Source organism: Neolamprologus multifasciatus, chromosome 6 (genome assembly GCF_963576455.1).
Source record: "Neolamprologus multifasciatus chromosome 6, fNeoMul1.2, whole genome shotgun sequence".
In the NCBI taxonomy this organism is placed as follows: Eukaryota; Metazoa; Chordata; class Actinopteri; order Cichliformes; family Cichlidae; genus Neolamprologus; species Neolamprologus multifasciatus.
In genome coordinates this window covers 27891358-28178173 of record NC_140444.1, presented here as the reverse complement: position 1 = coordinate 28178173, position 286816 = coordinate 27891358, and the positions used below count along the sequence as shown (strand labels likewise).

Sequence of the window (286816 nt, the reverse complement as noted above, 5' to 3'; positions counted from 1 at the left end):
TTATAGTCACAGTTATATGAAATGTCAAACAATCACAGAGTGATGCTGAACTAAACAATCAATGCAATTTGAGTTGTTCTAGTTTGTTTCTTATATTGGATTTATTGTAAGCAGCGGGACTAAAAAATAGTAAAAATATGAATGAATCTCTGCTCTCACAGCTTTTATTGTGCCATAATGTCTCCTTTGAAACTGTGCTCTTGCTCGTCTTTTGGATGCTCACCTCTTCTTCACCTTTCCTGTTGCTTTCACCAAACTGCTGCACTCTTGTTCTCTGCTCTCGCCTCCTGTTCTGGTTATAATTAGAATGCAGTCAGCATGTGCCAAACAAACTCCCCCCAAATCTATCATGTTTGATATGATGAGGAGGTTTTTAGCATCTTATTTATACACTTATTCAACAAACTGTATCAATCAATTATTAAACAAATATCAGACTGTAGAAAAGCAAATAATAATGCACTGAGCAAGTTCATGCCCTAAGAGCTAAATGGCCATCAAAAGAATATCCTGAATGCCTAATACAGGACAGGCCAACATTTAATGCAGCCACAGATCAACATCAGTCAGCTTTCTGCACTTTCCACCTGATCACATCTGTCTTCAAAGTCATGTCACTTCCTCTTTGGTTCATTTATGTTTACTTTTAAATTTGCAGTGACAATAACTTTAGTGACATAGTGCACAAATTATTTCCTATGGATAGCTGGGTTATCTTGGTTTATTTAAGTTAGTATTTTTAAAGGTGCAGTCAGTCATTTTTTAGGTTACTTGATAGAAAAAACGGATCTTGTACTCATAAACATCCATAGAAAAGTGGATAACAATGACACATTGTTAAATGTGTCATTGGTCACTGCTTAATTCCTCATTCTTTAAGCATTATTCATCCTTAGTATGTCATTTATAAATAGAGATATACAGTCTTAGAAAGAATCAATTCTGAGCCTGTTCTTCTTACTCCAAGGACCTTTTCTGAGTTATCATTGTACCAGAGGAGGAGAGCATCCACTACTTGTTTCATTTCACCTGAGTTCACCTGTGGGAAAGCACAGCCCCTGAATATTTCTTTGAATTCAGGAGGACTTGGGAATTAATCTTGAGTGGTTACTGACTTATCTGACTAAAGCTAATGAACCAGAGAAATTCTAAATTCTATTCTAAAACATCCCAGGTCTGAATTTGTGTCTGCACCTTCACACTCCAGATATGAAGGATCATACCTGTTTTACCTCCAGTGTTGTGCCAAAAAGTCATTGTTTACCAAAAACTGATTTCCAGTGTTTCCGTGTGTTTTTTATGTGTAATGTTTTTACTTATATTGATAAATAGTCTTTAGTGAACATGATTTATAAAAGGGTTATATGTCAAATTTAATAATGACCCGTTTTTTCAAGTATCTTTATAACTCTGTGTTATTTTAACTACATTAAAACCAATCCAGTCCTTTTGGGCCACTTCAAAGCTCTCAAACCAGAAACACTAGCCGCTAGGCAAGGCTAAAGCTGTGACCTGGCACATTTAAAAGCACACAGCTGAGACACCAAAAGACACTTGGGAATGTTCACGTTCATGTGTTGATAATAGTGATCAGAAAATAAATTAAGAAAGACTGAAGGTGCTGCCACACTGGGGAATCGATCCCGGCCCTACAGGTCCCGAAACTGAAACACTAGCTGATAGGCTAGGCCAGGGGTCAGCAACCTTTCACACCCAAAGAGCCATTTGGACCCACTTTCCACGCAAACGAAAACACTGGGAGCCGCAAATATTTTTTGATATCTAAAATGAAGATAACACTGTATATACTGTTTTTTACCTTTATGCTTTGTGTGAACAACTAAGGTGTGTTGCTTATGAAATCCATGAAGTGCTACAGAGAAAGTTCCATGTTATTTATGTAATGAACATATTTTGAACTCTTAAAGTTCAATAACAAATAACAAATAACAAAATAACAAAAATAACAAATAACAAAAGGAAAGCTGAACTAAAATGATCCAGCAAACAAAAACTGTTGTGAGCCGCCACCCTTATATCGCCTTTGGGCTTTTGGAGCCTTGACCTGACTTTTAAAAAATAAAAGCACTATGCTGCTAAAAAATTTAAAAATGGATATTTGCAAAATTCTGCCTGAATATGTATTTTACCTGGTTAATGTGTGTGGCAAGGCGTGGTCTGTAGGGGAGGCGGACCACCTGAGCGGCACCCGCAATCATGCCTTGCCACCTTAACGTCTGTGCCATCTATGCTGTTTGTTGGTATGTGTCGGGCTGTGAGCTGAAAAGCTACAGCCGGCTGTATGCGAACAGAAACCGTGTGTGAAAAGTGGTCAATAAAGAGATGCTGAAAAGCATGTTCATGCAAACATTGTTGGGTCTGCAGTGGTACGTTTACAATGGGACTTCTGCTCCTGAACCTCTGCGCATATCCCATATGCCAACAGCGTCTGTAAATCGGGGCTGTACGAAGTCACTTTCATCTTTACACGGGACTGTAAGCTGTCATCTGTGAGGCGTGAGCGGTGTTTGTTTTTTAACATAGTTCACAGTGGAGAATAGCTGCTGACATAATGTGGATCCGAAGATCCATAATTGACCTAGGGTTGAAAGTCTTGATAAATGCAAGGCGTTTCGGCGGGTACACCGGCTTCCGCGAGTGTGACGCTTATTTTGAGCTAAAAAAAAAAAAAAAAAAAAAAAAAAATAAAAATATATATATATATATATATATATATATATATATAATTGTATTTTTATATTTCAATATCACAATAGTCTTCCAATTTAGAACTACACGTTAAAAAGAACTAACATAAATAAAATACACTTCAACTAAATACTTATAATTTATTTTCCCAAACCATGCGGGGGCTCCGGAGCCGCAGGTTGCAGACCCCTGGGCTAGGCTAAAGCTTAAGCTGCAGCCAGGCAGTGGGAGTTTTAAAACACATGGCTGAGACACCAAAACACACTTGAGAATGTTCACATGTGTACAATATGTGATTAGAAAGTTAATTAAAGAAAAAAGAAAAGAAAAGTGCTGCCACACCAGGGAATTGATCAAGGCCCTACAGCTCCCGTAAAGGAAACACTAGCCAGAAGGCTAGGCTAAAGCTGTGACCTGGCCCGCTTGCCAAGTGGGAGTTTAAAAGCACATGGCTGAGACTCCAAAACACACTTGGGAATATTCACGTGTTGACAGTATGTGATTAGAAAATCAATTAAGAACAACTGAAAGTGCTGACACACCGGGGAATCGATCCAGGCCCTCTAGACACTAGCCGGCAGGCTAGGCTAAAGCTAAAGGTGCGATTTGGCAGGCTCCGTTCATATAGTTCTATCACGTGCAGGTGCACATGCATGTTGGCAACCGTAACCATGGCCTGCCGAGGGTATATAAATGCTGCACAAGGTTCCATTCCTCCCTTTACACTTGCTATTGGACTTGTTTTGACCTGCTCCAACGTCAGCCTGTGGAAAGTTACGTTTTGGAAAATATTTTTCTGAAAGCGATTTTACTTACAAGCGACAACAAGTACTTCATCTTTGGATTGTTTGTGCTTGTTTTTCATCTTAACAGCAAAGATGGCTCTTCGTCGACCCCGACTCCTCGACAGTCCCCTGGACTTCGCTGCAGGTACTTTTAACATTTCTTCAGTTATTTTAAGAGTCACTAAATGATTGTTCCAGTGTGAATATCAAGTTTTAATGTTATCAAAATATGTGTATTCCAAGATTTTTCCCCGTAAATTGTTTGTATGCTTTAAATTTTCCGGGAGAGGTGTAGAAATTATTAACGACTGGTGTATGAATTTGAAAAAAAAGAAGAGGTGTTACTTTGATTTGAAGACTTTGACCCTTTTTTAATGAAATGGTTAAAAATAGCTTAATGGACTAAAATTTGTAAAATGCCCCAAAATCTGTCTCTGTGGTAACGGCATCTTCAAGATGTCATGGCGTCAGAACACAGGTGTAAACACACCAGATCCCGGTCCCCTCCTAACATCCTGTTCTTCTCCTGTTCAAATGCTTTATTGGAATTAACTATAACTTTTTCCCAGCTACAAAACGTGATGATAAAAAACAAAAATAATATAATATAAAAAAACCTGAAAACAGTAATCATAGTACAGTAGTAATAATGGTATTAAGACCTATCTTATGTTATGCTAATATTTTTAATAATATATCTTATTATATAGCAAACAGATACACAGGGATAGCATGTGGTAAAAAGATTTCACGTATCTGTCCTTAAAATATCGCGTTACATCTGACCTCAGTACAACCGCTTTTGTACAAACAAACAGGTTTAGAGCTCTTCTATTAAAAATGGTGCTTCACTTAATGATGTGAACTTAGTTGACTTAGTTGTTTTTTTTCTTGCATGAACAGGTAGAAGTGTCATTCAGTCTGACATAAATGTAGCCTACAATGCTTTTCTCTCATCATCTGCTCAAACTAACAGATGTAGGTCTGTTGCTTTAGCATTTGGTGTTTATTACATTCCTAATGTTATTTTAAACTTGTTTCCTCACAGGTCGTCTTGACTACGTGGTTGAGCGTCCTGCAGAAGAAGGCCTTCCAGAAGTCATCAGGATCCTGGATGACACTGACGGTGAAGGTGAGTATGGTGAGTATCTCCCTGTCTCACCCTCCCCCTCTTCTCATGAAGCACAACATCCTGATGACAGTGAAGAGGAAGGTGAGTACCCTCCCTACCTACCTGAGGACGTTGAAGAGGTGAGTGAACAGACTGACAATTCATCTGACTGGAACGACTCACAAGAGTGGGGCGATTGGCCTAGCGATGACTCGGGGTATGACACCATGGATGAGAGAGATGCTTCTCCTCTCATCCGGGAGCTTTCTCCAGAGCCGTTTTGGCACGATTGGCAACGTCCTATTTCTCCAGGTGATGCCCCATTCGCCATGCCGCCTTTCGGCCACGCCAACGACCCACTCTTCCCTCTAGTCGTTGCCCCAGTCGGTGATCCGTCAGCTGCTCCTCCTTCAGCTGCTCCTTCTTCACCTACTCTCTTATCTACTGCCTCAGCTGCTTCCTCTCCTGCTCCGTCACCTCCGCCCTCAGCTGCTCTTTCTTCTTCACCTGCTCTCTTATCTTTTCCCTCAGCTGCTTCCTCTGCTGATCCTACAGCTTCTCCTTCTCCTTCAACCTCAGCAAAGAGAAAGAGAGAAGACGTCTGCAGTGAAGAGGTAAGTGCAAAGGTAAGCAAGGTAAGTGATGACACGTTCTATGGCCCTTCAACATCATCGGGTTCTTTTGGTGTCAGACGCTTCTGGGAAAGGCCTTTTAACCTTTCACATGATGACAGCGACTCTGACTAGATTATGTTAGAACTTGTTTTTAAACTTGTAAATATCTTTTAATTTTTAATTAACTTTGTAATATTTAAGTTAAGCCTTTGTGTCTTGTGATGTTTGTAAGACAGCTAACTAAGAATATCTGACTTTTAAAAAATATTAACTAACACATGTGAAATGTATTGTTTTTTTCTTAATATGTGACATTGCCTGTGTGACTGTAAGGTAGTGTTTTAGGTATTGTTACTTCTATTTCTGTTGATATCACAGGTAACTATTTAAATGACTTACATATTTTTTCTCAAGCTCTAGCTCAGCATGCAGGACAAAGGTAAGTCCGTACTTAATGTCAACACAAATAATTAGATTGTGTTTACATAAGGTATAGCCTGTGGCTAAGGGATCAGAGGTAAGGTAAAAACACATAACAGAATAAAAGTAAATTGAACAACTCAGTGATCTGTGAATTCATGCTTTTCTCTTTGTCTTTTTGTCTCCGGGTGCTTTACACTCGTCCTCTCCCAGCATTCAGCACTTCAGACACTCAACGTCCAAGACGGAGCTAACACAGAGAGATACTCCACCCAGAAGACAGCCTTACCCCAACCTGATGAGAAGGATGGATGACCAAATGACAAACTGGAGAGTGGTGCTGTGTTCCAGCTATGTAAGTTATCACCTCACATTGGCTACAAACTGTTTTGAAGACTAAATCCTTCCAATAGCTGGTATAAATCATCGTCCTACAGTACTGTAGGTCTAAGTTTATTTATAGTTTTTGTGTCTAGATGTTGAGTTTAAAATTGCATTTTAACAACATGCTGCAGCTGCCTACTATGGAAATGCTGTTTAGTGTTAAAATGACATCTTTCTTGTGTTGTTGCTTTGCAGGGCAGCTGAGAGTGGACAGAGCTGCACAGAGGACCAAAGATCCACTCTCAGCACTTCATACCTGACTGGCCACAGCACCACCCCTCTTCACCCAGGGTGAGGAGGGTCCTGACCCCGCCTGCACAGAGGGAGTTGTGAACATGCACTTCTGTGTCGGTGGGTTTAGGAGCCTCCTCACACACACACGGATGAAGACTGTCACTGGAAGATGTCTCCATTGCATCAGCGGGATGTAGCAGGATGCATTTGTAAAATATTACAGTTTGTGATGTTTTATACATGTTTTTATTGCTTCATTTCAAACTAGGAGATATAAAATAAACCAGTTTTCATAATATTTTCTGTGTATTTAGTTGTTTTCTTAATAAGTTATTTGGAACATCATTGCAACCTGTCAGCTTTTTATTGAGGATTTAGAAAGTTGCTGGTGGCCCGAGGCTGTACAGTGGGGTGTTGTTTTTGTCACATGATGAAAGTGACCTCAGGGGGAGCAAAAAGAACAACTGAACAATTTGGGGATTCACAGACTTTGGTAATCGTTAAAAAAATGAAGAAAAACAGTTCTGTGTGAACAAGAAGCTCAAATATAAACCATCCTGACACACTGACACAAATGATCTGCTATCAGTGTTTTCATGAACCTGGGTGAAGGTAATCTGCATGAGTTTAACCTCCCTGTCAAAAACCTGCATGTTAAGTTTCCAAATCACATTTTATCCCGATGGTCCAAGGCTTACATCTTTAAGCTCACAAACGTACTTCTGTAATTAATCAGTAACCAATTTATTACTTTAAGTTACAGTGTGAGGGGCATTAATGAACATAAATTAGATTCAACTGGATTATGTGTTTAGGTTAAGAGACACAGACCTTCATCTTTAAGAGGCTCTTCTTAAATGTCGGATCACGATGTTTGTGTTTGTTTGCAGCATCACTGCAGCAGAGAGGGTATAACACAAGGCCACAGTCATCATGTGGTATCCTGTCCTGCTATTAAGTGAATAAAATACTGAAAAAAACATCTAGACATTAAATACAGTCACTGGCCACTTCATTAGTTACACCTATATATATATATATATATATATATATATATATATATATATATATATATATATATATATATATATATATATATATATAGTATCTGATATTTTCCTACAGTTAAATTTCTTTACGTGTGGACGGTGATCTGTTATTTTGTCAAACTCTTTAGCTGTATGCACATACTATGTCTTCTTTCAGTATTCAACCTTTTCCATTTAAAGTTTCATTAAATATCAAAAATGATGTTTTGAGACTTTAATGCAGAATCAAAAAAAGAAAAAGTATTTTTTTTTATCATTTTATACACACACACACACACACACACACAGAGTCATGTCTTTGTTGTTGTATTAAAGCTCATCTTTAGTGTTGTTGGCTTTTTTTGCCTCCTCAGCTTTCATGGCCTCGGTGTACTTCCTCCTGTCTTCATCCTCCTGGATACACAAAGGAGAAAAGTATATTTTTAACTGAAAGAAAAAGGCAGCTCTCAAACACACAGACAGCTATAAAAACACACAAAGGCACAAGTGTAAGGAAGATCATTCACCTTAGCTCTGTATTTTTTGGCTTTCTCCATCTCCTTCTCTACAAACTTAATCAGGGGTTTCAGCTTCTTTTTTCCAGTGTAAACCACCACCTACGACACAGACCACACAGAGATCTCACTGTAATGAACCTGGTTTCCTCTAAAGAGCAAATAATTCCTTTTTTAAAATCAGTTTTTCGTGATGATATCATGGGCTTTAATAAAAACGATTAATCGCCTCATAATTGCCTCATACCCTTTCAGCATACAGAGCAGGAAACAAGCAGAGTGATGGGTACGTGCCCTGCACTGACAAGTTGATATCATTGGCTGAAGCATCGATACGAGCGATGACCACGTCCTCGCGCTCCTCAAAGGCCTCAGCTAGTTCCTCCCACAGCGGAAACACAGCGCGGGACTCTTTACTGTAGGGCAGATCTTAAATACAAACACATACGATTACTTTAGGAAGCTCTCTATGTTTGCACTTTTAATCACAACATAAATTTGAACTTTCCTTGTATCAAATGCCCTAAATAAGGGCATCATTTTTTTTAATCTGTCAAATTTCATCACATTGTTTGGGATGCATCTCTGCAGTCTGTCTATGGATCTTAAATAGAATTTGAGTGATGGTTTTAGCTGAACTACATAAAGGATTGGCACAGACTTGGTTGTTTGTGTTGGTTTGCTCATTTTCTGAAAGGTTAACTGATCATTGCATTGAAGGGGACTTCTTCAAGTGTTTGTATTGCCTGGCCGATCTGTTCAAACACTTTTTGACTCATCATGTTAGAGAATCTTTTTCCTTATACTCTCAGGGCCCTTTAAATACACTCTGAACAACTCAAATCATGTGCGTTTTCAATCTAAAGGCTTGAAGGTGCTGTTTAGCTTATGGGATTCAGAGGGTGGTCGCCAATTTTAGTCACCAATGACTCCCAGTATAACTTAGGGCCCTCTTTAAAAAGAAAAACAAATTAAAGCATGACATTCAAATGAACAGTGTTTACATACAAAACAGGACAAAAACAGTCTTGTCTGGGTTAAAGGCAACATTCTCCAGATTCATCCCCACCAGCTCCTTCACTGGTTTTTGGTCCCATCCTTCAGGTATCGGCTCGCTCTGCATCTTAGGCTGTTAGAAATACACAAGTCCATTAAACACATAAAGACGAGCTGCCTCCCGGGTTCTGTCTCTGTGCCACACAGCAGAGGTGAGTGGGACTTACCTTAGCTTTGCCCTCGAGGTAGTCCTGGCAGAACCTTTCTATGATCTCTACGCTCAGGGCGTCAGAGGGCAGATGGTAGGTCACGTGATTTGACAGGTTAACCAGTCGGATTAGGGGAGCCTCAAAGTCCCGCACCCGGAAGTACTCCATCATCCTGCCATTGCGAAGCTCAGCCACGTTCACCAACACAAACAAAACCTGACACACAAACATATACAGCCCTGAGACGCTCCTGTACATCACAACAAGGCCAACGTGCTCTGCAGGGATACTTAAGAGTCTGCAAAGAAAAATGTAAATGGCCTGCATTTGTATAGCGCTTTACTTAGTCCCTAAGGACCCCAAAGCATTTTACACTACATTCAGTCATTCACCCATTCACACACGCATGGTGGCAAGCTACATTGTAGCCACAGCTGCCCTGGGGCGCACTGACAGACACTGGTGCCACTGGGCCCTCTGACCACCACCAGCAGGCAAACATGGGGCTAGTATCTTACATAGAGCCTGGGATCGAACCACCGACCTTCTGATTAGTGGCTGACCTGCTCTGCCACCTGAGCTACAGCCACCCCGTAAGAATGCACTAAACAGTATGGTCAAAAACAAAGGAAAAATTAAACTAAATCTATGTGCTGTATTCATTCTTATCTCACTCTGGGAATAGAGTAAGGGTCAGATAGGGTTATTTGTTTATGATTTGCTGTTCTGCAGCCAAACTGCTCACAAGACCTTAGTAAAGAACTGGTTCGGGTAAAAAGTAGGTTTATGGTGAGGATTAATGTTATTTATGCAATAGAGTCAAGGTCAGGGGCTGAAAATACATTATTATTGACCTCAAAAGCACAGACATATGTTAGGTACCTTCATCCTGAATGTCTCTGCAGCGATGCTGAAGGCAGAAAAAATCTCATCAAAGTCTGCTGAACTTTTGTTGACAAAGAGAAGAGCGTGGTTTAACACAGGCGACGATAAGATCTGAGAGGCTGTCTGCAAAAGGAGACAAAGCAGTTCAAACACTTAAGCAGTGAAGCTGGATTTCAGCTGGCGCTAATGTTAAGGCAATTCAGCACATTTTTAAGTTCAATGGACAGAGCCCTCTACTGGCTGAGATAATCATAACAGGTGCAAATGAGGACATTAAGTTGTAATTGAGCCGCTAACTGCAAAGGCAGGAGGTCAGGGTGGATAAAGAGGACAACAAACTCCAGCTCTGTGTGCCAAAGCTCCAGTGCATCCATCAGAGTGTGAATGCATGTGATAAAAAGCACTTAAACTTCAGTTAAAGTGCTGTGCAAACTAGCTTGATTGCTCTTTCAGAGTATAAAAACACCTTTTAATATGGCGTCATGTATGCCAAAGAGGTGGATAAATATTAAAATTGATTTTCAACATAATGCGATCCAGTACCACCACCACCCACTACGGCCTCAGTGAGAAAGATAAAGTAGAATAATCACCTTTCGGGCAATGTCAACAATAACCTCATAAACATTTATGGCAGAAGAGCTGCGTTACACTGCAAGGTGCAAGGTGCTCGGTGGGTGTAGCCTACATGAAAACAGCAATTAGATTTCAGTCAGCAGAGATTTTCCCTGAAAACCATCCCAGTGGATTCAGACCAAACCGTTCCTACCCTAGCCGTTGTATATGTGTGAAAATACACCATGGACACAACACTGTACCTGCCCGGTGTACTCAGTGACTGGGTCCATCTGGTAGATGGTGATAAAGACGATCAGGTCCCCTTTAGATGTCTCGGTTGTCATTTTGTAAGCCTTGATGAGCTTAGACTGCAGTGGGCACACACAGACACACAAACATACATGGTATCACAGGTAAGACTATAACGAACAAGTCTGCTTTATATATTTACGCTTCTTTTGTAAAACTCTGGATGCAACATCAAGATTTCTTTCAGTTATGCGTGTCTTTTTGAAGGCTCACAGTGAGGTTTATGTTTAAAATCTCACTCATGTTTTATGGCATTCACCCACAGCTAATTTCTCTTAACTAAACAGAACTAAAAACTAACTAAAGAACTAAAACCTCTCTTCGCATAGAGCAATGTCACAACTAGTATTGTTTTTGTGAACCGGTGTGTTTGTATATGTTGTGCGTGAAGAACCTTTTTGAGCATCAGAACAACATCATGTGTGAGGCCGTATTTGGCGATGACACCATCGTCCTGCGTCACCACAAACCTGACGTCAGGAAGCTCGACCGCTGTGGCATAGAACACCTGGACGTACTCGTGGTTCAGCTCCTGCTCACACACAAACGCATAGAAACTGTCGGAGTGCGGTAGATGCACAACATAATAGAGAAGGGAAATCGAGCGAGGCTTTTGCTTTACCTTAAAGAATCCAACCACTGTCACCTCTTCTGAGGCCTCTGATTGGCTGAGATCAGCGACGAGGTCAGCAGCTGACCCTGCCCTCCGTTTCAGCCAGGTCAAGATGGAAGCCGAGCTCTGAGGAACTTCAGGACAATCCAAGATCACAAATCACTTTACCGTTAATATTTTACCCAAAACAATTAAGATTCAACAGCTGAGGGGATCCTAATAACTCCTGGTGCTCTGCAGGAAATATGAAACAACAGCCAGTAAACTCTAACCACTGGTGTTTCACAACAAATGGCAGGCTAGTTAACTCAAAGAGACACATATCTGAAAAGTTCAAGGCAAAATTTAATGACAGGGTGTCAGCATGTGCCTCTTTCATCCTGATCTTTTCGCATGTTTCCAGAATAAGAGCAAACTTTCATACAAAAAATGCAATTAAAATTTGTGCTGGATAACTTTAGAGATATATGGTTCATATGAAAACATGACGACTCCAGCCAGGGCTTTCACTGCTGTTTTTATTACCCAGCATCTAGCCATCAGTGGTGCCAGCGAACATCATAATGAAGTCAGAGCACTAGAGGACAAAGCCCTCGAACAGAGGTAGAGGAAGACAGATTCAAACCAAAGCATCTCTTTGTTTCTCTATTGTTTCCTAATAATCAGAACCCTGATTTTTCATTCGCTTTGTCACATGATAAAATAAGTGTGGATCATTTATTTTTCAGCAGTATGCCATAGCTGGAGCTACTTCTCTAGGTCATGTCATATGATATACATTGTTCTTGTTAAAAGAATAAATGAGATGAATGAAACTCTTCTGCACGTACCAGGGCAGGCTACTGGGTTGTGTTTATCTCCGGAAAGGTACAGTCTGATTACCGGGTGGCCTGTCGCGTTCAGTTCTTTAGCCAGGTCCTTCTCTTTTGACACATCGACCACTGCCAACTTGACCTTTGACCCCTTGAGCTCTGCTGCAGCTCCTTGGAAAGCTGTAGACACACGCTGGCTTTCTCCCAACAGAGGTGCAACTGACAGACACGCAGAGGAAATGAGGATTTGATTTCTTACACACCTTGCAGTCGCCTGTTTCTGCGCTTACCATATGAAAGTATGAAGGTCAAAGGTCATGCTGTATGAGGCTTGATGTTTAACTTACAGAAGTGCACCAGGAGTTGGTCATGCTTTCTCAGCGCCCTTTTGAAATTCCCCTTCTTCAGCTGTAACACTCCGTCTTTCTCTGGGAACTGTTTGTCTTCCTTCGTGTCGGCGGCGACGCGTACGCCAAGACAGAAGGCCGTCACGCACAGCAGCAAAAGCCTCTTCATGGCGGTTCAGTCTCACACTGACAAGCTTGGCAAGATGGTACGGAGGGAGTGGTGAAAGGGAGGTCTGATGTGTGTATCAGTGCCGAGGAGGTATAACTGTGAATCCTTGCGTTATCTGCCGCCTGGACCCTGCAGCCTATAGTTGATTAACTTTCCTATCTGAGCACTGCTGCATGTCTGCTATTGGCTACTGTTCATATCAGGCTCTAATATCTAAACGCTAAACCCTAACGTTGTTGCCTGTACAAGGTCACACAGCAGACATAAAAGAGGAAGTTACTCACACATTTGTTGTTTGTGTTCATATGCAAAATGCACCCATTTGCCCTCGAAAATACATAAATGCATGTTTTGTTTTTGGTGCAGTAACGAAACATGACCTCAACTTGGCAGAAATACTAAACATTCACTACAGCAGTAAAGGCAGGGAAAGAAAGCCCATTTATCACTTTATTTAACAGCCTTTTCATTCTTGATCCCACACTGTCATATCACTTCATCACACTGTTTTTATACTGGACTTAACAGAGGGTTAGATAACAAGAAAAATGTCCGTACAACAATTGCATGGTATGGTTAGCTTAGCATTAAAGAATAGAAACAGCACCAGGATCACTTAAGCTGGCAAATTATGTTCTATAAAAACTGTTTAATCATAATGAGGTAAGTAAGAACGTTTTATCTGGTGATATAAACAGCAAAATACCAGAAAACTGCTTAAAAGAGATGAGTACCCCCATTACCTGCAGCTAGCTTGAAGTTTGAGTTTGTTTTCATCTGCAAGAGTAGCTAATTTCGGCTGGTTAGTAAATGTTAAGTACCACACAGGTTTTCCTGTTGTTCATATTCTGAGAGATTCATATCAAAGCTCCCATGTGCTCGATTGTTTCTTGGTCAGGCTTGCTGGTCTCCAGTGAAGTGACTGATAGCTATCTAGCTGCAAAATCTTTTCAAACGTGCCAAAGCCAGGTAAGATATACAAGTTGTGTTTGTCTACTCCACATTTACAGTCCAGCTAAGATACCTACAAGTGTGCTGAATCAAAATTGAAAAGGGTAACTGCTAATACACACCTCCTTTATTCTTTAATAGACCTCATTTTAAAATCTAACATTGGTGCAGAGTCAAAGGTAATGGGATTAAAAATAAAATCACTACTGAAATCAAACAAACTACTACAGTGACAGAAGTTACACATACAGTCACTATAAGGAAGCAAATAGTACACCTGTCAGCTCGAAGGTTTTGCATATCAGGATTTAACAACAACAAGTACATCCCATGATTCAGTAGCTTGTAGAACCACCTTTAGCAGCCGCAAATTATTAAAAGTAATCACTTTCTGTATCACTTTCCCTTTCCTTCTCTCCATTGTGGAGGAATTTTATTCCACTCCACTCTACAAGCTCACAAGTCATACTTGATCAGTCTTTTTCTAACACTCCCATGAAGTGTAACATTTAACCAAGGCCTGTAGAGTATGAGATGCAGCTCTTGCAGTTTCTCTGATTATTGGATCTTCTGTATGTTGGGGTGAATTTGCTGGGGTGTTCATTCCTGGGATGACTGGCAGCTGTCTTGAATGTTTACCTACAGTGTCTACCTCACTGTAAAGTGAAGGACTTTAAATTGTTGGTAAATGACCTTGCGACCCTTTCCAGATTGATGGAAAATAAAAACTGTTTCTCTAAGATCACTGTCTGTCATCTTTGTTGTGTGCTAACACACACCTGAATGCTTCAGAGTAGCAAACACCAAAAACCTCTATAGGTCTGCTTGTCAGAGAGTAAACATTGCTGGTGTAAACAAACCTTTTATATGTTGCTAAGTAAATAGAAGTCCTGTAAATCAGTTCAGGAACAGGTTTCAATCAGGAGTGGCTGGCATTTGGCCACACGACAGAATGAGTCAGTCCCACTGACTGATTACAGCTGCTTAGAAAGCAGTGCAGCAGAGTTAGGTCACCATTCTCACATGGAATAATAACAAATGTAATAAATATAATAATTTAAACCACATAACCTTTTTTCTGACTATCACTAAGAGTAAAATAGTGCAGTTAGGCAGTTAAAGGTACTTTAAAAACTTCAGTTGTACCTGCAGTAAAGCTGAAAAACATCAAAGTTTTGTTTTTTTCGTTTTCAGATATAGAAATCACAGTCAGTTTGATTAAAAAGCAATGAAAGCTTAATTATAAGTGATAAAATAATTTAGTGCAGAGCTGTAAAACTCTTTTCATGTTAGAATTTGGACAAATGTGGTTAAACATGGCTGCATCCCATTGTCTCCTCCCATTGTCTGCAATGAAGAAGGACTGTCCTGCACTTGCACGTCAAACTGTCTTTAGGCGAGTGTAAAGTGTTATTGCTGTGTGTCATTTAATCATAATGATCTCACACTGTAATACATTTGTACAAAATTAGAAAGTGCAAAAAGTGTTTTTGTGTAATTTCTTTTTCATATTTACGTCCTAGAAATGCTTTTCTGCTTGTGAGCCTTAAAGTGTGGTAGTGTGTGTGGTGACCTCGAGGTCCTCGGTAACAGTCTGGGAGAGTTTGTACAAAAGTCTCCACATGACTCCGGGCCTCTCCTCAGCCATCATTTGTGTAAAGTATTCGTTTGCCATAGATGTCACACTAGCATCACAAGTTCATTAGTTCATTTGTCCACACTTCGATGTGTAAGGTTAATTAATCCTCACAGGGTCATCTTTTGTGCACGTGTAGAGGGTTTCCACACTGTGGGCAGGAGTGATGTGTGTCTTGCATTCCCCGTACCATTAATGGAATGAGACAGAAACCGCAGATGAGCCTGAAACACAAGCACAGAAAACACCAATGAAGCTCTGCTCAAGCTCTTTTAGCACCGGTGCACATGCAATACTCCTCCTGTGTGAGTGTTTTGGGCTCTTACCCCGCCATTGCAAGAATGACACACCAGCACCAAGCAGCTGTCCCAGGTACATGTGTGACTTTACTGGTTACAAGATGACTGCAGTGTGGGCAGCGTACCAAACCAGGGGCGCCTCTCAGATATTCCACCGCTATGGGAACAGGCTGCGGCTGGCTCACTACTGCTATCGGCTGAGTTTGTCTGCTATTGACCCGCGGTGCAGCACCAACTGCCATTCAGGAGACAGATGAAGTTATTAGAAGGAGAGAAGAACAAGTAAGGCGGAGGCTTATACACCCACTGGACACTTTGTTAGGTACACCTTGCTAGTACTAGGTTGGACGTCCTTTTCCCTTTCAAAACTGCCTTTACAGCTTCGTGGCAAGATTCCAACAAGGTGCCAGAAACATTCCTCAGAGATTTTCCTCCACATTGACATGATGACATCACACAGCTGCTGCACATCCATGATGCAAATCTTCTGTTCCACCACATCATGAAGATGTTGAATTGAAATCTGATGACTATGGAGGCCATATGGTCAGGAAAACCAGTCTGAGATGATTTGAGCTTTGTATATGTGGTGTTTATGCTGCGTGCATATCGTTAGGGTCTGCTTCTCTGTTACTCCTGATAATCCCTGCAGTCAAAGCTTATTTTAAAAGCAGCTTGTGTCCTTGCTGTTGCTGCAAAACTCTTAAATGACCTCCCAGATGACCTCATGCAAGCATCAGTGAAGACTGTTTTTAAATCTGAGCTGCCTTTTCTGTTAAACTTGTGAAACAGTTGAATTGTTGAGCTGTGATTGGAGGATTGGCTGCTGTTAGCTGCTGTTTTTTTATAGGAACCTGTTTATTTTATTTTATTTTGTGTAACACATTTTGGTTTTAAATATCCTATAGAAATAAAATGTATTTACTTACTTAGACCAAATGATTGACTCTCTTGTTTAATTTTGTTGAGCCAGTTTAAACTGTAGCCTCAGTTTCCTGTTCGTAGCTGACAGGAGAGACACTCAGTGTGGTCTTCTGCCTCGAGGATCAACATGTTGTGTGTTCAGAAATGCTCTTCTGCCTGTCTTGTTTCCTGATGCCTTTCTATGAGCTAGAAACAGTTTGGCTATTCTCCTCTGACCTCTGGCATCAACAAGGTATTTTGATCCAGAGAACTGCTGTTCACTGGATATTTTTGGCCCATTTCATGTAAACCCTAGAGATGGTTGTGTGGAAAAATCCCAGGAGATCAGCTTTTTCTGAAATACTCAGACCAGCCTGTCTGACGAGAACAACCGTGTCACATTCAAAGCCACGAATGCCACCTTCCTTCCCCATTCTGATGCTCCTTTTCAATTTCAGCATGTTATCTTGACCATATCTGCATACCTAAATGCATTTAGTTACCTCCCTGTGATTTTCCAATGAGATACTTGCATTGACAGTCAGATGAAAAGGTGTACTTAACAAAGTGGCCAGTAAGTGTAAATAGCATGCTTATAGTAAAGATGTAGTCTTGATACTTGCCTTGTCGGGAACGCGAGGACGCAGCAGCTGGAGCAGAAGCTGCAGCGCGAGCACGAGAAGCATGCAGATTAACTGTAACACAGAAAAACCTTTTTAAGTACTTACACTTTGACCCTTTAAAGCCTGAACCATGAAATAATTGCCAGAAAGTTCAAGATTTTTGAAAATATTGTGAACCTTCTGAGAAAAAACATTCATTTGCATACATGAGTTTACTTTGAAATTATATTTGTTACATTTGTTTCTCTCTCCCTAGTGCTGTTTAAACAGGCTTTTCACGGGGATCACGGTGATGATGTAGAAGTCTCAAAAACTCACAAAAACTCATAAATTAAATATGATACGATAGGCACTCTGGGGTTAAAATACAAACATTTGGTAAGTAGACTACAGACAGCATATGGACTGAGGCTCTTACATTGCAGCGTGCAGCACACAGAGACTGAACTGAACTTGCTGAGCATGCCTACATGCCTAAACGCCTTGGTTTGCTGCCATGTGATTGGCTTATTTGATATTTCCGTTAATGAGCAGTTGAACAGGTCTACATAACAAAGTCAATATTAAAAGTGCAATCTTTATACTTTGAGTAATGGGATGGACTATGACTCCAGTGCTTTGGTGGGGAGGCGAGGACACGGCAGTTGGCACAGACAGGACAGGAAAAGGATCTGGCTGAACTGTAACTGTGATTTAAAAAAAGAAAAAGAAATGTTTACATGTTATTTTGCAGTCACACTAGGGGTTCCTTCCACACTCAAACCCTTAACAACTTAAAGGGTACTTTTAGGTAATACTTTAAATATATATATTTTTAATTTACTTCAGAATGGACTGAAGTGGCTGTCTGGCAGAGTAAAAGCATAAATACACTTAATGATGACATTTCTACAAATCAGCCTGGTAAAACTGGTATTTCATGTAAACAGTATGCCAAAAAATAAATAGAAAAGGACACATGTTGATATGTAATCTGCCTAGTGTGTACATCCTGTCAGCAATATCTCACAAGCTGACTCAAGAAATGGGGTTAAAGGAAGCAGAAAGATTTGATCTCACCTGCTTCTCTGTAGGCAGGTGGAGGTGTCGGTGGGGATGAGAGAGAGGCGTCATAGGCAGGCGGGGGAGCGTTAAAAGCTGCAATGGGCAGAGCAGGAGGTTGGCGACTGGCCTCCTCATATGAAGGGGGGTCCATCCAAAAGGTCAAACAGGATTCTGTCATAAAGATGAAAACAGAAATGTAGATAAGAGCAAGTTCGAAATGTGTGTTTTCATCACAGATAGTTAATTACATAAAAATGATGTAAGTCTACACCCAGATATCTTTGTATGTTTGACTTGGTACAGTCTTGCTTTCTAGATAAAACCCCAAAAGGGCATTAATGTAAGACTCTTCTTCACAATTATCGAGTCACGTAGCTCCTGCTGTTGATAACATCTGTGCTTTTCCTTCAGGGACAAATGAAATTGTTGACAACAATGAAGTTGTTTACCTGGTCATACAGGATCCAAAGGACATTATGTGTGTGAAAAAACTATTGAATTAAGCAAAATTACTTTATTTCCAAGTAATTTTTGCTGGATTACTCATCATTTAGCTCACTAACAAAAACTGAAGTTCACACATACTGGTGCCCACTCCTTTCCCTCATATTTCCACTCTATTCTCACTGTGCTATCCAGTCAGAGTCAGACTTATTTTTGTTAGGCTTCTCTCTCTGCAGTAGCAAAATATAGAAAACTGAAAAATAGACCATGTGAAAGTGTACATTATATACAAAAAGGACATTTTTTTATTGACAAGACAACATGTATTATATACAGTCTCAGTAAACGTGCCAGTAACCTAATTAATCAATACATGGTTACGAAAGGCTATTGTTTAAAAAAATAACATTAAATCATGTGTAAGCCTAAACATCTCAAAAGTCGAAGCAGTACTTGTACTTTTTGTACTTTGTTACTGAAGAAATGTTTTTTTGGTACAGCTGACATACGGCAGTGATAATAATGAATGACCATATCAAACTATGATCCACAGTCACAGACTCTCTGTCTCTGTTTAGGACTGAATCAGAGAAACTGGGAAAAAAAATGGGAATGAATAAAACCAACATATAAGGTTTTAAGAATGAAAAAATAACATTTTATACTTAATTTATTTTATATACCCTGGGCTTTTCCAGCATAAATTGCAAATGAAATGTGCTGTGTGTACACTAGCTTCTTTCAGTTTATCCTGGTGTTAATGTGGGCTCACTGGAAAGAGTCAATTGTAAAGTAGTTTATGTGGCGGTTTGGCTCTTTGTATGCCAGGCTCTGTGATGCTGAGTCTCATATTACTGCTTTTAAGTCTGAAGCTCTGATTCTGTTGTAATAGCTACTTGCATTATCTCTCCTCCTGACTGCTGAACAATGAAAGGCGCTACATATCCAGTCTTTCATTGTTTAGCACTGCTGGTTTAAAGTGACAGCATCAGAACAGTACACACAGTGTAACATGTGATGGCGTAAATCAGTCTTTTACTCATACTTCACATACTTTAGTGTTTTTAATAGTGAAGCACAGATTAATCTTAGTTGTGTTTTAATGTAACTATAGAAGCCATATATATATATCAGCAGCTTCATCCCTTTTATGGATTATAAAAATAGAAACAAATGTCAAATCTAGACTGTTAGTCTATATAGTTGCACTGTTTTTAAACTGGTGTGACATATTCACCCTTTTAAACGTGTATTACTCATCGTCCACCTTTTTATCAAGATGACACAGAATTATTACAGCATGTAAACACAACTCTGACTGGCAAAGATGTATTTTTCAACCCCTATATCAGCGAAAACCGAGTGTATCAGCCATGAAATGCACCCGCTGAATGCAGTCAAGTCACTCGAGCTCACATGAGACTTCGCTCTTATGTAAACAAGACACATCCAAGTCCCGATACCTGATCCAGATCCCCTGCCACATAGACATTTCCAATAACACCTGCCAACAACCTTATAGCTCATTACCCGCTAATTAAATAGTGTAATGTGAGATATATCGGAGCAGTGATCTTACCTTGGGCAAATGAGGAAGAACAACTGGCAGGAGGAAACACGTACCATTGCTGATCATGGTCATCACAGCCTGTTAAACCTGTTTTCCCCTGGAATTGGAAACATTTTACGTCTCACAGTGAAAACCAACCTGTTTGTCTTATTAGTCACCTGTGCCTATTCAGAGGTTTTCCCTGCAGGAAGAAAAGATTATTCAACTTAATGGCACCCTCATAACACAGGGCATTTAAATTATTAATGCAATTCTTTTTAATCAGTCTATACCTGCTTACTAGGTGGAATCACTATATTTAGACTACTAGATCTACAGCAATAAAACAATATTTTATAGTATGATTTATTGTTAGATACCCAACACAAAGACTAATCATTCTTTATGAGGCAATTATGGAAAGTTTTTTAATAATTGGCAATCATTTCTAATATCTTTTTTATAAATGTCACCACTCCTCCTCTCCTTTTTTTACCTTATTTTTTCCTTCTCTCTACGTACACCCCCGCATTTAATCATTAGCTATTATTAATCTCCAACTCTCTTACACAGTGTGCCTTTTGTCCTGTCTTCCTCTCCTCACTCCCTCGCTCGCAGCAGACGGCTGCCCCTCCCTGAGTCTGGTTCTGCTGCAGGTTTCTTCCTGTTAAAAGGGAGTTTTTATATATGCTCTAAGACAACCGGTGCTTTTTTGGTTTTCTTTTCCTTCTTTCTTTTTTCTTCATTTTCCCCCCAAAGCTTTGGAAAGATAGTAACTGGACTGGTTCTTATAAAGCGCTTTTCTACTCCACTGGAGTACTCAAAGTTTTATACAACTGCCTCATTCAGCCAGGCAGCCAAGCATATTTGGCAGTTACACATCCACCAGCAGCCTGAACTGTTGGTACTTGGCAGAATGGATCCATTTTTCTCATCCTATCGTCTGAAAGTTGTAACAGAAATTGAGACCCATCAGACCAGGAAATGTTTTTTCTAATCTTTTATTGTCCACTTTTAAAGAATGTATCGTCAGTTTCCTGTTCTTAGCAGACAGGAGTGATGTTCTGCTGCATTTAGAGATGCTCTTCTGTGTACCTTGGTGTATGTAGTGGTTATCTGAGTTACTGTTGCTTCTGTTCATCTCAGAGTAGTCTGGCCATTCTCCTCTGACCTCTGACATCAACATGCATTTTCACCCAGAGAGCTGCAGCTCACTGGATATTCTCTCTTTTTCTGACCACTCTCTGCAAACCCTACAGATGGTTGTGGTGCATAATCTCTGTAGATGACCATTTTCTGAAATTCTCAGACCACCCTGTCTTGCACTATGACAATAAGTGCCACATTAAATAACTTAAATCACCTCTCGTCCCCATTCTGATGGTCACTTTGAACCTCAGCTGGATACTCTGCACACCTAAATGCATGTGAACAGTGAATGGATGTGCATTATTATTATCATTAGGCAGGTTAAAGCATATTATTATTGTATTAGTTTTAAGCCTAGAGCCATTTCAACTACTTCTCAATCAGCTCAAACACAAACGTTTTCTCTCCAGTTTGTCACACATTGTGTCTGTGAGCGCTACAGCTGCTGCAGCGTTAAAGTGACGCAAGAGAAGAAGATGAGGGGTTATTTGCAAAGGTAAGGACTGCTCAGCAAGTGAAGTTTTAGAAAATCAAATTTAGATCTGCAATTAATGTTGATTCACTTTAGAGTTTTTTAACCAAATGTTGGATCAAAATTGCAAAATTATGTCTGTAAAATGTCTTCCAAAACAAATTAAATATACGAATTTTGTCTTATTGAGAGCTTGCATGAAAACAGCTGGCAGTTTAGTTCAGGCTGCACCGGTTAGTTTGCTGTATCGTGATAACGTTTACAATGATGCACTATTTGGGCTGTCCCAAAGTCCAAATTAAAGCACAGAGGAGATCGGGCCTTTGCCGTGACTGCTCCTAAACTGTGAAACAAACTGCCGCTTCACATCAGGACTTTTTATTCCTTGGCTTTTAAATGAGAATAAGTTCATACTACTTTTATTTGTCTTATTTCTTACTTCTCACTTAATGCTTCTTAAATTTTGTCATGTCTTCCTATGTTTTTATTTCTTTTGATTATTTAAATGTACAACTTTGCTCAACAGTTGTTGTTTTAAATGTACTATATAAATAAATTCAAGCTCGTTGGCTGTAACCTGTTTGTATTTTGATCTTTTGAGTCTGTAAAATTTAGTTATCTTCATCTCTGGCCCTGCTCATGCTTCTGTGTCCACTCTCACTGTGCCCTGTCCCTATGGTTGGTCACCTGTCTGAGGTCAGTCATGTCTCTGTGTTTATTTAGTCTTTACCTGCATCTAGTTTGTCTCGAGTCCGGGTCTCTGTCTCTGTGTTTGTTTATTTCTGGTCTTATTTTGATCGTCTCTTATGTGTGCATTGTGTTTTTGCTTCTTCTGTCTTGTTAGCCTGATTTAGTTCAGCTGTGCTCCCTGGTGCACTCCATCTCCCTCATTACTTCCTGTGTCTGTTTAAGCCCTTGTTTGTCTTTCCCTCAAGCTGTGTGTCCTGTCTGTTTGGAGTTCCTGTGTAGTTTCCTAGCTTGTATTCCCACATGTCTGCTTAGTCTTTCTATTCAGTCTCATGTAAGTTCAGCAATAAAGCTGCTTTTGAGTTCAGTTCTATGCCTGAGTCCTCCATATTGTACAACAAATACGTCCCACACAGTGATAAAGGGTAGCAGACATTAATTTATATTTGAGGTGATGCTGATTAGATAGACGCACTGGTTTCTACTTTTTACACTAGATTTATCATATTAAGGGGGTTAGAAATAAGCCACATAGCTCACAACACATACAGTTATGTCTTGTTGAATTCAAGATAAAGAGCAGTGAATATCAGAGCAGCAGCACAAGTCAGCTGATCACAGTTTGTACACAAAGAAACTCACAGAACAAATCATTATGTGACTCGTTTCCAAGAAATCTCTAAGAAATTCTTTTCACTGCACTGCTACGTCCAACCTTGATCCTGGTCCATCGTGTCCTCGTAATCCTGCTGAAGCTCAATTTTATGACACATTTGGAGAGTCTCTATAAATATTACCGTCTGTGTTGAACCTGTCAAATTCAGCCATGTGAAGCACTCAACAGACATATAAAGAAGCAAGCATCAAGACAAAAAGTTTAAAGGTTTTTCACAACAAAGGCAACACTTTAAACCTGTATCACTTTTATTAAGAAAATTCAAAGTTGCTAGGTTGATCCTGATTGGCCAAAAAGTGACATTACAGCTCATCTTTGGATGTTTTATTGGTCTTTTCCTCTGCGGACTCATCGGGCTCCTGAAAAAGAGGAAAACGTGTGAACTGTGGATTATTTTTAAAAGAAAAACAGCATAAATCTGCAGCGGTAACACAAACCTTGCTATCGCCAGCAGCCTTGTTGCCTTCCTTCTTCTCATCCACCTCATCCTCATCATCATCATCATCATCATCGTCGTCATCCTCATCCTTTTCCTCTTTAGGTAAAACTCCTCCACCATCCAGGAATTTAGAAAATGTCTCCAGGTCCCTTTCTCCAGTGTATTCGATCACCTGAGAGAAAAGGAAAGAATGCAGTGTGTCGAGGTGTGTGTGTGTGCGTGTGTGTGTGCGTATGTGTGTGTGCGCGCGTGTGTGTGTACCTCTTTGTCACCAGCTGGGAAGTATTTGAGTGTTGGGAAACTCTTAATATCAAGAGACTCCACTTCATTGGCTGTGGCGTCTATTTTGGCTATGATGATGTCATCATGGTCGGCATATTTCTCACCAAGCTGATCCCAGATGGGAGCCAACTCCTTGCAGTGTCCACACCATGGAGCATCTACACTCAGACACACAGAGATACACATACAAGAAACCTCATTCTAATGTTGGTGAAGATGAATTAATGAAAGGTGGATTATTTCAGCTGTATGTTACAGTAAACACAGAGGAATAACCATTTTAGAGATCTGCTTCGTTGCTTAAAGGAAATGTGGAAGGATAGGAGGTTCTTACCATGTTTGAACAAACCTTAAGTTCAGCTAAATAAACGTTAACTTCCTTAATGCCAACTCCCTGTTTGGTGCATACTAATCTACACACATTATATGGACCAAAGAACTTGGCCAGCTCCATGTTCCACCAACAGGAGCTGCTCGAGCTCCATGTTCCACCAACAGGAGCTGCTCGAGCTCCTGGTGCACAGTTTCTGTGCTGATGTTAATGACAGAGGTTTGGAGCTCTGCAGCACTATTTTATTAGACATTTTGTGGCTGTAGTCTTGATTGCATTGGTTTTTGGCCAGCAAATTCTAATCAGCTGTTCAGTGTGTGCAAGAGAACGTTTAAGCAAATTTTGACAGGATTAAAAGATTAAAAGACAGCCACAGCATAATTATGCCTCGAACATATAAAAAGAACAGGTGTGAATTTATACTACTTTTTCTCCAGGCTAAGCCTTTTTCAGAGAGTTTTTTCCCAAATCCGGATCTTTCTCCACATGCCCTGCTTTGATTACAGGAGTGGAATCAGTTGCTTGGTGGCTTGAGTTTCCAGCTGCCAATCATCTGCAATCATCTTTGCCTCAAATACCGGTCCTCAGCTCCAGCATGCTTCCCAATCACATAATCAGCCGTTCAGTTTCTCGGGCCACTCACTAAACCTCTTGCTAATTCCTTGCTGATCCACTCCTCGAGTGGACCTCCTCTGGTCTCCAGCTTGCACAGATTACTTGTGTCTGAGTGTCCCTCTCTGCTCTCACTGGCTCGGATTAGCCTTCGCTCATCTGCATCAGGAGTCTGCGTGCACGCTGCCAGCTCCGACCCTTTTACCAGCTCATTCTGCTTCTCTGTCTCAAACACTTCATGATGTTCTTTGGTAAACTGTAAATAAATATTGCTTGACCATGCTTCTGCTTCCTGTCACTTCACTTTGAGTTCTCTCCAGCTTTAACACAACACTTGAATGATAATGTTATCATATATTAGATGCTGCATCTAATATCAGTACCTCCTTCACTCAGTAGCTTAATCTACTTCTGTTAGTGCTTGTTTTGTGTCCTCTTCTGTAGTTTCTGTAACATTAAAATCGTTCAGTATGCTATAGACTCTACAGCCTTTGCTCCATGCTCTCTTGAGAGGATGTTTTGTTCAGAAGTAGTAAATTCAAGGAGTTTTCCCTCCTTGAATCCACTGTTGGTGGATATGCAAATATTTTTCTTGTCAAAGGTTTAAAGACTGCATTGGAAATGTCTATCCTCAGTGTTTGTGCAGGGTTCCAGCTGCCAAATTTCCTGTTAGACCAGGACATTAAAGTAAGATGAGACACCGGAGCAACTCTGAGCAAATTAGTGCCGGACTCTAAAAATCATTTAGTGAAGCAGCTTGAATCAAGTTACTAATGAATTTGAAGTCAGAGAAATGTGATGATCAAAGTGATGTTGGCAAACTTCACTGCAAATTTGATTGAGTTGAATGATAAACGAACGCTCTGATTTCACAAGATCTCTGTCCAGGATTTTAAAGTGACTTACAAAACTCCACAAACACATTTTTGGTCGGGTCCAGAGCGACGGAGTCAAAGTTCTTTCCCACCAGGATTTTAACTGGTCCTTTATCCCAGTCCTCTGGGATATCCTCTGACCGATAGTAAGGCTGCAGAAGAACAAAGGACGAGTTAGAAGAACTCGTACTTCTACAGTACTTTCCTACTCATTACATTACTTCACTCCAAGTGCTTTTAACCTAACATTCACAGTCACATACAGACTTGAGAAGGCGGGGACTATGTGCGTTTGTAGTACCTTTGCAGTACCATCCACAACCTCTTGGCACAGCTGTCGTAGTGAGTCTATGGTCAGTTCCTCTGGGTCACTGGCGTACTTCTTTCCTGTGTCCATATTAATGATGCGCATCGTGGGGGCGTCGTCCTTGGACACGGCAAAGTAGCTCAGCACGTGTGACAGGGGATCTGACACGTCTATCAGAATGAACAGCAGCTGTATGACACACACACACACACACACACACACACACACACACACACACACACACACACACACACACACACACACACACACACACAGTCACATTTCCAACAGTTTAGAGGACAAAGCACTGATGAAACAAAGTCTTCACCTTACATTGTAATGATCCACATGACACACACACACACACACACACACACACACACACACACACACACACACACACACACACACACACAGAGCAGGACAGTTACCTTTCCCTTGAACTCCTTGGCAACAGCCTTGAATTTTTCCAGGAGCCTCATCTGACTCTCCACTGTGGAGTTCATGAACAGAAGGCAGTGCACGTTGATGCCAGAGTTGAAGACTTTGTCTGCTACCTGAAAATACACACACACACACACACACACACACACACGCACAGTATTATGCTATCATTTTTTAAATTTAATTGCAGTTTTCTCTTCGTGTCTGCTCACTGGTGTGTGTGCGTTACCTCCTGGCTGAATCGGATGATCAGCTGCAGGCTGTTTTGCTTGATGAAGGTGGTCATGTTGTTTTTGTCCAACTTCCCTTCATCTGACAACACAAAGTCTGCTCTGCCATCATCAAACTAGCAAACACACACACACACACACACACACACACACACACACACACACACACACACACACACACACACACACACACACATTTACATTTTACATACTTGAAATATTACACCTGCAAGATTAAGGATCATAATTCGGTGCGTTCTTTCTCCACATTTATAACACAGTAGTTACTGTATAATCTACCCTCTCAAATCCATAAATGTTGTAGTAATTAATGTGTTTTGGTCTTTAATTCAGTTTTAGTGGTTTTAATGTTTGATTTGTTACCTCATATGTGTACGTTTTTTCTTTTACATACAGTATGTTTAAATGGTTTTCTATGTTTGTTTTTTCTTAATTATCTATAAATAATATCAACCTACCAGGTTGCATTTTCCCCCTTTTAAATAAATACAAATATTATTACAACTATTTTGTCATATTCTCACTGATTCATCAAAATCTGTTTTATAGTGAAGTTATTCAAAGAAATGACTCATAGACTCAAAGAAGTTGATTCTGTTATATGTCACAGTCTCTTTTTCTGATGTTTTTTTCTCTTCATGGTCAATAGGCTTAATAATTTATTTTATCATCAGCTACATGGACATGGATATCATAAAGTTATCGAAGCATATATGTAACATTTAATTTTAATGATCTTTGATTATTTTTGCATAAACTGATCAGAATATCTTCGAGGACGTTTGGCCTTTAACAGAAACATGCACTCACCATCTCCGGACACTAGATGGCAGCAAAGCAAAGTCTCTGCAAAAATATTTGTACCTTTTTGAAGAGCACCACGGAGCTGCCTTTCACCTCATACTTCTGTAAAACCTCTGGAGTGGCTGTGACTCCAAACTCTGTGTCAGGCGTGTCCATAGCAACTTCCTTAAACACCTGAGCAGCTTCACTATCCAAACTCTGCAGGGGAGGGCGAGAGCATGGAGTTACGAGCACTCATAGATGACTGCATGATTTAATGTTAGCACTGGACAGAAGGACAGACCTCGAAGAATCCCACTACAGTGATGTTATGGGCGTCTATGAACTGAGCTGCAGAATCTGCAGACTCCAGGGCTTCAGCACCGGCGCCAGTGCGTCGCTTCATCCACTGGATTATCCCCGTCGTCGTCCTCTTACCTGCAGAGAAAAGGTCGACATGAAGCGGCTGTTTCAGGTGCTTTGAAGCAAAGAGTCCCCAACATCAGCTTGTAGCTCAGCTTTGAGCAGAAATGATAACAAGAGAGTAGAAACAGGCAGTCAATGAATTCAATTAAGGAACAGTCAGAAAGGTAATGAGTATTTGTAATGGCTGCTAAAAGTCTGGCTTAATTAATAAATGTTGGAATTGCTAGCTAGCTTTTATTTTTAGTACTAGCTAAAAAGTTATGGGTAAATATTTGAAACAGCTAGTCAAAGTCATTTTATATCGAGCGGCACATACCGCCAACCCAGATTTGACCTTAAGTAATCGGTCAATGGTTTAACTGCATATTGCTAAATGTGTAGTTAAATGGATAGAAATTTTGCTGTAGTAAATGAAACAAATCTGTCAGAATGACTTAAATTGTAAGAAATAAATGTGTAAAAGTACAGAAAAAGTTGTGGTAGCTTATCGTGCAGACTGTCCTGTAATTATAAAGCACACAGGTTTCATTAATTCACAAAAAATACCTTTTTAAAAAAACTTTGGACCCATTTATTTCTACAGTCGATAGTGAAAAAACAAGAACTTTACTGGTGTTTGTTTGTTTATCTGTCACTTAATTACACGTGAAGTGCAAATGGCCTTGGGGAAGGTTTATAGCAGAAAAAAAATTAAAAGCCCCAAATTGTCATCTAAAAAACATTTCCAAACCTGTCCAGTGGCTGGATTGGACTCTTTGCTGGAAAAATGAATTTACAGTAATTATTTTAATTTTAAAAAGGGTAGAATGAGTTCAAATCAACATGTTTTAATATGAGAAGTGATGCTGATGAAGGGCTACTTTTTGAAAATATATTTTTTGGTCACATTAGATTCTTATTGTAATAAAGTTGAGCGAAAGACCAGTAAAGACCTCTAGGCAGATTCCAACCCTTATTGCATACGGGTCAGCTTTACTCAGTAAAGCAGTACCCATCCCACAGGCCTTTGTGGGAACCGCAGCTTTGACACACAAAGAAAAAAATTAAAATAATTAAAAAAGATCTAACACCAACTGGGTTATACAGTAGGTTAAACACACACATTTGGTTCAGTGTGCAAACTGATAGATGATAACCCTCGAAGGTGCTGGGAGGTGGAAAAATGCAAACTATACACAATCAGGTGATGATGTTCACTGATGATGCATAAAGAGCTGCTTGTGTTTGTGTATAAGTGTGTGTGTTCACCGGTGTATTCGACAGGCTCTTTGCGGTCTCCATTGATGAAGAGTTTCAGAGTGGGGTAGCTTCCGACGTCGAACTCTTCGGCCAGCTCTTTCTCCTCCGTGGCGTCCACTTTGGCCAAGCGCAGCTCCGGCTCCTCCTTCTTCAGCTTCTCGGCAGCCTCGGCGTAAATTGGCTCCAGCTGTTTACAGTGACCGCACCAAGGAGCATCTACAGTACATATAAAAACACATGAACACACACAGTTCAATGGAAGTTACAGAGAGAGTGAGAGACAGAGGGAGACACTACAGGGGTTTGTCCACAGCAGGCCTCTGCTGCTATCAGCAGCTCCTGTCCAGATACTCATGGAAATGAGCAGCTGATAGAAAAGTGGCAGTTGGGCTCCGTCTTTCTCCCCCATGTCTCATTTCCTTGTCCTGGCCTCTCCGATTCAGTTCATCTGTGGGAGAGTTGAACCCGCACAACACCTGGTTAGGACGTGTCACGTGTGCGATAATGCCTCGGCGCTGTTAAAGGCTGGGAAAGAAAACTTAGATTTTCTCTCTTTTATAAATTGATCAAATTTTAAATTCCTTGCCAGCAAAATGAGATAATCTTTTCACTTCCTGCCATATTTTCTAACCTTCTTTGATCAGTTTAGATTAGATTATGTTCCCAGGATGAACAAGGAGCATTAATGCTTATTTTACATTTTAGTTTTCATGTTATTACATAAAATCTGCACAACTTCTTCTTTATGTGGCACCTTATGCCAACCTTTGCTGTCACTGATGTTATTTGTGCATAAAAGCAACTCAAATTTAATAACAATTGTGTTGAAGACAGAACAAAGCGATAAGGGAAAATTCATCACAAGTTATTAATGGCATCTAAAGAAGGAGAAAGAGCTAATTTATCATAATAATCAGGATTTTGTTCCAGAATATAAGACATCCCACTTACAGAATTCAACCAGTAAATACTGATTCTCGCTGAGGGCTCTTTCAAAGTTGTTGATGTGAAGGATCATGACGTTATTCTCCTCCTCTATCTCAGTTGTTTTCTCTTTCTTTGGTGCCTCTGCCTCCTCCTCCGCCTCCTCGGTTGTCTCCTCCGATGCCTCCTCAGACGTCTCCTCTTGCGACTCTGTCTGGCTGTCAGTGCTGTCCTCGGCCTGCGTGCAGGAGGCCCACAGCAGCAGGCCCAGCAGCGCTATGAACAAAAGCTTGTGAGTCTTCATGTCTGCGTCTCTGTCTGAGCTGCTCTGGTACCTGTGCTTAGGTGTAGGTGACCGTCAATGCAAGTGTCTTTTACTCTTTGTACGATTATTTATCTAAGATGAAGCGTGTGTGTCAGAATGTTACTGGCCTTCCCTGTCATCCAATCAGGCGTCACGCCTGCAGGGGAAACTTTCCAGTCTCGGCCAATCAAACGATGCCTTGTAGATTCAGAATTGGGTAAACTGGATGATCGACTGCTGTGTTTGATCACACGTACACCTACTCGTATGTTTGTGTTTCTTTTGTTTATAGCGTTTAAATAGACCTCCCCATACACCACATGGTAACATTAAAACGCTCCTTTTAACTTTAACTCCTCTTTCTGCTCCTTATCAAACCCTCATTTACCTAAAAACTCCCACAGTGATACTAACAAGTGGATTAACAACATTTATCACACCCTTTATGTTTACTCAAACTACAGAGACCACTTTCCACAGTTGCCCCTGTCATGACCTCCGATTTAAATCCACAGCACCATTAATCAAGAAAGATAGCAAGTTTCTCTGTTTTCTCTTCAAGCTAGCAACATGAAATATCACTGAAGCTGAGTGCTGTCAACATAGTGCTGTCTTTGTCATGCAGATGCTTTGCGTTTTACTGTGCGTGTCGATGTGCGCTTCAGTTAATCTAAAACCAGTGCATGTAACACTGACATACGCACAGCTCACAGCGCTGAGTCTTTCTCCACAGGCAGAGGTTGTCCAGCTGTTTTCAGGATTTTAAAACTTGCTTCAAAAGTTGAGATTGAAGTTTGAGAAAGTCTTATTTATTTTGCTGAATTCAGTTTTTTTATATAGCGCCAAATGAGAACAACAGTCATCTCAAGGTTTATATTGTAAGGTAAAGTTTTTATGAGCAAGCACTTGGCAACAGTGGGAAAGAAAAACTCCCTTTTAACAGGAAGAAACCTCTGGCAGCACCAGGCTCAGGGAGCTGTGGCCGGTTGGGGTTGATGAGAGGGAGACGGGACAAAAGACGTGCTGTGGAAGGGAGCCACATGTGTTTCTGTTTATAACTTTAAAACTCAATGAATATCTTTGAACTTTATTGAACTACGTCCAGGTTTCTCAATGTTGCTCTGAGATTCAAAGAAGCAGGTCATTGCTTCCAGCATCCTCTCTGTCTCCATTTTTAGTTTCCTGTCGTCTCTCTAATACCGATTCATAGATAAAGGTAAATTGCGCATTAATGTGAAGGGTTTCACTCCAGGAAACAGCTGCAAAAGAAAAGTTTGTTTTGCTGCCCGTCTGTTTAACTTGGACAGCATCTATGTACAGTAGAGATACCGTGAGATAAACGATGGGTGTGGTGAGTAGTGTTTTCTTTACACCTGTAACCCAATGCTGTAGCCACACACAGCAGGGATGTTACAGCGTCCTGGAGTGCACCTGTGCATCCGTGCAGCAAAACAAGAAGTTCAACTTCTTTTTTTAACAGCTCCACGACTATAAGACCAAAACGATGATGGGTTTATTCAGAAAAATTTTATTTTTCGACCCAACACAGCCATATTTGACAAAATCCAAACTGTGAACTAGGGAGTAAATAACAGGAACAAAGAGTCAACACTCATGTTAATGAATCTATTTTATAAAATATCAACAGCAGCTCTACAAAATATTATGCAACAGAAATAAAGCGTAACAGTTTCACATCCGACTATGTTGCAGTAGTAGAGGACACGGTGGGTCCTGGTACATTTTTTTATTAAACTAAATCTCACTCTGCTCAGATGGCAGGTTCTTTGTCCCGACCCTTTCAAACTGCAGAAAACTGTATTTGTAAAAGGATCATAAGTGGAGTCTTTTCAGTCCGAGGCTGAGGCTGGCGTGATCAGTGCTGCATGTTTGTGTTCTCCGTCAGCGTGTGAGTGAGCTCCGGGTTTGGATCCCAGTTTGCCAACAGGTCGCTGAAGTCTGGCTGAGTGCTGTCGAGGGTGTGCATGTTGTGCTGCGCTGGGACGTTATAGTGCATGTGCGCGTTCTCGTCCGTGCGTGTGAGGTCCTGCGAAGGCGAGGCGCCGGTCCCGTGTGCGATGTCAAGCGTGTTACTCAGAGTGACCAGAGGGCAGCTGGGGATCGGCTCGGTCCAGAAACTGAGAGGCAGGTGTCGTTTGATCATCGGTTGGCCTCGGCCCTTGCTCGGGGCCCTGAGGTCAAACAGTTCAGCCAGGGGCCCCAGCCCACTGCTGTTGCCTTTAGCAGCCGCGGCTCTCTGCTCTTCAGGACAGGCCCTGAAGCTGTTCTCCTGCATCTCAGGACTTCCTCTCGCTATTCTCATCAGGTCGTCATAGTAACGCAGACGCCCGCCGGTGGTGATGGAGATGGAGTCGCTGTAGATGTCGCACGCCTCTCGGTCACCGGAGCAGCGACCGAAATAGCGCTGCACATCGCGACTGATGGCATCGGCGAACCTCAGCAGCTGCTTGGTCACATCCAGAGCATGGTGAGCGGGGTTTAAGAAAACCTCCTCCAAACCTTCTTCCTCTTCCTCCTGAGCCTCAGATTCTTCATCCTCCTCGTCTTCATCTGCTTGTCTCTCTTCTTCGTCTTCTCTCTCCTCTGGCTTCTGTTGCAGCGTCTTCTCGTAGGCACCGTCCTTACACGGAGAATGCTGAAAAATCATGGGGAAGTAGGCCGGAGTCGGAGCCTGGATGAGAAAGTTCCTGATGACACCTGCAGCCATGTCGGCTTCTAATCCTGGTGAGATGAATGCAGAAAGAGGGACAGTAAGAACTTGATTGGGAATAACAAAAAAAGGAAAAAAAACGCTTATATTGAGTTTCCTTACCTTACCTAGCTGCCAGGTTTAGTGTCTGTCCAAGAATAAAGGTCTGGCCTGGGTCACTGATGGATTCACTCGATGTGCCCTCCAGGACTGGCCCTATATATACCTCCGCACACGCCAGTAGGCGTGTGTGTGACTGGCGTCGGATGAGGCAGCTTCCAGGACAAATATTTGCGCGCGGGATTGGTCAAACACACATTGTTTACTTTATCACTGGGCAACCAGGGAGGGGGGCCGAAGCTAATGGACCCTCTGCTAGGGGATGATGGAGATTTGTTATCCAGACGCGGACACAAACACATCATTGCCTTTTTCCGTCCCTGTTATCAGGCTAGTTAAAGGATAAAAGAGCATGAAATCAAATCACATGCTGTTTTGACTTTTAAAGGGGAACACTTTGAACCCACATCAGCCCACCACATGCCCCCTACGACAGCAGGCTGGCCAGACACACTCTCCCTAACGAACGACACAGTGTAATATTCTTTAAAGCACCCAAGTAACGCGCCATCGGCCGCTGGTTGACTTGGAGAGTAAAACAGAGAAAATCAGAGTGCCCTCAAGGAATAAACTGATAAGCAGGTGAGCTGTTAGCATCTCATTGTATAAAACCACTCAACCAATTAAAGCTGACAGGGAGGAGATACTTTATCATTTATTGTCAATATACAAAAAGACCAAAACTACAAACTCTACGGTGTTGCACCATCTTTCTATGATTTACAACTTCCCTGGTTTGTGTCGGGATTCGGCCTCCTGAGCTTATTCATTCAAAAAGATTTTAAAATAGATATTCAGATACCAGATGTCCTATCACATAGTTTTAAAGTAAAGTTTTAAAGACCTGCACCACCAATTGTGAAGTCCATAAAATGCCGTTCAGCCTCTCGGTTTGATGTAGACCTAAAATAATGGCCACAAAGACAAAAGTAGGTTTGTTTTCAGTGCTGTTTTTCCAAAAAGCTACCAACATAAACCCATGTGCTTTTCTAACTTAAAACTTAACTCATGCATCATTAGTTCCCCAGACATGGATTAAGGCTAGTCTTGGACTAAAGGCTTTAATCAGTGGAGATTGTTACTGATTATTGACTTAGGCTTAGTCTGTGTCTATGAACCAGGCTGGTAGTGCTTCAGAACAAGACTCCTTTAAAAACACAAAGAGAAAAACAAAGACAACAGAAATAACAGATTTCATCTGTAAATTAAGTTTTGCAATATGCTCTATCTAAGTTGGTATTTACAGATAAAGTTTAAATAAAAAAGGAAATACACTCTTCACAGAAAACTGCACAATAATTGCAGTTGTCTCACAGATTAAGGCCAATTTGACCTGGTTTGTACTGTAACATTGTATACACGTGTCTTGCTTCTGTTTATATGTGCATGTAGAGCATTATTTAATGTGTGTGTGTGTGTGTGTTATCAGGACACCCTGACTCCCCTGGTCTGCCTGTCATCAGTATCCAGGCTTCTGTGTTGATTTTAGGGCTAAAGATCAATAGCAGCAATATGTCAGCTCTCAAGAGGCTGACAAAGAATTACACACGCTTTTAGGCACACAAGCACAAAGACACGCAAAACAAACACAGTAACTTTGTGATTTGTCTAACATGTTATATTCATTATAAAAAGCACACATGCAAACTAAAGATTTTAGACCATTTTCTATGACAAAATACAATAATTTAGATGTTTGTACAAGGTAAATGGCAATTATTGACATTGTCAGTTGTCATTCTTTAATATTTAGTTATGATAAATAAAAATTAAGTCATCATAAAATCTTTACTTACTTATACGTATGGCCTTTGGTAACAAACTCAAAAGCTACAGGTGTTCATGTAAAAAGGAAATTTAAAGAAGTTCAGTAGTAATGTTTTTAAAAAGTTATTATTTTTTCATTTTTAATTAATAGATGTTAGAAACATGCAAACCTTTGATAAAATGGTGAATTAAGAATGACTGGGCGTGATGTCATATCCTGTCCACTGTTTCTCCTCTGTGCACCCCGTTTTACCTGTGTTATTTTAAAATTAACTAAATAAAATAAAACAATATTATACATATCTTTGCTGTTAATTGAAGGGAGAAAATTAACAGAATGGAATAATTTAAAAAAAAATGTGACTACATTTTAATAAAAGCTCTTTTTAATCTCAAAGACATGAATTAAAATTACATCAAATTTCAAAATAAATCTTTTTCTTTGAAAATACTTGTTTGTTATCACACTGAAAACTATATTTGAGCAAAGTCAGGGACCTTTTTTCCTTTCATATTTACAAAAATATAAGACTGACTGTACATTGAACACAAAGAGATGAGATTGTCCTATAACAGGGAGGAGAATTTGGGCAAAATTGTTATAGAATAATGTTCTGGGCTTTGTGAGTTTATTTTTGTAATAGTTTAATAAATCGTCTTTCAGATAAAATCATAAAATCATGGAAAATTTGCCTCTTTTTGTTTTTAAAACTTTACTACCTTCAAACTGAATAGTAGGAATGACCTGTATAAAACAATTATGACCAGTAAAAGACTACTGACTATCTCACTTTACTTATTATGTAAACCTACATGAGTATATGCATGTACATGGTTTGTGTGCATACGTTCATATAGAAAATAAATCTACTGTTATAAAATATAGAGAAAAGCATATTTGCAGGCAGAATTTACATTTCATTTCAAACACAATTGGCACAATAACTGGATGAAATTAAATCAGAGGATTTCAGAAATGCAAAAGCAGGTATTTTTTAAACCGCAACATTATAAGTATACATCCTCCTGTCCTGTAAATTAAAAGAATTGAATTGAAGTGAGTCAGCTGAGAAAATGGAATTATTTAAAAAAATGTACTAAATTACATTCTACTTAAAAGAAAATTAGATCATAACTTTTCATATTAATTTTGTTAAAATAAAGTACTAAAAGATAAAAGTATTATGTTACGCTATATTCATAGCATACATCACTGACATTGTAACACTTAGAAAACATAATTTGAATGTACACTCATTTTAATATTTCTATCTATAAATGCTTTTATAGATTGTTTGTTTCGTCAGTTTCAGGTGTTTTGATCGCTGTTCTCAGACTTTGCCAGAACGCTGGTATCTGATCTTCATCATTAGGCCACTCCAGGTACGTCCTGGAGTTCATCACTTTCCGCAGCCTGATGAACTTTTTGGGGATGTTATTTTTGTCAATGGGCTCCAGTAGAATCAGCACAACTGCGTCATCGTTTTGATCAAACAATCTAAAATGGGTGTAGTCAAGCTCGTACTTGCACCACTCGCTTCTGACAAAGTTCTGGGAGAGGACGAAGAGCGTTCTGTGACTCTTCTCTATAGCGTCCATGATGTTGTCTACGATCCATCCTCCGGGAACAAAGTCTCTCTTGTGGAGGCAGAGGCGGAGGGGCGGTTCCGACTGCTCCAGGGCCGGGATCAGATGCGCCTCCACCCAGCCAGAGTCCATTTCACTGTAGGACACAAAGGCATCGTACTGGAGCACTCCCTTCTTCAACTTTGGCTTTCTCTTTGCTTTTAGCCATGCCCAGGTCATCTTCATGTACCACACAACGCTGAACTTATAACACAGACCTGCAATGAGCACACACAGCAGCAGGATGCCTAAGCAGAGCAAAGACATCGATAAAACTGTGTGGCACTCAAACATTGACAGCTTCACGTCTGACACTCTCTCCCCCCTCACTGCATCGGGAGAGTCACAGATGTAAGACTTTAAGTCATGTCTAACTACAGTTTTGTGGTTCATCAAGGCATTTGTCACGAAACCTACAAAGTCACATGAACAGACGTAGGGGTTGCCAGCAGCTTCCAGGACGCTCAGGCTCTGGTAATCATGCAGGTTTTTACTGCTGAATTTGGCCAAGTTGTTGTCTTGAATGGAGAGAACTGCGAGGTTGACATATAGATGGCCGTCAGGGAGATTTCCAAGCTTGTTGCCAGAGATGTACAGCTCTTTGAGAAGTGGCAACTCAATGTTAAAGACAGTCAGTTTATTTCTGGATAAATCAAGGATCTGTAGGCTCTGTGGTAGGCAGGATGTCACCTCAGGAAGAGAAGTTGACGAAAGGTTTAAGAACTTGAGACTTGCTGGCCAGGAACAAGTCGAAGGCATGCTGTCAAATGAGTTTCTACTCATGTCGAGGTTTTCCAGCTTTTCTAGTCTAGTGAAGAGTTTGCTGTTGATTGAAGACAAACGATTTCTGCTGATGTTGAGTGTGTGGAGATTTAGAAGGACACCCATGCCATAACACATCATTTCCATAAGTGTCAAATCTCCGATTATGTTGTCACTGATGTCCAAAACCTCCAGGTTTGTGAAATGAATAATGGATTTACAAGGAATGGCAAACAACATAGTGTTTATCATAGACGCCCTTCTTACTAGTTTCATCATACTGTTTAGGAAATTCAGGGCAGGGAAACTGTAGAATGACTGAATATCAATGTTTTTGAAGACGATGACATCCAAGCTGTTTAGGTTTATGTGATACAGAAAGACTTCCTCTTCATTTTTGAAGATTTGAGAATCTTCAATGGCAAAAAAAGTCAGATCAGAGCCTGATAAAATATTCATAAGTTGTACACAAGCTGACACAGACATGTTCACATTTTTGAAACTAAGACCTGTAGCACCACGCTCGATGGCCACATGAAGTGGGAACATTTGCAAACTTTTGTTGAACTGTGTGTCAGTGAATGTCACTGTTGTGTTTGGATGAACAACGTCTAACAATATAGTTTGTACTACTGCTAAACCTCTCTGAAATACTCCATTGAGACTAAGTGTTACATGGCTAATGGGTCCAATTTGTCTCAGACTCCCTCTGTTATACACTTGCAGATGATTTCCTTCAAAAACAAGTTCCTCAAGACCAAAAAGGCCAGAAAAATCCCTTTTACTGACAGACTGAAGGAAAGGTCCTCCAAAATGGAGGGTCTTCAAGCTCCTCAGTGGCAGGAAAAGGTTTCCCTGACCAAGTGTTGAATATTTGTTTCCCAAAAGATTCAAGTGGTGGAGAGTAGTCAGGTTCTGAAACCAACCAGAAGACAAAGTCTCCAACTGGTTTGAGGACAAGTCCAGTTTCTCCAAATGAATCAGTGGGTAAAATGCGTCTTCATGGATGGTTTTGATCCTGTTGTTATTCAGGAACAAAGCCCTCAAAGCAGCATATGAAAGAAAGTCATCTTTCACTATCGTCTCCAGTGCGTTTAAAGAGCGATCGAGCTCAGTGATGAGTTTTGAAGCGGCTGCAGGGACTTCTCGAAGGTTTTGGCTGGAGCAGTCGCAGGATGTTTGTTCACAGTGGTGACACTGTTGACTGGAGAGTGACGAGCACTGAGATACTAACAGGACAAACACGAGAAACTTCATGACTTATTCTCCCGAGTGCCTGCAAAACACAAAATCAAAATGATCAGAGCTTTTCTTTTAGGTGCTGCTGTGACACAATCTAATAATGAAACAGCCATGCTAACAGCTTTGGAGCACAGCTGGAGGCTTCGTGCTAATGTCATAAAGTAACGTGGTGGGGAAAGTACAGTTTGACCCACTGGCAGCAATCGAGTGGTCATTAATACAGACGCGTCTGCAGAAAAGACATCAGGGACCACAAACGTCTGAACCAAATTCACACAAACACAAATTCTTACTTTTCAGAGGAATAAAAGAACAGTATTATATACGCGTATGTCAGTAAATCATCACAATAACACAATGTACACAATATAATCTAAATTTAAACAATTTAAATAATTGTCTAATAGTTGACACTTGACTTGCTTTTCCTAGTGTGGAATTTGTCTTGATTGTTACAGAGTTCAGAATGTGTCACTGAAGTAGGAAAATCATGTATGTCTTTAATTGCATATAAACAAAGAATTTAAAAATGGAATTGGAAAATGTTCTTGAAAATGCATTCAAATTTAATGTTACTGATGTTATAATTAGTTTTTCAACATTTCATTAAAACATAATAAATTCTCTGGTCATAAAAACAAGCTTAACAGCTTTAGGCCTGCACAGAACAAAATAATGAGAAAATACCTTCATAAATGTCCCGTCTTGGTCACAGTTGAAATGTCTCACCCTTCTTCTGAACATTCAGAACAACTTCTGAAGTGTCATGTGCCACTTCTATTGGTTGTGGCTTAACTATTTCCCCATGTCTGGCATACATCCTGCCATATTAGGAAGTGGTGATACAGAAACAGAGTGGAAGTTTGTCTGCAGGGCTTTGGGATAAGAATAGGATAAATGGTTTCTCTGGTTTTACTGTTCAGTTGTCTGTAGAAAGCTTCCTCTATATGTTATTTGAATAAAATACATGTGCCTTCAAACGCCCAACAAAAATGTTTTTTGTTAAATATTCAAAAAGTTAAGCAAAAATAAAGAAAAGGTGCATTTAAGTTTAAATCATAAAAGATTAATTCCATGCCGTGTGAGAATGGGTGTGTACGCTATTGAAGAGTGTGGCTGTACTTGTCTGCATTTGTTTTGTCCGACTGGAGGAAAAAACAAAACAAGAAACTCCCTCCGTTGAACGGTTACAATATTTGACGGTTGCATTTGTACGGTGGCCCCTAGAGACAAAGCACGTACAAACTCCAAAACACTTGCAAACTCCAAAACACTTGCAAACTCCAAAACACTTGCAAACTCCAAAACACATGCAAACTCCAAAACACTTGCAAACTCCAAAACACATGCAAACTCCAAAACACTTGTAAACCCCAAAGCACATGCAAATTCCAAAACACAACGGAAGTGCTCCAGGACGCTAGGGGCAGTGTTGAGCTTTTGTTACCTAGTAACTACACAAGCCAGGATGTACCAATGACCGGATTTGGGGTCTGCAGCCTTAAAGTCCGCATTTTAAGGCCGATTACGTCACAGCGACACGACGAAGGCTGTCCCAATTCAAAGGCTGCTCGAAATGTGGCCCTCAAATGCGTCCTTAATTTCCCTGAATTTTAAGAATGGGTCGCTGTAGCCTTCATGGCCCAACATATCCCAGATTTCATAGCTCGCCTGTGGTGTGGATAATTTTGCCGAAAAAAACGGCTGAAGCGGAGCCGCCGAAGAGTAAACTTTCAGAAGTAAGTACTGAATATTATGTCACTTATTTATGCGCAAATGTTTTTTATAATGAAGAACATTAAAACATTACTGTTGGCCACATGTCGGGAAAGTTATGTGACATTAGCGATGTTTGTACTAACTTGGTTTTAAAGCCTTTACTCCAAAATATACGCCGTTCAATAGTTGACTTTAATCTTACAGAGAATGTGATGATTTTATGGATAATTAAAGTCAGTCATATATCCACAAACACAACAGGCTGAAAGTCAGTGATGCTGCTCGGTTTGCAGTCCTGAATATCACGGCACAAGCAGGATTCACTGCACTGTTAATGTTAGCTATGTTATATTGCTGCCACTGTTCGGTGGTGTAGAGCCAAACGGACTTTAACGTGTGTTTGAACGAGCTGACGGTTCACTCGTTAAGCTGAAAGAAAGGTGCTTTAATCACAGGAGTCACACACGTGTCCACTGTACCATCTGGGAACTCTTCTTGTTTCGTAATAACACAGTCCTCCTTCTTTTGTGCTGTTTTGTAGCAGTGTATACACCTGAGGCTGTCACCTGTCTGTCTGTCCTGCACTCTCTCTCTTTTTCTTTCTCTCTGATTGTGTAATAAAAGTATGAACATGTATTTATAAGTTACATTTGTGTTTGAATCCTGCAGCTTATCACGCATTTGATTTCCATGTGTGACAACTGCAAGTGTCCAGAGTGAGGACAGACTGAGGGACTCACTGCTGCACATCATCTGTGAGGCTTTGCACCCCTGATGATCCACCAGGACTCAGCAGTGTGTGAGGAAGAGGAGGAGGAAGAGCCAGCAGCAGCTGACAGATGGAGAGAATAGACAGACTGTTCCCTGTTTGTGAAGGACTGCTAGGAAAGTTTAACATAACTAATTGTCTGTCCTGAATCAGTCTTATTAGGTAATGTTCAAATAATTTTATCATTCCAGTGTTTGCAGTGTGGGAGAAAGTACTCAGGGCCTTCAAGTTACACACTATGAAAGGAAGAAACAAGTTTAATATTCAGAAACCTAAAGTATGTATCAGCAGCTGAATGGAGCTAAAAATAAATGTTTGTTTCAGTTCTATGAAGCTTTGAGTATTTTGGATTAGTAGCAGTGCTGTGTTTGTTGCATCATATTGCTGTAATTGTTTATATGCTTTATATATTCTGAGGTAAGTTGATCTATAGTGTTACATCATATTCTATAATGATGCTATGTGTTTGTATACTTTCTGCCCAGTTTGACCCATTTAGCAGAAGTCAGCCTGTTTAAGGCTCTGATATCTATTCTGTATGACTTAAAGCAGTTATGACATGGTCTGATTTTCTCACCCAATAAAGGAATATTCAATATATCAGTCTACTCTTCATTTTATCAGAAACAGTTATCACAGCTCATATAATTTCTTTTTACACACGTATGTAAGCAATGAGCCAAATTTAGTAATGCCAACATACTGAAGGAACAACATTTCTCTCTTATATATGATACACCTATATATGCACTGTCAAAGATACTTGTCTTTGAGTGAAGATTTAAGGTGATAAGACCTATAAATAACTGCAACTTGAATCTGTACTGTGGCTCAGTATTTGACACAGAGTTCATGTTCACTGCTGTAATAGCTAATAATGATTAATATAATAACTATAATATTGGCCATATTATATTTACATTACCAAAGTGATATGACTTTAGTCTCATGAACAACATTAGCTAATTGTTATTTACTAACTAATCTTAAATGACTGTTCAGTACAGAAATGAAGCCCAAAAATCATGTTTTACTGTCCTGTGGTCTCAACCTCAGATACTTATCAAATCACACAAAGCTCTTGTAGAAACAAACAAACAAATGAACAAAATATGTTTTCCTTCATTTCTGTCAAACAAAGTTGTATGACACGTTTCCAGCGGTTAGTATCATGGTTGCTAGGCAACCTGGGAAGCGCGACAGAGACTAGACCGTCCCATACAGACAAACTTGCCGTTTATTTTGCAAATCGAGCTCAACACTGCCCCTAGCGTCCTGGAGCACTTCCGTTGTGTTTTGGAATTTGCATGTGCTTTGGGGTTTGCATGTGTTTTGGAGTTTGCAAGTGTTTTGGAGTTTGCATGTGTTTTGGAGTTTGCATGTGTTTTGGAGTTTGCATGTGTTTTGGAGTTTGCAAGTGTTTTGGCGTTTGCATGTGTTTTGGAGTTTGCAAGTGTTTTGGAGTTTGCATGTGTTTTGGAGTTTGCAAGTGTTTTGGCGTTTGCATGTGTTTTGGAGTTTGCAAGTGTTTTGGAGTTTGCATGTGTTTTGGAGTTTGCAAGTGTTTTGGAGTTTGTACGTGCTTTGTCTCTAGGGGCCACCGTACATTTGTGCTACAATTAGCTGATTTCAGTTTGTGACGTTAGCTGAGTGAATGCTGACCCCAGCCTAGCAGTCGAGCCTTGCACTTCAACAGGTAGCAAAAGCAGGGATGAGCAGTCACACTGCAGGCTCCTTTTCTGCCTGTTTGTGTTTCTAAAGTAGAATCACTCAAAAGTCTCTTTGTGCTGGTTTTCATCTTTTCTTTGTGCTGTGAGCTTTGTTTTCACACCTAAATACTCAGAGAAAGATCATATGTTTGCCATCATTAGCGCAGGGATTTGTGTTGGTGTGTAGGACTGCAACCTCAAGATTTATATTGTTAAATGCTAATTATGAGACAGTGTGGTTGAGGTTATTTTACAGAGTAACATGAAAGTAATTTAATGAGTAGAATAACTAATTACTTTCTCCTGGGAGTTATTAAGCAATGTACTTTATTACTCTGGCGGAGGTGTGGTCTATGGCTTCGCTGCAGGGGAAACCAAATATCAACTCTGTTAATTATAATAAAAAGCTTTGTACGAGCATGCTGTGTCATGATAGGCTGTGTGGCAGGCAGGAAAAAAGGACCTGAAATGCAGGACTCTCAAAGACGGGACTGGAACTCAAAATGCAGTTTTACTGCTGGAAAAATCTCCTCATAAATAAAACTCATATTAAAACTAAGGTGCTGCCGCCATTTATTTGGCGGCAGCACCTTAGTTTTAATATTACTCTTATTTCTCTTTCTGGGTCGCAAAAAAACTTTTAACATATTTTCAGGTGAGAATGTAGCTGTGTAAACTTCAAATATCTGAGCCAATCGACACATCGTCTTCAAACCCCCGCGGTCTTTCGCTACTCGGGTTAAACATGATATATAAGTCACTTTGATAACTTAAAAATGTTATTGTTTGGCTTTTTCAGTGTTTTATTTGTTCGTGATTAAATTGGTTTGGCTGAGATTAAAGTTATTAGATTAGATTAAATTTAACTTAATTAATCCATCGGGAGGGTTCCTCTGGGGTTTTCACACAGCTGAATAAACGTCAAACAGAAAATGATTAAACAGAAGAGTTTACGCCAGTGCCCGGTTATATTTTAGATAGCAAGGAGCAGACGGCTGAGTTTCACTCCACTGAGGGAGCTCGTGACGTACTACCCGGCTTTCTTTCGACCGCGAAGGCCGGGTCCTCAGGACCCGCTGTTTCCGGGCCGGCCAATAATAACGGTGATATTTAATGTATTTTATCCGATAAATAAACCCTGTAAAATTTATTTATCACCCCCTCCCCTTCCCCAAAACAGTCCTTTTGAATGTCTCCCTAGTATGGCCACAACACCTCACTCTTGGAGCACTTTTTTGCCACATGTATCGCAAACCACGTCTCAGCTGTTTGTGGAGGTAAAATACGTCCGCACAATTACGCTCAGCCATTGTGAGTGCGCGCGCCAAGGGGCTGCGAGACATTTATACAGCCGTATTTTGCACATGACTATGAAAGGCGGAAGAGGAAGTAATTCCTTTGAATGTAGACAATCCGAATATTATAGTTTCTTTCCACTGTGTTCCTGTTAATGATAAACTACACATTTACCCTAAATTACTAAAATATCGATATTTTAATGTGAGAATCGATTCTAGAACATAAATGATTGGTATCGGAGGAATCCATATTTCAGGATCGATCTGCACATCACTAGTGTCACTGCGACGGGGCAGCTCCGTTTAGAAATGCATGCGTTTTTCCTTGAGGACAATGCCGTCTCAGGGTGGACGGGAGGCCAAAACGGAGAGAAAACGATGTGTTTTCAAATGAAAACGCATTAGTGTGGACGTAGCCTAAGCAAGTTCACAAAAGTTTTTCACCTAGTCTATTTTTTTTGGTGTTTTTTTTTTTTAGTTTTGATTATTTATAACACCCCTGCCTCTAACCCCTGGCATCAGCTGTCAAGACATTTTCATCCAGAGAACTGAACTGAGTAGTTTCTGTTTTTCGGACCCTTCTCTAAATCCTAGAGATTTTTTCCTCCAGTCTGATGCACACTGTCAACCTGAGTCTTGTCCATGTCTGTATGTGTAAATGCATTTAGTTGTTGCCATATGATTGGCTGCATTGAGCTAACATGTATGTGAACAGAAAAGGAATGTGTATCATTACCGTGATAATATAAACGTTATATTCATTATACTTTAGGCTGCCTTTGTCAGCTTGTGCGTGCCACATTATAACCAGCGTATGAATTTATGTGTGTGATGGTCAGCGCCACAATGCTGAGTTTAGAGTATCATACATTTCCACGTAGGTCTAAATGGAAGATTGGATACAAATTGGGCTGTTTTTCATAAAAAAACACCTGATAAAGTTAAATAAAGCACAGGTAATCCACCTGAAATGGGGTAAATCTATGTCATCTATGTCTTTTAACCAACCCCGGACAGGTTTCAGGCCTCCTGTGATAAAATAAAGAAACTGAATTTTATAATCACACTAACAAACAGCATTGTTGTTTGGCGAAAGGTGATATTGGCTATGATAAAAGAATTAAATAAAATGTAATTTAAGTATCACCAAATATAAATGGGGACATACAATATTTGTGTATTTGGCAATGACTTACTGAAGTTTTAAAAATAGTTATGAGAGAGTTAGAGAGCGGGAAGTCCCGTTCCTTGTTTTTTATGTTGACTTCCACAAAAAAGTTGTGCTCAGTAAGATTACAGCAGCAAAGATGCCGTTCTCCAGGCCCACTGAAGTTACTCGAACTGTATTACATGTTTGTGCATGTCCATGTTTGGTGTTAGATTGTTTATTTTGTTTAGTTTTGTTAATATTTCTAGTATAGTGGATTAAACATCTCCCTAACATCTGTATAAATTATATTTAGAAATTTTACAATGCACTTTTTCAGATTTAAGGTATATACACACACACACACACACACACAGGCACACGACTTTAGATCCTCCTAATATCCATGTAGTCTGAGGGATCTCAGATGTCTGCATACACCTAGCAGTTGGATCATATCGAGGTCGAATCATAAATCATAAAATGGGTCAAACACATTTTTGATTTGATTTTTCCTGGGTCTTTTTAGTTTCACAAAAACCTGACTTTTGACCTTGAGGATCAAAATCACCAATACACAAACTCATCCTCGATATTTGGTAGAAGAATCTGTGGTAAGGTTTGAAAATCCTACATCACCTCATTTGAGTTCACAAAGTTGGGTGCCTGTGCTGACCAACATCCACTGGCCAGGTGGGTCGATGACAATTCCACCCCACACCCACAAATCTGCCCAAGCTAACGTGGAGCTGCCTGCTATGGTGACTTGCTGTGAAAAAAGGAAGCAGCCAAAAGTAGGTTTTAGTTAAAATATTTTCTGCGTTTAAGAATCAAAACGGCTCAGCTGAGTAAAACTCATTATTTGTAGTCAGGGGCAGAAAAGTGATTCAAATGATTGAAAGTAGGGCTGGGTATCGTCACCGATTTCTAGAATCAATTCGATCCCCAATTCACAAGGTCTCGAATTGATTCGATCCACGATTCAATTCAATTCGATTTGAATCGGGGAAATTTTGCCTCAGACAGTCAGAAATATAATTCAGATCATGTATCAGTACATTTTCATATTTTTATATCTATAAAAAGGAAGCTGACACTGGCAAGACTTTATCAAAGGTGTGAGCATCACAGCAGATGCCTTTGTGTCAAAGTAGCTGAGGATAAAACACAGAAAAACATGAAGGCGATTTTCCTGGCCTGGGATTTTATAAAAATATTCTGCAGTAGATCAAAAACTAAATAAAGTCATTAATCAACATATGAACATTATCTGATGCTGCTGAAGTGAAGCAGAGCAAAGTTACAGAGGTTTTATTAGAAACACACCTAAGCGTTTTGCAATTTTGCATAATTTTAAGTTTAAATTTGTTCAGTATTGAACAGCAGAAATGAGGTTTTCTTTTCGGAAGCAAGTAAAAGGAAAAAAAAAAAAAACAGCATTCGACAGCGCTGTAAACAACGGTAGACTTGTGAGTAGCAAGCGAATAATGCAGAAAAGATTTTTAGACAGGAAACTGTTCTTGAAGTATACAGAGAGAGAGAGAGAGAGAGAGCTGTGCATGAAGTGTGGTTTTTATTGTGGTGGAAGCAAAACAGCAAAAGTCAGAGGGAATTCATTACGATGTTTATGTGAAGCGTAGTTGGATCTTCTTTTGCTGCTGGTTCGGTCAATATTGTTTGGAGAGAGATCAAACTAACAGCTTCAGAATCAGCGCTTTCAGCCCCGACCGTGTCGTCAGGTGAGAAAGGCGACATCTCACTGATCCTGATCCGCGGGTCCGCGCTTTGTGTTTACGTCTTATTGCAGAATCCGTGTACCTGCTCTCATTTACTGTTTTAGCTGTTCGGTGGTTGTTGAAATTTTGTGAGGTTAAACCTGAGATTCTGGCATTTCGGGCAAAATAAATTTATATATATATATAAAAAAAAAAAATCGATTCAGGATTTTAATGAATCGATATCACGTTATCCAAGCCAGAATCAATTTTAATAGATAAATCGATCATCAAAACCCACCCCTAATTGAAAGTCACAGGAAAGATAAAAATAAATAAATAAGTAAAATCAAGTAAACGAGTCAATCAAAAAACAAGTCGCATGAAGTTAAAGTACAAAACTTTTTTTTTAATTTTCTATGATCAAAACTGCAAAACAGCTAGAAAAATATACAACAAATGCTTAACCTTTCACAACATATAACATCTGAAAATGGGAACATAAAAGAAAAACAATATTCACATTTTCCCCATCAATGATAAAAGAACATTCTTTTTTTTTTTTTTATTTCCTTTTCTTGACTTATAAGTTTCCAATTATAGTTAAGCTCTGCTGTATTTACTTGTTTTAAACATCTCCACAGTAGCCGGAGTCGTTGGAGAGCTGCGAGTTGGAGCTGCGGTTGGATGAAGAGTTCCATATGTCCAAGTTCATGTGCGGGCCGAAAGGGTTGAAGCTGGAGTACTGCAGCGGTCCGCAGGCCCCCACTGGCTCCCGAGTAAAGGGGGAGTGAGGCGGGGTGATGGGGGACACCGGGGCCGATCGCTCGGGTTGGAAGTGGCTCGGGTAGGGCTCGATCTGGGGTGTCCAGATGGATCCAAACAGGCTGGACATGGGGGAGAGACTGCGGGTACCCGAGAAGTATGGCTGTGGGGGCGGAAGAGAGGAAAAACGTTGTCAGGAGGGGTCGACAGTTTCTGACCTCACCTTTCACTGCACTCTGATACCATCTGTTCCCCACAGTGACGACCTGGCTGCCGTTTGTCTCTCCTTTTCAGCAAAAACAAAATGACCTTTCCAGTTCAGCAAAGACGGCAACACTTCCCCTCACCTTTATGAGTTATGTGATAATCCTCTTCTCTTCTACACTGTCTTACAAAAATACCTCAAAGAATTTGAGTAAGTTTCTCAGATCTAGCTGAAGTGTTACTGAACCAAAGTGAGTCACACAAGGGTCACAGAAATGCTCAGATGTATACAACACTGTTAACATCTGTATAAACTTATTTGTCATTGATGCAGCAGATGTTTACGCGCTGACGCTTCAGTATATATCAATAAAGATGTGGTTTAACGACCATTAGAATCGTATCTGGATTTTTCCAAGGGTAGCTGCATAGGCAGAGGCCACCCAGTTATTTCGATCTATAAGCAGCCTGAAATATGAGTCACCACTCAGTTCAGGAAAGTGCTTTGAGGGTTACTTCTGATAGGTTTTCAAGGGGTATAGAATTAATGTTTCCTTTTCTTTTTGTAGCCAACTCTTCCCAACCTGCTTCACAGGCCAGGCCTGACAAATAAATGGCTGTGCAGGATTAAAAGAAACAACAACAAAAGACCAAAAGACTTCGTGTTAATCGTGTTGCTCATTTCTGCCACATAGACTGGACTGGTGGAAATAAACCAGCTGCTGTAGCAGCATGCCTCTTTTTCTTCTTTTAACTCTCTGGTGCCCTATCCGGGGTATTTGACTCCACACATCTATATGACAGAGCAATACCCCCGCCCTCTGTACTCTTCTGTCTTCAAGATGAACTTCCCTTTCTCTTATCCAGCCTGTTAGCTTGCATGTGAGCCTGTCTGTTTAGACTGGTTTATGGGAAACATGTATGTTCCTCTGTAGAACACAACTATGACTAAAACTTAACAAGAACCAAAGGAAAGATGTGAACTGGGTTTTAATTTGAAAGTAGCTAAATTTGTCGTCTGTCACTGTGTGTTCTTTTATGTCAGGATTAAATCAAAGCGTCACCCCCTCCGTGTTAGTGTAGCTACACGAAACGGAGAGACTACAAACAGAAGAGAAGCTGATTCTATCCTAAATACAGTAACATACTCCTTAACCAAGATTCCCTGCTTCCTTATTTCTGCACAGAGCTGATTACTTTCTGAAAATGATCAGAAGTCAGAACACAGACGTCAGAGGTGTAATTATACTGATCCAATCGACACACATCCAGCTTACATCTCGAACAGGGACATCGAACTCGTTTTACACTGTAGGCCACATGTAGTGTGGATCTTTATCAATAGGGAAAGCTGTAAAATGTCAGAAAATACAGTTAAAAGCTCAAAATCTTTGCACTTTTCTAAAGCTGTCCAGTCGGCCGGCTTGAAGTCTTTGCTGGGTCGATTCTGATCCCCACGGTTTATGTTTGACACCACTGATCTAAGGTTCGAAGTTTAAACTGGAACCGCAACTGGGTTTTATCACCCATCACACATTTATTTAAAGAATAATCTTGACAGATGTATCAGCATCTTAACCATCTCCAGCCTATCAGAGATAAAACAGTGTGTTTGTTTATACCTACAGTGCGACGATGTCTCTGGAGTACTGTAAGGCTAACTACACCACCCAGTTGTGCTAGAAAACTGTGTTGCTTTATGTATCCAATTTACAGAAGTGCAACTGTGTATTTGCTTTAGGGGAGTGAAACCCCTCATGTGTCATCTTTACATGGTTTATTTTTAGGCCTCACGGCAGGTTTAGTTGCTGCAGTTCAGTTATTGCTGTAGTTGCAGTGGCTGCTCTGGTTGCAGAAGCTGCCATATCATCTTTACTGTGTGCTCTGTTAGTATAACACTTCGAGTCACTCGCTCCCCTTATAAACATGTAATCAGAATAATGTAAATATGAAAATATGATAATGAGTAAACAAAAAGTAACTTTACAAGGTGCAGAAAAAAAAGATAAATACTCTTTCTTCTTTTTTTTTTTTTTTTAAAGAAAAAACTTCCAATCTGTTCCCCTTGGCTGACTGCAGCTGAAGTCATTGATTTCAGGGAATTTTACTGTCATTTGTTTGCACCACCACGATGAATCATGAAGTAGTGGTTTGACTCTGGTTATTGAAACTAAAGAAATGTATTTAGAGAACCTGGGTGCTATAAAAATATCAATATTTTTCCCCAGTGTATAGAAAATATATCACAAAAGGAATCATTAAGACAAACTGCTGTAATATATAACATAATGGACATAAAATAATATCTCCAAGTACAATTAGTGTGAGTAATTGAAACAGCCACTGGAAGTGGTACAAAAATATAATTACCGATAAAAACCACTGTTTTTTGAAGCAAAAGATGTAAAACCACGAATTCATAGTAACATCTGCACTTTGAAACAGAATATCTGCAAATGAACTGATTACTGCCTCTCAGCCTACCACAGGCATGATGGAAAATAAAAGCCCTACAGTGCTACTATTAAACTAAAAACAAAACTTTGTGGTGTAATTGGTGCATCTTTCCTTTTCCGCCCTCAACCAGATGCTTTCTCCCTAAATTGGCACCGACTCATGAAAACTTTGAGAACCCTGCGTTAACCATCTGACTCAAGTATTATGAGGCGTCACCTTGCTGCCCACACAGGCTGCTGTGTCCCAGGTTGAGGGCGATTCCTGAGGCTGCTCGTCACTCCAGATGGTCTGATTGCTGTGCATGTTCTGGCCCTCCTGACTGTGAAAACCACTAGTAAAAGTTCCATTACCTGCAAAATGATAACAAACACCAACTCAGACTTGAACCAGCAGTGACGTTTAGCCTTTGCATTATTTGTTGGTTACAGTATTATATAGCTGATCTTCTACAAAGCAATGGCAACACATAACCGGTTCAAAGTGCTTATCATGAGCTCGTACCTATGTAGCCATTTTCCGGATAGTAGTTATAGGAACTGTTACAGTGGCTGCTGGCACTATTCCAACGTAACCTGCAGGAGAGGAGGAAATTTTTAACAGAGTCAAAGAAGCTGAAACACTAATCTACAGAAAAGCAAATACGCAGCGCAGCAGCAGAGGAAAGATATTCAAGCATGTGCTTACTCAGTTAGGGATGCTGTTTACAGAGACGGTCTGAGTAACACCAAACTTTTGAGATGAATATGCAGATTATCCACAGGTGAAAAGCCGCTTTATGCTCACATTTGTAAAGTTATTTCCATTTCTACTAAAGATTTTCAATCTGGATTATCGTTTTTAATCACTTTATGAATCTACGAGTCTGTTACGGACACTAGATTTGTTTTAGACTGCACTAACTCCAGCCCTTTCTTTGGTGCCGTCATAAAGACCCACGCAGACAGTTCATTTACTGGAACTGAGTGAAGCACCACTAACCAAGTGTTTCCTTAACATCTTCAAATACTCACCCGCGGTATGACGCGGTGGTTGGTGGTATGTAGCGCATTGCTTCGGTGGTGTTGTATCTGAACTCACTGGTGAGGGGGATGGGTGGAGCTGACCATGTATCTTCAGGCAGATACTGACCTGTCACATCTGTGAGGAGAGGACATGATAATGATTACGAAAACGGACGAGACGCACAACCGTTGTAGAAGACGAGTTTACTGCACATTTTACCTTTTCAAAAAGTGTGCCTTTGCTATAAATGATTAAGCCTTTACCCGTGTTCTGCTCCATTCCTGCAGCAACAGCAGCAGCAAAGCTTGAGGTCAAGCTGGGCCTGGTGGACTCTTGGCTTTGGCATTGGTCTTTATGGTACAGGCTGTTCATGCTGAACAGAGGAAAGGCAAAAGTTACGACTTACACTGCGTCTGAATAAACCACAAGATAACCTAAATCCAGCTCTAAGCATTACAAACTGTACAAATCCTATGAAAGCACAGTAAAAAACACATGAATGACCACCTATGACCACCTCTGACAAAGTCACTGGAATACAAATTACAGACTGATACATTAGTATTTGTTTATGTTGGCAAACAAAAGATTAAAAAAAGAAAGAAAGAAATGTTATATTGATACTAATCAGAACCAGTTCTTGTGGTACCTTTTAGTCTTATAGTTGGCATTAATGGGCTGGTAGCTGTCAACCTCTTTTGGGTACACACTGTACTGCATGGAGTCCCCTGGAAAAACAAACAAACTGACTAATGTTAAAAAGTGGCAAACTACAGTTCTCATCTATTATAAGAAGACTTTTACTGACTAGTTTCCTACATTACACGCATTCACTCAACGGCTGAGAAAGTGTGAGGCTGGCTGCAGAGACAGCACAACTATAAACCCAAAAAAAGCAGCACTGCAACAAAACAATTTGAGTTGGGTTTCTTTTCAAGAGAAGGTAAGCACCCCATACTTTTTCTAGATGAGGTAGTGGAGCAGTGTGTCCGGGCACTGGCGTCCTTGTCTCCCTCCATGCTGCTGGTGCTGCTACAGCTGCCCCAGCTCCCTCTGCTGGCCCTCACGCTGCCCGATGAGCTGCCTGAGTCTGAGCCTGATTCACAGACGCTGCCCACGCGCCACTCCGGAGTACACTTCTTCCGAGTGCGAGCAGGACACACACCTGGCAGGAACAAAGCCCAGCGAAATGAGAATCGACTTTCCTCACCAAAGTAGCTTCATTTAAGGGAAGCTCGGTAATGGCCGAGTCAGTTATTTGTGCCCACCGTTCTGTTTAAGTGGGCTCTCAGCAGTCTGCACAGGCTTCGGTGCTTCTGTCTTGAAGCTGTTGGTGGAGCGGTTCCTGCTGCGGGGTCCACTGACAAAGTCCACAGCTTTCCAAACAGGTTCCTTCTCCCTCTCTGGTGTTACTTGCATGTTGTGCTCGGGAGCGCTACAACAGTAATTAGGAGACAAATTAACAACAAAAAAACCCCCAAAACAACACATTATATATATTTATGTTACTGGGTTAACTGAGAGTCTCTGCTTGTTTTTACATTAAACATCAAAGATACGTCTTAAGGTATCTTTCATCATGAGTTTTAAAAACATTAAGTGTTGCTTTGGTTAAGTACGTGTGTATTACCTGGAGACATTTTCAGTCTTCCTGCGGCTCCTCTTTCCCTTATTATTCCCTGCTGCAGTGCCAGACTCTGTGCTCTGTGCTTTCTTTTTCTGTCCTTTGCAGTCGTCTCTCAGCTAGACGGGGTAAACAAACAGGGATGACAGTTGGTTTTTTTTTTCTATAGAAATCTCTTTGATGATAAAAGTCAAAGGAGAAATGAATTTGTTATTGTAATTAAACAGAAATGCAGCAGTCTAACAAAAACTCCTCCTTTACCTCTACTTCAGAACTGTCCCTTTTCTCAGACTCCATCTTCTCTGCATAGTGCTCAGTGCAGCTCTTTTCTATGGGACTGCACACTAACAGGCCCGGTCTGGGTCCTGGACCCAGTGTGACATTATCTGGGAAACCAGCAGGTATTTCCATGGGAAACATAACCGCTGCTGGCATTGTATCTTCTACGACTTCTTTAAAGTCTGGGGCTGTCATCTTCTCCATCTCATTGATGAAAGCTGGTTCGTTGTTGTTGTTGCAGACGTCGGTGTCGGGAGTGAGGGGAGGGTCTGGTCTCAAGTCTTCCAGCTCTTCATCCACTGCCACAGCACCAGCTGATGCTGTGGATGAGCTGGGTTTATATTTGGAGTAATAGAGTGAAACCTTGCATTTCTTCTGTTGTTGGGAGGGTGTGGTTGAGGAGCCCTTCTTTGAGGACTGAGGTCGAGGGGCGGGGCTGTTGGCTAAGGCTGGAGACCCGCGGCCTTTACCTTTGTCGGATGTGTGGCAGGTGTCCACGTAGGTCTTACAACTGCCTTTTGTTTTACTGCACAGACAGACATTTGACTATTTAGAGTGTTTTAACACCAAAAAGTTTTCCTGCTATGTTTACGATTGGTCTACATAAATAAATGAGGAAGAAAAATCTACATACTGTACTCCATTAGGTGTGATATTATTGACTGAACCATTTTCCCGGGACAAGACAGAGTTGTGGTTGCTCCTGCTGCTCGGTGCAGAGAACTCATGCAGGATAAACTGTGCTTGATAAAAGGCCATCAGGCACACACCAAACAAGGAGAAACTGCAACAAAAACAGAGATCCGAAAAAATTTACAAGTTAATCAAAAACTAAACCCCAATCAATAAACTTTCCCCGATGCATCCGCTTCTCCTCACAAATTACTGTTACTGACCATGTGAAGATGAGGGTGACCACCCAGAAAGTTTCCTCCCAGCTGGGGCCAGGAACCACCTGGGCACAGAGGGGCAACATGTGATGGGGAAGCGTCACGTTGAGGGTAAAAGGGAAAGAAGTGCCACGTGATGTCACAAGGGTGAGGTCCCGAATGACCCAGGATGAGGTGAAGTCTGGGGTAAACCTGAAGTCGCGGACAGGTAGAGGCAGAGAGAGAAACAAACAGCAAAATGATTAAAAAAAAGAGCCAAAACAATGAGATTTTTTAAAAAAGGAGAGGAAGACATATTCAGGACATATTGTGCAAGAATATAAAAAAGGAAGAGAAATAGCAAAAAATAAATACATAACAAGAGAAGTAGGATATTGGGCAACTAATATATTGCGCAACCAGCAAAGTAAATCACATTATGGCTTAAAATGAAACCCAAAAAGTTAAATGAAGGGACGTCATGAAGGAAAGGGGTCTGAAATTCCACTCACGCTATGGTGAGCTCAGAGGAGCTGTTGTGATCGAGGCTGAAGGAATGACACTGCAGCACCTCGAAGCCAAATCCCTGACACTTGTAACCATTTATATTCATTGACATGACTGTCAGGGGAAGCTCGCCAGCATTCTCCACCTTGAAGCTCTTTCTGATGGCAAAAAGGGGCTTATTGCTGCGCAGACCTGTAAGCGTCAGAAATAATGCCCATTAGCCTGATTTTGATCATACATTTAGCTTAAAATTTACATTAATATGACAGCTGATAAACTTCACTCTCACCATCACGACACTCCATTAGCGTTGATTGAGGAACATTAAAGCGTAAAGAGGCCCCAGGACCGGGCAGTTTCCCCCCGACTTTTAGCAGCTCTTTAGCCCCGTGGCCCTGCACCATCACCATGTCAAACACCGTCAGGTTGTTCCTGAAAAAGAAAGAAAGAAAAAAAGATTAAAAACACACAAACTCAGACGTCAAAACTTAAAATAGGAAATCAAGAGACGCTTAAATCATGCCGCATTTAGTCTTCAGTGTTATAAACAGACAACTTACCAACTTTTTAAAAACTGGCTACAAAACATGTTCCACTACACTTTTGTACCACAAAAATGGCAGAAAACGGATTTGTGAAATGTCTATAGAACACAAAAAACTCAGCACACATGGACCCAGAAAACACAATCAAAACCATTAACACTATTATCAATGAATACCTGATGATAAGAATGGTGGTGGTGGGTTTGTGTTCAGAGGGAGTAAAAACCACAGCAACCTCTCTGGACTCCCAGGGCTGCAGCAGCAGACGTAAGACTCTGTTTTTTTCTTCCATATTCTTACCCACCTGTACAGATGCACACAGGAGGGAAGAAACGGAAAGGATTAGTCAAAGAAAGGAACATGAGACAGTGGCACAGCTTTATTTTGAGGAGTTTTTCCGAGGCTTACCTTGGAGGAAGAAGCCAACAGAGAGAACTCTGTTGTGCTGATGTTAACAGAGAGAGGGCTGATATTAAACCTGCCAATCCAAACAAAGAAAACACCTTCAGAAGTGGAGTAGAAGGAGATGCTGCGGCATCAAAACTCAAAACAGCCGTGTACTAAACTGCAACAATAACTTGACAATGTACCATTTGGTTAGAAGGTCCAGAGCCTCCAGGGGAGCAGGGTACAGAGAGAGGACCCGAATCTCTACAGAAACCACTGAAGACGAAGGGTTCTTCAGCATGAATGTCTTAACCTGGAACAAAAAAAAAAAATTCCTTTATAAGACAAATGCTTGTTAAGAATAAATGTTTCCTAAATTTAAAAAAAATTCTTAAAATGTAAACTAACAAAAAATAAATGCTGTATTTTCAGTAAACAAACATCACCCACCTTGCTCTCATTGACAGGAGTAGCACCAAAGTCCAGGAGAGACGATGCCTCCACTGGGAGTCTCGGCCACCTGACAAGACGAATATATTTACATGAATAATTACGCTAATGCTGACCGCTGATGGAATATAAAAGCACACAATGCAGGAGTATGTGTTTCTGTGTGTGTGTGTTAAATTCAAGAATAACCTGCAAGGCAGCTTGTCTTTGCGGCTCTGCCATCGAGAGCAGAGTTCAGCTGCTAGTTTGCTGTCCACAGCCCAAGACGAGTGGGAAAAATCTGGAAGAAGAGAGCGTTGCCACTCTGAGCGACCTAATAAAACACACCAGAAGATTACTTGGATCATAACATCTTCCATCACAGGAAGAAAGAAAGAAAGAAGTTTTACCTGTTTCAGATAGTCTAAGAGGACAAGGACGTCCACACTCTCTTTCCGCCTCAAACACCACCTCTCCCTGATGGCAAACATACAACTTTTAATTTCTACACAAATGCCTGACCCAAACACACTACCTACTCACCACTGAAACTGCTATTTTACCTTGGAAGGATTAGGATGGAAGTACAGTGGAACTTGCAGTGCTGTGCCCAGGCTGGTATTCAGACTCAGGGTGGAGACCTGGTTAACAGGCAGGGCCCTGCTGAGCAGCTGGAGGGACAGGACGTGCCAGCAGCCCTGAGGAACTGTCAGTGGAGTGTTGAAGTTCATCACCTGACAGACAGGGGGCAGAAGAGATAATCTGTTAAATCTTCAACTTTGTTTAGAATCAATATGATGAATGAATAACTTGTTACAGGTCAAAATCTATGCACCATAACCTAGCGCAAATTTGATCATCGTGTGATAAAAACTGCATCCTATCATCACATGTTGCATAGTAGTGCATGCCTACCTTCATTACCCCCTGCAGCTTCTCTGAGAGGCTTGCATTCAACACAATGAGAGGCACAGGGAAGGGGTTGCTGAGCCACAAGTCCACCTGGTTAGCAGCTCTTTGTTTCATCTGAAACAGGCTGAACAAATCCCCAACAGGCCATCTGGAGAAAGAAATAAAAACATTAGTATAAAAATGACCCCAGAAGGAAAATATAGATGATATACTTGTCTGTGTTTATTAGTACCTTAAAAACACTTTTAAATGAACTATTTCTGGGGCTACGCTGTTTCAGATCAGAAATACGTTTATTGTGATGATTACAAAATTCCTCCATGTTACCTGTGTGGAACATGTAGTCCAGGGAAGCTGTAGGCCGTCCTGTTTCCCATAATTTTCAAACTGATATGACTTATACATTTCTGGTCGAGGCCAGGCAACGAGCCTGATAGAAAATACAAATACAATTTCACTCAGAAGAATCGGTACGGGCTTAGAGCAAACGATTGCAACTTAAATAGGTAGTCACCTCTGCAGGCCAGTGTAGCCACTTCAGTGAAGTTTTTTGCTTCTGGTGTCAGAAGAACCTGATTAAAGTCCAAGCTAGCCTCTACTTTTGATAGCACCTGCATGTCCTGGAGACATAAAACAATGTTTTAGAGCTGCAATAATTCTACTCGCTGACTGTTGTACAACAAGGCAGAACTCTCACCTTTATATACAGCTTCTTCCCTCCAGAATTTAACATATAAACTCTTATTTTTGATTCCCCTGTTGGAAGAAGCAAAGAGGAATGAGAATAATGTATACAAATGTGATCCATGTGTAATACAACAGAATGACGATGACAGCTCAAACAAAGCGACATCAGAAAACAGGTAAGTACAATAAAATACTTCAGAAAGCGGTTCTGAAAAACAATAATGGTTCAAACTAATCACAGGAACTGTACACTGATGCTGTGTACACAACTGTGGCCAAAATAATTTGAACCTTCGCCCTTGATTTGGTGCAAAAACCAGAGAAAGAAAACAAAATCAGGACTGATGTCATATTTCCCATGCCTTTCATTATTAAACGGTTCTTTCAAAACGGGAAAATAATCAAAGTCTTTTAATTGTATTCCTTCTCTAGTTAAACTAATACGTTTAAAAAAATGGAAGCGACTCCACAGGAAATATAGAAGCTCTGTTATGGTTAAATCTGTTAAAAAGTAAGTATTATTTTGCTTTGATAGAGCTTCACCACACAAACATTCAATGATGTCATTCATGTGTAGGCTGAAATAAATAAATAAAATACCAGTGCATGTTTCTCTTTTCATACTGAAATACTGTTTTATGAACGACAGTCAGAGTCAGGTCGTGCAGCGTGGCACGCTTGCGGTGTGAATTGCCTTCAGGGCATGAATCAGAAAGGTCGCAGACACCCACCGAATGCATCCTGTTCAGCAGCAGGAGCCACCAGTAGGACCAAAATGTGCTCAATGACATAGGGCTTGAGCTTGTCCAGGTCAGCAGGCTGGTCACCGCGCGCCGACAGATTAATCTGCAGACTGAGACGCTCCTCGCTTTGGAGGCAGGACCCCTGGGACAGAACAGGAAAAGCATACAGTCATGCACCAAACACAAGGACAAAATAAGGAGCACATGAACAATGACGAGTAATCTGAGAATTTAAAACAAAATCCAACAAGCGGGAACAGAGACTAAATACATACCCTGACTTAGCTGCCCACTTTTGCCTGTCTGTTAACTGCTACCACCCTCCCTGTTACTAACACCCTCTTAAAGTTGACAGATCAGTAGTGGGATAGTGCAAATCTCACTACAAACCAGGGATCGTCTCAGTGGGTGAATCACCACTTGACGAACTGCAGACAGATACTATGGCTTGGTGCCACTGGGGGATCAAGGCCTGCAAAAGCAAAACTAATCCCGTGAAACCAAGACTGCTGCTAACTTTCTGTTGGGCTCATTTGATCTGAACGCAGCCGCGACTCCGACCCAAAGCCCATTTTGTTCAAGTGCACTTGAAAAAGAACTGAGCAGCAGGTGTTGGTCCTGAATACGAGCCAAAAGTTACAGCCGGGGCACTCACGCCAAAGCACATGAGGAAGATTTCAGTTTGTATTAATATGACAGCGTAGTTGTCTGTGTCTGCAGCCGTCTTCTCTCACTTCATGTGCACTTCTTCGATTATAAGGTCTCTTGAGAAAGCAATTAAAAGCCTGGCAAGAGATCTCCCTCTCCTCAGGGCTTCTGTAGAAAACAGAAGGCGCTCAGATGACGAGCCCGGCTGTCTGTTAGAAGTTTAAGACTGGCAGGCCTTCTGCTCAAGAGGAGTGAAGCTCAGCTCCGATTTTGCTAAGTAGGGGAGAACTAAAAATGGTGCAAGATCACACATCGTAAAAAAATCAAGTACGCGGCTAACTGCCTTTCTATTTATTTCTCCTTATTTCCACAAAGTTTCCCCTAAGCTTCTTTTCATAGCATCGTGCTTTTCTTTTGATATTTTCAAATGCAGAAATCAAGAATATCTAGGATTTTAAAATCAACAACAGTGCTTGAAAGAAGCTGCTGAATTTTCAGGTGTGTTTAAAACCATTCTGAGCTGGAGTAACGTGCCAAGATCTTCCCAGATCCTCTAAATTCAGAGGTCTAAAATCCAGGCACGCGAATCCCTGTACTTGTAAAACATGATTCTCCAGAGCAGCGTGTCAGCTGAAAAGGCTCGACAACTACTGAAACAGATGGAGACAAATTACCTGTGGACTGTTCCAACTCTTCGGTAAGCTGCACTCCAGGAGTAGACCCAGTATAGTGATGTTGGAGGCATCTTCCTGCAAGAGCAACAGCAATCATCACAGGTTAAACAGCCTTTTTCTTTTACTTGCTGTAAAAGCATTTGCATTGCAGTACTGTAATCCCAACAGGTGCACAACAGAATACAAAGTTTAGAGCAGCTTTCTTGAAGTTGCACTCTGATATTTTAAAGTACAACAATTTGGTGTATAAAGACCACACTTTTTCAAGGTAAATAAACAAACGATGGCCAATCCACTTTGTTTACACTGATTTTAGAGCTGCTGATTTGGGAAAGGTGTGACAAAAGAACATCAAGTAAAAGTAAGCATACATGCATGTACCTAATTACAGATCTGAGCTGAACTTCAAGCAACAGAACAGAACAGAACAAAACTGAAAGTCCTGGCACTGAAGTGCTTAAGCAATTATGTGTAAAGTGGGAATGAGCTCAGATGGGGAAGTCACTACAAAGTTGCAAGACAGAGTGAAAAACACCTTTTCAACCTCATATGCACATAACATGGAATAAGAACCTAAACGGCACTAAAAAGACTTAAACATCGGCTACAACATGAAGCATAACACCACAAAGAAAAAAAAATGTTGCAAAAAATTGTAAAGTTGGTGCAAATGTTACAATTTGTGTGCGATAAGAAGAAATACACATATACATGAACGCTGTGGGGGAGAGATAGAAAGAAAAAAATCGTGCATGTAGCTTTAGCAGCCGTTTGTGTGACTGAGTGAACACAAGTCTCTGCACTTCGCTCAGCTGACATTTTGCAACTGCCACCCCACTTCCTGTTGTGGAGGCGGACACGCCTTTCAGATGCCTCTTACACACAGACAAAGACAGACACACACTTTCACTGCCTCAGCTTCTTTCAAAAACTATACAGAAGTTGTTCATTGGTTTTCGGTTTTGCGTCGCTGTGAAGCGTGTACGAATGAATGCTTCTGTGTGGCTAATTTGATTTGAAATCAAGTGTCTGTTACATTGGAAGCAAACATTAACATTTTTAATTAAAAATGTTAAAAAAAGAAGCTTTTTTTTCTCTATCAAGTTTTATGCTGACGCCAAACACATTCATAATTTAATAAGACCCAGCTCATGCCAGTGTGAATAACAAAGCTCCTGTTTGTATCTTTGCAATTGCCAATTTTGTTTATCAGCGTTGGCAGGAAAGTGGAAAATCAGCTGTTTCCAATGATGAGCTCTTATTCAATACTCTGTGTGTCCTCCACAGAAAAACACAGAGACATTCAAGAGTACCTGAGTTTGGGTCAGCTTAATGCTCTGGATGTGAGGGAATATTAGCAGACTATCCTTAATTTGGACAGATTTTAACGATCCCTGGTCTTCTCCCACACCAAATACCTGAAAAACAAGCAGTTAACATTTATACATTTATACTGAGAAACATCGTCAGCAAGTACACAAACAAGTGTCATCAACACATACGAGTGTTTGGGATGATTTATTCCAGTCTGAATGCACACGGAAGAACTCAAAAACAATAAAGGCAAACTGACTGAATATAGCTCCACTACATGTTTAAACTATGAAGAAAATTATACAAAACTATCAAGTGCAAACATTACTGTATTAAAGACAGTGGCATGTTATTGGCTCGTGTTTACTTCTTTGTTGTGGCACTGTTGCAAACTTTAATTTCACATAGAAGTTTTTATGGTATCTTTTTTAAAATCACAGGTGTGACCGCTTGATCCTGATTATATCCTGAAATAAAGTCAAACTCTGATATTGCTGCTGTGATAATAATAGCAGCCTGTGAACACCCTTACTCCCAAAGCCACTCCTTAATAATAATCGAACCAGGAAACTCTGAGTTTTGTTGGTGATAAATAAATGCCAGAGGAGTTGCCAAGATGGCTGTCGAGTGTCGAGACTTGCCTATGACAACCGTCATTACAGACTTAAGACTTTTGGATTCCTGTGGGCAGTCTCTGCATGCTTTGGTTTCAGTGTAGAGCCCAATTATGTCTGACATCCAACTTACAACTTAACTGATCCCGCTTCAAATACAGCAAGCATTGCAAGTGACACAATTTTCAGTTAAGCTGAGCCTTGAAAGGCAAACATCTCTGACAAAGCTAACCAAAGGCTACAGTATTTAAGCAAGCTGAGGTTAGATAAACCCTAAAGTGGTCTCACAACCAGACTTTATTTTTCTTTTCCTTGTAGCAATCTACTTTAACTCGAGCTTGCAGAGTTGCAGTAAAAAGCAAAAGCATTTTCAGTGAAATAATTAAAGCCTCAAATACACAAACAAAAAAACTTATGAAACCAGCATGCTTTCTACCTCAAGGTAACAGCGGAGCCCTGAATAAATAAGCGCTTTCTCCTACCAGCATTATTTCTCTTTATTTCTTTAGCCTCAGCCATGCTTTGCAAACAATTTTTGAATAAAACATCATTTGCATGCTCAACTTTCTAATGGCACAAAGATCAGCATTTTGACTTGCGTATGAGTGTGTGCACGTGGGACGAAGCAAGCATGAAACCAGCAGTCTGGTCAGCTTCTATTTTGGATAACACTTTCTTAGAGAATAACAAAAGCTGACATGACCGAGATGGTTTGTAAGCTCATACAAGGACTGCGATACTGCGATAAAACAATAGCATGCAAACAGTAAGCAAATGCTATCGTGGAGACACAAAGTGAGGGTAAAAAAAAACATGTCTGCAACTCACCTGGTATGACAGCAGCCCATGGGCCGATGTGTTTATAAATAATGTGTTTTCTATATTGCCCTCCTCAGACGGGAGGAAAATTAGTTTAAAAGATGCCTTCCCCCTAGGAGGGATCACCTGGACACAGAGAAAACACGAAGCAATAAGTTATTTGAACAAGATACACATTTTACTTCAATTGCAATTATTTCTAAGCATCATTAGTTGTTAAGAATCTTCTACGGACTTACTCTTCTGTGAAAGGAAGGTATGTAAAAATGCCTGCTGGATGTAAACATTGACAGCAGTGTGACAGGAACTTCCTGACTGGGGTTGTGTATATATATGGTTTCAGCTCTTGGCAGCCCCAGCGGCCTGTAAAGACACACACGAGAACGTTAGGATTCCCCAGTGAGTTACAGGAGTGCCATGGCTAGCTGAATAAATGGAGGTACACATCATTATAGTTCACTACATACACATCTATAAGAATATTCAAACATGCCTGCATACCTTAGATCCCCCTGCTGCTCCCTGAGAAAGTGGGGTGTGCATGAACGTTTATTTAAAAATGCATAGTTTTGAACGCGTACCCTGGGAGATTCTTTACATGATGTTTAATTATGTAAACCACATTTCTCTATCCCAAATAATAACAAGTTTAAAGCTATAATATGAAGCTGAGCAAGACCAGTGGAGCTGAGCAAAGACGGTCACACTCAAGCCTTTGCACTTATATGAAAGTTAATCCTTTGTCCACTGTTAAGTCTATGTTTACAAATTCTTCCATAATAATTTAGATAAGCCTCATAGTTCTGATCCTCTGCAGTAGATGAGTAGCATTTTGCATTCTGTCAATACAGGGAAGCTGTAAGAGGAAACTCAAACGATTTGCATGGAAAAGATGAGTAACATGTATGAGCTCTTTTATTGTATCCAAACAAGCTGCCACTGTGAGAATTAAAACCACATACATACACAAATAAGCAAATAAGGAAGGCTATGAAAAGCTGGCTGTTATATCAAACAAACTCTCTCAGTCTGGCCACTTTTAATCTATTACAGTCACATGACGCTTCCTAGGGTTTTGTGTTAGGTGAATACCTCCTACCCTGCCCTTCGCACAAGCACTTTAGGGCACTTCAGAGTTACACACATCTGTATAACACCTTCTGTCATGAAGGATGTTAATGTTATTTTATCTGTGTATAATTGAAGTGGGACAACTTAAAAGCTGACAGTCTCACAGGTAAAGAGAGCTAGGTCCCATTTCTAGGCAGATCAATACTCACATGACTTTTTTCCCCTCATTTAAAAAAGAAAAAAAGGGGGGGGGGGGCTTTTGAGAACATGTTTTACATAATGTTCAGCCTGTTGGGCCAGAAAGCATTTGTTTAACATACATTACAATGTGATAATATGATAAGGACAAAAGGTTTCACAGTGCATCTCTTTCCTTCATTGGCTTCACTTGACAGCGGTTTTATTCTTTGATATGTGGTAGCAGAAATCATTGAGCAAACAGCACTTGACCCCACTCTGCTCCAAGTACTACTGGTTTTGTTTTTCCGCCACAGTCTTTCCGTTTGATCAGAGCAGTGCAGCTGTGCATGTACAGATCAAGTTAAGAGCAGCTTAAACAGTTTGTAATATAACCCATTTGCACTGACAACATATAGTGGCGTAAAGTCATTCTCAGCAGAGAACAAAGTCACGCTTCCGTTTTGTGAACTGTAATCTGAGCCTTTCTATTAAATGTTTGGTAGCCGGACCAACTGCATGTGCGGGTAAGTGCATTTGAACCTATCCCTTTAAAGCTGTTTGCAAAGTGCAGTCTCAGTGTAGTAGGATTTACTGACATTTTGCCACTCGTTTCATCTTGTGTGTCTCTTCTGCTCAACGTCGCAGGAAGAACAAAGTATACAACGGCTTCTTCCTTCTCTGCGGGGGAAGCTCAGGAACACAGGGGTCTTATTTTTACTGATTTAAAATTAGAAGTGCAAGTTATGCACTGACATAAAGTGAATTACTACACAAGGCTTATTTTAAAAAATTGTAAGAAGAGTAAGATATGGCTCTGTTACTTAGCTCATACTTGTCTACACATCTGAATGGCAAATTGAGTAAGTGGGGTAATTTAAGTCGCTTTAGCCTCTGTACAGCTGCTGCTGCCACCTCTGCAAGCTCGTTTGAACTCCACCTCCAACCCAGCTCCTCCTTTCCATGCTGGGTTTAAAATAATCCACGTCATGTCTGCTGCTCTCTTCTGTATATGCATGAGTATGAATGCTCCTGTCTCACAACAAATGAATGCAGAGAGAAAAGCTGTTTTACTCGCCTGTAGTTGTCCTGAGTGAAATGCACACAAACAGAGGCACCTCAGCTCTGAACAATTATGAAAAAGTTTAATTTAGAGATCTATATAAAGAACTACACAATATGGCATTACAGTATATAATTTGAGACAATTTTAAAAACGGGCTGGGGAAGAAAAAAAAAGACAATTTGCAGCAGAAAATCATGAAACTCTTCATATTACCAGACTCTTCATTTGAGACATTTCCCAAGCCTCAAATGAAGCATCTTTTGCTTTCTGTTTGTCAGTCAGAGCGACTTTACTTTCATTTTAGGCAAATGAACTGCATGTACAGCAGAATTTAAATCAAGCGAGACTGTGGTCAAAATAAATCGTTTCTACTACTACTACCACCATCAGCCTGATCAAACATGTATGGACTACATGTAATGCCAAATTATCACCAAGAGGCACAAAAATACTCTTGATATTGGCAAACATGATCTTCTTAACCACATCAAAATGCCACGCTCTATTAAGATTGTTTGAAATGCCAAACTAGGCACCCCAGCATGCTTAAGATAAAACACAGTGCTTGGTGCGGTTTGCATCACTTGTCGTTCCCCTGCTCAAATGTACTTTGTTGTTCTTATGAGCATGTTCATTTTTGTTCTCTTTGGCCACATATATCAACCGATTTGAGTCAGTGTTACTGTTAGAACCACAACGTTATCCCACAACTCATGTACAAAAAAACCCCCCACAAAATGGTGAGTGGATGGGGAGTCTTAGAGTACCATTATAAAAAACTCCCAGAAGCAATTTCATTCTAGTGTCCAAATATGTATCTAATACTGGGATATCTTTTTCCTTCTGCATTCCAAATCTATGACATAAAATATGAACTAATAAAAGCTGCTTGTGACTGTTTACTTTTAAGCAGAAGCAATGGGGACTGCTGTGCAACCACAGTATTGTGCCTAATAGACCGTGTGTTTTGGGAGTATCAAGGCAAACAAGTTCTTAACCCCATCTGGCGGGGTTCAACCCTCTGCAGTCTGTCTGGATGCTGGAAAACCAAACTGACTGACATACTTGGCTATTCTAACAATGAAGGGCCCTCAGTTTATGAAATGCTCCCTTCTATAGTATTCATCACAGTGACAGATGACACCACTGGCTTGCTTTAGCTCTACATTAAAATAACTCAGTTGGGTTTTCCACATCATTCATTTGACATTGCAAAATCAAATCACATTTTCCCCTTGTCTTATGCTGCTGACTATATAGTTAAAGCTGTCATCCTCTTCAGTACAATATTAACAACAGCAATGCTTGGATAGAAATATTAAAGCAGAAAGTGAGAGCAGCACTTACTGGGTCCCAAACTCTAACACTGGAGGCTGAAAATGCAAAGCCTTCCCATTCTCCTGCATATACGGGGAGGAGCTGTTGATCAAAAGAAAAACAAGCAAAAACAAACTGTTACCATTTGTGCATTTGACTGAACACAGAAAAGTTGCAAAGTTCATAAACAATCGTTTAGGATCTTCAAAAACTGTAGATCAAAGAAACAAAGACTGTATTTTAAATGAATAACTGTGAGCGTTTGTCAGATTTAGTGACAAGTGAAAGATGTGATGAGTAAGCAATCAATACTTCTAAAAATACGTCTGCAGATGCAGAAGTCATTGTTGCTTCTGTAAAGTGCCAATACAAATATACTTTTTCTAAACAAAGACATTTATTGCACTCGTCCTCATGGACATTATTCATTTTATTTTTATTTATACCCCATAATATAAATATCTTTGACTATTTTCTTATTGACAGTACGGAGCTTGAGTACCACCAAATTATTACATCTGAGTTTTGGAAAACAAGCATTTTTTTTTGGTTGTCATTTGGTCACAAACTGTTTTTTCCAAAACCTGGGCTCATGCTGAACTCTGAACGTTATCATATCTGAAGACAAAGTTCATCCCTGACAGCAGAACAACAAAGTATTTATACACATAAAAACCGCGACTCTAAAGCTCTGCTACAAGGACCAAAGTTAAACACCAAAAAAGTAAGGAAGGGAGAGTGACACTGCTATTTTACAGCCATCTTATCAGTAAAGCCAACGCCCTCAAAATAATGGCAACAGTGCCCGTGAGCAATGAATTTCATGTCCACAAGATACATCGCACATCCCGCTGTATGCTGAAAAACAAAACAGCATAGTTCAGATCATATACATCTTTAATTTACCTCAGTTTACTATACTTCTGTAGCTCTATCCTGAGCTAGGAAACATGTTTTCATTCTGATGTGCATTGTTTGCTCTCCAGACTAAATGACTGAGTCATTTTGTCAACAGAAAAAAGCATCCAGCTTATATTAGTAAATATATGGAAGCTAAATCTTTTATAGCCCCAAATAATGACTGTAACACCAACAAAATACACTGCCAAGTGTACGTACAGTAAACAATGCAGGAGAGTAATACTGAAAATGGTCAATTCATACAACAACTACTGTCCTTCAGCGATACTTCCTTATATGCACACACACCAACTGGGCAAGCTAGATTTTGTTAGAGATACACAAAAGGGGTGGCATCTTCTGCTGGCCATTGTAGCTGGAGAGAATATCTCACAAACTGCTGGTTATGTTAGTACCAGTTCCTCATATCAGTCACAGATGGCCATCTACCACAACTACTTATAGTATTATGGGGTCTGCTATCACAGCACGCAAGCATGGGTGCAGGAGAGGAAGTGACTGAGCTGCTGGTGTGGCCACATTCTAAGTCTCATGACACAGCTAGAGGTGGAAGACGCTCACTTCTATATAAGGGCAACATATGTGCTAATACACAACAGACCAAATGAAAACCACTTTGTAAGCAGCGCAGAGCTGTGTTGTGTATCTGATGTCGGAAAATGGACCATCACTAAAAACACCACAAGGATAACAAAGAATTTTTAAGACACGCGTTTATTTTCTCTTTAAAAGTAACAAGTACTTTGACTGAGTCTGAGTCTGCTCTTTTTCTGATGTCAAGCCTCTTCTCACAGATCTGACTCAGTGTTAGCATAATTTTTGTTTGTCCTTGGCTGCTCTTTTTAAAGGTGAACAGATTAATAACTCTTAAAGCTATTTTTTTAAAGAAAAAAATGATGATGAAGCAACAGGTCTACTGGGACACCAAGATATCCACAAGGCATTTCTCTCTCCCGGAAATCATGGGATTTTAGGGGTTACTGACTGACTACTGAATACTTCCCCAAGTCCAAAATCAAGCAAAGTTCAGAACAATTGGCGCACAGTCAAAGCAAGAGGACCCTGTGCAAAAATGATCACACACTGAAGATGGCCACGGTTTACAGGAAGGTCTGTACCTTTGGTTTTGGTGTTTGGTGAACAGTGTTTACTGCTGAGTGGAAAAATTACAAACTTAACATGCTGTGTTGTTGAAAAAAGCCATGATTGATTTTACACTCAGGTCCACAACACTTTTATACACAGGTAGCTGAAGAGAAACGGGTGAAATAACAAATCTGCTCTTAAGGAACTGTTTATCTTTTCTACTCTACCCTCTGGCCAATCAGTAGGTGCAAAGAGAAGGATATGTAAACAACAACAGTTTATTTCAGACTAAACTAAACAACGCCCATTATTCATAACGCGTGTTGGAGTTTGCAAAAGGTCACAAATATAAATATAAAAAGGCACCAACTCTGTCGAACACCATTTTCATTGGCAGATACAAATGTTGTGATCATACAAGTATTTGACAGTAAAATGGAGAATCAGGAAATCTGATGCTGTACTTGTTAAAACAGAAGATGCAAAAACATCCCAAGTGTGAAAAAAATTCTCCCCCCAACTTGACTAAACCGGCAATGATGCAACTATCAACCAGTGTGAATAAATAGATGGACATACAATTTCATAATTACCAGCAATGTTCTGCATGAATGTATTAAACGAGTAAACGGGAGAGAAAATAAAATTATTGGTTCTGCTGGGTCCAGTCCTCTTAAAAACCACATTCAGACCCCATAAAATTAGCTCTTTATGGCTATCAACGTATCAGCAGAGCACAGTAATTGTGATAACTGCAGAATTCAGATGCTACACCTTCTCTTGAAGGTGGTGTAGCAATACAGTGACACTTCTGAAAACGTTTCACAGAGAAACACGTGTAAATGGATGTCAAGTAAATGCTGAGTTAAAGAAAGAATGAAGGCACAAATATAATACAAAAAACCACAGATGAACTGGCTGTGGCTTGTTCAGAGGAACAATGCCTATTGCATCACATAATAAGGGCTTCCCTCTCACGTTCAGTATAGCTCTAATTGTTTATTAATTTCTAGCCTGTTAAACAGTATCATTTCAGTCTTACTCAAAGTGGAAAAACAGTGTGTGGGTGAGTGTATGAGGGGTCAAATGTGAAAGGGAAATGAGGTTGTGTGCTTGTACAGAGGAGTGCCGTGCCATGGCTAGCATTGTTGTTTCAAGGTCAACAGTTTCACCTCATAGCTATTCATATAATTAAAAGCACACTTCTCTACTGACTCGGACTAAAAGACCACCTGCAGAACAATGTTAACTTCTGCAAAAATTCTGAACAAATGTTAAAATGCAAAGTGAAACACACTCCTCTCTCTGTAGTGGTGAGTAGTGTCAGGCTTCGTTCAGATCTTCAAAGGTTAGCTGGGGGCTTTTACCTTGTCATGTGCATTAGGAACTTGGAATTTGTTGTAAATTCAAAAGCAGCTGCCCATGAAGAAAAACCAGCCTCTTAACAAGCACACCACTGAGCTGTAGTCTGAGGGTTCTGTCCACTGCCACAGTACAAAAATAACAGGTTATGTTTGGTGCTATTTGAGCTCTTGGATCTAACTCAAATAAAGTCAGTGTTAGCAGTGACCTGAGCCACGCTCCAGGGAAAGGGTTAGGACTAGACAAGGGTTTAGATCAACTTTATTCACAGACGTGTGAACTGACAATGACGTTAAATCCACATGCCACAGTATTAACACTATACCTTGATAAAGCAGTATCATAAATGATCCTGGTGGAGAAAAAAGTAAAAAGGCCTAAAAAGAGAAGGATGTGGGACTAAGATATTTTGACGCGCAAGAGCACAGACAGAGATATCATTAACCTCTGCATATGCTGCCTGCTTTGCTCTTTAGGCTGGGAGAGGGTGACGGCAGGCCTGGCAAGTGCCTGATAACCCAGGCACGAGAGGCCTCACGGCTCAGGAGGTCTTGAGGTCAACCAGAACTGCAAAGCCTCTTTTGCTTCTCACCTCTCAAGATTTAAAAATAGTCATATTCCCACACTGTTCACCCACTGCTGTCTACATGCAAATCACATTAAACTCAAGATGCTTGTCAATTTAAAACAGCTACAGATTTAGTCTTTCACGTTTATGAAAGCTGGCATTGGCTAAAAGCTATTTATTTTAACAAAAGGTTTTAGTGATAATTTTTTTAATAATCAACACTGACTGCATGATATAAAAATACATTTATTCTGATATTACTAAATTAATTAAGTTGCCTGCTAAACTCCATATGTGGTCTATTCAGACACTTTCTATTGCAAATATTAAATGAATTTACTAAACTACTGCATGCTGATGCTGACGAGTGCACTGAAATATTTCTGTGGTAAGGTAGCATCAAAATCAACCCAATATTAAAATGGTACAGAGAATTGAGAATTTCTTCAACCTGACAACCAATTACAAACAATTTGATCAAGTACCTTGCATATTCCACAAACATTTTTCCTGGTGTTTGGATCTTTCAAATAAATATGATGATTCCCATTTAGAAGCAATCTGTCATTCTGAAACAGGAAGACTATGTTTATGTGACCAAAGTAGCTCTAGTATCTTTTAAATTTGTGTCCTATTGATATCCAATAATATGCAGCATGCATGTATCTTTTCTTTCTTTGCAAACCTTTTTGCAAAACTTTTCTCCATTTTATCTCCTTACTCCCAAACTCATATCAGGGACCTTGCTTTAGGTTCCAAGAAAACGAAAAATGCTTCTAGTTGTGCCAGTAAAATAATCACTTTGAGTAAAGACAGGAAGAAAACACCTTTCTGGGAACATTGGACTGCCATGTATCTGACTCTCTTTGCATGAGTGCAAACCAAAGAATGTGCAGGACAGAGGCCAGATATGCTATGTCATAAACGCATTAGCTCCACAAAGCAGCCTTCTTTTTTTTGAGAGAAAAACAGAAAGTACTTTCTCATTTGATTCATTCAAACTAAACTGCTACAATGAGCTCACCATCCACAGTGAGTTTGACTAGACCGTCAGCTCCCAGCAAACAAAACCCATTCAGAGACCGTGACAGAGAAAACATGTACGCCTTTTTCAAAACACGCAGATAATTCAAGAAATCAGGGATCATGAGACTTGATTAGGAACACACTGATAAGCAGAACAAATAATTGAACAGTTATCAAAAAAATCTTATATTTAAGGCAGGAAACACTGCCTTAAAGATAATCAGTACAGTCTCAGAGATTGTACTGAACCAGCATAGGCACTAGAGATTTTACTGACATTTATTCTGCTCAACAATTATTTTTGGAAAGATAACCAAGAAGGCTAAGGCAAGAAAATATTTACAAGTGCAATTGTAACACGCCTCAAGATTGCTTCCGTTTCTGAGCAGCCATCAACACCACTAGCCTGATAGTGAGCAACACTATGAACTGTTGAGATTCTGAAGAAAACGTCTATTTTTCCAACCAGTTTTAAGCAGGAACAGAAACAGATGGGAAAGACAGAGCTCCCCTCCTTTTTCTTTCAAGGAGTTCTAAAATTAGGCAGGAATTTGGTTCTGTGCCTCTGTAACGCACGCCCCCAAACTCTCTCCATCACACCCCCTCACTCACCAAAATAAACAACACAGCCTGCATGCAGGCAAAGACTTCAAGCTAGTTACACTGAAACCACACTGCATCATTTGTCTGTGTGAAGAGAAAAAACACGTCACCCAGCAGCTACAGTTTAACGCTGCATATTACACAAATCCCTTGACGCAACATCTTTAAATGTACAGCGTACAGTAGAATTTTAATTTGCACCCTGCTAAAGAAACCCTTATGTATGACAAGATCTCTATGTAGGTTTGTTATTTGTTGGCCATCATGCATCTTGTTGGCAAGTCTCTACCTAGGTATTCAGTTTTAACTGATAAGCTTACCTGTCCTCGAGTGGAAGACCCTCTTTTCTTCGCTCCTTCTCCACCTGAAATTTGATGAAAAAACAAAACAAAACAGATAAACCAATTTGCATCAAATTTGATTTTACTGTGAACCTGGAACAGTCAGTGGAAACTTAAAATGGCATTAGAGCTTGTGCATCCTGGCTCTAACCTCATGTCTGCCAATGTTGGTGGACTGTCATGCAGTTCTTAGAACAGGGCAATAAGAATCTGGTTTATGGATGACTACATCTTCTCTCTACTAAAAAAGGGCGTTTTCAGCATTTTATGTCTGAACTCATCTTTACAATGGACCCCCCTCAATCTACACACAATACTTCATCCACAGTGACAATGCAAAAATGATGTCTTTGCACAGAAATATCCCATTTAAGTAGGTATTCACACTTGAGCTTATGTGTATCCTAAGATCGCCCTGAAGATGTGCTTCAACTTGTTAAGACCTCATGTGACCCTAATTCAATTCACTGAATAATCTGGGAAGGACACTGTTTGCCTATAAGGTCTCAAAGCTGATAAAGTAAGTAATAGTGAAAACTAAGCCATGACCCAGCCTTGAAATATTTACACAGACCTGTGAAACAGGACTGTTTCCAAAGACTTTTGAGGAATGCTACAATGTCAGCACCATTATAAGTTTCCAGATCATGTTAGCCTCCATCATTCTCACAGGGTATGATGTTTGTAAGCAGAGTCTTCATAGACTTGAGCACACAACCAAACTGATTAATTGGAATTGAGAATGATGAACTTCAGTTTGACAATGAAGATCATCTAGATTTCCTTTGTAATGCTGGGAGGACCTTATAGAAAGACAAACAATGGTGCAGCACTCACCAATCAGATGGTAAAAGAAACTATACATAACTAAGTCACAAAACAACCCACAGGGGGCTCATCTCAAGACACCTGAATAAATCAGATCATGAAAAGCAAAATCCTCCGGCAGCCATGGCTAAATAGTCTGAATAGTAAACCTTTACTACTAGTACTGGAGCCTCGAAGAGGTTTGCCCACAGGAAGCGAAGATAAGAGTTACTGTGGCGACTGTGGCTCAGGGGGTTGGGAAGCGTATCTGTAACCGGAAGGTCACCGGTTCGATTCCCGGGCTCTCTGTCCTGGTCGTTGTGTCCTTGGGCAAGACCTTGGGCAAGACACCAGTAGGCGTTGGTGTCTGGCCAACGCCTACTGGTGTTGGCCAGACGGGCCGATGGCGCGATATGGCAGCCTCGCTTCTGTCAGTCTGCCCCAGGGCAGCTGTGGCTACAACCGTAGCTTGCCTCCACCAGTGTCTGAATGTGAGATTGAATGAATAGTGGCATTGTAAAGCGCTTTGGGTGCCTTGAAAAGCGCTATATAAATCCAATCCATTATTATTATTATTATTACTGAGATATTATTGATAACTGAGATACAATCCATTATTATTATTATTACTGAGATAATCCTTGACTAATCAAAGAAAAATTGGCAGATAAGTCGACGACTAAACTGATCTTTAGTTGCAGCCCTAATATACACATAAAAATTATTTTGGTGTATTCCAATTTCTGCGAACTTATACTGTCAGCATTAACAATAATCTTTTAAAGTTTTTTTTGTTTTTTTGTTTTTTAAATTAAACTGATCCATGTTCATGATAAAACACTGACTGTTTATATAACTTTCAAAATCTGCACACATTTTTAGGATCATCTATGCCCACCCAGTTAAATTAATAGAGTACCGCAGACTACATCAGTTCAAATCATTTCCGTTTGCAGCTAATAAACATCACACACAAATAACGGGAACCAAACGTGGACAACACAAAAACGCAGGAATATCTCTGAACAACTGAGTTCATACATGGATCATCAGGGCAATGAAAATGAAGGATAAGTGGATGCCTGCAGTGACTATTACTCACTACTACATTAGTATTATGTGGCAGCAAGATAAAAATAACAAGATATAAATAACAGTCCATCACAACTTTTGTTATGTAATAAATACTTTGCACATATTCATTTAGGTGCAATGTATTTACATCTCAGTTTCATAATTTCATTTTCAAATAAACTGTAAGTTACTGCATGTTTTGGTGGCGTTTGATTGCGTTACCAATGAGGAAGTATATCGACGTGCGGGAGTAGAGCCGCTCCATGTCCAAGTCACCAAGCGTCGGTTCAAATTTGTCGCATCCTTCGGCTACCGGACCCGAGACCTGCCCGTGTCGCGGTTCTGTGGAACCCGAAAAATGGAAAGAGACGGCGAGGAAGACCCAAAATAACATGGAGGAGGAGTTTCCTTGAAGATTTACGCTCAGCCAAACTGTCATGGGATGAAGCAACAACTGCCGCGATGGACCGAGTTCAATGGCGCTCTCTTGTCGCCCGATGCGCCGAGGCGCGGGAGGATCTAAGTCTAAGTAAGTTGGTGGCATTTAACAAAACGTCACTTTTTCTTTTTTTTTTTTTTTAAGAAGTAGGAAATGCATTAGCAGATTTAGAATTGAACTGTAGAAGACCTGACCATTACAGCTGATTGTAAAATAACATAGGACAACTTGAATGGCGTTATACAAGAAATTTTTGAAGGATCCTTTAACAGATTTAAAAATGTCTTATCTGCACAAAAACTGGTTCCTATTTGTATCATATTGGCAACCAAAAACCCATAAGTGAAATTTAAATGCTTTACAAGCAATGGATATAGAACACTATTAATCACCATGAAAAACAACTATGCTCTTTAATTCTTCTTTTTCTGATGCACACATAGGTTTCCTGCAGAATAAAAAGCATGCTACCAGTCATTCCTTCCAGTATTACATTTGTGTGAAGTAGGAATCTAGTTACTAGGGGTGGGGGGAAAAAATCGATACTGTGTAGTATCGTGATATTTTGTTTGCTAATAATGTATCGATACAGGGACAGCAAAAATCGATATTTTGTTACAAAAAACGTTTTTGTGGACTGGTACATGCTCTGACTTAAGAGCATGTTGATCAGCTCCTTTAGAATCCTGACATTCCTTCACTGTCCAAATGTGTTTAACTTGTTTTTTGGCAGCTATAAACATGACAGTTTACTTATTTTAATTTAAGACATGTTTTATTTTAATTAAGTTTAAAACTTTTTTATTTAATGTAAAATTATATTTTGTTTTAATTTACTTTCAAATTCTTCAGTTGCTGAATGGGCTGCATAGTTTTCATAAATTTCATAGTTTAGAATAGCTATAATTGTACCAGATGGTTGCATTCAGTTAAGTTGGACTAGACTGTAATACAAACCGTTCAGTTTGTCAACAATAAAACTGACTGAAATGAGAGAAAGACTGAGTGTGAGACTTTGATATTAGATAAAATGAATATTGATAAAGTTTACCTTTATGTACAGAATCTGAATATTGCAAAATATTTTTTAAAATTGCAATAATATTGTATCATGCGTTAAGTATTGTGATAATATCGTATCGTGGGATGTATGGTGATTCCTACCTCTACTAGTTACCCAAAACATTTCCCGTGTACTAAGCACTGTTTTATGGTAACAGTAGTCATGGGAATATTTAACTGAAAGCTGTTACTTCTATAACAGATCTAACCCCGATTTCTGTAATAAAGGTGTGTAATATGCTCGGCATGCTCAGGGTAAAAAAGGCCTGTTTCACCATAACATGAGGAAATCCTTACAAGTGCAACACTTCCTTGGTCCTATTTTGAAAGTTCACTTGCTGATAAGGGAGTACCCTAGGTCTTCCTACCTCATATTTTACTGTCCTACTGGCTCAGTAGCTAGGCTTCTTTTCTGGCAGGTTCACGGTATAATTTAGGTGGCGATGGGAGTCTTTGTCTTTACATTCTAAAGTAAGCTGGAGGGCCACTCTAACCAGAACCTGCAGCAGATGGAGAAGTGGTTCATGTGCTGCTAAGCAGAGCTCACCAAGGACGCAAAGCACAACAAAGACTACTCTCAGCAGCTGCAGTCTGAGACAGTGGATTGGAGTTAACGTGCTGGATGAGAGGCTAACCGAACGACAGCTGATTCATTTCTTAGATATCCCCCCCCCCCCCCCCCCTCTTCTGCTATTCGCAGAAGATGAACGTACACACTGAATTATTTAATAACTGTGAAACTGCATGAGTCTTCTTTCAAGACAGATATGTACATAAACATATTGCCACTGCAAAAACAGCCCTGGGCAATTGACATTGACGCTAAAATTAGTCACAATGGAAGTTAGACCCACAGCTGTTATTGTGCAAGTGTGGAAGTTTCTGGTGTTCCTCCAAATAGGCAATTTTTAAAGCAATTGATGTTTCATGCATAGTGCTCAAGCATAGTATAAATTTGTGTAAAAAAATAAAATAAAATTCAGCCATAAGAGAAAAATGCAGAAATTTCCATTAAATGATGTAAAGCAGACTTATTGCCTTCGCTGCACTCGGACCAGTGAAGCCACAAAAAGCCCTGGGGGGGGTGTGAGTGGGTGAACGAGAAACACTGTAAATTGCTTTGTAGAACTGCTAAGGGTAAAAACGCTTCATAACAGCCGACCATTTAACCACATAAACCTTTCCCCAGCATAGCAGAAACTATAGGCCTCAGCATGAAAAGCTCCAGCTGATGTAAATTTCTTTCAAGAACTCCAACACCTTTAATAGTTCAACTAAATGAAACAAAAATAATTTCACTAGAGTGTGCACAACAATAAAATACAAGCTTATGCTGCTCACTGCAGCAGCTGAGCTGATAACGCATGAAAAGGAATATTCACAAGCACAGCAGCAGTGTTTGTAAACGATGAGTGCAGAAATGACAAAACCCAAACAGGAAGATGAAGCAGATAAAACGGCAATTTATTTAAAATTACCAGGGAACTTCAACCAATATCATTAGACCAGAGGCCAATCTAAACACGTGACCCATAACGCATGTTAATGGTTACAAAAAGCACAATGTGGTCACAAAGGAAACGTGCAGCAGTCACTGCAAGTATTACAGGAATGTATTTACAGCCCAGATTTGATTCTGACGATATATCTGCACATATGACACTGCATCTCGAGCATCACTACTTCAGTGAGCCCACAGCACTGGGGTAGAAGATAGACATGCATGTTATGCTCTGTTTCACATAGCTCATGTAACTGAGACAATCGCTCCATCCAATACTACATATGACACTCAACAATGTCAACAAGCCACCTGCTAACTGATCTGCAAGGTAGGGGTAAGTGTGGAAAAACAAAACACAAAAGAAACATCAAATTCGTCCCCTCAGCATATGAATTATTTATCAGCGTATACAACTCACACTAAGAACTATCTGCAATGCTGAATCAACTGCTTCGGTGTTATCTCTGGTCTCTGGCAATTACCGTAGGGTGCACACCACAAAGCAAGCTTGGAAAAACTATACTATACAGTGGCAAAAATAAACTCTCTGCAAATGTTTCTGTGCAAAGGAGGCCGGCTTTTAATCTTTTAGTTGGACACAAAAGAATAATATTGAACTCTTTAAAAAAAAAATTAAAAAAAGGTATGCAAATCGTTTAGTTTGCATCTAGTTTTTCACCTAAAGCAGCCAAACTCTCAACACTGTCTCCTTGCAGAGTTGTTCAGGAAAAATGCCACACACCCCTTTCAGGTAACCTGACAAGCCAGCTGGTGACTTCATGATAGGTTTATCAGTAAACACCGGACTTGTGCTGTTTACCCTTGCTCTTGCCTCACAATTACATAATAATCACAAACACCCACTTTTTAAATGACTGGAAGTACTTAAAAAAAACCCAACAACAACAAAAAAGAACTGCATAACCCAGACTAAAATGTGTGAACCACAAAGCCGGAAGCAACTGCGAAGAAGTCTTCAGGCTGTCAGTGTGTGTTACTAACTGAACTCCACAATGGATAGCACGTACAAAAGAAAATAAGGAGGAGCCACATGGCAGGTGACCTCCCGCTCTGCCTTCACTTTGGACTTGTTTAATGAACTGTGACTACTAGCAAGATAACTTTTCTCGATAACTATGTTGACAAAATCGTGGCGGGGTATTGACGAGTTTTTCCCTCTCAAACAGACCCAAATCAGTCTGCAAACTGAGTCCAAAAACATCGGTGATGCTTTAACTCACACGTGTTCACTCTGTTTAACTCATGCTTTTTTTTTTTTTGGAAGTGTGCACATAAAGAGCCAAATACAAACACAGCCATTAGAAGTAGGGGTGGGTTTTTATAATCGATTTATCGATTAAAATCGATTCTGGCTTGGATAACGTAAAATCGATTCATTAAAATCCTGAATCGATTTTTTAATATAAATTTATTTTGCCCGAAATGCCAGAATCTCTGGTGAAATCTCACAAAATTTCAACAACCACCAAACAGCTAAGACAGTAAATGAGAGCAGGAACATGGATTCTGCACAAAGACTTAAACACACAGCCCAACCGCGGATCAGAATCAGTGAGATGTCGCCTTTCTCACAGTCGGGGCTGAAAGCCGACAGCGCGCTGATTCTGATCTGTCGGCGGTCCGCGCTTTGTGTTCACGCCCTTTATGCGCTGATTCTAAAGCTGTTAGTTTTATCTCTCTCCAAACAATATTGACCGAACCAGCAGCAAAAGAAGATCCAAACTAGGCTTCACATAAACAAAGTCATGAATTCACTCTGACTTTTATTGTTTTGCTTCGACCACGATGCACAGCTCTCTCTCGCATGCTCGCTCTCTTGCACGCTCTCTCCCCTCTCTCTCTCTGTACTGTTTTCTGCATTATTCGCTTGCTTGTTACGCAAAAGTCTACCGTTGTTTACAGCGCTGTCGGCCGACGTTTTTTTTTTTCGTTTTATATACTTCCGAAAATAAAACCTAATTTCTGCCGTTCAATACCGAACAAATTTAACTTTTTAAAATTATGCAAAATGCAAAACGCTCAGCCGTGTCTCTAATAAAACCGCTGTAACTTCAGAGGTAATGTTCATGTGTTGATTAATGGTTTTCTTTCGTTTTTGATCTACTGCAGAAAATTTTTATAAAATCCCAGAACAGGAAAATCACCTTCATGTTTTTCTGTGTTTTATCCTCAGCTACTTTGACACAAAGGCCTCTGCTGTGATGCTCACACCTTTGATAAAGTCTTGGTGTGTCAGCTTCCTTTTTATAGATACAAAAATATGTAAATGTACTGATCTGAATTATAATATTTCTGACTGTCAAAATTTCCCAGATTCAAATCAAAGTGAATCGAATCGAATTAAATCGAATCGAATCGAATTAAATCGAATCGTGGATCAAATCGATTCGGGACCCTGTGAATCGGGATTGAATCGATTCTAGAAATCAGTGACGATACCCAGCCCTAATTAGAAGGCACCTACCTGAAGCGGGACTAATGGCTCTGCATCCTCTGGTTGCCAGACCTCGACCACGCTGGGTGACATCTGACTCAGAGCTTTGTAGGGAACAAGAAATTAAATTAACAGTTAGGTGCTGCCCTGGGAAACTGGGCAACATGGAAAACAACACACTCTGGTGGAAAGGCATCCAAAGCACCCGAAAAGATAATTATATATTATAATTATAACATAAGTAATTAAACCTGCCAAGCCACAGTAGCATCATCTCTTATTACGAATGAATCAAGGGAAACGGAGTGGACGAGAATGACAGGCAAGTGAGGAAATGAAGCCTCACAAAGGCTGTTTGCTAGCTGCTTGTTTAGCAGGGGGTTAGCTCGGTGGCTAACGAACTTGGGGAAACATCTCCCCTGCTGCTGCAGTAAACACGACTGTATGGTCATGTAAAGGGAAGCTTACAACACCGCGTAGATTTATTACAGTAACAGCCGCTAAGTGGACGTTCAAAGTCTCGACAACCCGCTACTTCCATGTCTGAGCAACTCAGTTTCGTTAAATCAAACAGCAGAGGGGAATTGGAAGCTAGCAAGAACTAACATTAGCGGGGTGATAAAGCACTAGCTACAAACCTCTCCCGAGTAAAAACAAAAGAAAAATAAAAACACCACTTTAACTTTTATTTTCATTATTTTTCATACACTTAGACTGGCTGTGGACATTTAAACTAGTTTCTCGTCTTCCACAGTAACAGCCTAGCAAAATTAAAGCACATTTCTTCTCTTTTTTTTTCTGCAACGGTCGCGTAAACGTACCAGCCCCCCAAAGCGGAAAATAAAGACGAGAATAACAAACCTTGGAGCTGAGCACCTCCGTGCTGGACGCAGGGTAAAAGTAACTGTAGTATTCCTAGTAGTATATTGATCCACGTTTTCCTGTGACAGTGGCTGCCTTGGTGGAAGTCTTGTAGCCCCGCCATGCTGCCCTCTCTGCTAGCAGCCTGCCTTGTGTTTCGCTGCGTTGGTCTTTCTTTCTCTCAGCAAGCAGAAGCAGCAGCAGTTCCCTCCCTCTCTCCCTCCCCGCCTGCTCAAGCAGGCTACAGGCACTGCAGCGAGGCACGAGGTAGAAAGCCAACAAATACCATTAAAAAATAATAACAAGTCTTTATGCAACCCTACATAAAACTGTAAAGTAGCCGAATACTCGAGGTGAAACAACTGATCAAACGCTGTATTGAATCAAATGCTGATATTTCTGACTCGCTTTAGTTAAGAGCTGCTATTTGATATTAGAAATTAAAACATAGTTAAACTTATCTGCACTTCAACCCTGCTAGAACATCCCCAGAGGGTACAGCTCCCCTCCCCACTGAATGGCTTTGTACAGAAAAAATAACACAAAAATTACAATTAAAATGCACTGCTATTAATGGCAATACACCAGGAGATCTCAAGCTGAGTGGCTTATAAAGCATTTAAATGCTATTGTAGATCAGCCGTGATCTGTCAATTTAATATACACGTACTAACAGTAGGTGGAAAAATTGAGATTCTGGAAATACTATCTGTAAATAAGATCTGCTTGGGCTTTATGCGATAGAACATAAAAGTATGACTTACACATGGAGTCAGGGTTCATGTTATACCATATACAACTAAACTAATAAAAATATTAGTGTCCGGTACAGAGAGCCTTTCACTCTGATTCCTTTTAATCCATATTCTGCTAATGTGTTTGACATTTTTACTACAGATGTATTCTCCAGTCCTGCTACTTTTACTTAGTGTCAGTAAGTAAATACGTCTAAAACTGCTGGTTGCACAGTATTTCCAAGTGGGAAGTGACTAAATACATTAAACTCTACTTAATTTTAAGATAAATGTTTCATTTCAGGCCAAGATATTTAAAGGAAACTTTGTGTCTTAATCTAATAAGCATACACAGCACTTTAGTAATAATAGGCTAGTAATAATATAATAATGCATAAGCTTTCAAGTTGAGTATTATTAAGATTTTACAGTGTAAAAATAGTCTTCTAATATATTTGCCCCCCGTCCAGATTAATCCTGTGTGGCCTTGGCAGGCAGTTGTATATCAAACAGTAACTTCCCACACCTTGATCTTCTTCAGCAGTAAAAAGCAACCCACACTTTGATTCGTAATATAATCGCTTAGTCACAGGGGATATTTCACTTCATTTGTGTGCGATTCTTTTTACTGAGGTGAGATTTGAATGCAGGAATTTTACACTGTTGTACTGGTAGTGTCAGCATGTAAATCGAGAGTTGAAGAAGGTACTGAGGAGCATTTGGAAATGTGTAATAAAATAGAAATTGGCTGGGTTTCAAACCTTCTTTTCAGAAACATAGGCAAATGCATGTAATAAAAGTCCTTTACACTCCAGTTACACCACTCTGGTTTCATATGTTCATATGGGGAGAGGGCTAAGTCCTTGTGTCAGTACTGCTCTGTTGGTCTCTTTTCAGGGCCAGGCATGTTTTAACGGGAGAAACTGCAAGCTGCGATTACCAATAACTGTGCATAGTGTTCTCAGAGTTGTGACAGCCAACAGGCCCGTGAATCACAGTACAGGTTGGGCAGGTACACACATGAATACATTCAGGTTATTCTTGTGTGGGTGTGTCAGCTCCCTCAAACAAACTGCTGCTAGGCATTTCGACTATTTATTTTGTTCCAGCCTTGCTGTAGTCATCAGTTCATGGATAGAGACTGGATTAGATGAGTCTTTATCATGCCACTAACTAAATTTACAGTAGTAAAACAGTGTCCTTTAAATTAGTAACTAACATCTGTCTCACATTCATTAATGCAGAAAAACCTTAGAAGAAGAGGCGAAAGATCAGATATTACATTTGCATGTCATTCATTTACTGGAATATAAATGAAACTGATGAGCAAAGCAAAATGAGCACAGAGCTCATTTGAAATTTAAATCAAAGAACCCAGACACATTGGCCTTCTCAACTAGGTCACAGAGTAAACAAGACACACAACTGCCTATTTTGCATCTGGTTTGACAGAAAAAAGGAGCAAAAAAAGAAGGTCAATAGTCATTCTAGACATGTTGCGACAGCAATGATCTTTTTTGATCATCCAGCAAGTGAGTCCTGAAAAAAAAGAAAAAAAAAACAAAACAAAAAAACCCTAAAATTTCAGGGCCGCTTTTGTAAAATTCCAGTGACGATTATAAAAGAAACAAAAACATCAAAGATAACTTGACACTGACCTTTGTAATTATAATACAACTAGGAAAGCATGCCCTGTAATACTCCTGGGAGGGAGAGAGAAAAGGAACATATCTAAGAAAAAGTGCACAAGCATTTGATTCCAAACCATCTGTTTAAACCATACAAACGCGACCACTGGCAACACAAATGCAGTAAGTGTCGATTCCTTTCCATCATCTACTCGGAGCTCTCAGTTTTCATGCAAACAGGTGTCCCAAAACTTTGGCTGCTAGCTTGTGCTCATCACAGGACCCTGTCAGCCCTCACAGCCACTAATGGCGTTTCAGACTCTTCTCTGGTTGCACCAAAGTAACATATCCACTGATGAAGTCCATCTGCCACCGCAAAGTCACTGACATCTGTCCTTATTCAAAATCCACCCGAGGGCGTGAGTGGAGCGTCTGGTGCTTTTATTTTCACTGAAACCCACAGCACAGGAATTAGAAATGCAGAGACCAGGTAGGTAGGTGTCAGAGGCCGAAACACATTACTCCATCGCTGCGTCCGTGACATGCTGGCAGTCAGTCCATGTAGTCGAAATCCTCTGGGATACCAAAGGCTTTATCAATGCGGCTGTTATCAAAGGCAAACTTCTTCTTTGTCCATGACTTTATGGCGAAAACATTGTCTGAGAACAAGAGTAAAATAGAAACATTAAACGCATGAAATATAAATGAAATCTCAATTTACAAATATATACTGTACATTTACAGCAAAAGGAATCTGGACTGCTCATTCAGAAGCAAAGAGAAAGCCGGGTTACTATGACTGGTTAGTGCGGCAGATTTAGATGATCTGTTTTCCCAGTTTTGTGAATATCATGTAAATTTAGGAAACACAAACTGCCCTTAACTGTTATTTGACATTTCACATCCAGCATTAACAATTTCAAATTCTTTAATGATGTATGTGTATAATCTATATATATAATATAATATATAATAATCCATTTAACTAACTCAAATTAAATACATCTTGATGTTTTATGGTGGTAAATTCACCCTAAAAGCCTCATGTGAAAAAAAAAAGAAAACATTTTATAGATACCTGTGTCCTATTCTTAAATAATAGCAATAAAAATAACAGTTTCACTAAAAACAAAATGTCTCTTTCAGGAAAACATTTTAGCAGCTGAAGCTCCGAAGTCTCCAGTTTCAAAAGCAGAACAACTTCCTGCAGACTAACAACTGATCAGGAGCTTAAGCCAATGAACGTTGGCTTGCACTTTTAGTGATGCCTTTCACTTCACTTCTGGAGGATTAGTTTTTACTGTTCTCCAGTTTTGATATGACAAGCGATTAAATGTGTCGAGGCTTGTGTGGGCAGCCGCAGACAATTCATGAACAGACCAACGTACAGCAGCAGTGTTTTAAAAACAAACAAGGTGCGCAAAGTTGCAGCTACTTTTTCCACGAAACCTTCAAAATTTGGCTTTGCTGTGTTGATTTGAGTGTTTAGCCACAAACCCTGACCAGACCTGGTAAAATAGTAGCATTCGCTCTAACGGCATAACATGAGAACTTTATAGCTCGTAGTAAAAGATGTTACTGTGCAAATTCAACAGCTGCACTGCGAGGAAACACTTATGCATGTTTGTTTCATACTGTCCAGCTCAGAAAAGAGAAGTACTAATCGTGAATGAGGCAGAAATGACTCACTTTTTTTTTTTTTTTTTTTTAAACTGAGCTTCCTTCCATGAAAGCAAAGCAAAATCTCTCCAACCAAAACTGACAACACCACTCTGTTGACCTGCAGCAGGCAATGTTGATCTAAAGAGTCAAAAGACCGCAGGCATCGATGGCTACCATGATCCCTAAAGGTCAGCTGTGTCCAAGGTTACCACTCAAGTCAACAAACGTACACACAGAGCATAAGCGCGGACTACTTAGAGCGACAGCTAGACTAGAAAGCGCCTTCACAGATTTCACTTTAATGCACTTTTACGTGCATTAAACAGTAATCAGAGATAAAGTCTGACCACTGTCATCCAGCTTTTTTTTTTTTTTTTGACTAACCAGAAATTTCAAATAGAAAAGAGTAAACCAAGGTCAACCAACAGTCAGCAGTCCAAAATCCACAAATAGTGACTACAAAATAAAACAACTCTTACTTTATAAACAAGCGCTACAACCAGATATTGGGCATTTTATGTTCTTGCAGCTTAAGTCCAGACCATTACATGTCTATATATATTTAAAAAGAAGAAAGAAAATAAATTAGCAGACTCACCTGTCCATCTGGAAACAGCTTCTTTTGCTATAACATTTGATTTTTCTGCAAAATAAAATTTTGGATTAGTATGTGCATCCAACTAGTCAGTAACCACTTATATAGAGATACAAATTAAGCGAGCCCCGGTGCAAAAGCACACAGGTTTGCAGCTGGAAAGCATTTAAACGTTTTTTTCAATGCATCTAATGAACACCCAACGAAGTCATTACAATGACATCACTCCAAGTTTTGCTTCAGCATGTCATTAAAAGTGTCATGTTTGCACTGTTGCTGCAGCTGCTGTTGAGGTGTGTTGTTTGCGCTCAGTACATTTAATAACCTTTGTAACATGTTTTGAATGCTATTTCCTATGATTTGTTTCTTATGACCTTTGGTGTTTGCAAGCAAGGCTCACACACTGTGCAACAAAATGCTTAATGTGAAAACGTCAGCTGACACGGAGGAAGTCTAGTTGATTATATAAAACTGGGAAAAACGCTGGGAAAAAAAAGAAAAAAATAAGAGGAAAATAAGCTTGCAACACAAGCACAAATGAAGGCTGGCAACAAACCATCCCCTCTGAGGAGGAAGTGGTGGTCAGGGATGTGATGGTTGCATGGCCACAGCTGTGCTGTATGACTAAGTGGCGGTATCCTATTAAATTAAAGTGGACACTGACCTACTCATCCCCTACAGCTACAGCGGCGCTTGAAAGAGCGCTTTATACTGTAAAAAAGTAGAACGGAGCTGAACAATATGTTCCCACTGGACAGCACTCAGAGAGAAGTTCAGATTAAGCATAAAAACACAGTTAACATCAAGTTTCCACTCCCCTGGAATAATCACATCATATTCAAGTAGTACAAAAAATAATGATAACCTTTTTCACAGACATTAATCTGGCTGCTGTATGAGTGTGAATTGTTCTACAACAGGCTTGAATCCAGCACAAATTATTTCAGTCCAACAGCTCTGGATAGTTTCTCTCCGATCTGAGTTTCTCTTCCTTCTGGAAGCTTGAAAATGTTCAGCACCAGTAAAATATCCGTTTGGATCACCAGAACAAACACTGCTCGTGAGGACCATTTCAACACTTAACTGATATTGCGTAAAAATAAAATTGAATTTCTCCAGAAACAAATCTGAGTAGGAAGTGAATTAATTCAACAATTGCTGACTCAAAGTTGGAGAACCTGATTTCACTTTATGGGTAAAAGTGTGTAGCTAAAGGAAACATAGCTGCTGGGTGCAAGGTAGAAATGTTTCACGCATCGACTGACAAGGCTCACAGACGCACCACTTTTTATTTTCTTAAATACTTAACTTATTTTTCTTTATCTGGCAGGACCCCTGCTCACTAATCAACAGAAAACGGTTAACTGTAGATAAACAAGGTAAAGTAATAGAATTTTTTATCACCCTTGTCTGGATATTAAGATGGGACCTAATGCCAAATAATATATAAAATGTTTAACATAATTAAAAGTTCTGCACTTTGCTTTATATGCAACAAAGCAACATAGGAACCTTTATTACAATACATAGAAGAAACAGAAAAGATGATTCCCCCCCAAAAATCTTCTTTGTTAAAAATAAATAAAAATCATAGTTGTAATTACCTATAAGCCCACTAATAAATCTGTACTTGTCTGACTTCCTGTTACTGTGATTACATATAAAAATGCTGATTTCTTTGCCTTTACTCTGTCTTGTGGTTTGCAAAGCAGGTTACTTGCAAACTGAACAAAATGAACACACCGATTAAATCCACCCCCACGTCTGGTTAGCTGTGGTGCGTCCTCTGCTGTATGTGGTGCAGACACTGGTGGAGGATTATAAACGATGGAGCTGGAGCTGCTAGCACACCGATACCCTAAATATCTGTTAGGCTGACATTAATTATTAATATTGGCCTATTTAAATACAGTCTGGGCTCAATTACACTGGAATGGTTTCTGTTGGGCTATTTAATGGTTTCATTCAAAACTTATTGGTATCTATGGGTGTGGGAACCATTGTTTAACATGCAGAGACAAGAAGGCACGAAAGCTTTGTTTTTAGCCAAGTTGCATTTATTGTTAGTACCTAGTGTTTGTTAGTGTTTCTGTCACTTGGCTGCTAGCTTGGTAAATATGTGGAAAGGCATGTTGTGTTTAGGTAATTGGGGCAAACTTACTTCTGGTACTTCAGCATTCTTGCACGTCGCCCGACTTCCTTTATAATATCTAACTTGGTAATTTCTCTTTTCTAATTTTCCTTATTCCTACAACTACTTTACTACAAATCAAAAAAAGAAAGAAAGAAAGAAAAAAGGCAAATAATGGTTCACAGGTGAATAATAATCCTGTCAATAACAGCATGGGCAACGCCCTTGAAGATATCTAATGAGCCTACATGTGCACAGCTATCACATATGCAGGAACAAGTCTGAGCTCATTCTGCAAGTTCAGTCTGATCCTCTTGAGCAGCAGACATTACATAATATCATACAGCTGGATACTGCTCTCGCGCTTTGCTGATGGTCATCTGTTAACAAAGCTCTCTGTGTGGTAAACTTGACAGTAAAAGACACAAATAAGATCTGTAGACATGTGGCAACAGTAAAAGTAGAAAAAAGAATTTAACTGTAATGGCGAGCTAGTTTGCTCTCAGTCTGCCTGCTGAACTGTTTTGTGTCAACATCACTACGATCTATGTGAGATGTACTCATAATGATCCATCTACAAAGATTTAAGATAACTGGCCTTACTCCATCCTCCTTCAAATGCACCACTGATGGTATAACTATTGTTTTACATATTAAAATATAAATAATATTTATTGCTCCTGAAGCAGGTAAAATATAATTTAAGGAGGAACTATGTGCTAAAACCTGTGTTGTAAACACAATCCTAGTCATTTATGATCAAAGTGACTTTCTCAGAAACATTTAAACTGCTTGTTTTATCCTGATTAACTTTGTCTTTCTGCTCAGATTTGAAAGTTTGACTCAGCTTCAGTTCAAATCATTTGGCCATTGTAACGCACCATACCAGGGGTGAAACCGTGGTCCATTTCATACACTACCCAAAATAAGGTTTCTAAACCAGCATGTGAAGGCGAGCAAGCCCACAACGTGGTTGTGTTGCCTCTTTACAAACAACTCCAGACTCCCTGTGCTTTAAAGAGAGTCTGAGAATTCATGAAGTTCAATTTTACTGGTTTTGAGATGTGAAAGTAACTGTACAACCATTTTCAAGCACCGACTGCAGTGCTGCTGATCTGAGTAAAATCAAACAGGGAGGTGTTTTTGTCCTTTAAATAAGACAAGGACAAGATTTTTAAAAGCTGCCTAGTTTAAAACAATCCTTCATTAAATTTATTAAACATTATGGCCTCTATGATAGCAAGATTTACCATCTAATAAACAGAGACAACACAAGAAGCCCACAACATTTGGTGACTTCAAGCAACTATGAGGGGGACGACACACACACACACACACACAAAAAAAGACAAAAAAATGAAACCAGTGATAACACGAAGTGGGCGGGCCATTAGATAAACGTGTCTTAACTTGAAGCAGGACGAAGGTGACAAATACATTTGAAGGTTACCTAGGCAACTGAAGGCCAGAATGCAGCTAGCTACAAACTGTCAGCTTCAAAGCGACGTGCGGTGAGCGAATTGCTGCATGTGTGGACTCACCTTTAACATTTGACTGTACTCTGTCAATAACACTATCAATTCAATCAATAATTTTTTTATAAGCACATTTAAAAACATTTTAAAACACAGATTGACCAAAGTGTTGTCTACTTACACAACAAGTACTATAAAAGGGATTTAACACTGATTCATTTTCTCATCAATCAGTATCCTGGCCAATGAAATGTCAGAGACTTTTCCATCATTATTTTTTTCAATAAAATAATTAATTTGTATTAGCATCATCCTTCTAGATTACACAAAAATTGTTTTAGTTAAGGATAATTTATACTAGAGATGTAAGACAGAAAGAGGTACTATTTTACAGGCCGATGGTTAAAGTGGTGTCCTACCACACCTGAATACTAGGGGTGCAACGATACTCGTATCGATATTGAACCGTTCGATACAGTGCTTTCGGTTCGGTACGCATATGTATCGAACAATACAAAATTTTTAATTTATTTTATCAACTTTCCTTCTGACGATGCTGTCTGTGTTGAGCGCTCAGTGGGTCTGTGCTCGACAGTGCAGCCTAGGCGGAGTAGTCGAACGCAGATTCACTGAGCGCAGGGCAAGCTAGCGAGACAGAAGTTAAGCTCATTGCAACATGGCAAATTGAACCTCCCCTACCCTCATTCAGATCTGGCGTTTGGAACTATTTTGGTTTTCATGTGACGTGTGACCCTGAAGGTAAGCGCGTCATGGACAAAAGTAAAACAGTATGTTGGATGTGCCACGCAATGCTCAATTACATTGGTGGGAACTAGTGTGTTAGCAGGTTAGCTCGTTAACGTGTTGGCCGTCCAGCCCTATGCACGGGGCGATCCATGGTAGCTCGCTAACAGAGATTTGCCGTGTTGTGGCGTTATCGTCATTTCAGATTAATGCTGACAGCACTAGTGGGAACACAACGAATATGACTGCACATTTACTCCGACATCATCCTAGTGCAGAGACAAGTGGAAGCAGACAAAAACAACAAGCACGCATGCTACAAACTTTACCCGGGTCATTTAGACAGCCGTTAGCACATGATTCTCCTTATGGGGACCTGATATGTTTAATATGCTGCTGAGAATATAGCCCAGAAGAAGCGTATAGTATAGCTTTTATTTTGGAAAGAGCCATTTCTCTGTAATAAACTCTCTTTTCCAAAGATGAGTGATTCCTCCATCAGATATTAATTTTTTTTATTACTTTGTTGTTTCAGCAACATTAAATTAAAAAAACTGTACTTTTGAGTTAAAATATATATTTATAATTTTAATAAATGACAAATTAAAAAGGCATGAACATTTTTTTTTGTATCGAAAAAATATCGAACCGTGACACCAAAGTATCGAACCGAACCGTGAATTTTGTGTATCGTTGCACCCCTACTGAATACGTATGTAATGGCGATACTGCCAGTCGGTTTAGTGACTTGTGCCAAAGTAATTTGTAAGTTTTGGAAAACACCTCAAACTCAGATACTGAAAATGTGGACTGAACAAATGATGCAACACTGTTGCCTGTCAGTGTCAGTAACACTGAGATTATCATAGAGCAATGGGACAGTAACGGTGAGTTCATATCCAAAGACAAAATGAAAACATAACTTGATATGAAGCGGACAGCGTGTACTGGACATCTGGCAAATGAATATTACCCAATAATAAAGTACAAATTGCCTCATATACCTCAGTCTATATCAGCGCCTTTGACCTGCCCTGTTTTGATGTTTTTAAAAATAACTCAATAAAAATTGTCAATTATAAGCAAAACAAAGAATTGTTACTTTTCAAACACACTCCTATTTAAAAAGCCAGAATTTTTTTTATAAAATTTTGCTTCAACATTGACCATAGTTTGGCTCGACTGTAAAACGGCTGCAAATTCGACATTTTAGGTTACATGCAACGGCAGCAATGATGCCTCTCCATCTCATTTCAGGTAGACTGGTCATAAGTAATGTGCACGGTCATGTGGCCATCAGTACATCACAGTGTTGTCACGGTGGAGTGGAAAAAAACTGGTAAGCTGGGAGGTGCAGGTAAATAGCCCAGATATTTGTCTGACACCACCACCAGTCACATGAGCAGATAAAGGAACACACCTCCCATATTGCTGGTCAGATGTAGCATGAAAACAAAGCACTGTCAGATTTTTGCAATACTATCAATAGCTGTGTCTGTTTGTGGTTCCCTTATGTAAGGGGTGTGTAACAGCCAGCAAAAGACTCCAAGGCCTTCATATTTTAAAAGCTTTTTAATACCAGCCCTGTGAGCTGAGGTAATAAGGTTCATTTGGCTGCAATAAAAACTTTCAAACTTCTGCGTCTGCAAGAAGAGTTACACTTTTCAAACTTACCTAACTGCAACAACTTAACCAGTCTGAGGTTTATATCTAAGAAAGTATATCCTGAAAGCAAGGTGAGTGGCCACTTGTGACCATTTTTCACTTCCTGAGTCTCTTAATTTGAACCGTGAGAATGTTTGACCCTGCAGCTTGACATGTTTGCTCTCAGCAGTACACTCACTGGTGTCTCGCGCAGCAGGTACACACCCAACAACCTTGTTTAAGCTATTTGGCACAGTAAGATTAGGTGAATACAACCGTGGTAGCTGCTAAAGAACGTCCTTTGCAAACAATAGAAAGTTGGTTAGTAATAATGCGGGTGTTTTTCCTTCTACATGTGTTAACTTAGCATCTAGTGATGTAGCAGTTTGTAATCCCACAGATTAGAAAAATCAAACTTAATTTATGATGTAAAAGAATCCAACAGCTATAAAGCTTGTGATAAAATATTTAAAGACAAATAGAGAACAAAGTACAGCAGCAGCCTATTATGACTCTAACATCAAATATGACTTCACCAGCATAGGTCAGTTTCACATTTGGATATTTAAAGCTTCACACGGGGCTCCATGCCTCCCATGAGTAACTGTAGGTGATACGATTGATGCAATAATTTAAAAGTGACCTTTTTTGAGAAACCAGTAGGTCTGCAGCTGTACTCACTCATCTCCTCGACGACCTCAGGGTCACACTCTCTGTACTTCTCCAGCTCGGCCTGCAGCTGTGTGCGCTCCTCTCTCAGAGCCTGCAGCTCCTTCAGCAGAGAACTTCTTTCCTTCTGCAAAGACAAACAGCGATTTCACATGCTCAGTGCATTAAAGGGATGATATTCATTTTATTTCACTGGTTTAAGTTTGAATTTTGTATACTTACTGTATCCTGGCGCCCCACTTTTGCCTTTTCGACCGCTTTCTCTAGGGATGCTTTCCGCTGCTTTGCTTCAGAAATCTTTAAAGTACAACAGCATCACGTTAAAGCTTTTCTTACAGTACTAATCAGCAGATAACTGAGATTTTCCTGAATTGTGATATAAATAAACAGTAAAGCCACTTCTGCTGTTAACAACATTGATGTTTCTACTGATAAGTGCTGCAATAATTACTGAGACCGCCCAATAATATGTTGAAACAACTCAACACTGGAGCCCTTGTAAGCGATTAATACAATAAATACAATCACAAAATCTTAATGGTACACAAATGCTTACCCGTACTAAACTCTTAGCCAATTACAGTGTTGTTAACTTTACAGTTCAATCATACGATATGATTAATGTGGCTGCAAAAGGGAGCTGGCTTTTATTCTAACTTTAAATTGCACCTCATCATTTTACACACAGTCGACACTTTACTCTCGTCCTTCCACTTAAAACATCAAGCATTGCTGCAAAATCTGTCTGATGATCTCAGTGACCAAATGCTGTGATATCGCATAAACAGCGCTATATTGTCACCACATGCGGTACAACCAAACATCGTCATTATTTAGTGAGCGCTTGCTGCTTAAGATCTGTCCCAGAAATCTGGTGGCTAATGTTCTCTGAGGAGCCGCCACCCTCACACCATCTGTCAGCCGCGAAACAGTCGAGGGAAGTGGGTCATCAAAGAGGACGACACGGTGGTGAACACAAATCTCACATAAATGAATACCATGATTTTTATTATTAGCTACAACTGGGGATCATTTTTAAATGTGGATTTTTTTTTTTAAATGACATAGCTGACAAAAGAAAACATACATAATACTGATACTAACTATAAAAGGCATTTTTATTGCCATTTCTTACCATCTAAATGAACCAGGATTGGTGATATGGGACAGATACATCAAAAAATGTCTGAGTTAAAATTTCAGACTTTAATTGGTTTTGAGATATTCGTGTCCAAAAATTGCCTCAGATTTCAATGTGCAAAGAAAATTGCCTGAAAGTGGGTCAATGGACCATTAAAAAAAACAAAACACCTATATCTTGAAATGTATAAGATATATAAAGCTACAATCATTATACATGTGCAAATATATTTGGACCATAAGATTTGTATTCAAGCCAGAGACAGTCGAGCAGAAAAAGTTCTAAAAACGTAGCTGATTTGAGATGGAATGACCTACAACTAAGATATAAAACAAACTCTGACAAGCTTCCTGTTTAATCAGCAGCTCATTTGCATTTTATTCCCATTTCTTTTTTGACCCTCTATTAGCAGAAGTGTCTTCCAGGCACTGTTGACCTCATTTGTTGACCTTATTACTGTAAACTGCGAGGCAGAAGTACCCAAGTATCAACCTGTGAAACCAAAATCACCCCTTCTCATTTTTTGCTGTGGCGCTTATGCTTGATGCGACCTTTAATTGGAAATCAGACTAGAAGGGACTGAGCTCACCTGTTTTTGCAGCTCCTCCAGTTTGTGGTTGCGAGCGTGTAAGGCTTTACTGGGAAAGGCCCAGTAATAGTTGGATGTACCTACTCTCTCACAGTCCACCATGTTGTCATCGACAAGGCTCTGCAGCACTTCCTTCACAGTCATGGGAGCTGAAATCAGCAGAGCACAAACATTAAAATGGTGTTTATTTCTCCAGCGCTCAACTGCACGCCCGTGGAGTTGATGCCATTTGAGTACGGTGCTTTCTCCTGATTTAAAACTGAGTTACGGCCCGTACAAGCTAGGCAGTCTGTAGCCTTTATATCTGTAAATATAAAACGCATCTGATGCTGGAATTGACAGTGCACTCTGCAGAGGACTTACAAGTAAGGTCTCACTTTTTACTGCTGGAAATGTATGCTGCTCAAATTACAAAACTCAAACCCACACATCTGCAGCCTATCTGGCTGTTTCATACAGATCTGAGTGAACGCTGCATGAGAGGATGTAACAGAGCACAAGCTACATCTTGAACAGTGTCAGCGGTGAAATGTGCTCCTCCTACACGCTTTGCTCCACTGTTTAACTGAAAGAGCTTATCTGCTGAGAGGATGTGGACCCAGCAGCAGAAAGAATTGGATGGAAAATGGGGAACACTGTGTATGGATTAACCAAAGTCCATAAGTGCTCGTTTCTCTTTTTTTATCTATAAGATTCAAGCAGCTTCATCCTATTCTGACTCCTATGTATGTTATTACCACTCCCCCCCTCCTATTCAACTAGCCCCTTTTGTCACATTTCCAACCCTTCTACAGGAAAGCGTCCCCCACAATGTAAATCTCTTATTGCCCCTTCCCCCATGACGCAATAACAGGGGTCAGAAACATGTGCTTTTAATCATGGCAACGAGATCCAGTTTCTTTAGATTAATGTTGTGTCCATTTCAAAACAGAATCTCTCCTTTGTTCAGTCGAACACGCTCAAGAATTTCATTCTTCAAGACGATTTAGCACCTAAAAAATCTAATTTTGTATTATTGGAAATTTTGCCTCAACCATCAGAAAGTCAGGCTGCAGAACCAAAAGCTTCCAAAAGCCTCTGAACTAAATGATTTCTGCTACTGATAGGTTTGGTTCTGCTTACACACACTAAAGTTGGCAATAGCTCCGTCCTGGTTGCCATGGCAATTCTGTAAGCATGTCACCACAATGTTTTTAAGAATTCATAAATGTGCAGTGCACGCTGATGCTGTTTGTCCTTATGGTATTTAATTATCTCCATCTATTTGTCATTTTTCTGTCATACTCTAATTCTTCCTTCCCATTAATCATGCCTGGACGAACACACTGGTCAGTTTTCTATCATTTCGGATATCAGTCTTGCACTAATAACATTTACGGGTCACTTACAAGACTCAATTTAATTCAATTTTATTCATATAGCACTAAATCACAACAATGGTCACCTCAAGGTAAGGTAAAGACTACAATAATACAGAGAAAACACAAGTGGAAGCATTTGGTGACAGTGGGAAGGAAAAACTCCCTTTCGATAGGAAGAAACAGGACAAAAGACACACTGTGGAATAGAGACAGATAATAATAATAACTTCTGACTGGTGTGTAAACGCAATGAAGGAAAAAAAGATCAGTGAAGAAGAAACACAAATTGCATCATGGAGAGCCTAAGCCTACTGCAGCGTAACTAAGGGAGGATTCTGGGTCACCTGATCCAACCCAATCTATACACTTTATTAAAAAGGAAACTTTTAAGCAGAATGATTATGAAGTAACATTAATGCAGAGACAGGCACAAGATCTGATTGTGCATGCCTCTTGTGCATCATTGTGAGTTGTGAGTTGCTCAGCTCACTTTAAAAAAAAAAAAGAGAAGAAGAAGAAGAGCCCGCTAACTCTAACACTTTGGTGTGAGGCACCCGCTTTCGACCCATCTCACTCTGCCTAAACTAACCACACACGCATTAAGAAGAAGTCTCAAAGTGAGACCTTCATGGGGAAATAAATATGATACAAACTGGCAAAAGTCAGGCTTTGTCTACATTCAACACACAGATTGTGCTGCTTTAGTTGAAGAAGGTGCACACAGATCATATATATATATATATATATATATATATATATATATATATATATATATATATTATAAAGTACAGCTGGATAGTCAAATGTTTTCTTAACAAGACTCATCAGAAATGACAAGAACCTACATTTTGATAAAACAGTGACTGAAGATTTGTTTGTTGCATCCAGCTGTTTCCTTTTCCTCTGAGTTTATTACAAACAAATATCACAGCAGCAAGATCACCTCACGAGCCATCTGGCTGAATGAAATATGAGGCAATTCTGGTAAGGGGATATATACACAAACAAAATCAGAAGAAAGTCTGGTCTAGGAAAAATAAGTGTCTTCTAAAAATAGAGTGAAGTCTGAACCAACCTTTAAACTGAACTACTATAACAGAGGACTTCACCCAGTCACACACACACAGTTTTTTTCTAAGCCTGAGCACTTTGACTAATATTCACACACAGAAGCTTCAAATTTTTCACTCACACTCCAATCAGCTAACACTTTGACATCCAGACTAGTGGAGTCAGGGATCGAACCACTGACCTTCCGATTGGAGCTGTTGTTCTTTACTCACCTATGCCTTTTGACTTGGGGGCAATCTTCTCAATGTCTTTCAGCTGAAACACATCTTTCTGGGAAGAGAGCACAAGAACATGTTCCAGGATTTAAAAAACAAACAAACAAAATAAAAACTACAATATCACAGAGAAAGAAATTATTTAAAAACTATTACATCTCAAAGAACTGCTTCTGGATGGTAACATAAATAACATTTGCATAAACAGAAAATAAATTGATTTTCTGGATATTTTAGTTTGTGGTTTATCCATGTTAAGGACTGCTTAAGTATCTCATTTTCTGCACTTTTTTTTATTGCCGATTTAAATGTTGAAAACCAAGTTTCTAACTCTATATTATGGTGCATGAATTTAAACATTTAATCAAACACGTCATCTGCTGCCTGGGGGTGGGGGTATGTTTAGTCAAGGGATGTATTACATCACGCATGTACAATGGTTGAAAATAATCACAAAACAGCAATGACCAGTATGAATAATAGGACACACAGTAGGACAGAGCAGTGGGGATATGGAGGCTGGGTCACCTGCGATGGTAAAACTCACAGAGTCAAAGAAAATCTCCATCATGCGAGTTCTCTTCTCCTCCAAACTTAGTCCTTTCTTCTTTGACTGTAACAGGGGGTTAATGTTATTAATCTATATCTGAGGCACTGAGTTACTAACACTTATTATTTACGAGTAACAAGGAGCCAAAGGTAATAGAGATTAGAAGAATGACCTCTTGAAATATTTCATCTAAACAAGTTGCTTATATATTCAGTGGTTCACTGTGAAGTAACTAAATGAAATAGACAGCTAGCAGGGGTATGACTGGTCCAATGACAGGTAATGTAAAGTTTGTAGCCGTTTACCAAATGTATGATGTGAAATAATAAATGCTGCTTTGTGAAAGTATCGTTAGCGATAGGGTATAAGCTTTTACTCTTTAACATGCTGCTGTAACACAATCATTTCCCTTGTGGGATCAATAAAGTAACTGTCTATTTATCTAAGCTATAAGCTAGCTTACAAATGATAGCAAACAACTACGTAAACGCCGGTGGTCTTTACAGGAGGTATAGCAGGTTAAGGTGCGCTTCTGCTTACCATTTTTGATGTAGAGCTCACCAACAACGACCACTAAGATGAACGTTTTAGCCACCTGAGGGTAACACAGGGCTGTTGTTTTTAATGTAAAGAGGAAAGATTAGGCGTCGTATAAGCAGAGCGGGGACGCAGCATTAGCGAATTTCCCGCGGAAGGCTGTGACGTACCAATGTTGCGTTTACGGAACTTCAAAACTCACCAAGTCACCAGATTTTTTTTGTGTGCTTAGAGTTACTGTCTGTTTGATAGAGATACAGCATCAATAATAATTCCAAAATTCTGAATGCATTAAAAATATTTACTGTTAAATTGAAGCACTACTTTTACACTCCCCTAACTCTCTCAATCCTGATTTACCAATAAAAAACTAACAGTATCCGGATTATGAGTGCTTATGAAGGCAGTATTGGGGAGGAGCACTCTTTTTTGGCTTCCGCTTATGGCTTTATAGCGCCCCCTGTCGTCTGATGAAATAAAAGGCCAAAGCAGACAGCCCTGATCAACAAAAACCTTCTATGGTCAGAAATATCCACACCCTGGCTTTCTTTGGGCGGTTCCTCTAAAAGGGGCGTTTGTTGAGTAGACTTAAAGGCTTTATCTGCAGCCAAAGACTAAAAACTGTTTGGGGCCATAAGATTAAAGTGATGTGCAAACATTTTTGAAATTACTAGTGTCATTCTTTATTTATCATATCTATCTAAATTCAGCTTATTGCAGCACATGTATTACACACAAAAGCACTATCATTCATTTCTATGGGCACTTTAATTCCATTTGGCGTTACAAATATAAACAGGACAATGGAAAACAAACAATTTACAAGATCGTGTAGAAAATCGATGACCCGATTCTGGATAACAAATAATGACAGTTGTGTGCTTGAAGACAAACAAGGCTTTCTAATAGGAACACAGTGCATTATCACTTAACGTGCACCTCGACTGCCAAACATTCTATTGCTGATTGTGAAGGTAGACAAATTATGTGTTGCTAAAACACAATCTGGTAGTCAATCTATAGATTTATCTGAAGTTATAAGAGCACATGGAGGAGTGACGGTGATCGCAGTTCTGCACCTCTACTTTCAGCGTGATGAAGAAACCTTTCAATCGAAACTTAATAGGATGCATCCTGCCGAGTTCATTCCAAGTATTTAACTTTTCATTCAAATTCTGCAACTCGAGGGGTCTGCACACGATCACAGCAGAAATGTTAAGAGGCATCATACACAGCAGAAGCATATCAGGTGGCTTATGTTTGGTACTCTTAATTCATACAGTCACACTTGTCAGCATACTGGGTTTTTTTTGTTTGTTTTTTTTAATTCAAAGTGATGACACAGCTCACTGAAGAGCTTTCACATTCAAATAGAAGTGAAACAGCATCTCTGTTAGAAGGTGTTCAGCTGGAAACTGTTTCATACGCACAGTTTAAGGTGTTTAAGTAAAAACCGCATGCACAAAAACATCTTAATCATGCTCTTAAATACCCTGCTATACCTACAGAGGGTGGAACACTTTTATAGTGAAGAGGCAAAATGTAAAAACCCTTGAGAGCATTTAGCAGGAAGCTGTAGTAACTGCTGCTATAGATGGAATTTCATTATTTCTCAGGTGACTAAGGTACCTTTTACTTTAATTATGACTTTATTTAATACAGCCAGTGATTTGAGGAACAAGTGCAAAAGTATTTATTTATTTATTTTCAGTTTCTGCCATGTGGCAGTTCAAAGCTCTACCATGTGGACTGCGTTAAAGCCTTTTCAAATACTCCACATTAAGATGGAAGGTGAACGAGGTCTCAAGTGAGCACCAATCAGCAGCAGCCATTTGTGTAGGTCAGAGGTCATCTCGCTTCCCTCGCACCACTAATAAAGTCTCTCGTGTTAGTTTGGGGAGGGAGAAAGGTCAAACAGATGGCACAATGACAGCAAGATTCAAGAGTGAACAGGTGAGGGGGGGAAGTGCAAAAAACTTCCAGTTGCTCCGTACTACTGCGTGTTTGTACATATGTACACTGTACATGCTTTGTGTCGAGTGGCTACTGCAGGTAGCGGTAGACTTTGAAGCAGTGGTTGCCAGAATCGGCGACCACGACGTGTCCGTCTGAAGTGAGCGCCAGTCCCTGCGGGCCGTAGAGGGGGTCCGCTGACGTGTTGATGTAAGAGAGGAATGAACCGCTGCCATCAAACACCTGAGAGAGAGAGAGAAATATCATCACTGCTGGAAATCAGTGTTTCGTTCATTCTTTTTGTGGAAAATACAACACACCTAGTTATAAAGTTGAAAGAAAAAAAAGAATGATTTCATGAATATGGATGATGTATAGTGACCAAAATAGTTTTTAGGAAGCAACAATTGTTGCCTTCTATTGTTTTAACCCTTCTGAGACTCAAGCTTTTGTATGGGATAGATGTGATGCAAGAGGTCTGTGAAATACAAGGTGCAGAAAAGCTAAATGGAAGATCTCCATCTGAGGACGCAGGGTCTCAGGAGGTTCAAAAACATGTATTTTAGACACCAGCGTGCAGTGATCAGGCCTAACATTATGCCTAATATTGTGTCGGTCCCCCTTGTACTGCCAAAACAAGTCTGACCTGCCGAGCCATAGACTCCATTACACCCTTGAAGGTGTGCTGTGGATTCTGGCACCACAATATGAGCAACAGATCCTGTAAGTCGTGAGGTGAGGCATCGATATATTGGACTTCTTTGCACATCCCGCAGATGCTCGATTGAGATCTGGGGAATTTGGAAGTCAAGTGAACACCTTTGAACTCTTCGATGTGCACCTCAAACCCTCCCTAAACCATTTTTGCTTTGCTAAAAGAGACCACATCGATCTGTAAATGCAGTTTCCATGAAAAGGTTTACGTGGTCTGCAACAATGCTTAGGTAGGTTGTACGTGTCAAGGTAACATCCACATGGATGTCAGGACACAAGGTTTCCCAGCAGAACATTGTCCAGAGCATCACACTGCCTCAGCCAGCTTGAATTCTTCCCACAGTGCATCCTGGTGCCAGTTGTTCCTCAGATAAGTGATACGGACACCGGCCATCCATATGATGTAAAAGAAAACCTGATTCAGACCAGATCATTGCTTTGGGGCCCAGCCCAGTGTTGGTGTTGGGGGTCAGCATGGGCAGCCTGACTGATCTGCAGTTATGCAGCCTCATACACAATAAACTGATGCACAGTGTTTTCTGACACCTTTCTGTCAGAACCAGGGTGAACTTTTTCAGAACTTCAGTAGTTTGTCTGTTGGATCGGACTTCACGAACCAGCCTTCGCTCCTCACATGCATCAGTGAGCCTTGGCCGCCCATGAGCCTGTCGCTGCTTCACCACTGTTCCCTCCTTGGACCACTTTTAAAGGATACCGGCCACTGCAGACGGGGAACACACCACAAGAGCTGCGGTTTTGGAAACCCAGTCGTCTAGTCATCAAAATTTGTCTCCTTATCAAACTCACTTAAATCCTTACACTAGCCCATTTTCCTTCTAACAGATTAACTTTCAGAACACTTCCCCCATAATATATCCCGCTAACAGTTGCCATGATGAAGAGATAATCAGCGTTATTCACTTCACCTGTCAGTGCTCATAATGTTATACCTGATCAGTGTATAAATATACTATTAATGGTGTTTTGGTAACATTTCATAAGCCATTACGAGGCAAGTTTGTAATGTTTGATGCCACTTAATAAAAAAAAGAAACAGAAGTTTGTATTAACCGATTCTTCAAGGAGTAGAAATGATTCATTCTGCGTACCTGTATCCTGCTGTTGCCCCAGTCGGCTACTATGATGTTTCCATTGACGTCCACCGCCACTCCTGTGGGGGCGTTGAACTGGCCATTGCCTTCACCATTGGAGCCAAATTTCAGCAAGAATTCTCCTTCTGTGTTGAACACCTGCAGTATGGTTTCAGAGAAGCAACAGCAGAGAGAGAACACTTCTTTAAAAAAATAAAAATAAATGAAAAATGCACTGTTCTAAGTGTAGTTAGTGAAATACACATGTACTACGTCACTTCATCCTCCCTGCAGAGCTGTTCATTTAAAAAGTTCCACGTCGCTGTTATGTCACTCTGAGAAGCTATCAGTGAACATCTGATGACTTCTGCCTCTAGGGGCAAAAACCAGTTAGTCTGAGGCTTCCGGTGCAACCAGCACCAGATAAATGCAGTGAGATACATTTAAATAAATAAGAAGCAGATGCTGATGGATTTGAGACCGTATTCTTAGCCGATGGTTTCCTCTTTTGCTCTTTGCACAGACTGTCTGCTCGGACATGATTGGTCAATACTACACTGACTATAAATGGACTCCGAACTTGTTGGAATGTCATAAAATCCTCGTCCACATGACAAATTTCCCACCTTCGACTGATGAATGTGACAATAGCCTTTTAATGTGAATGATACGAGTAGAAAACACTTTGTAAATCACGTTCTGGTGGCAGCTGCTAACATCTGTATTCCTGTAACACACAGACTGCTCTGGGAGTTTACTTGCCTTGACTGAGTGGTTGTGGAAATCTGTCACAATGATCTCGTTGTTGTTGTTGACAGCAGCAAAGTGAGGGCCTGGATTAGAGAGAAATATGAAGAAGAAGATTTCAGATATCATTTGTACAGTTTTGCTTGACTACGACAAAACAAAAAGTCAGAAAACTCCTACATGACAGGTAGAATAGAATAGAACTCAACTTTATTTTCATTGCACATGTCACAAGTACATATTTGTGGAGGACATGCAGCTTCAAAAACGAATTCAGCAACAGACAAAAAAAAATTAAAATAAAAGTATATACTGATTTTTAATGCTTTAATGTTAGAGCATGACCAAAATATTGGTCAATAAAGTTGGATTGGATTGGAAAATATTGATATATCAGTCAGGCAATTGGCCATTTTCTGATATATTGCTATCAACATTTATAATAGCCATAAATCCAACTTTAAAAAGTAAAGAAGACAGAAGCACCCTTTAATCATGCTTTGAGTGTTGCTGTTGCATAGTTTATCCACCAGAGGGCACTCTGCAACTTCCTTGTTAGCCACAAGCAACCAGCTGATTTGAGGAGAGTCGGGCAGAGCATGAACAACATTTTTTAAAACAATAAAACAAAATTATTTTAAACTGAATTGCCATATAATCATAGTAATAAGTCAAATAACTACACGTAATACATGTTAGGGAAATCTGTTTATGTTTCATGTGTCAGAAAAGAAAAGCTATCAGACGACATATTAGACAAAATATCCGTATCAGTGTCAGTCTTAAAACTCCTACATCTGTCGCTTAGATTAAATGTATGACAAAAAACAAACATACAACCAACTCATAGCATGATTAACGAGACACCATGCTGTTTTAGGGACACTTTTGTTTATAATAATGGTCGAATGTGATGGACTAAAGTTGCTTTTTCCATATTAATGACCCTCATGAGGTCAGTGCGGCTCCTCTTCATTCAGCATGCAGGTTGGAGAAAGACTGAATTGTGTTATATTGGAGCAGTGCACTGTATTACCATTGAGTGTACCTGCAAACTGCCTGTCACCGTTGCCACGGTTACCAAACTTGGTGACCAGCTTGCCGTTGACCTGGAAGATGAAGACGCAGCAGGACTTGTTGTCGACCACGATGATGTGGCCGTTTCTGTCCACCGACACGCCTTTAGGACCCATCAGCTTCCCCGAGCCGATCTTGTTCTGGAGAGATTTTATTTCACGAAGCCACGCGTGAGGAAATGAGTACTTACAATCACAAAAATACAAGTAATGGTCAGTATTACTGTTTGCATTAACACATAAAACCCCCGAAGCTGCCTTCTATGTGTTTGCACGTAGACTGAGAGCACACCCTAAGCCCTATTAGGGTGATCCCACTCAGGAAACCAGTGCTTTTAACCTGAAAATCTGCACTTTTAACAGAAGATAAGCAGGCTGAAAAGGGGAAGTCAAAACCAGCATGAGTGAGTCTCTTAACGCGTGAGAAATTTGCAAATGAGGTGTGAGAAAGTGTAACCATCTGACTTGAGGACAAACATCAGTGTGACCTTCTGCACAGCTGCAGTGGCACTGGAGCCCACCCGGGAACATGCCGACTATTGCCGTTCTGAGGAAAAATCTACTGAATGACCCAGTCCCAGAGATAAATAAAACTCACCTTAAACTTGCCCTCGCTCGAAAAGATGCTGACCCATTTGTTGTCGTAGTCCGCGATGATGATGTCGCCGTTGGGGTGCACGGCCACACCTGTCGGCCGCTGCAGCTGACCCGGAGTCCTGCCCCGGATGCCGAAACGACTTCTGAACTGGCCGTCGTTGGAGAAAATCTGGATTTGGTTAAAAAATAAAATAACACACTATGTTAAATATTAGATAGTTTTCATGTATTATCTCAGAGAACAGGCGCAGATGCTTCAGGGAATTCGTTCTCACCTGCACACACTGGTTGTTGCTGTCTGCTATCAGCACCTTCCCCTGAGAGGAGGCAGCCACTCCCTGCAGGTTCGTGAACTCCCCTTTGTTTCTTCCCTTTGTGCCTGTGAGACACGAAACATGACCACGTTCACCATGATGATGACAACACGTACGTTTTCTACATGTAAAGTCTATTGGTTACATAGTAAAGGTAACCTGATGCTCAATTTTCACTCCAGCAGTAATAAGCTCTCTGTTGTGTAAACATTTATACTTCACATAACCGTGAAACAGACGTCTCCAAACCATATTTACTAGTATTATCTTACTTACATTGTTTTTTTGGTCTGTTTTAGGGTAGAAAAAGTAACAATTGCAAATGGACAACTGTTTATTGAACCTTATACAATTTTTTTGTATTAAAATAATATTTAATACAAGTATTAGTTATTATTTCTTGCTAAATCTGGGTTTTTGTGGGGAAAACGACAAAAACGATCACACTGATGATGTAGACGTCACAAAAACTCAAGCATGTGACATGTCAAGGTTAAAATCATATGAACACAAGACTGAAAATCCTCATGTTCAAGAAGCCGAACTAATCATAATTATTGAGCTTTTGTCACTTTTTAAATTGCTCGTAAATACTTGTTAATCAGCTATTTAACCTCTTAAGCCCCAAGCCTAACTGATCTCCTGCCTTTTGCCCCCGTATCAGGGGGCGTTGGGGCTTAAGAGGTTAACTAATTTTCCCTAGTGCACAGATTCCCAAATTGTGGGTCACGGCCCCCGACAGGCCGTGAAGATACTGCAGGTGGGCCACAATAATAAAAGAGGATAATGGTAATGGGAGGGCTTAGTTTGGGATATTGGTCATTACTCTGACCTAAATTTACCTCTCTTGTATTGAATTTTGTGTCTCAGTGGCAGGTGGGTCACACATTCGCCTTAACACTTTATACATGACTGGGTAGCATTAGCAATTTATAGCCAGCAGCTTGTGTTGTTTATGCATTTTGAATAAAGTTTTTTTTCCCCACTGATAGCTCCTCACAGTGCAGACTACACTTTACATCCTCCTTTGCGGTTTAAAGAAAGTGCTAAGGTTTGATGTTCAGCCCCCCGGCTGGGAGCCGGTCTTACCGATTCTGAAGATGAGGTCATCCTCAATGGGATTCTCTTTCCTCCTCCCCGTGCTGTACATACTGGCCGGCCTCTTGATGGCCTTCTGCTTGACGTGTCCGCTGCCTGGAGACTTGAGCCTCTTCTTAACGCCGTCTGAAGTCGGTGACACATCAATGGATTTGGTGGCCTTTATCTTAAAGGGGCTCCCTTTGATGTGTTGGTCATATAAGCGCAGAGATAAAGTGCACGTGCCCTCTTTAGGAACTGTGAACAGGTACTCATAAGTGCCGTTCTTGTTGTCGAGCACGTCTCCGTCACACTTGCTGCCGTCAGGCAAAAACATTTCAGCGGCGATGACTGCGTTGCCCATCTTGCACAGCTCTCCATCTTTGTCCTTAGTAGTGATGGTGATGGAGGTGGGCACGCCTACCACACAATGCCGCAGCCCCTCGCCTGTCGCCACAGTCTCGGAGGCCACGGCGTTGGTGGTCACAATAGTGCCCAGGTTGTGGATGGACTTTTTTAGTCCTTCCGTTTCCACGAGGAAGTCCAGCTGGTTGTTCTCTCCGGGCTGCAGCGGAAGCTCCTGGCTGGCCAGCTCGACGAGACGCTCGCCCATCTGCTTCTTCACCAGCAGCACCTCGGCCTCGGTGCCCTGGCTCAAGGCCTGCTCCGTGAAGTTGCAGCTACTGGTGATGCCCTCTTGGCCCTGCAGCAGGGTGTCCAGCTGGGCTTGGAGCACCTACACATGCATGCATCAGGGGGCAGCAGAGAGACACTGAGCTTAGATAAAACTTTATGAAGCTTTCAAAATTATTATTTTTCTTGCAGTTATTCTGTCGATTACATTATACTAACAAAAAGAATATTAGCTTTGCCTTTCTGTCCGTTTTTAATATCAGATCAGGTTATTAGTACTTGGCAATCCTCAGCTTGGGAGCAAATATATGGTATTAATTAAGCATTACAGGGATGTTAGTTTATTAAGCTGCTGGTAAATCTCAGAATATAATGCAATAAAAATGTGATGTCTTATATTACCTAATTTTAATTTGTAAATTAGTCACTTTACTACGACCACACTGCTGTTCTTTAATTGCAATCTTCTTTCAGGCACTCTGATAATTAAATAAGGGCTGCTTTGATTGTAATGCTGGATATTCAGATACGCCTCCCATGTGGAAGCTGCCACAGCTTTGCTGGTTTCCTTCAGCTTTTTTCAAACCCACCACCAAAAAAGTAATTGGGACTCAAAAAGCTTACCACCGCTTGCTTGTACAGGTGGTAGAAGCAACGTGCAGAAAACTGTAGGTATCTGATAACCAGATATAAAACACCTCCATACAGAAATGACCTTTTCACTGCAACTGAACTGCAGATAATGTGTGGGTGTGTCTAAATGCAGGTGTTTAAACTGGTCTGGTTACCTGGTAACTGAGGATAAGGAACTGATCAAATATCCAGAATTAATCAAATCTTTAAGTCATCCTATTATCTCATTTTACAGACGAACCCTCCTGAGCAATAACGCGCTAACCTAAGCCACATTTAACCGCTAATAACCAGCTTTACTAACTAGTTGCTACTGTCGGTGTTTACTAAGAGCGCTGTGACAAGCTGAACTCGGGTTTTTGCGGCTGACCCTGCTGCTGATGTGTTTTTGGAGTTCTCAAGGCGAAAAAAAAAGTGATTTACTAACATGCTTGACACGCACTTTCCTGCGCCGATGTTTAACGCCGCAAAACGAAAACAAAAACAAAAAGCAGCACATCTTACTTTTTTTGCGCTTGATAATGAAACGAACAGACTGCGCATGTGTTTAGAAAGCAGCGCAACTTCTGTAAATCCCCCGTGAAACCGAGCACACCTGTGAGCGCTGTATGGGGGATTCCGCTCACCTGTTAAGTTAATCTGGCGCTAAAAAAGTGCGCCATTACCGCAGGCTGCACTCGTTAAAGCACCGAGACAAACTCACCGGCGTTCGGCCGTCATCACACTCCTCTTCTACTCCCAGAGACGCCATAGCGTCCAGTGTTTCACCCACACAGCTCATCCGCGCAGTAAAACTAAGACTCTTTGTAACATTGTAGGACGAGAAATTCACGGTGAAGTGACAAAGTGTTTGCGGCCCGGACTGTACTCCCTCCCCACGCGCGGCACGCCCAAATCAAGAGCGCACGCGGGACACCGGCTTCATGTAGCAGCAGCACAGCTTCCCCGTGGGCTGCAGTGTTGCGACCGATCATCAGCCACTCAGTTGTAAATCATTAGCTGTGCCCATGTGATGCTGCTCCCTGAGGGAGTCAGCAGGCTTTTAACCCAACCGGCTGATTGGCTCATGGGTCAATGCAGCGCACCAGCCCCCGCTCCGGCACCTCCTTCCTGTGGAGGGGCAGTCTGTGCCATACTGCAAATTTATTTTACTTTCTATCGGATCGATACCAAATACAGGACCAGTCTGGCCGATACCAATACTGATATCGATACTTTTTAGACAGTTTATGCCGGGAGAAGCATGACTCATCATACATTTGCAAACTCTGAACAATTTTAATGACCACTAAATCACATGATTTTTACTTTGTACAATACTTCCTTAACACAACCAAATACACCTTTTAGCTTTTCATTCATATTTTGAAACTGTTTTTATTATTATTATTATTGTGGTCTCTAAAGCACTTTGGGTCACCTTCTGTTGTTTAAATGTGCTGCATAAACTAAATAAACTCTACATTCAACACAAAAAGCTTATCACATGCAGCCATTTTTTAAAAATACAATTAATCTTTAAGGTATATATTTTTCCCTTTCCAATAGAATGATCTATTTTAATAATTAAAACAATTATGTGGGCTGAATATATATTTTTGAATGTTTGTATATAGTCTGGAGGTAATCAGACTGCTGAAGTAACAACTGTGATGAACACTTTGGTGTGGCATCAGTCTTGACTGGCACATTACCTTCACCACGACATGATCTGCCTGGTTATTCTTTGGCTCGCTGAATGGCAGTTTCAGTGGGCTCTGTCTCTGTCTACCTTCATTTGGCAACTAAGTCACATGACCACAAGAAAACAACAAACACGTTGAACAAACATGTGCCTGCATGAGAGGAGCAGTGTTTGCGCCGACGTGTCTGCTGCCTGATAAACGAGAATAATCTACTGAGCTTACAGCAGAGAAACAAACAGACGCATCAATCCTCTCGTGTCAGTATTGGGCCAGTAAGAATACCAGTGTTGGTACTGATACTATCTATATTATTTGGATAGCCCTGACCTGTTGAAGAATCTGTGACGGGGGAAAAGATTACTTTAGTCTGTGCTCCAAAATTTCCAGATCAGGCTCATTTAAGTGTGTCACATTTGTCCTATTTGGTTGTTACATTTTAGCCAAAGTCCCAGCTGTGCTTCACTCTGCACTCACCTTTTGCTTGAGGCCATAGTTGACCTCCAGCTCCATGAGTAGAACGCTCTTGCGGACATTGAGGGTCTTCTGCAGCTCATCGAAGGTTGCGTGGATGTCGTCCTCGATGGCGCTCTTCTGATTGGTCAGCTGCTGAAGAATCTCTGACAGCGTCTGCAGGGCTGAGTCGATCTCTGGTAACCTGGAGGCAGTCGAGTAAAATGTCAAGGTCGTGTGACAGAGCTGGAAAATCATCACTGCAGTGCAATATGACAGTATTTACATAATAATATTGCTGCTGCTGCCTACCTCTTCTTGACAGCATCTAGCTGGTGGTGCAATGAGGCCTTGTGCTGTTCCACTACGTCTTTAAGAGGCACGGTAGGGTGCTCTCCGTGTTCGCCGCTCGTGCACTCCTGACACATGGCTGTCTCACACGGAGGACAGTAAAACTCCATCACCTACAAATCAGGAAAAAACAGGGATCTTAATTTATAATAATCTCGAGTCATAGACCCATTTATCCACATTAATGCTGAGGAAATAAACCATCTTCCTGATCCTGCATGCTTACACACTCCTTCGATGTCTCCATCTCGCATCTGCCAACTCTGCATCTCCAGACTCAGGAGTCCTGTCCTATTTCCTGCTTTTGTTGGTGACACTGCTCTGCTGCGTCACTTTATCAGTCTACTGCACAAACTCTTGCCCATCAATAAATAATGTTCTTTGCTTTAAAATAATCTCGACCTCTTGAATCACGGCGTCAGCTGGTTTGATATTCTGCTCCACGCTGAAATACCCAGACAGATGTGGAAGAGACTGCTATGAAATTATTGTGTTCAGGCATGACAGCCGCTCAGATTATGAAACATAATGACTTGGTGATCTCCTGACTTCACCCTCAGCTCCACTCTGAACATCTATAACTATAACATCTATATCCCTAACTAAATGTTAAAGCTGACTTTGCTGTCAGGTGTCAGTGCGAGGAGCTCTTACGCTGCCTCCATGGTTTGGGCAGGAGAGTAGTTGGCCTGTAGCCACAGTGGTGATGTTGTTGAGAGCGGCGGCCTCTTGGCTGCAGCTGCCCGGCGCCCGCTGCAGCACGTCCATCAGGTTGGTGATGAAGAAGTTATTCTGCAACGCCGCCACACCCTTCTCCGGCAGGATTGAGGTCTGGCGGCACACGGGGCACGACAGTGTGAGGCTGTGGGCCGGGATATAATTCTGCAGGCACCTGCAGGAGGACGACAGGTGTATTAAAAAGGTTGTAGTTTCAAGATGTGGTGCTTTATCGCCTGACATAAAAAAAAACTCTTAAAGCTTTCATCTAGCAGTCCATTAACAGCTTATTTGTCCTTCAGGTAAAAGAAGAACAGAGCAGGTCAAAATCCTGTCTTTGAGACCATCTAGTGGTTGGAACGATTATACTCTGACAGTGATTTGCAGCAGCACTTATCAACGACATCTGTGCAATGTAGTGTATTCAAATGCAATGACCGTGCCATAAATCCTGTCATTGTGAAGCTTTTAATGTGCGCTTTATGACACTGACACCATGTCAGAGAAGGTGTTGATTAAGTTGCAGCAGAGTTATAAGAAGCACCCATCATGTAGCACTGCCATGTTACCCAATTATCTCTCCTAATGTGTGTTAGAGGAGATAAAATCATATTTATCAAATCTATTTATTCATCTCAGGGATTTCCCGGTAGTCACTGGCCAGGAAGCAGGATGCAATGTGAACCAATCACAAACTCAAACTCAAACTCAAACTCAAAATAAAAATAAAAATAAAAATAAAAATAAAAATAAAAATAAAAATAAAAATAAAAATAAAAATAAAAATAAAAATAAAATCTCTTTCATTAATGACTAAGGAAAATGTGATTGGCATAAAATATGTATATACTGAGATTCCATTAAATGTAGTGTTTTATATTATACTAGTCAAATTATTTAAAGTCAGTATATATATTTATATTTTTAATGCAGTAACACCTGCACGAGTAAACAAGCACAGCTAGAAACTACACAGAGAGGCTACAGTGCTACTCACTGCGCTGCCACCATAAAAACGCCAGCTTCCTGCTCGCTACCACAATGAGTATGTAACTTTATCCAAAGTTATATAAAAATACAATAACAAATAAAGCACAAGAAAAAACAAACATGGCAGAGAATACTTTAAAATCCTGCCACGCACACAAAACTAGTCTACCAAAAAAACAACAAAAAAAACAAAAAACAGCCACAACTACTTTTTTTTTTTTTTAACAAATTAGTTTGAAACTGTGTTTGCAGTCAGAAAGAGACACATGCAGGCAAACTTTACCAAAAACATGACCTCCTTGGTGAAGGTAATCATCATTGTGTTATACGAAATTTGTTCGCTCACATCCCTCTCCACATCAGTACTTAATAAATTCAGTCCAACAAGAAAATAAACGACAGCACAAGTCTTTTAAAAAAACATATGTGAAACTATATTGTTTATGCATGTAGCTGTTGTGCTTTTCATTCAGCTCATCTTAATTCTCCTTTATTGAACTACATTTACTGATATCATCAATGACACATATATGTTGTCCACTGTGCAGCAGTCTTATTTTTACATGAAATAAATAAGCTTGAGGTAAATAAGTGTTTTGTCACAGCTTGTCTAGCCTCCAACAGACTCTTTGTCGGTTTGCTGAGGACGTAATAAACAGTGACCCAAAGATGATCATCAAATCACATGTAAATATAGTACATGACAGCTCATATCAGCTTTAATCTAGTCAAACAAAGGTAAGTGGTGGAGCTTAATATTTTAATGTTCATCCCAGCGTCTATGTGTGAAACACAGTAGTTATGCACCACAGAAACAGTTAGAAATGACTGTATATTGTTCAGCTGCACACTGATGCTCCAGAAACAACCAGAGCAAAGAGGCAGCCGCACACTGTGAACAGTTTGTCTTTTGTGACAGAAACAAAGGCTGCTTAACAGCGAGGATGACACCAACACACCAGAGTCAACAGCAGCGATGCAGACCTGTCTCCTAAAATAACGCACAAGTTTAAAGCAATGAGATATTCATTTAAAAATCTGTTATTATTATTATTACTGTACCGTTATAGGCTGCATCATGTGTCTGAAATCATAAAACAGTACAACACTTACAGCACTTTGGAAACTCCACTCACCGCTCACAGAAGGTGTGCAGGCAGGGCAGGACTTTGGGGTTCTCGTAGCGGTCCAGACATATACTGCAGATCAAGAACTGCTTGTCAATTTGGCGGACGACAGGACTGGGGATAGTGGAGCCTTCACTGGCCATCCTAAAGCTCTGGCATAGAAGTCCCTCTTCCTCTTACCCTGCACCCTGCGGAGCGACACGGAGGGAGAACAAAACCGGTGAGGACGTAAACACAGTGGCATCACATAGGATCAAACGCACAATGAAGATCTTGTGGTGGTGAGCGGGACTCTGTGGGGCTGCAGAGATCAGAGTTTGAGGCCGAAGGCAAAGACAAAGTACTTTCTTCCTTCCACAGAGGAAATGCAAAAATACACAAAGAAACACATCAATCAGCGCCTGTGACCAGGCAACTGCAAACAGCCACTCAAACAGGACATGAAACCGTGTTGTTGTTGTTTTTTTAATGCATACACACACACACACACACACACACACACACACACACACACACACACACACACACACACACACACACACACATATATATATATATATAATTGACTTTACCACATTTTTATTATTTAAAATATTTATTTAAAATAAGCAGACCGACAATAACACTGACTTTGTGTGATGAGCTGCCAGATTTATGGCAACAGCTAGATGTGTAAAATATATATATATATATCCTGCAAGTAATGCAATGTTTGCAATTTCCCCAAACCATGAGCTGGATAAATATCAAGGCAAAACAGTGCATGTGGCGTTTCCTTTTGATGTTGCTTGACTTAAATAGCTTAAAGGCAAATCCCGCTCTGCCACGCTGGTACTGGCACAGACGCTGACATTTATATGTCAGATGCAGTATGTCTGCTCCACATAACATAGATTTCGTAAATGTCATTATGAAGATCTTTAATGTGCCTCCACAAAGTCTCGATCGCGTGCAGCACACTTCCTAATTACTTTCACAAAGTTATGTGCAGATTTTTATATATTTATTTATTTATTTTTTAAGATTACCGGAGTGCTGATATCGTTAAAAATAGTCTGATTCAGGGGTGTCAAACATAGGGCCCGGGAACCAAAAACAACCCGGCAGAGTTTCCAATCTGGTCTACTGGACAGCTTTGGAAAATGTGAAGAAAGGGATAGATTTTGGACTTTTTAATGTATTTTTAGGAGTTTTACAGCTTTTCCTTTTCATAAAGTCTTCCCTCATTTCCATTCATAATACACCAAAGTAACAGAAGAAACAATTCAGTGACAGAACCTGCCACTTTATTCACTACTATAGAAATTTCTGGGTTATTTTGATATATTAATCTTTTTTATATAGTACTTTAAAAAAAAAAATACATTTTCTGTGAAAAAAGTTGCTCTTTTTTAAATTACAGGTTAGCCTGGGGAGTGAGCTACAAGAAATCTTACAGTTTACAGATTTATTTTTTACATTTTAAGTCCAAAAAGTCATGAAGACAAGGTTTCTTTCATTTAATAGAGCAGTATTTCTCTGTTATGCACTGTGAAAATTGCACTCCTTTTTGTATTAGATATTTCAGTTAAACATCTCTACACTGACAGAAAGGAGAGCTTCACTGGTCTGGCCCACTCAAGACTAATGTGGGCAGTAAGTGGCCCACAGTATAAAATGAGTTTGGCATCCAAGCTACAATATAACACATATTTATCCTGTGACCCCTGTGGTGGGTCTCAACCCTTATGTTGGTAACCGCTGCAGTAGCAGAGCAGCACCTGAGCCGCAGATGTGTTTGTCATGAAAAGGCACTTTAAGCACTAAATATTTGATGATGAAGTGAAAGCAAGGCACTCAGTGTTCAGCACACATTAGTCAAACTACCAAGACAGCCGAGCAAAACTATTTCCAACTCGGCCCTCTGCTTATTCCCAAACAGTTTCTCCTGGCATCATTTCGTCCCTGCGATATTCCTGTTACATTATCCGGCAGCTAACTTAGACACGGAAAGTGTGTCAGTGCTTTTATTGTCTCATCACATTCAAGTTGGCCACAGAAACAGGCCACCTCTGCTGCTGGGAGGAAACCCCGAGGGACTGCACTCCTTTCTACAGTGCACGCTCTTTCTCCTCATCCCGTTTCCACTTAATCTCTCTCCTTTAGATACACATCTTCTCTCATATTCCTCTCTGGAAGCAGACGTGGGAGCCTGTAATGTTTTAAAGAAGCTCTCAGGCAAACTTCTCAGTATGCTAGGTGAATGGAAGAAAGCTCAGTGTTACTGCAACCGAAATAAAAGCAGCAAGTTATCAACTGAGACTCATCACCAAGCTAATCTATCACTAAGAGGATGAGCTACAGCAATACGTATGTTCAGAACATAAATGAAAAGACAGAAAAAAAAGCATCTGACAGTATTCCAGCACAGACGTGCACGAACACAAGAGCTCAGATCTCTCTTAATAACTCACCAGCTCCACGGAGCAGATTAAGCAGATGCTCACAGCATCAAATATGGGACTGCTTATAAAAAAATAAATAGATATGTAAATCCCGCAGAAAGCCACAGCAGGAAAACAGAAGCAGCGCCGCACTGACGGTGCACAAGGTCGCAGCAGTCCCACAGCGCTTCACTCTTACATAATCAGATCCGCACCAGCTAAGCGGAATAATTCCTGCTGGATTGAGCCGTCATCCCACGCACAGAAGAGGGCGCACATGACAAAAAGGGGGGCGTCGCAGCAGGAATTTATACCAAATCAAAGCATCTTCTGTCATAGAAAGACTGTGAGAAACACTCATGCACAACAAAAGTGATTCCAGGGCAACAGCAGCTATTCCAGAGAGTTTCCTATAATCATAAGAGGATTATTAAAAACTTACAGTGCTGCATTCACGGAATGATCAACAGGCGTCATCCACACAAGTGCACTTCAAATGAATGAAACACAGACAGCCTTCATCTTCTGAATCGTCCTTCAACTCATATCGGCTCTGACAGGAAATGATGCTTCCCTCCAGGTTGCAACAGAGAGCCAAACACGAGACGCCAGTGTGTGTGTGTGTGTGTGTGTGTGTGTGTGTGTGTGTGTGAGAGAGAGCCAGCCAGTGTTTATGGGCGTGCACACACGTGAGCAAAGTTAAGGAGGAGCAGTTCAGCCGGATTGTATTTCAATTTTCTACATCATGTCCCCCCGCCCTCCCTCCCTCCCTGCGTTACTTTCTCTCCTCCCATCACTTGCATTCCCTGCTCGGTCTGTCTCATCCATTCATCTCCCTCTTTCCTCTCTGTCTGAAGTAAATGCTGCTTCACTGCAGCGCGTGAGTAAGAAAGCGCAGCATCCGGAGCATGTGAGCGAGCACTGGCTGACGCCTGGTTACCTAACAAATGGGAAAAAAGGGACAGCACTTAAGGGTCTCCGTCACAGCCAATAGAGATGAAGCCACAGGGATGTTTCTGCGTGCGAGTGTGCGTGCGTGCAGGCTGCTGACTCACTGTACATGCAGAGACTGAAAATGAGCACAAGGAAAAGTCACACACTGTATATGAAGAGAGGGAGGAGAGATGACAGAGAGTAAACATTGCAGAGAGAAAGGAAGTACGGTGAGACGTGTGCTTGAAATGTGGACACAAAAGACACACTGCCTCTCCAGTTTAAGAGACAGAAATAGAGAGAGGTGATAAAACGCTGAGGTGAAACGCATTTTCTGCCTGTTTTTTCTCACTGCACTGCAGCTCTGTCGCAGCTCTTTGGTCACTGCTTTCTGCATACGCAAGAATGGATGACTTAAACAATGACACAAAGCTTTAACCTTCAGACAACCTCAAACACCGACCACTCTGTGGACGTCATCTGGGGGTTTTCTACCAAGAAAACTGGAGGCAATTTGAGTATTTGGTCAGTAAGAGGACAGATTTAAAGGCCTAATGGTGGGTGACACCAGCAGGTCCGTCACCGTATACTCTCTGAAAACTGTTCAATGGTTAGAGAGTGAGACAGAGAGAAACCACCAGCTTTCCAATTAGTGGATGGCCTGCTCTACCTCCAGTCCATCACAGGTCCAGCACATAGAGCACATTTAGAATCACCAATTAATTCATCTATCAGTCTTGTCTCTAGACTGTGGGAGGAAGCTGGAGTATCTGGACCGATAGCAGTTATTTTGCTTCCTTGGCACTAACAATTCTGAGGGATACTGTGTTGAATACACATAAAAAAAAACTGGCTGCAAGTACGATGTTACATGATACTTGCAGCACCCCCCCTTCAGTTCTTAAATTTTCTTATTTCAGTTCCACGTCAAACACAGTTGTGTCGATGGAGTTTTTTCACAGAGTTAAGCATGCCTGGCAGCTCCACAGCTGTTCCAGTGATCTCATCTCAGCCTCTGCCAAACTCAGTGAGCTCAGTCAATCAGAGGAGTGGGACACAGAACAAGAAAACATAATGCGGGAAAAAGAATGAAATGCTGTGTGGGTGCAAACCAGTGACAACAATCAGTCTCTAAAGCTTCATCTTAGATTCAGCACTATGAAGGATAAGAGGCCGTGTGATGTTATATGTTCTGTTCTGACTTGCAGCTCAGTGGCACTCGGACCCAAACCTATTCCTTTATTTCTGGCATTAGATTCATAACTAGTGCTCATTCTAATTCAATTCAATTCAATTCAATTTTATTTATATAGCGCCAAATCACAACAAATGTCGCCTCAAGGCGCTTCATAGATACAGAGAAAAGCCCAACAATCATATGACCCCCTATGAGCAAGCACTTTGGCGACAGTGGGAAGGAAAAACTCCCTTTTAACAGGAAGAAACCTCCGGCAGAACCAGGCTCAGGGAGGGGCGGCCATCTGCTGTGACCGGTTGGGGTGAGAGAAGGAAGACAGGATAAAGACATGCTGTGGAAGAGAGACAGAGATTAATAACAGATACGATTCAATACAGAGAGGTCTGTTAATACATAGTGAGTGAGAAAGGTGACTGGAAAGGAAAAACTCAATGCATCATGGGAATCCCCCGGCAGCCTACATCTATTGCAGCATAACTAAGGGAGGATTCAGGGTCACCTGGTCCAGCCCTAACTATATGCTTTAGCAAAAAGGAAGGTTTTAAGCCTAATCTTAAAAGTAGAGATAGTGTCTGTCTCCTGAATCCAAACTGGAAGCTGGTTCCACAGAAGAGGGGCCTGAAAACTGAAGGCTCTCCCTCCCATTCTACTTTTAAATACTCTAGGAACAACAAGTAGGCCTGCAGAGCGAGAGCGAAGTGCTCTAATAGGGTGATATGGTACTACAAGGTCATTAAGATAAGATGGGGCCTGATTATTTAAGACCTTGTATGTGAGGAGCAGGATTTTGAATTCAATTCTGGATTTAACAGGAAGCCAATGAAGGGAAGCCAAAACAGGAGAAATATGCTCTCTCTTTCTAGTCCCTGTCAGTACTCTTGCTGCAGCATTTTGGATTAGCTGAAGGCTTTTCAGTGAGTTTTTTGGACATCCTGATAATAATGAATTGCAGTAGTCTAGCCTGGAAGTAATAAATGCATGAACTAGTTTTTCAGCGTCACTCTGAGACAGGACATTTCTAATTTTAGAGATGTTGCGCAAATGGAAGAACGCAGTCTTACATATTTGTTTAATATGTGCGTTGAAGGACATATCCTGGTCAAAAATGACTCCAAGGTTCCTCACAGTGTTACTGGAGGCCAAGGTAATGCCATCCAGAGTAAGAATCTGGTTAGATACCATATTTCTAAGCTTTTCAGCGCCGAGTACAATGACCTCAGTTTTATCTGAGTTAAGAAGCAGAAAGTTAGTGGCCATCCAAGTCTTTATGTCTTTAAGACATTCCTGCAGTTTAACTAATTTGTGTGTGTTATCTGGCTTCATGGACAGATAGAGCTGGGTGTCATCTGCATAGCAGTGAAAATGTATGCTATGTCTTCTAATGATGCTGCCTAGGGGAAGCATGTATAATGTAAACAGAATTGGTCCTAGCACCGAACCCTGTGGAACTCCATAATTAACCTCAGTGTGTGAAGAGGACTCTCCATTTACATGCACAAATTGGAGTCTATTAGATAGATATGATACAAACCACTGCAGTGCAATACCTGTAATACCTACAGCATGTTCTAATCGCTCTAATAGAATATTATGGTCAACAGTATCGAATGCTGCACTAAGGTCAAGAAGGACAAGCACAGAGATGAGTCCACTGTCAGAGGCCATAAGAAGATCATTTGTAACCTTCAATAAAGCTGTTTCTGTGCTGTGATGAACTCTGAAACCTGACTGAAACTCTTCAAATAAACCATTCCTCTGCAGATGATCTGTTAGCTGTTTGACAACTACTCTTTCAAGGATTTTTGATATGAAAGGAAGGTTGGAGATTGGCCTATAATTAGCTAAGACTGCTGGGTCTAGAGATGGCTTTTTGAGTAAAGGTTTAACTGCAGCCACCTTGAAGGCCTGTGGTACATAGCCGATTATTAGAGATAGGTTGATCATATATAAGATCGAAGAATTAATCAATGGCAGGACTTCTTTGAGCAGTTTTGTAGGAATGGGGTCTAAAAGACACGTTGATGGTTTGGAGGAAGTAATTATTGAAGTTAACTCAGAAAGATCGATTGGAAAAAAAGAGTCTAACTTAACATCAATGGAACTAAGAGTAGCTGTAGATAATATTACATTCTTTATCGATACTGAAGTTTATAAAGTTTGGTTGTTTCTGTGTTTAATGTTTTGCTCCTTGACTGTACTTAGCTGCTGTATGGATTTGCTGTCCTTCTTGGCCAGGACACTGTTGTAAAAGAGATTTTTAATCTCAACACTTTATTTTCTACTGGTTACAAAGATACATTTACTAAATCAGTCTTCGGCTGAATGGACAGTATGCTATATGGCAATTTTTTTTTGCTGAATTTGGCATAATTTCTATTAAAGAAAATTTTACAATATTACCACACATATCATTTAAAGAAATCCAGGCATATAATAATAAAAAGAGTTCTCCACGATCCTAGTAGTGTTTAAAATCTATTCACTGAGTGGTTATAGAGGCTGCCTTCGATTTGGATAATGCAAATCACAGCCAGCGAACATGCCTTAAAGGCACAGACTGAAATCAAACCTGACTTTTAAATGTTCAAACTGATGATGTATTTTTGATGCTCTTAAAGGCTCGACTATATCAATAGTGTTTGTAAACACAGCAGAAAAATGCAGATATTTTCAGTTATGGTGAGCAGTTTAACAGGTCACGTGACTTACTATTTTTAATAATCCATGTAAATCTCTGCAATGATGCCTTTAAACACACTGTGCAAACTGAAAGACTGCAGCATTACATTGCTAAGATTTAAGGAAGGCAACATCAGGTTACATCAGGCCTGACTTGAAGCCAACACACAGGAGTAAATATGTCAGATAACCTGTTTCAGCTGCTCTAACATTCACGTTCACCATTATCCCTCACAAACAAATAGCAGCAAAGCGACTCAAACTCAATAACATTTCAAACTTCTACAGGAGAGATTAATAGAGAAAATAAAGTTGTAGTTTTGAACCATTTCCACTCACTCACCATGACGAAGTAGAAACACACACTTGTGTTTACTGCATTTTACTTTATAAGCTGCTTTCTGTGTTACCCTGCCGTCTAACCCACAGTTCTTTCCAGAGCACCGACCTGAGCTGTTTCCACCGCTTCTCTCGGTTTCTAAACACACAAAACGCTGCACAGTGACGACACTGCACAGGCTGACTGATCGCTTTCAGATTGTAAACAACAAGTATGAAGACGAGAAAGATGGTTCCTCGATTTTCAGTAAGTATGACCACAGTGTTTTTGGTTTGACACACTTCACCTGCCCATTACTGAGCTATTAATATCATTTTTATGATGGAAAACTCATTAGTTTGTCAGGTCCAAGAGTCCAGTCACAGGTGGGTTCACTGTTGTGTCGGCTGGTTATGAAATCAACTTGGGGGGGGGGGGGGGGGGGGGGGGAGAGAGAGAGAGAGAGAGAGAGAGAGTCCACAGAGCTACTTTACTTCTCCTTTATCCAAGATCAGTAAATTGAAGTAAATTTGGAGTTCAACACTCGTAAAAAGAAGACACATTTTGAAAGAGGTTGTGTGAATTCAAACTTGGTTAATACTCAGTGTGATGTTAGGTGCAAGATAAGCCATGACACAGTCAGCATATCAAGCACATTTCTCTGCATTACGTACAAGTCAGAAAAAAAAGGAAGCGAGTCCAGCTCTGTCTGACGTGGTTCAGAGGTGGGCCTGCTATCGCTTTCCAAGCTTTTATGCTATATGGTAATATATAGAGTTATGCAGGGATTTCACTGAATTCTGGAAATGTTAAATGTGATTTGGGACAGACATCCTCTCTGCTTTTACGATTAGCCTTCCTTTTTGATAACGCGTTAGTTAGGGCTCAGTCAGGTGACCCTGAACCCTCCCTTAGTTATGCTACAATAAGTTTGGACTGCTGGGAGGGGTTCGCATGATGCACTGAGTGTTTCTTCTTCACTCTCTGTGTGTTTTCTACATTTAATTATTAGTTATTATTAATCTCTGGCTCTCTTCCACAGCATGTCTTTGCCCTGTCTTCCTGTCCTCACCTCAGCCGGTCGAAGCACATGGCCTCCCTGAGCCTGATTCTGCCGAAGGTTTCTTCCCGTTAAAAGGGAGTTTTTCCTTCCCACTGTCACCAAAGTGCTTGCCTCACAGGGGGTTTCCAAATTGTTGGGGTTTTCTCAGTATTATTGCAGGATCTTTACCTTCAGTATAAAGCAGCTTGAGATGACTGTTGTTGTGATTTAATGTAAATTAAATTGAAGTGAATTGAATTGAAGGGTCATCAGGATTCATTTTGTGGAAAAGCATGAATGTTTCTGTAACTTTTTCCACACATGTCCTGCAGCTGTGAACTTTTCTAGTCATTACCCAGCAACACTAACAAGTACAACGTCTCTGTGTTGATGTGATTTGAAACAGCACTGAAGCATGCTGTGTGCTGCATATAAGAAAAGGTTTGGACAATGATTCTCCTCACTCTGTCTGAAGTTCATGTGTGAAAACAGCTTACGTGTGTGAAGACTTCCAGCCATTCAGACCCTATTATAGAAAAGTACCAAAACAAAGGTCACTGGTCTTGCTCGAGTTATTTGAAGCAAACGATCTATAGCCCTTTTCATTACAGATCGACTCAACGCAGTTTTTACGATTTTCCATTAAGTGGTATTATCTGGCAGCGGGGATTCCCAGACAGATATGAAATGGTATTGCTCGTCAACTCAGGTGACCATGATGGCTCACATGTGACCTCAACAGCTATACTTTATGTAAAAAATACCATCAGATTCAATGAGTTGTGGGGGTAAATAAAAAAATAACATTTTCCCATCACTTCAAGCCCTCATGTTTTTATGAGCAAAGCTACTTGCCTCCCAGCAAGTATAAAGTGCTTTTATGTTCTGTTTTTCTGAAGTACACTGACGACATTTTGCCATTAATGCAAAAGACACTGAGTTTATGAGCAAAAATGCACCATGCTAAGGCTTCACATTTACTGCACAAACATGACAGTGATGTGTAAGTACAGAAAAGGCTGTCCTTGCTTGTCTGTCTGCCATCCATCCATTCTGGGGACATGTGGGATGACTTTAAATTTCAAAGAGACATTTAAATGCTGGATCATTAAAGTCGAACAAGCACACAAAAAAAGACCTGGCAGTTTGGACTGGCTGCAGAATGACATCATCCCATTTATGGTCTGGTCTGTAAATGGTCTGTATTTGTATAGCGCTTTATCATGGCCTGCATGACCATAATGACTACTTATAGTAAAGTGACAAATGGCCTCCCACTTAGCTGCCTGGCAACTGTCTTCATTATGCCTGAAATCACTGTGATCACATTCAGGAGCAGACAACATGGACAAAGCCTAAGCTGACTGTGCTGCCTATAAAGTACGGACTCCACGTTTGATTATTATACCTTTTACTGCTTATGTGTTCAACTTTGTTCCCTCTCTTCCACTTATTGTATTTTAAGCCATGTTTGCATGCAAAGCCCGGAGGCTCCGTTTGCTCCGTTTGAGAGGAATTTGGGGCTTTCCGTGCTTTTAATGCTGAAAAGGGTCAATTATGAAAAGTCTCTCATGTTTTCACCCATAATCTAAAGCATCCACTGGGGGCAGGATGATGAGAGATTACAGAGGCAAACGCACGTCTTCAGGGTGAATGTCCTCTTATCCAGTTCCACATCCACCAACGCCACCACAAATTTGAAAACACAGACGGTTAAAGTTTCTAAACCTTCTGTTTGGGCAGATTAAAGACATTTTTCAGCGTGGGCAAAGTGTCATTTGGAGAATTGTGGATTAATCCTTTTGAGAGTTAAGTTTATGTTTGTTTTTTGGCTGATCCAACTTGGATTATTTTAAGAAAACGGAGTTCTGAATAAAGAAGGAAACTCCGTGTTGCTGCGTCACTCTGCTGTATATCTGCCAACCACGCACCCTGGGGACACGAGATAAGACAATGCTCTGTGTGTCAGAGTGTGCGTGCTAACGGCTGACCTCGAATAAGGCTTACAGATGTGGAAGGGCACGGCCGCTACAAACTGTCCATGGTGCACATCTGTCAGGCAGAGCTCAGTGACACTTGACTCAATGTGCAGACAAAACACTCTCCCTCAGTGAATGAGTGACAAGACAAAAGAGAAAGCTGGTTTTTGGTTTGGTTGATCTTTAATCCTCAGAGTTCGTACTGATCACACTTTGTACTTTCAGTAAAATGAGTTTGTTTTTTTTCGTGAGAATACAAGTTCACATTCACTGATATTGTGTAAAGTATAAAAACATGTGGTAGGCCCTTTGTTTCCTTGGCTGTTAGTTACACATCTGAGACCTCTGTGAAAAACTTGGAGTTTCATGAATAACCTTAACTTCCTCCTCAGAGTACAATGTAAACATGTCGCACCTGCAGCTTCTAAAGTCAAATGAGCATCAGCCAGTGAGCATCGTAAACAGGAAGCAGCAGGAAATGAACAGATGTGCCATTACAGCACGTCTGCCCAAAGTAAATAACAGGTATTTCTCCACGTGAACACCTGAGACCACAAGACGTGCAGCAGGAACCTGTATTTCTTGTATCAGCAGATTTCCAGTGTAACAGCCTGAAGTTACAGCAGCATCTTTTTAATCATCTCTTTCCTGTTACAGATGCCAAACAACTTTTCAGTGCTGTGCGCTGGACTGTTCGAACACAGCGCTGTTATAGCTTCTGCCTTTAATTAATCATAAATCTTTCCTTCCTCTTGTTACCCGCTCTTTCCAGCCCTCCTACCCACATTCAGAACATCCCACTTACTTCAACTCCATGGCTGCTCTCCTCTTCTGTTCTCTCTCTCTTCACTGAGGTGGAAAACAAACGCTGCTCTTCGTCACCTAATTCGCCACATGTATGATATGCTGTATTATGTCCAGGAGGCAGTGACAAGAAGGCATGTGAGAGGCCTGAGCTGCTACAATAATCCAAACAGACTGACAGGAGGCCAACGGGTGAGCGGAGACGGAGGAGGGAGGACGGTACAGTGGTGTAGAGGAAGACAACAGACCAATCACAGGAGCTAGGGAGGCTGAAGAAGGCTGGGCTTAAAGCCTGTGCTGCTCTTTAACCCCCGGTGAGGGCAGAAGCTCAACTAGCATGGAGCAGAGACAGATAAGGAGTGACAGAGGACGGGGCGGCTGACAGAAACAGACACAATCAAATGTGCCAGCAGTGGCCAAAGGATTTCATGACTTTCAGAGTCCAAATGCTGTCCCAGGTGCAAATGATTATAAGAAAACTCCCTAAATGACACAAAAGTAATTAAAGCTAGTAATTTTTACATTAAGATGTTAGTGCGAAGGCAAAGGACACCACTCCCACCTTTTTATGAGGAGTTTTATCCTGATTTGAGGTAAAGGTGCTACAAGTTGCACTAGCAAAAACTATCAAAGCAAAAATGTCTGCACAGAGTAGTTGAACTAGATAAACTCAGAGTTAAAACATACTGCAGGCAGATCCAAAACTCCAAACGTTAAAGAGCAACAGCCAACCAAAGTCACAGTCATTGAAACAAGATGGTCCCAGAAAGCCATAATAACTGTAACAGTCCTCTAAGTGATGACCACAGTGCAATCATATGCTGAACACTACGGTTCAAAGAGCAGAAATGCAGTTATTAATCAGCGGTGCGTTGGTATCTGTTTGCCTCCAGATGAGGCAAAGCTGGAAGATAAGTTCAACATGAAGCAGACGTTATGTGTGCAGTCATTCCTCCAGGAAGAAAGTACAGTTCAGCGAACTAACGAAAACCTCCAAAATGACCATGGAATTCATGCTCACGGATGTAAACTTCCGACCACAGCTGTACATATGAGGCTCTAAAATTCCTTTTCAGTTTTCCATTCAGCACCATGAATCTTAATATGCAGGCTTTTTTTAGTATAAACGGCTCAACTGTGTTTTAGTGTGATCTTACTGATTGTTTTTGTTTCACGTTTCCAAAAACACGATAATAAAATGAGCATCCTGTTCTGACGCTTGCAGCCAAGAGGGCAGCCTTCCTCTTATTGTTTGCACATCTTTCACGTTTATACCTTGGCAGAGAAACATTAGCTGTTCCACCATAACAAAAAAAATCACTCATGATGCGTTATCGGGCTGCATACACCCACACCCACACTTTCCTACAGACAGGAAGACACTCTCACATAACACAGACATGTAGCTCCCCCCAGAGTGGTTCCTATTTCTTGAAAGCTTTAATCTTATTGGCAAGCAAAAACAAATGTTTGTGGTAATTATCCAAATGCATCTGCGCCCCCCCCGACTTCCACTTAAATGGATTACTTAAGCATAGAAAATGACATTATACAGTAACAGGAGCACTGTGATTCAATCCTCTTTCAGATTTATATCACTGTGTCACACAGAGTAACAGGAAACCACCAGCTGAATATGTGAAAGAAGAAGAAGAAATGCGATGTAACTACTGTTCTTTTAATCTGTAATGGCTCGTTGCATTGCATGCTAAATCTAACAAACGAGTTCATTGAGACATGCTTCAGTATTTTCTCCTAAATACTGACTAAATACTGTTTACTCAACCTGAACAATAAAGAAAAGAAAAGTGAAAGAACAATTTAAGATGATTATTACTTGCTATGAATAACCCATTTTGATTGATTAATGTTTTGTCTTCATTGCTCTCCAGAAAGGTAAATAAACGTAAAACTGCTAATTAGTTTAAGCAGACCATCTCTAAGCTCACGTGTTTATTTTGGTTATTGGGCTGGTTCAGGTTCCTCTTACATTGCAGTCTCCTCCCTTCCTTTCAACCTCCACTCACATCTTGCATCAGGTGACCTCCATAGGTCACATGACAGGGTGGGGGACTGTGCATTACTTGATAAGAAAGACGTATGATGTCATCACTATTGTACTGTAGTCTGTATTGTGACTGACAATACCCTTGACACAAAAAATATATATGGTTGCAGCCTTAATGCTCATAATGGTACAAATGGCTCTCTGTGCAAATATGTTCAAAGATAGTAAGTGAAAGGTTTTCACATGCACATATAACAACAATGTGTGTTGCCTTTAACTTGTAGCATTACATCAGAGCTCCTCATTATTTGGAGATGACCAAAAGATAATGTCAACAGAAAATAGATCAGAAGGATTTTTATGACTGATACAGACACCGATATTTGGTGATTTAAAAATTCCATATGTATGGAATCTGGAGAACCTGTTTATAACACATAAACTCCAATCATACGGTACGTGTAATTATTTATTTACTCATTCCCACTCCGCTTGAATCTGCTCGGATTAGCTGTTAGTTGTTGTGCGCGGAAAATTGCAGAGTGCCCCCTGGTGGACACACCATGCAACATCAGCTCTAATAGTAGGCTCACCAACACACTTCATGCACATAATCTATAATGTGTTTGTTTGCCCTTTCAAAAACGATGTCACTCACAAGTCCTTCGTTCTCCTGTTGATTTGCAGTCACAGAAATGATTCAGATACACTCAGAGCTACTACAGAGTAAAGAGTGACTAAGCTGGTTGTTGTTCTAGCTTAATCGCTTAGCTTTAACCACACAGACTTTAAGATCTGGCAGAGCTCAGAGTGCTGGGTCCATTGATCCTGAGGGGTGACAATCACAATCACAGTGCAACAGTGCAGAACAGCAAGCCTCCGGGAAAAACATCAATACTGACACCACCAGTCGACATGTAATGGAAAAATATGTCAGTCGATATCGGGGTTATCTGCTGATTGATACTGTAACAAAGCTACATTTGCCTTAATGAGCGTCTATGTTGCAAATGATCTTAAAATTCTCTATATATTTATGGCTAAACAGATGTTTTGTCATGTAACTTGCTGTTAGGTTTGTGCTACTTTATTGCTTATTCATATTTTTTTTCTCTCACATGTATTCTCATATTCAAACTTTGTATATTTAAAAAAAAAAAAGTAATTTCTTTGACGTGGATGAGAATGAGGGGTGGATTTGAGGGAAAATAAGTGTTTTGCAACTGCTGACACTACACACTGCGTATCAAGACAACGTACCTCAACTATTCTTTAAGTATCACGAGTGATTAAACACATTTATTGACAAAATGCATTCTACATTTCACTAAAGACTGTTCACTGTGTAGACAGTTTTTTAAGGACTCCAGTTTAGCTCCCAGGGTGAGCAGGGAGCAATACGTTGGCCAGAGTTTGACTCTGACCTGCGGCCCTTTGCTGCACTCTCTGCTTTCCTGTCCACTCTTTACTTCACTATCCAATAAAAGCAAAAACAACAATTTAAACTGTCGTTTCATACAGAAACAGTAAGTGTTGCACTGATCGGAGTCAGCATTTGGGGATTTTTTGAGGATTACAGTAACTCGATGCAGAGTTAGAGGTGTTTCGGATTTGTGTTATTTCCTGTTTTATCTTTTTAAGATTGTTGGTTGGACGTGCTGCTTTTACCCCCAAAAGTTATTTCATGGACATATGTGGGTTCCTTCATCACTACTTCGTCATTAAGAGGAATTGAGAAGTAGTGATGTGTAGAGACTCCTAGGGTGGCTTTTGCATTTTGAAGGTGCAAAACAGAAACATTTGGTCAGAAGGTCTAGGCCAGGGGTGGAGAACTCCAGGCCTCAAGGACCAGTGTCCTGCAGGTTTTAGATATCACCATGGGTCAACACACCTGAATCAAACAATTAGTTCATTAGCAGGCCTCTGGAGAACATCGAGACATGTTGAGGATGTAATTGCCCATATAAATCAATTGTGTTGGATCAAGTACACATCTAAAACCTGCAGGACACTGGCCCTTGAGGCCTGGAGTTCCCCCACCCCTGGTCTAGGCTGTAAAAAATAAAAATAAAAATAACAAACCAATCAGGCTAAGAGCAGAAACACTAGCAGTGAAAACATTTAAATCAAATCTCAGGGGGAAAAAAACAACAAAAGAAAAAATAGACAGAGATGAGCTTGGAAACAAAGACTCTTGGACATCTATGGAAGACAAGAAGGGTGGATGACCACACATCCATTAAAATGAAGAAACCTCTATATGATTAGACACATAATAATCCCATAAAGAGAAGAATTCACAACAATAATCACAGAGGTTTCAACAAACTATTCATCAGACTTAAGAACACAAAAGCCCAGATGACACGATTCACTTCCCAGTTTACCTTTTCTGGACAGATGAGACTAATGTCAGCTTCAATCAAAACGATGAGGTAGGCTCGGAACAGCTCACGATCAGGTGGGATGTGATGGATGGGCACGTGTGGCGTCCGGTGCCACTTAGTCACATGATGGGAAAAAGAAGCTTGAAGATGAATTCCTTCTTTCCAAAACACTCACGTTTCCCGATTAGCACGAGGATGGTGCTCCACTGCAGCGGTGGCAGAACTGTGCAGCCCTTACCACACCACTTTCTACTTTTTGTTCCCACAACCATTTACTGCATTGAAGCATCTCTGATGTCACAACAGAAAGAACAGCCCGCCTTTAGGAAAACTACTGCTCGGACATCAAAGACTCTCTCGCACAGAGCATAAGAGAGAGGAGTGGACAGAGAGGGCAGGCTTATGTAATCACACTTTAATCCACTTAGTTTATCTATGAAGAACGGAGCCATGACAATGACATGAATGTGGCTTGCTGATGAGCCATTGAGACAATCCACTGTGAATAATGATGGCAATGTCATAGAAACTCCCAAAATGAATGTAAAACCCCAGCAGTGTAACAGAGTCAAAGACTTCTCTGGTCACATTTGATTAAAGGATTCATTTGGTATTCAATTCAAGTTTCTTATATCTGTAAACTGACTGCAGAGGGAAAGCACAAGTCCAAGGGTCACTTATTAGCATGTTTAATTTCTATAATCAACACACAGTGTATAAACTGTTCAACTAGGTGTACATGGTGTCAAAATGTCAATTCAAGATTTAGTTATTTCATTTATTCCCTGAAAAATTACTGTTACTGTTTTTATTTAAATAAATCACTAACTCAACCGAATCTGCAGAAATGCTCTCATCTCAGTGTTTTTAATGACTCCTGCTAAAATCAGATGACTTCTGAATGAATCCGACGGTCAGACACGTTTCACTGCAGAAATAGCAGCAGCTTGTCACAAGCAGCAGAGAATCAGGTGCAGTGCGGCGACTACAGCGTTACTCACGCCAGACTCTGTGCTGTCACAACTCAACTTTAAGATCAAGCCTGAAGTTTAAAATGAAAATACTCACAGAGCAGTGAAGACAACACACGCGCTGAAAACGCCAAAAAAAAAAAAAAAAATTCCCACAGTGCCTCCGGACTGCATGCGATCCTTCCTCCCCAGCGCTCACCACAAGCGCATCAGTGGTTCATTCAAGTTTTCGCAGATTGAAGAAGCGGACGTAGGCGCGCTGTTGTCCCGCTGCAGACCTGCGCTCTTACTAAACCAGCAGCTGGACATCTGCACTTTATATGATTGCATTCATTTTAACACAGAGATGTGAATTCTCTAAAGCTTTGACTGCGTTAACCCAAATCCTAAAGCACAGACACAGCTGATGTTTACCACTTACCTAAAGGCAGACTTATCCGCGGAAACTGAGGATGTTTCAAGCAGTTATCGTCATCTGCTGGGATTGTCCCGTTTAAGCTCCCTCTGTCCCGTCCCGTGTGCTGCTCTGCGCTCACTCTACAGCTGAACCGAGAGCCACTTCAACTCACTTCCACTTCACTTATTAAAGGGATCCGCTGACAATAAAAGGGAAAGGCAACAGCAGCCGGAGGCAGTCTGAACTCATCAATAATGCATTCACGTGTAAGAATAACCGATTGTCAAAGAGTTATTTCTATTTCTGCTTCAGTGTTTGGTACTTTTGTGGCTCACCGAGGAAACTATTTGTAGTATTTCTTGTTTTATCACTTGGGAATCGGGCCTAATATTTCTACCACGATACATTTAAAAGAAAAGTAGGCTTCTGCATGTTGTTAATTTGTTTCTACATAATTTAAACACACACACACACACACACACACACACACACACACAAATAAAAAAACATTATTGTCGGTGCCAAAAGTTGCATGAAGACATTGACTGACTGGGGTTTTTAGGGTTGTAACAAATACCAGTGGTTATAGTTTAGTATAACGTTAGGAAGCACGGGTAAGCTAAAAGCTAACGTAGTTTTGTCATATGGCAAAAATAACAACCTCCTTACACTCTTTCTGAGGCAAAAATCTCACATTTAGTAATTTAATATTTAAAGTAACTACCAAATAAATGAAATGAATAAAACAAAGGACAGTTAGCCGAAAAATTAAACAAACAAACCAACTTTAAGCCGTCAGCCGTCCATCAACTGCTAGCTAACACCTGTATTTATTATTGTAGCTTCTTTACAATATAAAGCCTTTGAGGCAGCTGTTGTCATTTGGCACTATATAGATAATTTTAAATTGAATATTGATCTATCTATTTATTTATTTATTCATTCAACTTTACAGGTGACCCTAATTTATTTATTCACCAGATAATAAATAAGTGAGCTAAAATATGGAGTGTCATAAACTGCATTTCCTTTAGCGGCCACTTGAGGCTAAATCCATTAGTGAGTCAATCCTATTTTAAAATGCTTAACTTTACAAAATAAAAAACAAACAAAAAAGTTTACACTGATACAAAATGTGATTTTGGTCTCTGTGGGTAGCTTCAGAAGTCTGCAGAGAAGTGAAGTGATTTTTTACTAACTGGATTTGATTTGGAGCTGGGTATGCAAACACAGACAGCTGTAGGATAGTTTTCCATGTGAGGTGAACTGTAACTGGACTTCTTCACAGTGTTTGTGCTGCTGGAGCCATTTGAAGCAGTTGTTATAGAATTATCTGACTCATGTCAGGGCTTTGTGTGCGCTACAGACCGGCCGCAAAGTGTGATTAAGTTTAAGAAGTAAACTTCTGGTGTTAGACTACTCTAAGTGTGGTACTGAGGGCCTAGAGTGCCAAAGTGAATTCTATTTAATTCATTCATTTCGGCCAACGAGGCCCTCCATAAGTAACTAGCTATGTGTGTCTGTGCACGGCACCTCTGCAGGTCATGGATGTAGCTTGCTAATTATGCTTGCGAGCTCCTGCTCTCCTTCAAATGTTGTCACGTCTGTCACAAAACACTAACGTGCTCTTGGCAAAGGGCTATTGTTGAGGTTTCGAAATGCAGAGTCCAAAACCAGCAGGTGATATAACAATAGATATGTTCATGTTAGCTGTCATTTTGTTTTAAATTAGGCTAAGATAGCTTAAACTAAGCTGTGTGGGCTAATATTTAACTACACTATGGTTAACTGTCTAAGGATAGGCTTGAGCCATGAACAGGACAAGGATTTAAGAAATCTAATGGATAGATTTATATTGGATGTATTTTTTTAATCCAATCAATCAATAAATAGATACGTTTTTTTTTTAAAAATTGAGTTAAAAACAATGTAAGCTGGTCGCACAATTCCAGCTTCTAGTAGGACTCCTGATGGGCAGCCCAGCGCCAGTTGTAATTGTGGTTTCCTGTCAGGCCCCTCCCTTTTTTATGCAGGAGGCTGTTGCATGGCAACTCTACATTATGCAGCCGCCCATGAAAGACTCTTTTCAGATTAAATAGAAAGAAAGAATCGAGTTATTTGCATTCCTTTTCCATTAATGATTGTGTTTGATGCAGGAACAGGCTGTGTAACGTTTATTGTCTGGTGTGCGTCAGAGGTGGGGGAAGGGTGACGCATCTGAAGGCCTCACTACTATTTTAGAAAACTCAGGCAGTGTGTGTGTGTGTGTGTGTGTGTGCCACAGTCAAAGGGCACCTGTTTAGCATGCGATGCACAATCACAGGCTCAGTGCAAAGATTTCTGTTTCTTCTCCGCATCCCACCTCTGTTTCCTCACAGCTAAAGCAGTACAGTGACAGCCTAAAAAGAGTTTTAATAAAGGCTGAAGAGGAACCAGAACACAAAAGCACACCAGTGCATGTAAAGTTTCACATTCAGAGTACGCAAGCAAAAGCTCAGAAGCATCAGCAGTAACCAGCATTTATTTTCAAATTAATTCTTATTTACTTAAATCTACACAAAAAGTACACAAAAATAAAATAAAGGCGTTAAATGCACATACTGGACTGAAAAAGTCTAATATTAATCTTTAAAGTAAATATTAAGGCGCTGAGACGGCCATACAAACATCAAATATTTACAAAAAGTCCAATTTTTGTGGCCATGCTCTTGCAGAGTGCTTTTTAGTTTTAGGCCAGACTGGAGTTTTACCATTTGACCATAATTTCATATCACACCGGTCACAGCTGCCCGCACCTGCTGCTGTTATTAGCTCAGTGGAGCATGGCCGGATTAGCAGAGGGCTCTGTGAATGGCTGCTGAATAATTGAACAACTTCTTTTGTCTCATTCATGCTGTTTGTTGGAACACATGATTGGGGCATTACAAATGTCCAGCGGGAGGCTTTAATTTGGCCATCATTGCAGGTTATTGCATGTACACTGAAGTTACTGCACAGTTACCAGGCAATCTACTGATACTGACAAGACGTACAGTAAGACTAAAGAGCAGCAAAATGTTTGTGGTGTAGTAAAACCAAAAGCTTGAAACAGAATACATACACTCACCTGTGTTAGGTACCTGTTCAACTGCTTGTTTACGCAAATATCTAATCAGACAATCACAGGGCAGCACCTAGACGTGGTAAAGACAACCTGCTGAGGTTCAAACCGAGCTGCAGAACGGGCAAAAAAGGTGATTTAAGTTGCTTTGAATGTGGCACGGTTGTTCACGTCAGATGAGCTGGTCTGCTGAGATTTTCCCACACTGTCATCTCCAAAGCATATCCAGTCAGTCGTCAATCTCTGGGCATAAATGCCTTGCTGATGTGAGAGTTTAGAGAAGGATGGCCATATGGTGAGTGTAAAAGACTGCAATTTAGAGACTAAAGGAGAATTTAAAAAACTGAGTGACTCAGGTAACATGGTCCGAATATCACGTTGGTTCATAAACACAAAGACAAAGATAGTCTTGTGTTATTGCAGCACATCATTTGAAAAGCGTTGAGTAAACTAGCATGGGGGAGATGTTTTATATCAGTGAATGAAAAACAGCCTCACCTCATGTTTCTGTTCCAGTCTTCTCTCCTGAGCACTTCCTCTCTGTGCTGTGAGGTCAGTTCGGGGGCTTGACTTTCACCACATCTTCATGTAATGAAGATCTGAAGATAGAAGAAAGCCCCACTCAGATCAGCTCTTGACTGTCACTCGCTCTGTTACTGACTTACTTTTAACCCACTGGTTGTATTTATAAGGTCATTGATTGCTTCACTTATTTTTTTTCACAAATCTGAACAGTTGCATCCAAACCGGCTGCTAATCTGTGTGCTGTAATCACAGGTAATCCCTGAGGCTGTAGTAAGTATGAGTACGTGAGTATGAAACTCCTAGCATGTTGTTTGTGGGCTGTAGACAGCATTTACAGGCACACGCTTGTTTAAAGGTCACAGTGATGGAGGGAGACTAATAAGCGGTGACAGCATGTCCTTTAAAGTGATACGGAGTAAGGTCATCACCAGGGCAGCGTAGTAAAGCTCTGACTCTAACAACACATGACGTTAAAAAAGTAAACTATCAAACCACAGATGACCCTGCATCAGCCCCAGATTCCAAAAAGAGTCGCAGCTAAAGGTGATTTTCATTTTACAGCTTCATTTGTGGCTTTTGATGCTTAACATCAGAGAAAACTAAATGCAAATATTAAGACTTCATGTTAACTTCTCACTTGCAGAAACAACTGCTGCAGTAAATATTCAGATTGCAGAGATTACAGAGGTTGCGACTCACTCCGTCCTTAACCACACTGATAGTTCAGTCCTCGTCTTGTACGGGACCACGCCTGTTGTGTCTGATCCCAGGTGTCTGCTTCATGACGTTAATATAAAGGAGACTGTTTATTTGCTGTTCTTCTATCCACCAAACAACCCTTCCAAACCCAGGAATGATTAGAGCTTTCTCTGACTAACCAGGCTAACCTTCAGCAGGGAGAAGACTTTTACTACCTGCGGCAGTGAGAGTAAAGAGCTGGCTCGTCAGGTGTCGCCCTGAGCTGTAGGATAAGGAGGGATTGTGAGGAGCATAATCCCTCGCACATGGCTAAAGCGCCTTTGATCTGGAGATAAACGTGCCAAGTCACGAGCTGCTTGACATCTCATGCTTCGTAGTGCTTCCTCTGGAAGAGATGCAGCCCAGTGTTGAACCTGCACCACTCACTGCACCGGTTGACCACAGAAAGCCTTACATAATAGTTTCTGTTATGGTCCTGGCAGATCTGAGGTTTTCTCCTTTTTCCTCCCTCTGTTGTCTCTCTTCTGTCTGTTGTAGCTCTCTCTCACTCTCGGGTGGAGTAACGGGCTGGCGTTTTCTCGCTTGCCCGACTGCAGGTGGAGTTTCTTTCTCTGAGGCTTTCTCCACCACACCTATTCTGCACTGGATCATTGACTCGTGCTATTTAAGGACCAACTCGGGCTGCTGCTCTCTATCAGGCTATTGTTGGTGTTGTCATCAACCTGGCTCTCTTGTTTGTTCTCTAAAGTGATAACACTAAGTTTAAAAGATACTTCCAGCCTTTTCCCTGGATCTCCCTGGAATCCCGTCTGCCTGCCAGCTTCCCCTCGTGCACATGTTTAACATTCAGACAAGTACGGTCTCAAACTGAAATCACCATCAATGCAAAATCTCATCATACTCACCTTGGAGGCTCCTCCTTTCCTCTGTCCTCCTGGCAGAAACTTCACTCCCATGTTTAAAAGAATAAAATCAGTAAAACTTCTATCATATCAATATATTTAAGCAGTGCTTTATAGTATGGCCTGTGACTTAGGGTACAGTTGCCTTATTATTTAATGCAATTCCAACCAATTTTATCAAAAAATTAGCTTATAATTATAATCTATACACTAGAATAACGGAGTACCGATTCAACTTTTTACAAGGAAAAATAAATAAATCTACTGTAAGTAATCTTCAGCTGTGGTACCTTAACTTTGGCTTTTTACATTTTTATTTTCTTTTATATTTGCTTCCATCATAGATGTTTCACAGTTCAATTGTCTTCCTGTATTACATATAAAAATGCAGTTTACTACTGTTTAGTTATTTCTTTTCTTTCTTTTTAAATTTTCCACACAAAAGCCACTTCATAATACCCCTGCCCCTCAAAGTATTGCATATTTACAGTAAATACAGTAAAATGAGGGAATGCTTTTTTGTACACACTACGTAAAATTACTTGCAGTATAATTTGTGTCTTCTTTCCTGTAAAATCTTCAGTTATCACACCCTTATTCTAATCAAACTACCAGTCAGTTCAGGTGAAACACATTGAAATTCTATGCAGTTCAAGGGCAATCGCCCTCTTAGTCACTGGTCATCCATTCTATCCCAGCTGTGACAGAGCGAAAGGCGGGGTGAACCCTGTACAAGTCACCAGTCTGCTGCAGGGCTTGACTGAGACCAGTCTTACCATTTATCTATCGATGGACGACCATATCAATGACTCCTGAAGAGATTAAACATGTCTGAGCTGTAACTGTGTCCTCAAAGAGTAGAAAAATCACTATCAATGTATCAAATCCTTGTTGATTTCATTAAATGGTTAAATGGTATCTAAAACAGAAGATAGGATCAGTGATTTTAGAAAATGAACTCATTTCTATGTGCAATGGAGAATTTTCAGACTGTCAAGTTCACCTCGCTGAATAAAAAACTCCACATTGTCCTGCTCTGTCTCCATGTAATCTTTTAGATATGCCACATGATGATGGGCCATTTATCTTATGCAAACAATAGTCTGACTGTATTCTGTGATCGTGGCAGATAGATAGCTTATCTCTATGAATACTGATAGGCTTACAGCTCTTACAGCCCCTCTCTGTAAAAAAAACATGCAGAACGCTGTCTGTGCTGTTGTTTGTTGTTTTTTATCTCCCCATGATGCTGCATTATGCTTCTATTATCTACTGTCTGCATGTTAGGATGGATGACTCATTTACAGCAGACCTGTGTGTGCTGCATTTTATGGTAATAATGGTAATATATACATATATATATATATACATATATACATACACATGTCTACATTTTACAGAGTGAAACTGGGTAAACTTGAGGGATGGGACACGCTTCCTTTGCTATGAGGTCTACATGTGCCTGCAGAACAGGGATAGAGGAGGGTTTTCCAGGCTTTGCTTCTTGAATGGAGCAATAATCTTACATTTAATGTCAGCTGGAGCACAAGAAGAGCGAGTGCAGCCACCGGTCAGTGCACAGACAGCTTTCCAGTGTTCCAACATTGTGTGACGCATTTCATGTCAGCATAAATCATTTATTCCATCCATCTGACATGGTGATGGGCACCTAACTGAAGAGCAGGAATCCCTTGGGAGAAAATTGCCAAAAATTATTATTGTCAGCTCGAAAAGTTTGTTGAACTCATCACGAGGCTGAGCAGATTCCACCTCGTGGGCGCCCAAATGACAGTCAGGTTTGATGGGTGTCTGTAACGCAACCTTGAGCTATCATTTTTCAGGAAATTGGATTCAGAAAAACATGATTATTGTTTTTTTTACTATGTTGTTGTGTACAATAATTCAAAAACAGAAAAGTCCTGGCATTAATCCAAGAGGTATGTAACAGCAAACCCTCTAAAATATCTGAAGATGAACTGAAAAGCCAGAAAACATACTAAAAGTTAAACTTGTCCTTTCAGGTTAACTCTGTGGCATCACCATGGCACCTCTGAGGTCTTACTGAGCATCTATAACACCATCTGTATGAATATTAAGGAGACACTACAGAAGGGCTTAAATTAAAATCATTATGGATGTACAGAGGAGATTAGTGTACTGTCAAACAAACTGAGTCCTTGATGGTTTTATCATTATCATTCATGCATTTGTCAAAAATTATTTTAGTTGATGTACACAAAGCTCAAAAAAGATTCTTCCACACAGTGAATACACTTCTAGACCTGCTGTGTTAACATCCTGGCTTTAATTTTACAGGAAGAGAGACAATTCTCAGACCAGCTTTCGAATTATCATACAGTATTATATAATTTATACAGTATTATTAGTTTTGTGGATTTGTTTTTACATTCTGCAACAAACTATGCATATTTGTTTCTGAGAAAAATCATTATTACTGGGAAAATACAGCAGAGGGTGCAGTTTATGAAGGCATGACGTGGTAAGGTAGGTGGAGACAAGCATGTGTTTGAGTCACAGAAGAGCTCAGACATACTCTGCTGCACTCTAGTGGTGTAAACATAGAGGGGGAAGTATTTTTCCATACACTGAGTCACTAAAATTAATTACTAGATCATCTTGTTAAAGCCTAATTTTCTGTTTAACACAGAGATCACATTTGTTTGTCACAGTTATATGATAAAAGCACAGGTCTATGATAATGCACTCCCCAATGGCGGCAACCTCCCTCAGCAGTGTAATATTTAGTGTGCTGGATTAATGAGCAACAGTAGATTCAGTGCTCAGATTGTGTTTCCACGGAGCAGAAATAGTAAGGTTAGCAAACTTTCAGCAGTATTTCTCTGTAGAAGGTGTAGTTGTTGATTTCACCATCGTACATCATCATGCCGACTATTAAATATGCACAACTTCAGCCTGCTCAGCAGACCAGATTCTTCAAACATTCATGATTATTACCGGATATCCATCTGTTCAATCAGAAATCACTGATTCTCAAACTGTGGGGTGGGCCCATCTGTGGGACACAACGGCACTGTAAGTGGGCCTTGGATGAACAAGAGGAACATTATAAAATAAAATGACTTGTGAAAGGAAAACTAAACAAACATGAGTTTGCTGACGCTCATGTGCTGATCTTTAATTTGTTGTTCTACTTGGATCTATGTAATGAATTAAAAAGTGCCTCCAGTGGGGGCGTGAGCTTTTCTTTGCATGCAGAAAAAATGTTAAAGAAATGGGAGGAGCAAGTTTCCAGTTTACACAGCAATGTGATTTATTTATATCAGCATCAGAAATATAAAGTGGAACAGTAATAACACATTTGCAGCCCTGCGGTCTAGTGATCAGAGGTGGTCATTTTCTTTATGTATTGGAGGGTTTTTTTATTTTTTCCATCGTGAAACTTCAGACTTAGAGATGACCGAGCAGAGCAGCAGAGCACCTATTTGCCTCAGCTGTGAAAACAAAAGACAAGTCCTATTCTCAGAGAATCTCATCAGAGTACAAATACATCCTTGGGCAACAAATGCTACAGTAAGACAGGCTTGTTGCAGTGGAGTCGGCGTGTGTCAGTAACGAAATACAACAGATAAAAATGACTCACTCCAAACGTTATAAAGTCACGTAACTTTTAAGCAGCGCTACAAAACTTGTAACATGACGAAGGTGTTGCTGTACAGAGCTGACAGGACACTTTATAATGGAAACTAATGTTACTATGGTAACCATTCCTTAAATGCAGTAGCTGTGGGGATGAGAGCGAGCAATTCAAATTCATAAGCAGCTCTGCTGCTGTAAGCTGTTGTCATGTAATGTAAAGGGCATCCATTGTAAAGCTTAAAATGACGGCGCGGTTGTGGAAGCATCATCTTTCCATGACGTCATCAAACAGTTGGAGTTTTCAGTTTGTTTGTTTTTTTAAAGAGTGGACATTTCCATGACTCAGCTTGGTTAGAAATGAAGTGGACACTTTTCTTTTTTTTGTCAGTGTAGTCTGAAAAAGGTTACATTTACGGGAGGGCAATCTTTCAAAGATCTCAAAGGAGTCTAAAAGTGTCAGTTAAGGGTTTTCCAAAACGTTCAAACACATCCACTTGTTTTTTTGTTTTTTTTATACATCAAATACATTTTAATGTAACTGCTCCAGACAGACATTAAGTTCAGAAGTCACTATTTTAGTGCTGAAAATGTGAGATTTCTAATTTATTTAGAAAACAAACAGCTGGTTCAGGTGGTTGGACAAAAACAAGCATCGCAAATGATTCCTTTGGTTTGATGGGCTTGAAGATTACTTCAGATATTTGCTTCTGGTGGGATTTAAAATTCCTGAAAATGTGTTAATAGCAACTATCACAGCCCTAAATAACTCTGATAGTGTAACAGGAGGATCTAGGTGGCATCAGGCCACACACACAGTGGTTTGTCACACTGGGCCTATTGTGTCATCAGTCCATCAGCTTCATTTGCATGACAGGGAACAGGAAGACACTTGCAGCATGTCCACACCCTGCAGGTCGACCCTCGGCTATGACGATGAGATGCTTGCTTTTTAAACATCTGTGCGTGCACACATGATTTATTCTCTTGCTCTTTATGTTTTTATGAAATATAAACATATGAATGGTCAGAAAACATCTTTACATTATTTACAAAGTGACCAGCAGAGTTTCACTTTGATGTGATGGAAGGCAGTAAAGTTTCTACTCTCCTTTTACAATCAAGGAGCTTCTACTGGTGATTGATCGGCTACATTAAGCTTTAAGGCAATGCACTGTTGAGAGTGTTGTTTCCATCAAGGCAATGGCACAATGTATTCTAAAAGGCAAGTGGTGCAAAGTGATCGGCGGTGCTGCACTTACATGATGTTTACATTACTTTTTATTTTCTGTAACATGAAGAACTTCCAACATCTGAAAAGCAAAGACCGTCGTTTGTCAGCTCCTGCTGCTGTACTGAAGATTTTTACTGAATCCTTAAAAGCTCATCAAACCATCTGAATGTACAAACAGCTAATACTTCATTTGGAGAAACATTTGGTTTGGTTGCACTATAGAAATAAACAAAAGTATTAGCGCACACCTCAGAAATCTCAGTTTGTGTTTCCATGTCCAAGCAGCTCCTATAACATTATATCATCTTAGCATGTTTACGTTCAATTTGTGTGATGCAGAAGAAAATGTATAACCTCTGCCAGCTGTTTTTGTTCACACTGGTGCAACAAAGTATCTAATCTATTTCCATACATAATAATGAGTTTGTTATTCGCGAACCATACTTTTGTGCTAGAGTCATTTTTGACTGAACGAAGAGAAAATGCAGACACAGAAACTCTCTGAACATCTTATTCTGAGTGTTTTTAAATGCTTGAAATTGTTTCCAAGAATTTAAGGAAAAACCTTCAGTACAGCAAATCTTTTTTTTTTTTTTAATAATAAATTTATCACTGGGGATAAATTTAAATGAACCTGTTTCTGCGTCATGATAATACTCATGACAGCAACAAACTAGATCCAGGCTGAATTACAACCACGGATTTACAGTTGTAATTGAACAAGCCTAGAGAAAATATGAGACGACAATGTTCACAGTAGAAAAATTAGATCAGACTCTAAAAACGTGACTGATGATGGCATCAGTGTCTTTGTGTTTCTGTTGCGCTCGGTGGTTTTCTTTCACAGCGTTAGCGTTTTTTTCATGTATTAGCTGAAACAGGAAACATTTCCCACGTGCACGTCTACTCCAAAATATTATGGAGGAGTCCTAACACATTTACAAACTACTGATACAGTACGAGAAGTACCACGGTTGGTATACACAATGGCATAATATGTGTGACTTTTATATATTGTTGTAACATTAATACAGTATACCAGGAATTTCTTAAAAAGTGACATTGCAGTTATTTTTTTGTAAAACTGATCTGATTTTGTCTACATTATCATGCAGAACCAAATGAACAAGTCTACTTTTTCTGCTGGTGCAAGGCCACTGCGATCGTTCTGAGGTATCAAGCAAAAAGAATCACAAAGCAAACGGAGCGCTGTTAGTCTACGGGAAGAAGCAGCAAAGTGAAAGAGACACCGTGACAGCAGCGAGGTGAGGTACAACAAATCTCGTAACCCTGAATGAAACAGACGCTGAAAGTTGGTCTCAAATCTGTCAGAGCTAATTAGCAGCTTTATGTAGTCGTGTCTGACGTCAACAGCATCACAGACACCAAAACATACTGAACGCAGACAGCTAAGCAGGCAAAGAGGCTGCAGTGTAAAAGCACCAATTTGCCATTTGTCAGTTTAGATTTCTCCCAACCCTTAGAAACAAAAGCAAAAAACAAGAAGAGGAAATGAGGAACGTGTGCACTTCATTGCATCTTGCTCTTTGTGTTTCGTAAACCTGATACAGAGCCAGCTACAGAGGGATTCTTACACAGTGAGAAAGCTTAACATGCTTTTGTTTGATATGCATGATATGAGTGGATAACTCTAGACGAGCAGAGCAAACGTGAGTTCACGCCGAAGCAGGTAAAAAAACAAAAACAAACAAAAAGTCCTCTCTTCCTGCTTCCTGTTATCCTGCAGTCAGGTTTGTTTTGTTTTTTTTGTTTTTTTACTTCCAGCTCGGCTTCCTGCTTCTGCTGGATGTCATCAAGTCTCTGGGCTGCACAGACTTTTCAGAGAAGCTGCTAGATTTACGAACGTTCTCACGTGCTGCAGGAGGAGGCGGGGTTTCGCTACGGTAGGTGCTGCAGCTTGTTGCCTTCACGCTTTGCACCCGCCGCAGGCTTGTTGCCTGGGGCCGCTCGTCACTGGTGTGACCTGCGTGTGATGCCCGGGTCGGCTTTTGTCGACCCAGGAGGGAGGGGCTGCGAGACGGGGTGGAAGGGACCGACGGAGGGCCCAGCTCTTTCCTGGTCCTGGAAGATGAGGCCACAGTATTGCGGGCGAAGCTGGGGACTCCAGAAGTGTTTTTTGCACTGTGTGTGTGTGAGCTGCTGTCCTCAGGAGATGTCTGAGCTTGAGCTTGAGCCTGAGCCTGAGCTTGAGCGAGGGCTCTCATAGTAGAGCGGCACATCTTCTCCTCGGGCGCCGGCTTGGGAATGTTCCTCACGGGTTTGGCGCTTGGCTTGTGGATCGAAGCTTTCCTAGGCATTGAATCACGTGCCCATCTAGAAACGCTGCCCGTGTGACCGCCTCCCTTCTGGGCTTTTGACTCATCAGGAGGCAAACTGGAGTGCCGAGGAGGTCTCGTTGTCTTCTCGCTCCTTCCTCTTGCCGGAGTGCTCTGGTCACGGGAAGGCCGCCGTGTCTCCCCGCTATCGTGAACTGCAGGTTTCTCTGCTCGCCTGCTGCTACCTGTCCTGGTCAGCTTGGTAATAGGGATGACTTTCCGCATACCCTGGTTATCGTTGCTGGCCAGCGTTCGCACACCATGGCCTGCACTGGTTTTGGTTGCTTTGCTGCCTTTGCTCTTTGTAGGTGCTGGCTTTCGGCTGCTTCGTTGTGCATCTTTCCCCGCAGCCCGTTTTCCTTCAGCGGTGTCGCAGCTCTCCGTGTCCCACTCTTCTGTGGTAGTAGATGGAGCCATAGATGCTGCATCCACAGATTTGGGGGCTGAGAGCTCATTGGTTGAAGCAGACTGGTCGTTGGGAGATGTGGATTGCGGGTCTTGCCGACTCTCCTGATCTTTGCTGCGGTCAGCTGTCTGGAAATGAAGTCCTTCTTTTGTAGACGAGGATTCCACCTCAGAGCAATCCAAGGTGACAGAGATGTCCGTTTCTGTGCAGTCCATTATATAAAACATTGGCTTCTTGTTGGATACAGAGGTATCTAGTGGAAGAGGGGTATCACAGGTTGTGGATGAAACTGTGCTGTAGTCCTCTTCGTCTTTCTCTTTCTCAGGAGAGACCCCAGCCTGAATGGGAGGAACTATTGTATCTTCCCATACTACCTTTAGATTTCCCCCCCTTTCCAAAAATGTATCATGTGAAAGGTTGTCTAGATTCTTGGGTGGTGACTGTCTCCCTATTTCCAGATCCGTCACCACAACGTCCCCCCGGTTGACAAAGTGCATGTGATTGCTGTTATTGTTTGGACTGATTAGGTCAAAAGCCTGAGGACCTCGGACTAAAGTATGCTTCTCCACACTAACACTCATGTGGCCAGTAATTGCTGGGTTGGGAATATGGGCAGGCTTCTGAAAGACACAAAAGGGCCGAGGCAGAGCGCTGCTCTCTGACACAGATGAGTAATTGTTGTTGTTGTTGTCCTCGTTATCGTTTAGCTCAGAGGAAGAAAACTTGGCGTGTGAGATGATCGGCTCAGTGTCTGAATGCGGAGACGTCGCTTTTCTTTCACGGCCCAGTTCCCGGTTATTGTCCTGGCCTAACATCCAGGGGGCCATCCTCCGCTGGATAGGACGGCCTAACCGAGGTAGGCTGTTAAATTTTGAAAAGTCAGAGGTGTTCCCTGTGCTTCCAAACAGCTCCAAGTATCCCTGGAGTTCACGATCTGCTATGGAGGTCATGGTGTGCCGGTGTCGGCGTGCGCTGGCAGAACGTTCCAGCGGGCAGTGTGGACTCTGAGACCTCTGGAAAAACTCCAGGAGGCCCTCCTTGGTGAGCATTTCCACGTCGTTCTCGCTGCTGCTGCGACCAAATCCACCGGTCTGATCCCCGCTCGACCACGCAAAACGCTTTTCCTCCAGTTCTTTGAGACGACGCTGTCTGGCTGCTTCCTTCAACTCCCGGTCCGTGTTGTCCTGATGGAAACAGAAATGTAAGGAAGGAGAATTTTGAGAATCAGGAACATAAATGATGGTGACATCCAACTTACTTATTTTTGAGTTTTTTTAAACAGTGGGTCACCACGAACAATTAGCACGCATATAGAAGACAAGCAAGAAATGACAACATCATATGATATTATAATAACCCAGAATTATTGTTTCACTCAAGCAGACCTTAACAGCTTTCTTGAATTTGATGCAGAAGTCCTGAAAGATCCGGAAGCCCTCGTCCAGCTTGAATGTGTCCTTGTCTTCGCAAAAGAAATCGATGAGAGTACTTCCCTCTTTACGCAGATCCAGCCTGCGTCTCTTTAAGTCCTGAAGTGACAGTGCTGCACTCTAAGACAAGAGACCGAGCACACATGCACACTTTTTATTTATAACGCATCATCCACTTTTACACAAGTCATTATCTATAGCACTTAGGTCAGCAGCTTCACAAATGTAGAGCGGGCTGGATCCAACTTTCTGTACATGTGTCTGTGTACACAATGTATTACATAACTAACTGCTGCTGCTTCACCTGCAGGAAGGGCTCCAGCTGCTGCAGCAGCTCCTGGTCTCCTTGAACTTTCTCTTCCAAGGATTTGATTCGGACATACAAGGAGGAAAACTCCTCCTCAATGTTTTCCACTGAAATTCTACATGAACACAGGAGAAAGATATTTAAAACACATTTGTACTTGTTATTAAATAAAAACTGACGGACAGTTCTGAGTGTAAGCAGTCTTCCTTATATTGCTTTAAAAAAAACACATGTGACATTAATTTGATGAATGCACTTCCAAACGGTTGAAAATGTAGACCGCAGGGAGAAATGCTTTCAGGGTCTCTATCCTGAGGGCAGGAGGGAGGAGTAATTCTCTGCGGTGCAGTATCTGCACCGACAGCACACAGAGATGACCTTGTGAAGCTGACAGAGCCTGAGACTGTGCTGTGAATATAACTCCTGTTCTACACCTAAATTAGTTGTCAGCCTGGTTAATGAGGCTGTGCTTGGCCGTATCAATAAAATACTACGGCATTCATCGTCTTCAGCGCCTCATTATGTTTCCCATCAGAAAATTTGGCTGTTTAATAAATGTGATGGTGGTTAATTTGGAAATCATTTCATTTTACAGAGATTTTACAGAAAACTGATGTCTGCTGTGTAACTGACTCTCACAGTCCTTAACTCACCCTGCTTCAGACTGCATGCATTTGGAGAATAAACAGCTTTTATATGAGTCCATTATCACCTCTGCATGACTGCAAAACTGATAATGGACTCCTACATTTCTCACTGGCAAGGATTTGATTCCCTTCGATTACCTGGCTGCACTCTGGACATCTTGAAGCTTCTCAGGAAATTTGAGCAACTTCTCGTCCTTTTTCTTTGCCTCCTGCATGGAGAGAGACATCGCACAGTCAACATCTAAATGTCTGATTTTGTACAAGATAAAGTGGCGTAGTTGTTGTGATGAAGGACTAATATCTGTATGGTGATGTAACTGCTTGGCGAGCCGTTCTTGGCTCTGTGCTGTTTCCTGTCACCATCTGCTGTCCACCTGCTCTCCTGCAGCTTCAGTGGTCAAACACAGTTTTCTCATCACTGCTGTAAAACACTGATTTGAATTTCTTTATGACAGACTTTCCTACAGTGTTTGTACAGTAAATGCATCTTTGCTTATTGTGAGGTTAATCCAGCTTTTTTCAGTTCTGCTATTGTCTTGTTAATACAACCATAAACCTGTTAATATAACCATTTATCATTTTTAAGATAAATGCACAGAGTAGAGGTTTGACACAGTGCAAACGAACAATTAATTCAACACCTGAAACCTGGTAATCGGCCACCAGTTGGAGATGATTTGAGCTTTGTGACATGCTAGAAGCAGAAGATGGTACACTGTGCTCATAAAGGTAGGATAGTGTCAGCATTAATATTCAGGTAAGCCGTGGTGTTTAACTGTTGCTCAGTTAGCATTATGGAGCCCGAAGTGTGCCAGGAAAATATCCCTCACAGCATTACACCAACAGCCAGAAGCACAGGACACATACATGCCTTCATGTCGTTTTAGCTGACAGGAGTGGTGCCCAGTGATGCTCTTCTGCTGGTGTAGCCCATCAGCTCCAAAGTTCAATGTGCTGTGTGTTCAGAGATGCTCTTCTGCACATCTTGGTTATCTGCCTTTCTATCATCTTAAAGCAGTCTGGCCGTTCTTCTCTGACCTCTAGCATCCACAAGGCATTTTCACCCTGCTGCTGGTCATCTCCTCTTTTTGCACACCCTTCTCTGTGAACCTGCAATCTACACGTGACCGTGTCTACATGCCAAAATGCAATGAATTGCTGCCACGTCATTTGCTGACCTGTGCGAACGGTCGAACAGCTGTGCCTACCAAAGTGGCCAGTGAGTGTAAGCGGTAATGTAATTCTATGCTCAAGTGGTTCTGAAACCAGGACTGAATCCACATTACAAACATCTGCAGTGTCTACAGGTGTTTTGTGTGTACTCTACTACAGCGTCACTGACCATGGCCACAAAATGCAGCAGGTTCATCCCCGGCTTGTTGGCTTTGGTGTCAGCCAGTGAAAGGAGGGATGACAGCTTGAATCCCACAGCATTCCCTGCATAGCCACCCTGAGAACAGAAGGATATTTTACACAGAGAAATGAACAATATCATAGAATCACAGCTGGAAATAATGTGAAACAATAAGACTCTGCCCGAGTGATACAGTGGTCCCTTGTTTAATGCAGGTGTTACGTTCCAAAAATAACCCGCGATAGGTGAAATCTGCGAAATAGCCAACTTTATTTTTTAAAATTATTATAGATATTTTAAGGCTGTAAAACCCCTCACTACACACTTTAGACACTTTTCTCAGACAGGCATGAACATTTTAACACTTTTCTCTCTTGTTTAAACAAGTTCAAACCTTCGTAGAAAAATAAGTCCAGTATTATAGAATGAATTGTTTGTTGGGAGAAAACTTACAAAGGTACAGTACAGCACTCGCTCGCGTATACAAACGTAACCTGAGAAGCTCTTACCGCGTTCATGATGTTTCCTGCCTGCAGCACCAGATGCAGGATGGCGTGAAGCTCTTCACAGCTCATCAGCTCTTTAAGGAAATATCAATATAAATTCAATTAGAGACTCCAGAGAAGATGCATGACAAACCATCTCGATTTCATTTATCACTACAATACAGGAAATCTATCAGCAGTAATGTGTCCTTATGTGATTCAGTCATAAACCTAAAATTACTTACAATTACCACTTTAAAGTAAAAGGGTAAATGTTAGCACATTGAAAAGTTTTAATTAAATTTTGTCATAAAAGTTCCAGGTAATTATTCCACACAGTGTTTAAGTGATTGCCCTGCAGTGCAGTGAAAAGGTCACAGTACTGTAGAGGAGGGTCTTAAGAAAAATCCAATACAGCACAAAGACGCAAGACAGTATGACTCAGCTAAAATGGCAACCTGGTTCAACCAATGGCTGAAAATAGAATAATTAAAAAGGTTTCCAGATCAGTTTATCAATATGGTGATTTTACTGTAAATCATAAATTCAACAGTACATGTCAGCTTTAGCTCCAGAGGGAAAAAAAAGAAAAGATATAATATTAGTGTGCACATTCATGAGATAAACTGTAATAACCTTTTGGATCACAGTGATCTCTTATTACAGCGGTCCCCAACCCCCGGGCCTCGGACCGGGACTGGTCCGTGAGTCATTTGGTACAGGGCCGCGAGAGTTGAGGCTCAGGTGTGAAATGTATGGTTTTCAGGGTTTTTATCGGTTTTCAGCGTTATTTTGTTATCGTTTTTATCGTTTACTCGGTTTTCCTTGGTCTTTTCACGTGTGTTATGAATAAATTTTCTTTTTTTCGGTACCGGTACTAGTTTTATTTTGTTGTATTTATCCGCGACACCTTAAAGGCCGGTCCATGAAAATATTGTCGGGCATAAACCGGTCTGTGGCACAAAAAAGGTTGGGGACCGCTGTCTTATTAAGTGCTACCATCAGGTCACAAGATCCAGCACGTTGTTATATAACCCATACAAAACAAATACTGTTTCCATCAGCTGTGCTTTGTCTCAGAGCTAATAAGTAAAAAACAAACAAACATGATAAATACTACATAATGTGGTCAGTGCGAGACTTGCAACAACCTCCACCACTGAAATTGTAAGTGTCAAAACTGCAGTTCCTCAAGTGGCCACTTGAGGCTGGAAACATCCCCAAAGAGTCCTACAGTATGTTAAAATATCCACGTTCAAAGCTGAAATAAACATGTTCATGGTACAAGAACTTCTCCCTCTTTATGACAACTGTAAAGAGGGTGTTTATTTATTTATTTTTAAACATGAACAAAATTCCTCCAGAAAAGTTGGGACACTGATGAATTGCAAATTACAAAAACCTCATATGTTATTCACAATAGAACACAGAAAACATCGCGTGTATAAACGCAGCCACAGCTTGTTTAACTTTGACTGAAAGGTCTGAGAAAGCACAGCGGCCTCTCTTCATCGTGTTCACATGTGAGGTTGTAACTCTCTGACTGTATGGAAGGATGTTGCTAGTGAAGGTTAGCATGCCATTTAACATTACAGTAAATGATAGATTATAGCACAATGCTACCCAAGCTAGCAATACATTTAACAGAGTACAGCTGGCTTAAAAAAATAAATAAAAACAAGCGAAATGACCAAACTAGCTAACCTCAGGTCTTTCAAATGGTAGTCCATGGCATAACAGGTCCCACTGTGGTAACTATATAAAGTTATTTTTTTATTATTCATTTTTTAATAAATCAACACTGTAAGTAACTAATATTTATAGAGCTGCTCGACTCTTTTAAGTTACATTTCAATGAAACTGCTTTTTTTTGGTCATGAGTGTCCTCACGTCAAGATGAGATCGTCCTGCTTTCTGTGTGTGTGCAAATGTGTCAGAGCCAGTGTGTTATTATTACGTTTAGTCGCAACACGGACGACATCAATCTCATGGCCCATCGCAGCACAGCAAGGGAGGAACTCTTCCTGGAGGACCATGGCCTCAATCCGAACCTCGAACCTGTCAGAGACGGAGTTCAGAGTTTAAATCTGAGAAAAGATTCGACTCTCTTGCTCAACACTGAGATCCTTAAGAAAAGACAAATTGTTATTATAATGCAGCAGGCTGAGAGAAATGCCTCCTGCTTCCACCTGGAGAGTACCTTAACACTCCATCTTGCTGCTGAGTGGCAGTAAAACTTGATGACTTTTAGCACCTTAACATCCTCATAATATTTTCACATCATCATTTCAATTATAGCACGAACCAAAAACAACTTCTGACTAATTTCACTGGACAAATGCTCCATTTCAGCCCAATCAGTCTGCATTAGTTCTCCATAATAATCCCTGCAGGGACTGCATCCTCTGAATGACACTAATACCATTTTAATGCGCTATCACACAGTGCTGCTGGACAAAAAGGAAATTCACAGGAAGTTACTTAGTCCCCGTTCAGAAAAAATGGAAACAGGCTTTCAGTTGAATGAACTGAAAATATTATGTAATAAGACCCTTTATACGTGTGGATGGGCCATTTTATCATCCAAAGGAAGGAGATAAAATGAAATCAAGATCAAGCATTATATCCTTTTTTATAAAGCTGACAAATGTGCACATTCCCAGTCGTATTAATATTATTGAATATGAACACTTGATAGATTAAATACAAGTCAGAGAGCAGCCGTAAAGTCTTTGGAGAGTCGGCACAAAGTCATGAAACTCTGCACTCAGTTTTGAGTCTTTATCTTCCACTGACTGTCAAACTGCTGACTTGACATTCCTTTTTAATGGAAACTGGATTATATACATGCCCACTGAAACCAACTCACCATGGCACCTGGATCAAGAGGTACATAAAGGAATCGACCAGTGTCAGCTTGTCTGGATCTCCTTTGAATGCCTGCAGCTTCTTAATCTGCAGAGAAAATAAAGAGGAACAGGAAGCTCAGCAGGGCGCTTTCAATCCACGTAAACTGCCTTTTATCATTAGCTGTGCTCTGTGATTCAAAATCTTAATGCTATTCATACTTGGCTAAAAATCACAACAAGTACACAAACACGGACCTCCTCTGCGTCGGGCAGGAGCTTCAGCAGGTCTTTGAGCAGCTCCGCTCCATAAATCTTTCCTTCTCCTTTTCGTATGTCTTCGACAATGGAGCGGTTGGACCTGAAAGACAGTTTGTTTCTGTAAAGTTCAGAGATAAATTGCACAGGTGCTTCCTTTAATGCCTGCCCTCCTCTGTTTACAAAGGCACAAAACACAGCTTTTGCAGAGAACATTAGGCGTCTCTGCCTGGCTTTCTTATTAGCAATATAAATAAAAGAGAAATCTGTTTTCACAAACCCTTTAGGGCACAACTGGTCTACTTTCATGTTTGAGGCTTTAAAATGACTGAAAAGACAATATTAAGTAAGCTGACACTTAGATGTGATTCAAGCACTTTAACAAACGCCCGCCTTCAAGAGGTATCCAATACATGTTTATTTAACTCGTGATATGGTAATTTATTTTATTAGGTTAAATTACCAGGTTTTATTTTCTGAATTTCTTGCAATGTTAGGATAAGAACGTGGAAAAGGGAATTATTAGGGGATATACTGGACAAAGGGTGTTGAAGATGGAGCTGCCAGATAGGAGGAACAGATGAAGAACACAGAGGAGACTGATGGATGCTGGTGTGATAGGGGAGAATGTTAGGGATGGGGTGAGATGCTGTGGAGACCCTGAATCAGGCGGGGAGACAAAGAAAGGATTTTTTTTTTTAAAGTAACAAACCCAGCAAAGGTTCAAAGCCTCGTTGAAGCCTATAAAAGAACTTTTCAGTGCAATAAAAAAAACGAGACATTTATTTATCTATTTGTTTTTCACAAAGATAACATTAGACTGTTTGTGGAAATTCCCACAAACCCTTTAATAGCCATGAGAGGATAAACAGCTGGTTCATTGTTCCAACACCAGGAAGGGTACACATTTCCCCTCCCGATCAACGATGGGAATTTCATTTCCAGTTCTGTGGTGTAGACCTGTGCAGGTAGGCTGATGACCATCCCCCCCTTTTTTTAAACAAGGGGGGAACCACTAAAGACAATTTCTAATCAATCACAATACTTTATTAATCCCTAAGGAAATTATGTGGTTACAGTTGCTCCATAATAACAAGGACAGTAAAAGACTGAACTATTTTAAATATTACAACATATTACAAACAGAAGAAATCACTCTAATATATGCAATATACTAATATACATCTATGTTTTGGGGCTGTCACATTCTCCAGCACAGCAAGAAATCACATTTGCTTATACTCTTGTTTATGCCTCAGGCTACCGTCTACTGATATCAGTGACAGGATCCAAATATTTCTAATGTAACAGGTGTATTAAAAAAAAGAAAGAAGAAGAAAAAAGCTCTTAGCTGACTGGGGTGGAAATCATTAAATGCTACAACAAGCTGTAAAAGTAATTCCCTTTATGTTTGAGGTTTCGAGTTTTCAGCTGTTTTATAGTAAAGTGCTGCGTAAAGTGCAGCTTATGACATATTTGGCTCAAATGCAGTGCAGCAGAAGATTAATGCATACTCCTTAAAATAAAAAGCAGCAAAAACAAAAGTAAACGCTGACTGTAATGAGGTCACTGCTCCTACTCTGTCTTGACTCAGTGCAATGGCTCGCAGTCAAATGTCATTAAAATCCTGTGGAGAGCCATGCAAATAGACCTTCAGGCAAACAGATACCTAACACACTTTTTGCTCTCTATTCTAGACAAGTTATGCAACTCAATCCCGAGTCTGGTCAAACTCACTTTGAAACTTCCCGAACAAAATAATTTAGAACAATGGATGCCTAAGAAGGCTTATTAGACTACCTGGCACAGATTTGGACCTTTCCTTAGTTATGAAAGTTAAACTGATTGATTGAAAATGAGAATGTGTCCATGATAATGATAGCATCTGATCTGAACTGTCCTTAGCAACAGCATGCAGAGCTGATGAGAGGCGTGCTTGGAAAAGCCACGAGGGAAAATAAAAAACAATCTCTAATTTAGTTAAAGTCAAACAACCGTTCGTGGGATTTTTTGTTGGTTGGTCACAGTAAACTCTTTGGTTATGGTAAACCTCACTGCTCTTCTAATAATGGTCATTTAATCCTCTACCTTAAGTAGCTCTGTACTTAACAAAAGTAAACACTGCCTGTAACACAGAGCAAGAAAGGTTTTACTAAAACTACGTCACCACTGCCACTAAAGTGATGCTCAAAGTTTCAGTGTGTGTGTGTGAACAAATGGAAGCACGATATGTCTTAAAATGATGCATGTTCTGAGCGTAAAAGTCATTACAATTGTTTGTTTTGTTTTTACACTTCTTTACACAGCTTCCCAACAAATTTCAGAAATGGGTTTGTACTTTTCATGTCTTACTGACCATTCAAAGCACTTCAGACTAAAAGTCAGATTTTAACTTTGCATTCATACACTGGTTTATTCTATGGCTCAGGGGTCTCAAGCTTAAATGATCTGGGGGCCACTGCTGGCACTGTCATGTCATTGGAGGGTCTCAAACAAACAAGAAAACACCCATAAATATTTCTGAAAATCTGGCGTTTGCTTTTTTTTACTGAATAATACAATATTGTAAAATAAGACAAAACTGAAAAAGTGAGGACAAATCTTTTTTCCCTCATTCTTAACTGAAGCCTTTTGGTGAACTTACAAAAACACAGATTTCAAATCAATATACGTCAATATAATCAATATAGATGGTGTGGGTGGAAGTGGCTCCCCGTGTGGGAGTTTGAATCAGTTTAGAATAGTGCTGTCAGCGTTAATCTCGTTAAAATGACTTTAACGCCATAACCGCAGCCCCACAGACCACAACTGCGTGGGTCTGTACAGCGTCAATGCGTCAGCGCCGTGCAACCCCACGCACAGGGCAATCTGCACGAATGGAGATTTTCCAGGTTAATGCGGTTATGGCATTAACGCCATTTTAATGAGGTTAAAGCTGACAGCACTAGTTTAGAACAATAAATGAACTGTGGGAGGAAGTAGGAGAACCTGGAAACCAAATTCCACCAAGAAAAGGGCTCAAACTGATCACGTTTGTGCTCCTGTGGGATTTTTGTGCATTGCTTTTCACTCTGGTAACAGTGGGGAAACTTACTTCTTAAACTGCTTGAGGAAAATGCCCACGTTCATCCCCCTCTTTGAGTCAAGGATGTTGACCTGAGGAAAGAAAAAAAAAAAAAAACACAAGACACTACGATAAAACTCTGTTGAAGCTCTAGTTAAAATACAGCCAAACAAACACACCCACTCCTGGGTGTTGTTGGTTGTCTCTATGTGAGGTTCAAACCTCCTTCATTAAGAAGCTTGTACGACTCACACAGAAAACAGGTGACTGTGCAGCACATACATTTTTAAAAAATGGCCCAATTACTACTTTTAAGTAGCAACTGGGCACTTGGAGACACACTGGGAGTGGATGGAGTTCATATTTGCAATAATTTAACAACTCATTCAATAGAAAAATCAAATCTAGTTAATTCACGCCTGAACCTTAATCACCACCTTAATGTCTGCAGTCTAAACTCACCATTAATTGTCAGAAGTTCAGTATTTTAAGCGCCCGTCTCAAACCTTCATGACAGTCACTCACCTCGTCTTTCTTGGTCTCCTTAAAGGAGCGTGATCGGGATACGTGAGTTGATGTTGCAGTTGATGCTGCTGACCCACGGAGGCCCGTCCCCGCATCCTCCTGCTGCCCAAACAGCTCCTCCACAGAGCGAACATCGATCTGGTACTGCTGCTGCCGCACCGCCAGCGTCCAGATGTTCGGCTTCCCGCGCACCTTCTCCTCTGGGATAGGCTTCCAGTAGAAGCTGCGGACCCGGCGCTTTTTCCTCCCATTGTGGTTGGTGGATGTGTTTGCCAGGGGTGGAGGGGGCGGCGGTGCCCCAGGAGGTGGGGGCGGGAGGGGAGGAGGGGGCGGCACTTCATTCTGGGTGGTGTCAGAAAGCAAGGTGGGTTGAACGTGCCCAGACATAGAAGAAGGGTCTGAGGTAGTGATGGAGGAAGTGGTGCAGCTGCTCCCCTCGCTGCTACAGCTCTCTGGCTCATTTGTTGTGGATGTACAACTCATAACAAGCATCGCAAGGTTGAGCAGTCAGCATACAGTCTCTGTGCTGACACAAACTAAACAAATATGTGATCTGTATCTCCTGAATTTCCAGAGAACATCAGCTCGCTGCAGCGCTGGTTGGTGTCTCCTAATCTAGTCACTATGAACAGGCTGCATCCTTTGATTCATCTCCGTCACTCAGCTGGTCATCCATCGCCCTAAGTGGGGCCTTTGAAAGACACCTCCCAGAGGTAGTGGGCAGGGGGGAATGATGGCCATGGAGCTACAAGAGCAACACAAATGACACAGGACAGGATTATACAGAGGTACCCATGCACACCATCGTCATTGACTATCTGGAATTTGAGGAAATTAAACAAGGACACGACAGAACAAAGACGAGGGGGGCCCAGTGAAGGAAACTGAAAATCCTGTTCTTTTCCATTTTTGAAGGGCTTTGAAGTCAAGCTGTGGGGTGTATAATGATTACAGACATGACACACACCCCTTAGGTTCTGTTACACAACTTCTTTTTGTTTTTTTAAAAACAGCCCTCATCTATGCAGCCACCAAGACAATACCGATATGCACTGTATCCCAAAAGTGACCGTTGAAGTCACACCTGAACATGAGACACAAATAACTATTTAAATAGATTTTATTCAACATGAAAATACAGTTCATTTTAAAAATCCAGTAAGAGTTCGTCTAAGTCTGAGAAACAAATGGTTAGAACTGGATTTTGTCAGACAACTCTGCAAGCTAATCTCGGAAAACAGTTTTCACATTAAGTATTTATTTTTAGAAAAAAACCTTGGCTTGTAAACCTTCTATCAGTCCTACATTTTCTGCCACTTTCTTTGTCTTAAAGACAAATTAGAATCTGTCACATTTGCAGGAGAGCCTGTGTTTAATAAAAGCCTCGCTGCATGGCGACAGTGGAGTGATAATGTTAAATGAGAGGATGCAATATTTCTTTATCTCACCTTAAATTTCTGTAGGACATTCTGCACTGGCTGGTGCACAGCAGTAAGGACATTTTAAGTTTGTTGATGCTGCATCTCTGGAAGTTGTTATAAAAGTAGAGTATTAGTCATCTCCTATGAAGTTTTAGAATTTACAGTGTTTTACAGAGTTACATGTCACCATCACAGCCAATGTCTGTGAGAGACTCCTGTGAGGTATGGGCCCCGACTCAGCTCCCTCACTATCTACCCTTCACACTGGACTTCTTACTGGTTGCACCATTTTGTTAATAAATGATGTTCATTTAAAAGTAAACTGGTGTTGTGTTCCTCCTTGCCTTGCAGCCTTGCGAGCTGTAACGGTTATACATTATACATTTATTTATTAATAAATGAATTATTAAAAACACAACTGCTTACACACACACACACACACACACACACACACACAAGCTGTACATTTAAATATAGCACAGATATTTGTGAAACATTAAATTCTTTATACGTCTCGCTCATGAACACTTTAGAAAATCATCCTCATTGAACACTCTCTGAAACGAGTGATCAAATGATAATTTGTGGACACTAAGAACCACTACTTAGGCCAGAAGGAAGGGAAGTGCTTGAGTTTCCTGAATGGCTACACTCACTGCAGCTCTCAGTTGGAGGGAAACTGTGTTAAGTTTCAGGAGAACACATCACTCAGTGCTGGAGCTGACTTGGCTACAGTGATCTGATACTCCTCTTTATAAAAGGGTAACTGAACAGAGGATCTGACAGAAAACAGCAGATGAACAAGATGTATGGTGGCCATGAGGAGGAAGGGTACATTGTTTCCAGCACTTTGAAGAAAATAATGTGGTTTCAGAGAAAATGAACTGCTGTGATAACAAATTTCTGGTAACGATAACGGTCCATATGGTCTCCTTCTGCTGGTTTCTAGAACTAACGCGTTGCCTCTTACACAATTGGAACATCTTAAATGGTAGTCTGCCATTGGTTCGCAGCCTTCTCAACATGATACTGATGAGGTTATAACTAATTAATAAAGCCTGCGTCACTAATAGCTTCATGTTGCCAACATTGGCTTGCACGTTCAGGTGCCCTGTCCTCAGAACTGGACCACACCATCAGTCATCTTTAATTCATCAGATGGTGAGAACATCTGACCTCACACCAACTCCCCACAGTCTGCGGTGAGGAGAAATGGCTACTGCTAACACGTGCTGCTTTAGGATCTGTTTACAGTATTTGCTGTCATATCAGCTTTAAAGAAGCACTTGTTTTCTTTCTTGTGAAACATTAGATGAGAAGATCAATAGCTTGCATGTCTGTTAATAACAGGGCTCCAGCTAGGCATCATTAGCTTGATGCTAGAAACGGGACTGCAGAATGATCAAGATTCATTGTAAACCATCATGTGTTCAAAATCCAGACCGTGGAACACCAAAACCTTCTTTAATACACGCTCATCACTCAGCCAGTGTCAAGACAACCTGCTGGAGTTTAAACCATGGATTTACACGTAATGGTCTGGTTTGAAGAGTCTTTATTTCTGCTCCAACATTCATGCCAAGGTCATAAACACATGAAAACATGGATCCAACCTACACTGTATGAACAGTTCAGGCTGAAGGTGATGGGGGATATTTTTTGGCCCACCTTGGGCTCATAAATACCAACCGGTCATCATTTAAAACTCCACAGCCTACCTGAGTCTTGTTGCTCATCATGTTCATCTCTTTATGACCACAGCGTACCCTTCTTCTGACGGCTGCTTCCAGCTGAATAATAAACTATATCACAAAGCTCAGTTTAACTCAAACTCATTCTTGAACAGGAAAACGAGTTCACTGTACTCAAACGGCCTCTATAATCATCACATCTTGATCAGAGCACCTTAGGGATGTGGTGGAAATCTGGAAATCTGCAACAACTGCGTGATGCTATCATGTCCATATGGACCAAAATCTCTGTGGAGCGTTTGCAGCAACTTGTTAAATGATTCAACTTCTAAAAGCATAAGGGGATCCAACCTGATACTTGCTAGGTGTACGTAGCAAAGTGATTTGTGAGTGTAGGTCAGTCACAACAAATTTAAAGATCAGAGCTCAGGTTCACAGGTTAACAGTGAGCTCTGACTAAAGATATAAGACATTTATGAGTATTACTGTACACCTGGCAGCAGTGTAGCTAGGAAACAGTTTACTCAAGCTATAAACTGTAAGCTATAAAAACTTGGAAAAACCATAAAGACAACAAACATCTGTTATTTCACAACTGACACTTTACAGCTTGTTTACTTAATCCCTGCAACGCCACTGTATCACATTATGGTGTCTTTATGGACTAGACAAACGAGACATAAAGTGATGTTGACAAGGAAGCTCGGGAGGTGCTTTTCACATAAAAAAGTTATTAAAAAAGATGAATCTTCTGCTGGCACTAACCGTGTGTCTAATAGATTCTAAATATATAATATATAAAGCCAAGAGATGATGAGCCTTCTATATGGACGGGCTTTTTGTGCTCAATTATTTAAATGAATTAAAGTTTAAAAAGTTTTAATAAAGGTGGACTTTTTTCACCTAAAAGCCAAACTAGCAGTTTTTCATTGGTTCCAGTCATGTGTGTGATAACTCCATGCACCAAACCATTCCTCTAAAACTGAGTCCAAACGTTCCTGTCAGCTTTGTTTCAGGTTTAATGTACATTAGTTCTGTGTCTCTAAAGCGAATGACCCAGTGTCAGTGACTGGTTTGTGGCATTTCACATTCATTTAATTAAATTTCACACTGCATGAGGAAAAACCACCAACAATAGGGCAGTAACCAATGTCATCTGTCTAACGTGATTCACAGAGGAGGAAAAACAACAGTCAGTAACACGACACTGGGAAGGCCTGAGGGAATGAAATCAGACGGGCGGTTGCCAGGTTCAACACATCCACCTGCTGCCACGAGCTTCATCTGAAACATCCACCTGCTGTTGACCCGGGGGCAATCTCGCTCCAATCACTCTTCATTGGTGACAGCAAACACCACACCCTCTATGATTAACTGACCATCTACCTCTAACACAAACCAAGCTGACAACAGTCACGTTGTTATGAGCATTTCGCCTGTTATCTACAGCAGAAGGCTGTAGATCCTTCGCCTCCCAAAATATATCACTGCTACTGATCCAAAATATATCACTATCCAATGAGAACCACCAAAGCATCTGTACCAACTCTGTTGTCCGAACCTGACTAGTCTGCATATCTTTTGAGCAAAAATCTCTCCAAATTGGAATTTTCTTGTGTTTTCTTCTATGAGGCGAATAACAGATAACAAGTTTATGAACTGAAGACACAAAAAAAACAAAAACAAACTTTAACGTGAGATAAGAGAACTCAGGAGAAAAAAATCCCCTCTAGACTTACTAAACCTTTACACCGAGAAGAGAGTTGAACAGAAACACAATTGTTGTGTCTTTTATGCCTTTGGGGACAATCAGTGAGAGGTGAAAGCAAAAATCAGGGAATAAAGAAACAGAGAAACTTAACTAGGCTTGACCCAAAGACTGAGCTCACAAACAACAAAACACCAGATGATATCATGAAGTTATACAGTTCTCTCCCTAAAGTTTACCAAAAGAGTGACGCATAAGTCAAGTGAGAAATGCATTTATATATTATATATCATCTTTAAAAGCTACTCCTCACTCCCTCTGTTCCTCCAACAACAAAGTGTGGAGTAGACCAGTAAGCCTTCAGTCACACAGGTATAGAGACGAGTTGGTGATCTCCCTGGCAACCTCTGGTCATTAGGGGAAAATGTGTATTCCCTGACTGGTTGGTGAATGGATGCTGGCTGTCCCTTTGTGACAGCCAACATCCATTCACCAACCACTCAGGGGTTGGCGAATGGATGCTTTTGAGGATGGTACATCATCCTCCAAAATAAAAGTCAGGTCATACTACTGCAATCAACAGATTTTAAAAAGGCAAAACTTTTACTTTGAAGGCAAATATTCTTTGTTTCCAGTTCATGTCAAACTCTTCAGTTTCACTACAGCTCGGCAACAAGTTGTCATTAACTGGTCTCTAGGCTTGGCAGCTAATGGAGACTTAAGGATGCGTGCACAGGACAGGCAACCTCTTTACCCAAACCAAAAAAACTGACAGAAATTAATTTAAATTTGAGGCGCCTCCAATCTTTGACATGTGCTGAAGAATGAATTACATCTAATGATAATTAGCTACACCATGCCGTGCAGCTTCTATAAGCTGTTTCAGCTGAAAGCCCATTACTGCATGAATTTATGCAGTAATGGGCTCTTTTGTCTGTTGTGCATTTGCCATTTGTGTGTTTCAGCCTTACATAACTCAATGCAAAGCATTTTTTCTCCCTTCTATCCTGTAAGGATTCTAATTGGAGGTAACTGTCACCAAGTTTCCAGGGTGCCAACCAAGTACAAAACAAACACAATCCACTCAAACTCTCAAATGAGTGACAGTGAAGGTCAAGGAGCCACCGCATGCTATAATGATCCCCTGTTGCTAGCTTCAAGTTCAATTTCCTGAGGGTGAGCGCGGCCCTGCAGAGCGCAAGTCTTTTACTCACACCGTAGGGGCACAGAGGCGCATTCACATGGGATTTGGCCAATTCTGCTTCGTCATCATTTCCATGGGAACGCTCGTTAGCAGAAGCTGGCTTATGCAGAGCGCAGTAGGGTGATGCTGTCGGACCTGTTTGTTTCCAACTATCTGGATAATAACTTCACCAAACAGCAGTGGTGATGGGCTGCCAGTGATGGGATTTCAGTAGCAATTACTATCATTATTCTGTCCAGTCTATAAAATGACAAAATAAAAGGTACGGAATGTGCTTACTTTAATCAACAGGCCAAGATCAAAACAAGATCAAACAAAAATAGCAGCTTTACTTTATCTTAATGTTTACTGATCTCTCTGAGTGCTTTCTACCTCCGTGAGCAGTCTGGCCTTTTTTCAGGCACAGGAAACTGCACTGCATGTTAACTCCAGTCTCATGTAAAAAGTAATCCTTACTTTCCTCTGGTTAGAAACAAATTGCATAAAAAACCCCCAAACATGACCCTTCTCTTGCCATCAAACTGGGCAAAGCTATGATAATGCTAGCTTGAAGCTTTGTAGTTGTCTCTGCCACACTTCTTTGCTCTACAACGTCTCAGCCTCTTTTTGGTCCCTGGAGGTAATTTATTAATTAATTTTCAATAGCAAAACAGCAATTAATATAAACAAATATACACACATTGAATTTACTGCTTGTTCTGCGTGCTTCTATAGCAAGCATCTGTTTATCTTGTAGCTGAAAAGGACATCGTGTTTATTTTGAAACTCACAATGCTGGCTTATCGCTCTGATTTCCATGCGCCGCTTGCAATAAGGAGGACACAGACCAGAGTGGGAGTTAAGCATGCTGTAGCAACAGCACACAGGAACATAGCTTGCACAAACACACAGTGACGAGGCAACTATTGCTCGGATACCAAGCACAAAAGAGCTGTCAAAACTTCTCGTTTCACACACAGACAATATGAAAAGACACCGTTTAGAACAGAAACAGCCAAGCGACCGCAGCTCTGGATTTTGAAGGTGACTGACTGCAGCAGCATCAGTGATGTAGTCAAGCAATAAAAAAAAACAAAAACAAAACTGCTCCGTCTCATAAATCACACGAAGCCACCGGTCTCATCCTCAAACAAAAGGGCGGCATATCAAATAAACTGTGCAGTGTGTCTCGTCTTTATATTAATTGCTCTTCTTGAAGTTTGTTGTAAAGATAAAATATGAAATATCGGATGAATAGCCAGACCTTTGTGACCTCGTGCCTGGTTGCATAACACACAAATGAACCACCTTCCATATCACCAGAATAAACTAACTGGCATACACTGAACAAGGAACCTATTATTCAGGAAATCCTGGATTTATCGAATATTTTCACAGATTGCCTGCTTGTACCTCAATGTCTACATTTTCTAAGTAAGCCTCAGAATCTGACTGAGTGAATTATTTATACCACCGTGAATAAAGTAAGTTCTCTTCCAGTCTAGCTGCTGCTGTCCTGAGCATCTCAAAGATGCTGACCCAGAATCAGCTCACCTGGGTAAACTAATGGTTTAGTGACATATTAATAACAAAAGAAGCAACATGTACAGAACTGAAATGCTATTTAATTCATTTACAAGCATTTAGTCTTATTAATCAACCATTATTAAATGAGTTAAAAGAAATAATCACCCCAAAACTGATGTGAATAAGTTGGGTGATGTATGGGTGCCTGAAACAAACAACAACGTATTACAGAGTCTGCACAGTGGATTAACATAGCTCAAACAGAAGGCAGCATTTTCCTCTCAAATCTGAAACAAGCGGTTTGGAGAAGATTATTTCACAGTTCAATTTGTCTAGAGAGTAGTTAGACCAAGGTACCACGTGGCACCTCATGCCATGTGAGGCTAAACCCACAACACTGCTGAACTTGGATCGCACCAGTGCAAGTGAATCTGCTTCAGGTCAGAATATTAACCTACTGCTGCTCACCAGTAAGCTAATGATGCCATTTTATCTACTCCATCCCATCTCTAGATATGCAACTTTACAGACGTGAAGAAGCAGGGAATGGGGAGAATGTTTCTTAAGCCTACAGTGAACCTCAGTCTTCTAAACCGATGTAAAACACCTGCTCAATCCTCAGTGTTGGTTTAATCCTTAAAGGAAACGTCCTGGATACTCCCATAAACGTGACACAAAGCTGGCATACAGTTGACTCATGGTGTAATATCACTGCAATTTTTAACATTCTGCAATATGCTGTGTATTGCAGGAATACAAACGACAATTTTTCACCTTAAAGTTAAAAATTTCAATATGTATTTTATCTAATAACATAAAATTATCTCAGTCAGATATTTTTTGCTACAAAATGAACGATTTCACTAAAACCTGCCATAAATGTTGCAGTAAGACAGAGCTTGCAATTGAATGGAGTCAAGTTGGCAATTACATTGAATCTGTTTCTGATAATACAGCAAGACAGCTATTTGCAGAAAGATTGCCTGCTATTAGCTGAGGTGAGCCCTCTTATTCATAGTATTCTCAGATAAATATACATTTCATTTTATAAAATATTCATATTTAAAGTCATTGTATTGATGCAATATCGCCACTAGTAAACATCTTTTTTTCCATCCTGTCTCTACTCACATTTGAGCACCAAGAAAAAGCTGTTGGTTACAGGTCATTGTAATGTTCATCTCGTGTCTTTCTGTAACTGTACCAAAACCAGCAACAGCTCATTCTTACAAAGGGCACACCTACAGGGACAATGAATTGGCTGTAGTTAGCAAGTGCTATCAGTGTGAATGAACCTGAAACCACAGCTTTGTGGGTTTCTGGGTTATTAAATACAGTCAGGAAAGCACAAAACACTTAGTGAGCTATTTGTAGCACATAAAGTTCTGATTAATGATCACTTCAAGAGTTATGACATTGTGCTTTGCTGCTACACAGTTAAGTTTAATGAGTCATATAAAGAAGCTGTAAGCTCACATCAATGAATGAGCTCCTTTTTATAGGAAAAATGGCTCTTGTAATTTCACAGAGCTTTTCACTAATACGCTGTATGTTAAAGATGGGGGAAATGCACTTGAAAGCAGATTTTTTACCAGTGTTTTTTTAAACATAGAACCTTTGCTGACAATCTGTGTCAAATGAAAAATTGATACTAAATATAGTGAAATTTTTTCACATAAGCACACTGCAGAGGCCTAACACACAAAAGCTACTTCTAGCTTTAAAAAAAACTAAGACAATGTGCCAATAAGTTGCAATTCCTTAGCACTACACCCACTATCCTACAACAGCAGCAATGCAAAGAAGTTGTTTCTTGAAGACGTTAAATTATCAATTCATATTTTTGTTTTAATCATAAGAGTTAAAGATAAAATTGGGGCGATCGTGGCTCAAGAGTTGTGCGTTCGTCTTGTAATCGGAAGGTTGCCGGTTTGAGCCCCGGCTTGGACAGTCTCGGTCGTTGTGTCCTTGGGCAAGACACTTCACCCATTGCCTACTGGTGGTCAGAGGGCCCGGTGGCGCCAGTATCCGGCAGCCTCGCCTCTGTCAGTGCGCCCCAGGGTGGCTGTGGCTACAATGTAGCTTGCCATCACCAGTGTGTGAATGGGTGGATGATTGTGTATAGTGTAAAGCGCTTTGGGGTCCTTAGGACCAAGTAAACCGCTATACAAATACAGACCATTTACCATTATCATAAAATAGGCACTAAACTTGAAGATTTAAGAATTTATTAGTTTTAAACATTTAGGTTAAATTTCATATAACTAAAAAAAGAAATTATGACAAAAGTGGTGTTCTTTCTTGGCCAAGTGTGTGAGCTTATGGGCTCACACACTTAATGTGGGCAATAATGAATAAAATGTTAAGAATTATTTTACAAATCTCTGTCATACTAGGTTTCCAAAAAACAGACTATTCAAGGTATCAATGAGCATGCAGTTACGCAGTCAGACACTCAGACACACCCCTCCTCATCACATCTGTTCTTCTGAAACCAAGGCAGTGATGGTGAAAACGCTCAAAACAGGATTTCAGAAACCAATAGGTGACATCTCAGTAGCTTTGTCCATCTTTTATAAGGTCTGTGGTCCAAATACTACCTGTGACATGGTGACAACTGAAATACCAAACTCACTCCCCACAACTTTTTTCATGTTGTACATGTTTTTATGACAAATGTCAGAACCAAACCTTAAAACAAACAAACCTTCCTCAGCTATCTAGGTTACTTCTAACAGCTTATGGATCGACTTCAGTATCAAGGATGTTGGATGCTCTTCTGTTATAAATAAAATGAATCATAATAATAAGAATGTGAAGCTTTTGCTCACTCTCAAGCACCTTGGCCTCAATGCCTCTCTTCTCCCAGGAACAAAAGTGAACAGCAAATGGTGATCACAACAAACAACTGGTTTGAAAAGCAACACAGACTTTTACACAAATGCTACATCTGGAAAATAAACAAAAGATTTCTTTAAGTAGTCTTCAGGAAAAGTTCTCCAGGCTTCTTGAAGGACTGCTGAAGCTCTTATTTAATAAATTTATTAAATAAATTTTATTTGGGACAGTGCATGTAAATGAACATACATGTAAAAAAAGAAATTACATGAATGTAAAGATACCAGATTATAGCCAAAGTCTAATTTCCATCTGTTGTCAACAAAAGACATTAAAAATGGACATAATAATTCATAAAAAAGTTCATAATTCATACATAAGAACTCAATCACCAAACTCACACATACAAACCATTCTATTCCCAAATAAAACATTAAAAGTATACAACTTATACATGATCACACACTTGATTTGTCCATAACCAATTTTTAACCTGTGTCTTAAACAAGTTGAATGTAGAGCATTCTCTAATAGATTGAGGAAGACTGTTCCACCAATGGCCACCCTGGACAGAGTGGACGTTCTGCCCAAATACTGTCCGTCTGTGGGGTATAAAAAAAAGTCTCTGCGGGTTGTGGCTTGAGTGGTCCTGTCTAAGTTTTCTTTACGCCTAATGAACTCCTTTAGTGGTGGTGGAGCAAGGGAGTGTAAGACTTTATATATTAAGCACAGTCTTTGGATGTTGGCTGCCTTTTGTTCTGTTCTCTGTCAATATGTTCACTGCTTCAGTAATGGTGAGGAAACCAACCCATGACTGATGGCGTTCCACTGTGTGTTTTTCTATCCAGGTATGTGTTTACTGTGGCCGTGTATTTGGGATGAGCTGTAGCTCAGGAGGTGGAGCAGGTCATCTACTTATCGGAAGGTTAGTGGTTCAATTCCTGGCTCTTCCAGTCTGCATGTCAAGTTTCCTTGGGCAAGATACTAACCCCAAATTGCTCTCCGATACATCCATCGGAGTATGACTGTGTATGGATGTTAGCTAGGAAGCATTAAAAGCTTAGAAGAAAGTGCTTGTGTGAATGGGTGAATGTGTTGTATAGAGCGCTTTGAGTGCTCTGCTAAATAATCAGTCCATTTACCATTGTCACGCTGAAAGCTGAAAAAGTTGATGCTTCTCACACAGTATTACATGGTGGATCAAAATCTGATGATACATTTTTGTGTTTTTGTGAAAGGCTGCTAGTAACAAAGTGCCTAAACTATTCTTTGTCTACTACGTGTAAACACAACACTGGTCAATCCCTTCGGTTTGGAGCCTTTTTCATGCTTGAATGATTCATAGGTCAGTGTTAAGTGGCTTAATAGCCACAAAAAACATTCCTATGAAAATGTCACATTTAAGGACTGGACAGAAAATTGGTGAAGAAGCTGTCAATGTCCAAAGGAAAACTTCACAAAGCGTGGAGAGCTGTTGCTAAAGACCTTTCTATAAAAAACATTAAAATGAAGTCTGACTCCTTGAAAGCAAAACAGAAAGAAACACGGGTCTTCAAGACTTCTGTACTTCGACACTGGCTATCTGACTTAGATTAGACAGGCAGCTGCTTTATTATATCAAATAACAGTAACAGTGAGTTGACCAAAAGTCAGGCAAATGTAATAATAAAGTTAAGACACATTATTGAATCATGCTGGTGAAATCGTTTTTAAGCCTGGCACTGAGGAAAAGAAGTGTACTGACCATTTGTTTTTTAGGAATCATGAATGAAATGTTTGATTTGTAAGAGGGACTCTGTTTTATTTTTGTCTTCTAAAAACTACTTAGTCAGTGAATGTGTTTTTCGATCCGGCTTCATTTCCTTTGCCAGCAGCCAAAATAATCTTCTTTGTAATTATTGACAAATCTATCTCAAACAGATCAGTCATGGACAACAATAGAAAAGCCTCCCTGCATGTTTAAAGCCTTTGTTTTCATTGTCTCTGCTGCACTGAGAAACAGCGCTAGCCTGGTGACAGCTAGGAGAAATGATTTTGCACTCTAAAGCTGTAAATGGGTGAAACACAAGGATTGCCAACAGCCTCACGAATTATATTACAGCTTACATCAACTCCAAATCACTTCGTGGCTGAAGACAACAGCCTAGTATAAATATATCTTAACTTTGGATGCCAAACCTCAAATTAACCTTGTAACTGTCTTCCCTTCACTGTGCCTTACTGTGTACCACAAACACCTACAGCAGCCCAAAACACAACATATCCCCCTAGCTTAGCACAAATCTGCTAATAGCAGCCTGCCACTGAAACGAGGTTTTCAGATTTTAAAGATTAAAGCTGCCAGTTGCAGAGCATGCGAGGTGCCTCTGTCAATTACTGTTTAAGCAGGCTTCAGTTAAGACCAATATGAATGAGTATCCTGGCTGTGGAACTGGTGGTACCACACCTGTCAGCTAACCTGCAACTCCGGAGGGAATTCATTTAATCATATAACCAGCAGTAATACCAGTGCTAAATCTCAAACAAACAAAAAAAAAATCTGTGCCAATCCTCTTAATAACCAGCCAAGCAGAACATGTTTGGACCAACACCTCATTTAGTATGTGTACCAGAGCGTTCGACACATCAGACTCAAACTTAACACCATTTCTACTACTTCTGAAATTAATAATGGACTCAGTGATTAATTTGCAGCACTGTTGATATTTCGGATTAAGTATTTGTGCTATTTGTACAAAGGCTTTTTAACAAGATCTACTTGGGTAATAGATGTTTTCTTGAGCTAAATTTCATCTTCAGGCAATTTAGTGAGTGGACAAAAAGTTAAACTAAAAAAAAAAAAAGATGTTGTAGGAACAGGTTCTGCTGCTAAGCAGCCATCTCCACGGTTAATTTGTGCAACTTACACCATACCATCATCTATATGAATGACTATAAGTCTTGGTGACTACTGTAAAACAAGCTGTAAAACAGCACATATTGACTCGCAAGTCAAATCTGATTTAAAAACAAGGCTCAAAAAAGCTGTTCATGGCACTGAACAAATGCTGTGCTCATTCACACGATGGACAGTGATACCCAAGAAAAAGAAAACTACACTTGCCTGCATCTTTGCTACAATAACTGAAACTGTCATGAACCTCAGCTGCCATGTTGGCTTGGATGATGCGAGTCCTTGTTCACCAGTTATAAGTTGATGATTGGGTCTGAGGGAGCAACTTTGGCATTACAAAAGTCTACCTTGTATTTCAATACGACTTTCATATCATTGCTTTACAATATCTCTGGTTATAATTATAATTAATAGGACTGGCATGACACCACTGAGATATTTCACTATACCCGAGCCTTTCTCCACATTGACTCAGTTACACTATAGTAAAAAAAGGACAGCAGCCTCCATGTGCAATCCCTTCCAATCACAGGGCGATTGCACAGGTCATCAAGTGGGAGGCAACCCGTCTCCAAACAGTTGCAGTCACTCTTAAAAAGATAGGTGAAGGTTTGCAAATAAGTGCAGTCTAATTTATAAATGCAGACAAGTTGCTAATGAGGGCAACTTGCCTGCAACATGTCTCTTTGCATCGGGGAACTTAGTTGTTGGTTGTATTCTGCTTTTATTCCAATATAAAACCAAGCTCCAAAGTCATCTTGCAGTTAAACCCCAGCCCTGCAGCAACCACGTCACTATTTATGAAGGAATTTCTGCTTCAAATTTGTGAGGTTCTGGCTGCAGTCTGCATGCAAGTATTTAATTTCTGTTTTTCTGTTAGTTTTGCAAGAAATGGCAATGTAGATGCAATGATTTCTTTACAAACAGAACAGACAGTTTGTCAGCTGGTCAGAGCTAACAGAAAAATGGGTGTCGTTCTGTTAAATATAATAACACAAACTCACTGCCTTTACTGTATCATGCTGATCGTGCTTATGTCATCCCTGAAGGCTCAGAAAACACCATGTACACCACAGTATTTTAGTTCTGTAGTACTTTGTAGGATTATTTTTACTAGAAAATAAAGCCTTAATGATGACAAAGCATGGCCAAAGCTTCTTCAGAGGGAATTTTCCAGAACAACAACACACATCCTATCACAAAACAAGGCCCGAATCTAACCTAATAAAAAATACAGAGGGAAGAGAAGCCCAGGTGAAACCAAAACCTACTCAGGCGGGATAGTGACACTAATGGAGGGATGAGATGGCACGGGATACACTGTCTGTGAGGCTGCAGATTTAAAAAAAAAAAAAAAAGCGAGAAGAGCTTTATTCATCTCCGGTTTGTTCTTTTGTTAACAGGTGTTCAGTGTCCGGCCTGCAGCAGGCAACCGCCTGTCTATCTTCTCTGGCTCTGGGCTCCAGTTGTTGCTTCAGCAATATGAGGCTCGTGCCAAGATCGGCTTTAAGCAAATCTCGCTGCACCGCTTGGCTTCACTGACTGCCACAAAAGCTTAAGCATTAATCACATTATTTTGTGTATGATTTTGGAGGAAACTAGACCTTAACCAACACATCCTGAGTGAGAATCGGGTGTACAAAAGGTGACAAATAAAGCAGGTGTTCAGGTCACCATAGAGACAACAGTAGGTTTTAACATGAAGGGAATGCAAACATGTTTACACGGCAGTGAGGAAAGTGTTTACCCAGGGGCACCAAGACACTTGAGCTGGCTTCATTAGGATACATTTTAATACCTGGGAAAGACTACCCACAGGTATACATACTTACGGCTGACACTACCCACTCTGAACACTTAGAGGCGCACTGTGAAAGGCGTGGCACTCTTCCTTGCCTTTAATTTTATTTTGAGCTCTTTTCCTGTATTAGACAGCTCATAGCTGACAGATTTGGGCATGTTTGGGACCCAAATTGCCACCAACTATTCAGCCCCCTCTCCTGCTCCCACACAAATAAATCAAACCCCCTTAAATATCTTCCTCCTCGGGCTGACGTCAGAGCATTGAGTTTTCCATGTTACTCTCTGCCTCCACAGCAACCCGGGGGGCGACCCACCCCCCCTTGACCTGACCCAAGGAGACACCCCCCTTTTTCCCCCCCTCTGAAGGGTATTGTTCCCAGCACTTGAATGGACTGCACTAACTCATCTGGGCATGGATAGCAGTGTACAAAAGCCAAGGAAAGCAGGGGCTGAGACAAAACCAGCACTGACTTACATGTTGGATTAGCTTGTGCTGGTGAAACACTTGTTTTTACTCCAGTAGTAACACACTCTATATGCATATAAGCTATAATCAATATATTTGTACTTTGGCACAAAGTTTCAGCAAATGCAAAAGCCCCAAAGGAGCACTACACACTAATCATATTTGTTTACATTTTAATTTTGTGATAGGTTACTTCCTGATTTTAATTAAAAATCATGAGTATTTTACACTCTTGTATAAAGAAAGTTTTCAAATAGTTTAAATGGAGAATTTAACTACTTTTCTTTAAGGAGGAAAAATGAAATGTAATGTAGCAAGCATTTCTAAGTTTTTTTTTTTTTTACTACTAAACTGATGCTGTCAAGTCCTACAGAGAAATACTGAGATACACAGTCATGACGTTTATGCACAGCAAAGCAACAGATTCGGGGCTTGAACTACACCAAATCACCAAAATGATGTAATTTTGGACCTGGACTGCATTGCAGAACACCTCGACTGTCACCTCAGAGAAGACCCCCACAAAGGAGCAGGAAGGTTAAACGCTCACAGCCTCGCTAAAATGCTTCCTCACGGTGCAACGACTCTCCACACCTGAGTTACACACCGCACATCCACAAACACATAACACATACACACACAGAGCGTGATGATGCGGCGGTTACCGTCCCGCTTGACTCACCGGACGGACGAGAGGGCTCCGACGCCGTTGGTGTTAGCGAAAGATACTTTTCAGAGGAGAAAATCTTGCGTGGTCTTCTCGGGCTGTCAGCCCTGTCAGGTGAGCTGCTGGCCGAGCTGCGGGTCAGTGCGAAGCTCCACGGCAGCGGCGGCAGACTGTAGCGCTGCTCTCAGCTTCCTCGTACGTGATTGGGCCAGGTGGAACGGGCGCATGCACGTGCCGCTCACCCTCCTCGCGCGCGCTAGCGTGTGAGCACTGGTGCAATCACAAGGCGGCAAACAGCGCTGAAGGTGGGCTAGGTGAGGAGCTGGGTATAAGTGGGTATGTTTAATTAGGCGTGAGCACAGGTGGAGCGTAACATGTATTTATGCAACATTAAACCTCCGCGTTTGGCGCTGTGTTATTCTTATTTACTTGTACACCAAGTAAAGCCAGGATCAGTGTTGCTGATACTTATCTTATGATACTTAGCTTATGTAGGGGAGATCTGTGTGTCATGATTCATAAGATGAATCATCATTAATTTGTAAACCCTGAACACGTTTTAATGACCACTAAATCACTGTGATATATACCTATAAAAATAATTAGTTAACACAACAAAACCAACGTTTCAGTTTTGGTGTATTTTGAAACTTGTTTTTTTCTTCTTCTGTTTTTTGGGAAGACCTGGAGTGTAAAAGTGCCTGTCTCTAAACTCTGGCTCAGCTTCTGTTTTTGTTATTTAAATAAAATAGACATGACAGTCAACAAAAAACGGTTGAGACATTTTTCATAGTTCATGTTTAAAACCAGGGTTGGTATCGATACTGTCAACATTTGGATCAGTCTGCACACCTGTATCTTTAATTCAAAGCTTTTGTTATTTAGCTGCCTATGATTTATTTGTTTTTGTTTTTTGCATTTACACTATGAATACTTTAGACCAGGGGTAGGCAACCTTTCTGATGACTAGTGCCATTTAAAATTTCCCCAGAAGTCAGTGTGCCATATGATTGCATTAGCAATAAATTTAATAACGCTCTATATGAACAGTTACACAATATATAGAAGCACTTTATAGAATTATATTTGTTTGCAGATGTTGGGCAGCTATCAGCGAATAGTTATCAGCTGTTTTGAAACAAAAAAAAGACACTTTTTATCCATAACAAGAACTCCATGACAGCAAATGAACTGTACAACAGAAAATACAAATGCTATTTATGGTCTCCTCACAACAATGATAAGAGAAATAAACTGGGCCAATATGGCATGTTTGTTAATATTCAACCCAACCCTTCAACTCATTCATGTCACCTAAAAGGTAAACCTGTTTCTCCATCACCTGTTCAGCTCTGATGATTCAGTAAGGACATCTCCTGGTTTCATCAGCATGTTTCCCTCTCACCAGATAACCAAACCGACATCATGACCAGCAGGTTTTACAGCTGTGGCTCCAGCAAACATCAGCTACTAGAAAGAAATATTAAATAAATTCTAACAACAGCTGATCAAACTGAAACGTGCTGCTGTTGTTTAGCACGACATCCAGCGCTTTCCTCTTTCTGGCACAAAGTGGGCGATAAACAAACAAGAGAGAAAAGCCAATCAGCTAATCATTGGTCAGTTTCACGATTGAAGTAGCAACAGGAGAGGCAGGGGGAGAGAATGAGAGAAGAGGTAGCTGTGCAGTGTAACAGAATAAATCCACCTTTGTGTCTTTTTCCATTCTAGCTGAAGTACGGGACAAACTGCATCCCTTCTTAGCTCAACACCAAACGCATAATATTTTCTCTGAATGCAGGACGGTTGGCAACTCTACTAACTAACCTTATGAATAAAATAAAGTTCACTATCAGTAACATCAAAGCACAAACCCAGCTGTATAGAAACTCTGTCATGCTAGCTAGCACGCAGTACGAATTATTGTAACTGACTGTAAAAAGCACAACGAAAATAAACTCCACCTAAACTTGGTTTATATCTGACCCAGATAGACTGCAGGTCATAACTTCTTACCTGAAGTTCAGTTCACCTGACACTCAGACCGGCGGCCGCCTCGGGTCTCTCCTCTTGCCTCCCCTTTCTCTCATCCACCTGCTGGCCTCCACCACTTATTAATGTTACTGAATCTGTGGAGGCTCCGCCATAGCCACCACCAAACAACTGAGTTAGTTTTTTACACACCGACCAGCATCTGGCCAATCCACCACTTTCATTGTTTATACGTTACAAAAAAAACAAACAAAAAAATCATCGGGCCACCGACCACATGGCCGGTATGCCCGATGGCCAGTCCAACTATGGTCAGGCCATCACTTAACCCTTCATGTGCCAACTGTGGCACGCGTGCCTAGGGTTGCCGACCCCTGCTTTAGACACTTCACACAACGCATCTTCTCTAAAGGAAAACTTGAAAGATTAACATGTTGCTAGTTTACAGTAAAAAAGTTACAGTAAAAAAAAAAATTTAGTAAGTCGAAATTTTGAGAAACCTAACTTGAACTTTTCAGAAATAAGCTAATCATTTTCACTTATAGATGAATTATTTATTTATTTTTACTTCATTAATTATTTGTTATTTCAGCTACTAAACAAGCGGTTCCCATTTCAGGTATTTCAGAAGTGGTGGTGGGGGGTGTAACTTTCTCTAAAGGCGGACTCCCCATATGTACCTCACAGTGGTTTGGTCCACTGCTTGCCATTCCCTAACTCTTTAAGTTTGCAAACTGTAAACAAAGGTTGTGTGACACGCTGTTATTATAACGCTCAGTAAATTTAAACGTAGCTACCGTTGGAACCACACAACATTTTATTAGTTTCGTTACGTCACCGATAGGTCTTGTGCTTTAATGTAGATACTTCATTACTATGGGACTATGTATTTATGGAAAGAGGCAGTCTGTGCACATTAAAATTTGTAAATTTGTTTTAAGTTATTGAATTTAGATTTTTTTTTTTTTTTGGGGGGGGGGGGGGGGTTGATATTTTGATAAATCTGATATCAAACAATTACAACATTATATAACTTCCATCCATCCCGACCCTGTCCCAGTAGTCATAGGTAAGAAGTGCATGTCATAGCCAATCTATAGGAATTTGCCAATTATTTTAACAGCTCTCAAAATACCAAGATTTTGTTTAGCTAAAAAAAACAAAAAAAACCAACCATTATATAAAATGAATTTTAAAATGATTCATTAGTTCCTACTTTGTGAAAGTCAAAAACGTGAATGAGAGATTCCTTTTTCCCCCCCAGCAATGGAAAACATTTACCTCATGCCCCCGACCCAAGACTTCATTTGTTGGCGTGGGACACTGAAAGGCCTCATTTGTGCCTGCAGATAAAACATGTCACTGATTTTGTGATGAAGATCCTCAAAGCTTTTCCCCGAGGATTAACCGGATCCTGCCAAATGTATAACTGTGGGTGTGGTGGGCTCGTCATTGTGAAAACCTACAGAGGGATCTGAAAGCACATGGAGTTAAGTAAACGCAGACAAGTCCCAGTGAAATGGCTCCACGCTCTAGAACTGCTGGGTAAACTACATCAATCTGAATCCATATGTCAACAGAATACAGCAGGCTGCAGACTGATGCATCACAGCACCCTGTGTGAAAAGGAAAGGTGGGGGGGGGGGAAAAAAAAAAAAGAAAAAAAAAAAAGAGCATAAATAACCTGTAAGGATATATTTTCCACAGGCAGGTCAAAAGTAGCCTGCTTTTCTTTGTTGGCCCCTGGTGGTGACTTTCTATACAAGCTACTACCATTAACCCCAATTACAGCACCAACACTGAACTCTGCACTTTTTTTTTAAAAATGTTTTATTTTCCCCCAAAAAAGGTTACACAACATTCAGAACCCTTTTAACTCAACATTTGTTAATGTTTCATTATTACAAAGGTAGATGCCCACTAGGACACTGTGCTACCACAGTAGCACACCATTATGCAGGTCTTTAGGAAAACAACGCCAAAAGGCAGCATTTTTGTCATACTAAAAATCAAATAGAGATTAAAAATATATAGCCATCTATTTTAAGGAACAGATTGTTGTACAAGATTCACGCTCTCACACTGCTATAGCGAGCCACAGGAGAAGTACAAATCCACAAAGTGAGGACCACATTAGCAGACAGAGCGTCCCCTTTGGAATAATCATACTTTCGCACAGCCCGTCGAAGGAAACCGTATGCAGCCTATGCAAAAGAATGCTGGTGTTTAAATTTACAAAAGACAATATCTCTCAAGTTAATTGCATTTTGGTTTAAAACTTACATGTCACACACTTCTAACAAGTTTTTGATCTCAATTTCAGAAATGTGCATGTGTGCAATATGGATAAGTATGTTTGAGAACGGCACGTCTTCACCAAGGTACTGGAGTTTTCCTTTTATTTGTGCTGCGTTGAAACGTAAAATTGTACAGGATCCATCTCCGAGGGTGGAAGGTGCTCGTTTGCTCCATTCTCTGAACACTGGTAGCGAGCGCACCTGCTTTTAACAAGAAGACCAGACAGCATGGATTTGAGGAGAACCAATTCGAGAAATCAAGGCACATCTATTCACATAAGGCTGATCCTTCATTTTATCAACACTTTTACCCATTCAACCGCGAGCCCTGAATGTAGACAAAACAACAACAATAAAACCCCCAGAAGTCCTAAAAACAGAGGGATTGTGTAAATGTCATCTGAACTGCCATCTCTTTGCACGGAGTGTTTCAAACATTTGGGAAAACTTTGGTTTTTGCACAAATGTGGGGATGGACAGCCATCTAGCTCATCCAGAGGAAGAAGTCAGTTACAGTAGCTTAGCATAAAATTCACAATCAGAAACAAGGCTGCCTGGTTTTACCTCTGCACAAGCACACCTTGATTTCATACACTTTGGCTTTTTGTGTTCATGAACTTTAGAGGTATTAGGAGGCAGGTTCCTTTCTAACCGGTGGAAAGAGTAAAGCTACCCTCGTGTCCAGTTTTTATCCTAAGCTAACTGGCTGCTGGCTTTAAACTGAGAGGACAGAGCAGATCTTACATGAGCCTCGGCAAGAAAGCAAATTCCCAAAATATCAAACTACCACTTTAATCAGAGTTTGTGGGTAAAATTGATCAATTCATTCAAGGATTTGCATTTAAAAAAAAAAAAGCTTCCTGCTTATTTTTCGCAAAGCATTCATCGGCTGATAAGAGCAGTATAAAGAATGTGAGTAAAACGGCAGTTGTTTCGATCCCATAGCTGCCCCACTTTACAAAGCCAACATGTCCACTGTGCTGGGATACAACAATCATACGCTGGAATACAAAAGGCCATGTAGAGTTTCCAAACGCGTTTACTGCAGCAACATCTGTTTGACACATCTGTCAAACAGTGCAAAAGTGCGTGTTTCAATGATCTGAAATCACCAAGAAGAAAAAACGATTTAACAAAGAAAAATGGAATGTGGGAGGTTTTTTTTCCGTTTTTGCATTATTTTCATTTACAGTTCTCAAAGTTCGAAAAGCAGCGACAATAGCGTTAAAGAGGGAAGAAAGCTCCTGTAGTTTCTCTGTAAATTTGACATGTCCTGTCAAATGGAGCCAAAAAGGCTTCGAAAAGGAATGATTAGTGCTCTTCCAGCCAAGATGGACTGTCCTCGCCTGGCATTTTCAACTTGATGTGGAACTGCTTGAGTGTCTGTTCCAGCTGCTGTTGATTTCCAGCATAGTATGCAGCGATGGCATTGTGGAACAGGATGAGCTGATTATGCAGAACTTTCACCTGAGAGAACAGGAACAAAAAAGCGACACAATTAGCTGAAAGTTAACACGTGGCCAGTGATATGTAGAGCGAGCTAGCATCTAACCAACCTTGTTCTCCTCCAGGAACTTCAGCTTAACGGAGACGTCGTTTCGCATCCTCTCGTATTTCTCGCGGTGGGTCTGGAACTGCTGCTGAGACACCTCGATCTTCGGCACGGTGTTAGCGTCACGCGGCCCCAGATTCAGCTCTTCCAGATCTGTACGGTATGCATCATACTCAACCCTAGGAGTGTTTAAATATATAAACAACATCAGAAAAATGCAAACTGCGTCAACTGAATAATTTTATTTTATTTTTATTTTTATTTTATTCACCAATAATTTTTGTACAAAAAAAATGTTTTACATTAGTGCATCGTAAATGTATTATTAAATATTATAATGGATTAATAATAATGGATTGGATTTATATAGCGCTTTTCAAGGCACCCAAAGCGCTTTACAATGCCATTATTCATTCACTCTCACATTCACACACTGGTGGAGGCAAGCTACGATTGTAGCCACAGCTGCCCTGGGGCAGACTGACAGAAGCGAGGCTGCCATATTGGCAACACCAATAGGCGGTAGGGTAAAGTCTTGCCCAAGGACACAACGACCAGGACAGAGAGCCCAGGGATCGAACCGGCGACCTTCCGATTACAGATACGCTTCCCAACCCCCTGAGCCACGGTCGCCCCACGACCTGGTGTAAAAGCTGTCCTTGAGTCTGTTTGTCAACCTCAACAACCTGAATCTCCGGCAGCAGCTCAAACACAATTCAATTTGTCCACAATTAAAACTGTCCATTTTAATTAAAATGGTAATTCATCAAATTAAACACAACAACTTATATGTCTGAACTTTAGAGAAAGACGTTTCCGTGGGTGTCCAGCCAAAGCTTTGTCTCACGATTAAATAAAAGTCTGTTTGGTGCAGAAGTAGAACTAAGCCTGTGTGCACATTACCTTGCAGCTTCATACTGTTTGATATTGATCATGGTGTCTTCGATCGTTTTGTCCACGAGCGTGTTCACACTGGAGATGAAGAAGTTGATGGCAGCCAGCAGCGTCTCTCCGTTTTTGGACAACAGCTTTTGGGTTTCAGCGTTGTATCCAAACTCCTCCTGAAAAGAACAGGCACAATTATTTGTGTTTATTGCACCAATATATAAAAAACAATGAATCTGGCTAAAATTTAAACACACGGGTTTAAGCTGTGACCTTCCACAAATTTAATCGACTAACACACAAACTTATTTTGAAAAATGCCCACTTAAGGCATCGTGAAAGTTCAATTAACTTAATTAAAGTTCAGCATTACACAATGCAATAAAGAGCTCTGATTTCACTTTTTTCAAATGACCCCAAACCGCAGCCTCTAAAGATGAATAATCACCACCATAACTAAATACTACAAGCTTCACGCATTCACAAACTTAGGTTTCCACGCCGCCCACCCGGCGGTGCAACAATACCGTAAAAACTACATTCAGCTGTGGCAAACTGCTGGCAAACAACCAACTTCTTTCTTTCTGATTTCAACCAGTGACCGAAAGCAACCTGAAAAAAAGAAGCACTGGTTTCAGTCGAGGGAATACACATTGTCCCCTAGCAACCAGTGTATCACATCCAATAATGGTGGACAACTCTTAACCTCCTAGGACCTGGCGTCCACATATTTGGACACCACATTTTGGGTTATTTAGACCAAAATATTCAATTTGGCTCTACAAGCGCCTGATATCCACTTACGAGGATATACTGCTACTGTTCTATCGAAATTTTAAACATATTTTTAAACAAATATCCTCATATGTGGCTCTCATTTTTCTTAGAAACACAAATATAGGTAAAATACTATACTCTAAATACTAGAAAGTAAAACAACAAATATGACCTAAAAGAATATCACAATTTGTATAATAACTGGGGTTCTGAACCTCTCTTTGTTAACTCAGTCTCTAATGCAGCGGGCATTTGATGTGTTTTTGTACTTCTGCACAAAAGGACATAAGAGGATAATGGCTGATCAAGGTCTATAGAAAATAAATGAATGAATGAATGAATAAATAAATAAATATTTCAAGAAAGCAACAGTACTGCTGCAGAAAAACTTTACTGCCCACTGCTACTGTTTACTTCTAACTGGATCTCTAATCATCAGAGCTTCAAACTTCATACAAAAAACGGCATGAAAATTAAAGGCTACTCAGTTCATATCAGGTCTGACGCTGTCCCATAGCGTTCTGAAAGAGACCAGATCAAAGTGAAATGGGATCCAATCTTGCCGATCAAGTTTTCTGATCGGTGTTTTATAAGCTGCAGATTCAACGATGCAAAACAGACGCAGCAGGATAGGAGGAGCGAGCAGAAAAACATATTAATGGCTTTCCTGCCTCACTGGAGACATGCAAATTACAGCGCCAATGCAACATAGACCGGTTGCGCTGCTGTAACGTCACAGAAGGACTTATTGTGATGTCAGTAAGATATGGCTCTAGATGATCTATATCTCACTCATAGCACATATTCATTTAAAAAAACGAATTCATTAAAATCACACACGCAAAACCAATCTGCTTGTGTACTGAAAGCATCTTTAAAATGTAAAATTAAACTCATAGCCTCTGGACACGGTTATATGTTGAGCATGGGCTGCTATGGTGATCTAGACACTCTGAAGCAGAACCACCTTCACAACACTGAAAATTTTGGCTTCATGTTTGACATACCTCAAAAACCCAAAGAAAGCTCAGAGCCCTCAGACGGATCACAAGCCAATAGCTTCTGTAGGATTTTTTTTTAAACTGTATTAAATCCAGTCTGGCGGTTTTCAGATTTTATGGGGACTCACGTGGAGTTCCGGTGTCTTGAGGCTGAGGTCGGCGAAGGCATCTCCCAGCTGCCTCTGTGTCTGCATGATCTGGGAAAGCTGACTGGTCAGCATCTGAGCCAGCTTGATCACATGCTGGTACTTTCTCTTGTTGTCACGGAGGACTTCGATTTGGGCCTCTAGCTCCAGGTCCACGGTCCGCGAGCCTCGACCCAGCTTTTCTGACAGGATCTGCCTGGTACACTGTGGAGGACAGCAGGATTGTTGAAACAAAACAAGCAAATGATAAAAAGAGAAATTTAAACATAATAACAGGGACAGCTGGGAGTTTCCACTTAAGAGTGGAGTCACAATACCGTCTAAAGTGACAGAATGTCGATCACTCTCCTAACATCCAAGGTTACAAATGGAAGAAGAAGAAGCAGGTTAGAAAAAGGACATAATAATAAATCAATTAAAGAGAGGTTTACTTTATATGTGTTGATGCTCCACTTCCTCACTAGGTCCAGTTTTTCCATCGCTGGATTCTTTAAGTCTTCTGAAAGCACCACCGCTCCGCTCTTTGGCTGTTCTGTCATCGAGCCTGGAGAGTTGAAAGTTATTCACTTAGCAAGGTGATATCTATGAACAGCCCAGCTGAAATTAACTCTACAGCATTAAAATACTGTAAATGACAGGAGCTTCATTTAGTTTTGTTTTGGGTCTAGAGAAATGCTGAAAGATACGGAGCTCCAGAGCTGATGAAACTGTAGAAGGTGGTGATCATCTGAAGGTAAAACAAAAAGGTCAGCTACAGAAGCTTTAAGTGATAGTTTTAAAATCAAATGTCAAAGCAGCGAAGAAAGTTTTGATTTATTCCATTTTCTCTCATCTGACCGCCTTTCAAAAACATGATGGCAGCTTTGAGGCTCCGTAAAGACATGCCGGGTGCCACATTACGCGAGGACAAAGGCTGCAGGCAGGAAAACCCACTGAGATTAAATTTGCAGGCAGTTGTTTTCTCCAAGCCAAGCAAATGTAAAGGTATCAAGAAGTTAAATCTACACATTCTGAGATGTAGACCTCAGTAAAAGGACTCTAAAGGGTATTTAACTGCTCACCGATAGCCAGTGCAAAGCATAACACTACTTATGTTAGCCCGGTCTTATACAAAGGCAAAGTTTGAAGAGCCAACAAACAGGAAGGGAGAGGAAAGATTTGATTTGCAACGAAGCACAGCCTGTAGGAATAAAGAGCAGGTAAGGACCTGGTGAGAACCAAAGGCGGTAAAGTAGATTTTGGTTAATTTTGCGTAGAAAATGGTGTTGCTTCATCTGATTCATACACCATCGTTTCGAGGTACCTTTCTCAGCCTGACTATCGCTGGAAGAGCGCGCCAGGCGGCTGGCAACAGCCGAGCTGGGAGTTACAGGTGACACGGGAGATGTGGGCAGGCTTGCTGACCCTGGGAGATAGAGTTATCATTAGTGCGTTACCTTTTTTCCAGCACAAGTATAAGGGGGACTTTCTCACTGGTGTTTATTTCCTGTGCCCCCCCCCCAAGCTCTCCCCGCGCTGTAGGTGAACGTGCTTGTGAACAAAAGCCATGGAAAATAGCCATGGCAACATGGCAGTGAATGGGCTCTAGCAGCTCTACGCACTATGGGGAGATTTTTATTTGCATTTGTAACAAGGACATGATGATAAAACGCAGAAGGGGCGATACGATGTGAAGATCACAGAAAACTCATTAAATTCAATTAGATGTCCAGCTTTAGAAATTCAAATTTCTACCTTTTATATGTCAGAGAGATTTAACAAAAACAAAAGCGGGGCAGTGGGAACACGGACAGATGGGCGGTTTGTAAACTCAGAATGTTGCAAATAAAATCCAATAATGTAACAAGCTGACAAAGCCTGACAACACACTGACAGAGATGCTGCTTCATAAAACCTCTGAATAGTGAGGAAACGGTCCACAAAGCAACAGGCGTAAAACTGGGGAGAGTACGGCTCACCTTTGTATGGTCCTGATTCAATGATGCCCTCAGTGGTTGAGGCAAAGTTGCTTGATGTGACACAAGTCTCTGAAAGGTTTATGGCCCCCGGGCCACTGGGATAAGAGTCCTACGGGAGGAAACAAAACAAAGATAAAATAGTTTAAGTGGACCTGACAGACACAAACATATAAAAACATATCTGCACTTGATTTCTTAAGGACTGGAAGCTTCCTTCTGTAGTCTGAAACCATCCTCCTGGGGATCCGTAGAGAGATGGCTTTTACTGAAATACAATCTCAAGACTATCAGCTATCCCCTGGTAACAGTTTAGCTCTCTCTTAGCATCTTTTACTTGCCTTCCTGACCAGCAAGCAGAACGGGAAGTCTTTGCGTGGAAGCTACAGATGATTGGTGGGTGTCCCCAAAGGCTTAATCAGAAGAAGGTCTTATGGGTTCGCACATTAACAACTGATTTAGTGAAGCTAAATTTATGAGTCACTTTTGAAATACAGCTATGGTCGGGAAGAGAGAAAACCTCCACTGTGGTTTATCAAGCTGTTTAAATCTTTTATACCATCTAAAGTTTTAATGTAATATATTTTTGCCCACTAACAGTGCAGACACACAGGGTGGCACGCAACAATTTGTGAAACATTCACCACTCCTAACAAATTAATAACCTCACACTCAAGAAAGCTCAAACAGCCGTGCCCAGGATCAATTCATCTCGTTCAGCACCGAATCATTGCGTTTAAGTTCAGGAGAGTTATGACCATGTGGTCACCAGCAACCATGACCATAAAAAACATGGAGTGTTATGGTTTTCCTGTCACCATTACACATATTGATGCCTTCCTAAAGCGAGAGCCAATCAAAAGGACCACTCCCTCCATGACTATCACCATCTACACCACAGGTCTCCAGCTCCAATCCTCAAGAGCTACTGTGCTGCAGCTTTTAGATGCATCCTTGTTCCAGCAGACCTGAATCAAGTGAATGGCTCATTACCAGGACTTTGCCAAACTTGATGGCATGCTGAAGAGGTAATTCAACCATTTGATTCAGCTGTCAAGGACAGTAGCTCTCGAGGACTGGAGCTGGAGACCCCTGATCTACACTATAGGTATATGAAGCCATAAGGTGCAACCTGACATCCACCTCCCCAGATATCTGGCTATCCCGCTCAATACTTGTCACACACTAACAAAGGACTTGGCCACTTGTGTAGACGCTGTAGGCTCTACATTGATTCATCACAGCAGGATTCACGTGGCATGGAACACATGTATCAAACGTTTTTATCATTTTACGCATAAGTAATATAAGAATATTTATTTCATTCTTCCATTCACATTCAAGTTAAATCAAGTCAGATGAAACCAGGTAAGAACCTTCCGGCAATTTATCAGTTCCTGCCTCAGCAAGTTATTTTATCAGGATTAAACATTTTAAAGTTCCACATATGCTTGTGGTTACACCATAGACAGTTTAAAAAAAAAAATAAATCTGAACACAGCTGTCTGATTGGAAAAAGGCCAACGTGGAAGTGCTTAAAAACTTGCACTCTATCTGAAGACCACCAGATGGCGATAGCTGTGGTTGCAAAAAAACTTCCAGTCCTATAGAAGTCTATGGAAAAATGGCTCTCTTTCCCAAACTCTAAACACTTTGCTACTGAACTCACTCATAAGTCACTCATTCTTGTATCATACAGACTAAAAAAATAATTGTTAAACTTGGTCATATTATATGTGAAAAAGAAGATTAGCTGGGGTATTTTCTGCTCGCTCATGGGCTTGTTAATCATAAGTTATTAGCCAATGACGAAGTGGTTTCACAGCCAGACCTGCCCCATCTTGTCACATCTGATGTCTCGCGACCAAGACGGTAACTGAGGAAACACTCGTTTGAGGTTTCAAAACAGAACTTCAGAGAACCGCAGGTGACATGACGGTACCTATGTCCATCTTTTATACTGTCTGTGAGCTGAACAGACTTGGCAGTGTGACTGTGAGCTATAAGGAGCAATCAGCTGGAATCACTGCCAACTCTCAGACTGATGAGAAAGAAATGTGTCTGGGGTCTGTATGTGATTGGTGGAAAGTGATTTTCTTTACTATACCATTACATCACTGCTTGACTGCCTTAAATTAATTTACCCCCAAACATCTGCCACTTAGAGCTGCTCCAAAGTGTACAGTTGATGCTCTTTTTTTAGAAATCGTGGCAAACTAAATATCAATTGACTGTAAAAGTTGTTAAAAATAGTAAATACATCCCTTTATACAAGTTTCCCTTGTTTTCTGACACATGCTCTTCATATATATATTTGCACAGTTTTTAAGGTTTAATGAAACTAAGCTCATCTCTTACCCTGCTGAATACAGACTCGGGGCTCTGCTCTAGTTCTCCATTGCTGGTGACGGGGATCTCCGCTGCTGTGCTTTTGTGGGACTCCTCGGCCATTGTGCTCTCCTGCAATAAGGATGGTTAAATGAAGCAGGTTATTTCTCAAGGAAAAAAAAAAGGAGACTGGATATCATAGACTGTAAATAAGAGGTATCGTCGAGGGCTTAAAATTAAGCTAGTGCAGAGGAGCTGCGTCCTTCAAATGGGCAGCAGGGGGCGACTCATCGTCTGGTTGAAAATAAGTTTAATATACAGAAGTCAATAAGAAGAAAAAAAAATCCCCCTATTTCTCACTGGATTTATAATTTTAAGTAAACATCTTCCAAGTGCGTTATAGTCTAAATGGCCAACAGCATGTTCATTTTGTAATTTTATGTACTCGTAGCCAAGATCCAAGAACACAGCAGTTGTAGCAGGTTATATAGTTGTAAGAGTTTGAAGTGAAGTTTACTGGGGCTTTTTCTGTAACTTTAGCACTTTTGTTCACACTCAATGACATATAAATAACATAATTTGACGATTAAACTGCTTTATTAAATATTTAACCTCAACAAATACTTAACATGGTCAGTTTGACTATTCTAGATTAACATACCTAAACCATGCTGCATCACCATGACACTGATCAACCCATCCTCCTCTCAGTTTTCTTCACTGATTATCAAGACAGGATGAAAATATTTAATTTACGATTAGATTTAAGATCGTTGCTTTGACTGATTTCAGCACCGATCAGGATATGAAGTTTTTGTGCAACAACAACTGGCATCAGCTTTCCACACTCCCCTATTTCACAACATTACTTCTTAAAGCTACACAGAATAGAATGCATCATCAGTGGTCTTCCACATCTCCCAATATCTGCCACTGCAATGCCTTAAACAGACAATACCCAAATTTTGTGGCTATGTGCATGTGACCATTAGCTCACCCTATCCAGCTGGAATAAGCATCAAACAAAACTCCCAATTCTCAGAATAATCATGTGGCAGTCCTCGTTTTATTCGCCATGAAAAATAGAAGTCGTAACCTTAATCATGATGCAGTGACACACTGGCTTGTTTAGCTCAACCTCGGAGCAAACCGCAGGGTGGAGACAGTTTATGGCCATATCAGTTTGGTTTAAGCTATAATAATCTGCCTGCAGTTGGAGGATGAAGATACAGCTGTGCTAGTTTTAGTACTTTTTTATGGCCTAATCACTGTGGACCTGAAAACTGGGACGCTGACCTAATCACTATGACATTCTGTATGGAAGCTTTTGTGAGGCCTGTGAATGTTAGTGTGTGGGGGGAAAAAGCATTTAAAGCGAGGTGTTTTTATAATCAGTACAGGGGAATTTGCATCTTTGAGCAAGATATTTTATTCATGAATCTTGACCCCTTTCTAAATAATGCAAGTAGTATCCAGATCAGCTGGTAAGAGGAGCTGGTTCCTGTCTTAACAGGCTGAGTGGTTTCACTGTGAGAACATAACTGTAAGTTTATATTGACCCCTACAGCATTTTCTCTCTCATCAACCCACACACACACAATACTTCACAATAAGAAAGGGAATGTTTGGTACATTTATCAAAAAATATAACACTGAAATATCCCATGACACGGTATCTGGGAGCCACTATAGCCTCAACACTATTTGAAAGTCATCCTACAAACTTGGCACGTGTTTTTGGACACACAGCCATTTTCAGGTCTCTTCAGAGATTCTGGTCTGGACTCTAGCTGGGTGACAACAGCCAAAGCCACTACTGTGTTTTCTCACCAGGGCAATGTGTTCATGAAATAAACTTTTAACACAGCCTGAGATCCTGAGAAATAAATTCAATCCAGGCTTGCACTACATTATCTGCATACATCTGCAAGGGCCTGTTGCTTCAAAGTATTCCCACAGCATGATGCCGCTACCACCACGTTTCAGCGTAGGGGTTGTATTAATGAGGTGGTGGTCAGTGTCAGGTTTTTCTTCACACACGTCTTTAGGAATTGTGGGTAGATATTTCCCTCTTTGGTTCCTCAGGACAGAGGATTTTGCTTCTCCTTGTTAAGATCTGCTTACCGGTATGCGTCTCCCAGCAGGCTCGATCAGTGACTGCTGCACCATTTTCCCCCCTCTATTTGAACGTTGTTCACAATGGACCAAAACAGACTAGACTGGATTCTTGGATACCTGTTCGACTGAGGCCCTCTGTCTATAATTACTTCTTTTGACCTGTTTTTAGAAAGACTGTTGGTGTTTCCAAACTTGATAGAATGAAAGAAGCCAACATCCTCTGCACACCTTCTGCCCTCAGGTCTGTGCTTTGACACAATCATAACCAAAGGACTAGTGCCAACTGTCTGAACTTCATGGCTCAAGTTTCACGCTAACATATACCATCACCTGTGAGAACTTCCAGCTCTAATTATGACTTGTAAATTCGACTGCAGCTTGGAATGCAACTAAATAAGATATACTGGAAGCTGCAGTGAGCCATTTTTACTTACAACAGCTATGGTGTGTAAACCACTTTATACCATTCTCAAATACTTTTCAAAGCCATATATTTGGCATTTTGCTTTGATCACATTTTGTCTCAAGAGGAACACTTGATGTAAAATAGTTTAGTGTGTTGGAGTGAATGGAAGTCAAAATCGTTTATCAAAAACAGAATCGTCTGCTTCACTTATTGATCCACAGTATAACACATTAAAAACAGGATGGGATGTGCGATAAAGACACTGCTTTTCTGGCTGCACCGCGTGATCGGCACATTAATACTTAAAGGCCATAGGAAACCTGCAGGCAGGCAGGCAGCACAGATAAGCACTGCTCTGCTTATCCAACTACCAGCTGCAGGTAAGACTGGCTCCACTCAGGTTCAAACCATTTGCCTGAAAAAGGTACATCTCCCATAACAAACAGAGAACAAGAAAATGTGTAAATAAATTTCCTGACTAGTTCTGTTATTGGTGCATTTAGCAGCAAATTCTAGCTGTTCATGCATCCAGATTAATGACTCTTTTTATACAAAAAAACAGAACAAAAAACCTCAAAACAAAACATAAAGAGACGATTCACAGAACAACAAATTATCAGAGGCCTTGAGGCAAAAATGATCACACCCACAGTCTGCAGAAAAACTGGCTAACAGTGTTATTCCACTGGCTGCAAATGAGTCAGGCGTGTGAATGGACAAGGTATGGCATGTCATAGGTTGCCATTCCCTACGGTTCAGTAACCTGGATACAGATCAAGATGATGTAAGAGGGAGGGATGGATAATAACAATAAGCTTACTGTCCAATTAGCTGTGTCAGCCTTAGAAGGAAAGAGTCACGTCTTGCAAACTACAGAAGAACGTGACACAATAGTGTTGCGCAATGTTGTGCTCAAACTGCAAACAAAAACACCCCACCACCAAAAAAATAAGCAAAACCTGAAATGTGTCTACGTCAAAAGTATGCAGGGTGACTAAAGGAAAATGGGAAGAACAATTAAAATTTCTGATATGAAATTCTTGGGATGCCACATTCAATGCTGGCGCTGAGCCTGAAACTGAACACAAAACAACAACCTAAGGAGTCACATTCCAGAAACAAGAAATGTGGGATTGCCTGTGAACGTTCAGTCAGGACTCCAAATCTCTCTAGCCAACCATGTGACCGGCATGTGCAGAACTCAAGAGATGTAAGAATGCCCAACTTAGCAAAAAAAGTGGAGGAAACTGTATCATTCGCACATTAACCTTCAGTTAACAGTTAACTTTAATCTAAATAAGGCAAAATATGGATAGATTCATACTTACCAGCCAGCAGGGGATAACCATGACAAATCAGCACTTTGTAACACATGTATATTTGCAATAATACAAAGTAATAAACAGAAATTCATTTCTTTTCTTAGCAATCACTTTGCTGTAAGCCAAAAGAGCAGAGTGCACGAGGATTTGATGATCCTCAAACACATTACAAAGCAACACTTGGTAACTAGTGAGAAAACCAAGCGCACCACCAACAGAGAGAAAACCAGCTAATTTGTAACTCCTGCAAAGCAAGTGGAAGATGAAACAAAGCAAACGTAAAAAATTAAAAGTGATTACTTCTAATAAAGCTCCGCAACAATATTTAACCTGATTATATAGGAAGAATACCGCCACCGCAACAGCAAATCAAGGACTTAATGGCAACATGAGCGAGAGCACAGAGAGGAAGTGCCAGGACAGGTCGATTGTTCAGAGTGAAGGTAAATGTCACCTTTGTTTCAGTGTGAGTATCTCCGCTTTCCTGTGGTGTTTCAGCCGTTTCAACGCTGCGTTTCGTCTCGTGTCCCCTATCGGCTACACGACCAGACGCCAAAGTCTCGCTCTGAATGCCCTCATCATGCGCCTCCTGTCCCTTCCTGTTACTGCTTTCTGCATTCTCTTCATCACTGTTAATGTCAATGTCGTACATCACATCGTCCTCCCTGACACTGCTGCTGTCTACGCTCTCCTGCTTTAACTCCTTGCTCAAACTCTCCTCTGCTTTGCCATCCTCCTCACAATCCATCTGAGGCTCCTCGGATGAGGTCTTCCCCGACTCTGCCTCAAGACTAACTTCAGACATACCTGGAAACAGACAGACAGGCAAGTATGAAAAAGTCCCACGAAGCTGGCCGACTGCTTATAGTGCCCCTACTAACAAAGTGAAATTAGTTAACTGCTGCTTGTAAGGTATTTTAAGACTTCTCAAAGTCTTCTTTGTGTATCTGTATCTCACTGAGTGATTACTTTTTATTAAATACAGCACCAGGGAATCACAATAACGGTTTCCTAACTTTATACAAAGTCATGTTTTTGTACAAAGTAAGAATCGTTTAAATTCACATTGTTTAAATGAGTAGTGGGATTTGAGGCTGCACAATACATACTCTGGGCCACACCTACAGCACATCCATGTACTATACTTCCTTATCTGCCCCAGTCCAGACCTCTGAATAGTCTGCCTATCAGGCACATGTAAAGACCAATTGTAATTGTGGTGTATGTCCTACAGTTCCAGCACATTAATGTGTCTATTGAATGGCCATGTTTGAACTTTGAGTCAATGCATGTGAGAGGCACAACCTGGGGTTCTGTTATTGATGAAAGCACAGGAAAGTGAAGTGGCTCACATATAGACACCATTTTTAAACTACACTCAGGAGCTGCTGTGTAATCCAATACCCAACTAGAAACTCACAACAGGATTTTACAGTTCTATTTATTATTTATTCTAAGGTAAATTTCGATTGAATTTTACCTTGCATTTTAAAGCGTACCTGTAAAACTACGGGTACGTCTACAGGTTGTTAGCAGTCACTAGAGATACTGGAGCAACTACCTCCAATATTAGAGAACTGTTGGATAATTTCCAAATTTTCAGCTCTGTGCCGGAATCAAAGTGCACCTTTCACATAGTGTTAACCGCGTCAGGTTTATAGCCTTTATGACATTGTGGAAATCGACGTGGATGCTGCTAGTACTACCCGGAACAGAGTCGAGTTTATCAAGGTTACCTGTTGAAGTGCAGTCACGTGACTTGCTGCAAGGCTGTTCAAAAGTGATAAAAAAATACTTGCCAGACCAAATATATAATGCAGCTAATTCATTTCATTTATTGAGATTGCAACATAATAAAAGTGATAAGTATGCATCAACCAAACCGTTCCCTAGCTTTACCCGCTAGTCGGTTAGCCCTGAGCTGCCCACTAATTTGACTTAACGTGAATCTATCGCAGCTGTTGACGTGTAGTTAGCTAGCGTTAAGTAGCTAACAAGCCGACAGGCAGCTAAGGGAAAACTTCCAATGAAAGCACTTAAAGTTGACAGTGTCTTGAAGCTTCTCTGGATGTGCACATCCGTGCAACAATTAAACAGGGAAGAAGAAAACTTTAGTTCACGTTACCTGTGCGCGGATGCGGCTAACTGTTTTAGCTGTGCCCCGTTAGCCGTTGTAGATGCTTATTGAAATCCTCAGTACCGGGCCGCACTGGACGTTTTAGCGCAAAGGGCTGTTATCGCAGACGGTGCATATAGATGTACTAGCAGTTTATCATCGGCTGTCTTTCGCTCTCGGCAAAGACGCCAGACTCGCTGATTGACTGCCCGGAAAGACTGTTCCACTCTGCTGGGCCTCTGCTGTCAGCTGAAGCAAACTACATCATTTGCGGGATGCGCTCTCCCCCTGCTGTTAAAATGTGTTGTTTGCAGTTTGTGTCAGATGCCTGTAATACGTTTATTATCTATTTTAGATCCGAGTAGAGACATATAATCTAAGGCAAAAGGATAAGATAAGAAGAAGACCGATATGTTTGTAAAGCATTCAACGTCAGTGTTTATCTCCGCTAACTACAACTTTCTCCCTGTTATCTGCTTAGAAAGTGATTTCCCATGGCAAACTCAATTTCCCATGAGCGCCTGGGTGGGGACGCACATTTACGTTTCGACGCGATCTGAGCCCTGGTTGAGGCAGTCCAGTCAGAGGCCATATTGGAATATATGAAGTCGGCTTGCACTTTGATGGAACTGAGTGTCTGCCGTTTTGAGAGTCTCTATACTGCTATCCAGGATTTATACGCGAGTGATTGCAACAGGCATTCCACTTGAGACTCTGCTAAGTCTGGACGGCAAGTTGTCTCGCTTCTTTTATTGGGAAAAATGAGTCCAACCGATGCTAAACGGGGGGCTAAACGCAGGAAGAACAAGCGGGGCGGTGGCAGTAGCTGCAGTGCTGTCTGCAATACCAGCGGTGGCAAGGCCGGGGTTGCTTCGGCCCTGGGCTGTGAGGGAACAGCAGCACCTGCCTCTGTCGTCGGCTTTTTGACACCTGGCAGTGCAGGCAGCGGGAATATAGGATCCATCACGGGCATAAACGACGAGGTAAGAGTGTCACACTACTGGATGTCAAAACAGGGGCGAGCAGCTAGGAGCGTTATCAACGACACATCTGATTTGGGCCCGAGACTGATGCGAGGAAGGCAGCTAGCTAACTAACAAGTGCATCGTAGCTGGTAGTTAACCGGCTTAATCACAGCTAATAATAGTTGTTTATTCTTTGTGAAATAATCGCCAGCAGTTAAACAGTCCCCAGTGTAATGTAACACACTGTCTTAAACGTCAGGCTAACTTACTAAAGTCTTGGCGAAATCCTGGCACTACCATCGTTAGCTTAAGTTAAGAGGTCGTAGGTGTATCGACAACGATTTAGACACAATCATGCAGTTGGTTGATCTAATATTCTTCTCTGTGTATGGCTAGCACAGGTATAGATTGGGCTGCTCGAATCAAAGTTATTCGGGAATAACATTAAGATTAACGTAGGTGGCTCAAAAGCTGCTATCACCTAGGTAAACACTGATGCTAGCTTATGCTAACAGTCAAGAGCACTAACAATCTCATCACTGTTTTTGTGTTTTTAAATTCCGAGTTCCCATCGTTTTGTTTCTCTCTCTGTATTTCTCTAGTCTGTAAAAGTTTGAGTTTAACTTGGTCATATTTTCCAGAGGACCAGCTAAAGTACTCGACTACCTCCTCCACGTTAGCCTAATGAGCCCGTATACTTCAATACCACGATAGAGAAACTTAACAGTGAAATCTTAAGATGGTTAGCAAGCTTATTTACAAGATCGGAGATGTTGGTTAGCTTAATGGGTCGCGTAAATAACACTTGAGTGTTCTGTATTCTGCATCGAAGGAAACTATGTCCTCTCTGTGCTTCTGTGTACGTTTGTTGTGCTTTTGTAGCTATTCTGGTCTCTCACGTAGAAAGTGTGTGTTGTTTGTTTGGGATTAGTGATGTTACAGTATCAGATTTTCCGCTACAAGTGGGCAGAAGAATTCATGGTAACAACAATATCGCTGAAAATAAAGAAAAATACCCCTAGTCATACCAAGCTTCATTTATTTCATCGTAACTTTATTAATTTTAACTTTGTTAATTCACTGCTGCGCTAATAAGGTAAATGATACAAGAAATTTCTTGGCTAATCCATTATGGAAAACCAAATGTGACTACTTGGAGCCACTGCTGTTTTGTGTATTCTTTTTGTACGCAAAATATCATGAAGCTTAAACAAAGACCAGCCATTCAGTCAGGCCTGTGCTAAACAGGAGAAACACCTGTGAGTCATAGTGCAGGAGCTAGTGTTAGCTTGAAAAACTGTCAAGACAACGGTAATTAAATTAAAAATTAATTCCTTAAAGTAATACCAGTCTATCTGCACCTATCTCAGTGACTCAGCCTCGCTCTATCTCAGTGTGTGAGAGAAACACAGAGAAAGAAAAACCAATGCTGTTAGCACTAAACACCTTACTTTAGTCATCCATAAAGTAAGCATACACTGTCTAGTACGTGTATATATACTATATAGTGCAAGGTGACAGTATAGCAGTTACTAAAAAGAAGAGAGCCTTGATATAAACTGGAGTCCTAGTTGTTCAGGTACTGGATCATTTACAATATGTTTATGTGCATGTTTTACTGCAGCATTCATTTTTATTTTTAAATGTCAGTTATTACTAATGCCTAACAGTACATGCACAGATAGCCAACTTGTTTTTCTCATAGCACCGATTACTACCATGGTGGTTTGTGTCAGCCTGCAGCAGCAACAGTAATTTGTCGTTTAAGTTTACATAACATGAAACTGCTTGAATTTAATCCTTTAGTCTAAATGATCAGTTCCGACTACTTTTCTGCCAGTCTGTGCATGGCTAGATAGAGATTATGTTTTTCTATAATTTTTCCGAGTTGACTCCTTAAATGTGCGTACATCATTTTTGGGCAATTTTGTTTATAGGCTTTCTGTGTATCCAGTGTGTACAGGTGTGAACCTATGAGAGGTTTATCAGTATAAATATATATGCAGTCGAATATAAAACCCAGAAAATAATACAAAAAACATTAGAAGCTTGGGGTGTAATATAGAAACTGTGTCATCACTTAGTGTAATTGAGCACCTGCATAAATAGAAAGGGATGAGTTCATTGTAAACTATGAGCTGTTTTGTGTCCATCAGGTCAAAGTGAACAGCGGCGTTACACCACAGTTTACGGAAGGACCGGTGAATGCTGACTTCTCTGGAGTCCTTCAGGTAAAGTACAGTCAAGAGTTTCTGAATCCACTCAATGATACAGAACCTTTGTCGCTCAAAGACATGTCCAGTTTACCAGTATAATACACACCTTGACAATAGAACTGTGTGTACGCTAAATGGTGGAAACCCACTCAAGATTTAAGCATTCAGTGTTTCTGTTAATCCAGTCATTTTTAAGTATGGAACGTATTCATATTCGGTAGGACTTGCCTCAGTTATTCATACATTCAGATGCTCCAGCATTTGTATTTTTTATTTTTTTACAGTAGGGTTTAAGTGTTGATAACTGCCTTTTTTTCTGATTTCTAATGACGTTTTTCCTCAGAATTCAAATACATACAACACACATCACGAACATGAACTTGAACAAGGAAATATATGTATGAAATGTACTGTTTATCATAGAGAACCCAACTGATTGATCAGTGAGCAGATATTGTCTGCAAATATTTGCTTTTCGCTGATCTTTTATAATAATAATAATAAATGGATAAATAATATATAAATGGAAATTAAAAAGGTAAAGAAGAAGGGTGAGAAATGCCTTTCAACTATGTTATGAGAGTTGGCGTTGCATAGTTTGTCCAACAGAGGGCACTTTACAACTCTCCTGTTTGTTGTGTGAAACACTACACACTGATCAGGAGCAGTTGGATACAACGCAAATGAGTAAATGATTAACTAACACGTGTCACACAATGTTCAGCTACTTTCTTACGCCGATTTAAAAAAAAAAAATGAATTTACAATATTGACACCTGAGTTTGAGAATGCGATAATTTAAGAAGGAGGAAACATAGGATTCTGAAATTCATACCGTAGCTGTACTAGGAGGCCATATCATGTTTGGATAGATGCTGATATTCCGTTAAGTGTAAAGCTGCCCCGCTCTAACCCACAGTACTCACTGAGTCACAGTCTCCAGGAGTACACTTTTAAAATGTAGCTGAAATAGATGGAAGTCAACCTTCTTCTTAAAATCCCATAGCCATCCCACCCACCGTGACAAGCAGTCAGTGTGTATATCATTAATTGAAGCCTCTAGCTTCTAATTACGTGTTTGTGCCCCTCTGTGGTTCACTCACTGAAAGGACTCTGTGTTAAAGTTCCTGTGATTTAATGAAGTACAGCGAGCCTGTTCAAACAGTTGTTGTACCTGGAGTACATTGGGTCGTGAATATTAGATTGGTTAGCAGTTCAAGTGATCGCAAACTTGAGTTTTCCTCTAAAATAACATCTGTATTATTACTATTATTATTATTAGAAGAAGAAGAATTTAGTTTGACTTTCCTACTAAAAAATAACCTGCTTTTATTTATTCCCTTAAGTAATAAATGACAACAGCCACTGCATTTCTATCTAGGGGATTTTAATCAAACACAGTAACTTAATGTAAACTAATATTTTTTTCTTTCCCACCACAGACCCCATTCACATTTGGCCTGAACCAGCGAGCGCCCTACACGGCTGGTGATCGCTGCCTCTTGTGTCGATGTGAGCGTAAAGACACTGTTGTGCCTTCAGAGGCAGGCATCTCAGGCCAGAACGGTACGGCACAGCCTGCCAAGACTCCCAGTGCCCTACAGCTGCCTCTGTGGGTGTGCTCTGACTGCAGGCGCACAGTGGAGAAGGAGGACCGACATACTACTCTAGAGCAGTCTTTAGGGGTAAGTCACACGAGTGTGAAGAGAATTAAAGTTATAAAGAGTTTGTGCATGGAGAGAGAGTGCTGCGTGTCAAGCCTTTGCTCGATTCCGCCGTTCAGTCGGTTTTCTGGCTCAACACTGATGCCACATATCTGCAGTTTAACGTGCACAGCTGCGGTCTTTCAGTGGATGATGCAGCTCCTGCCTTCACCTGGCACTGCTGGTTCTGTGCCAGAACGGCCGAAACAGATGCAGCCACCGTGAGCAGCTGCTGCTGCTGTAAGAACGTAATGATGGGAGCAGAATAATACGATTGCACAAGCTTGAATTGATTCAACGAGGTAGCGGCTTCTAGACGCTTCAGCTTGAAATGTGCACTTTTTCAATTTTTCAGTTACATTAATTAAATGCTTTTGATATATAATAAATGGTACATTAAAATGTAGTTGTGATTATGGCATTAGCTGCATCTGTATCTAGAAATGAAGGAACTAATTATAAAAATCATAATACATAATGATTTAAGTCTTTATTTTAACACGTAGTCACATTTAATACTCCTAATGATTAATTAAGAAAATAAGTGGCAGTGTTGCTGTTGTAGTCTTAATTAGTTTTCTCTCTTTCTCCTCTGCACACCCAAGTGTGACTGAAAATATCCTCTCAGGCCTGTGTTGTAAGATGACGTGTGTTTGAGTGTGCGCTCCAGTGACTCTGTGTATAAAGAGCTTCTTTATGACCGACTGCCTGTGGAAAAATCTTGTGATTTGAAATCAGTGTTTTTTTTCTCCCCCCATAATACAAAGTGACGTTTTATTTTCCTGGTTGAATGTGTGTATGAGTGATTATTAGTTGTAATTAATAAAAACACTTTTCTACAGACAAATTTACAAAGGCAGCGACTCGACTTTGTTTCCGTTCTTGCAAATTCTAAAAGAAATTTAGCTTTTTATTTGTATGCAGGTGGTAAGATTGCGCCTACATTTTTGTTCTTCATCCAAAGTCTCAGTCTGAGTTGCTTTTGAAAACTCCCAAGCGTTTGTTTTTTGGAGCTCAGTCCTATGTTTTCTTAGTTGTTGGTGCGTTAGCCTTGGATGTTGGTCTTGGGTTTGGCTTCCTCTTAAATGTATTGTTAAATGCATCCTAACTGCAGGGGCGTGCTCTGCTGACTCACAGCATTAGAGCTTTTATTTTGAAATAGCTGCAGAAAAGAAAATTTGCACATATATTCTCTATCTAGTCTGCCCCATGCTGTGCTTTTTCTGGTGATGAGTGAATGATGCTGTGACATTATAAGTCAGTTCTCACAGTGGTTGGCTGATCCCGGCCCTGATGCTTGTCAATTGTTACTGTAACTTTTCTCTAAACAAAAAAAGACTGCACTGTGTGCTCGTCCCAATTGTAGTTACTGTCCAACACATTATAAACGTAAATAGGCTGAGCGCCATGTGGTGCTGGACATATCAGAGCAGTCATTTTCAGGGCCTTGTAGCTGTCACAGTGTCCAAGCCAGTGACAAGCCACAACTGAAGAGACTGAAGAGGAATCAACTTAAATGATTAAAAATGCTCTTAAATACAGAGAAGTGATTGACATTCATATTATATGTCAGCACATTATTTTCAGCTTTCTGGACAGCCGTGTGACATGCCCAGTGTCACCATCGGCTCCTGATAAATGATCAGCATCACAGTAAACTAATAAAAATGTTTCTGGATTTGTTCAATGTCTTATTGTGATGTCTTTGTTTTCCTTCATAATGCCTACAGAGTCAGGACTTTCTTTTGCACATGCCTGTGGGTAATGGGAACTTGGGCCAGGAGGCAGCCACAGGGGACAGACTGACCACTGCTGCGCCTACTCTACCCATGCTTCCTGCCCCGGACCTCACCACGCCGATGCCTGCTGATACAGTGTGCAGCTGCGAAGCTTGCAACGAGAGGCGGTCAGTTCAGGTTGACTCTTTGATTCCTTGCGTTTTTGTTTTTGTTTTGTTTTTTTCACTGATTCTTAATGAATTTGTGGGAATTACAGGGAGATCTCTGCCGAGTCGGAGAGGGAGTCGCAGCTGCTGCAGAATCATTGGTCGGAGCTTCGCTACCTGGTGCGCTACATCTACAGACAGACGGGAACGCCACTTGCAGATGACCACGACCAGCCTCTAGAGAGAGACAAGGAGGGCATGAAGGAGCTGGTGGACAGGTATGACCACGACCAGAAATCCCGCCTCTCTTTCTCAGGTCTTTCTTTCACTGGCTTTCAGGGGTGTGTTTGGCCACTAGAGGTCACTGTTAACAGGGAGCTTCTCTAAAAACAACCAGAGGCGTGGGAGCCTTTGCGCTGATGTCAACAAACTGAAACTGCTGCCTTGTTTTGTTTTGGGTTTTTTTGTTTGTTTTTCCAGTGTATTTGAACAAGTCCACAGGCCTGTAAAAAGCCTATTGGATTACTTAATATGATGTAATTGAGGAAACTATATGACTCACATTGGGAGATTTTAAACTGTACAGACAGTGTTACAAGAGAAAGAAGAGTTTTACGTGCTGGTAGCATCAATAGATGGGGAATTTTTTTTTCTTTTCCCACATTATGTTTATTGTTTTTCTCCCGCAGACTCTGTGAAAAGGATCCCTATCAGCTCTACCAGCGGTTGGAGCAGCAGGCTCGGGAATACGTCTTGGAAATGAAAGTGCGTCTACTGAAGCACCTTTCTGCAGGTTCCAAGAACACGGGACCACCTGGGACCATAGCTGCAGCCCAAGGTCCTCCTCAAGCCCACCAGTTCATCTCACTTTTGCTGGAGGAATACAACGCCCTCTGTCAAGCTGCACGAACCATCAGCAGCTTCCTGCTCACCCTGGTTCGTCCGAGTGTTGTTCCCCCACATACGATAACACGTTTGACATATTCATCGCATTCTTAACTTTTCTTTTATTTCCTTTTTTTTGCTCTTCCCCAGGAAAATGAGCACCTCCAGAAATTTCAGGTGACCTGGGAGCTGCACAACAAACACCTTTTCGAGAATCTGGTTTTCTCCGAACCGATCTTACACAGCAGTTTACCGGCACTCATTGCACAGCTTAGGTAAGACATCGCTTCTATTTAAAGGAAGACTCTTTGACTAGACACTCATCGTGATGATTTGATTGCTAATAAAGACCCAAATTGCACATTACCTTCTCAGATGCTGCCTTTGAACAAGCTTCCATGGTAGTGAGCCATAAGCCAGCAGGCTTATCCCTAATCCCTATTTGTTTGTTGTTTTCTTTCCACAGGCACGGCACAGCTTCCCATGATTCATACAGTGAAGATACGTACAGGACGTTATTAGAGAGCTACCAGCAACTGCAGCAGGAGATGGCTTCAGTGGCCGCTCAGTGGCAGGAGTGTGAGAAGAGGATTGATGACTATGTGGATGAACAGGTACGCAGGGCAGTAAAAGAATGTCTTGTGTAACGCTCATGTTCAGTACAGAGAATAACAAATTGTGTAACATGTTTCTTTTGTAGATGCTTTTTAAGGTGGAGGGTCAGAATATTACCAACCAAAGAACAGAGCCACACAAGTCTTTAATTAGCAAAAATGTAAGTGAAATGAAAACTCTGTGTGACTGTTTAGATATTTTTTTCAATCTTTGATTTGTGAAGCTTCTTAAGTCTTTGTTGATTCTTACTATCTGCCTGTTTCCAGACTTTAAAGACTAAGCAGGGAATGCTGAAAGAGGACTGGGAATTCTTTAAGCAAAGAAGGTTTATAGAAGAACAGGTACGGCACGTGATTATGACGCTGTCATTTTACAATGGAGTTTTACAGTTGTGTCCTTCAAACCGCTGTAATGGTTTCTGTTTTTGTTTTTTTTTTTGTAGTTACCCAACAGTAAGAAATCCCCCACCGGAGATAACAACTTCACAGACACAATGAGAATGCTGTCATCTCGTCTGAGTATTCCAGACTGTCCAAACTGCAATTACAGAAGAAGGTGAGCTGTCAGGATTCAGTGGCTTGTCCCTGTCTGGCCTGGGATTACGTTACTCTTAGTCCAGTGAATTTCAGAAATAATTCAAATTATCTTCACAGGGGAAAAAAAAGGATAACATGTATAAAATAAGTGAACAGACTGGTTATGTTTAGTTGTGAAGAAATTAAATGAACCCCCCTCTACTTGCAGGTATTATTATTATTATTATTATTATTATTATTATTATTATTATTATGTGCAAAAGTCTTGAGCTATTTCTTTATATTTTGCTTCCAAGGAGCCAGAATTTATTTTATTTCTTTGTGGGCTCGTGTAATAGTTTAAGTCTTTTTCAGGCTTTTTCAGTGCAGTCCTTGTACCTGACCATTTTCAGAGGTTTCTTTTCTTTCTGTTAGCCACCTAACACTTACCTATGAATCATCCCAGCATAAGAACTCAAAGGATGAAACAGTGTTGTCTACACATAATGCGATTTCTATTAGAAATGATAAGATAACAGTTTGAAGGTCTAAACTGGTGTCTTTGCAACAACAAAGCGCTATTAGCTGAAAACATGGCACATCTCTACATGCTGTGTAGGGTGTCCTGAGAAATTTTGAAAGGGAAAAAAAACGCAGATGAAAAGCGTCTGAAAGTCGTGTCTTAAAGTGGCATACCTTAGCCAAGGCTGAGGTATGCCAAATTACACAAGAAGTGGTCTGAAAATCAGCAGTGACATGAGGTGAGGGTCACGTCACTGGTGTGGCTCAAGACTTTTGTCATTCTGCTATAGAACCTATTTAAAGATGGGAGAGCGACTGACTGTATGGGAATTGTCTTTTTAAAATACTTCATGAAGGAACTTTATTGAGAGAGTCCTGTAATCAGCATCACAATATTAATTTTGTCTCAACTTTTTTCAACAGGTGCACATGTGACGACTGTAGCCTCTCTCACATCCTAACGTGTGGCATAATGGACTCTCCCATCGCTGAGGACCTCCACATCAAACTACCCATGCAAGGGGATCCTCCCCGGGACTTCTTGGCAGGGGTGCACCCTCCTAGCCTCTCCTCCGGCAGTTCAGCGTCCGGCTCCAACTCCAGTTCTCCCATCACCATCCAGCAGCATCCGAGACTCATTCTGCCTGAAGGGGACACCAACACTTTGTAAGTCATCTTAAAATCATGAATATTAGTATTTTCCCCAATCTTAGCGTTAACATAAAAATAAGTGCTATTAAAGTGGAACTGATATTTCGATAAATAGTCTCTTCTTCTTCCTGACTTCTCATTTCTCTCTTGTTGTAGCATTAGCGATGATGACGAAGTGCCTCCGTTGTCCAATAAGTTTGGGGACATGTACCCTATGAGTGGTTATGAGGACAACAGTGTGGTGACTGCTGCTGTGAACGGTCTTCATAACGACATCAACGGGGAAGGTGAAAACGTGGCGCTAAAGACAGGGGTGAGTCCTCTACAGCCCCCAAAAAATGCCCAAGATTAGCTGTGAATTTCCCTGCCGGGTTTCTGGATGATGAAGCTGCAGTTCATTATGAGTGGGTTACGGGTAATTTGGGAAATGTTTTGTGCGTGTGTCCTCACATACTAATTCAGTTTTTGTTCTGCACTTCTCTGTGTCAGTCTCCTCGCATTACCAGCAGCAGCAGCTCATCGGAGGGTGACGAGGAGGAAGCTAATAGCGAGGGTGGTGGGGAGCCCCCAGGGCAGCAGGAACAGCTTTCCTCAGGAAAGACCAATAGTCCTCCACCCTCCTACAACCACCAACAGGTATTTATACAAATACAATGAGCCTTCATTCATCTTCCTTTAAGGGCCATATGCTCAGACGCACTCATTGTGTGACGAGAGATCTAAAAATAATGATCACAGGACACGGGGTTATCGCAGGAGTGTGTTGGTTTTTTTTTTGTTTTGTTTTTTTTTACATGAATTTAAATTTTGTTTTAATTTTTTTTTTTTTGTTATAGATTAGACTGGGTTTGCTCATTTCAGTTTCAATGCAGTTCCAGTAGTTTCAGTATTAATTTGAGTTGCTATTCCATTATAATATGAGTGGTATTACTATACAAACACTAGACTGGTCATCTGTGCATCAGTGAAAGTCCCCTTATACTATTTGTGTGGATTAAAGACTAGAAGACATTTGCTATTTATTTTATTTGTTCGTTTGTTTTTTAAAGTCTATAACTAAAGCTAATGCCACACTTACCTGGCCACGATCCTTGCCACCTCCAGGTACAGCTGTTACTGACGAAACGAGGTGCTTTATTTGCAGGGCAAGACATCCGTGTATCCGTGCAGTGGCACTGATGAGACCTGAACCACTTTACTAATGTTCATGTGACACAAAAAGCACATCAGTTTAATTCTAATGTAAGAGCGGAGATAAAAACTTGGAAGTGTAGTCACACTAATTTAAAAAATAAAAATAAAAAAAAATAAAAAAAATAATGAAATCCTCGATGGAGATGAATTGGAAAAATGAACTCCACTACTACATTCCGATACATGATTTAGCTATTATTACTCTTTTAAATCAACGTGTTTCAAACCTATATTACCCCCACCCTCAGGCAGAGCAGGTCCAGCATGCCTGCGAGTGCCACGTGTGCAACCAGGACCCCAGCTCTTCCACCCTGGGCCCCGCCACGTGTTTGCCCCCTAGTCGGCTCCACGCTGCGCCTCCTCCCCCCGCTGTTGGACACCAATTCTTCACAGACAGCAAGACCCCCCCTGCACACCCCGCCCTCCACTTGTACCCACACATCCACGGCCACTTGCCCCTACACAACTTCTCCCGGCCCCTCCTGCACCCCACACTCTACCCACCAAGCCCACCTCTCACACACAACAAGGTGAGGATAACAATTTTTTAGAGGCAGACGTAAGTTGTATTCTTCCGATCAGTATGTAGAATTCTAGCATTGAGAGTGTCTTTAAGGGGAAAATTGATTCATTTCCTTATCACTGGGGATTTTTTTTTTTAAGGTTCCAAGAACAATGCTAAGATTAGTTGTACGCTAGTTTCATTTGGTGTCACTGCAGTTCCTTTTTTCTGCCACAAGGGGACAGACTGAACCTAAACTAGGGGAAGGGGGAAAAAAGCAAAAAGAACAGAGCAGTCCTGAACTTTGTGTGCCAAACTCAAACCTGTTCATCTCATTATTCCCTTACTAATCACATTTTTTTTCCCACCTTAAGCCTCTGCCCCCCAACCCTATATCAAACCACTCGGCGGCCAAGCAGCCAGCCTTTAGCGCATCTTTACCAGAGCATGTATACCAGAACTGCTTCGGCAGTGCGGGCAGTGCAGGTGACTGGAACAGCTCTCTGCAGTGCCTCTCGCTCAAGTTTGAGAATTTATGGGACGCTGCTGTGATGAAGAGCTGGAATCCGTCTGTGCTGTTGCCCGAATCGCTTCCAGGTGAGCCGCCCCGGCACAGCACAAATCACCAACCATGTTGAAATCATTTAAAAAGAATCATTAAGACAATGTCTTCCCTTATGTTTTGTCCTAACCCAACAGGTGATATGCTTGGACCACCACTCGCTGATGTCCCCCTCCCTCCAACATCATCTATTTGCCCCCAAGGGGAACATTCCTCACTGCCCACGCCTCTGCCCCCTTCCTCGTCTTCTTCCTTGTCATCATCTTTGTCGTCATCCTCCTCGTCCTCATGCTCCTCTTCAGAAGCCAAAGAGCAGAAGAAGACCGGCGGCAAGAAGAAGTGTCTCTACAATTTCCAGGATGCCTTCATGGAGACGAATCGAGTGGTGATGGCCACCTCCGCCTCCACGTCCTCAGTGTCCTGCACTGCTACCACTGTCCAGTCAAGTAATAACCCACCCATCCACCTAGCATCTAAAAGACCCAACTCTTTAGGTAATATAGGAAGTAGGAGTAGTGGTTAGGTTTGTACTGATGGGGCTTTTTGTTATTAAAATGATGGGACACTCAAACAATTTGACACCTACAGTTAAAAGGGACTCGTTGTGGTTGTTTCCAACGACGTATTTTATTCTCGTACCCCAGCTCTGTGTTATTCATACATCAAAATATTTTTGGGTGCACCCCCTCGGTCCATCAATTGTTTGAAACAAACCATTTTAGCTTCCTCTATTTAAACTGCCTTTCTTTTAATTGGCTGAAAAAAAGGTGGCTAGACCTACTCAAACAAAACAACCATCTGACGGCTGTGGATGCTGTGCTCACAGGTATCATGTCGGATGTCTTTGGTATTATACAGAGGCAGAAATGGAATAAACTGAGCGTTTAGGGGTCTGAAACCAGAGTTTTTGACTCACGGGGAAACTTGTCAGTGTGTATTGTGCATCCTTCATTGTAAGAGTACATATTTAACTAATTGATAATAAGTCCCCTTGAAAATTTGGGTGTGTCATCAGTTTTGATCCCATACAAATTTTTTGCCGTCACTGATAGCTTTTATTCAGCAGGATAATTATTCATTTTCTCTATAATAGTAGGTTTTTTTTTTGGTATTTATTACCTCTCTGACCTTTCCAAATATCAAAGCATATGGGAAGGATGCCTAGTCTTTTATATTTTTCTCAGTGTTAACTGTAGCAAGCATGTTTTTCTATGCAAGGTTTGCTACTGTGTCTATGCTTGAATGCACAGTTAAAAATTGACAGAATGGTGAATTCAAATCTTTCTTATGTCCACACATTCAACAATTACTCAGATAACCTGGAGTAAAGTGTAAATTGTGTTTTATTCTGAAATGTCTGATCGTTGTATTGTGGTAAATGAATGATGTGGCTTGAGATATAGATAGATAGAGAGATAGATATATAGAGAGATTGATCTAAGTTTAAATGAGCAAATATAAATATCAGCGTTATAATTCATATTCAAAAGGTCATCAAGCTGAAACTGCGTTGCGCTGGTTTAGAAGAAGTGGTATTGACGTGCGAAGCATGCGTCAGCAACACTTGGCTTGTTTGTTTTCCTGTCTGGAAGCTCTGAACACGATCATGTTGTTTTTTGATGATGTGGGGATTTTTTCTTTTGTGTATTTTGTTAATGTAAATATTGTAATTCTGGCCATTTTTCCTCCCTTCTAGATGACGTATTTCACAATCTAGGTAAAGAGGACCACAGGCAACCCACTCCAACCACCCCTAGAAATGGCTCCACAGGACTTACCTCCCTCCCTCCTCTCTCGGGGCCCCCGCTCCCTCCAGCACCCACCGCGCACCTTCCGACAATAGGATCACAACCCTTCCCAAAAATGGCCACTCCAGCTCCAGACTTTGCAGACTCCCACCAGGGTCATTGCCTCCCACCCGCAGAACCTCTGGCCACCTCAATGGATGGGCCCATCAGTGCCCCACCCAGCGTCTGCAGGCAAGTTTGCTGTCTGGTTTCACAGGAAAGGTTATTTATCTTATTTCTTTTTTGTCGCAGGGTAAAAAAGAACCAGCAATCCAAACGGAATTTAAAGTACTGAAACATTAAAACATTATTTATTTCAGTGATCCTGACTGTGAAGGCCATCGCTGTGAAGGGAATGGGGGGTACGAGCATCCGCCATATGATGGAGAGGAGAGTCAGGACGAGGACAGCTGCTCGGAGCACAGCTCTTCCACCTCCACATCCACCAACCAGAAAGAAGGAAAGTACTGTGACTGCTGCTACTGCGAATTCTTTGGACATGGCGGGGTAAGACATGCATGTTTATGCAAACACATTGACCTCAGATTAACATCTTGTTGGTGGGTTTTTTTTTGTTTTTGTTGTTGTTGTTTTTTCCAAATGATTCATTTATTTTTATTTTCCTCCCCGGTACCCTGTGACACCCTTTGTTTTATTCACAGCCCCCAGCTGCTCCTACCAGTCGAAACTATGCAGAAATGAGGGAGAAGCTTCGCTTACGTCTGACAAAACGCAAAGAGGAACAGCCGAAGCGCGAGGAACAGCAGCCGGTAATAGAAAGAGATGGAGGGGTGGAGGACCACAGGCGGGTGGAGGACCTGTTGCAGTTTATCAACAGTGCTGACAGTAAACCCGCTTCCAGTTCTAAGGCAGCAAAACGAGCAAGGCACAAACAAAAGAAGGTAACTGCTGCTGATCAGGCCAGAGGCCTTTTTGAAATGAACACACAGCCTCCAGTATTTATTCTTTTTGTTAAAACCACTTTCCTAGAATACTTGGAAATACATATATATATATTTTTTTAATGAGTCAGAGTTGTCAGTACACTAATAGTAAACGTCTGTGTGCTTCAGATGGAAGAGAAGGCCCGTCTGGAGGCGGAGGCCCGCGAAAGGGAGGAGCAGCAGTTGTTGGAGGAACAGCAACGGCAACAGAGGCAGGAAGAGGAAGAAGCGCTTCAAAAAGAACTGCTCCGACTGCAGGAGCTGCAGCAACATCGCGCTGCCAAAAAGAAAAAGAAAGAGAAAGCAAAGGAAAATACCGCTCCCCCTCACAACAATCCACAGCCCCTTAAACAGACAGCTCAGAACGTCTTAGATAATCTTCAGAATGGAAAGTCACAGCTGCTTCAAACTCTCATCCGCCTCCCTGACCAGAAGGAACCCAGATTTGACTCACTACCCCGGCCCCATTTACAGCACAGCCCAAACTGCGCTGCTGAAAAGGGGTTTACCGCTGAGACCAACATCCCCACTTCTCCACCTGCCCTCCTCAACGGCACCTCCTCTCTACTCGAGGTCAGCAGTAAATCTAAGGGTAAGCAGTCCGCTAAAGTGCCCACCTCTGAGGCTGCTGTAAAGAAAGCCCCAGAGTTACCCAAGAGCTCCGATGCGCCTGTAAAGCTCGCTAATGGCGCTACCACTACAACAGACACCAAAGCAATGCGAACTAGGCCCGTTGAAGCCCTCGCTCCTCTCCCAACCGGTGAACCCCAGAGGGAGGAAAGGAGCAATAACAGAAGTGCCAGCGGTAAAAGGCAGCAACACCAACCTCTAGCCCAAACAAAGGAAGACAGGATAAGCCCCCCTGTGTCAAACCCCTCTCCGTCTCCCCCTCCAACCTCCCAGTCCGAACAGACCCAGCAGAACGGCAAACCTCCGACCGCAGAGTCCCCACAGCCCAAAGGCAAGACCAAGAAGAGCAAGAAGAAGAAGGCAGACAAGATGAACAGCTCGATAGGTTGGTTTTAATCTTCTGTGTGTACAAGTCCAGACTACCCTGTCCTGCTGCTAAAGTCGGAACAACAAAGTGTTCTGCATTGTTTTCCTCATTTGTCTCCTGGATGTTCTGTAATAAGCAAGGTTTGATCACCATGAGCAAGTGCTAGAGAGTATTTCTTAATCCAGCTTTGCTGTGATCCCAAACTCGGACGTACTGTGAAATGTTAAAGCACCTTGGAAACGTAATCCTGACAGATTAGAACCAGGAAAATGTGTATGAGTACAATGAGAGATGAATTTATCTGTGTATGTATATATGAAAATGTTTTATTTTCATTTTAGATGATGTATTCCTGCCCAAAGACATCGACCTGGATAGCACTGAAATGGATGAAACGGAGAGGGAGGTGGAATACTTCAAAAGGTGCGTTTGACCAAATTATGGAGGAACACTACTAAAATGTGTTCTTCCCTAACTCAAAGGCTTAATGTCAGCTTTCTTCCTTCTTTTCTCTCTTTTCCAGATTTTGCTTAGACTCTGCCCGCCAGACCCGTCAACGGCTATCCATCAACTGGTCAAACTTTAGCTTGAAGAAAGCTACGTTTGCTGCACATTGAGGGTGTTTAGTGAGTGACTGTCAGGACACAATCAGTACCTTAACAGCTATACAAACCCAACCCCGACCCTCCACTTATCCCTTTACTTCCACCCAACTGTTATCCTCCTGGAACTTCTCCCGCTGTGCCCAAATCACACCCACGCTGCCTTGCTTTGTTCTTGTCACTGTGTGGTTCCAACACAGACCCATCTGGACTGATCCACCTGCAGAAATAAAAAGAAATGAAATGACACAGAATCACAAAATGCTACTCTACATCTGATTAATTTTTCCTGCCTGCTTGTGTGCTTCTAGTCTGAGTTGGGCATTTCTCTTGACTGAAAAGGAAAAAAGAAAAGAAAAGAAAAAAAAAAGCCATGGTCTGAAATTATTTTCTTATATTGGCTTAACTGTAGTCAAAAGATGCTTATTATGTCTGGAAGGTTTCCTTAAAAAAGAAAAAGAAAAAAGAGAGACAATGGAAACTTAAAAAAAGCGAGAAATGTAATGAATTAAAAGCTGTATTTGACATATTGTGGCTTACTATCCCATCGTTTCCTGTTCCTAGCACGGCCTCTCATCACACGATTGACAAGGGAGCTTGGTTAGCTGGTTTCCACTCTCCCAAACCCTCCCCCAACCCCACCAACTACTTCCACCTTATTTCACAGAAAGGAGGAAGGCGTAATACTTGACATTGTTCTTTTGTTTTTTGTTTTTAAGTTCTGTTTAACAAACTGTTGAGTAAACGTGTACCAGTTACAGTTTATGTTTTCTTTATTTTGACCTGTAGCCAGCTTGTATCAGAATACTTTCAGAATGAAGTTGAAAAAGAACAATACTCACACTATCAGTCTGTTATAGAGTGTATATTGTATTAACACTAAAGCCAAACTGGCTACTTTTAACATATTGTTAAGTAATATTAAATCTTGTCTTTCTTTTTTGAAAGATGGAATACAGTAGTATGGCAGGATTATGTGTCTTGTGTCACATCTTATTTCCTACATACGGTAAAAACCCCAAACCAAAATGTCAAAGGACGTACATACATTTACAGATACAGTTCACAAAATGTGAAGCTACTGTTAGCAGCCAGTTAGCTTAGTGTAAACAAGGAAATGGGGAAGCAGCTTTGCCTCGCTGGGTCCAGCGGTTATAAAAATGCACCTGCCTGGTGAGTACACATTTGGTCGGGACATAGAGTCATAGTATAATGAGAACGCACACCCTGTCGCTTCTAAGCTTTTATGTTTAAAAATAATAATAAATAAAACGGATTCATAGTGGATCTTAAAATTACATAAATACAATCTTCGATGAACAACATGTTACATGGCGTCACTATTTTAACTATATTTGAGATAAAATGCAGAAGCAGTTTGTGGAAAAACCTAAGTACACCTCATGACTCAGTAGATGTGGAACCACCCTGGAGCCTGTATGTTGTCAGTCTCTCATCATTGTGGAACAGTTTTGGACATTCTTTTCTTTACAATGTTGCTTCAGTTCATTCATTTGACTGGGACCTTACAATGCCTAGAGCCTGAATCACCATCCCTCTACAACCGTGCCAAACACCTCCATTTGACCAAGCCACTTTCCCCCCCCCTAATTTTTATGCTGTCATGAACATTACCACTTAGCATGTTAGCTGAGGTCTGTTAGGAGATGTAGCTCCTGGATTTATTGCAGTTTCTTTGAACTCGGGGTGAATTGGTTTCACTATCCACTCCTGGGAATACTCAAAACTGTCCTGTATGATTTTATACTTGTACTCTAGAATGATGGACTTGGACTCACCAGATCAATAAGCAGCAACAACTGCTTCTTTAAGATATTTGCTTGTGTTCACTCACACCTGAATGTCTTAAATCAGCAAAAATGTCAAAACTTGTCCTACAGGTGCTCACATTTGCTCAGTTAATCATTGCATTTAATGAACAGTGCCTGGCTGCTACTTATTCTCTTAATTCTTATGTTAGCAGTACTTAGTTTTTACATGCTACTTCTGCATTTTGGCTTAGTTTCTGTTCAATATAATTGCACAGTGTAATATGTGTTCATCTCAGGCTGTATTTATCTGCTATAAACTAGATTATTTCCTGACACATAAAACATTAGAATTTAAAGAGAGCGTGGTTTACTTCTACCATGACTGTAGCTCTAACCATTCTCACAAATATTCAAACACATCTGTAGAATAACTTTAACACAACTGTGATCATATTTGGTCTATACGGGTAATCAGTTAACACTATTTCCGGCTTCCCTGCTTAAGGTGAAAACCGTGACGATAAACTGGCTGCAAATTTTGGCTGACAGACATAAAATCAAACTCAGATAGCAAAAACATTACACAAACCACCCCCTTACAGTGTCTACTGTTACAACTAAGCAAACCAAGAAGATACACATTTTACTTAAAAGCACCTGTATCCTTAAGTGACTTATAACTTTGAAGTTCTGATTAATATGATTTAAGCAGCCTAAACTTCAGCCCGGAAGCACAAAACAATCTCTGTAGCTTCTCGGTCATGGTAGTCTTGAGCATCTTTTCCTCAAGTCTAACTCTTTTCAAGCACCAAAAACTAGCCCCAAACAGTTTTTGTACCAGGCTGTGCTTCTGATTTTACATAACGACTCATTTATTGGAGCAAACCTCAAATGGCCATTCAAGAAACTATAGGTTTTAGCACTTTTTGGATTAGCTTAATTTTTCAACTCGGGTTTTATTTATTTATTTTACTAAGCTCATTTTGTGCTAGCACAAAATTTGTGTGACGTTGACAACCAGCAGAAGAAAAAAACTATATATATATATATATATATATATATATATATATATATATATATATATATGGAGAATAAACAAGACTTTGGCTATGCTACTGTAGTCACCATTAGGTAGCTAAAATTCCACATGGCCCTTATACTTTTATTTAACAATAAAGATAAAAACTGTGGGCACAGACCTTTTTTGGTTTCTGAAGTTGGGGCATGCCACACAAACTTTAAAAACCAGCTTGCTAACAAGAGGACTTTTGTCACCAGGTAGGTGGAGTTGCATTAGCAATTTAGCTACCATACTAACTGCATGAGTTAGCATTATAATTATCCTTCAGCTATGAGAAGGGCTTTAATTTACTAGGCATTAGAAAGAAAAGTCCACAAATTAACCCATTATTTATTACTGTTATTTAAATTTGTTTTAAAAAGACTAACTGTAGCTTTATATTTGACACCAATGAAAACAGATACTCTTTTTTTCTAATAAGCACACTCAACATTAGGGACATTTCTGAAAATTTCTTACAGCTAATGTAAATTAGAAATCTCAAGATGACCATTTCCAAATCCGGAATTTGCAAATCAGTTGTACTTCTGCTAATCCAGGAATTTTACCCATTGTTGCCCTTCTGCCCGTCTGTGGCTATGTTCAAAGTTGCAGGGTGAGTCACACCCTCATAAATGAGTTCCTTTTGGGAAATCCACAAACTTACAGTCATAGTCAGTCTAGCAGGGCTTTGTAACTGAGTCAAGTTGATCCCAAGGTTTAGTTTCAGTTATGAGGTACATTAAACAAAAAGACAGCTGCCGCTGGGCTACTTTGGACATTTACATGTAACTTAATTTCGTATGTACTCATTGTAGAGCTGATTTGAGGCAATTACGAAATCAAGTGCATTCCCTCCAGGTGAAGGGAGCATGAAATGAGGTCATGCTGTGGCTTCTCTAGAAATAGATGAGTTAATACATAGTTTTCTGTGAATACGACTGACAGGACAAGCACACCTATTTGGGTTGTTTTTTTTTTGTTTTTTTTTTTTATGAAAAAGACAAATTTTTGTAAAAGAACCAACTTGGACATTAACCGTAACTAAGCCTTTACTTCTTTCAAATGGCCTCAGTGAATTTCAGGAACTGACCATGAGTTTCAGTAACATTTGTTTATTCCCATTCTTGCCGATAAAGTAAACTGGGATGGATTTTCAAGCAGTGATGGTAAACGCTGGTCGTACAGTAGATTCAGAGGTTATATTTAGGACCAAATGGATAATGTGGAAGAGGAAGTGAGGTGCATTTGTGGTCATCACCATGACTTCTTCCTCTTAACTTTCCCATGAGTGACTGCTTCTTAAAACAAAGGAATTTCAGTACGAGCTGTTGTGAATGAGAGCAGCGGGGTAGATGCACTTCATACATAAGCAAAAAAGACTGGTTTGTGAGCACCAGCAGATATGACTCAAAAATATTTCAGTTATGAATGACTGTCTGGCTGTTTATAGCGTGGCCTTGCTCTCAGTCACCGGTGATGTAAGATCGGATCTACCACATTATGTAAATGCTGCGCAAAAGTACGCAAATGTACAGAGGGCAAAAACACCTAGAAAAATACGAGGTGCAAATGTAGGCCGTGATCTAAATATTATGAGAAAATGGTGCAGTGTGTGTTTTGATAAATGCAGAGATAAAGGCCGCTTTCGTCAACATGTTTATGCAATTAATAGAAAAATTTAAAAAAATCCCACATGCAGGTAAAAATTACTTACTTGCTGTATGATGTCTCTTACAAAAAAATAGACTTTTTTGTTGAAGCTGACTTGATGAATAAAGGTAAACAAAACTGTGTACGTAGATCAGTCTGACAATGACAGGGGTGAGCGTCAGCGGGTTATTAAAGGCATCAGATCCGCGTCAAAGCTTGTAATCAGAAAGCTGGGCTTTTCATTGTTAAGTGCCTGGAGCACTTCGGGATCACATACATTTCTAAGGAGGGAATCCCCTCTTCCTTACTGGCTTCACAGTCTGCCACAGTGTCGCTTTTGATGGCTGAAACCTTGGACTTCCTCACCAGGGATCCTAAAAAAGAAGAAGTAGGCACTAATACCAGTGATCTAAGCCTATAAATGTTAAAATAAAATGATTTTCCCAAGTCCACTGTGTTCCATTTCAACTAAACGTATGTGCTTTTCGGGAATTCCCTCGCGATGGCGGGAAATTCCCATTCTTTTAGGATACACAGACGATTAAAGGTTGTAAACATCTATTCTGTATTTGCTTGGATAAGTGTCAGACTAAAGTCAGGTTGAAGTTCTCCCTCTCTGTTCAAGTAGCTGTGAAAGCTACGTCAGTCATTACATCCTGATGCTTTGAAACCTGTTTCCAACAGGAACTGGTCTACCACTGTAACCTTTCTTTTTTATTCTTTATTTCTTAGAAAAAGTTCCCAGACATTCAGGTGGGGACGTGTGACTTATTTTTTTCCACTCTGAGATTGGTGTGTAGAGCCTCAGCGTGTGTGACAATTCAGTCACTTATAGACCCTGTTGAAAATGTGTAGGTGTTTGGTGGCGGGGGAGAATCCCCAGATGGCAGCTCGTGGTCTTTTTTTGTCCTGTGTGTATTTCTACCAGTGTTCCTGTGGTTGCCTTATAGGCGAGATGCTAAAGTTACCCTTCAAAGCCAAAATTGGAACCAGTTATTCCGTGGGCTTCTAAACTGGAGTCAAGGTAGTGTGTTATGTAAATGAAAATGTGTGTAAATGTGTTGGAAACTGATACAGTCACCAGTATCTCCCCCAGTTAGCTGATGAGTAAGGAAACATGTGATGCCGTCTGGTAGCTTTTCAAAACCTTGGGGACTTGGGTGCTGTACCCGCTTTGAAGCGTTAATTTGTTTACAGTAGTAGTCAGTTTCACTGCTTTTTACTTAAAGCGTTTTCCGTAACCACAATAACCTTATTTCTATTGTTGCTAGAATGTCTGCCACAAACTTCAACGCGAAGACTGAAACCAAGCCTAGCCTGGTTCTGTCTAATGATCACAAATGACCCATAAACTCCCTACAAATTAAGTCTTGGATTATTAGGTCATACATACGTTTGTGTTTGTGTCATATTCACTGTACTGACAGTGAATATGAGCATATCAATATCTCTTGACATGCAAGAATTTAAAAAAAAAAACAGAAGCAAAAATGTATTGATATATATATATAAAAAAAAGTTCAACTGAATTGATTGTAATTTTATTGGTATACAGGAAATATTGTGCTTTTCCTCTGTCTTTGTTACAGTTGTGGACAAGGAAAGGTCAAGTGGTCATACTAACCCTCTTAAGTCCAAGTGATCAATGACTACCCCAACCCTGACCCTGACTCTAACCCTTAGCCTCCTCTTCTGTCAACTGTCCACTCGATGGATGAGGCAACTCTAGCATTAGGAAATCAAAATATCAACTTTTTGCTTTTATTAACCTGCTTCCCAGAGCCTTGGCCATCGTGTAGCAGAGAAAATAATCATCCTAACTGACAGACTTTTTTTGCCTCCTCGACAATCTAAGGTTAGGAGAGAATTAAGGTTATGACCAATGATGATGTACACCCCAGCGGGTTAAATGTGGCCAGAGTTTCAAAGTAATTCCAATGAGCTAAAAGCTCAGGCTTTAGACTGCTCTAAATTCTCAATTTGCTACGGTTTCTTCTACTCTTGGCTGGCAATATGACATCCTAATGTCTTAATATGATCATCCCAAGTGGACACAGATTTAGTTGACCTTTTCGTTTGTCAGGGACAGCCAATTAGAAGGAGATTAGCTTAAAGGGAGTAATAGTAGTAAAAGTAATAAAGATAAAACCAGTTAACAGTGGATGAAAAGCACAACATAAATGAGTAAATAAGTTATGGTGTTAGAAAACTCACTGACAAATGTCTGAGGTAAGACTATGGGTCTTTTACTATCCTAAAAATGTCCAGTTGTTGCGAGTGAGAAACAGTAGTTGAAAGTTGCACAAAACTAGCTTGCTAAAGAAGCTAAAAAAAGGCAAACCCTGCCTGAGAGTACCGAATTGAGAAAGAAGTTGCTTCGTTGTTGAAAGTTTACGTTAAAAGACCTTAGAAAAACATGTTTTCTTTCTAAGGCTCTAATCCAGTCCTAAAATGTGCCCATGGCCTGAACAAAAAAAACACACTGCAGCAAAGGTAGGTACGTTTTCGCTCACACAAAAGTACCGCAGCTGTTTGACTGCGTCTGTTCACTTCCTTTTTAAAAACAGGGGATGTCCAGCTTCCTGCACTTACTTCACCAAACCCATGACAAGTGATTCACCAAACAGCACAGTTGGTCCGTGTGTGTCAAACTGATACTTCACCGTGACTGAATGCACGATCTTTCAGACACTGACTGATATGCAGGCATTTGCTGAGGGTTTGCATGTAACTTGAGCCCTTGTATCTGCTCGCTGCTCTCAGTACCCCTGTAGTGTTTGCTTCAGCTACATAACAGCTGGGAATCTGGCTGTCACAGTACAGCGTGCCCATTCAGGCAACACTGGGAAGGGGTTTTCCACCAGGCACACACACACACACACACACACACACACACATAAAAAACACACGTGACATGCTAAAAAGACATGCACACAGATTAAGAAGTGCCAGAATTTTCGTGGTTAAGCGGCTAGGATCTTGGGTGCTGTCTATCTCGAGAATTAAAAATACCACCCCATCTATAAATCACCATAAGATAACGTGTGTGGGTAAACTGTCTTTTATTACAAAAATAAGGTACTGCCGCCACAGAAACAACACATCTCCACAAATAAGCATACTGCCAGTTGAGATGCAATCTTTACACAAGTCGATCAAAATTTGATCTCCAACATCTGTTTCTGGTTCAACCACGTTTTTTTGTTGTTGTTTTTTTATCCCAAACTTTTACCAAAAATATATATATTTAATGGCTTTGGTGGGGTGGGGGAAGGCAACCAAATATTGCAATAAAATGATTTGCCATTTAAACAATAAGAATAAATATGAATAGTTACATAGTTGTAAATCTGTTATTAAGAATATATACTTTACAAAATAGAAACATGTCAAGTTCAATAGCACCACATTATCATCTAGATGCAAAATAAGAAGCTTATGCATCGTGAATCTCTTTCATCGTACGACTCCACGATTAAGTTTTAAACTAAATGTAAAAAAAGTGCAACAGGTTTGTAATTTGACACTGAGGTATATTATATTCCATGTATATTGCATCAGTAATCCTCTTCCCCACTACAATAATCTCCCGCAATGCCACAGGAGTACTCTTAGAACCTGACATTGGATAAAAACTAAAAAAAAAACTAAAAAAAAATAAAATAAATATATATATATATATATATATATATATATATATATATATATATATATATATATATATATAGTTATATATGCCAATTGTACAGATTTGTTTCTCTATGTACAAAAAAAAGAAAAAAAGGTAAGTCAGTTGTTTGATTTGTAGTCAAGCTTCTCAGAATTGGAATCTGCACTCGGGGTATTTTCTGCAGTGTAGTGCTGGTCTTCAGTGTTCAGTTACTGTCAGTAAGAAATGACTGTTATTTCCAAATCAGTGCTCTTCCATTTACACTCGGGCACACTCTAAGCAGTGGTTCAGGTACTCTGCAGCTTTTGTGTCGCTGAACGTGGCGAGGCACTGCGGGCACTGCAACTCTGACATGCCTGGGTGTTCGTTCCAGGCAGAGTTTGGGGTTGCCGCCGCAGCTGCAGGTTGCTGGTGCTGCTGGTGCTGCTGCCGCCTCTCAGCAGTGGTCCTCAACAGAGGCTCTGACGTGTCCTTACTTCGCTTTGAGGAGATCCTGTGTCCTATGTGCACGTGACACAAGGGAACCACGTCTCTGCTCTCTCTGCTAGCTCCCTGCTGAAGACAGGGAGGCACGTACACTGTCAGCACAAGCTACACGTACTGGACGGTGGTAACAAGTAAAAGGAAGTCCGTGCTTCTGTCGAGGCACTCATGCACCTAAGTGCAGGGCTGTTGTCTCACCTGTTTGTGCAGCTGCTGTTTTAGCTGAGAAACCTGCTCCTTCAGGGCATCAATCTGGCCCTGCGCTCGCTCCCTGTCCGCACGCTCTGACTTAAAGTCATCGGTGTAGATAAGAACCTTAGGAAGCAAAAAAAAAAAGTAAAAAAAAAATTATCTTTCACATTTAGTTTCATATTTAGTTATTTCACACTATAACCACGCTTAACAGAACTCAGCCAATCACCAGGCATGAAATCGCACCAACCTGTTGCTCAAGTGTCTGAATTTGCTCCTTGTCTTGTCTTCTGATGTCATCCATTTCTCTAGCAAGCCGTGCACACTCCCTCATTTTCTCCTCCAGTAAGCTGTTGAGCCTGGAAATCTCCTGATGAAGCAATCCAGTGTTGGTGGAGCCCATCGCAGGCATCAAGCCCTGCCCGGTGCTGTCCTTCAGCCTCTGACATAAACCTCTTATATAGTCCTCCCTGCTGGAGTCATACTTCTGCCACTGAGTATTCAGGCTTTGTACCTAAAAGGAAATTAAAAAAACAAAACGTCACACCTTCCATCATGCACCATGTTTTATATTCCACCACTGGAGTGTTAATATTGTGTGCAAAAGTAATTGAAATGTGTTTCCTTAAGGACATAATTAGATCACATGTCTATTTTTTTTCCTGACTGATTTTAGATAACACTAATGAGACTCACGTATGCCACACGCTGCTTTAGCTGTTGATTCTCCTCCTGAAGCTGACGGATTTGGGCATTAACACTACCCATCTCAGAGGACTCTGGCACCTGTAAAAGATTAGAAAACAGAGGTTACAACAAGACCCTGAAAAGTTGAAAACAAATAGCTGTATTATAAAGCTATTTAAAAAAGAAATTACAAAAGCAACAAAAGCATTTACACACCTCTGCATTCTTTTGCGTAAGGGCCACATCTTCCACTTCTCCTCCTCCCCTTTTGTCTTTCTCCAGTCTCGCCATCAGCTCCTGGCACACCTTAACAGTTGCACCGAGCTGCCTGCGTAGCTGGTCGGCCTCCTCGGCCAGGGAGGTACAGAGGACACTTCTGGTGGCCTCGGCCTGCTCCCTCTCCTGCAAGGCTACCCGTAGCCTTTGGATCTCCCGGTCCTTCTCGTGGTCCGGCTGACATCTGATGGTCTCCAGCTCCAGCTCTTTCTCCCTGAGCTGAGTGTTCAGCCTCTGGATCTCCTGAGGAACAATGATGACAGATTCATGGCATGGCAACAACAGCTTGCAACTGATATGTCAGATATGCTCTATGTTTTATTCCCTGAACACTTCTCCAGTAGAGGCTGTAAAATGAACGCGTCACAGTAGACAGCAGCTTACAGTTCAGGGTAACAAACTGATATATAAAAAAATCTATATATGGTTATAAATCACTGATTAGAGCTGTAGGGAGAAACATCGACTGTGTACAATCTTCAGCATGTTTTTACCTCAGCTTGTCGGGCTGACTTCAAGTCCCCTTCGTTCTTCTTCTGTTTTAGTTTGCATATTTCATTGAGTAAACTCTCCACCAAAGAGTTGGACGGACTGATGAGCACAGACTCCTTATCTCCCACCGTCATGTAGAGCCTCTCGTGTCTCCCCAGCCTGGCTTTTAAATCTGCAATAACACCGTCCTTTACAGAGATCTGTCTGTTCAGAAGGTCTATTTCCTGCCGCGTCTCATGATACAGAGTATTAAGCACGCTGTAACTCCGCATTTTGTCTCTGAGCATGTCGTTATCCGTGTTGTTTATACTGACGTTATCCATTGCGGGTTTTGTAGACTTTGACAGACGCACCAGTCTCTTAAAAATCCAGCATTTGACGCCTCTGCCTCGAGCCCCGTGTCTTTAGAAAAAGACCAACGTCGTCAATTGTCTCAAATTTGGCTCATCAGAGAATAATATCCCCCGAACCGTCTTCGGGGATTTCCTAGGGAACTTCCCCGCGGAGTTTTTTGAGCTTCGTCAAAAAGGAGCCATGCTTGTGTTCAAAAAGGTTCACTGTAGATATCCACAGGTAGAAAAAAAAAACATTTTATAGCGTCTTGGCACAACTTGGTAAACAAAGAAACACATATTTTAAATGTAGCTAAAAGTTTAAGCTAGGTCTCTTAAAGGCTGAAAAAAGAGAGACGATTGCTGCTTTCATTTACATCGGAAAATCTACTACTCCTAGTTAGAGCGAACAAAAATTAAGTTATGTTAAAAAAAAAGAAAGTTTACCGGTGTTTTATTAGTGCCACCATTATTATAAGGATGCATAGCTTTGGTTTAAAAGGGAGAAAAGGGAATGGCTTGCGCTTTAGTCAACTTTATTTTATACAACCCAAATGCTGCTTGCTGTAGGTTTCTACAGAAAGTATAAACTGTAATATTGAAAGGAATATCAGATAATACTAAATGAAAAACGCTAATTTCCCAGCGGTAGTTTACCGGGTTTTTACACATTCAGTCCCCTAAAAGTCACATTAGGGCATTTACTCGTAGTGTCATAACAAATTCCCCATGCGCGCCACTCATTTTTGTCAGGCTTTAATTTTTCCCACAGCTTTAAATGCACCGCAATGCATTGTCATTCAAAGAATTACGCATTAAGGACCACACCATGCAGTGCCGTATTAATGGCTGATTTTAGGATGCAGCGGTTTATGACTGAACATTGTCATCCCGTTTTTGTGTGTGTTTGTTTGGTTTTTGTTCTGAAATTTTGGGAAGTGACACAATGTCTCTTACGGTAGCAAATCAAGAATTTACCCAAGCTGTACTGGAAGCAGCTCCAGTTCATGTTGACCTCTTGGTACTGCAAAATGGGAATACTCATGAATAAACGGATCATAATCTTTACTTTTCTTATGCATTTTCTCTTTTTTAAGTGCTACATAAAAAAGGGTTCACTACAAAAACGTAATTACACATAGATTAATTACACCACTGATTCCAAAATTATTACAAATTAATTCATTATACTTGTTGTTGCAGTTTGTAGCTGGCTTTATTTTTATGCAATTTTGTATAAAATACAGATGTAACACATACTGTTGAATCATGGACTGATGTGCTTTTAGCAATGAATGTGTGCTTTGGATGTATAGTCTTAATACGGGTCCCAAGAACCTAGATATTTATGTGGAGGTAATAAATAAATACACCCAATAGAGTACAGTGTGTGTAATCGTTTAGCTGAAACTGTTCCAAGTTTACGTGTGTAATCTTTTTCTCAGACACTTTAAAGAAAATGCACAGTAACTAGCATATATAGGTCACACTTACTACATGTGCTCCATTTAGGTTCATCGCTGGACTACAAGAAGAGTGTACTAAGCATTATTGGGTCAAAATGAAACTACTGTCTAGACAGTAGGAGTACCGAGTTAAAGACCAAGAGTGTTCATCAGTTGTATTGGCCAGTGGGGAGTCCCAGGTATTTCTGGGTCAATCACACCAAGAGACATGAGAGGTGTAGAGCTTAATGCCTTTTAATGTCACATGGCAGTCATGTGACACTTGTTACAATAGCAAGAATTGAGGTGTAAAGTGTGTAAAAAATTGTAGGAAGGTGGGAAGAAGTGTCAGGGTGGAAACTAACTTCCACAAAAGATTCTGTCTATAAAAAAACCTAATGCTGACCTGAATCATTTCAGTTCTCTATGGCCTTCTTTTACAGTCTCACCCTAGCAACACCACCCCTCTTATTGATGATTCACACCTTCATTCATGTGATTGGCAAGTCTCAGAACTCATGTGACAGTAAAATGTCTGGGACTTCCTGAAAGAGTCATCAGTTGACACCTTGTGAACAGGTGGCAAAACACCTTAAACACCATTCATGTTAAGTAGTACAGTAACTTGTAGAATGGAAATATATAAACTTCAGAGTTTCCGCTATGAAAAGAGGCCTTGTTAAGTACTTCTTGCAATGCTGAAACAGTAAGTCCATGGAAAATGAAGCACCAACAGTTATAATAATCATGTAAGCGTTATGCCCCCATAACACTTACACGATAACACTTTAAAGTTCAGTAGTTAAATATATCTGTGGTCTGGTGCCTCTTTCCAAGGTTAGTGCTTAAAGCTTCCTCAAGCCGGGTGCAGCATTGACAAAGATTCATTGTCGGCATGAATATCGTGGCAATTTCTCTCAACTTTTCTTTTCCAGGGTGGAATGATTGTACAGCATACATTTCAATGACGCAAAAAACACAAATTGAAAGTATACGTTTGAATTTATTTAGGATTTTCTGTAATCCACACAGGTTAACAATTAGACATATAAGCTCAAATACATGCATATACGCCAACTTAAATGTCCCTTAGTAAGTTACACCTCGGTGCTTTGGGCAGCCATCAACAACTTTCTGGCATAATTCTGGCTGGATATTTGGCTGCTCTTCTTGGCAGAATTGCCAAGAGTTGCCAGAGTTTATCTAAATTGGTTGTTTTCCCAGCACAAACCTGTCTTTTTTTAAGCAAAGTCCACAAATTTTCATAGAGTTGAAGTCGGGGCTTTGTCAAGACCATTCCAGGATCTTAATGTTAACCTGCTTTATCCATTCAAAATCCATTTTTGATGTGTGTTTGGGACCGTAGTCCCAAACTTGGATCCAATTGCGTCTAAGTTTCAACCATCTAGCTCTTGATTTGAGGGAAAGATGTAAATTTGGAGATATTCCTCCTCTTTCATTATTCCATCCACTTTGTGCAATGTCCCAGTACCACTGGCAGCAAAACAGCCACAGAGCATGATGCTACCCCACCATACTTGACAGTTGGTACAGTATTCTTAGATTTGAAAGCCTCACCTTTACTCCTCCAAACCTCCTCTTATCAGTGTGCCCAAATAGCTCAATCTTTGTCTCATCTGGCCATAAAACCTTTCTCCACAAAGTATTTGGCTCGTCCAAGTGGGCAGCTGCAAATTGCACTCGAGCTTGAAGGTTCTGATTTTGGAGCAGGGGCTTCTTTCCTTGGTTGGCACCCTCTCAGTCCACGATGATGTAAAACTCTGTAAATGCTGGTATTCCAACTGGTGTTTCCAGTTCATGGCAGGTTTGGTGGTTCCTGGGTTGTTCTTGAATATCTCAACCAATTTCCTTTCATCTAAGAGTCATACTCTTCTTCCAGACCTGGGCAAAGTGGTGACACATAAAAATAATTTGTACTTGTGTACAACTGTTTGAACTGGTGCTCTTGGAATTTGCAGTTGGGTAGAAATGGCTCCAAGAGACCTTCCAAACTTGTATTCTCACTTCTTAGATCTTCATTGAGTTTCTTGGACTTCCCCATTGTTCTGAGTATTGGTCAATCCAATTAGTGGCAACAAATAAATCCTTTCTATGCTGTATGCTGGTAAAAAGAAACTGTCAGCGGTTATTAATCATGTATGATCACTAATGAGAAGTTAATAGGCCTTGGCCTAGTCAAGGTAAAAACACTGTGGAATCGTCAGCACCAGTTATTAAAAGATTTAAGTGAGTCCACGTATAATATTTTGCCTGTGGATTAAAGAAAATCAAAATCAATTCAAACTTGTGCACCCAGTTCTTGTTTTTTAAAAACCATTAAAGAGGCATGCTGTACAATCCTTCCATCTTGAAAAAAGAAAAGTTCAACGAAATCATTAAAAAGTCGGTTTTTGTCATTGAATATATGGTTGGCTGTTGCTGGATAACCTAAAACAGAGGTCTTCAGGTTTTGTTGGTCTTATATTACCACTGATGGTCTTCTGCTCAGTGCAGGAAAGCTGTGTATTTGCGGTGGACTACCATAATCCACCATCATAATAAAAATATATAGTATATTTCATTTTTGTTACAGCATTCGATGAACTTCCAAGAGTGTGCTTTAACATTTATCGGTTGCTATTTAAAGATGAAGTGAGTCTTTTTCTGTTGTGACCTTTAGCGTTGGCCCACTTTTGGTAGGCCACTTGTGGCTGCTGCTCACTAGGCGAATGAAATAACTTTCTGTGGTATCGACCACGCTATTTGTGATCATGTGTGTGGGTGTGGGTCTCCATTTGTACTTGGACATTTGTGTGTTTACTTTACTTTGAGAACCCTTTTGTGGTTTAGGACCACGCTTTATGTGACAGTTTGCGTTGTGGTGGCAACAGATTCCTATTGCCTACTGTTACATGTTGCTATGTTTGTTTGATGTGTGGTAGTAACTTGGTTTGTGGCTTTTTTGTTGACCTTTTCATGGGTCTTGGGTTATTATTTTCTGTGTTCAGTATAGACTTTTGGTGAGGTATCATGTGCTGGGGCTTTTCCTGTGTCGGCTCAGGAATTGATTTGGTCACCTGTTGCTTCATTTGGTGATTGGAAAAATTTGGAAAGAACACTTATTCTCCAGTTTCCCCTTCCCTTTTTCTCTTTTAGATCTCTGAGATCAAGGGCTAGACCACATTGCTGGTCAGGAGTGGGGAATTAGGTTTCCCAAGTGGCCACATGAGAACTGGGGACGATAAGGTGAACTTAGTTCTGCTCAATATTAGATGAACTGCCCACCCCTGATCTAGAGGCTGTTTGTCCTTTCTCTTTCTTTAATTTATGAGTCGGGACATAAGAGAAAATAGCTCCTCGAGTGAAAATATTAATCTTTTCATCATGAATGTAAGAAGCCTTTAGATTGAGTGACCAATCAAAGATGAAAGAGAAAATCAAAAATAATGAACATTTACTAGTGTCAGCTGTTCTTTTTCTGCCTTTTAAACACCGATTGATTGGAGCTTCAAGTGATTTAAAAAAAAAACTACTAAAGGTGTTGAATAAATCTCGATGTGTTCAGAAGCAAATCTTACAATAAGACAATTAATTTTATTTATCCTGTAATTGTTAACTTTTTTATTATTTAAATGTTAAAATACAAACTGGTCTCATTTCTCTTGCTGGTCACTGTATTAGGTACAGGTTGCTAGTACCTGGTTCGAAATGCTTTAATTCTTCAACAAGGTGCTGGAAACATTCCTTAGAGATATCAGTCCATATTGACGTGATAGCGTTGCTGCAGATTTGTCGGCTGCACACTGAGACTATGATCTGGTGACCCTGGAGACCATTTGAGTACAGTGTATAGTGTGAGAACATGACATGGTATATGGCATACCACTACACAAGCAGCAGCCTCAACCATTGTTTTCATGCTTTCATTATGTTTATGCTAAATCTGGATCCTATCAGCCGAATGTTGCAAAGGAAATTAAAACTCGTCATACCAGGCGACGTTTTTCCAGTCATCTGTTGCCAGTTTTGGTGAGCCTGGTCAAATTGTAGTCTCAGTTTCCTGTTTTCAGTTGACAGCAGTGGTTCCCACTTCTGTTGATGCAGCCCACCACAGGTGTACATTTGATATGTTGTGCATTCAGAGATGTTCTTCTGTGTACTTTGGTTCTAACAAGTTGCTCTTACTTTTGCTGCCCCTTGCTGGATATTTTCTCTTTTTTGGACCATCTCTGTAAACCCCAGTGATGGCTGTTTTGGAAAACCCCAGCAGATCAGCAGCTTCTGAAATATTCACAAATGCCATGTTCAAACACGCTTAAATCACCTTTCTTCCTCATTCTGATGCTCGGTTTGAACTTCACCAGGTCATCTTGACCATGCCTACGTGCCTAAATACGCTAACGTGCTGCGACGTGATTGGCTGATGAGATGTTTGCATAGAGGAGAATTTGAACAGGTGTACCTAACAAAGTGGCCGGTGAGTGCATATCCAGTGATCTAAGATCAGATTTTTAACAGTGAATTCCGCTAGATGGCAGTGTTAAATCAGTATGTTTCTCTATCCTATAGCTGTGGGATCAACATGATTTTAAAGTAGGAAAACGACCTCTCTCCCGTGCACAGCAATGGACCGGTTCATTTCAAATATTAACTTTGTATCTTTTAATTGCTGCAAACTTTACACAAGAATAAATGACAGTATTTGATATTTACACTGTAATACATCCAAAATGACTTATGTTTCAAGCACACACACAAACACACAGTTACTTGCATTTACCAAACTACCTGCTCAACAAAACCGTCCAATCATCAATACCAAGAAGCAGTTTGCGTCACTCAGAATGAAGATGCAAAGTTGAACGTTTACATGACACATGAATGTCTAGGAGTAAAAAAATATTTTTTATCATATGGTGGTAGAAAATTATGCAGTTGCTCAAGTACAAAACGTTTACCAAGAATTATTAAAATACTGAACGGGAAGAGAATATAGCCAGCTATCTCTCATTTGAGGAAATGGTAGGAATACAAAACCACAAATATTTGAATGTCGCGCTAAGCACCCCTGGATCACAGCTTTAATCGCTGGGCACTCTGTATATGAATCCGCGTTAGCGTCTGAGGCAGAAGTGACTTTCTATAAGATGAGAAACTTCGTTAACTTAATCCAAGCAGTACATGACCAGATCTTTTACTGCTGATCTCAAAGCTGTCCAGGTCTGCGTGTTGTTGTTGATTTTAAATGGGGCTTTTATAGAAATGACGGCTAAAAAAAACAATAATGTTAAAAGATTTAACACCTGATTTGACCTCCTGGAAAAGATGAGAAAAACGTCCTAAAAGTCTGATCAACTCACTCTGTGAGCTTTACCAGGATGCCACATCTGCCAGTGATTAGTAGAGTCAGTCATTTTTAAATCCTGGACTCAAAGCTTTGCTAGTTTTCACTCTCTCTGTGTAATCTGTGATTCCTCTGGACCTTGGACAGCAGCTGAGTGCAATTAACTGTAACTGATGGGGCCGCAGCAAAGACCGTTCGCTGGGGAAGGACGCACAGTTTGAAATTGGCCGCTAGGGGGCACCAATGTTACCGGTGCGTACAAACTGAAGTGAAGTTTGTCTGGAAGTCTGATTTTCACAATAAAAATCACAGTTATAGTTTTAGAGTCAAATAAAAGATTTTTGGTTTATTCAAGCGTGTTTATCTATACTTTATACCCCATTTCAACTTCTTCTTCTTCTTTTTAAACATTATCTGTATTCAATGATAAACCAATGAGAGAAACAGTAAGCTGTGCGTCCTCTGGGGCCAGGCAAACGTCTTTGCTGCGCTCTAGAGCAGAAAAACCAGAACTGCGACCACAAAAGAAGGACTCCCTCAACAAAACTTGACCTTCAACCTTAACATGCAGGTACCCACCCCACCCCACCTCTTCCTCCCTCTCTTCCCTAGCACTGTAACTTGCGGACGCTGCGTGAAATCCTTTTAAACTCGCGCTGTCCCTTCTGCCAGCGCTTCAGCGAGGTGATGACCAGATGGCCATCCATCTTCTGGCCCATGACCAGGTATGCGGCGTTGATGTCGTCCATCTCCTCGCAGATACACTGCAGCCCGTCCTTCAGCCACAGCGCCGTCTTCCTGAGGTCTCGCTCCGTCACGCCGTTCACCATGTAGATTGCCTTGCTCTTCGTGTCCGGCACTATTTTGGTGTCGCCGTTGATGTAGGCGATCTCCTTCACTTTGATTTTCAGAGCTTTAGTGCATGCAGAACGAAGAAAGAGAGAGATAAAGGAAATGCTCACTTATGAAAGACGTGAGAAATCCATGCAGGGGTGGAGGCCTAACTGATTCTCCTCTTCATGCTGCCCTGAGACAACTCGGCGAGCTCTCAGGGGCCCCTAAGCTATGCTGACCTTAATGCTCTGATGCATGGGTTGGGGAGACTTACCAAAGTCATTTTTGCAGAGGTTCTCAACAATTTCGTTGTCATTTTCATCAGTTTCCTTGCAAGCATCGCACACCCTGGGCGCTGAAACGGGAATCAAATGAGGCAAATATTACAAAATGATTTGTGCATTTACTAAATATACGTGACTAGAACACATGCGTCGATTTTAATTTTTAATTTTTTACATTTTTTTTTTTTTACATTTTTTTTTATAAAGCTGCAAATTTTTGTGAATTTTGAGCCAGTGTGCCTCAAAGTGAATTTGGGATTCATGCAGAATGTTTGCGCCTGGTTACCCTCTTTGGTGGCTGGCGCAAAGCTGTCGATGCTTGCAGGCGGTATGCACAGGTCATTGTCGAGTGGGAAGCGCTCGCAGTCCAGCATCTTTGGCCACGGAAAGCCAAAGGCGGACATCACGGGCGCGCAGCCGCGCTTGACGTTTTCACAGAGAGACCGGCACGGCTGTATGGGCTCGTCCAAATCGTCCAGACAGACCGGAGCGAAAAGAGAGCAGAGGAACTTTCTCGTGTCCTGGTGACACTGTTTCTGGACCAGCGGGATCCAAGACGACGCTTGCTGCAGTACTTCGTTCATGGTTTCGTGTCCGAGCAGGTTCGGGAGGCGCATCTCCGTGTACTCTATATCGTGGCAAAGCAGGAGATTTGCAGGGATTGCCTTGCAGTTGTTCTTCTTGTAGAATAGTTCATGCTGGCCGAAGTTATACAGTCCGTGGATTGCTTGCAGGCAGGGCATTGTTATCACCCACAGCACCGCCACGGTCGGAGTCAAAGCTCTCATGCTGTCTGGTGTATGTGAAAGTTTCAGGCTTTGGACGGAGCTTCTGACAGTGGCAGGCTTCTACTGTGACAGGAGGTTTTCTTCCCGGCATGTCTGGGAGGAGTCTGTATAATATGCGCAAAGACCTCTTCTTCATTCAGCACATTTGGTTTTCCTCCTATCAGGTGAACCATGTGGACAAATTTGTCTTCTCGGTCAAAGTCCCCCCCCCTCCCCGTGAAATTCTTACTCCTTTGGGGCGTAGAGGCATTTTTGATTTCTAATTATGGCTCGTAGTATTTTATCACCAGTCGCTTTCTTGACAGCTTCCCTCCCCCGAGTTAATCTCTGGCTCTCCATGGAAATTAAAACAAATGCGTCTGACAGGTTCCCCTCATTACGCCCAAATCAACAGACATTCATCCTGAGTGATCCCCCCGTTTTCTTTTCTTTTTCTTTTTTTTTTCAAATAGTTTAGAAATGTCAGTAGGGACATTTAGCTCAGTTCACTGGAGCGTTAATTTTCCATCATTAGGAGTGGTGAAATCCTCCGGGCAGGTCTGCAGGTTCCATACCACATGGTGAAATATTGTTTGCCCTGGTGTGAGAAGCAGACCTGCACAAAGCACACCCAGGGGTGAAACCAAATCTGCCTCCTCTGGCACTGCAGCTCTGGCTCATGTCCACTCGCAGACCCCCATGAGCTACAGTCACGTCTGCAGACAGCAGCGTGGTTATTCTCAGGCTTGAACTTCCTCTTCACATTCACTTGAATGGAGCTGAAATGAATTAGGACTTTGGCCTTTGGATCAGTTCAGCAAAATCACAGAAACATATTTTCCTCCTTAAGCTACTCCCCCGTGGAGATATGCACATGCTTTTGGCTTTTACTTACCCAGATCCAGATATCTGTTGTGAGATGCCTGCTGCCTGAGAGCCCTGCAGCAACGTGGCTTTTGTTTCCAGTGGCGAAGACCTGAGGAGCATTAAGTGCCACACACTGATTCCTGTATTGTCGGTGCTCCTTTCTGTTCCTTCGATCATTCCAAAAGGTTATGAGTCACTTGTTCTAAGTAATAGTCAAAAAGGTATTTGAACTGAAAACACAGTTGTAGTTTATTTGCTCTGAATTAAACATGTCATTAAAGTTTATGAGTCCACGTGTGCCAGTTTTGAAAGGGCTCGCTTTGCTGTTTTTCTTTCCATAAGAAAACAAGACAGAATATATAAATGATTTGGTGAACCTGGCACATCTAACGAGTATCTTAAGAGCAGTTTTGCACACTTACATGAAGTGTTAAACCGTTTACCTCCTGCAGATACAGCGGCAGTTATTTCCAAGAATTGTTAGAGGACAGCAGCAGTGGTAGCGAGTTCATGTCCCAATGGTGTATTTCCTGTATTTGAAATAAAATAATTTTCTTTATAATAATTATAGAAAAAAATAGAACAGGGTTGCAATGTTGCATGCCCTCAAAATTAAAGGTGAAATCTAAGGATTTATGTTTTTCTTATTTGGAATAAATCTCCTCCCAAGCCACACTGAAATTCCTCCACTAGTAGCTTATGTCACAAAGTGCCATAGACGTCCACTGTTGTCCAGAACTAAGAAAAAACATTGCGATGCGGAGCGGGTCTGTAGTCCAGCAGATAACTGAAGCATTCATTCAAAAGTGGAGAGAAGCATCAGCATGATAGTTCCTCTGGGGTGATGAACTTCTCATTATCCATTTGAATTTTCAGCATCATGTCATTTGCTTCTTAGGAAACAGCTGTTTCACTATGCTGGTTAATTTCTTTTTTTACATCTTGATTTATGCTTTTGATTAAAAGTAAGTCAAACAATTTCTGCAATTTCAACACTCTTTTTTAAAACAATGAAACAAAACCTTTGCAGTGGCACATGTTACATATTGCCTCCGTGGCCCAATGACAGCTGCAGCTGCGCAGTGCTGTGGGGGTTGAGGATTACACTTTCACCAGTTTAATAGCACTATGATGGATACATTTAACATTCATCCAGTGCTTGTTTGTTCTCATGCAATTCACCTATTCTTCATAGACAATATCCCACTTAGAGTAAGTGACCTAAAAGCTATGTAATTTTTTAAAACTTGGTTGAACTAACAAAGCAGGAGACTTTTGACTTTGAAATTTAACATGATTATTAGCATAAATTCCAGAGACTTGTTTCGTACCTGTTTCAGATTCTTCTCCTTTTAATTTTCTCTTATCACCAGCAAATTCAATTCAATTCAAGTTTATGTATATATCAAATCGCAACAAGAGTCACCTCAAGGCGCTTTATATTGTAGGGTAAAGACTACAATAATGCAGTAATAATACAGCCCCGCCATGCACAGACACCCCCTTCAGCAAGCACTTTGCAAAAGTGGAAAGGAAAAACTCCCTTTTAACAGGAAGTGACCTAAGGAAACACAGTAACTAAAAGCCCAAGTGTGATAAGTATGGGTTTGCCCTGTGCTGATAGTAAATTTCCGTGGCAGACGTTAGTAAATCAGTTTGTGCACTTGATTTAAAATTTCTCCTCCCTTTTTTTGCACCTTGGGAAAGGAACTCCCAGAAACACATATGCATCAGGGTCAGTTGTAGTTCCCAGCTCTTATACACACTCTTGTCACGGCGCTCTCTTTGTAAGTATTGACAGTACTTTTTTTTCACCAAAGTGCAGTTTGCGATGGCGCAACGCGTTGCTAAATCTACCCCCAGGGCCACTAAACAAGATCAGATTTAAGCAGGCTCATGATGTTTGCAATTTTGGGCCTCATGTGCAAAACCGCTATGGGAGATATGCTGCAGAATCGCATATGTAAAATATGTGGGCGAACAGACAGAGGAATGCATCGTCAGGGCTTCATCTCAGCTTTGGAAATTACAAGAACCAAAGTCTTAAATCAAAGATTAACCAGATCCAAAGGGTGGGGGGTGGCCTGGATCAAGTCTAACAGTGTTTAAGGGTTTATCTTTCCAAACACAAAGCCTCTATTACAAATGCACTTTCACAGACATTTAAGTTTGGGGGCTCAGCGGAGACGTGAGCTGAGCGTTACCCCAGCAGTTTCTCATTACAACTCTGTGTAAAATCGAGAAGCAGCTCGTCATCCCATCTTTAGCTCAGTAACCTCGCCCCCATGCTTTGACTGTTTTTACTTAACAATGCTCCTCTCATTTCTTTCATTTTTTTTCTTTCATAAAGACTCAAACTACTGACAGATATGATCACAGACTGGGGCAAAGCTCAAAACAAAGTTGGACCCTAGGGGCAAATGTTTCGAGACATCAATTTATCGACTGTTTATAAGACTCGTCTTAGTGTGAGGAGCATCAGCAAACTATGATGCAAACGCAGGCCTGCTGTGTTTCATTTGGTATGTTTTGTTTTACCATTTCCACGCAGACAGGCTCATACAGATTCATACATTAGCTTTCAGTAAATGAAAGGACAGGTCTGCTAATCATTTATATATTTTTGATTGTCAACAAATCTCATTAAAAAGCCATAAACAAAAACAAATTGATCCAAGAATGAAATTTGCAGCCAAAGGCAAATCAAGTTTCCTTCACTGTGTCACTGACATCCATTACTGTCTGTCTGAAACAGGAAACACATGAATGAGGCACAGCGCTGCACCAGGTGACATGTTTTTCATTATAATGAACAGTGGCTCCATGGTGTAAGTCTCCCCCACATATCCAGCTACAGTCAGTGCTCACTGATACACCAACTGTGTGTTGAGTTGAGGAAAAAAGTAGTCCATGTCATACACACACACACACACACACACACACACACACACACACACACACACACACACACACGCTCCTGCCTTTATAGCAGAGCTACTGTGACCTTATAACAGCAATCAGCCTCACTGATCTTCTGATTAGGGGCTCCTAACTCTCTTATTTTAAAACCAAAGGCAACAACGCTTTTGAGGTTGGAGCACTTAAACTTTCAAACTTCCTCAGCCTATCAGATCAGCTCAATCTGTGTGTTTTTATTTAATGACTGCAGAAAACTCATTTTTATAGTTTAGTGTTTCTTTGATCTTTCTCCTGTTAATTTTGACCATAATCTGTATCTAATGTGTGTAAGGTGAGTATGCTGGACTGCATGTGTCTGTATTTAATGTGTGGCTTTTATTTTTTTTATTTTTGTGATGCACTTTGTAACCACGGGATTTAAAAAGTACTATACAAATAAAGTTATTATTAATAGTAATGATAATGAATAATTTTGCAAGCTGGAGTCAAAATTCTTTCATTTTTACCGAGATGGTTTTACTTGGTGTTAACTGTGAAACTACCTTGACTGATAACCTTTACTTATATTCAGAGGCACCAAACTGAGAATCAACTGTACGGCTCTGAACATTGTCTTGAAATGCACTAATGAGCGTGTCAACTTGAATCACTCTTTTTCTACACAAACATTTGGGAAGGAATTCATCCCATCCAAGAGGAATTAATCTCGTTAGAGCCCCTTGAGTTATATAGATCGTGCCTGCTTGGCGTAATTGATGTTCCTATTGTACAGGTCTAATTGACTCAGTGTGGGGTTTCAGTGCAGCAGCTGGGACACAAATACCAGGCTTTGGCATAACCAAATCCATATTACAGATGCATGCATTGCACAAAGAAATGGGCAAATACGTGGAGGGTAAGAATATTCATTTGTATTTGTGTGATTTGACCAGTCATTGTAGGGTGATTGAAGGCAGCAATAACGCCACCATTTATGGAAATACATCTGTTTTTATCAGAATGTCAAATTAGTGTGTATGTGTATCCTACTCTTATGTCTGTAGAGTATCACCCAGCAACAGGTGTTAGCTGAGTTCAGCTAACCATAAGATCTTTTCAAAGGTTCAGAGTCTAAAAGCTTGAGGTTGAAGCTGTTGATTAGGAGCAGTGCCTTGAAATAGCAAAAAAAAAAAAGAAAAAAAAAGGAATTACTACCATAGTTGTTGTTATTCCTTTACAGATTAAATAATCTAGATTTTAAAAAAGTTACTTTCAGCTGTTTCTTTATACATAAGGGATCAACCACAGCAGGTAGCAACACATACTATATTTGTCAGATTCTTATGCCAGATGTACGGCCTTCCTGACACAACCTCAGTGGGTTTCGTGTCTTTTTTTTTTTTTATATTGAACATAAGAGAGGATTTGATTGTGGGACAAATGAGTAAAATGTCAAAATGTTTAACTACTGCTCTACTGAGGACTAGTATAGAGTCATGTAATTAGTGCTACTCACATGCTGGGTAAGAAATAATAACAGAAATAACAACAAAATGTTTATTTTTTACAACCAAAAGCACACAAAATATATATTTCTGGATCAGCATGGAGAGCAGGTCTATCTGTAGGGTCTCTCTCTTTGACCGCTGACTCATACTGAAACTGGAAGACTCACACCGTGAAGGGCTCTGATGGAATATTTACAACTTAGACCAAAGTGCAAGCAGCTTTGCGGTGACAGAACAGCAGTCACTAAAGTGCTTTCTAAATTACATGTATAGAATTTTCCATCCATATGGTGGAAAGCATCATAAAGTCCTGCCCCTCTCCAAATCACTCATTCCACAAAAGTTAAAAATCCCCAAAACTTCACTTTTTTACTCACAAAAATTGAGTGCAAAATCCTTTTTTTCTTATCTCATCAATAGCCACCATTTACTTGTCAAATTGGTTACAACGACAAAAGAAAGGAATGAGGTAATTTTAAACAGTGGAAATAATAATGCTTATTATTTTGTCCTTCACAGTTTGAGTCAATTAAGAAATACATTAGCAGCTGACTTTTTTGGGTCTAGTTTCCTAAAGCACCTTGCATAACAATAATACTGTATTGCAGCTTCTTCTGAAATCGAGGCCTTTAAATTTTTCTTGTGCTATTGTAGAAAGAAATCGCCTCTAAACAAGTGGTGACCACAGGGCATGGCATAGTGTTGCAGAAATGAGTGATAGCCTTCTTTGTTCAGCATCTTTTATGTAATGATGTTTTAAATCTTCAGCACTTTCTCTCTGCACTTCACGAAGTTCATTTTAATTTCCTGTGACTGTGTTTTTTAAAAATCTTAGCACATTTAGCTCGCTCTTCAGTACTGTGCCCTAACCTGACTCTAGGTAGCTGCCTGTTGCTTGATAAAAACATCTCAATGAAGAACTTTTTGGTTCCTTAGCTTTTTATTGTGAGCACTTTTTTAAATATGTAAAGTGTTTCCTAATGCATATATGTTTAATTGAATTCAATATTTTGATAAAATTACATAATTATAGGATGTTAAGTTGCTTCCTACAGTTCTCCAGTACACAAACTAATTAGTATGCTGGTACAAGTCATTGATCATTTGCCATTTGACAGTTTGGGTTGTAAAATATAACCTCACATACATTCATCACAGGACTTTGAGAGGCGGAAAACAGACATTTTAGTGATGGTGGCAGTAGGTTAGCAGCTGACCCACACTGACCTCCGGAATACCAGACATGGGCTCAAGTGTAAATAAAGGTATGGCATTCATTCACAGTTGTGACTCCACAACAAGGACACATTTCATAGCTGAGAAAAATGAGATTTTACCCTGAACGAGCCTCAGCAGGACTTAAAATTAGCACCTTCTTAGATTAAGGATTAGAGAAAGTAAGAAGCAGGCAGGGGCTGCTAATGAAACACTCTTGATTAGCTGATCATCAGTGACTGTGAACACCTTTATAAAAGTATTCAGCGAATATTCAAACCCTCCTAGAATGAAAAAGACTGTTCACAACATACAAGACAGCTGCCATGGTCTTCCCAGGAGAACTTCAGTCAACATGTTAAACTTGATAAACATTAAAATTCATGACAGTACGAAAAAAAAAGTATGGTTTGTTTGGAAGTGTTGACAGGAGAAACCCTCTTGTCTTTAAAAAGAACATGGCAGCAGAGCTTAAATTTGCAACGATTTATCTGAACAAACCACAAGACTTTTGGAACAATGTCTTTTAGACAGATAAAAACAGAACAGAGATGTTTGGCCATAATGCACCAAAAACAGCATAGCAGCAAGCACAGAGTCAAGCACAGTGGTAGAGGCGAGTCACTGAATCAACTGTTCTGTATACCAAAGTATTCTGGAGTCAAATGTACGGCCATTTGTCTGAAAGCTAAAACATGGAAACAGGATAATGATCCCGAGCACATCAGCAAATCTACAACAGAATAGCTCAAAAAGTTTTTGCAATGGTCCAGTCCAGACCTCAACCTGATTGAAATGCTGTAGTGGGACCTCAAAAGAGCTGTGCATTAATGAATGCCTGCAAACCTCAATGAACTGAAGCAACGCTGTAAAGACGAGTGGGCCAAAAGTCTTCCACAATGATGTGAGAGACTGATAAATTGATTACTTTAAGTTCTTGCATCTAAAGGTAGTTCTACAAGCTACTGAGCTATGCTGTGTACACACCACTTCCTCAGTTTGGATTCATTTTTGTTAAATGAATAGTGATACGGTGGAACATGACATGTGCTGTTATTCATCTCAGTATTTAAGTAATTTTCAAACTTGGTAATGACCAGATGTCCTTTTTATTTTGTCCTGATACATAAAACATTACAAGTAAAAAGAGGGTTTACTTTCTTTTTCACGTAACTGTATTTTAATAGTTTTAAAACAAATTACGCCTAAAAGTTTAAATATGTTAAATATGTCTATTCTTAAGCTTATGTATCAGCGATCCTCTGTGCCTAAAAGTGGCTCAACACCATGAAACAGGATTGGACTTGCTATTTGCTCTTGCAGTTTGAATACAGGGACAAAACCATTAAATTATAAAGATGTGTTAGAAAAACATACATTGTGCCAACATCCGCCCAACTTTTTTTCCCTGCCAAAAACTACAGGGAGTATAAACAAATGATATACACACGAATGTGCTGTAGAATAACAATTAAAAGCAAAACCACGTGAAGCACTTTGGCTGATATTGGATTGTTTAGTTGATTTTTTAAATCAGTTTTATTATCGACATAATATTCAAATGAACTGTTACTAGAAGTGTGATGGAAAGGTGACTCGGTAACTCAGGTACATTGCAAAATAAAGGTAACACCTGTAACACTTTTATTCTATGAATATGTAAGTGCTGTATAAATGGGAAATGGTTTGCAAGACATTTTACACAACACATAATACAGTATCAGTGAAAAATGTGACAAAGTAATGGCAGGTTTAACAGCTATGGCACAAACATCAGGGAAGCAGTCATGCATTGTGTCTGTTTTCTTAATAAATGAAGATTTATATAAGGAGTTTAAGGAGCTTTTCCCTCCTTTGTCATCCAGGTTTTTAAATTATACGTCGTAGCCCTCAGTTTCAATGATGGTAGAAAAAATGTAAACATAAAGACCATAAATAGAGAATGAAGAATGCAAACAGAACTTAACAACCTAAATATCTTATGTTAACAATTCATTTCAATTTTAACCATGTTTTCCTCAATTCCACCAATAGTAGACAAATTAAAAAGTAATAATAAATTTAGCAACTGAAAAATGTAATAGTAAATACACTTAAAATAAAAAAATAAAGAAAATTAATATACATAAAAAGGCCAGTAGAGGCTAACTAACCTTATTAGTGTGACACACATGTACTGTGTGTGAAATACTGATCAGCTGCTCAATAATTATGTGTCTGCGTGTAGTTTAATAATTACATTGAATGGCTTTTTTTGAACTTTTATTGCCAAAAATAACAAGGCAATTCAAATCAACAACATGACCTGAGACCAAATCTGCAGCATATAATGGTGAGGGTTATTCAAAAACTTAATTTAAAAGAAAAAACATATATAAATATACATACATACCAATACCTAAGTACAGATGTAACAACATTAAGGCTTGAGTGTCCTTTCAAGATATTTTATAATTAGTCTCCATTTTTTCTCAAAGGTTGGCACTTTTAGTTGTAGTTGAGCTGTTATCCGTTCCATCGTATAGACATGTCTCGTTTTCAGAAGCCACTGGGCAACTGTGGGTGTTTCTGGTTTGAGCCAGTGAATTGTTATCATTTTTCTTGCAGTCATGAGGAGGAGATGCAGGAGAAAGTGTTGCTCATAGGAGAAACCATCAGGAAAGATATCCAACAAAAAGATCAGAGGATCCATTGGGAGGTTGACTGACAATATGTTTTGTATAATGTTCTTGACATCAGTACTGGATGGATGTCCAGTACAACAGTACATACGCGTCTGGTCCCCCACAAACCCACACCCTCTCCAACATTTATCACTGACACTACTTTTGGATAGAAAGGTTTTCAGTGGAGTTCAAAAAAAATCTTAATTTAGTAGTCAAATTCCTTCCACATTTGACTACCCGCCCCTCTATGGCAGCCACAACAGACACTCTCCCATGTGACATCATCCAACATTATATTGAGTTTCATTTCCCATTGTTGTTTTATATGATAGGTATTATCAGACATGTCAATCAGCAGTTTCTGGTAGATCAAAGACACTTGGTTTTTGTACCTGACTTTTCAAGCAGTTTTATAAAATGGTTTTCCATCCCGATTGGTTCTCTTCTAATATTGTCCCAGTCTTTATGCTTTGTAATGTAGTCCCTTAACTGTAAGTATCTATAATGGTCCCCTGGGGATAAAGCATATTTAGCCCTTAGCTGGGCAAAATATTTAAGAGTATTCTTTTCAACAGCTGATTGACTGTAATCAATCCTTTCTCCGCCCACCTCACAAAACTCCGATCTGACAACGATGGAAAGAACTCAACATTTCCATTTATGGGAACCGCTCGAGACATGGTCACATTCCCTTTTAACATTTTTAACACTTGGTTCCAAATCTTTACGGTGTGCTTGACCCATGGGTTAGTTATTTTAATCTTTTTCCGTGATTGTGGGTTGAGAAATGGGAGACTCGGAAGGGAGATAGCTGGTAATGAATACTCTTCAATAGATACCCACTGCATTTCTGAATCATGAATAATCCAGGCAGCCATTGATTTTAATTGAGCTGCCCAATAGTATATTCTGAAGTTAGGCAACTTGAGGCCCCCTTTTTCCTTTCCACACAGCAAATCCAGCATGTCCAAATTAACACTGTCAGATTTGATTTCAACACTTTTAAACTGTCTATATGGGTCCACACCAGAGAGTGTTAATTTAACTCTTTTTGGAGAGTTGGTATGTTAACTCTGATTTAGTGTTAAACACAAAATCTCTCTGGAGTTGATAATTTAACACTTGGTGTTAAGAGTTTATATATTAACTCTCAAAGAGTATTTTAGTTTAACTACGTAAGAGTTATCTTCTAATTAATTCTAAAAAGCGGGAATTTTACTGTTCTGAACTTCTAGAAATTTCTTTTGGAAATAAACATTTACTAAAAAGACGCAATGGTTTTTGAAAAACATTTATTCTGAACTGTGCACCACAATTTCAAAACATTTTCTGAAAGATGTAACAGTGTACATGTTCTCACTTTCATTAGAATTTCGTTTATCAAAAGGTCTGACATAGGTGAGCTGGTAAATGCAAATAACAGCATTCTCATCACTTATTTCTTCAATACAATATGCATGTCCTTCATTCATCACTTTGTGGAACTTCAACGCACTTCTGCTCTCCCCCATATTCCATCTTCACAAGCATATCCTATGTGGAGATTGAATAAAAATTAGTTGACACTAATTAATGGCACAAATCAATTGCAGCACAGTAAAAAAAAAAAAAGGAATCCTTTTTGAGCGATTACTTGTGTAAAGTATTTTCCCAAAAGACAAGGACACAGACAACAGGTAATACTGAACTAAATGTAAAACCTCAGCCTTTTTCATTTTTACCTAAACCGTGTGCACAAAACTGGAGGAATCTAAGTGCTAACGTAGAACTCAGTCGGGACATCTGCTACTGCTGTTTGCTCGTTTTTTATGGGAGATCGTTTTCAGGCTTCAATTAGCACCATTATACCAACATTTCACATTCTAGACATTGTTTTAAGTGTATTTGACCAAGAAATTTGACTGAAAATTCACATGCAAGCTTTTTTTCAAGGCTGTGGTATTTGCCCGCAAACAATACCTTTCAGCTAGCTAAAACAGAATATTATGCTATCACCGAGCAACATGGCTAATGCCTTTCACACAGCTTTGTCTCAACTCCAAAGAGCCACAGAAGTAAAAGCTAATAACAATAATTGAAACAATCTTTGAAAACATGACTTACCAAGCATGGCAAACAACTCAAATATGTAGAGCAAAATGTTCTGAAACGGCTTCACTTCAGCTTCGATTGGAGCCGTGCTGCGGGCGGAGTCTGTGAATTTACTCTATTGGTGTCATAGCCCCTGTAGGAGTTCAGAGTTAAGAGGTCAAGAGTTAATGTTTCCATTGTAACACCTCCAGATTTGAAATAGAAACACTCATTTTTAACACTCGATTTTAACTACTATCATTTTACACCTCAGAGTTACATTAAAAGAATGTGACTCTACTTAGAGTAAAATTAACTCTAAGACTACTAACACCAAAACATTTAACACTTTTGAATTTGCTGTGCAGACATTAACATTTTGAGTCTGACCCTTGGTCGTTTATTCTGCCAGATGAATTTAGATGTAGAATGGCTTTTTTTTAAAACTGAAAATGTTAGCCTATCCTCAGAGGTCAGCTGTTTTATATTTCCATCTCCTGGTAATTGTTCATGGTTTATAGCCTCAAAGTGACCATGTCCATTTCATCCCATGGTACCAGGTTGGGATACTGCTAAATGACTCCAGTAGAGTTTTGATAGTATCTTAATATTAAAACTATAATCTACTAAAAATAGTTTATTTTTGAAAATCGAATATCTTTATAAAACAGTTAAATATATCTCATATGTGTCTGACGGAGGTGCACTAAATACTCACAAGGTCACAACACAGCAGCTACACTACTATATCAGCTGCTAACCAAGCTACGACAGCTGAAACTTGTGATCACATCCATATAATGCTGTCTTCTAATTTACAAACATGTCTAAGCAATTATTAAAGTGTAGATGGATGTAAAATTTTTGGTTTTCTGGGTTTTTATTGTTTTTTATCATCATTTTTTAAATCGTTTTTATCGTTAACTCTATTTCCCCGGGTCTTTCCCTGTGTGTTATGAGTAAATCTTCTTGTTTTGGTACCGGCACTGGTTTTATTTTGTTCTATTTATCCGCGACACCTTAAAGGCCAGTCCGTGAAAATATTGTTAGACATAAACTGGTCCGTGGCGCAAAAAAGGTTGGGGGCCACTGCACTAGGACACATAGCCAGAGAAAGACTGGATGAACTTCATTATGCATTTAATAATTTAATAGCTCATGTTAAAGGTTTTCTATCAAATAAAGTCTAGTGCTCTTATTTTACAGTGCTGCAAGTTTATTTTGGAGACCCTTTCCAAAAGTAGACGTTTTCTCCTATATGGACGTAACCTGTAAAAGTCCCAGTCTTGAGTAGTTCAACGGACCCACCAGACAGAATCACCAGGCTGTTTATTTTTCCTCAGTGCACTCCCAGAAGAGAGCATGTTAGCCCCGAGTTAGAGTAGCACCCCTACCTTGTGTCCATGTATGTGTGTGTGTTTCAGACTAATGGTGTAAGGAGGCAGATGGAACAAGCCTGAGGCGGTGCATATTAAACCTGCAGAGCCCTGCTGAGACGAGGAGGAAAAGACCCCCAGTTAGCCGAAAATGGGGAGACACACCACTGCACACATTTAAAGACTGGCCTCACATTTGCTAAATGATTGCACCCCTTTAAGGCTGAGGGCTTTTCCAACCTCAAACATCCAGTAAAACAGCCTCCTCATAAGTTCTGCTCCAATTGTTCGACATTCTGGTTGTTTTGTGTTTTCTGCAGTATCACCACTGCACCAAAAGATGCTACGTGACCAGAGAGAAACCATAGTCATTCCTGTTTTTCACTGTGATTTATACTTAAATGCTATCCACATAATTTCTTGACAGTCCTGGCTAAATTATGGCAATGGCTTCCAGCGTTGCTGCCAAAACATTTCCTTGGCTCTGCCTCATTCTGCCAGAAGTTACGTATGCCCTATCAGATGACACATTCAGCCTATACAAGACTGAAAATAACATTTATTCTAATCTATTCCATGCATAATGTCTACAGCTAAAACTGCAAGCCAAAAGTGACAAACTTGCTCAGCGTCAAGATAATAGTAGTGTTTTGATTGCCCCATTTCTGGAAAGAAATGTTATTTTCTGTTGCTTCATCCAGGAATCAGAAAACAAGATATCCAGCGGCTTAGGCTCTCCAAATATGCACAATTGCATACAAGTTCAAGTCTTTCAGCATTTAGGAAACCACCATCTTTATGGACTGCACACAGTCGAATCTATCAGCCAGCATTAGTCTAGTATAATGGCTTGAAACAAAGAGAAACTGCATTCACATTTTACTGAGATTTTAAAATTTTGGCTTGAAATAATTCATTCCACTATCAATTTCACTATCAAAAACTCACTCAATGGCTGGATTTTGTCAGGTCTGCTTTGCTTTCTTGTGTCCCTCCTGCATTAAAACAGTGGAATAACAGATAATATCTTCGTTATTTCACTGTATACAGATAGACGAAAAAATGCGGCTGTTAATGAACACCTAAAAGAATATATATATGAATACTGGAATAATTAACAACACTCACAAATACTCAAAATAAAAAAAAATAGAGTTTTACATAAAATTTAGCAGTACTAGCTTTTACGCAGTCCTAATGCTCATCAACAATATCTTCAGCTTAACTACATTAAATTATCTGCCCTTAAGCTAATTGCTTTTTTAAAGCTTTTACTGTTAATTATTTGCTCTTTATTTAAAGGTGACTTGAGCAAAATTCCATCGTGGTTACAAATTTTGGTGACCGTTAAGTTATATAGAGGCAATATACATTGCACATAGCATGTGAGACAGACTCAAACAGCGAATGTAACATCACACTGTGATGAAGAAACAAATATAATATACATTAAAAACAAGAGAAGTGGAATTTAAAATCTTTTTAAACAAACATATATATATGTGAGGTCATGTGCGCACAAAGTTTCCTTGAGAGTGGCCGACCTGTTATGGAGGAGATGTATAAATCCTGTTTGGTTCCTATTCTTGCACTTTTGTACTACATCTTCCTTCTATGTAAAGGCTGCACACACACAGTATGTATGTCTTTGTTCGTGTGCTGTATACTAAAATAAAAAAACACAGACAGAGTCGCATTCCTTGTAAATGCCAGTCAACTAAACATGTTTAACTGCGCAGATGCATTATGCTTCTACACTCTCCGTATTATCCGCAAAGTAAAGGGATAAAATGAACTCCACATGGAACATTGTTCCTTCTCTTGTACAGCCCTGGCTACCCCCAAACTCCCACCCCTTCCCCCACCTCATCCACACACACACACACACACACACACACACACACACACACACACACACACACACACACACACACACACACACACACACACACACACACACACACACACACACATTTGTGAGGCTTTCTCTAAACAGTGTCTAACCCTAACATTTTATACACCTAATTTTGACCCTAAAACGAAACCCTCACCCCTTTGAGGAGGTGCGGAAAAGTAAGGACCAGCCACAATTTGTCATTTTCCAAAATGTCCTCACTTTGATGGTGTAAACCTCAAACTGGTCCTCACACACACCCACTCCCACAAACACACAAACATAACACACACACACACACACACACTCTCTAACCTTAATGACCACTTCTCCACTTCTTCTTATTGCTCAGCTAAACTACCCATGAATCATATCTTTACCTTACATGTAAATGGTTTGGTCCTCATAAGGATTATAGATTGTGTAAACATATTCAGTGCCCCACAATAAGGCCTATCTGGACTACACACACACACACATACACTGATTAATTCCCTCTGTCTCACATATCTGTGTCTTTGGATTTTATTATTTAATACCTCTGCCATTCAAACGTCTATATGCGGCACAGACACTTATAAGCCCAACAACAAAAACTGACGGGGTCTCTGATTCTGTTACCCTGAGCTAACTGTAGTTCTGTAGTCAGAGAATGAACTCATGGTACTTACCACCTGTGTTTATTTCACATGTTTGTTGTGGCTGGATTGTGCGTGTGAGTGTGTATGGAGGATGGTAAAGTGACCCAGAAAACAACTTGGGTAATGCCCACCACAGGGTAAGAAAAAAATATTTGGCTGTGTTTGTTTCAGTCTGTCGGCCTGTCCTTAATTTATGATCGCGCTTGAGGAAGGATATAGACCAAAAATCCCTCACATCGGCTATCCTTTTTTGAGCTCTACTGACATAAGAAAACAAAACTGGCACCACAGGAGATTGATGTTTGTGCCTGTGTCATTTGCTACCTGTATTATTTTTAAGTTTATCTTCATGTCACTGGGTGAAGGACACCCAGTGAAAAAAGAATATGGCCCAGTTGGAAAAAACTTGACCCTTAACATTGTTTGATCCCGTTCATCCTCTTGATGTCTGCAAAGACAAAAATGGACCGACTCTTTTTGGACAAGAAGGAAGGAAAGCTGTCATTGCCGCCTCGTCTACACACCGTCAGACACTGCCATTTGAACCTGAGGCTGGGACATAAATCTCCACCCTCGGGCCAACCTTGACATTCTTTTCCCAGATGGTGCCTCCCCTGCTGTGGACTCTGCTCCATAGGGTCCTGGCATCTCAGATAGATCCATCCATCACAGGACAACCAGACTCTTATACTGGGAGCAGAGGCGCACCAGGGAGCACCTGCCCTTAGGTTTTCACCTTGTGGCTAAAACCACCCCCAACAGTCCCAGGCGCCCCCTTCCCCCACTGTTTTCCTGAGAGGTTAGAGGTCATTTGAGGGTGTGAGACAACTTTGCATGTCCAGAGACACTCTTTTAATGTGACATTCACACTTAAGTCTGTGGCTGAATCTATTACAGCTCATATTACGGGCACGTTAGAAGCTGAGATTTTATTAATGTGAACAGACGGCCACACAGGCTACAGAAGAAACAGAACCTGAAAGATAATCACTGCTGGAGTCAAACTGATTGCATGCAAGGAGACAAAAAACACACATAAATAAAAAAAACAAAAAAACATGGAAAAGCAGATAACATTTAATTAAATATAAAGGAAAGCTGAAAAGGGCAGGTCATTTTTCTTTAGAAAGAAAAAGAATGCTATTTTTTTTTCACTCCAAACAGCTTTTGCAACAAAAGAATCATACTCCCACTTTTTGTCCATCTGTTTTATATATTATAGCCAAAAAACATCACTGATTTGATTGGACCCAAATGTGACGCTTGAGGCTCCTTCATACATCCAAAGTCTGACCCTCCCAACAAAGCTCCTTTTCCCTCTCCCCACTGGTCTTGTTCAAGGGGCTCCAATCCTAAATCTGTGTGTGTGTGTGTGTGTGTGTGTGTGTGTGTGTGTGTGTGTGTGTGTGTGAGAGTGTGTGTGTGAGAGAGAGAGAGACACAACTTCTTGGTCCTGTGCAATGCTAAAAGTCATCCAAAAACTTCTGGTACTAGTTGCAAATACTCCTGAAAAGTTGGCTTTGAAAATCTTAGTCTAAGGTAGATTCACATATAGACATTTTATACACATTGCACTGAAAGAACAAAACTAGCAGTGGAGCCAAATAGCAAAACTCCATACTTACACTCTCTATTTTGAGTGCATTAATGTTTAGACTCTATAGACACTCATCAAGCTACAACAAACAAGAGAAATAAACACAGGTGGTTAGTAGAAAATCAGAAATCCAAACAGTTTTTTGATCTGTACTGACAAGAAGCTATATGCTTCAAGCTAACCTTTGTTTTCAGGCAGTGATGTTTACGTGCATGAAACGGTTTTCACTGTTAACAGAATTATTGTGTGGGGATATTTTCAAAAAGCTGCAAATGATCACAACTAGCAGAGCAATAACGGTCGGATTTGTCATACCTCATAAGCTAAGCACTTGCTATGTGTTGAAATATTGCGAAGTTGATTGCAAAATCAGTGTTGCACCAAAACCCTCCTTATTGTTGCTTTGGTTGCTAGCAGATTGTCGCAGTTTCCTCTAGTTTGCATGGAAGATACTCTGTGCAAACACTTGCTAACTACCAGAGGTCGTAAAGGTTGAAAATTCTTCACAGTAAAAGCTGTGCCTCAGTACTACAGCCAACATGTTTGCCATGGCGCAGCTTTTACTTTGAAGGTAAATGGACTCTGTTTCTAGTTATCACTTTTTAACAGTTTTAATATTGTTCAGGCAGTATTTAGTGAGTGTTGGGAAACAAGTCTGCATGCTCCATGAGATTTTTTCCATCCGATCAATCAGGGAATATACATTTTCCCCTAGCAACCTTTGCTTTCCAGAGAGTCACCGACTGGGGACTGTGCCTGGGGCTTTAGCAGTCACTTTCCCAGTGCCTGTCATCAACCACTTGTCAACTGGTCAGCAAATACACATTTTTCTGGTGTTGCAAGATGGGCATGAACTGGTTTCTTGGCTCCTACAGTGTTAAAGTCATTGTCACATCCAAAACAACAGACAGGTTAATGTCACGTGATTGCTAAACCTCAATAATGTAGTGTTTTAGCTAATCGAAAACTTCAGCCGCCTAAAATCCTTATAATGGAACTCTGAAAAATATGTGAACCAATACAAAAGCATAACTGAAGATTATGGGTAACTCTAAAACCAAACAAATCAATTTAAAACATAAAACAATCCATCTATATCTTTTACTCAAAGCTATAAAATACCAGCCTCATTGTGGTGCTCAAGACGTTTTGAAGATGATCGAACCTTTATGACTTTTATGAATCAATGTAAACTAAATTTCTTTACCAAATGCCTTATGGGCATTTCTATATATAATATTTTAGGCTGTAAAGGGAAACAGACTGTACTAGAGAAGGTGATCGGAGTCCTCATAACAATCAATGCAAAGTGCAACATTTTCCTCTTAAATAACATAGTGCTGCCGTTTGTAAGGAACCATTTCGTATATTTAAGAGATATGGATGTTTTCTCTAAAGAAAGTTTACTCAGTTCTCCATGCAGTCCTGTGAAACTCCCTTCTTAACATGAACGTACAGAACAGTTCTAGTCTGTTTCTGCAGTTCTGCAGCATGAACCCCATTTTCAACCTCTTGTTCCTGGCTCTGCTCAGCTATCCCACATCATGTCTGTATGAATTTTCATCAGGAGCAGGCCCAGCAAGGCACTCTGGTGTATATCGTCCCGCACACTTGTCAAACATCTGAAAAGCATCGAAAGGATGTTCCACATGTTTCCGATAAAAACAGAGGTAAATATGGGTACACAGTGCAGCTTACTTGTTCTGTGATTAATCCTGTATGTAAATAGCATTGCTGTCATTTGTTAAGATTATAAATGTCTGTGGTAAAATCTCTGTATTATAAATAAATACTAAACGGCCCTCATTAATAATTAATCACGATGATTAACTTTTCTTGCACCTATCAAATGCGTTGAAGGTGGTAGAGAGAGTAAGAGGGACAAAAATGGATCACTTCCAGCCTGTAAATAAATCATAGAGCGTGCACTCAGTGTGACAATGTTTATGTAATCTTTCAGCAGCACAGCATGGATGAGCTTATAGATTTGTGGAGAAATATATATAATAGATGCTGCACACATGTTAATTGTCTGAATTTAGTGTCCCAGTGTGATTGATGATAGTGAGGACGACGATGTCTATTTTCTTTGGCACAATGTTGACAAAGTCCAAACAAAATCTATGACAGAAACACGTCCTCTCTGCTGCTTTGAGCTTATTAAAGCTCCTAGTAATCAGCAGGGTCAACAATTATTACCATTCTGCAAAAAAAGTTTAATCAGTCCCTCCCCAAAGATTATTATGCACTGGTGCATCTAGAAAAAAAAATAGAATTTCATGAAAACTTTTTTATTTTTCATTTTTTAACTGAAAAGGTAAACTTTCATACCCTCTATATAAATGTTTAGTGAAATATTTAAAGCCTCGGCTTTATTCTTGTAATAGCTTGTGAAAATCACAAACAGCAGTTTGAGTTAAATATTATTTAAACAGTGTAAATATTGTGTGTTTCTCAGTCTAGTTCAGTACACAACTGCAGTCATGGGGAACACTGCTGACTTGACAGCTGGACAGATGACCATCACTGACATCCTCCACAAAGAGGCCATAGAAGGTCATCGCTGAGAAGGCTGGCTGTTTGGAGAGTACTGTAAGTCATATTAATGGAATTCTAACTGCAAGGAAAAGTGTGGTAGGAACAGTAACAAGCTTCACACTCAGTGCATTAAGACGCAGACAGTTTCAGAAAAAGGGGGTAACACTGTCACATCACAAATAGCACAGCAAAGCCACTCCAACAGCAGGAGCATCCTAGCTTGGTTAAAAGTGGACTAGTGGTCGTGGGTCCAAAGCTTTCAGATGAAGGTAAGTTTTGCATGCTAAACGCTGCCACCAAAGAAATCTGGGCATCAATAACATTTTAGCCGTTCCCAATGAGCTGGCCACACATGGTCTCCATGCCAACCCACACTGTTCACCACAAGTGAACTTACTTTTATAAAGATTGATGTTTCTGCATTGTAGATACTTTTTGGATTAGTCTGTGAAAATACTCAAATAACTTTGTTAGTAGCTTTAAATTAGGAGGAAATTAAGAGATTTGGGGATAGCCAAAACAACAATATTTATTCATTCAAAATCTCAGTTTCATATGATATGACTGTGGCAAACAGGCACAAATTGGACGGGACTGTCGCAAGTGCTGGAAAAAACACTGATAGACAACAAACCTTGTTTAGATAAACTGTATCATCGTACCATGTATTGCGCTAACTCTCTTTATTCCGATTTTGAGCTAATGCTCTCAGGATGATGTTATGGATGCCTCTCGGTAGTAAACACATGTATTAGGGATCATTTGTGCCAAGTCCAAGTAATGGATATAGTCTATATTTGTGTATTATAAAATTACTGTTTCACAATATGTATAGTATCAGCAGGTGAACTAGCATTACAAACTTTGTATTTTTTTTTCTTTAAATCCAATGTGTATGGCTAAAAAAATAAAGTATCAGAACCCTATGATTACATTAAACTGGTCCTTGCTCAAACTTCCTGATTAGCTAAACACAAACACAAACATATGTGTGAGGTAAAACACACAAATATGCCTCGCAGCATCCTGTATAGTGTCCTATATACTTGTCCATTAAATCGTGATTGTTTTGCCAAAAGGAGAAAAAACCCCTAACAGTCATCAACACCTTTAATGATGAGTATGTAAACAGTTTAATTATAACCTCAGCTGTATTCCTGATTGCTCCTCTACGTGAAACAGTTTCTCAGCCAAGTTGAAGTAACCTAAACTCCTTCAGTGCATCATCGGGCCTCAAGCCCCCTGTGATATGAGCCAGAAACCACAATGCAAAACTTGTTTAGAGGCCAACATATATCTCAACAGAATGCAAATAGAGATAAATATGAAATCCAATCCAGAGGAGAACACAGCTGGGTTTTATTTGTCAGTGCCTCTTCTTCCAGTTGATCAGGCCGAACGAGCGTTTTTCTTCTTTTCTTCCTTTTCGGTAGGAAAACCTGGTTCAGGAGGAATAGTATTAGCTCGACCTGATCCGACAATAGAGGATCCAGTATAAGCTCATAGTCTTATATAAGTTGCCTTGCGTTGGTAGTTGCGGTTATGCATTTGTCAAAATATATAAACGACAAAAAAACCCTCCATATAATAAAAAACAAAGAGCTTTGTCTCAGGTCCCGAGCTCAAATAAAATTAACCGCACAAAAAGTTTCCTACCCAAAACACAGCTCAAGTTTCTTATAATCACGTATCCAGACGAGCGCATCAGAATTAGGAACATTTTATGCCACCATTAAATCATCTTGTAATGAGCAATAAAATGTACTGTGCTTTGCCTTCGGTCTCACCCAAAATACACAATAAACAGACTTTTCTCTTTGTGCACACCAGGAAACATGTCTGTTTCTGTAGCTGTTGGCAATATATATATATATATATATGTTATTTTTACATGAGGCGATAGGCTTTTAATTTACACTTCAACCATCTGCACGTTACAGTAAAAATTAAAGAGTCGCTCATTGACCTGAATGCATACGTCTGACTTGTAAGAAGGTAAAGTTTGCAGAATTACCACCGTTGTTCAGGGAGCAATGCTCCTGGATCCCAAGACCCAAACATCCACTGTTCAAAACGTGTCAAACGGTGTGAGGGGACAAGACGATCGGCTCTTTGAAGGCGAAACTGTTTAGTGCTGCTCTCAGTGACTATACTTCAAGATGTGCTAAATGTTTGTTGCGAAGGAGTGAGCTCAGATGTGTACATAAGAGAAGTGTCTGAAGTGGTTGTGGAGTAGAGAGAGGAGGAGGTTTTAGAGGCAGCTGTGGCTTTCTCTTTGTTTAAAACAGACTGCCTTCGTTTCCAGACCTCTCGATGGCCGAATCTTTGGAATTTTCAAATAGATCGAGTACTGCGCTTAATGACGCACAGCAGGAAGAAGTCAAGAAGAATCTAATGGCTGTAAAACATATGGCTCTTAAATCTATAGCAAGTCTTCAATTAACATGTCAAAAGCTGACTTACTTGCCTGACAAACTGCTACTACAGCTTCTATGGGTTATGGTATAACAAAGTCTCCTCTCAAACATAAAACAATAGGTTATTGCACAGTCAGTCTGGCCTTTGAAGTTAAACAGAATCAGACTATCATTGCGTCAGAATCTGACTTTCAGGCCTTCAGTTCAGTAAGACGATGCCGTTTTCTACACTTTCTGAATTCTCGCTGTCATAACTAATGGCTGTGAAGATAGCAGCACTATTTATCACTGTCTTTTGCTGCTTAACATTACCATGACTATGGTAAATATAACATGAAGTGACACAGGGTGGCTGTAGCTCAGGGGATAGAGCAGGGCATGCCAAAAATCCTTGGGAAAGATACTAACCCCAAGTTGCTCTCTTCTAACAAATCCATCATTAGATAGAAAACACTTATATAGAAAAAAAATCTTGTATGAATGTGTGAATGAGGCGAGTTGTGTAAAGTGCCTTAAGTGCACAGATAAAATAGAAACGTGCTGCATAAGGACCAGTTTACCCTTTACATGCCAAGTATCATGTAGCATGTTCTCCCCGTGTTTGCGTGGGTTCCCTCCGGGTACTCCGGCTTCCTCCCACCGTCCAAAGACATGCAGCTTGTGGGGATAGGTTAATTGGAAAATCCAAATTGTCACTAGGTGTGAATGTGCAAATGAATGTGAGTGTGAATGGTTGTCTGTCCCTGTGTGTTAGCCCTGCGACAGACTGGCGACCTGTCCAGGGTGTACCCCGCCTCTCGCCCTATGACAGCTGGGATAGGCTCCAGCGCCCCCCGCGACCCTGAAAAAAGGATAAGCGGAAGCGAATGGATGGATGGATGCCAAGTATCACAAAAAATGTGATGCTCAAAAAGAGTCGTAGTGACGTAAGCCTGCTGAAACTCAAAGAGTGTTACCAGACCGCACAGACGCTAGATAACAATAATAGCAGATAACATGATGAAAATAGACTTTGGCGTATGCTTATTGGAATGCTTTAGCGAGCGAGTTAAACCAAGTAGATTTGTCTTTCACATGCTGGATGCCAAACTTCTAGCCTGCAGTTTGTGAGATATTTCTGATTTTTTAGACCACCTTTTCAGCAGGACACCCCACATTGTAACACACAGTCATAGTCTATGTGCCTCACATTTACTTTGTTGGGATGTGGTCCCCCTGTGTCCACATAAACATTTATGTAATATTTTAGCACACGGTGGATAAACAATCTGAACAATCTGGTCATGCTGATGATTTAAGCCAGCCTAATATAACGTCAAAATTTCTCAAGCATGTGTTCAACATTATTCACAAATCTCTCTTTCTTTCGTGTAAGTACTGAAAAATCTTAGTGTGGTTGAGACTTCTTGACCCTTCTTTGTAAACGTACTCATACCTGACTGCCTGAGTGATGGGCAGTGTTTTATAAAGATCCGCTGAATAACTCTTAACATTGGTGCAGGGACTGCTGAGCCATGTGCTGAGACACACAAGCTTGCTTTGCCAGATCACCTGATATAGTTAGAGATATCTTTCATCACAGTGGTCCTGAGGCCAGAGACCCACTGAAATCACAAATACAGAAGAGTGGAAAGCTTGTCAAAGCCCTGCGATGTGCAGTAGAGAAGCTGGCTAAATCAATAAATACTTATACATCTCTCAGTGGCTTCATGCAGGGCACACTTGGCCAGTATAGTTCAAGGCTTGACTGTTTATTATCTTCTGTGAAACTATCTGATAAAGACTTTAGCTCTTCTGCTTCCTCGGCTCATATGTTGCCCAAAGGCAGCACAGTTGGATTAACAGCAGACCACGTGGAGCCATGTTGAACCACTTTCAGATCATTTAAACAAGACAGGAGAGATGTGAGGTCTCTAAAACTTGAAATAAAAGGGGAAACATAACAACAATAACTCATTATTAAGGTTATAATCCATCAGTAAGTATTAGGTTGAAATATACTAGTGATGATATTGGCTTTCCTCTATTTTAATCAATTTGTTTCATAACCTGAATTAATGTTCACGTTAGAAGAGCCAGACTCTGATGTTTTGAGGTTTAATTACCAGGCAAAGATTTGCTGTTGCTGTATATTTGTAAACCCTGGAAATGGTTGTGTGGACAATTGAAATACTAAAGGACTGGCAAAGTAACTTCAATCATCATTCTGATGCTCAGTTTGAACTTTAGCAGGTCATCTTGACCATGTCTACGTGTCTAAATGGACTGATTTGCTGCCCTTTGATTGGCTGATAGACACATATTTGCATTAATAAACAGTTTAACAGGTGTACCTAACAAAGTGGTTCGAGAGTGTACGCATATTATAGTGTTGATCTATAAAAAGCATCTATACAGGATGTAAATGTTTACATCAGGATCCTAAAAGTGAAGAATAAGAACAGAATCTGTAATAGCGCTGCACACCACCACAAGTGTTTACATAGTTGGAAAACCTTTATCCCATTTTTCTTATGTAAAGTATTATCAAAGAATTTAACCTCTTGTTGCTGTTCAGATGCAAAATATTGAAGGTGACCATGTGAAAGACCAGATTCATGAAAAGAAAACCATCTGAAGCGTAAAATGCAATATCCTGGGAAAACACATCATAAAAGTTTAATGTATTTGTTGCAAAAATGCCTTTAAAGAGCTGTTTTATTATTGCCCCACCACAAGAATCCTGTCTTTATTAGTGGTTCATGTCACTGATTCTCAGTCTCAGTTTTTATCACTGGAAATGAGGAAATACGTACACATGCAAATCAAATTACCCTAAAGAAACTCGGAAGCACAATATGACAAAAAAAAAAAAAAAAAAACTTTTTTATTACAAATTATTTACTTACAAATGTTTTAGATTAGATTATACATTTCTCTGAAAATTATACCTGAAGTGCTGTTTATTAACAGGGTGGCCATAGTTTACAGACAGCGCACAGAAACAATCATGAATATATATCATGAGAAAATGACAAAAATCTGAAGCTGGTTCATGAATAGAGACAGCAGAAACGGTATAATCTGTACAAACTTTGTACCAGTGAGGAATTCCTGAACTGTATTTTGGTTTTGAGAGATAGCTGCACTTACCCAGCCTTTCTTTTAGCTTTAAAAGCATTAAAGTATTAAATTGAAGGAATAAAATGTATTCTGTTTCTCACTGGGATTTATTGAGGGATTATATGAAAAGGGGAGGCAAAAAGGCCTGGATTCAAAATACCATTTTTTATTATTCCAGGAAGCAGCTAACATAGCTAACCGCAGAAAAATATTGCCTTTCTTTGGTTATTAAAGTTAAATCAACCATGAAAAAGTTTCAATTTAGAAGCTGCAACCAACTGCAATAACAAAGTGTTTCATTTTCTGCTCATATACATGTTTACAATAAAACATTCGGTAATTAATTGCTGACTGGAACATCTGCTCTTTTTCAGACATGTACATAACAAGAATATAATGCAAGACAGGTTTCAGTCCGAGTTTTCCAGATATTAATTTAGTATTTTTACTGAAGTGAGTTACGATTTCGCCCGGAATGCAAACCACTACAATAACTTCAATAGGATATTATTGTGTTGTATTACTGTATCACCCTTTAAAACCCTACAAGTGGACAATGAGGCTATTATGGAAATGATACCAGGAATATATCTGAATATCAGCAAAATCACAACCAAACTGAGCAGTGTCTCCTAAAAAAACTTCAAAAGGTGAATCGTAAATGAAAGTGATGTCACTTAAAATTTTTGGCTATACCTGTATTTCTGCCTCTAAAAGGCTAGCAGTGAGGGGTCCTGATTCAAGTCTGATCCCCCCAACTCCAGTGTCTGAGACAACTGGTGAGGCACTGGGGGTCCTTATAGTGAGCGAAGACAGTGATGGGGAGAAATTAGGTGTCATAGCTGAAGGGGTAAGTCCAGTGTTCCTGGCTAAGGGGGAATAAGCATATTTCCGGTAAGAGGGTCGTCTGGCGATGCTTGGCACACGCCCCGGCTTTCGTGGAGGAACGGTCCTTATGCCCGGCTGTGCTACCCCTGTTATAAGAGGTGGTGGGTACATGAGACAACTCGATTCTGCTGCTAAGTCCTCACGGCCACCTTGAAGTTCCTCATCAGGGAGCATCCCAATATCAGTAAATACGGAGGCCAGAGTCTGGAAACGGGGTTCCCAGTCCAAAAGGTAGTCCCAGCAGTAGCTACCTTGCAACTCCTCGTCTAGAAAAACCAGTGAGGAGAGAGAATCTGCAGAAGCCTGGGCTTCAGAAAGGGGGGCGAACCCTTTTATCCCCATGTTCTCCTTTAAATCTCTCATCCTGAGTATTCCAGGAAGTAGTCCCTCGCCTCCTCCTTCCTCTTTGAAGTGGTGGAGACTTTCTGTGCTGGCTATCCCTGAGACTAAACATTTATTGACTGATAAGATGTGCTCTGGTCCTACATCGATAGAACTGCAAGAGATATTATCTCCTAGTAAGGCAGAGTCTGGGATCTCTGTGGACTTCTGGGCAGATTCGTTTCTTTTACGGCAGGGGTATTCGTTGATCCACTTGATCTCCTGGTCCTCAGCTGTCTCGCCTTCCGCTGAACCTCGCCCGCTCGAGTCTGATGGATTATATGGGTTTGAGATGTCCATTTTAGTCACCATGATGCTTGGGCGTGTAATGTCATGCAAAGACATGGAACTTTGTGTTTGGTTATTATGTCTCGTGAGCGAGCTTGTGCCATGGTTCAAGTGTGTAGCAATGGCAGCAGCCTTTCTGATGGCTGCATCTTTGAGCTTACATCTGAGAACCAAGCTCACAAAAAGGATAAGCAGAAAGAGAAACATGATTAATGAAACAGTCAAACTGAGCATATGAGTATCCAGGGGGACTCCAGTTAGTGCTTCAGCTGAACTAGAGATATTGACAAAAACCAGGCAGGTTGTAGTCCTGGAGCCTAATCTGGGACTAGCTGCAGAAACAACCAGTTCTACCATGTCCTGGCTGCCTGCCCTATGATACACAGGACCAGAGACAAAGATAGCCCCAATTGTTCTGTTAATGGAGAAAAAAGGTGATGAATTCACAAGTGAGTACTCCACCACCCCGTCCACACCTCCATCATGGTCCATTGCCATCACGTAACCGACCGTATCACCAGGCTTGACGTTTTCTGGCAACAGAAAGTGATACTGCTTCTGGGTAAAGACCGGACTAAATTCATCCACTCCCTTGATATTTACTTGGACTCTCACTGTAGCAGCTTTGTCACCTTTATCTCTGGCTTCCACTATAAAACAGTACTCGCTTTCTCGTTCGTAGTCAAAGGTTTGTCTGGTGTGAATGTCGCCTGTCAGGGGATCGATAGCAAAGGCCTCCTTCCTCTCTGGGTTACCGCTGCCATAGTTCATGAAGCAGGAGGACATAACAGAGTAGGTGAGCTGCCCATAAGGGCCTAAGTCATTGTCAACAGCGTGAACAGAACATACATGGGTAAATGCAGGGAGGTTCTCCAGCACAGAACAGTTAACTGTAGGAAACATGAAATATGGGGTGTTGTCATTCTCATCCAACACCGTGATGAAGACAATCGTAAATGCCACTTTATGGTTTTCAGATGATTTGCCACCATCCGATGCTCGGATGGTGAGGATGTATTTCGAGTCTTTTTCATAGTCGAGAGAGTTGTTGACTACTAAGAGGCCAGACTGAGGATCAAGCTTAAGGTGACCTTTACTGTTCCCAGAAATTATGTCATACCGCACCAGGCCATTGGTTCCGAGGTCGGGATCGTGGGCACTGACCTGGACCAGTTTGGTACCCAGCTGGCTGTTTTCACTTACTTGTGCATGGTACTCTGTGCTGGAAAACACAGGGACATTGTCATTGCAGTCTGTTACAGTCACCATGACGACGGTAGAGCTGTTCAGTGGAGGCATTCCTCGATCAGAAACGCTCACTGTTAATGCATAGCTCTCAGTAGTTTCACGGTCTAAAGCGTTGCAAAGAACAAGCTTTCCAACATTTTTAATCTGATTCTCAATCTGAACCATTTTTACTTCCAGACAGAATCTTTTCTCCTCATTTCCCCCAGTGATGGTATAGTCCAAATAGGTATTTTCAGGGCTCCAGTCTTGGTCCTCTGCAGAAAAAGTCAGCAGGGTAGTGTCTATAGGCGTGTCCTCTGGGACGGTGAGTGTGTATATGTCCTGGTAAAACGAAGGTTCATGGTCGTTGGTGTCCAAAATCAGCACGTCTATGGAGGTAACGGTGGAGTGCACAGGATCTCCTCCATCTCTTGCTTCAACCAGAAGATGGATCAGGTTGCTGTTTGTGATGGCCTTTAAGGGCTTGTTAGTAAAAATAGACCCTGCAAAATAGAATATATTCCCATCAGTTAATGAGTTTCTTTAAAGGACCAGTTGATATTGTTGTATTGATAATGGTTCTAACATTCATGACTGTTACTAAAGGCAGTAACAGTCACAAACAGGACTATTAGCATATAATCATAGGCTTGAAATAAAGCCTAAATTAATATAAAGGCTTTATTCACATCTTTGTTTTTCAACTAGGGGATATAACTTTTTTTTTTTTTTTACAATACATGCCAAATATTGCAAAACTCTTCAACTCTTTGGAAGTTTAGCCCATAGTTTAGTGCTTTGGTTTTGGTTTGGCCTGTAGTCTTCCCAGCTATGATCATCTATGACAGAAATATATTGCTGCATCTAATAATGAGTTTTAATATATATACTGGCAAGCACGGGAACAAAGATAAAACTTCAGGTAGTCAGTAACATGACTCAAAATGTTGTGGATCCGAATGTCTGAAACCACATGAAAAAAACGTAGTTTTTCATCACCACCAAATCTGTTAATAATCAGATATTTTGACAACACTTAAAACAGAACATAGTGAAACAAGAGCACTGAGAGCACAACTCCACCGAAGGCCAGGGGCTAAACTAAAACTTAGATGTTTTTATTACAACATGCTGACGTCAGCCTGCTTTCATTACAATATGACGACATCAGCCTGTTACGGTGTCTTTGTGACATCATAAGGTGTTACATTGAATACCTAAAAAGTAAGTTGTACAGCTCTCTCCATGCCCTTTCATACGATATATTACTCATAATGGTTACTTGAAATTATTTTTCCAAGGTCAACTTTGATCTTTGGCGCTAACAACAAAGGTCAGGGTCAAATGTTTAGCCAACCAAGGCAGTCATGAGGTTGTGGAATTTGAAGACCATCTATAAAAAAATGTGGGTAAAATAAAGTTTTAGTGACTTTAGTGTGACCATGAGTTGGAGCTGTTTTTGGTATCTAACCCCCCCCCCCTCCCCTCCTCCCGGTAGGGAGAACAATAGAATATTTTTGTAGAAAACTTCATCACAGATATAGAAATGACTAAATCAACACTACAAATCTGCAAGGAAGTGAAATCTGTAAAGCACCCATAATGATTTCTAAACAAACTGTTCTTCTCTCAGCTTATGGTAGCAACCGAAATGTGTATACAAGAAAACAAAGACTAGAGATAATGACTCTGCCATGGAAGAAAAATCCACAGTGCAACATGCTGGTGGGAACTTTCAAGGGTTTTTTGGTTATTTTGGAGTTGGTCACTTTCCCTGAATGGACTTCATCTGACCCAGGAGGAGCAGCACAACACCAGATGCTTCATTTTTCTTTGTGAAGATGGATTAACAGACTTAATGCAGCAGAATAATGATCCCAATGCACACTGGATATTTCAAGAAGCACTCGGAGACTAAGAAAGGTGAACAATCCTGATATGAAAAGAAGCTCTTTTTGAACAGTTCATGTTGGAATAATATATCAACAAGCTAAAGGGGGTCCACCAAATGCAAATAAATTCATGGTTATATGGTCATTTAGACCAAAATATTCTTCACTGAATTCAAAGACCTGGCCTTCAGTTTAAGAAATATACAGTTGAAGGATTTTCTCCTCTTAAGATCAGTGTATTGTAACAATCTATCAATTTATTAAGGTTTAAATCAAAACTACCGTCATTAGACACAGCATTGCAACATTATTTCCATGTGCTGAATGGAAGGGCAATTTTCTTGGTGAAATGCAACAAAGTGTCTGTTCATCCAATTTATTATTCCACTTCAGTGCCACTTAAGGTTTTCTACAGGACGATTGCATTCACTCTGAGGCTCTACTCTAACAGAGACACACCGTACCACAGAAAGCACCATACTCGGCAACATTGCTGCAAATTTCCATTAGTGCATCTCACCACAAAACAGGGCAAATGCATTTCTCTGATATTAAATTTGGGGTTCAAACCTGGTAAAAGCCCATAAATTACTCTTAAGTGAAAGAGAACTGGCCAGAACTGAGGGGAGCTGGTTTGGTTTCAGCTATGTAGGATTTATCTTCTTTCTTGAGTTTAGGGATTCTTAAAAGGGAGATAATAACACAGGCTCATCCAAAGCACTCTATCTTGCTGACTTCTAATTGGCATTTTTTCGCTCTTGTCCAAGAACCTCACTAGCACAAGACTTCAAAAATATATTTCCACATTGCTAAAATGCTACTGGCAGAAGAAAAAGTCCAAGTATCATTTCCTGCTGTATCCTGAGCTGCTCCCAATCAGGTTTTCTGTGTGCCGTTGGTTAAGGCATGCATGACTTTAACTGTGCAAGTAAAGATACCTTCAATGTAGAGAGCAACTCCTAAATATAGAAATCATACCACCAGACAGTCATAACGTTTGATATCAGTAGAGTATGAGTATAGAGTATAGTAACTCTGGTATACTTAGATACTGCATGTGCCATATACATGTGCGCATAGAGTATAGAGTAATCTTTTGCTGTCAGTGTTCATACATCATGTATGGGAGCACTTTCCCTTTTCATGAGTTGCACCGTTCCTTACCATCCTCTGGCTGGATGTAAAAGCCTTGCAGGGGAGATGAAAGCAGTCTGTAGTTGATCTTTCCATTGAGTTCAGAATCTCTGTCGGTAGCTGACACAGACATGACAAACGTGTCTGCTGAGACCAGCTCTGATAACTCCACCTCCAAGAGAAAAACAAAGAGCAAATCACATCTGCAGAAAGTTTTCTGAATCTACCGAACGTTTTTACATATTCCACCTCCTTTTCTAACTTTCATTCAATTAGGCCACGGGCTTTTAGGAAAATGATCCAATCCAAACTTTGATGAGTTATTATATATGTGGTGCTGGTATACGGTATATAAGGTGCTGTCCAGAAGAGCGCAGGCCTCTGATAGAGGGGGGAATATTTATTTTATATCTATATATATATATATATATATATATATATATGGGGGAATATTTTGAGTACCACATAATTAAGATTATGAATGCTTTCAACCATCTGACTGTAAAATCTTGTATCTGCACCTGGTAGGAGTCCTGGGTGAACACTGGAGCGTTGTCATTGACATCGAGCACTTGAACTTTAACCTCTCCATTGGTCTGGTGAATTGAGTCAGATGCCCAGACCGTCAGAGTGTACTCTGTCTGCTCCTCATAGTCCAGGGCTCGAGTCAGAGTAATGACGCCAGTATACCGGTCGATAGCAAAGGGAATATTGGTGCTGCTGTTGTCTGAGAAGCTGTAGGTGATAGTCGAGCTCAGGTCAACGTCATTTGCAGTCACTTGGGTCACCATGTATCCTGCTGGCAGATCTAGGCAGAGAATAGCAGATTGTAGTTTAAACTACAATGAACTTGGATTTAAATCTTGTCCTACAAAAACTGTAAGTGTTGATGTACTGAAGAGATTCTGCCATTCAAAGAAATGGAAGAGCAGTGCATTGACAGGAGTTAGGCTTACTCTCAGTTATAAGTACAGGATCCATGGGGGGAATGGCAGGGCTGTTGTCGTTGACATCTACCACTTGGACCCTAACAGTGGCGGTGCTGCTCAGTGGAGGATTCCCCCTGTCTGCTGCCTGTAGAACCAGCCTGTAATGTAGATAGGTGGGAAATTAGCAAATAATACAACTGAGCTTTAGTCAAATTCTCAAATCCATTTCTCAGCTGAGCAGGCCTGTTGACTCAGAGTAAAACAGAGTTTCTTGGTTACTCCCACAATCACAAAGATATGATCTTTTTTTATTGTAACCTCTTTTGTCTTGTAAGGATTTTTTTCTCAGGAGCAAAAGTTAGTCAAGTCTTATTCCTTTCTGCCTTTCAAAGAAATGGAAGACCAGTGCAGTGAAGAGGGTTAGGCTTACTGTCAGTTGTAACTACAGGCTCCATGGGTGGCTTAATTCAGATTAATTAAGATGTCTTGGCCCCTTCTTGTAAGAGAGACAAATCAGTACTTTGTAAAAAAAACCCAAAAAAACCAAACAACAAACATGGTAGAAAAAAGTACGCCCTCTTTCAGTTCTAAAATTTTACAAATAAAAATAAAATAAAAATAATCTGGTCCTTAGCAGGTCTTAAGATCAGATAAATACAACCTCAGATGAACAACGACATATTACACCATATCATTAGTTATTTATCAAAACTAAGCCAAACAGTGTGTGAAAAACCTCAGCACACACCATCATTCAGTAGCTTGTAGCACCACCTTTGGCAGCAACAACCTGAACTAATCGTTTTTGTATGACTTTATCAGCCTTTATGGAAAAGAAATAGTAAAAACATATATGATTTACTCATGAAAGTGGCCACTTTTTCATTACTTTCATATATTTTTTTAGTAAGTATCCAAAACATACAAGTTTCATTATATAATTTTTCAAGGGATCTTATATGTGTTTTCACTCTTGTATGCTTTTCATACAAGTTTAATACAAGACAGATACAAACTTTATAAGATTTATATATATCTTTTCCATATGGGAGTGGAGGAAATTTGGCTCATTCTGCAATGTTTTTTCAGCTTATTGAGGTTTGAGGTACTTTGTTTGTGCACAGCTCTCTTAAGGTCCTGCCACAGCATTTCTATCAGTACGAGGTCTGGACTTTCACTCAGTCATTGCAACGCCTTCATTTTTTTCCCTTTTGCCTTTTGTTTTGTAGATTTGCTGCTGTGCTTGGGATCTATTTCCTGTTACATGACCCAATTTCAGACTTCACCTGTCAGGCACATGGCCTCATATTTGAGTCTAGATGACTTGGTAAAATATATATAAAATATATATCAAATATCTGACTGCGAGGTGCCCAGGTCCCAAATCATCACCCCTCCACCACTGTGCTTGACTACTGTTTGTGCTAATATGTTGTGTGTGGTTTTCACCTAACAAGACATTTGATCTTATCTGTCCAGCAGACATTGCTCCAGAAGCTCAGGAGGCAGAGTGGGTGTAATATGCCCTGTTTTGTGATTTATCTGATATTGTATTTATCCGAGCTTAAGACCTGCTAAGAACCAGATCATTTTTATTATATCCTGATATGTAAAAGCTTAGAAATGAAAGAAGGTGCATCTTCTTTCCACCAGGACTGTAGGAGGATTGTAAAATGCCACCAAAATAATTGTTGTACTACGCCAGTTAAAATGCTTTAACATTTACGAAGAAGTGAAGTAGAAGAAACATGCAACTGTAGCTGATTCCATTTTGGAAGTAGAATCAATTTTATGTGTGCAATAAAGTTTTACTTAATATTTTTTATTGAGCAGTTTGAGCATACTTGTATGATGGAGTGATCTCGCGGTCCAGTAAAACATTGGTCGCAAGGATTCCTCGTACAGAGTCCAAAATGAAAGCTCCATTAAGGTTACCAGAGAGAATGGAGTATTCAATCTGGCCGTTCATGCCGCTGTCAGCATCGGAGGCAAACACCTGTTCAAAATATGAGAAGCGGTCAGTATTAGAGGGATCACTGCATGCCTCTCACATCAATGAGGGCGTTAATACCGAAAGTTTACCTGCATAATGTAGGTATTGTGCACTTGGCCCTCCCAGACAGCTGTCCTGTAGCTGCTGTGTTCAAACTGTGGTGCGTTGTCATTGATGTCCACCAGAGTGATGGAGACCCTGCAGTGAGCTGTCTGCAGCCCACTGTCAGCCAGCACCACCAGCTGGATGTGGGGGTTCACCTCAAAGTCCAGAGAGTTATCCTTCTGCACTCGGATTTCACCTACATAAGACGGTAACATGAAGGTAAAAGCTGCACTCAAAAGGAAGTACAGCTCAGTTAATATCAAGCCAATGAGGTTTATTTTTAAAAACACAAATCATAGAAATCATAATCTTAATTGACATTTTACTTCACGCCCTTCTGTGAACAGGGCCTTTTCCTCTTTGGCCTCTTTTCACCAAATAATAGAAAAGTCATGGTAAAGTAGTGGAAAGAAAAACAGCTTTCAATCTGACAACAAAGGTGTCGACAGAAGTACTTTTAGGTTCAAGTTTTTGTGGTGAACGTTCAGTCCAACATCAGTATGAGATTGTGTATTTGACTTGGTGTGTCTGCACGGTTACTTTATGTAGACGTGAGTCAAAAAAAGGAATTTGGGGGAAAATATGATAAAATCATACATGGTTTTGAAATACTTATGTATTAAAAAATGCAGAAGAACCAGAAAAGCTGATTTTTTCTTTTGAAAAGGGGTAATTTAGGGATAATACAAAAAACTAACAGAAAATCTAAATTGTGGGATTAGACGGTTTTATTGGTTAATAAGTTGTATTTAGAAATGAACATTTTAATTACCAGTGTGACGGTTAATGGAGAAAACCTGGTTCTCGTTGCCGCTAAATATGGTGTATGTTATTCTTTGTCTGCTGCTGCTTTGGTCGTTGGCCTCCACCTTTGCAATCCAAGTGCCTTTAGAAAGAAAAAGACGAAAACAATGACTGAGATGTTCAGTGGTATCAGTGAAAACAAGACAAACAGATAAAACGTACCAGCTCTGCTGTTCTCCTTGACACTGGCGTTGTAGACTTTGCTTGTGAACTGCAGTCCTTCGTATTCTCCCTTCAGATGCATAAAAACCAGGCAGGTAGAGGTCAGAGCAGGATGTCCTCTGTCTGAAACGACAACTTGCAGCTTCCTCCCAGAGAAACCCGCTCTCACTCGTCTTCTCAGCGAAATCTCTCCAGTCTCTGTGTTGATGTCAAACAGATTCTCCTCGTCTGATAACGCATAATGTATCGTCCCATTCTCACCCTGATCCCCATCTGCTGCTGTCACTGTGGTAACTATCTGGTTCGGCAGCGTCCTCATGGAAACCCACGCGTTGAAGGGAGTCTGCTCACAGACCGGCATGTTGTCGTTCACGTCCTCCACCTGTATGGTGACCGACGCCAAAGAGCTCAGCGGTCCCTGAGTGCATCCATCGGTAGCGACAGCTCTGAGGCTGTACTGAGCTCTGCTCTCTCGGTCCAGAGACCTGGTGGTGCGGATCGCTCCCGTGAAGGCGTCGATTAAAAAGGCCCCTTGGCTGTTATCATCTGTCAGGGAGTAGGTCACTTCCCCGTTAGACCCTTCGTCAGGATCTGACGCACTTACACGCAGGACTTCAGCTCCTGCGGAGAGGCCCTCGCTGATAGAAGCATGATAGCTCTTGCGGGTAAAGGAAGGGATGTTATCGTTCTGGTCCAGCAGCACCAGATGGAGCTGGGTGAAGGAGCTGAGTGGGGTGGGGCCATAGTCACGGGCCTGGATGGTGAGTGTGTAATTCTGCATTTCCTCCCGGTCAAGGACCTGTGTGGTGCTAATGGCTCCGGTGTGACTGTTGATGGTGAAGCGACCTCTGTAGTCCTCACCTGCAGACAATCAGAGATCAGTGGAAAGGAAATAAAGGATAATTCCACTTTAACTTTGGCCACTTGACTCAACAATGCACTTTTGATGTCTTGAAAGCAAGCAGTCAGACATTCATCCACTTAGAATTTTTCTTGCTTCATTTATCTGAAGGTCAGACTAAATGTATGCTGCTAATGGTCTCTCCAAGCAGAAAAATGATATGCACATAGCTCAATATTGAACCAAGAAGTTAGTAGATAAGCTGTGCTTGTCCCTTCACTACAGACAGTTCGTGCAAGTCTTTAACTGTTAAATAAATGATGTGCTCTAAAATACTGGACTACCCACAAGTTACGCACCTACAAGAGCTGCTCAGACTGCATCAGCACTCAACTAACCTGCTCTGTAACTTTGCCTGAGCTACCACTTTATGGGAGCCAATAATGGACTTGTTGCAACGGTGGCATCATTACAGTAGTAGCCTTGAATTCACTGAGCTCTTTAGAATGACCCATTCTGTACAACTTGAATGACAGCATGAAGTTCAGGTAAAACTTTCAAGTTGCTTGAAATACAAAACAAGGTCTGATCTTCTCACCAACTATGGAGTAGTGAATGGTGCCATTTTCTCCGTGATCTGGGTCAGAGGCCTGGGCGGTGTGGATGACCCCAGGAGGAAGGTTTTCCGGGATGCTGATGCGGAAGGATGACTGCATGAACTCTGGGGGGTTGTCGTTGTCATCCAGCACAGAGCACACCACCGTCGTCGTGCTCGAAAGTGGCCGAGCGCTGCTGTCACGAGCTTGGACTGGAGATAGGAACAGAAAGGAAACGACGCAGAGGCTTCCTCACCAGTTCTTTTTTAATTATTTACTAAAATATTCAAATGCTTGACACCCACAGGCTTTATAATAAGTACTGATGTTTTAAACAACAAGTGCCTAATACTATTAGCATGTTCTTTAGATCCTTTTTTCTATTTTTCTTTGGCATGTTTTAAATAGCATCCAAATAGCACCAAAAGCAAAGTGTAGCTATTGTAAACCTGATGTCTTAATGTCTGAATGTCTCAGATATGCCACACGCTGTTATTTTAATAACTCATTCAACACTAGAGTGTAATTTTAAAAAGCCATACTGTACACATTATATGTAACAATTTTACTCTTTCTTACAACACAGCAATGAGGCAATTATTGGCTGTGTGTCTGGACACTGTGTGGCCAGATTGGATGTTTAATAGCAATAAAAACTCCAAAATCAGTCAACGGAAAATAATGAGACACAGCTTTTAACACATGCTGACAAATTTTTTTTAAAAATTTCTTTCCAATTCATTTACAGCCAGAGAAAACATATATTTCAGTGTTTCCCAATAAGCCCTGTGAGATTTTGGCGTGGCTTCTAAATATTCAGGCCTTCCTGTTATTATATTTAATTACTGGGACTTTATTTTTAATTATACTGGCAACTGTACAAATATTATAGTAAAACATGTGAAAGCATTTCACCAAACGCTGGTGAATCTGTTGAACGTAATTACTGCACGCACCCATGTGAGAGCGAAAGCAAACTCTTGAAAAGACAGAAGGGTGTAGCGGTGCAGTCAGAAGAGGTTAGATATACTGTAGCTCAGCCCTTTAAAAGTCTTCTGTTTCCTTAACATAAATCAATCTACTGAATAACGTTGCTTTAATGGAGAAAGTCGACCTTAAATTCTTTACGGCTTTGCCGGTGAAGCGTGACAAAGGAGAAGGTACAGAATGAAAGTATTTGTATAACCGTTCAGATGCAGGCTCTCACCCAATTATCGTTGTGAGTGTGTGGCTAAGCAAGCAAGGTCGTGATATGAAAAGAATCAAATTCCTGTGTTTACACAGCTGCTGTCACATTAGCTGGGATGTCTTTGAAACCAGTTTTCCTCAGGACATCTTGATCATAGCCATTAGTGATGCAATAACAGGGCAGCTCAACACAAACATCACCTCCATACAGACTGCCTCATCAGCAGATTGTATCTTCTGCCTGACAGGCTGTAATTGAACAATTACAGAAATTTGCACTGACTTTAAGTACTGTGCAAAAGCCTTGAGCCACCCCTTATTAGTTCTCCAGGTCTTTCTGGAGGTTTTTCAAAGTCTTTTTGCTAAACATTGGCTGCTTTTTCTCTCATTCTCAGTTTCATTTTCCCTTTGTTTCTAGCGGCCTGCCACAAAAACACATTTCATCGTTGGTTATATCCACAAAAAATACCAAACATAACACATTTGACAGGAATAGTAATGTATTTTTGCACCAACAAGACGATTCTTAAAGACCTATTGGCTAAAAATTTAGTGTGCACCACGTTCTTATAAAATCTGAGGAAACTGGAGGAAAAAAGAAGAAATGGCAAGAGTAAGAAACTATCTGCAGGAGATGAACAGAATCTAAAAGTCATGTCCTTAACAAATCAGAAAACAATCCAGCAAAGACCTGACAAAGCACCTGAGACATGTATCTGTCCCTTCAGTTGATCCATCTGCTGTTCACTAAAGCTTCATCAGAAATGGTCTTATTGGCTTTCAAGAAGCCATTCTTAAAGAATAGAAACGGGAGAAAAGGTTGATGTTACACAAAAACTAGAATGAAAATCATCAGCAACAGGTCTTATGGAGTGATATGAAAATGAATTTGAAATCTTTGGCTCAAATCATCTTAATATGTGGGGAAGAAGTCAGAACAGAGATCCAACAGTGAGTGTCTACAGCCGTCTGTAAAACACGGTGGAGCCTCAGTCATGGTCTGCGGCTGCATTCCAACCAGTTACGGACGTAGAAATGTACCGTCAGGTATTGTTCAACTATGCAATATTATCTGAAAAGTATCTGATTGGCAGCAGCTTCAGTTTTCAGCTTGACAATGATACCAAACAGACTGCCAATGCAGTAAAAAACACACCATTAAACACCATCAGTCTTGGATTGGCCTCCCCAGAGCCCGGACCTCAACATTACTAAAGCAGTGTGGTATCATCTTGACAGAGAACTGAAAAAAAAGGCAGCCAACATCCAAGGAAGAGCTTTAAATGTCCTTCAACAAGCCTGGAGAACTATTCCTGAAGACTACTTAAAGAAATTGAAGAAAACTTGTCTTGTTTACACGTTTCAACAAACCCCTCCACCTATTTTCCAAGACCTTTGCCCAATGCTGTACGACTGACACTTGACAAACACAAGATTTCCTTTTACCACTGTTGCTGTATTAGATTGCTCTGATTTATTACAAAAATAAAATCTATTTTGGTGATGAGTTACTTAGTTTCTGAGCATAATTCTGATGTCTTCAGTGTTATCATTCTGGAAGTCATTAAACATGTGACTTTTACTGCATTGTTTTGCACAACTGCCGATTTTCCTTCGAGTTTGTTAACCCTGAACTTATAATTAAACTTTCTAATTTTTGTTAATAAATACGTGCTTTACTTCTGGCTTTTATTGTGGAAAACTGTTATTTAAAATGTTATTGCTCAGGACTAACAGATGTTTGCTTATGTGTCCTACCTCTGAGAGTAAAATGCTGCTGCTGCTCTCTGTCCAGGTAGGAGGTGGTGGTAATCAGGCCGGTGTACGGGTTGATGCTGAAGAGCTCATAGCCGGGACCCGGCAGCAGACTGTACCACACCACAGCGTTCTCCTCTGCGGACATGAACACAGGAGGCGAATGTAAATGCTGTCACAGACCTCAAAACAAATGCTCAAGCAAAAAAAAAGGAAAATCAAGGTTAATAGAAAAACACAAAAATCAACTTGATCATATATCAGATAATGCTGCATAATTACAGAAATCCAGTGATTTACATTATAGATACGCTCCCCGACAAACGATACACGCTAGTTTCTCTATTGAAAAAAACATTTCCAGTTTCAAGTAGATATAAACGGCCTTAACACTGGTGAGACAAAAAAATGTGGCTTCTCTAATGAGATTATGGATGTCAAAAACAACACAGTGCATTTTTATGCTCACGATCTCCAGAAAAACCGATACCTCTAGTCGTTGAATCGTTATCTACCTCACACATTCAACTTTAGTTCAGGTCCATTCATGTTTATTGCTGCTTCTGTTTCAGGCAGCGCTTATCTCAAGGAAAAGAGAACAATGTGACCACTGAACTTCACAAGGCAGTTAAAACCTCAGCGAAGGCCTGCTGCTCGCAGCTTTTATGGTTCTTGTGATACGAAGCAAACGCAGAGTTCACTTCAACTTTACATGCAAGCTGTGGTCTTGATGACCATCACAATGATGCACGTTTCAAGTCACTTTAGTTTCAGAAGATAGAACAAGGCGAGGAATGCGTATAGCATTTAAGGCTATGATTACTAAGATATCTTTTATGCTGATAGCAGTAAAACCTTTGAATCACGGGGCATTTGCACGTTTTTGAAATTACGGTCTATTCGCACACTTCTATGATGTTTTATAAGAGCATAACTCGATTACTAGACTTCTCCTGCTTAGCTTTGTTTGGTTCACTGATTTAATTTACATTGCTGTTAACTTGGTTTGCTTGGTAGGTGTCAAAACTACAAAACTCTGTCAGTGTCTTCTTCATAACTCTTTTGGTGTAAACCGTGTCACTTTTGTCTCTTGTGCATAAACAACCAAAACCAATTCCCACTCCGGATACTGACAAACAAAAGTGTTTCATCAAAACATTTAAGTTTCAGCCAAAGTGCAACCCTGGCACAATGACCAAATCTTACCATCAAACCTCTTTGTAAATAATCAAACTCTTCTTTTGAACACAAAGACAGCACAGTTACTCTTTAAAAAAAAAACCTCCCAAAATCTCAACTCTTGCTTAACAAAGTGAAATCCAGAAGGCTCAGAAGTTTAGCTGTCACACTCATTCACATTGCAGCTCTTCTGTGATTGACTCCAGCACATGGAAACTTACATACATAGATCATCAGAGACACAAAACAATGGTCATCTCTGGTGAGTTTGCAGGGAAAAAAGCAGCACAAATGATAATCAAATAAGACTGGTGGGAGAGCAGGCCGGCCTGCCAGACAAGGCGATTTGAGGAGATGGATGAGAACACACAGCGCCTATTGGCACAGATGGCTTGGATTATGGAAATCATGATGAGAGAGGACCTTTCAGATTTCCCAGAGGAGCTGTCTGCTTGCTGTTCTTGGACAATTCTCACCCCCAAGAATGTTAGTTCACATTGAAACCCCTCCTGTACAGGTCCCCCTGCCGCACGCCCTCCATCTCCAGTATTTAAAAAGAATCCTACTGTCAACAACGAGGAGACGAAACGGGATGTAGAAGGCCCCGTGCGCGATGTGTTAAAATAAACAGTGCCGATGTGTAGATTTGGGAATATGATTAAAGAGTCGGGTGAATGAGATTCGGTGGGATGTGCAATGAGCAGAGCAGACAAACCGAAAAGCATATGAGGAAAACAGCAGGGTGTGGTTTCAATTAAACTGTTAATGGAGTGAAAAAACAGCAGAGCTGAAGTTCGACAAGGAAGCTGAGCTGCATTACAGCACATGGTACAAGAAAAAAAGTAATAAACATGGACTGTTGTACTTTGTCTTGCCAGGAAAAGCTGTAGTTTTGCAGTTTGGCTCCTACTTTATTTTGTTGCCTTCACCTTTTCATGGTTAGCGGATTTATGGTTTTAGGCTTCATGGACATGTGCTAGTGCTGCCATCTAGGTAGCTCACAGGGAAACTGCCCTCTCCACTTTAATATCAGGGCAATTTCAAACTAAATTTAAATGATGTTAAATGCTGTGTTCATTTGGAAAATTAGATAAAAACTTTTAAATGAAATGAAAACAAAAATTAGGAATTTTTAAATATTTGGAGCTCAAAATTAAATGTACACTACCTCAGTATAAATGTCCCATTTCAGCCATTATTTGTTGGTATTACCTCTGACTTTTCGCCAGTCAAATGAATTATTACCTGAATCCTCATCAGTGGCAGAGACCCTGATCACTGGTTCTCCAGGGTCTCTGTTCTCTGCCACAGTGGCGGTGTAAATGGTTTGACTAAACACAGGCGCCTGGTCATTCACATCCCCGACCTCCACTGTCAGAGTCTGGGTGGAGGAGAGTGAGGGCAGGCCTTGGTCCAGCGCACGGACGGTCAGGCGGTGGAAACGTTCTGTCTCATAATCCAACGGGGCAGTGAGAAGCAAGAGGCCTGAAAAAGAAGGAAGGAAATAAAAGAAGAATTAATGTTCACATTTAAAAGTGAAATGTTTGATGTTTTAATTCACTGTGAATCAGCAGACGTTCATATGTCTGATATTCATATGGTGAGTCTGATGAGTTTTCTTTAGGTAAAATTTTATTTAGAATAAATTTTTCCGCTGTGCAAAAATCACAAATACCTGTCTTCTCCTCCAGTGTGAACAAGCCTTTCTTGTTTCCAGAAATAATAGAGAAGGAAACGATCCCATTTTCACCTTGATCTCCATCTATGGCCACAAAATGATGCAGCAGACTTCCCACCTCTGCGTCCTCCATCGCCTGAGCTGTGTCTGCCGATATGAACACCGGCCGGTTATCGTTCACGTCCAGCAGGAAGAGCTGAGCCGTCACCGAAGCCTGTTTACGCTCACTCTTCTCCTTCGCCTGATCTGTGGCTGTTACAGTGAATGCAAAGCTGGGGGTGCTCTCGCGATCTAAAGGTGCTGCTACAGTCAGGCTCCCCGTGTAAGGGTCGATCCGAAAGGGGAAGGGTGATGATGACCCGCTGACTTCAGCGTCAAAGGCGAGCTCATAGCGGAGGGCACTGTTTGGAAAGGTCCCGTCAGCGTCTCTGGCATGAAAAGCATACGCCAACGATCCGACTGCAGCGTCCTCCCTCAGACCAAACATCACCAGTTTATCAGGGAACCAGGGCGTGTGGTCGTTCACATCCTCCACTATCACACAAATCAGAACAGACACATTCACGATGGGAATGAGGCTGGCGTCCTCAGCATGAACCACGAGGAAGTACTGCATGGCAGCCTCGTAATCCAGCGGCTGGTTGATGTATATGTCACCGAAGGAGCTGTCGATCCCAAAGTGAACACTCCCGTCCCCCTCAGTGATGGAATAGTGAAATCTCCCTTTATCTGAAACACGTGCAGAGCCAATAACAGTCGCAGGCTCTGTGTCCTCCCGCACCAAAAAGCGTCTCACAATTTGGCGATCGGAGCGGCCGTACGGATCTTCTAATCCATGAATCTGAAAAGCACAAAAAAAGGACAAAGTTTTAGTTTGCTATAATTACTTTTTTTCCCTCCGTTGGGATTATGGGAGGAAAGCACTTGTCCAAACCCAGCTTTACTCTTTACAGTTATTAATTTAAAGTTAGCATGAAAAGATGCAAACAATAAAGCAATAAAATACCGCACTGTATAAAAATAAGTGTAAACTTCCAAAACAGTTAATGCAGCATTTTTGTAAAATCTCTTGAATTAAAGCTGAATGTTCGTACTGCAATTAAATAATATGTCACTGTTTTTAAAGGTGTGGCCCTAACTGGAGCACAGCCCGTACCTGTACATTAATGACTGCAGTGTCCTCCTGAGAGATGACTCCGCTGTCCCTGGCGGTCACTTTCAGAGTGTAGTACGCGTTTGCATCTTGGTTGAAGAGCTCTGTTGTTGTGATATCTCCAGTTTTGCTGTCAATCTCAAAGTGCTCCAGATCATCATCTTCGAAAGCAGACGAAAAGAGATGCGAACAGAGCGAATTGTTAATAACACAGGTCTGCAACAAAAACACGGCACAGGATTTTCTGACTGTTTCTTATAGATTTTTACTCACTGAAACTATGAAAAATATTTTTTAAATTCCATCCTCGTCAGGTTTGCTTCCACAACTCTTGTTTTTAGTCTAATTAAGCGTATGATGTCCCTTTTTAAACCGAAGTCCGGTATCCTATACTTGAGTCAAAAAACCATATCCAATAATAATTTCTTACATTAATTTAATATTTCTAAGAGTGAGACTCAAGAGAAATATAAATAGAAAATGTGAGGAATTGAGGAAGGGGGTCGGGGTGCGGTGGGCTTGGCGGCATGAGGAGCTCAGATGATCGTGTCCCAACAGGTTTATTTTGTTCATAGTGAAAGGTAAGGAATCTCAGAAACACTATGCATAGTTAATTGTAATAATAATATTTATTTTTTTCCATCGCTGTTACGCTTTTTTATGTGAACTCATCATGTTTTGCAAAAAAACTGTACATGATGGAGGGAAATGGAGATCATTTTTAGATTCAGCACCCTAAAAAACATAAATTTACCAAAAACATGCCATGCAGCTAAAAAAACATCTTTTTCAGACCAAATCTGTATAATCAGTCAGGACACACGTTTACAGCTCACCTGTGACCAGTGAATGAATAACTGTTCCATTCTCTCCTGCGTCCAAGTCTTTGGCAAACATGTTCGTGACCAAGGATCCTGACTGTAGACCAGCCCATATCTGAAGTGAACACGTAGAGAGCATAACTACATCTGACAACATAACAACACATACACTAAAGATATAGAGTACAATTAAGACTTGCACAACTGTATCTAATGTTAGACACTAAGTCATATTTATCTCAAGTTCATTTATTCATGGCACATATATATGTTAATGTTCACAGTAAATTAGCGCTTGAAGTAATTTATAATATTTTGATATTTGCTCTCCTTATACTTGCTTTTTAATGTGTGCTGATAATATGTTGTGTAGTGATCATACATGGTCCTTATTAGCACACATGCTACAGTATTACTTAGATAAATTATCCCACTTAGATAATTTTTGCCTGGTACTAGGTCTTTGAGAGACAAGATGATGACACCAAAATCTATAATATATCAATTTGTGTAGCATGTATTGATACATGTGAGGGATGTTGTGACGGTGTTATAATTACTAATATTAAATAATGCTGGTATATGGGGAATATTGTCATGTCTTTTTGTATTAACTCGTCGACCTGTCCTTAGTTTTCACTTAGTTTTTCTTTTCCATGTCTTTAACTGCCTGCTTCATGAGCTGCTCTTTGTCTGTCTTCACTATTTCTGTGTCTTCTTCTTATTTCTGTTTTTTCTTAGTGTAAAGGACTTTTTCCTACCCTTGTGCTTGTCATTTTGGTTAGGTATTAATCAAAACAACATTAAAGTACCTTTACAGGCTAACAATTTGGTTTTTGCCTACATGTGAACTTCCTGAGTTTTACCGCTAAAGTGACAAATGCATTTCCTGATGCATCAAAAGGCAACAACAGCTAAATGTTATTGAGAAGCATGTGCAGTTTGGAGCGCAGATGCAACTAATTTACCAAGACTGCTTTTGATTGCATCAGTAGTTGCATGACGTTGTGATGAAGACGCATCGTTCTTACCTGCACATTCAGCTCTTTGCTGGCTGGCAGGTGAGTGAACTGCGGCGCGTTGTCATTGATGTCGGCGATCAGGATGTGAACGGTGGCGGTGGCATTGAGACGAGGGTGACCCTGATCTGTCACCATCACCTTCAGACTGTGCTGGCTGTACTGTTCCCGGTCCAGTGCCACCCAGTTGATGATTTCACCTGGCAGAAGATGGAGAAAGGTTAATGTCACATAGGTGACCACGGAGCACAAGGTAACTTTAAGGTGGTGTTTGTACCTGTTTTAGCATTGATTCGGAAGAATTTCCCATCTGAGAGCAGGAGATAGGACAACTGGCCGTTTTTCCCAGAATCCTTATCCACGGCCTTGACGGTTCCCACCAGACCTTGTGGCGATGACCCCTCCAACACAGTGAAGTAGTAAACGTCCCTGCTGAACACCGGGGCGTTGTCATTGATATCCAGCACCAGCACCGTCACTGTGGCCATAGCCGTGGTATTTGACAGTGAAGCCTCCGTAGCCAACACTCGAAAATGATACTTGGACTCTGTCTCATAGTCCAGGTTGGCTGAGAGATACAACCATCCCGTCTTTGGGTGAATCCGAAACGGAACCAGAGGGAAGCCAGGTTCTCCTTCCAAAGAGTAGATGATGCCAGAGTTTGAAATGTGGGCTCCCCGGGTTCGGTGAGCCCTCGCTTGGATGACCCGAGCATCTTTCCTGTAGCCCTCCCCAATCTCCACGTGATAGATCAACGTCTCAAATGCCAGGCTGTCTTCGGCAGTCGTTTGGTCTACGTTTACTGAAAGGGTCAGGGTGGAGCTCAGGGAAGGTTCTCCTTCATCTTTGGCCACAATCTCCAGATTGTATCCCTGCTGATGATCCATCTCTAAACTCTGATTTAGCGTAACCGTCCCGAGATTGTGATCAATAACAAACACGCCATTTTTCCTGCTCTTCAGGTAATACTGCACCCGACCATTGGCACTGCTGTCATAGTCATGCGCGTGAGCGATGAACAACACGGTTCCCGGTCGAGTGTTTTGTGACACCGTGATGGTGTCACTATGTTTGGGGAAGATGGGGGCGTTGTCATTAACGTCAGCTACAGTGATGTTGACTTGGGTGGTGCTGTAAACGGGAGAGGCATCGGTGTAGGACTGAAGAACCAGAAGAGCGTACGGCTGAGACTCGTGATCCAGGAGCTTGAGGTTAGTGATCAGACCCAACTTTGGATGAACGGAGAACAAACTCTGAGGGTTTCCAGAAGAGATTCGATAAGATACAGATTCCATGGAGTCTGTAGAAAAAACAAGAAAACAACTTTTTTCCCTTTGAAATAGTCATAAAAATTTAAAGGGCTTACATAAATTAGACATTTATAGACATTGTTCTAGATATCTTGGGATTTAATCAGATGTAACTTTGAATGCACACACACACACACACGCTAATACACTTTAAGTAATTAAAGCACAGGCCAGAAGATCCCATTAATCCCCTGCAAGTGTTTGTTGTGCTTCGACTGTAAACTAAAAACTCCTGAAACAAACTGAGAGCTTAATGGTGCTCGACTCCTGTCAAACAACCCCAATTCTGCTGTTTCTGCTTTAAGTCGAAGTGTTAATCTCTTAAGTGATTAGACAGCCTTGAATGACTGTCTAGTGTTGTTGGGGCATTTAGCTGCTGAAGGCATTCGGTGGAAAAACAAGACTATGAGGAGATAATTATGAATCCCTTTACTCTTTGAAAACCATCTACGCAGAGGTTTTTTTTAAGATACTGAGAATAAAATTATAAATGACATCCACTCTTCTATTACTTAAACTGTTGCCACCACAACCTGCTGTTATATTTAACAGAAAGCGCCCAATAAATAAGTTTAGAACAACAAGTAAGAAAAAGAGCAGGTTGATCTGTAACAGGATTGTTTCTGATGTAGATGCAGTACACTGCACAGCTACTCTTTATTATCTGTCATGTGTTCGTGAGACTCAAAGGGATTAAAGATTAAACTTTAGCTTCTTCATGTCTGAAAGGAGATTTGAGCAACTTTTATCGCTTAACCGTTTCTGTCGCAATCATCTGTCGGGATATTAATGCCTTTGTGTAACAGCCACCGATTCTGAATGTGTCTAAATCCAGTTATTATGTTTCAAGAGACATATGAAGCACAATAATGTCAGTACCGGCACTAATCCACCTCATATTAAACAGCTGAATAGGTTTAAAAATATATATATTTCAAGATACAGATGTTAGCTTTGCTTGTTTAGCTTATCTTACCATAAAGTTCATAAAGTTTACGAACCATCCGAACTGAATTTTTTTGAACTGGAGGCCAAAAAGTAACTCAGTGATTTTCAGAGTCCTGTTCACACAAACGTAACTCTCAGCAGCACGTGATTACAGCAGGATGCTGGAGCAGGACTAGCTTGAAGTTTTTACTATAGCTTTATTATGCAAGAACACTTTTACGCTTTGTTCCTTTTGTTTGCACTCGTGACAAAAGCATGAAGAAGAGAGAAACTTGTAAAATGTTCTAAATGTTTTTCAGTTTTAAAACTGATGTTTTATTTTGAGGGACTGATTCAGATCCTTTACTGAGAGTGTGAAGCTCTCAGAGTATAATTGGACTGACAAATTACACTATATGAACAAAAGTATTGGGACACACCTCTCTGTTATTGAACTCAGTTGCTTCAGTCCCACTGGAGTATAAAATCAAGCACGGAGCCATGGTGCTAAAATGGCTTGATGAATTTGAGAATGTTACTTCAACAATGCAACAAGTAAGTTTGTGGGATTTCGTCCCTCCAACTGATTCCCTGATCACCTATTAGTGGGATTACAGCGAAATGGAAGCATTTAGGAACCTCAGCCTCACAGCCAAGAAGTGGCAGAGCAGGTGAAGTTACAGGTGACCGCAGTGCTTTTTTTTTGTCCATATGGTGTATGTTGTGTCCTCTACAGCAACTCAACAAAATCTTAGTTCTTAAACTTCTCCCGTTGCCGTAGTGATGTTCAGCAGAGGTAGAGTCTGGGACCTTGTGATGACTCTCGCCCAGCTGCTCTAACATCAGTTTGGATAATAAGGAATAGATAATAGTCTAACCTGTTGGGTTGATGGCCTGCACCGTCCCCACAGGTGTCCCCGGTGGTGCGTCCTCAGGCACTGTGAAAGCGTAACGTGACCTCTGGAACACAGCTGGAGCCTGAGCACTGCGTAAAACATTGATCGTGACCTCTGCAGGTCTGGCTGAGATCGAGCCTCCTCCGTCCTGTGCTGTTATCAAGAGCTTTACATTAGCTGTGCCCAGGTGAGTCAGAGTGGAGGTCAGGAGAAGCATTCCTACAGAAGAAAAATACGACAAAAAAATGTATTTAAAATGTTTTTATTTTTCCCCAGTTCTTTTCTGCTTTTCAAATGTGTGAAATGAGATTCACAACACTTCACATTTATTATATTGACAGGTGGGAAGGACAGGGCTTGTTTTTGTAACCAAAATGCATCTTCTAAGTGCAAGAGAATCAATATATGTCTATATAAACAAATGCAGGCAGAAAAGTGTCAGATTCAAGTTTTCTTTTCCTATAATTGATCCATTTCATGGTGTTAAATTTTGGCTGAGCACTAATCTTATCTTACCCCTTAGCCACCTGGGGATCTAAGCCTTTTGGGGCTTTCTGCACCACCCCTACTGAGCTGTGACATTGGCAATCATTTCATGGGGACTTACACAAAGTAAGCAGTCGTTTATCCCTGAATAATGGAGCCTGCCAGTCACACGGTTTACTTAAAGACGACTGATTGGATCAATGTGACAAATCAAGCTTAAGAAGTCAAAATGCTATCCTTTACCAAGACTGAAACCTACACAAAGCTTTATTTATTTCAATATTGGAAAAGCAACAGTTGGTTCACTGGAAATTGTGTCCACACACTTATGTTCAGACTATAACAGAAAGTGTTCTTACATCTTTACGGCCCTACCTGTTTGTTTATCCAGCGAAAACAAAGTGGACATGTCGCCAGGAAGGAGGTCGTAGGTAACCTGGCCAAACCTGCCAGAATCTCTGTCTGTGGCAATAACGCTGATGATCTCTGTGCCAGGCTGCGCGTGGCTGCTGATGCTCACGGTGTACTCCTCAGGGCTGAACACTGGAGCGTTGTCATTCAAGTCCTCGATCTCAATGTGCACATAGGTTTGAGCACTCAAGCCTCCCTGAGGGAGAGAATTTTATTAGGACCCAGAAATTAGGGACAATTTTTTTAAATGAAATCCACTGTTATATATCTGCGTGTCACTCACTGGATCCTCAGCCTTGATCAGGATGTCGTGGACCGTCTGTCCCGTATCTCGATCAACATCCTGGGAGACGCACAGCTCTCCGGTGTGGGGGTTTATTTGGAAGAGCGGATGTGTGGCCTGTTTGTCGAAGCCGTCAGACAGTGAGTAGAGTAGCGTCCCAAACTCAGGGCTGTCTGCATCTGTAGCGACGACCTAAAGAGAAGACAAATGCAGGCATGAAAACAGGAGGTGCAAAAATGAAAACATCTTAAATCATTTCTTTAACACAAAAGAGAAATTCAATTAAAACCAGTGCTGCAGAATAACTGGGAACAATTTAGTGTAAAACTTATCTAAGGTCATATGTGGGAAAAAAAAAACACTAAATAATTAATTTAAAACCTATCATCAGCCTATAATGTGCTATATGTGCTGCATATGGTGTAATTATGATCATCTAAGATGATTTTCTTCACAACTTTAACAGGTAACTGTTACCTTTCTGGTAAAAATGGTGCCCTGATCCTTTATTTTAATAAGCACATGTTAAAAGGAGAAACCCTAAAGAATTACACTGTAATGCTAAAAATAAAACAAAGGTAAAACATGTAATATGTTTAATAAAAATATAAAGAATTAAGAGAAACACTTTTGAAAAATGTCCACAGGTAGATTATTTGGTTTAGGTGAGCTTAGATTTTGTACCTGAAACTGCTCGTTGAAAATGAAAATAATAACAAGGCCTTTATTAATAACTCAACAATATAACTGAACTTATATAATGATGATGAAGCGAGGAAGAACACCTCCTTAGTTAGTGATGATTGAATGATTACATTTGTGTTCATTGCTGCCCAGTTTTTAAGTGATCTGAGAACGAAAAAGTTCAGTATGAAATGACATGGACGTGATTAATAACTGACTAATTATTATTAATTAATAACTGCATTAACGAATATATTGTTCTTGAATCAAAGCACACACTAGACAGTCTTTGTGGTTCATGCAGTTTGACATGAATTCATTCATGCTTTGTGTTTCAATTCATGTCCCTCGTCTTATGAAGCTTGTGTGCACATAACTGCATAATATATATATATATGTATATATATATATATATATATATATATATATATATATACATATATAGTAGTGAAGTGCTCCTACTCAAATACTTTATGTATAAATCAGCAGTTTTTGGTATGTTTAAGTGTTTATATATTAGAAGAAATATTCCTTGTAAAACAGCACTCACATACTACAGTAACTGCCAGCTTTTAGATTAAGCTTTGTACTATGAATCATAATACGCGTCTTCCTTTGACAGTGAGAGTCAACATAATAAAAGCATAAAAAAATCCCCACAATCAAAGGGCGAGGGCCATCCCTGCAGTATAAAGATTATAGTAAAAACGCGCCTTATATCCTGTGCAGCTCCTTTCATGTCTGCCTGCGACTGTGACTGCAGACATGTCTCACAGATAGAGCGCTCATTTTACAGTCATAAAGATGATATCACCTCGCAGTTTGTGAACTCTGATCAAAGGAAGTTTAAAGACACGGGTCAAGGTCTGGACAGTCACGCAAACACAGTCAGTTTTTTGAAGCTTGCTTCTTAGAATAAAGCATGTGTGCTGCGTTTGCAAAATCATGCGACAGAGGAGGGGGGGTTCCTTATAGATGACTTCCCAGATATTCTGGTTACTTCTGCTCCTGCATTTATTTTGGATGACATCTTCAGTATTCTGAAGCGTCGTACCTAAAGTTCAAATCGGGAACTAAGCAACTAAAAGTCAGCCAGATGTTTCGAAATTTTCAGTCCTTATATATTCATTGAATCTCGTGTTTGCAGAAAATGTGCCCTTAAACAAATGTTCCTTTGTGATGGGATGCACTTTGTGCCAGCCTGCTGGAGTGTGGTACCAGGCAGCACATCTGTCATACTAAAGCCACAGAGCTAAGCTGGAAAGGGTGCATGTTGAGCATCTTTAGGAGGAACACTGACGGCTTTGTGTAAACAGACTGAAGGCTACTTTTGTCTTATAAGACGTAAGACAGACACAGCAAAACAGCACGAGATGCTGGATATTTACTGTGAATCTTTCAGAAACTACAAAGATATCTTTATTTTTGTTTCTGTGAATCCATGTTAGCTGATATTTTACTGAGAAGAGTGCCAAGTCAAGTGAAACGCTCCCCTGGTGTGTGTGTGGATGTGTTCTTGTAAAAAAATAAATAAATATGCATGTGATTTCATATGAGTTCCCAAATTATAAAATATATATATATATTTGTTGCCTTGTTAATAAGCTTTTCTGATTCAGTGTCAATTATTATTATCATTAGTATCATCTTGTGGATCCTCCTTGGATAGAAAATGTATTTAGAACCATTCAGAAAGAATAATGTGTTGTTCTTTTAGATAAGTCACCAAAATGATGCTGAATATCCTCCACCATACTTGTAAAAAGCAGCTTCCAACATCACTCTGCTCTAGTATGGACACATTGTACAGCTGCTGCTCGAACACTGGCTCGTTGTCGTTGACGTCTTCCACGAGCACCGTGACTGTCGCTGTGGATGACAGAGCCGCTTCTCCTCCATCCACTGCCACCACCAGGAACCATATCTCCACCTGCGTCTCTCTGTCCAGAGCTGCAGCTGTGGTGACCAGGCCTGACTCCGGGTCGATGTCGATCAGGCTGTCCTGGTTGGACTTCAGAATGGAGTATCGGACCTCTGAGTTTGCACCCTCATCTGCGTCTCGAGCCTGAAACTGGATGAGGGAACTCCCCTGAGGAGCATCTTCAGAAATACTTATGAGATAGGCATCCTTCTCAAAGACTGGGTAACAGTCATTCATGTCCGACACCTTCAGGAGGAAGACCGTCTCACTGCTCAGGGGAGGGTTGCCAAAATCTGATGCCTGCACCTTCATCTCATACAAATCCTTCTCCTCCCTGTCCAGCTCAGAGTTAACACACAGTGCATACAGAAAGTCATCTGTCTGCTTCAGGGTGAACTTCCCATCACCTCCCTCGAGTGTGACAGTGATCCTCTCCCCCTCGAGGTCGGGGTCCGACACTGAAATCCGGGCTACGTAGTCCCCAACTGCTGCTGATTCAGACACCACAGCATCTCCTGTGTCACTGAGAAACAGTACACTGATGGTGGGGCTGTTATCGTTGATGTTAAGCACCCTGACACCCACGAAAGTGCTGCTGTACTCAGGCTGAACCCCGTTGTCTCTCGCGCTGATGATCAACTCATGAAAAGCCTGAGTCTCAAAATCAAGCGGCTTGTTGAGATAGACCACCCCGGTGGTTTCATTGATGGAGAAAACCTCATTTGGGTCGCTCTGCCTCCTATTGATCTCATACGTGAGTCTGCCATTGTCACCCAGGTCATAGTCAGTGGCCTGCACCTGACACACAGCAGACATGACTGGAGCATCCTCACGCACTGAGGTGTGATATTCAGTCTGGTTGAACACAGGCGGGTTGTCATTCTCATCCAGGACATGGATGTTCACCTGAAGAGTCCCGGTCCTGGCTGGGATCCCCCCATCAAAGGCCTCGATTGTCAGCTTGTACAAGTCCTGCGCTTCTCTGTCTAGCTTACTGTTAAGAACTAGATCCAGGCTGAGGTGGTTCTCAGATCCACTGCGATAATCCAGGTGGAATAAGTCACTCATCTCACTCTCTGTGATCCTGTATCCCTGAGTACCAAACTCGCCCTCATCCTGGTCTTTAGCACCTTCAATCTGAAACCGACTCCCCGGTGGGCTCAGTTCTGATATTTCCAGCTCAACCTGCTCGGAGGGGAACACGGGAGAATGGTCGTTCACATCTTTCACCTCTATTGTCACTTTTATCATCTCACCTGTGAGAGTGGCTGCCACAAATTCATACTTATCCCTGCGCTCTCTGTCCAGGACTACAGCTGTGGAGATGATGCCCGTGTCCGCGTCTATTTCCAAGTCTCTGAAAACATACGAGTCTCTGCTTTCTGAGATGAAAAACCCAGTGCTCGGCCGGCTTAGTCCCGCTCCCAGATCTCCAACGATAGTTCTGGCCGGAAGACCCTCTTTAACAGACAGCGTGAGGTTGAAGACCTGTCCCAGCGACTGTGCGCACAGCAGGGACAGGACGAGCGTCTGAAGGAGCGAAGCTGAGGCATCCTTGCACCCCATTCCTCCTTTACGCGTGGCTTTGAGCTCTCGGTTTGTTGAGGTCGATGCCGGGCAGCATATTCTCGAGTCCAAGTCCTCAGTTTTGTCCTCACGTTTGAGCGCACTTTTCCGAACCGAAACGGACGAACGCGTTTTTGCGCGCAGGGCGACTGCGAGCGGTCATTCTCCTTCACCGTACTTCAGTAGCTTGTTGCGTGATACTGGATACAAAAAAAAAATCAGCCATGGCACAGTGCAAATCCCCCTTTGGCTCCTTCACATAACTCGACACCTCTGACTGGCACCAACTGTGCGCCGTGAACACTCCTCCTGGCAGGCGGCGCGTCCCACGCTGGTCGGCTCCATCTGTGGCCCTGATTGCTTAAGATTTAATTAGGCTGAGAGATTACCTTCCGTGCCTCTTGCTGACACGTGGCCTAGTATAGCTGACCTGTGGAAGAAGTCAGGTGGAAAGTGGAATAAATACGGATATCACACCAGTTGAGCCAAAACGGTGTCCTAAAAGGCCCCTTTGTGGTAATGTGGTTAGTATGAGCTTGAAGTGATTTAATAAAGTGCTCCCGTCTAAGCAGAGGAACACATAAGTGTTAGGGTGGCTCACTCTGCTGGTCAAAAGCAGAAACTGTACCACTCTTTAAAAGGAAAAGAAAGGAAAAATCAAGGCTATCCGGTCACTTAGTCCTAGGGGGGGTTGGGGTGATGTCTCCTCAGGTCTAAGGATTCTCAATGTAACATCCACACGAGCTTCTCAGCAAAATACTGAAGTTTATCAGGGCCGTTTCTAGCTTTTTGAGGGCCCAATGCGAGATTCTCTTTGGGGATCGCTGTTTATAACACTATAACTGGGAGGGTGGGGGTGGATAGGTTAAATTTTTTAAGATGATCCAATGATCCATGGTGATAATTATATATCTCAAATTCAGATGAAAGACCTAAAAATTGGTGCAAGCAATTAAAATCTATATAAAAGTAAATAATGAAGTTTCTTCGCACCATTTTTCTCCAAAATTTTCCAGATGAACATAAAATTAATGAAACCGCTATTTCAAATCAAAACCTAACTGGTATCCACACCGGTGTGAAAATTACACCATAAGGTGAAAATAAAGTGAAATACCATATTAAAATACAAAAAAACTATAGCATCTATTTTAAAGTTCAAATAAGAAAAGCCCAACAACAATAAGAAGAGTAATACACCCTCTTCAACTTCAGCTTTTCTGTTTTTGTTTTTATTTTTTTATTCAAATTCTGGCTCCTCCTCCACAGAAGCAAATATTTCCTTTATCATGGGCATATTTCTGTAGATTTCTTCTTCTTTTCTTAATTTTATGCTTAAAAAATAAACACATTTTGATGCAATCCAGGTTTCACTGCAGCCTGGGCCACCCTTATTCTCCTCGTGAAGATGTGAGGCTGTCAGTCATACATCATACCTGTCAGCAGACTTCATTCACAACAAGATATCCTAATGGTGATTTTTTTTCTTTAAATGATCACCTCACAAACACCAGCCACAGCTTCCCTGTCGTTGCAGCTTAGCTTTGGCAATACCCCACATTTCAGTTTTAACCACATAAGTGTTTCAGTAAACACACAGAAGAGAGCAGCTGGCTCCAAATAAAGACAGGTCATTTAAATATTTTCCCAAATATATGAGGCTGAGCTTGCAGCTTGGGGTCCCCCTAGTGGCTGTGTGGGGGTTGTGCATTTGCAAAGTCCATGAATAGCTGAGAACCAGCCTATTCATTCATGTCCTCTGTAATGGACATTTATTCTTGGTCTATATCTTTTGACTTATTTTAGCTATCCCAATAAGTCCCGCTGTACTAAATAGAGGACATCCTGGGCTTTACATGGATATCTCATGTTCAATGGGAAGATTCTTTCCTCAGCTCTCAGGAGCATAAAGCAAGCAAGAGCTCTGAAAAGTATAAAAGATGATTACTGCATGGGAGCCTGCTTCCTTCACTGGGGGAAAAAAACAAAAAACAATTTTATATACAATTTTACAGTTTTACAATAATGATAGTTAATTTTTCCTGAATATTTCAATGTTTCTGCATAAAATATTTAAAACTTTACAAACAAGATACTTTTTTATGAGTTTCTCTTTGAAACGAAAGCATAAAACTAACACATGATGAAAGAAACCACCCTGATAATAACGACATGATTGCAGTTTGTTGTTGATCTAAGCTCTGAAGTTAGCAGCTGATACTAATGTACAAGGATTTCTGAATAAATGTACATTTGTTTGTGCAGTTTGTGCTTCTTTAAAAACACTGTTGCATAAAAACCTAAATGAATTATATTTAAACCAGAAAAACATTACAATAACATCAGTCATAGCTAAAGCAAATGGTATCATAAACACAAATAGGGTGTTTCTTATTTCTTCATAACAGACTTCAGTCTGTCTGTTGTAAGTCTAAACTGTGCTCAGTATAAATAATAAATGGTAGGAATGGCTGGAAAATGCTTACAGTTTATTGTCATTGCTGACCTCTCATTTGTCCTGCAGCTTGTAGTTGCCATCATGGCCTGCTGCAACCACGTAACAGGTGTAATCTGACCACAGCAAACAAGCAGCATAGCTACAGAGTCTCATTGTGCGGGTTAGTTTGCTCAGCAACTCAGAAACCACCCACTCCAAAGCATCACAGGACTTTTCCTTTCTCATAAATCTAAGTAAAATTTAAAAAACCAAAAAATGCCATCTCACATTATGCTCTCCTACAAGTGGGATGATCAGCCTCTTGTTATGAAGATATACGATCACCTGAAAGATGACGGGCTCCCGGTGTGGATGGACATTGAAGGAGGGGTGACGGGCAACATCAACGACGCGTGAGTGCAAAGTGACGTGGATAACGTGTTTCATCTGTTCTAATCTCTGATGGGCTTCATCTCTGCTGTGTTGTGCATATTAAATCTGTGTGCGTTTTCAGCATGGCTGCAGGAGTGGAAGAGGCTGCTGTGATCTGTCCGTTTATGACTCCGGCTTACCAGGCATCACAGTGCTGTAAGAAGGAACTCAACTATGCCGAAAAACGGCAGGTCATCATTGTGCCGGTGATGCTGACAAACAACTGGGAGGCCAGTGAGTGGCTGGGACTGATCACTGCAGGCCTGCTGTGGGTGGATTTCAGGTGAGGAGGACATGTTTTAAAACCTGAAATTTTAGCAGGATGGAAACTGCATTTGTTAGAAAGTGTCATCCTTCAGTCACACATGTGTCCTTGAATTTCCTGGAACAATGTCACTATTTCATTGTCTTGGAAAAAATATCTTAGCTAAATAAAATATATTTTAGAGATCATAGAGGTCAAAAGTGCACCCAACTGTAGCATCTGAACTCTCAACCATCAATGCTGTTGTCTCCCAGAAATGCAGAGGAGGATGAAGAGCACTTTGACATGTGTCTCAGGTCTCTAGAAGAGGAGATCATGTATAATGCGGGCCACCTACTGACGGTTGAAGAACCTCCGAAGGAGGCAGAGGAGCAGCCAGAGCCAAGAAAAGCCCGTCTGAAGAAGAAACCTGGCCGAGCCTTCTGTCGTTCTTTCTCCAAGCTCTACGTGCAGGACTCAGGTAGCCATGGAAACATTAACAAACAACACCATGTGCCCGACAATTCAACCAAATTACTCTAACTTAGAGCAATATCGATAATTTGACAGAGGATCCTTCCCAGTTTTCCCACTTTGCCTTTAATAGATGATAACTAAAATCTTATTTCAAATTCTTCTTCATCATGCCTGATATACTTACACCCACTTTATTAGGTACACATCTTTAAATGATTTATTAAAACCAGCCAGTTACATGCCAGCAACTCATCAACCTGTGGAAATTCAAACCGAACATCAAAATAAGGAAGACAAGTGATTTAAGAGACTCCAAATGTAGCACGTCTGCTAGTGTCAGACAGGCTTGTCTACTGGGATTTCCCCACACAACCACCTCTGGAGTTTACAAAGGATGGTCTCAAAAAGAGAAAATAACCAATGAGCAGCCGTTCTCTAAGTGAAGATATTTTCAGAGGTCAGAGGAAATTTGCCAGACTGTTTCGTAGCTGAGCCATTTTCATAAAAAACTTAGTTGAACATCATTACACAACAGGAATAATAAATCCCCTCAATAGAAAGGTTGTCTGGTAAAAACTCGCTTTAATGAAAGCAATTCAATTTCTATTAACTGGGAGAAAAATATGGAAAATTATTCATAGAATAATCCTGTTGTACACAGCATGAATACATATTAAGCATTACTAGGTCTTTCATTTCCCAAGTCTACTGATAGTCAGCCACTTAATTACGAAGTGGCAGCCACTTTAGATTCATCTAACATTTCTGCTGTTCCAACTTGACCTCACAGGCGAGCAGATAATGCGGAGAGCTGCTGAAAGCAGAACCACAGTGGAGCTCAGTGAGTGCTGTGGAGATCAGTGCTACTGGGAGGAGATCAAGGGTGACGGCTGTAAGTACTACAGGAACGTCTTCACCCACGGATACCTTGGTGAGTACACAAAACCCACCTCAACTGAACAAACGCAGCCATGTGAAAAATGTGGTCTTTATTCAAATGGAGCATAATAAACTTTCCATGTCTGTACAAAACCAATTCTGCTGAAACAATACAAGTTTTTTCTTTCTTGGCTAAAACTTTTAAACACATTTCCTTTGAAGGGTTTGACTTGAGCAGGGAGCAGGTCCACTCTGAAGTCTGTCCTTCTGAAGGTGAAGAGTGGCTTCTGTTGGTGGACGAGTCGGATCAGAGCTATTGGAGAGCTGTTATCATCAAGAACAAAGACTCGGGGAGGTTCCTGGCAGTCCGTAACGGCTGCTTTATGCAAATGGTTTTTAGAATAAAGAGGGATGCTTCTGTGAAAGCTGAGAGTTTGCCTGACAGAAAAAGCACGAGCAAACAAAAGTTGGTGGAATTAAAATTCACTGCTGTTACTGTGGCAAGAAAAACAAATAAAAAATCTCTAGAATCTTTTTCTCTTGAGGATTTCTGGTTTCCAGTTGACTGGGTGGCTTTCTTCTGTCTGCAGGAAAGAAAACATGGTTATTATTTATTTTATTTCCTGCTGCATAAGAATCGGCACAGAAATACAAGTTGAGTGTAACAGTGTAGCGTACAGCGGTGTCATCCTCCTTGTAAACTTTAATGGTCTTGTCAGCCTCTGCCGTGATCAGTCGGCTTTCAGAGTGGTCGAACACACAAGCGAAGATTCCCGACTCGCTGTCCAGAGATCCGGGCTGCACGGCTGCGTGGATACGCTGGAAATTGTATCCGGTCCTCCAGTCCCACATGTGGATAGTTCCATTGTCGGCTGTGTAATGAGGTTAACATTAGCCTCAATAAAATGATTTAAAACAAGCAAACAAAAAAGGCAGACAGTTAAAGCTCTTTATTACCTCCAGACACCAACACGCCATCAGAGTTAACAGCCAGAGTGTTGATGATGGCGTTGTGGCCCGACAGGTTCTGGATGAAGTTTCCATCTGGGAACATCCACTGCTTGATGTTATCGGCAGATCCAGAGGCAAAAGTATATCTGCAAAACAACAAATATGACATCGATATCTGAAGAACAACAACTCTTAATGAGTTCTTGTAATTAAAGTTATGAACAAATGTGCTCCTGTAATCCTAAATCATGACTCGAGTATTAATTTATCTTCATTATCAAACAAAACTTTATTTCTTTTAAAGTACAGGATTCACTTTGGCATGAAACAGGTAAACAAAGGTGTTACTAATCACATTAATTAGGCTTACAACTAACTGATGCAATTAGTAACACCTGCATTTACCTGTCTCATGTCGAAGGAGCTTCTGTAAAAACATTATATTTATAACAACAAACCAATTTTGAATATGCATTGTTTGAGGAGTCTGCATGCTGCGTTTCCCGCACTCCAACCAACGCTACCTTATAAAACACCACTTACTGTCTGGGGTGCAGGACCAGAGTTCGCACAGACTTCTTGTGGTTTGTAAGAGTTGCTCTGGTTTTCCCAGCAATCAGATCCCACAGCCTGATGGTTGAATCGTGGCTCCCTGCACACATTAGGGACAAGAGTGAAGAGAAACCACTTTAAAGCCCGTCTTACTGAGGGGTTTATACTGCTGTTGTGAGCGATTTGAAAAAACATAATTGTACCTGTGATAATTTGTGGTTCTGCTGCTTGACATCTCACCGTGGCCACAGTGTTTGTGTGACCGGTCAGTGTGTGCACGTTTGCCTTCGTTCTGATGTCCCACACCTGCATGGACCGGGAGGACAAGCAGTTAGTGTCATCTCATAACCCACATCATATCTGAACATATCTGCCCTTTAGTGGAAGAGTCTGCCCCAGGGCAGCTGTGGCTGCAACTGTAGCTTGCCTCCACCAGTGTGTGAATGTGAGAGTGAATAGTGGAACTGTAAAGAGCTTTGAGGGTCTCGAAAAGCACTATATAAATGCAATCCATTATTATTATAATATAGTACTGTGCAAAAGGGTTGAGCCACCTCTCATTTCTTCATATTTTCTCTTCTCTCTTTGAGACAAGCTTTCTTGTAATTTTAAGTCTTTGGCTTTGTGGTGGACAATCAAAGCTCTTCTTTGGATGTTGGCTGCCTTTGGTTCTCTCCTCTGTGAAGATGATCCCACACTGCTATAATAATGTTGAGGTCTGAGCGCAGGAGGGGGCCGATCCATGACTGGTAAGTTTCTTTTCACTAGTACCTATGTGCCTTGACTCTACTCTGTTTCGGTCATTTTCCATTATGATTAACAACCACCTCAATATGTGAGGGGTCGTTATACCGACGCAGTTGAAAGTCCCATGATGAAACATCAACGGACAACATTTAGATGACGGTATACCTGCTGCTCAGTCTGTGGCTGTTTGTCACACAATTTTCTGCACTGTACTGCTTAAACCTGATCAATTTAAGTCATTCCATCAATGTCATTCGCTGATTCAACACAAAGTAAGCGCTTACCCTCGCTGTGGCATCTCTGCTGCACGTCACGAGCACGTCGATGGTTGGATGCAGATCCAGATCATACACTGCGCTGAGGTGTCCGTGATAGTGCCTAATTACCTAAAATATAAACCAATATAGTCAAGAAACATCCAGAACATTACAAGGCGAGAAAAAGAAGAAAATGAGCCACAACAGAAGCTAATTAGCTAGTTTCAGTTGCACCTTTATTCACCAGGGCTGTGCCTGTTTTATTGGGAAAAGCTTTTATGCCAGATGCAGCCCCCAAAAAATATTTGTGTCACCTCCTAAAGGAACTTTCACAGGTGAATGTGTAAATCATTACAGCATAAAGCCGCTAAATAAACTGTTTTGAATGATACAAACCAATAACTCCCTTGTTTGAAAGTATACCTTGTTGTACTCCAGATCCCAACATTTGACCTGCTTGTCCTCCCCGCAAGAGAAAAGGTAAGGACTGCGGCTGCTGACCGCCACCCCACGCACTGTGCTGATGTGTCCAGTCAGAGAGAGTTTCAGTTTCCACTGGCCAGGTCCCAGATCTGTCAAGACAGGCAGACTTCAAGTCAAATTAAGATAATCTGAGATTAATTTACAACATAGTCAGTTTAATAGGTAAAAATTGGGATTTTAGTATAACTTAATCATCTGTGAAGAGCAGAGTATTAAAGTTGCAAGCAGGAACTGTGGCATGTTGGAGCCTACAGAAAACACAATCTATAAAACAAACAAAGGTAACAATCCCGAGGAGAGACGACTCGGAGGAGAGCTAATTTAGTCAGTCCATGTCAGATGAGCCATTCTTAGTTTGTCGCTTACTGTTATTTCCTGCTTGACTCACCTTTATAGTCCTATCAGCAGAGCCTGTGACAAACCACTGATTCCCAGGCTCTACAGCGATGGACCTCACCCAGCCAAGGTGGCCGCTGATGACCTACCAGACAAAACAAACTACAGTTAAACAAAACACAGAACCCAGACCTTGCCCACTGTATCGTGTCGAGTAAAGCTTAAACTTAGAAATGTTGAAATGATTTATAGTTACCCGAAACAGTTTCCATGGCGGATGCCACTGAGGTTTGGGCATTGTGGGCGCTCTCCTCATGAGGGCAGAATTTCTGGTCCCACCTCCCTCCAGGAGCGACTGAAAACACATGGATGATCAGTTTTGCACTTCTTTCTTTCAAACCGATTAGGCTGAGTAAAAGTAGGAATAAACTGTGACCTACCACTGCAGATGACGGAGGGTGAGATCGCTCTGCTCCTCCTGCATGCCGGTGGATGTCAGCAATACTGGCTGCTGTGCGACTCGCGTCTTGCCTACAAATGACCCACAGAGTAAATGATGGTTTATGTGTGAGTAAGCATCATTTTGTTATTAGTGCTTTTATGCTAAATTACTACTGGTGACTGACTCCCTTTGTACTGTGTTTGTGTGTGTGAGGGCCAAAGTTTACCTAGCTTGCGATGGGGGTAAAACTAACGCCATGGAGTGTACTCCGGTGTCACTGGGATTCCTGTGCATCTTTGTGTCAGCGGTCAATGCCACCCCTGGCGAATAAAAAATACTGGTTATAAACACTCCAATTGGGATGATGAAATTAAATTAAAAAGTCACAAATTGAAAGTACTTACCTGGTCCAGACGGGTAGGCATGTGTCCCAGTGATCAGGTATTCTGGGTCCTCACCTAAAACATAAATAATATTCCCAAAATGTCTTTAAATCATGTAGTTTTGAAATAAAAGGTTTCAGAATAACAAAGAAAAGCTAAATTTAAAGACAAACTGAGCTTTTTGACAACAAAACATAACTAATAAAAATCTACATTTCCACATATTTGTTAATAATAAATTGTTGGCACACTTAAGAGTGACTCTGACATGCAGTGACACTTTCATCCTCACCTGGCTGAGCGTAGTTCTGGTGGCCTTCCATGCTGCCCGAAAGGTGTGAGTCTCTGTCTTTCCCTTCCCTCAGGATGGGCAGGTGTAACACTGCACCGTAGTCTGCTTTCAGTTTAACCCCCATCTTCAACTTGTGGCTGCAAGCAGATGACATAATGATGCATTTCCCCTTAAAACATCTAATATGTTTGATTAAATTAGCATAATGATATTCAAACACATGAACAACACACAGTAAATATCCTGAAGTTTTTACTGGCATATTAAAGTAGATACAATTTACATTCTGGGGTTCATCAGCAGAGATTTTTGTTTCTTTGAGCAGGAAATTGATTGAGCTTTAACTTCCTACTTATTACCATAATGTCAGTATAAATTTACAGATAAAAGAGTTGTTGGTAAACTGAAAATAAACTCCTGACAAATTGATGCTCTTTAGTGTTGCAGCTACAAATCCTTTTTTTGACAGCTCCCTAACAACAGCAGAGCATATGCCTCCTTCTCACCCTATCCTGAACATCATCCTGTGACAAACACTCTGCATGTCCTCCTTCGTCTTTCTCTCCTGCTTGGTAGGTCAATCTTAAACACCCTTTGTCCAAACCCTCCTCTGCACATGTCCAAAATATCTCCGCCTTGTTTCTCTACATCTAGCTCTCTGTCTTCAAAGTACTCGACCCGAGATCTCCCTGCAATATACTCATTTTTATCCGCCCCAGTCACGCCCAATGAAAATATTCTTCAGCTCTGCCACCACCAGCATCAGCTCCTGTTTTTTGTAATTGCCAATCTCTCCAAACCATAAATGATAGTAGGTCTCACTATTGGCAAAGATTTTTTTATTTACATGAGATGCCCTTCCTGAGGCAACCCTCCTCATTTATCTGGACTAGCGAGCAATATTAATACAAAGCGCTAGTACAAAATTGGTCAATAAAACCTCTACAACAATTTCACATGACATTAGAGCTTGCTATGTGAATTTAATTTACCCCCAAACACAACTTCAAATCATTAGAAGGTAACACTGTGACGTTTACCTTTCATCATCCAGCGAGATGGACTTGGCGTGATCAGACACAAACATATCATGAGTCCTTTTAAGAGATCTGAAGACCAGAGTGTGGACTGAGTGCTTCTGAACATCCTGTAGATGATAATAAATAGTAAAACGTGTGTTTTAAACGAGTGCAATCACGGGAAACTTTGGGAGTAATTACTTTTTACTATGTGTAATGCAAACAAAACCATAAGCGTGTGGTTGCAGTTATTAGCCGAGCGGGGCTATGTGTCTGCCGGGCGGGCGGAAGCACAAAAAAGACAAAAAAATGGACTTCAAATATCTTCTTACCTCAGTCATTGTGGCGGTAAAAATAAAGCAATATTATAAAGAAGCGGAAAATATCCCTTTTTCAGTAAACAAAGCACGCTCCCCGAAAAGTATCACGAACGCAAAAACATGACTACCGCGACGCTCCAACGACCGAATACCCCGGAAGTAAAGAGGTAAAAGGACAGCTAGCCGTTTATTAGCGCCACCTATAGGCCAGGAGGTAAATTGAAATGGAAAAAAGCCAAATCTTTAACCTCTACTCTTCTACTTATATTTCCTGCTTGAAGCAAGAACACAGCATGTCCTTCTTTTCTTTTCTAATAATAATAATAATAATAATTTGTGCTCTCCAAGTTGCTTTAACCAGTTCAATCTGTGCTCTACTGCGCCTTTCTTTCTTACCACACCTGCT

At 40.6% G+C, this 286816-nt stretch overlaps 17 protein-coding genes and 2 long non-coding RNA genes across 31 annotated transcripts; 3 read left to right on the top strand and 16 right to left on the bottom strand.

The window, feature by feature from the left end:
• Positions 1-3340: 3340 nt before the first annotated feature.
• LOC146517189 (uncharacterized) lies at positions 3341-6555 on the top strand. The gene is made up of 3 exons (XM_085162318.1): positions 3341-3639; positions 4543-5994; positions 6219-6555. Exons 1-2 carry the CDS (start codon positions 3588-3590, stop codon positions 5349-5351), a joined length of 861 nt encoding a protein of 286 aa, XP_085018444.1. The 5' UTR covers positions 3341-3587; the 3' UTR covers positions 5352-5994; positions 6219-6555.
• An 801-nt stretch (positions 6556-7356) lies between these two features.
• LOC146517188 (protein disulfide-isomerase) lies at positions 7357-12698 on the bottom strand. Its single transcript, XM_085163325.1, has 11 exons — positions 12530-12698; positions 12201-12401; positions 11380-11504; positions 11152-11289; positions 10709-10816; positions 9888-10013; positions 9024-9221; positions 8809-8929; positions 8048-8229; positions 7813-7902; positions 7357-7699 (listed from the first exon to the last, which is right to left on the bottom strand). Exons 1-11 carry the CDS (start codon positions 12696-12698, stop codon positions 7616-7618), a joined length of 1542 nt encoding a protein of 513 aa, XP_085019451.1. The 3' UTR covers positions 7357-7615.
• A 2696-nt stretch (positions 12699-15394) lies between these two features.
• Positions 15395-21114, bottom strand: LOC146517187 (lipopolysaccharide-induced tumor necrosis factor-alpha factor homolog). The gene is made up of 5 exons (XM_085163327.1): positions 18170-21114; positions 17695-17796; positions 17111-17182; positions 15612-15819; positions 15395-15509 (listed from the first exon to the last, which is right to left on the bottom strand). Exons 1-5 carry the CDS (start codon positions 18330-18332, stop codon positions 15404-15406), a joined length of 651 nt encoding a protein of 216 aa, XP_085019453.1. The 5' UTR covers positions 18333-21114; the 3' UTR covers positions 15395-15403.
• A 1329-nt stretch (positions 21115-22443) lies between these two features.
• pdia2 (protein disulfide isomerase family A, member 2) lies at positions 22444-30423 on the bottom strand. Its single transcript, XM_085163323.1, has 11 exons — positions 30072-30423; positions 29130-29336; positions 27760-27893; positions 27537-27674; positions 26651-26767; positions 26409-26534; positions 25972-26166; positions 25702-25822; positions 23832-24010; positions 23569-23742; positions 22444-23490 (listed from the first exon to the last, which is right to left on the bottom strand). Exons 1-11 carry the CDS (start codon positions 30346-30348, stop codon positions 23434-23436), a joined length of 1725 nt encoding a protein of 574 aa, XP_085019449.1. The 5' UTR covers positions 30349-30423; the 3' UTR covers positions 22444-23433.
• Positions 30424-31039: 616 nt separating this feature from the next.
• percc1 (proline and glutamate rich with coiled coil 1) lies at positions 31040-34820 on the bottom strand. Its single transcript, XM_085163326.1, has one exon. It carries the CDS (start codon positions 33074-33076, stop codon positions 32225-32227), a length of 852 nt encoding a protein of 283 aa, XP_085019452.1. The 5' UTR covers positions 33077-34820; the 3' UTR covers positions 31040-32224.
• A 1297-nt stretch (positions 34821-36117) lies between these two features.
• LOC146517184 (toll-like receptor 2 type-2) lies at positions 36118-39782 on the bottom strand. Its single transcript, XM_085163322.1, has one exon. The coding sequence runs from the start codon at positions 38588-38590 to the stop codon at positions 36230-36232; it is 2361 nt and encodes a 786-aa protein (XP_085019448.1). The 5' UTR covers positions 38591-39782; the 3' UTR covers positions 36118-36229.
• Positions 39783-47320: 7538 nt separating this feature from the next.
• Positions 47321-80355, bottom strand: tmem131l (transmembrane 131 like). 3 transcript variants are annotated; one of them, XM_085162579.1, is made up of 34 exons: positions 80152-80355; positions 79321-79394; positions 71929-71972; positions 66073-66144; positions 62651-62774; positions 62421-62537; positions 60978-61082; positions 59665-59739; positions 58331-58484; positions 57610-57668; positions 57427-57532; positions 57240-57342; positions 56916-57060; positions 56564-56734; positions 56411-56477; positions 56211-56334; positions 56022-56091; positions 55775-55884; positions 55593-55662; positions 55361-55488; positions 54929-55071; positions 54645-54831; positions 54160-54345; positions 53898-54047; positions 53246-53789; positions 52991-53103; positions 52629-52795; positions 52319-52525; positions 52010-52088; positions 51624-51733; positions 51369-51495; positions 50860-50930; positions 50575-50708; positions 47321-47860 (listed from the first exon to the last, which is right to left on the bottom strand). In XM_085162579.1, the coding sequence occupies exons 1-34, from the start codon at positions 80273-80275 to the stop codon at positions 47561-47563; spliced, it is 4560 nt and encodes a 1519-aa protein (XP_085018705.1). In that variant the 5' UTR covers positions 80276-80355; the 3' UTR covers positions 47321-47560. The 3 variants fall into 3 exon arrangements, with proteins under 3 accessions (XP_085018705.1, XP_085018706.1, XP_085018707.1); XM_085162580.1 differs by having other exon boundaries at positions 56211-56301; XM_085162581.1 differs by lacking the exon at positions 66073-66144.
• Positions 80356-81961: 1606 nt separating this feature from the next.
• On the bottom strand, positions 81962-97527 carry mnd1 (meiotic nuclear divisions 1 homolog (S. cerevisiae)). Its single transcript, XM_085162589.1, has 8 exons — positions 96901-97527; positions 96358-96423; positions 95808-95865; positions 93164-93312; positions 91656-91730; positions 91446-91560; positions 84774-84818; positions 81962-83172 (listed from the first exon to the last, which is right to left on the bottom strand). Exons 1-8 carry the CDS (start codon positions 96901-96903, stop codon positions 83066-83068), a joined length of 618 nt encoding a protein of 205 aa, XP_085018715.1. The 5' UTR covers positions 96904-97527; the 3' UTR covers positions 81962-83065.
• Positions 97528-97646: 119 nt separating this feature from the next.
• On the bottom strand, positions 97647-128365 carry trim2a (tripartite motif containing 2a). 6 transcript variants are annotated; one of them, XM_085162585.1, is made up of 12 exons: positions 128217-128365; positions 111062-111240; positions 108873-109110; positions 108180-108331; positions 107892-108072; positions 104479-105202; positions 103351-103454; positions 103077-103244; positions 102439-102619; positions 101418-101488; positions 100674-100814; positions 97647-99093 (listed from the first exon to the last, which is right to left on the bottom strand). In XM_085162585.1, exons 2-12 carry the CDS (start codon positions 111193-111195, stop codon positions 98941-98943), a joined length of 2247 nt encoding a protein of 748 aa, XP_085018711.1. In that variant the 5' UTR covers positions 111196-111240; positions 128217-128365; the 3' UTR covers positions 97647-98940. The 6 variants fall into 6 exon arrangements, with proteins under 6 accessions (XP_085018711.1, XP_085018713.1, XP_085018709.1 ...); XM_085162587.1 differs by lacking the exon at positions 128217-128365 and adding an exon at positions 126825-127856; XM_085162583.1 differs by lacking the exon at positions 128217-128365 and adding an exon at positions 122431-126746.
• Positions 100160-100667, bottom strand: LOC146517181 (uncharacterized). Its single transcript, XR_014874526.1, has 2 exons — positions 100515-100667; positions 100160-100336 (listed from the first exon to the last, which is right to left on the bottom strand). It is a non-coding gene; the product is annotated as an uncharacterized LOC146517181 (long non-coding RNA).
• Positions 128366-138238: 9873 nt separating the features above from the next.
• fhdc1 (FH2 domain containing 1) lies at positions 138239-168391 on the bottom strand. 3 transcript variants are annotated; one of them, XM_085162596.1, is made up of 13 exons: positions 168138-168391; positions 153374-153450; positions 151926-152670; positions 151431-151492; positions 148337-148439; positions 148102-148187; positions 147190-147290; positions 145257-145327; positions 144736-144843; positions 143532-143602; positions 142744-142861; positions 142395-142559; positions 138239-142193 (listed from the first exon to the last, which is right to left on the bottom strand). In XM_085162596.1, the coding sequence occupies exons 3-13, from the start codon at positions 152415-152417 to the stop codon at positions 140043-140045; spliced, it is 3528 nt and encodes a 1175-aa protein (XP_085018722.1). In that variant the 5' UTR covers positions 152418-152670; positions 153374-153450; positions 168138-168391; the 3' UTR covers positions 138239-140042. The 3 variants fall into 3 exon arrangements, with proteins under 3 accessions (XP_085018722.1, XP_085018721.1, XP_085018723.1); XM_085162595.1 differs by lacking the exon at positions 153374-153450; XM_085162597.1 differs by lacking the exons at positions 153374-153450; positions 168138-168391 and having other exon boundaries at positions 151926-153367.
• A 4866-nt stretch (positions 168392-173257) lies between these two features.
• On the bottom strand, positions 173258-187255 carry arfip1 (ADP-ribosylation factor interacting protein 1 (arfaptin 1)). 2 transcript variants are annotated; one of them, XM_085162598.1, is made up of 10 exons: positions 187027-187255; positions 185356-185708; positions 181086-181187; positions 178731-178839; positions 178076-178177; positions 177204-177316; positions 176755-176976; positions 174867-175024; positions 173968-174142; positions 173258-173878 (listed from the first exon to the last, which is right to left on the bottom strand). In XM_085162598.1, exons 2-10 carry the CDS (start codon positions 185704-185706, stop codon positions 173723-173725), a joined length of 1488 nt encoding a protein of 495 aa, XP_085018724.1. In that variant the 5' UTR covers positions 185707-185708; positions 187027-187255; the 3' UTR covers positions 173258-173722. The 2 variants fall into 2 exon arrangements, with proteins under 2 accessions (XP_085018724.1, XP_085018725.1); XM_085162599.1 differs by lacking the exon at positions 178076-178177 and having other exon boundaries at positions 187027-187252.
• Positions 187256-187584: 329 nt separating this feature from the next.
• On the top strand, positions 187585-204806 carry fam193a (family with sequence similarity 193 member A). Of its 2 annotated transcripts, none has more exons than XM_085162594.1 (23): positions 187585-188000; positions 190139-190213; positions 191641-191883; positions 193632-193807; positions 193897-194064; positions 194476-194722; positions 194822-194946; positions 195138-195285; positions 195372-195446; positions 195553-195627; positions 195729-195841; positions 196747-196989; positions 197131-197287; positions 197464-197610; positions 198417-198698; positions 199045-199267; positions 199370-199678; positions 200929-201211; positions 201340-201526; positions 201682-201921; positions 202093-202978; positions 203302-203383; positions 203484-204806. In XM_085162594.1, the coding sequence occupies exons 1-23, from the start codon at positions 187779-187781 to the stop codon at positions 203575-203577; spliced, it is 4800 nt and encodes a 1599-aa protein (XP_085018720.1). In that variant the 5' UTR covers positions 187585-187778; the 3' UTR covers positions 203578-204806. The 2 variants fall into 2 exon arrangements, with proteins under 2 accessions (XP_085018720.1, XP_085018719.1); XM_085162593.1 differs by having other exon boundaries at positions 199370-199726.
• Positions 204807-211762: 6956 nt separating this feature from the next.
• tnip2 (TNFAIP3 interacting protein 2) lies at positions 211763-214790 on the bottom strand. 2 transcript variants are annotated; one of them, XM_085162592.1, is made up of 6 exons: positions 213850-214790; positions 213296-213598; positions 213089-213178; positions 212643-212906; positions 212399-212515; positions 211763-212269 (listed from the first exon to the last, which is right to left on the bottom strand). In XM_085162592.1, exons 1-6 carry the CDS (start codon positions 214168-214170, stop codon positions 211976-211978), a joined length of 1389 nt encoding a protein of 462 aa, XP_085018718.1. In that variant the 5' UTR covers positions 214171-214790; the 3' UTR covers positions 211763-211975. The 2 variants fall into 2 exon arrangements, with proteins under 2 accessions (XP_085018718.1, XP_085018716.1); XM_085162590.1 differs by having other exon boundaries at positions 211763-212272; positions 213850-214570.
• A 4719-nt stretch (positions 214791-219509) lies between these two features.
• On the bottom strand, positions 219510-223056 carry sfrp2 (secreted frizzled-related protein 2). Its single transcript, XM_085161714.1, has 3 exons — positions 222373-223056; positions 222077-222157; positions 219510-221881 (listed from the first exon to the last, which is right to left on the bottom strand). Exons 1-3 carry the CDS (start codon positions 222872-222874, stop codon positions 221577-221579), a joined length of 888 nt encoding a protein of 295 aa, XP_085017840.1. The 5' UTR covers positions 222875-223056; the 3' UTR covers positions 219510-221576.
• Positions 223057-233220: 10164 nt separating this feature from the next.
• Positions 233221-234453, bottom strand: LOC146517174 (uncharacterized). The gene is made up of 2 exons (XR_014874506.1): positions 234111-234453; positions 233221-233540 (listed from the first exon to the last, which is right to left on the bottom strand). It is a non-coding gene; the product is annotated as an uncharacterized LOC146517174 (long non-coding RNA).
• Positions 234454-246604: 12151 nt separating this feature from the next.
• Positions 246605-276461, bottom strand: dchs2 (dachsous cadherin-related 2). The gene is made up of 20 exons (XM_085163257.1): positions 274429-276461; positions 271989-272180; positions 271670-271901; positions 270791-271027; positions 267953-268975; positions 267688-267875; positions 266672-266771; positions 265839-265996; positions 264680-265523; positions 264250-264489; positions 261829-261963; positions 258885-259094; positions 257446-258306; positions 257252-257365; positions 256464-256675; positions 256226-256377; positions 254409-254539; positions 253974-254260; positions 253483-253624; positions 246605-250929 (listed from the first exon to the last, which is right to left on the bottom strand). The coding sequence occupies exons 1-20, from the start codon at positions 276157-276159 to the stop codon at positions 248333-248335; spliced, it is 9786 nt and encodes a 3261-aa protein (XP_085019383.1). The 5' UTR covers positions 276160-276461; the 3' UTR covers positions 246605-248332.
• A 598-nt stretch (positions 276462-277059) lies between these two features.
• Positions 277060-280757, top strand: LOC146517172 (uncharacterized). Its single transcript, XM_085163260.1, has 4 exons — positions 277060-279009; positions 279111-279311; positions 279548-279753; positions 280540-280757. The coding sequence occupies exons 1-4, from the start codon at positions 278873-278875 to the stop codon at positions 280755-280757; spliced, it is 762 nt and encodes a 253-aa protein (XP_085019386.1). The 5' UTR covers positions 277060-278872.
• Positions 280724-286580, bottom strand: plrg1 (pleiotropic regulator 1). The gene is given in 16 exon segments (XM_085163259.1): positions 280724-281212; positions 281307-281500; positions 281586-281725; positions 282123-282231; positions 282335-282437; positions 283163-283264; positions 283559-283686; positions 283689-283707; positions 284007-284099; positions 284211-284309; positions 284395-284485; positions 284623-284716; positions 284801-284854; positions 285072-285208; positions 286112-286218; positions 286423-286580. Coding segments are annotated over 16 exon segments (1539 nt in total). The 5' UTR covers positions 286432-286580; the 3' UTR covers positions 280724-281152.
• Positions 286581-286816: the final 236 nt, after the last annotated feature.

Coding starts and splice junctions, on each gene's coding strand:
- LOC146517189 (XM_085162318.1), top strand. CDS start 3,588: ATGGCTCTTCGTCGACCCCGACTCCTCGACAGTCCCCTGGACTTCGCT. Junction 3,640..4,542: donor TCCCCTGGACTTCGCTGCAG/GTACTTTTAACA, acceptor GTTTCCTCACAG/GTCGTCTTGACTACGTGGTT.
- LOC146517188 (XM_085163325.1), bottom strand. CDS start 12,698: ATGAAGAGGCTTTTGCTGCTGTGCGTGACGGCCTTCTGTCTTGGCGTA. Junction 10,014..10,708: donor TCACTGAGTACACCGGGCAG/GTACAGTGTTGT, acceptor CTCCTTTTGCAG/ACAGCCTCTCAGATCTTATC. Junction 9,222..9,887: donor CAGAGACATTCAGGATGAAG/GTACCTAACATA, acceptor TTTGTGTGTCAG/GTTTTGTTTGTGTTGGTGAA.
- LOC146517187 (XM_085163327.1), bottom strand. CDS start 18,332: ATGACAGAATCCTGTTTGACCTTTTGGATGGACCCCCCTTCATATGAG. Junction 17,183..17,694: donor AGTCCATCCCATTACTCAAA/GTATAAAGATTG, acceptor TCTGTGTTACAG/TTAATCTGCATGCTTCTCGT. Junction 15,510..15,611: donor GTCATTCTTGCAATGGCGGG/GTAAGAGCCCAA, acceptor CTTGTGTTTCAG/GCTCATCTGCGGTTTCTGTC.
- pdia2 (XM_085163323.1), bottom strand. CDS start 30,348: ATGAAGACTCACAAGCTTTTGTTCATAGCGCTGCTGGGCCTGCTGCTG. Junction 26,535..26,650: donor TCATCCGATTCAGCCAGGAG/GTAACGCACACA, acceptor GTGTATTTTCAG/GTAGCAGACAAAGTCTTCAA. Junction 26,167..26,408: donor CCAAGGAGTTCAAGGGAAAG/GTAACTGTCCTG, acceptor TGTGTCATACAG/CTGCTGTTCATTCTGATAGA.
- percc1 (XM_085163326.1), bottom strand. CDS start 33,076: ATGGCTGCAGGTGTCATCAGGAACTTTCTCATCCAGGCTCCGACTCCG.
- LOC146517184 (XM_085163322.1), bottom strand. CDS start 38,590: ATGAAGTTTCTCGTGTTTGTCCTGTTAGTATCTCAGTGCTCGTCACTC.
- tmem131l (XM_085162579.1), bottom strand. CDS start 80,275: ATGGCGGGGCTACAAGACTTCCACCAAGGCAGCCACTGTCACAGGAAA. Junction 55,885..56,021: donor CTCCTGTCAATGAGAGCAAG/GTGGGTGATGTT, acceptor TTTTTGTTCCAG/GTTAAGACATTCATGCTGAA. Junction 53,104..53,245: donor GGGACAGTTCTGAAGTAGAG/GTAAAGGAGGAG, acceptor TACCCCGTCTAG/CTGAGAGACGACTGCAAAGG.
- mnd1 (XM_085162589.1), bottom strand. Junction 84,819..91,445: donor TGAGGTCGTCGAGGAGATGA/GTGAGTACAGCT, acceptor TTTATTTTGCAG/AAAAATCAAATGTTATAGCA. Junction 83,173..84,773: donor AGCTGTTTCCAGATGGACAG/GTGAGTCTGCTA, acceptor TCTTGTTCTCAG/ACAATGTTTTCGCCATAAAG.
- trim2a (XM_085162585.1), bottom strand. CDS start 111,195: ATGGCCAGTGAAGGCTCCACTATCCCCAGTCCTGTCGTCCGCCAAATT. Junction 105,203..107,891: donor ACTATGGCCTCAAGCAAAAG/GTGAGTGCAGAG, acceptor ATGCATGTGTAG/GTGCTCCAAGCCCAGCTGGA. Junction 102,620..103,076: donor CGAGCGAGGGCAAGTTTAAG/GTGAGTTTTATT, acceptor AAATCTCTCCAG/AACAAGATCGGCTCGGGGAA.
- fhdc1 (XM_085162596.1), bottom strand. CDS start 152,417: ATGCTTGTTATGAGTTGTACATCCACAACAAATGAGCCAGAGAGCTGT. Junction 151,493..151,925: donor AGGAGACCAAGAAAGACGAG/GTGAGTGACTGT, acceptor TTCTTTCCTCAG/GTCAACATCCTTGACTCAAA. Junction 142,194..142,394: donor AATTCAAGAAAGCTGTTAAG/GTCTGCTTGAGT, acceptor TGTTTCCATCAG/GACAACACGGACCGGGAGTT.
- arfip1 (XM_085162598.1), bottom strand. CDS start 185,706: ATGTCTGAAGTTAGTCTTGAGGCAGAGTCGGGGAAGACCTCATCCGAG. Junction 176,977..177,203: donor GGAGCATCAACACATATAAA/GTAAACCTCTCT, acceptor TGTCCTCCACAG/TGTACCAGGCAGATCCTGTC. Junction 175,025..176,754: donor TCAAGACACCGGAACTCCAC/GTGAGTCCCCAT, acceptor TGTTCTTTTCAG/GAGGAGTTTGGATACAACGC.
- fam193a (XM_085162593.1), top strand. CDS start 187,779: ATGAGTCCAACCGATGCTAAACGGGGGGCTAAACGCAGGAAGAACAAG. Junction 196,990..197,130: donor GAAGGGGACACCAACACTTT/GTAAGTCATCTT, acceptor CTCTTGTTGTAG/CATTAGCGATGATGACGAAG. Junction 198,699..199,044: donor CACCTCTCACACACAACAAG/GTGAGGATAACA, acceptor TCCCACCTTAAG/CCTCTGCCCCCCAACCCTAT.
- tnip2 (XM_085162590.1), bottom strand. CDS start 214,170: ATGGATAACGTCAGTATAAACAACACGGATAACGACATGCTCAGAGAC. Junction 213,599..213,849: donor AGTCAGCCCGACAAGCTGAG/GTAAAAACATGC, acceptor ATTGTTCCTCAG/GAGATCCAGAGGCTGAACAC. Junction 212,273..212,398: donor AACAGCAGCTGCACAAACAG/GTGAGACAACAG, acceptor CCCTGTCTTCAG/CAGGGAGCTAGCAGAGAGAG.
- sfrp2 (XM_085161714.1), bottom strand. CDS start 222,874: ATGAGAGCTTTGACTCCGACCGTGGCGGTGCTGTGGGTGATAACAATG. Junction 222,158..222,372: donor TGCGCCAGCCACCAAAGAGG/GTAACCAGGCGC, acceptor TTCCCGTTTCAG/CGCCCAGGGTGTGCGATGCT. Junction 221,882..222,076: donor CCTCTGCAAAAATGACTTTG/GTAAGTCTCCCC, acceptor CATGCACTAAAG/CTCTGAAAATCAAAGTGAAG.
- dchs2 (XM_085163257.1), bottom strand. CDS start 276,159: ATGGGGTGCAAGGATGCCTCAGCTTCGCTCCTTCAGACGCTCGTCCTG. Junction 268,976..270,790: donor GCAGGCCATCAACCCAACAG/GTTAGACTATTA, acceptor TTTTTTCTACAG/ACTCCATGGAATCTGTATCT. Junction 261,964..264,249: donor TGCCACTGATGAGGATTCAG/GTAATAATTCAT, acceptor TCATGTCCGCAG/AGGAGAACGCTGTGGTGTGG.
- LOC146517172 (XM_085163260.1), top strand. CDS start 278,873: ATGCCATCTCACATTATGCTCTCCTACAAGTGGGATGATCAGCCTCTT. Junction 279,312..279,547: donor CTGCTGTGGGTGGATTTCAG/GTGAGGAGGACA, acceptor GTTGTCTCCCAG/AAATGCAGAGGAGGATGAAG. Junction 279,754..280,539: donor GCTCTACGTGCAGGACTCAG/GTAGCCATGGAA, acceptor TTGACCTCACAG/GCGAGCAGATAATGCGGAGA.